The sequence below is a fragment of the Mixophyes fleayi genome, chromosome 2 (genome assembly GCF_038048845.1).
Source record: "Mixophyes fleayi isolate aMixFle1 chromosome 2, aMixFle1.hap1, whole genome shotgun sequence".
NCBI lineage: Eukaryota > Metazoa > Chordata > Amphibia > Anura > Limnodynastidae > Mixophyes > Mixophyes fleayi.
This window is the reverse complement of record NC_134403.1, coordinates 19,090,670-19,339,607: the sequence shown is the minus strand read 5'-3', so window position 1 is coordinate 19,339,607 and position 248,938 is coordinate 19,090,670. Positions and strand designations below refer to the sequence as shown.

The window sequence follows — 248,938 nt, the reverse complement described above, 5'->3', positions numbered from 1 at the left end:
GGAAAGCCATGGTGTGACGGGTGTCCCCTGCAGTCTAACAAAGTTATATCTAGAGAGATCTGCAATAACAGCTGGTGGCCGAGGACATCCGATCTAGATCTCCCCTGCGGTCCCTCAGGGCGGCTCGTATCTCTACTATAACCCGGTGGTGACCTTACCGGCTTCTAGTGATTGGCTGTCGGCCCTGTATGGGTGACAGGGGCACTTGTAAAATACCAGTAACAGAGACACAGACAAGATGGCACACTGAGAACGACCAATTAAAATCACTTGCAAAATAAATAATTTCACTCCTTTTATAACATTATTTTCCCCACCTTGCTAAATAAACGTTTTAAAGAAATTTATAGCATATGAATTAGACTGTATGTACTGGTGTCTTTGTGAGATCCTAATATCTGTAACACTTAAATATTTCGGAGGAATTTCATTTTCCTACCTGTTTACAAGGTTAGTGCTGTAGTGAACGGCGTTACAAGTTCAAAAAGCAGCCACAGGTAAAGGTATGTCACATATAATTCTAATTCCTTCTAGTTCTTTGGAATAATTCTGTAAAACGTTGTGTACAGTATACAGGCTCAGAGAAAACAAACAGCACTCACATAGCGAAACACTTAAATTAATGGCTGAATGTCTTCATCATCAATTTATATAGCGCCACTGATTCCGCAGCGCTGTACAGGGAACTCATTCACATCAGTCCCTGCCCCTTTGGAGCTTACAGTCTAAATTCCCTAACATACACACAGAGAGAGAGAGAGACAAATTAGGGTCAATAGCAACCAGTTAACCTACCAGTATGTTTTTGGAGTGTGGGAGGAAACTGGAGCACCCGGAGGAAACCCACACAAACATGGGGAGAAAATACAAACTCCACACAGATAAGGCCATGGTCGGGAATCGAACTCATGACTCCAGCGCTGTCAGGCAGAAGTGCTAACCACAAGGCCACTTTATCTCAAAATGTCAAAAAAGTAGAATGGACTATATATAAATCATGTTTGTTCCCACTCTACTATAAATTTTCCATTAGGAATCCCCCCCCCCTCCCTATGAAATCCTGCACTTTCCAGACTAGGTAACCTATGTCTCTTGGGTTTGTGGTTTGTATGCAGCTGTTGAGCGTAGTGGAATACTTAGACACACTTAGCACTTTATAAAGAAATGAAAGTTGCTCAATCAATTTATAGGCTATAGCAGGTGCGTGAAAGGGTGGGGTTATCCTAAAAGGAACAAACACACGAAAAGAGTTCCCCCAGCATACTGCTATAGCCAGCAACAGATCTGCTATTTCTACTGTAGATATAAATGCAAAAGTCTCAGTTACACACATTTGCAATTGTATGTTAAAGCCGCCCGCCTCTCCACGGTGCTCTTGCTAATAGGGTGGTCCTAACTCTAAACAATGAGAGTCCCATATATTTGGGCCATACATATGTGTTTTTAAATTGAGAGCCAACTTACCAAAGAGGTACTCCTTAGCACTTTTGTCAGCCAATTATGAGGGTGAGAATGCAGCACATAAATTCACCAGCATTGACTTATATATATATATATAGCAGACAATGAACCTGTTTGTTTTTTTGGAGTGTGGGAGGACACCGGAGCACCCGGAGGAAACCCACACAAACACGGGGAGAACATGCAAACTCCACACAGATAAGGCCATGGTGGAGAATCAAACTGATCACCCCAGCGCTGTGAGGCAGCAATGCTAACCACTGAGCCACATTTCCATCTTCTCATACATATAAAATCAGTTAATTTGGGCAGGGACATCTTTACATTATGTTCCATGTCACTGTATGTAATATATGTATTGAGCCCCTCAGTGTACAGCGCTACATAGTATGTCAGTGCTTTATAAATACAAAGATAATAACTACTTCTGTGCAGCAATATAGAATGAGATGTTCATGAGACTAATTGCTAGTTTGCTCCAATAATTATTATATAAAATTGCATTCCATTAAAATAGCAATCTAATAACAACAACAACAATATAATAATAATAGTAATAAAATCAAAGTAATATTATTATAATAATATGTCTGGATAAAATACCTTCAAGTGTAAATGATAATAATAATAATAATATAATTCCCAGAATTACACCACCATATGTACAGGTCACATCTCCAATAACTTACAGTAGGGGGTGCTTGATTCCTTATAATATATAAGTTGTATTATAAGCAATGACATCGGAACTCATCCTAGATACATATATTATGTAACAAGGTTTATACATATTTTATAATCACTTATTATAATAAAAACTATTATTATTATTAGGGATGTGCACCGGCGACTTTTGAGGTCTCGTGTTTTGTGTTTTGGATCCGGATTTTCGTTATTTTTGAGGTTCGGATTTGTCTCGCAAAACACTTGACGAAAGGTCTCGGTTCGGATTTAAGGTATTGGATTCGGATTTTTTTTGAAAAAAACATAAAAAGTTTAAAAATCAAGTTTTTGGGCTTATTTTCACTCCTAGGCTATTATTAACCTCAATAACATTCAATAACAAGCATTTCCACTAATTTACAGTGTATTCTGAACACCTCACAATATAGTTATTAGTCCAAAACGTTGCAACAAGGTATCTTTCTGGACTGCGTAGAGGAGTGGGTCACCACAATATATATTAAAAACCCTGAACTTTTATGATTCGCACCAATAATTGTACCTGGACTGCGTAGAGGAGTGGGTCACCACAATATCTTAAAAACCCTGAACTTTTATGAATCACACCAATAAATGTACCTGGACTGCGTAGAGGAGTGGGTCACCACAATATATATAATAAGAAAACCATCAACTTGTTTGATTCGCACCAATAAATGTACCTGGACTGCGTAGAGGAGTGGGTCACCACAATATATTAAAAACCCTGAACTTTTATGAATCGCACCAATAAATGTACCTGGACTGCGTAGAGGAGTGGGCACTGGGCACCACAATAAAATATATAAAAAACCTTCAACAGGTCTGCATTACACTACACATACGGCTGCTCCTCCATCCTCTCCATCATATACATGTTGGAGTTTTAGCGTGTGACAACCTCTTGTTTTTGATAATGTCAGTGCATTTTGAATATTTTTCAATTTGCCCCACACCACTGAATGTACTTTATCTATGATACGCATCTATCTATCTTGACTGCGTAGTGTGGTGGCCCCGGTACACAATTTGGTACCGAGGCCACAATATAATTAAAAAACCCTCCACGTGTCAGAATTCCACCAAACAAGTATCTGGACTGCGTAGTGGGGTGGCCCCGGTACCCAACTTGATACCGGGGCCACAATAAAATAAATACACCCTCCACGTGTCAGAATTCCACCAAACAAGTATCTGGACTGCGTAGTGGGGTGGCCCCGGTACCCAACTTGATACCGGGGCCACAATAAAATAAATACACCCTCCACGTGTCAGAATTCCACCAAACAAGTATCTGGACTGCGTAGTGGGGTGGCCCCGGTACCCAACTTGATACCGGGGCCACAATAAAATAAATACACCCTCCACGTGTCAGAATTCCACCAAACAAGTATCTGGACTGCGTAGTGGGGTGGCCCCGGTACCCAACTTGATACCGGGGCCACAATACCTCCTCCAAACATGCTACAGACAATTCGTCATTGAGATCCCATTAAGTATGTTAAAGACAGACAGGGTCCAAGTGTTATTAGTTGACTTTGTAAAGAAAAAAACTGTCCCTGTTGCACATAGTCGTGCAATGAAGACTTACTTTTTCATTTAAAGGCACGATCTTTCAAGTGTAGTGTTTGTAAGTCTAAGTCATATTATACTTTTGGTAAAATTGGTTTTTTTTGTTCCTCTTTATGTTAATTAATTAGTAATAGAATTAAAGTAGGAAATAGAATTAAATAGAATTAAAGTAGGAAATAGAGTGGTATAGAGTTGTAGTGTGGTATAGATAGAGTGGTCCACACAATATAATAATAAAACCCTCAACTGGTCTGAATTCCACCAAACAAGTATCTTGACTGCGTAGTGTGGTGGCCCCGGTACACAATTTGGTACCGAGGCCACAATATAATTAAAAAACCCTCCACGTGTCGGAATTCCACCAAACAAGTATCTGGACTGCATAGTGGGGTGGCCCCGGTACCCAATTTGATACCGGGGCCACAATACCTCCTCAAAACATGCTCCAGACAATTCGTCATTGACAGACCCCAGACAGACAGGGTCGTAGTGTTATTGTTTGACTTTGTAAACCCAAAAAAATGTCCCTGTTGCACTTGCACATAGTCGTGCAATGAAGACTGACTTTTTCATTTAAAGGCACGATCTTTCAAGTGTAGTGTTTGTAAGTCTAAGTCATATTATACTTTTGGTAAAATTGGTTTTTTTTGTTCCTCTTTATGTTAATTAATTAGTAATAGAATTAAAGTAGGAAATAGAATTAAATAGAATTAAAGTAGGAAATAGAGTGGTATAGAGTTGTAGTGTGGTATAGATAGAGTGGTCCACACAATATAATAATAAAACCCTCAACTGGTCTGAATTCCACCAAACAAGTATCTTGACTGCGTAGTGTGGTGGCCCCGGTACACAATTTGGTACCGAGGCCACAATATAATTAAAAAACCCTCCACGTGTCGGAATTCCACCAAACAAGTATCTGGACTGCATAGTGGGGTGGCCCCGGTACCCAATTTGATACCGGGGCCACAATACCTCCTCAAAACATGCTCCAGACAATTCGTCATTGACAGACCCCAGACAGACAGGGTCGTAGTGTTATTGTTTGACTTTGTAAACCCAAAAAAATGTCCCTGTTGCACTTGCACATAGTCGTGCAATGAAGACTGACTTTTTCATTTAAAGGCACGATCTTTCAAGTGTAGTGTTTGTAAGTCTAAGTCATATTATACTTTTGGTAAAATTGGTTTTTTTTGTTCCTCTTTATGGTAATTAATTAGTAATAGAATTAAAGTAGGAAATAGAATTAAATAGAATTAAAGTAGGAAATAGAGTGGTATAGAGTTGTAGTGTGGTATAGATAGAGTGGTCCACACAATATAATAATAAAACCCTCAACTGGTCTGAATTCCACCAAACAAGTATCTTGACTGCGTAGTGTGGTGGCCCCGGTACACAATTTGGTACCGAGGCCACAATATAATTAAAAAACCCTCCACGTGTCGGAATTCCACCAAACAAGTATCTGGACTGCATAGTGGGGTGGCCCCGGTACCCAATTTGATACCGGGGCCACAATACCTCCTCCAATTTCCAAGTGTAGTGTTTATAACATCTTAACACTACACTAATTCTAGCACGTCAAAACCTCTTGTTTTAAATAATGACAGGGCATTTAACTTTTGATTAAATTTATTGAATTTGTTGGCATTTTCTTTTACTTTTTGAACATGGCAAACGACTGTTGAATGGTCACATAATGCCAAAAAAAAAGGTGCAAGATGGAATTGTCCTTGGGCCCTCCCACCCACCCTTATGTTGTTGAAATAGGACATGCACACTTTAACAAACCAATCATTTCAGCGACAGGGCCTACCAAACAACTGTGGCTGAAATGATTGGTTTGTTTGGGCCCCCACACCAATAAAACAATTCATCTCTCCCTGTACAAACTAAACAGGCTCTACTGAGGAAAGATGTCGTCCTTATCCTCAACCTCTGATTCCTCTCCCCCTACAGTGTGTACTTCCTCCTCCTCACACATTATCAATTCGTCCCCGCTGGACTCCACAACCACAGTCCCTCTGTACTGTCTGGAGGGCAGTGCTGTACTTCATTGAGGAATTGATTATTCATTTTTATAAACATCATTTTTTCAACGTTGTGAGGAAGCAACCTCCTTCGCCGCTCACTGACCAGGTTCCCCGCTGCACTAAAAACTCTTTCCGAGTACACACTGGAGGGGGGACAACTCAGTTAAAAAATAGAGCCAGTTTGTACAGGGGCTTCCAAACTGCCTTTTGGAGTTCTACCACGTCACTACCTCTAGTTAATTTAGATTGCAAGGCTTGTAAATATTAATACTTTGAAGATAAAAAAAAGCAGGCTGCACAGACTGTGGAGCTAGAAAGTGAAATTAAATGGACCACGTTACTTTGGTGGCTATCTATGCCCCCCCCCCCCCCCCCCCCCGCCCTACACTTGTAGTTGAATATAAATAAAGCAGCCTGCATAGACTGTAGAACTAGCAATTCAAATATACAAAGAAATGGACAAAGGCAGTTTGGTATCTGTCTGCATCAGATCCCCTCTCCACTAGGAGTAAAACAGAAAACTTTTCAGCCGTTATATAATCTAGAATATAAATAGAAATTGAGAAATGCAATTTGGTATCTGTCTGCATCATAATCATCAATATCCTCCTCAGCGCCAGCTACATCAATATCCTCCTCCCAGTGCACAACATTCACACCTTCATTAGCCAAATCTGTAACTGGACTGTGGGTGATCCTTCCAGCATATGCAGAGGGCGTGCTGCAAATGCTGGATGGAGTCACCTCTTCCCGTACAGTGATGGGAAGGTCAGGGTTCACAACCAACAACACCCTTGGACTCGCCTTGGGGATTTGTGATGTCATCTGTTTAGAAGGCAGAGTTCTTTGCTGTTTTGTTGTTGTTGCTGACAGCATAACTCTCTTAAATTTTTTGTAGGGGGGGGGAGGAGGGCTTTGATCCTTGGGTGAAGTTGGACCACTAGTCATGAACACGGGACAGGGCCTAAGCCGTTCCTTGCCACTACTTGTCGTAATTGGCATATTGCCAACTTTACGTTTCTCCTCAGATGATTTTAAGTTTCTTTTTTTGCTGTTTTTTGAGAACTTGGGCTTTTTGGATTTTACATGCCCTGTACTAGGAGATTGGGCATCGTGCTTGCCAGACGACGTTGATGGCATTTCATCGTCTATGTCATGACTAGTGGCAGCAGCTTCAGCATTAGGAGGAAGTGGGTCTTGATCTTTCCCTACTTTATCCTCCAAATTTTTGCTCTCCATTATATGTAGCACAAGATACTGCAGAATGTGTGAACTTGGTAATATTGCAGTACCAATGGACTTATACTGCTGGATTGGTTTTGCAAATTTGGTTATAATTATTATATAATTTTTTTTTTTTTAAATTTTTTATTTTTTTTTACTTTTTTTTTATTTTTTACAAACTTGGGAATAATGGGGAAATAACTATGCCCTTAGAAGCACAGAGCACAGGACACAGCACCACTGGACTGAACAGGACACGGCACAGGACCCAGCAGCACTACGGAACTCAGCAGGACAGAGCACAGGACACAGCACCACTGGACTGATACTGCAGAATGTGTAAACTTTGTAATATTGCAGTACCACTGGACTTTTACTGCTGAATGTGTGAACTTGGTAATATTGCAGTACCAATGGACTTATAATGCTGGATTGGTTTTGCAAATTTGGTTATAATTATTATATATTTTTTTTTTTTTTAAATTTTTTATTTTTTTTTACTTTTTTTTTATTTTTTACAAACTTGGGAATAATGGGGAAATAACTATGCCCTTAGAAGCACAGAGCACAGGACACAGCACCACTGGACTGAACAGGACACGGCACAGGACCCAGCAGCACTACGGAACTCAGCAGGACAGAGCACAGGACACAGCACCACTGGACTGATACTGCAGAATGTGTAAACTTTGTAATATTGCAGTACCACTGGACTTTTACTGCTGAATGTGTGAACTTGGTAATATTGCAGTACCAATGGGCTTATACTGCAGGATTGGTTGTGAAAATTTTGTGGTAATTAAAAAATATTAAAGTAGTTTTTGGTATTTTATAAAAAAAACTTTTTTTTATTTTTTTAAACACAGGGGAATATTGGGGAAATAACTATGCCCTTAGAAGCACAGAGCACAGGACACAGCACCACTGGACTGAACAGGACACAGCACAGGACCCAGCAGCACCACTGACCTCAGAAGGACAGAGCACAGCACACAGCACCACTGGACTGATACTGCAGAACACAGCACAGCACAGCACAGCACAGCACTAAACAGCACAGCACTAAACAGCACAGAACTAAACAGCACAGAACTAAACAGCACAGAACTAAACAGCACAGAACTAAACAGCACAGAGGACCACCTAACACACCCTCCCTCTACCCTGATCAATGCCCGAGTGAAGATGGCGGCGACTAGCGGGGAATTTATAGGATCCGAGTATCGCGAGATCCGACAACGGGATTATGAGTCAGAGCCTCAGTTTCACTTTTGAATTTGGCGCCAATACCCGGATCTGTCTCGGATCCGACTCGGATCCGCAACGTTCGGGTGGGCTCGGATTTCAGAAATCCGAGCGCGCTCATCCCTAATTATTATTTAAAACTGAATTACTTCTTTATAATTATAGATTAATATTAACAGTATATTCCTCCTTAGAATAAGAGAATACTGAGAATTACATCCAGGACACAAGATGTGGGGTTGTGTAATTGTCTACACGTGCAGGGGTGTAGGTACCAGGGGGACAGAGGGGGCAGTTGTGCCCCCCCCCCCCATGAATTTTGCTGGGTAGGCAAAGACCGTGTTTTGTCCCCATGAACTTCAAAAAACACACAAAAGCCTTCATGCTACTTTCTGAAGTCATGGGGCTATATTTACTAAGCTGTGGGTTTGAAAAAGTGGGGATGTTGCCTATAGCAACCAATCAGATTCTAGCTGTCATTTTGTAGAAGGTACTAAATAAATGAAAGCTAGAATCTGATTGGTTGCTATAGGCAACATCCCCACTTTTTCAAACCCGCAGCTTAGTAAATCTAGCCCCATGGTATCTGTTCTGAAACTTTTTTAAATGATAGATTGTCTTAGTATAATTACCAAATGTTCCTTAATATAGATTTAATATAGGGATGTGCACCGGCCACTTTTGGTGTCTCGTGTTTTGTGTTTTGGATTCGGATTTGCTTAAGGTTTTGGGTTCGGATTTGTTTCGCAAAACACCTGACAAAAGGTTTTGGTTCGGATTTAAGGTTTTGGATTCGGATTTATTTTTAAAAAAACATAAAAAGTGCTAAAAACCAGTTTTGTGGTTTTTTTTTCACTCCTACGCTATTATTAACCTCAATAACATTTAATAACAATCATTTCCACTAATTTCCAGTCTATTCTGAACACCTTACAATATTGTTTTTAGGCCAAAAGGTTGCACCGACGTAGCTTGAGCACATAATGCCAAAAAAAGAGGTACAAGATGGAATTGTTCTGGGCCCTCCCTCCCACCCCTCGCGAGATTTGACGCGAGACTTGTACGACAGAGCCTCGTTTTCATTTTTTTGCCCGCCGGAAATATCCGAACAGTGCTCGGATCCCGTTCGGATCCGCACTGTTCGGGTGGGCTCGGATTAGCGGAATCCGAGCCCGCTCATCTCTAATTTAATACAGATTTATTGATTTGTCTATATAAAAAACTAAGTGTTCCCTTCATAAACATTTAATAAATAACCTGCATTGATGATGAACAACTATTCACTTTATGTTTACCCTGAATTTCATGCGGTGCGTCCAGCAACAAACATGAGATATAGCAATTAAAATTTATAGCACAGACCATAACCAGTGAGGCAGTGACTATAGATTTATAAATACTCCCAATCAAATGGGATCAGGCTGTCAGCGAAATCTGAATAAAAACTAGGTTAATGACTATGAAAAATGTAGATTTTTAAGCTGAACAATTGAATTTATCTTTCTAACAGCTGTTGTACCTATTGGTAATTCATATTAATAATAATGATATTTATTTAATAATGTATAAATAAATTTTTGGCCAACCCCTGAAACACTGACAAAAATGAACATAGGATTGGGAGATTTGTATATCTACAGTCATTGATACAACTGTCGTAAAGCGAGATACCAAACACAAGAAAAAGGAGCTCAAAGCCCTATAGTAGTCCTTGGCCTTTTGACCATCCCCATGAAAATTTTAATTTCTACACCCCTGTATACAACAAAAACTGACGCCAGCCTTATTGTGTAATGCTTACATTTTTTTTTTATTTTAGATCTATTTTTAACTTTTATTTATTTGGGGTGGGGGGTATTATTGGAAGTGAAATCCCAAATCTATCCATTTAGTTCTAATAATGCGTGGGATGGCCCACGCACGCGCCTATCTACAGAGATTGGTGTGGTGAAGCCGCAAGTTAACCCTCACCGCACCAGGACACTATCACCAGGGGTGCTTAGTACCACTGGCGAGATTTTATTGATAAATTGCTGCGATAATGGATTTTTTTTTCTATCCTCATCACCTATCAACTGTATCCAGCACACAGAACAGAAATAATCAGTTGTGCAACTTCCCCTTTATATCAAATAATAACAAATACTAAAAGGATGGAATCCACCAAACCAAAGACTGATGATGCTGTATCCTCTGTGGATAGATAATAAAAAGCACTGTGTCCTGGAAACATGTCTATTTAGGACTCTACTCATGAAGTTATTGTGACAATTAACATTTCACACCAGGAAAACCTTTTAAACATGTTGCATTTTCCACACTTGGAAACTTTTTTCCTTTGTTAAATTATTTGACTTTATATTTTTGCAACAACGAGGACTGCAATATTGAGGGGTTAAGAGGGCCCTGCCTCCTGCCATGCCCACTACTGGGAAAGGTGTGGCCAGCCTGTGCTGCTCTGGGAAACATACAAGGCAGTTTCCTGCTTCCTAAGGCAGCTGTAGCGAAGACAAGAGGAGACAGCAGCGACTGGGGCAGCTTTAGGGATGAAGGGGAAAAAACTGATCAGTCAGCAACAGTGACTGTACTGTCTGCAGACACAGAGGGGTTACTGTGCAGGGGGCCCCCCCTCTAGCAGGGACCACTGGCTCATGGCACTGGGCTGAAAGAATAAAGATCTTCTTCTCCACTTGAATAGGTTTTCCAAATGCTCTTGGATTGACAGACAAGGAGGGGTCACCCTTGGATGATAGATCTGGACACAACGGTGCCCTTATTATCGCGCAGGATGAGTGAAGGAGAAGTGGTGTATTCTGGATGGCTGAGGAAATCCCCACCTGAGAAAAAGTTGAGGAGATATGTAAGTAGCCCCTGGTGCAGTGCTGATGGCTGGATGGTGCTGATCGGTGCCACATTGCTGGTGCACTAAGTTATCCATTGTGTCTGACTGTGTGTGTGTGTGTGTGTGTGTTTGTGCTGCAGGGGTGGGGGCTGGGGGTGGGGGGTACAGTTGGGAGATCGACTTGCACCTGTCACAGGTGCACAGGGCTCGTATTGTAAACACAGAGACGTCCATCACTTAACCCCACCCGTGCCAGGGCGCACAGTGCGCTGCGCCCTGAGCCTCCATCAGCAACTCCGCTTATGGGGTTAATCCTGTCCTCCTGGATTCCGGGTGGGGTTCTGTTGCTCTGATCCATCGGACAGTTGGGCTGTACAGACATCAGCTGCCATTGTGCTCCTTGCAGAGCCCTGGAAGGGGTTTTGTTGTCAGCTATTTAAATGCTCAGTTTCTACACAACAAGTTAGACGAGTTGGGTTTGGGTGCTGTCAGGGTTAACCCCTTGCTGGAGGATGCCGTGCCTGGTCTATCCTCTGGGTTGAGGATGACATAATGGTGTGTTAGCAGTTGGGAGAGTTAACCCCATGGTTGCGCAAAAGGATCAGTCCCTGCGGTGTGGGAGCTGTGATCTATTCATCATAGCGGCCAGAGGGCCAGGGGAGGGGGGTGTAATCAATTAGGATGAGCAGAGGGTGTGGATGCACTAAATAACCTAGTATCTATCCCACTGACTGTCTCCTTCTGTGCTCAGCCATCTCCACCCTTTACCAAGAAACGTGCTCCCCCCCCCTTCTCCACCTATTGTCTTACAAGTCCCTGGCAGGACAATGCTGCGACTTGTAGTCCCATGACACCTGACAGTCATTGATTTGCTGGTGATCTGGCTCCTCTTTCACGGTGTGATCAGGCACTTTTGCTTTTCCCACTTATTTTACAACAGCAATGATTAGGACAATGAATGGAGTTAAAGGCGTGTCTTTAACATTTATTAACTCATGCAATCCCTTTTTCTCCCCATTTGGAACTATGTGGGAAAAGCAGAAGCATGTAATCATTGTGTGCACAGGGCTGGAGTTATCCTGGCAGCACCGATGTTGCATTTCTCTCTGCTGAACTGAAAGTGGTTGTATTGGCACCAGTGAGGGCTGGCATCTGGGTGCAGGAATGTGTCAGTGAGGGCTGGCATCTGGGTACACGGGCACCAGGTTATATTGGCACCAGGAATGTGTCAGTGAGGACTGGCATCTGGGTACACGGCTCTGGTACTGCTGCTGAAGTTACATTGACCTGCAGGCAGATGGGATCTTTGTGCAGTTGGATATTCTATATATTACCCTGGGAGAGTGATGTAAAGTACAAGGGGCAGGCCTATGGGGAGTAACATGAATACTGACAGGACTTGCATCTGCTTGTTAGTCTCTCTTTCGGTATAAAGTAGCAATTAGGAGCTATTAGGTACCGGTTATTTTTATCATTGCTGTGGATGGGACAGTTGTGGTACAGAGAGTGTATGTGAGAAAACATTACAACCCTGAGTCAGCATTTACAATGTACAATATATGTTCTGACTAATAATCATCATTTTCTTCTTTTCATATATGGTGCTATATGCATAATAATGATACATTATGTATAACCTGCCAACACAGGAGGCATTGGGATGACCTGTGATGTCATTGGAATGTGCAACCTCTCTATAGCTTATAGGTACAATGGGGGCAAAGTATAACTCGGGCGACTCTACAGCTGGTGTTGTACTACAAGTCCCAGCAAGACCACACAGTTTGAGGTTGTAGTTCAGCAACTGCTGGAGAGTCCTATATTGCCTGTTTGTGATCAGGATAAACATTCAAAGTTCCTTCTGCTCAGTTTACTGGTTGCCAATCATATTATTGAAAATGTGTTAATCAAACCAGGCTAAATGGTTAAAAAATGGATTTTTATATATCAGCCCTGCCATAAAATACCTTTGTGTCATTTAATACATGAAATCCTTTGCCTTAAGTGTTAAAAGCATGTGAGATGTTATAATTAGTTTCTAGTTATTTTACTAATAATGACAGGGACCATTAACCTTTTTTACACTGCTAGAAAACCGCTCAGTCTGTCTTCACATTCCTATTTGCATAATGAAGCCCCTGGCACTAGACAAGTATAATAAGGTGGAGAAAGACCAATAAACGCTCCTCATCCTACTGCGCCGCTGCCGTGGATTGTGTATTGTTTTGTACTGGTATTTATAAGTTATTTCTTATAGGGGAGATACATAGAGGATTCTTGTCTTGTGTTGACACATTTATCTTGACCGTTGCAGCTTTTATAATTAAAGACAAAACAAAGTAAAAATAAGTATCGATTTCTGGATCGAATGGCAAGTTTGTTATATTTATAACCTTGAAAAAGGAAATGTCAGTTCATGGAGAAGGTTGGTCCTGTTTTTATATTGCTTATTGGGAAACCAGAAATAATTATTAAGACTAATGCATAGTGTCTAAGATCAATGCTGTGATTAAGTCAGACATTCTGAGATAAGACATATTATAGCTAGAAAAGGGATTTTAAAAAAACAAAACAAAACCGTTATTTCATGTCTATCATAAATGTCCTTTGCCAAGCTGCTTTAACCCTTTAGGCAACTGTGCACATGCTTGGGGCAGAAATTAAATTTTTCTTTTTTCGTTGATCTAAAACTGCTATTTTTCTCAGTATGTACAATGACTGGTGGGGGGGGGGAGTGTTGGAAGGACGAGAACATGAAGGCGGCATAGGCTACAAATCTGGGACGTATTCGCACCCAGTACCAGGGACACAGTCCCTGCGCTTTAGTGAAGCAAGGACTTCTTGTCTATGTACTCCAGAATTATCCTTCTCCAAATGAAGGAGTTTCTAAATGCTGATCCCGCTGAAGAACATATGGCACTATTAAATATTAAACACAGCCACGTGTCCAGCCACAATGGATTAGTCATATTATTTGCACGCACAAATCAGCAGGGCAATATATTTCTGTAAAACAAATTCTGTTACATAACGCTTTAATGAAAAGAGATGCTTTTAGAAATGGGCGTTAACAGAGGGGTAACTGGGGCACATTGAAGACAAGTGGGCGCAGTATCAAGTTTGTGGGTGGAGGAGGCAGAATACATATTACAAAATTGCAGTGTGGTCTGTGCAATATGGCAGACAATGAAGTTGGCAATGTGATTGTACAATCAAGGTGCAATTCTCAGTCTTTATTTTTTTCCCCATGTGTATTTATGTACAACTTCTAGTGTCACTCCTATTATAAATTTTATATTGCATCTCCCAACATTGTCTCGAAGCAGATGGGGTCAAAGGGGCATGCACCAAAAAAAAAGGGTACGGGTCACACTGTTGGGTTATTGGGAGGGGGGGGTGCTTCCAAAGCGCCGGGCCATAGCCATCCCTCCTCTAAAAAATACCCTTGCGTTCCGTCCACACGGCATTCGCTCATCACGAGGAGCAGGAGATACCACCCAACATTTCTAGATGTCGGGAACTGCACAGACCTAAAAGAAAGTAGTCTGTGACTGTTGCTTCCTATTGGTCCACGCGGTCACACCCCCTAGGCCAGGCCTTGACAATCTTTGGCTCTCCAGGTGTTGTGAAACTACAAGTCCCAGCATGCCCTGACAGCTATCGACTGGCTATCTACTGGCAAAGCATGCTGGGACTTGTAGTTTCACAAACACCTGGAGACCCACAAGTTGGCCAGGCCTGGACTAGGCTGTAAGAAATGTTAATTCTGATTGAGACTCGCGAGACGTGCCGATGTGCTTGGTGGTAATCCTTTTTACGATTACCACTATTCCGACACGGAGAAGCCCTACAAAGAAAATCCGAAATTATGAAAAACTGATTGGAAAGGAAACAGTCTTGCCTTCAACCCGACGCTGGAGATCTCCGATGGGAGCACCATGGTGACAGGAAGTGATTCCGACTGGAGAAGTGTTCGGCACTGCAGGGTGACGTCACCGCGACGTCTATCAATAGATATTTAAAGCGGCAATGTGGGGACCCCTAAGGTTTAGTCTTTAAACACTTAACCCAACATTGCCGCTTTAAATTTCTATTGATAGACATCGCAATGACGTCAGCCTGCAGTGCCGAATACTTCTCCAATCGGAATCGCTCGCTGTCAGCATGGTGCTCCCATCGGAGATGTCCGGCGTCTGGTTGAAGGTAAGTCTGTTTATTTTCCAATCGGTTTTTCATAATTTTGGATTTGCTTTGTAGGGCTTCTCCATGTCGGAGTAGTGGACATCGGTAAAGCGTACCCAACCCGATGTGCTCAGTTCTGGGTATTATATTATTTGAAATATCTCCTGATTTTTCTGAGCATCTCTATTGGGTGCGAAGAAAACAGGGATACATCGCCACGGAGCGCCTTCAAAGACTGTTCCTGAGCCCGGAATTAGATCTACTCCCTATGTCTCCAGAAAGATTCAGCTGACGTTCAAATATGTTTCAGTAATGATTTTTCTGTATTTTTGCATTCCGTGTTGCAGATATTATTTTTTTATTATGGTATTGGTCTTTGCGGTAAAAGTGGGATTTGTCATGCTTAAATCTGGTAAAGAGTGCTTGGTAAACCTTTATAGGCGGCAGGGCATACTGCACTAATTTCGAAATGGATTATTGGGTCATGAACCAGACATGTCTAGATCATATTGAAAATTTGGACAGTCCATCAAACCATCACTTCCTCCCAAAAAAACAGAACCGTGGGTAGGTAAACATAAAGGGTATACTTCACAAGGAACCTGGATGTACCGTATTGGATGACATGTCAAGTCTAGAAAGAACTGTAAACAGCGATACTCCTTTTATCTTTCTTCTAAGGATGGTATCAGACGCAGCACATGTTATCTTCTGACGCTGATAATTAAAGTAATTTATTCATAGAGGAATACTTTTAATTTGCTTTGGATTAAAAGGACTCTATGAAATGATCGCTATCACATGGCCAATATTACACAGTCACAACATAACAAGGAAACCGAGCTTCTGTCAGCCCCGGTCTTAGAATGCAGTTTGTCCCCTTAACGTTTCCTTATATTTTAGTATTTCAAATATTTTAAAGTGTTAAAAAAAAGTAATGATCATCTAATAGTGTAGATACCGTAGATTATTGCTGGTTTTTCAAAAGATGCTGCATCCGTACACAAAAACATGTGAGGACAATTAAAAAATTGGATCAGTCCGGATAAAAACAACTTTTTTTGTGTGCGTATTCCGCAGTGATCATAAAATGCTCTATTCTTTCATACTTCATAGTATGGGGATGTTTTACCCTCCAGGTGAGGAGGGAGCAGGGCATCACAAACCGTGTCATTTTGGCCCCATGAGGAAATAATGCGATTGTGCAAGTTTGTCCAAAATGACGCATTTCGCCGCAAAACACGCCATCAATGCCCCGCTCCTGAAGGATGCGAGAGACTGGCCTGCTCGTCCTGGAGACCTACCCGGAATTCGGGAGTCTCCAGAACATGCCGCTAGAGTAGGCAAGTATGTTTTTAATGTTGGCTAAGAAACTTTATTTGCCAGTTCTGTATTAGCTTTGTGGCTGCATGTAGCCGCATCGGGACTTAAGGCTGGTGGGACGGGCTCCCTTACGGAAAATGCTCACTATGTGGTAATGTAGCTTTTAAGTGAATTACCATGTATATTTAAAGTGCATCTTTCGCTTGCACTCACTGGAGGTAGCTATTTTGTGGGCTAAACCAATATCCGTTCTCCCTTGGCTGTCGGTGCCATTTATTAAAGACTGCATCTCCGTGAAATATGGCTGCCTCCATAGTTCTAGTCATATATTTATTTGTTTTTTATATTTTACATGTATCTCATTACTTTTTTTTCCATGAAGTTGATAATAAGCATGTCTGTAGAGATTATCCTTCACTAGGAAGCCATTATTTTTGTCTCTGTCTGGTTATCTCTTTATTGTCCCTGAATTCTTCCTCTCTGTCATGTGGGTAATCCATACTTGCCAATAGCACAAAATTTGTCGAACTGTTCCAATTTTTGGAACCTGAAGGGGGAGTTGCTTCATGTTTTATAAATGCGGCCTCATGAGACTAGGACGTGGTTTAGGGGACTTGTGGGGATGATTTGGAGAGAATGAGGGCCTGCTCAGTGTTTTGTTCCAAATTGATGAGTGGGTAAGCCTCTCCCGATATAATAGTTTACAGTCTGTTGACATGTGGCTGGTATGACATTGTTGAAGGGCACGGGCAAGATTCAGCAGTGAAAAATATGACAAAGAAGCTACAGACACAAATCTCTAAACTTACTCAATGCTAGTACACACAGATCATCTAAAATATTTATTATATGCTTTCCTCTGCGCACAATTCAGCGACTAAAATTTTGCCATAAAGTGTTTTTAATTGGTGGATTGTAAGCTTGCATGACGCCTAAATCAAGACGTATTCTGAACTTTGTCCGTGTAATACCAACCTTGACATGTAACTTAATAGATTTGCAGATATCAGAACTTACAAGAATTTTGCTGATTAATTATATTGATTATGAGATTAAATTCCAATTTAATTTAGCTAAGGAATGATTCCCTTGATCGCAGTAATTTATCAGTTGATAAGCAGCCAATTGTAATTGTGCGCCTTGCAAATAATGCCTCACTTTATTAGCGTTTAAAGAGATATAACACTAAAATAGGACGGATTTCAAAATCTCAAACTTTCATGGAAACAAGAATACACCATCGGTTTTTGGGAGTTGGCAAACCAATCTATAATACATGCCAAATTGCCAAATAAATTGGCTTTATTTTATGTTAATACAGTCGTACCAGGTTTAAACCCTTTTAATGGGGTGTACCCACGAGAATTCAACCAGCTTTGCACCTCGGCTGTTGCTGAACGGAATGCAGCAGAAAGAGAACATTGAGAGTAGGGATCAGTGATCCCCTGTGAGGATCACAAGGTCTGTATTGATGACCACTTGGGACACTGGTTGATGGATTGTATAAGGAAAGCGATACTGCGAGCTGCATCTATGCCCTGTTGAGCACTCCTGTTGTGTCGCCCCGAGTGGCCGTGGGAAAGGGATTAATTACTTTTTATTCCCCGTATAAAAGAATGCACAAAATGCGTGATAAACAGCCAAAGCAGGAGAGCATCACATTGTAGAATAGCATAAACTATTATTTCTTCTCTGCCAGGTAATTGGAGAATCTCATATATGTCAGGCAAATAGGTTTCTGTTTCTCAGTATTAATAGTAGTCTGGCCCCTAGAGAATATGGAAGACGTACAGCTTACATTTCTACATCTTCTATTTCTATCAAAATGGGATTTTGTACAACTGATCAACATAAAACTGTGTAATGTCAACTGAAATTAAAAAACAAACAAACAGCAAATTAATTACAAATAAAAACCAATTGCATAAGTACTCACACCCCGTGTTTTAATACTTGGTATTATTATTATTATTTTTATTATTATCTTTGACTTATAAGGCACCACATAGGGTCCACAGCGCCGTACATGACATATACAGAGAACCAAGACACAACATGATACAGAAAGAACAAAATATATACAAACACAGATGACAGGGTAAAGCAAATCAGATTAATTCTTGGACAGATAGTGGAAGGGATGGTAGAAACCAGCGAGAAGAAGGCCAAAGCTTAAGAAAACAGGGAAAACAGGGCTAAGGAAGCAGCCAAGAGGTACAGAGGGTGGTGGAATAGTAGAAGGAGCACACAAGGAAAGAGGGCCCTGCTCATGAGAGCTTACATCCTAAAGGGAAGGGGGAGACACAATTAGGGTGGTACTAACTGGGGGAGAGAGCCGGGACACGGAAGTTAGGAGGAGGACTGATAGACTTAAATAAAGAAATGAGTCTTAAGGGCACGCTTGAAGTATGGGGAGCCAATGTAGTGACTGTTGGAGGGAGACTGCAGCAGTCACTACATTGGCTCCCCATTTAGCTGTATTTAGAGCTGAGAGGAGAAGCCCCTTTTAGATTTGCACATCTATTCCTCTGTGTAATATTGCCTGAGTTCCATCGGGATGGGGAACAGCAGTTTTCAAATCATTCTGCAGATTTATTTATCTTTTTGTATGTAAACCGCTTAGATGTGGCTTTACCTAAATGCTGAACATTGTCCTTCCAGAATATAAATGTTCTTCCAAATCCTCTGGTCCCTTTCAGACTGTAGCAGGTTCTTCTCCAAGATTTGTCTGTATCTTTCTGTATCAATCCCCCCCCCCCTCTACTATGACATGTTTTCTGGTCTCTGAAGCAGGTAGATAGATGCGGTATATATGCTATAAACCTAGTGTCCTGTGTTGAAGCCAAAATGTTCAGTCTTGTTCTCGTCAGACCATAGATTCTTCCTCCACTTGGTACGTTGTTCGGTTTTGGAGAACAACCTGTTCTAGACAAATTCACAATTGTGCCATGTTCTCTCGATTTTCTTTATGATAGACTGGGAGATATTTAAAAAGGTGCTGAAATCTTACTTTATGTCCCCATTTGCTGCTTTTCTATAACAGGTTTTTTTTTATTCCTTTTATTCTTGTTGAAAGTTCTTTGATCTTCATTGTGAAGCTCTTGTTTGGAAATTGTACAGCGCTACGGATTTTGCTGGCGCTATATAAATAAATGTTGACGAAATACCCTAAACTGTGGAGCCTCTGAAAAACAACTGATGGTGCCAAGATTTATTTAGGTGTATCTTCACTAAAGGGGTGAATACTTCTGTAATTATTAAGAAGAAATAAGAAAGCGATGTAAGTAAATGTAAGGATGTCAAAAAGGTGAATACTACTTATACCCACTATATTATGTGCTTTATTATACATTTTATATTAAACTAAGAATGTCATGTGGCAGCAGTACGTCAAATCCACCAGAGGTGCTGCTGTTCTGCCCCTGAACTTTATACCTTGCCTGTAGATGTTAATCTCCTTTCCTGATTAGAACTGCACCTGTCTCACGGCTTCTAATACCTGCCTCAATCTGTGCTCTGGGCAGTTCATCGTTTATACCTGGCTGCTGCTTGTCTCCTGTTTATCCCTGTTCCAGTTTTGCTTTGCTGCTGTCTGATCTCCTGTTGTGGCCCTCTGCCTGATTACTGGACTATGCTTGTTTGCTTGTGACCCTGACCTCTGCCTGGCAACTGGACTATGCTTGAACTCTTGTTGCCCTGATCTCTGCCTGGTCACAGGACTCAGCTAGTCTGTTTGCCAGAGGCACAAGGCAGTCCAGGGAAGCAATCTGGAATCCTAATCCCTGCCTCCTTAGTCTGGAGCCTCGTGCCTCCTGGCAATTGGGTAATTAGGTATACTTGTTCCTGCATTTAAACTGTATTTGTCATTGCTTGGAACCTGTTGGTTCTGTGGACTGTTCCTACCATTCATCCAACCTGTTCATATTTGTGTATTGGAGTATACCTGTTTATTCTGGTACCTGAAATCTGCATATTCCAGGTACTGAATCCTTGTTCGCATATTTTGCCTAAATAAAGTTACTTGGTTTCTATACTTCAGTTGCCGCTTCCTGAAACACTAGGAATCATAACATTGACACAGGGTAGTTTAACTACAACAATATTCATGTATCGCTAACAATGTTCATATATTGCCTACATTCATTCTGCCTCAGATTTTAAATGTGTTATATATAATATACTGTATATTGTGGCAATTGGCCACAGGCCATTAAGGGATAGACTAATAACCTCTCTGGCAGTCTGCAGGCTCACGCTGCAGACAGGGTTAAGTCTCCACACTTCTCCACACACAGAGATTATATATATATATATATATATATTAGTACATCTCTCGTGCTGAATGTAGTTCTTGGTATATTCAATATTCTCACGGGCAGGGGGCGTGGCCACGTGGGTTACATTGTTAGACCCCGCCCCCTGTCAAACGTTAACAATATTGGCCTATCACAACAAGGGTGGGGCCAGGACAACTCGATTAGCCTTGCCCCCACCCTCTTCACCAATGAACAGAGCACAATGCGGGAGGTTTCCCTGCTCTCCCAGACATTCCGGGAGAGTAGGTAACTATGGTATATACATTTATGTCGGATACAGGAATTCCAGCTAAGACAAAGGGATTATTTTAGCAGGGTAGGGAAGGGTTAACAGCCTGTAGATGCTGCAGCTGCCCTAGATATCGGCAGGCCCATTAGATGCTTTTTTTTTAGGGGGCTCTGGGTAAGTGTAAAGAGAATTGTACTTTAATGCAGTAACAAGAGAAAATTAGAGTCTGTCAGGTCCCCTGGGCCTGTAAATGCAGGAACCTTCATCAATACAGCTTGCCTCATGTCATCACGTGTCCTGCATGATCGATACCAACCTGATCCTGTTTCAGGACCCCATCCCCCACCCCTTCAATTGTCTGCTGGGGGACTCTCACTTGCCAAAAATGTGCCCCTCCCATAGCATTACTCTTCAATTTAGTAGTCTTTATTTATTTTTTTCAAACGTCAATTTTTTGCTATCATTGAAATACATAATATAAAATTATACAATGTACGTGTCATATTTAAATGCACATTATATTGAAATAACATTGTTATTATTAATATATTACATATTGGGCTGAATTCACAAATTGTTCCTTTTTTTTATTTTTTTAGATATATATGGTCTTATACAGGGTTTTAAAAAGACTATTGGTAGTTTTTGTCATTTTTAGACCTTGAGAATAAATCCTTTTATTACATTTTGTGCTCAGTGACTAATGTTCGAAAAGGACGTTTTAATGAAGGATTCACAAAAAAAAAAAAACAACACAATTATTCTGGTGAATATTGGGCTATGCTCCATGTTCTTTAGATAATTTTTAAAAACTCACAACCAATGTTCTTGCTGTAGAAAAACAAGGTCCCCCAATATCTGAGCCCACGCATGAAATGTAAGTGATCCTCTTGTGCTTAAGGTTTCGCTGGCCAGTAAGAGAACCAAATTCTCTAAAGTTTATTAGAAAGCTAAAAAGAAGATTGTACAACATAATATACAGTTAAAATCCCAGCTTGGCATACTAGTCCTCAAAATATTGTATGGGACCCCGTTGCACAAAACCCGGTCTGCATTGCTTGTGGACTTGGTCAGTAAGACCTGGAGGATAAATCGGAGATCAGAGGTAGAACTGAGTTTGCAGGAATTTATTGTACGTTTATTGAGCATCTGATGCCTCTGTGAGCTCACACTTAAGCGCACACTGGGAAGTCGTCCGTGAGCGCGCAGCCACTGGGTTAGCTCAACATGAAATAATACTGGCTTTCATTAATGTTGAATGTTCTTTGTAGAATTTAGTTCTGGAAACCTTTTTTTTTTTTTTTTAACTGCTGCCCCTTGAACAGTGCAGCCCAACGCATGAGCCAAGATAGGCTACATGGTGAATACATCACAGGGTACTGATCTGGAAGCTAATACCTAATCATTCGTCTCTATAGAGTCATGGGCAAGAATCCCAGTCTTTGTAAATATTACTTTTTACCAACAACCTTAGAAAATGTACTTTCTAAATGACTCCTTGCCAAGTAAAACTTCCCCAGAAGTTATAGTAACAGCATCTACAAGAGAAAAATGATCAGGAGAAAGGGGTTTTCAAGCTTTAAAAGATTAAAAAAAACTCAGTTTCCAGAGAAAATGGCTGTCTTCAGCAATAGATTTTTTTTTTATTTTTTTTTTGTTATATGATAAACAGACTTAAGCTTTTGTATGAGACCCTAATTTTCAAAGATCATTACCTCCAAGACTTCTCCCGTGCTGCCCTCCACCCTCCTTACCCCACCTTGACATCCTACAATCCTTCAAACACTCCCTTGAAACTCTCCTCTTCATGCTAGCCTATTCTGCCCCCTCTTGACCACCTTGTCCATCACCCCCTCTTCCTACCAACTTTATTTTTTCCCCAGTTGGTCCTACTGTCTCTCGCCACCCCTCCCTCTAGAATGTAAGCTCTCACGAGCAGGGTTCTCTCTACCCATTGTCTCATATCCGTCTATTGTCCGTCTCCCTCGTACGCCCTGTCATGTCTTTTCCTACATTCTGCGTGAGACCCCATAGCGCTATACTTACCCATCTGTGCTACTTATGCTGAACGGTTTTCATGTAGTTGTGATTTTGCTTCGTGTACTGGTTATGTCCTATCTGTATTTGTAAGATCGTTGGGTGCTACAGTATCTGTGGCGTATTCTAAATAAATACTAAGAATTTTTAATAATAATACCGGAGGTACTACTATTACTGCAGTGCCTGTTCTGTTAATTGTATCTCAGAAGAGGCCACTGAAAAAAAATAACTTTTCAACTAAATTATATTTTTTCAGTCCGATTGCTCCCCATCCTTAAAGAAAAGTGGATATAAATTATATGCTACATCTACTGCTATATTTCTGTGTATAGCGTCAGGAATATTAGAACTTCCTTATCTTACTGACAGATGAAAAGTTTGTTACATATTTTTTAACCGACTCTGCAAACTTACTGACGATTAGTAACTCTGAGCATGGGCCACCTTTCTTCTTAAGCTACTTAAATGTCTATGATCTGTCTCCATTATCTGAAACACCCCTGACTTAAAAGGGAGAAGCTGTCCGCACTGTGGGAGAGATCAGATGAAAAACACACCTTAGCCATTTGTACAATGTACTCTTTAGAGAGTAATCTCTAAGTTTATTTTATGCATCCTTCAATCAGATCATTGTCATTCACGTTGAAAAATCCAACACACTACGCATTTCGCCAACATCTGTGAGTGATTTCCTATCCCCTCTTTTTTATATGAAGCCGCTGCTGTGGATTAATGTCCAAGTTCTAGTACTTGTCGTTTATTTCATAAAAACTCCTGATTAACCGCTGAGAGAGAGGAGACGTTACCGGACTGCAACTGGAAAATAATATTTTAAAGACGTGATTAAATTCCTCTCTGAGAGGAGACTCTCGGCGGCCGCGCTGTGGTTTGACCTATTCCGATTAATTTCGGAAATTCTGTCAAGTGCAGCTTATCTGGGCGGAGGACTCTGCTCCAATCTCTAGGCCCAGGGAGTCTCCCGACATCTTCCAGATGGTTCATATTGGCCTAAAGTCAGCTGGATACATTCCTTTTCTTCAGACTTCTTTTCAGATTATTGTAAGCTGGGCCTCACCCCATTGTTAAATGATGTAATACATTGTGCAGTATTCTATCTATTCTCTAACCAACACTTGTAAGTTTTTATTCCCCCCCCCCCCCCCCTCCCTCCTCTCCAGCTGGAATCGTCCTGAGCTCGCCTGACCTGTGTTATATGCAGCAGCAATATCACTTCTATCTTAAAGTGTCTATTGTACGCTGAATATTCAGGCTATACGGGGCGGATTCCATCAGGAGTGACGTTCTGCAGGAACCTTGTGAGCGGTGATAGTGAGCGCTGTACCGTCAATAATGCTGCAGAAATCATCCTTCGTTTTTGCACCTCTGCGAAGTGTGAGCAAAAATTAGCAAAGATTTTAGCCGGGAACATCCCGAAATGTTCCTATGGGACTTCTCTTCCTTCAATCTGCTCCTAGGTCTCAATGTTGATACTGGTTCTTAGTGAATTAATACGCTGTAGTCTAATAAATCTCTGTTCTGCCCCCACTGTGTGTGATGGGATGACTTTACCTATATATTTGTGATTGCAATATTTAGCTTAATTGTAAATGATTATACTTGGTCATATTTGCCCACTCTCCCGCAATTTCCCGGGAGACTCAAGAATTCCGGGTTTGATCTCCCGGAGGGGAACAATAAGAAATTGGTACTTACTATTTGACCTTACCTGTTTTCTATGAAGGTGTTACTGTGCAGTCTAGCATTCAGTAGTACACCATTCTTTCTGTCTCTGTTCCATGATTCTCTTACCTGTGATCATTTAACAATGCAATTGTTTTTTCGGCATTGCCTATTAGCAAGGGGTGGGTTAATAACCTGACTTGGGCGGCGTAGCCAGGATATGGAGAGTCGAAACTATAACCATGTACTAAGGCGAGAGATGCGACTTTCTCTAAGTTTTCGGCACTCTGTGTAGCCAATGGGAACGCTTCAGGAGATTGGGCATTACTTTACTGAACTTGCAGTGTTAAATTAGACTTTATCAATGCAATAACCATATGGGCATTTTGTCCTTTAAGTATGAAAGCCGCCATCATGATGGATTCTACAGCTTCACTAACCGTCAAGGGCATTGCTGACTATATTGATTTCTTTACAGATGATCGAGTATCCGTAACGGCCCTTGCTCAGAAATAATTATGGGTGGACTGGTAATCTCAATGCCTGGGGGTACTGTGATCAATGAGCGACATTAAAAAATTAAGAGGGGCCCAAACAGGACTCCACTGCTCATGCATAGTCATGGTGGATGGACCAGTTTCGCTGGTCTCCTTACACCACTGGGCCACATAAGCTACTTCAATCATAGTAACGCTACTGTCCCCATGCAAAACCATATTGCCGCTTTTGAAACATGAAAGGGAATGTTTATTTTTCCATGGTCCCGTGTTAAAATACAAGCATACAAATTATTTTTTTTCCTTTTGTGTATTTGGGTCAGAATACCTTTTGTAATCATTCTATTGCGGTAATAGTAAGCTGGATTTCAGCTCGCAGCTCCCTGAGCCGCGAGCTGAAATCCAGCAAGAAAACTATCGTAATAACGATATTTACGCGCATTATTACCGTATAATGCCAACAATTGAATATGCCCCTATATCTTCTCTATGTTCATCCGTCTCCAGTTTTGAAGTGGGTGGGAACAGAACATCATGTAGCCAATCGGATCATCGGAATGTTCACAGCAGCTGGAGATGATTGTGCTGATGAGTGACCTGTCGTCTTGTGTGATCGTGTCAGTGAGTGTAGGACTGCATGTGACGGGGGCAGTGACATGATGTGAGGAGGGGATTGGAGAGTTATATAGTGGAAGGAGCAGGGTCTCCCAGCAGCACAGAGTATATCAGAAGATGAGTGATGTGTCCGTGAGGGCACATGTGACAGGGGCAGTGACATGATGTGAGGAGGGGATTGAAGGCAGCAGGAAGCTACAGACTGAGAGTTATATAGTGGAAGGAGCAGGGTACCCAACAGTACAGAGTAATGGTGTGAGGCTCCTGAGGCCCAATATACCTGCAAATAAGGTGCAGGTATATTGGACCTACTTGTAATTAATTACTACATACCTGTAAACATATTTTTCATGAATGGTCGTACTTTTTGGCACACGACAGGGATTTGGCCTAGCGGATAAAGGGATCCACATACAGTGGGTGGTATATGATTAAATTGGGGTCAGGACTGTTGCTACCTTCAGGCGGTGGCCTAGATGCCAACGTCCCAGTGGTGCTTAAGCACTAAGTGACTTGATATCACTCACAAGTGTTTTTACCTTTCACGGCACCTGCAGGGATTTAAATTAAGCTCCCATCCACTTACTGATTGGCTGAGAATGGGTGACAGGGGGTTTTGTCCTGTTTTCCGATTTGGCATTGTTGACCAGTGTGTTACTATAATGCGCCTGTTGTCTATACATGGTAAATGCCCCCATCTTATCAGGAAACCAATAAATATTCCTGAGATTCCAAACTATTATTTCACACGGACATCTAAATCTAATATATGAGACGGAACATCTCATGTAACCAACGTTCAGGTTTTCTCATATATACAGAGCAAAGTAGAAGGAAACAATAAGAATACAAAGTTATTACGGCTATTTAAAATGAAACAAAAAAAACATCTGAGCCTAATAAACCCTATCGCTGCTTTGAAGTTATGAAACCAGGAATCCAGTGGTTACAACACTTACAGTATCCAACAGACAATGCTGATTACGACATGTGTCAGAAAAATGTTTTCACTGCGTCTTACTGTGTTGTGAGCTAGAGTTGTGTTAGTTTAACAATGACCATCTTCTAAGTATGATTTGAAGACAGAGCACACTGGTTACAGAGCTGACTGCTATTTCTACTTTTAAGCCATCTGCCCCATCAAGGTGCTTCTGCTAATAGGGTGGTATTTACTCTAATCAATGAGGTTCCCTATTTTTGGACTATACAGATGTGTTTTTACATTGAGAGCTCACTTACCAAGGGGTGCCCCAAACTCTTCTAAATGGCAATACAGCACCAGCAATCCCCATCAGCTACTGATACCAAACATACCTCTCAAACAAACAATACAGAAGTGGAAGTTGCTCAATCAATTTCTAGGTTCATGGCAGGTGCGTGAAACGGTGGGTCTATCCTGCCGTGAACCTGATACGGAGATAACTGATCATCAGGAAGAAATAACCGACAATGGATACTCTGATGTGTTACCAAAACATAGCCTTACAGCACTGGGGTCATGAGTTCAATTCCTGACCATGGCCTTATTTGTGAGCAGTTTGTATGTTTGTGGGTTTCTTTCGGGTGCTCCAGTTCCTCCCACACTCCAAAAACTTACTGGTAGGTTAATTGGCTGCTATCATATTGACCCTAGTCTGTCTGTGTGTCGGTCTGCCTCTGTCTCTGTGTGTGTGTGTTAGGGAATTTAGACTGTAAGCCCCAATGGGGCAGTGACTGATGTGAGTGAGTTCTCTGTACAGCACTGCGGAATTAGTGGCGCTATATAAATAAATGGTGATCATAATATTAATAATAAACAAAAATAAAGCTGACAAATACTCTATACACTAGTGTATCGGTCGCTGGGGCATTCAGGAGACGATGGAGCAGATTACATTTACGGAAGGAGCTATGCAGTGTAGCCTGAAGTATTGGAATCGGATTTAATAGAGCAAGGTAGTCTGTTATCATACTTATAATATGTGATCCGCAATCAGGTCTCCTCCATGTCTCGTTCAATACTGATGTCCAGCTCACAGGGAGAGGCTGTTACTATGAACTTCATGAGATACATGTGTTGCTCTGTGAATTACACAGTGAAAAAGTAGATTTACTTCTGTTTCAAAAGATGTTTAGAAGCTCTCTCTAGACTTGGGGATAGTTTTATGACCCACAACAAAATTGACATGTAAATTTACAATCACTTATCGACACTTTTTCAAGCAAAAGGAATAACGTTTCGAGTCCATTTATTAAACAGTCGTGCTGGGACAGCGCATCCGATAACGGGCTGCCCCGGGGGTGATTCCGTGTCGCTCACAAATCCGTGTGCTGATCATAGGTCACACGTGTACATTGTCAGATTAGTTAGAGAATAGGGGGGGGGGGGGGGGCACGAAGCCTGCCGGGGAGATACCTGAAGATCTCTCTTCTGCGATGCTCTCCACATCCTAGCTCCACCATCAGATGACATTAAGCTCCAAGAAAGCTAGGCTTACATTGGTTCAGACTTCAGTCCCCATTGATAGCAACAGGGACTGCGCTATTGCGCGTTATTTTGCGTAATGCAGGAGATATCTCTAACTGTTCCTGCGCTAGACTAATGATAAATATCCCCGACACCTTCATTTTACCCAAACCACCTGGAAACAGACCTTTCCGCGTGACATAAGGCTCCATACATCCCTGTTTAACATTGCAAAAAAAAATAATTCAAAAATAAATAATGAATTAAGAAAAAACTTTACATGGGGGGGGGGGGGGGGGGGGCTGGTTTATAATCCCAGAAAATCGAGGTGGGGCAAATCGAAGGGTTAAATCTGCCGATGGCTTTGCCCCCTCTGCAAAAAGGTTTGGCAGGTCTCGCCACCGAATGTTTCAAAGCATGGGGAAACTTACCTAACCAGGATCGTGGCGGGCACCTGTACCACTGCAATCCTCCTTCTGCTATCTCTATCTCTGCATGGTTATAGCAGAAGAAAATCAATTAATGAAATTTATTTAAACAAAGAAATTAATAATCATTTTTAGTTATTTTTAAATCAGCAGTTTTTTGGTTTTTTTTATATTGGTGGAATTAAAAGCTCAAGTCTGAGCATCAACAAACCGTTCTTTAGAGGCCTATCGAGTCATCCTGCAAATGTCAGTCCTCCATCCTAGACAAGTGTGACTCAATTTCAGGTCCTTGGTGGTGAATTAGTTTTGTCTCCATGAATCACAGCGTTAGAACGGGCCCTCCAGACTGTTTACTGCTTCCTAGAATGAGTCAGTTTATCTCTGCAAATTACATTCTGCATAATTCAGACCGAATCGCCGTTATAACAATACTAATAAAATAACCTCTCTGCCAAGGACATCGCAGTTATTAAGGGCAGTATATTATATATAATTCGTAAAATTAATTGCCTGCGTATTTTACAATGAAGACCAGAACGCTTGTATCCATTTTTCCTGGATTCCTGGTAATATTGACCGGATTAAACCATCCGTTCTTTGCATGTTGTAATTATTTTCACATTGTCAACTTCACTTTCTTTTTTAAACTAACTTCAAAGAAGTAATACCTTTCAGCCATGCGGGACAAATTTGTACAAAAATTAGGAGCCAGGGAGCCAACTACTTTGTAACAAACAATTTTTGAGTCAAGCAAATATTTTTTTTTATAGAATGGGGCGATGTTGACTGAGACAAAGCCCAGACCCCCTGGTTCAGTCGTAATGTTGTGGGGTGTCCATGCAAGAAAGACCTGAAACATCCGTGAGTTGAAGCAGTTCTGTGCCGAATTTCCTCGGATTTGATGTGCAGGACTGTTCAACATTTACCATAAAAGTTTGATTGAAGGCAATGCTGCTCAGCTGGTCACATCACTTACTAAAACAAGAAATATTGGAAAACTACCCTACACAGTACAGTTCAAACTCCTTCCCTCTCCCAATCCCCTCCCCCGTATCTCCAACCTTCCCTCCCACCACACTTCCTCTCTCCTCCATTCTGCCAACGACCGCCCTTCTCCTCTTCATTCATCCCCTCCTCTCACTCCCGCCTCCAAGACTTCTCCCGACGCTTCACTTTTTCTCCAAGGCTGCAAACGGGCTCTCGAAAAACCCCTCTTCTTTACCGAAGCCTAACAGTTCTCCTACTAACCCACCCTCCTTCCCCCTTCACACTGACTCACCCCCTCTGCCACCCGTTTGTCAGCCCCTCCCCTCTAGATTATAAATTTGGACGAGCAGGGTCCTCTTTCCTTGTGCCCTCCTCCTTCATTACCTATGCCACCAGCACACCGGTGTCTTGTCTCATTTCCACTATCGGTGGCTCTGTCACTTTGCTGTGCCCATCCTCCTGGGCACAGAACCAGCTTGCATTGATTTGCTCCCTAATTTGTCTCCCCTCTCCTCCGTTTATAGTGAGAGCCTAAACCCCGCTGTGTATTGTACTGTCTTGTCTATATTGTACTATAATGTTACATCGTGTTGTTTTACTTTATGATCTCTGTACGGTACTGTGGACCCTTTTGTGGCGCGTTATAAATATAAGATAACAATACATACGTCTTTGAGTTCTTCACCATTAAGTTTCAATGATGTAAGAAGCGCAAGGGGAAAGGAGGGGTTACAGTGTTTAGACCAGTCTTACTGATTTACTATGAAGATAAACGGTTACGCAGCCATTTCTATCACCGCAAAAGCCTTTTCCTTTTTGCAGCGATTTTATTTGTAAGCTGCATGTGTGTTTGCTGTATAAACCGTATGTAGTATTCGTGGAGTACTATTTATATACATAGAATATAAGTATTTTGATGAATCAAAACTCTTCTTAAATATAGACCCCACGCGTTTCGCCCTACGCACAGATGATAAGTCCAGTGCACGTTCTGTGTTTGTTATACTGTGTAGGAACTGACTGTGTTATTAGACACCAATATCAGCTACTCCTCTGCCTTGTGGCTCTGTGCGGATTCCAACTCCGAACGTCCGACTACCAATTTATCTTCCATCTGACTTGTCTGCTCCCCATTAATAAGCCCCAGTAACTACGTTGCTAAGAACAGTGGTAACAAATTACTGGTGCGCCTGTTTGCCCCAGGGGATCGGAGAGGGGTATGAGACTTGACCCCAATAATTTGGTCTAGGGCTGTTTGATTGCTTCTCTTTCTTACTTTGGCTCAATATCACCACGTGTGTGGATAACCTCAAATAATACATTTATAATCCATTAAACCAGGGTTTCCCAAACCCAGTCCTCATGGCTCCCTAACAGTGCAGGTTTTCCATATCTCCTTTCTGGAGCACAGCTGTATTCATTACTGACTGATACATTGTAACAGATCCACAGGTGGTCCTAATTATGTCACATGTGATCCGGAAAACCTGCACTGTTAGGGAGCCCTGAGGACTGGATTTGGATAACCCTGCAATAAACCATTAATCGATGTCATGTCGATAAATGCATTTGTAAAATGACCGCTATTAGTCTGTGTGTGTCCCCTTCCAAACACACAAACCGGCTATAGTCATTCATGATGCTCTTTCGGCCGTTTGGGCCAAAGGACCGAACGACAACATTTTATCCAATTTGCCTATGTATGTAAAACATGTGTATGTATGTATGTATGTATGTATGTATGTATGTAAAATATATTTTATCACAAACCTGTTGGGTTCTCCTTAAGATCTGACTAGTGTAATGCTGCAGAGCCATGCGTCCTTCTTTCAGAAGACTCTTTGTGCCACACATGGAGTCCGCTGGTCCTAGTCCAGCCCCACCTTGGCCACATTGAGTCACCTCTGTGTGAATGATGAGGTACAATCTGTACCCCACTGACTGAATGAATTGTGTATCTTAATATGTATCGCATTTTAAAGGGCTATATATTATGTTATACTGAAGGATCGGGTCTGGTCTGAGGATTAATGAAAGGTCGAATTTGCAACAGAACATTCTGTCCCGTGCAAATCCATTGAAATGTGTCTGTTGGGGCACAGACCGTCTTATCTCTCTTCACATCGGCTACACAATTAGGAATTAAAGTGATATTTTACATTTTGTTCCTGCATTTTGTAAGTCATACTTTATCAAAGGACCTGTGACTTAGGAAGAAGCAAAACTGTCCTGAAATCTGTCTGTGGTCTCTGTTTTTCTGGATTTTCAATAAGTTACACACCTAAGGTTTTATTTAGACGCTAGGATGCCAATATCTATTGTAATCATTTGCGTTTGTGTGCGCCCCTAATGTTCCTCAACATGTACATAAATTGGCATTCTTTTTGCATGAACTTGGAATCAATGAATGGAAAACTGTCTGTCACATCTCTTCACTCCTTCTAAAGATCCTGCTGGCTCCAAGATTTGGCTTAAAGTATTACACACACTTATTGTATTTTTATAGAAGTGCCTTAGAAATAAGAATAATATTTGGTTTGGGGGACGCTCGTTTTCTACCATTGAAAAGTTTTTTGGTTTTTTTTCTAACCAAGCCCTTGTTGAAATTTTCTATGGAGAAGTTTTGTATCACTTATGAAATGGTTAAACTTAACTTTAAGCCTATTGGGTAGTAATTGCCTTTACATTAATCCGGCTCCCTCTAGTGGTAACAAAGCAGTAAATACCCATCTGGCATTAACGGCTGGATAGTGCTCTCCTTGGTGCTGACGGGAATAGGAGAATGCAGCATTTACAGGAGTTGTATTGCACACTCAGATTAAGAAGACCGTAAACGCGTAATGTTGATATCCATTCAAAGCGCCCATTTTAATAGTCACTTTTCCCTCCTATAAATAGTACGGTTTGAGGAGACTGTTGGCAGAAACCTCCTGTCTCTGGGAAAATATTTATCTGTCTCTACAAACAAAGCGGTTTAAATTGGGTTCTCATATGGTCCCAATAACAATGCCACAATTGTTCATTATGTTGTCTTATGGCTATAATGTAAAACACACATTTCTGCTAAATGGCCCTAGAGTTATGTCATAGCGCAGAGAACTAACTTATTAAATATCCAAAACTGTTAAATATCCGACATTAATGTGTTTAATAGCAGAAATAATGAACGTTTGAAGGCTGTAGAATAATGTGTAAAAATGGCTGAATGCAGGAAAATCGGATGCTCCCTTTCCACTGCACAATAAACCTTTAACATGTTAAAACTTAAAATTGTAAGTTGTAAATTAAGACTCAGCACACACTTAATGATTTTAAGTGTGTTCAGCTTTAGGTGCTCTTTTGTCATACTTGGCAGCCCTACCTGCCCTACCAGGGCCATAATCGGCCATCTTTGATAAGGGCCACCCAGGTGACAGGGTGTCTTCTGCATTCTGATGCCCAGTTTTAAAATGTCAATATTTTGCAATAATAACAGAAAGCAGAACAGACTTTTTTTTTTATTGTAAACTAAAGACCTGACCTTTCAGCAGTATAAGTGCTGGTAAGACCTAGAAATAGGACAACGTTTCTGTGGTGTTAGTTTAAGCTCACATATTCAATAAATAGTACAACAACCTTGTAACCTTTTACACTTATACTCCTGAGGATGTATTCAGCAATTCAGCCTTTTGCAGTAGTTATTTTTTAAAGTGTACTCTTATATACTTCGTGCCAGTAGCTATTTTGTGGGTTGTGTCATCTTCATGAGAATGCAGCCAATCCATTCGCTAGGAACCAGTGACATCATCGACATGAGGTAATGTTTGGACAACGTCGGTCAGCTGTGATCCTTCTCTACATTCCCAAACATCTTAAATATTCCGTCGTTCTGAGCCATGTAACGTCTAAAGAAAACTTCTATTTGGGGCGACCAGCTCCGCCTGACGAACTGTCCTACTATAGAATGTGAAATATCATGTATGTAATTCTCAGACGCTACTTGATGTCCCCAAAATACCCGTGGATGTTTGAGACATGAGCCAGACGTTGGTCTGCAGTGAACGCTGTGGTGATGACTGACTGTATGGGACAAAAATAGTCCACAGTCCCCTCCTCTCTCTCTCTCTGGGTTTACATGAGGACGTGCACTTGGCTTATCTGTCAAACTTCTTTGGAGGTCACTCCCAGTCCCGTCACTCTGTATAATGGTCCCAGGCTTAGCTGACCTCGGAACATACCGCGTCCCAGCCTATAACAGCCAGCAAGAGCGTAGGCTCACTCTGATCTGCTGATAGGAATAGTCCTAAAAATATGTTTTATTAATGCAGAGCACATTTAGAAACAGTATGATGTAGGTGTTTTGCCATTTTTATGTAGTTAGAAACTACTCTCTGTATCTAGTCTCTGACAGCCCAAAGTAAACCCGCTTTATGGATTGATACGTGACCTGTGACGAGTGGATATGACCTTACAACAGCGCAGTAATGTTGCTATGCAGGACCCACCTTAGCTTCTGGATGTGTGTAACTCTGGTCTGTTTGATTGAACAAACCAATGTCTACGCCGGGCAGTGGCAGAACTACCGTTGGTGCAGCCGCTGCGGTGCACCGGGGCCCATGGAGATAATGGGGCTCACTGCACGATGAACTAGCGAGCCGTGGCCCCGGCACCCTCCTCCCCGCTTCACTGCACCGGGGCCCACAGGTCGCTAGTTCCGCCTCTCATGTCAGAGGTCTTAACCTTTTAAATAGACTAAATCCATATTTTTACTTTATCATTCTTGTAACTGTACAGCTCTAAAGACTATATTGGCTCTATAAGCACTATGTGATGGGAATAATATCCCCCTATGGCAAAATACAAGGAAATTAGGATTCTCGACAGAGCTCCTTGACGGTACAGCATGGCGTGTTGTATAAAGGTCATGAAACCTCCAGATGACTTATAATTCCTTTTTTATTTTACGGTGAGGGGTGTATATAGCTACGGCAGCTCTATACAGAGAATATTTAATCATTCCCCATCCGTTCCTCCCCTGGTGGAGATTAAATTCTCTACCACAGACACTTTGTGTGTATATATGTGTGTGTGTGTGTGTGTGTGTGTGTGTGTGTGTGTGTGTGTATATGTATATATATATATATATTTATACGCACATATATATACACATACATACATACATACACACATACATACATTTTTTTCTATCACAGAACACTTTGATAATGTGTCCTGACACAAATTACATCCCTACTCTCCGATTTTATAAGGTTATACTCTCCGAATAGAATATACATTACAGAAATGTATTACTTGTGTGTTGTAATAATATACATATTATTGTACGTTACAATTGTTAATGGAAATGTTTCGCTATCTGCTCTTATACACTGTGCAGCCAATAGGAGACTAGCATATTCTAGATCATGGCGAAGCGGTCCAAGGGTATACTTGTTAACTTTATAACTCGTCCTTCACCCTTGGGGGTGGGGGTGGGGGTATCCTGACACGATTCCCCCACCAATTGAATCCTACTCCGAGGGAGGGGGCAGGTATGGTTTCGATACCTACAGGGATAAGTGGAGCATGGAGGAGGAGGGGGGTTGATGATATTGAAATAAATGTCAGTAAATCTATGTAACCCATATCAACCAATCAGGCCATCGCATTCATGTTGTAGACGGTACTGGAAAGAAAAGTTCGAATCTTATTGGCTCCCGTGTGTTCGCTTTCATATATTTCCTAGCCAGAGATTACTTCTCAGCAACCAGAAGGGAACTAGAGGAATTAAATGGTGTTAACAATACAAACGACCAGCCTGAAGAGGTCTAGAATTACACAATACGTAGGTTTAACCATTTTTTTTTTTTTCATTTTATTTTAAATGTCGTTAATTTTTTGCCCTTTAAACAATAATGTGTCGCCTAAAGTTAAACCATGTGTAAAACTGTCACATGCTTGTGCGAGAGGCTCTGGGTCACGTTTTCTCAGTGTGACACAGTGGAGTGCTGCGGAGTGTGTGACAGAAACGACATTCCACACGTGTCACATGGGAGACATTACTACCAGATCAGTGGAGGGGGGAGTTTTTTTGAGGTAAAAATATTTGCTTTTCTGGCTACAATTAAACCGTTGCACGTTTCCTACAAAGCAGAACCCGGGGCAGCGGCAGTGGGGGACTCCACAATTCCACCGACTGTACTTCTCTCTGTCTCCCATTAACCAACAGACCATTGACATGAAATAACAAAAAAATTAGCTTTTATATTCCTTTGGCTAATTTAGGACAACAATAAAATGTGTCTGAGTGGAAACGCCGCTTACTCGTGGCTACAACCAAGCCACGTATATCGCTGCTGTCCGTTCGGAACTCAATTTTAGTGGTCGAGCCCTTTAAATAACTTTAAAAATTCAACTGACGTGATGATTGGCCCCAGATTTATTCGCGTTCCTCTCTTTGCTCCCACAGTCTGCCAGACATTGCACTAATCAGATTTAGCAGCTACTAAGGATAATGGGAACTCATCTACAATTAATATGCCTGTATCGTAATTAGATGTAATGCGTCTGCTGCAGGATTGCGTATTGAAGTTTGATGCCACGGGCCTCTGCAGGTTGCTGTCTAGGGAGACAGGAGATCTGAGCGGGCCCTGATTTTGTAATTGCGTCCAGGGCTGTTTTACTACATTAGTAGGCCCAAGACCAGGCCATCCGTCACGTGAGGAGAGAACCTCGTCCCAGGCATCCTCATCCTGAGGGCCGAAATAAGGTTCTCACCTCCAGAACCCAATAGATCTGTTCTCCAGCGGCTAATTTCTATTAAGTAGTAAACCAAAGCTAATCCCATGACATGCTCGGGTATTCACATGGCATAGGCAAACCAAGGGGGGGTTTCCTAGGGCCCAGAAACCCCCCTCCAACCCTGGGGCACTGTATAATTGAGGTGGCTGGACCCTGCTCTCGCTTCACACAGCTCTGCTTGAAAAGGGAGAGCTGCGTGCACCTAACAGTAGTGCACGCAGCATTGTCCATGTATATTATGGGGATAGGAAGAGTTTGAGAGCAGCCAAGCACTGTCTAATATTATAGCCATGTCCCCATGCATGCTGGTCAGGCCCATTGGCGACGTGGTGTGGAAACCCCCCTCTACAAATCCTGTGTTTGCCCCATGATGGGGTCTGATGTTGAGTTGGACCTACGCCTGTTTGCATAGCATATATAGCGCAAATTTTCCCACAAAGAGAACGCAGGCATATGCACCGATGCAGACGTGCTCATATATGGCACCTACGTCTTTTACGAATGATCGCCCCCATTATGTAATAAATAGCGGAGACTCCGTTGCTGACCCGCCATTCTCTGAACTGTTTGACAGGATTCTGTGCTTATCGGTAAAAGATCAGATCCTGGTTCTTTAGCTGAGCTGAACATTTATATTAAAGGTCACTGAAATAGCTGGCAGCCGATCATACCCGCTAAAATACATATATTATAATACTGATAAAATAAATAAAAGTTAAACTGAAATGTGTACACTGATTGTGAAATAACGGTCTGGTCATTAAAATGTTCTTGTTGCGCAGATCTGAATAATCAAACGTTTAATAGTAAATCCTGAGCTGGGCATACATGTAGTGTATACTGCAGCTTATATCATGCACCATTCTAGAGAAAATCGCCACCAAAGCCTAGTCCCCCCCCCCCCCCCCCTCTCCAGGAAGATTACTTAAGGAGTAATGCGACTGTGATGCGCCCGGGACCTTGTTTCAGTGTGCGCCATAATATATTTGCAACATTCAAGTTTGTACAGTCCAAAAAATGGTGATAAAACAAACGTTAATGAAATAATGATGTTTAGCAGCGTAGGCAGGGGGGAGACGGGAGCGGGAACCCGAGATTCAATTAAATATGGAGAAAAACCGCGGTACTGGCATCTCTAGCCCTTGCATTGGATTCTCATTACAGGGGAGTGGGATTTGTGGGGTTTTGACTTGGATCCTTTCTGAAAAATAAGGAACACCTATAAAAACGTACCTTTTCCTCTCCTCCATCTCGTTTTAATAATCTCATATCTAATTTTATAATTGCACTGCTCCCCAAAGGCACCTGTTCTGCTTCCTAGTTAGCAGTGAATGTCCTCCATTCTGCTCCTCTGGTATCTTGATGTCGCCAAAGAGGATTTTGTTCAGACCACTGTACGTTATAAAGCACAGCCATTGTTTGTGACTAATGTTTAGGTGCCAAACGCAGATCTCCACCACTTAATTCAGAAGTTGACGATAAATGAGTTCAGCCGTCCAGTTCACCTCACTTCTAACCCATACTTGCTAACTTTTCCTCATTGGCTTCAGGGAGATCCCGGGGGAGGTGGGCGTGTGGGGGCGGGGCTCGACAAATCGCATCATTTTGATGACACAATATTTGTGTCATTAAGCCCCCCCACCCCCACCACTTATCTATTGCGGGGACGGGACATTGCCCTGCTCTCCCTGGATGTCTCCCAGCAATGCGGGAGTCTCCCGGACATTCCGGGAGAGTGGGCAACTCTGCGTTAAAGAAAAGCAGCTAATGAATCTCTAGAGACTGAAGTGTCTTTTACATTTCTGTCTCTATTACTGAAGTCATGTTGTCTTACCTGTCTGTCTTTGACTTGGTCTCCATGAAAATGGCCACCACCATAGGCATCAATACATGGACATAGGACACAATTTCTGAACTGTGTCATCATGCCACAGATGGCGAAGCCAACCACGTCTTGTACTGGTTCAGCATCAGGGAGAATGCCAGACTCTTCAGGGAGTGAGGGAGATCACCCCTATTTCAGGGAGTCTCCCTGACATTCAGGGAGAGTTGGCAAGTATGAGCTAAGCTCCTCTGTCCGGTAAGCAGCTAGTCCTCGGACCACTTTCTCTTTAGTGGCTAGTGGTTTTTGTGACTCTTTAGTAGGTGACGAATGGGAAAATTTTCTTTTAGAGTGGTTTGAAAAACAATCGGAGAGAGAAAAAAATGGCAGATTACGTTGTTGCGTTGAGGAGTTGAGAAAACAGAGAACGGAGCCTCATTACGCTGATTGACTAACTACGAAAGCTGCTGGTCTCTTATGTTTCCTGCCATCGCTTGCCGACAGCGGGGAACCGAGCCAAATGTATAAAACTGAGAGCGATAAGAGCTGCATGTAATTAGATGTGACAGTTCCCTGCCTATAGGTGAAGGGTTTGCTTCCTCGTTAGACATTCCGTTCAGTTATACAAAGATCACGTTTTCGTTTCACTACCGGTACACCTCGGAATCCACCACATTGGGGGCTGAACAAATGTCTATTAGGAGGCAGCCTATCCATTCACTAATGACATCGGGGAAAAAGCGAGGAACTCAAGCAATTTATAACTAGCAAAAGTTGAAAATGACGCAGAAGGTGTTTTGTGCCGCGGTCTCATAAATTTTGATTCAGCCCATAAGTTATGTTTATGTTTGTATATGTTTCTCCTACTTGCCCACTCTCCCACAATTTCCAGGAGGCTCCCAATTTCTGGGTAACTCTCCTGGATTCCCAAAAGAGGAGGCTGTCCTCCCACACCCTGTGTGTACATATGCTATTGAAATTGCAGGTGTTGATGACGATAAGCCTGAAATCAAGATGACTCATGTCCAACCATTTTCCACCTTTAATGTGACGTTGCAACTAACAAAATGCAAGTGAAATACAAATGGACAATTTTAAGGAAAAGTGAGTTTAAAAGAAACTATTTTTTTTAATTTTTTTGCAATACTCTAGTTGCTTAAGTGATGGTTCTTGTATATCTGCACACTGGAGGTAAGCATGCTTCCTTAATCAGAATAGGGGAGCGTCCTCATTTGTTATATGGAAAGGAGGGGATTTAGTTTATATAAAGTGGAAAATCCCCTGTATACAAGAGTTAGTGTCTGCGACTAACCACAAGAAAAAGTTATTGGTTATTTAAGAGCGCTGCTGTAAAAAAAGAAAAGGAATTGGAGAGAGAGAGAGAGAGAAAAAAAAAAGCTGTGTCAACGCAAGAGGGAAATTTGGCACCGTTCAGCCAAGTGCTAATGTGTCTTCCAGCAATACGAGAGCTATTTCTGGATCCGCCTGCCTGAAACACCCTCGCTGCTCAGCTACTTTTGATGCTCAGGCCATGGGCAAAAGTTCATGGGAGCCAGTTCGTCTTTGAACATGGAATGTTATGATTTCCGTATCGGAGTCGCGCATTTTAAAGGGGAAAGGGTCATTCAGAAAATAGAATGTTCTATTTGAATCGGGCTAAGTAAAGATCTCCTGTTCAGGTAGAACAATGAACATTTGGTTATTTAAGGAGTGTTTACACGCATGAAAAAAATTATTAATTGCAATTGCCTTTTTTTGGGAGTGGGGGGGGGGTGTTGTTGTTGACGTAGGTGTCTGGGTATCCCCAAAATCTTTCGCCATACCTCCTAATCTGATTCAGAAAGGGGATTGGCTTACATGGAAGTGGGCAGCATTTTTATCAAAATTGGGTGAATCAGGGAAGGGGCTCTTTTATCCCGATTTGGCATGTCTAAATGTCAGGAGCTATGCTGTCATACAATTTCTCTTATAATTATCATCCCTTTCCATGTAAATGTTTACGTGTTTGATCATATCAAACAAGACTGTATTAGTGGTCCATTTTTGTGGCAGCAGTAAAGTAGTGTTGTCCTGCTCTTATTCGCTTCATGGCAACAGTAGATGGGGAACAAAAGTGGGAATTTGTGAGCTAAAGAGAGATCCGATGAGCGGTAGTGATGATTGGGTAATGCGTTATTTAAATATGCTACATTTTAATTCTAAAGGGTCTGTCTACCTTCAATCCTCTTGCTTTTTTTTTTAATGTATTTTTTTTTTGCCAATACATGTTCTCTTGCAGCTTTTACGAAATGCAGAGAGGAGTTTTATGTCGTATGTCAGGGCAACAAAGATTACCCACTCTACCCAATATACATGATTGGCTACATGCTCATGAGTATTGTTCAGTCCGCAGAATGTCTTTCTGCACTGTATAGAGAAGGAGCGAAGGACCTTGTATAGGTAACGAGTCCACTTTAAAATCTTTTATTTTTAACATTTCTTGGTTTTAGTTTTCTCCACAAGTTCTGCTTTCTCCTGTGTCGATCTGGCATTAATTTATCTTAGTCACAGCCCTGGAACAAGTAGCTCCAGTTACTCTTTTCTGTGTCAACCACAATCTCAGCCATGGCACACTAGAGGAATGCACTGGCTTCAAAACTCTCCTGCAAAGTAGAACATCCTTGGTGAGCGTGTCGTACCACTCACGACTTCCCCAGAAATAGTGCTATCTACCATTCACAATGAAATAAATCAAATATACTTCCAATCTTTCATCTACGCTCGGGCTTCTAGCCCCAAGCGCCTCGTTGAATACATGAATTCTCTTCTCAACCTTCGCAAACCAACCTCGCCAGCAGTCATCACTACCCAAGATCTTGCTTCCTACTTCAGGGAGAAGATTCACAAGTTCTGACATGAAATAGTTTCCTCCTTTTCCACAGAAACAACCTACTCCACTCCTTTCCTGGGCAAATTAAGATTCTTTTAATCCCAGTCTACTACTTGTCCACTCAACCCTATCCCCTCACAGATCAGTCAATCTCTTGTGTCCTTTGCTCGTCACTCCTTTAACGAACATCTGTAATCTCCACTTGTACATATGTCTATCATTATTCAAGCATGCAGTTATTATTTTGATTCTGAACAAAGCAAATTTTGAGCCAAGCTCTTTCTCAGATCACCATCCTGTCTTTTAACTCCCAAGCACTGCAAAGGCTTCTTGTCTACACTCCCCTCACACAACTTATTGGACTCTCTTCAGTTTGGGGTCTTTCCCAACGCTCCACAGAGACTTCACTGACTGCGGTGGTCTAATTCTCCTGGACCTTTCTACAGCATGACACTGTCGACCACTCTCTCCTCATACAAACGCTGCATTTACTAGGTCTTCAGGGCACTGTCCTATCCTGGTTGTCCTCCTATTTATCAAATTGCCCTCTTCTTCTATTGGATGGGGTACCACAAAGCTCAGGCTTGGGTCCTTTGCTATTTTATATTTATACCTCTTTTGGAAAACTAATACGTCCTTTTTGTGTTTCCTTATGTCTTTGTGGATGACACCTGAATTTATCCTCTTGGGAATTTACTAACCGAATGTTTCTGCCATCTTGGATGCTCTCTCCTCTCCCAAAGTCATTCTCAGTCATTCAAAACGGAGCTTCTAATATTCACTCCAGCCAACAGAGTTACATACCTGACATTTTGACTTGTGGACAACACGACCATAAACCATGACCCTCAAGCTCGCTGTCTTAGGTGTCGTCCTTGACTCAAAACTGTCCTTTGTTCCCTACATCCAATCTGTATCCAATCCTTATACATACATCCAAGAAACATCTCCAAAATACGCACACTTATTTTTCACCTTCATAATTGTAATTCCATCCCTACTGGTCTCCAAACCAGACTTCCACCCCGACAATCTCTTTTTAATGCAGGAGTCAGACTAACTTTCGTTACAAAACATTTCTCTACTGCTGCTCTGCTCTCAGCCCCTACGTTGCTGCTTGTACCTTTACAGAATCAAATATAAAATATTTCTGCCATTAACAAATCTGCACCCACTTACAGATCTTACCCCTGTCTCAAAATATTTCCCAACTCAACCCCTTCACTCTGCCCAAGGTCTGCGCCTCTCACCCACACTTATTACTTGCTCCCATTCCCGATTTCAAATTTTTTCTTGGTCTGTACCCCCCTGTGTGAGATTGTTTCCCCTCGTACAGCAAGGCATTCCCCTAGCTTCCAAACCTTCAAGCGTTCCCTGAAAATTTCTCTTTAGGCAGTTCTACCCAATAATTACCCCTCTACACAGTTCACTCAAAACTTATATTTATTCTCTTTCCATGCTTAAGCAACCTTGTGACCCACAAATTAACATTACTGTGTGACGGGATCATACCTTCCAGTTGTCTTAATTTTGGGTGGGGCAGTCCCGGCAGCCAGGGTGTTTGTCCTGACCGGCTGGAAATTTTGGGAGGTATCTACAGTTTAAATTGGTTAAGGCGGCGGTTCCCAAAGTGTGCGCCGCAGCTCCCAGGGGTGCCGCGGCACTGTCACAGGGGCACTGCGGCCAGGAAGAGAAGAAAAAAAGCAAAAAACTTACCAAGCCGGCGGCGCCTGGGACCCAGCGTCCTCCCTCCTCGCTTCTCACTGAATGTTGGGCGTGACGTCATCTCGCCCGACATTCAGTGACAAGCGGCAGGAGAGAGGAGGATGCTGGGTCCCGGGCGCCGCCGGCTTGGTAATTTATTTTATTTTTTATTATTATTTTTTTTTTCCTTCTCTTCCTGGCCCCCGGGATGCAGAGGGGGCACAGAGTATGTATATATTTTTTTCCCTTGGATTTATGTGTATTATTTTTGCATACAACTAAATAAGTATTTCTGGCCTGACCTAAATACTTATTACGTTTTTTTGACCCAACTGCTTATAAAACGGGACTGCTCGGTAATTATTTTGGAGGGGTGCCTTGAAAAAATTATGGAGACTCTAATAGTGCCGCGAACTGCAAAAGCTTGGGAACCATTCAATAAAGAAATTTGAAAAAAAAAAAAAGTTGGGGAACCACTGGGTTAAGGAGCTAGTGTACAAATCTCTTAATGTTGATGGCTGATATGTCATTTTGTATTCACAGTCCTTTTAGGATAAAATATCTGAGCATTCTATTTCGGATTACTGTGTATTTCCGTATGACAGAAATTGTTCTGACGCAGGAGCGAGAGTTCCATTTTGACTCCAGGGTTCCGCTGTCATCCAGATATCTGATAGACAAGTTGTTTGTCTGATCTCAGCTCAGTTTTGTCAGACCACAGTTGACTGAACGGACTGACAAGTGCCCACTGGCTATTTAGATGAATGCCAGTCACATGGGGCAATGACTATGTCTGGTCTACCTTTTTATCTATTTCGTGTAGACTTTGTGAACATGGTGCTCTTTCGTGTTCGTTTTTTAATTTTATTATTTTTTTTAAACATGACAATCCTGACTCCAGTTATACAGCCGAAGGGGGCATAGCATTACACAAAATGAATGTGGTTTGGGCATATCACCCACACCTGACTACTTTTTCTACCTCTATTCTGGGAAAGGAGGAGGTGGACAGGGATCGATGATGTGATTCATGATAGATTTCCCTTTTATTGCTCAAGAGAGTATTTGCTTCAGGGATGTAAAATTGCAGTTAATAATGTATAATTCAGTTCTCTTCTGCCGAATTCTAGTATGCAAATTATAAACCTCCCAGGCAGCTGTCCTGATATTAGGTGGTACAGTTTACAGGTTAAAGTTTAGTTTAGAAATATTGTTGCATAATATATTATAAATAAAGATGCTCAGGCTTGGTTTTCTGAAAACCGAGCCCACCCGAACTTAGAGGATCCGAGTAAGCTCGTGAGCCAACTTGGTACTTTCGCGCATCCTCGGATCTGAATCGAGGCAAAACGTTATTGTTGCGTTGTTGGATGTTGCGGGTTTTGGATTCCATAAGTACCTCCCTCCCCAGGAAATCCAGCGCCATTGCTCAGTGCCATTGCTCACACAGAAACAGGGGTAGCAGTATTCTTGTCACTCTCCAGTATCCAGTGATATTGCTCAGTGCCATTGCTCACACAGAAACAGGAGGGGTAGCAGTGTTCTTGTCAGTCTCCAGTGACATTGCTCACACAGAAACAGAAGGGGTAGCAGTGTTCTTGTCACTCTCCAGTATCCAGTGACATTGCTCAGTGCCATTGCTCACATAGAAACAGGGGTAGCAGTTTTCTTGTCACTCTCCAGTCTCCAGTGACATTGCTCAGTGCCATTGCTCACACAGAAACAGGGGTAGCAGTGTTCTTGTCACTCTCCAGTATCCAGTGCCATTGCTCAGTGCCACTACTCACACAGAAACAGAGGTAGCAGTGTTCTTGTCACTCTCCATTCTCCAGTGACATTGCTCAGTGCCATTGCTCACACAGAAACAGAAGGGGTAGCAGTGTTCTTGTCAGTCTCCAGTGACATTGCTCAGTGCCATTGCTCACACAGAAACAGGGGTAGCAGTGTTCTTGTCACTCTCCAGTATCCAGTGCCATTGCTCAGTGCCACTGCTCACACAGAAACAGGGGTAGCAGTGTTCTTGTCACTTGACAAAAATTGACTGGAAATTAATGTTATTGAGGTTAGTAATAATGTAGGAACAAAAAAAGAGCCAAATTATGTGATTTTAGAAAAAAATAGGGATTTAGAAAAAAAGTTGATCCAAAACCACAACACGGGGGTCAGTGAACATCTCTAATTATAAATATATTAAAAACACAGTATTTGTATATTACATTTCGGGTTATCCATGAACGTTTTTTAATTCCTTGGCTTTACATTTCCGATATTCATGAACTCTTTATTTTTATTTCCGTATTTTTACATTGCCTATAATGTAGTGCTGAAAAACTTGACACATTAGGCCACTGGTAGTGATTCTGAGAACGGTGTACTATGATTTGTATTTCTCTGCATGAGATTGAATAGTATTATTAGACTAGGACAGTACATTCTGTGCCTTCTAATTATTTAATTTTCAGCAGACTGTATTGGTGTGAATTATGCTCAGCCAGGAAAATTGTGGAGCACTTTCGAGTTTACATAATCTCTTTTCAGCAAACAGCAAACAAAGGAATAAGGATTGTACACTGCATAATGATTTTGGTAGGCACATATTGTCTTCGCTATCCCTCTTAATCTAGATTGAGCACATGTTGTGCTGTTCTCCTGCAGAGTCCAGTTTTCTGTGTCATGATTATGATGAGGTGAAATTGTTATCCATCTCCCAAACATTAATCAGTACCGCTTGCGTAAAAGGATAATCACACAATATACAGATATTCGCATAAATACTTTTCTTGAGAAAATCTATTATTATTCTGTGTCTCCTCTTCTGTCCACTACTTCTTGCTAAAATTCTACTTTTGCTGTTTGTTTGTTTTTTAAATTTGTTATTGGTGTGGGCTGTCCTGTAAACCGAAGATTCTAAGATCATGTGATCATTCACAACCAATGTGCTGAAAGCTGGCAGACGTCCTACGGTTTGACATCATAGAAGTTTCTCAGGGGCATAATTTTTGTCCAGTACATAGGTTGTACATTCATTATTGCTCAGGAATGGCTCTAACTAAAGCTGGATACACACTACACGGTTTTCGTCCAATAATCGGCTCAATCAGCCGACATACGACTGCTCGTTCAAAAGTCGGGTCAGTGTGTGTAGTGACACGATGGTCGAAAGTCTGCCCAAATGGACGATTGTCGCCTCATTTGGTTGGTCGTACCATTTAATATTCGTTACAATCTCGTTTCCGCTGTGTAGTGCGTATAAACTTCCGACCAATCCACAACAGTGAGTACGAAATTACAGTCATTGCTCACGACAACATGGCTGTAAAAAGTCGCTAAAGGGACGTCCGCTCTTCCCTTTATCGTCCTAAACAAGGCTAGTGTGTATGCGGTCCATGGACCGAGCGATCGGAACATCGATCGCATGTAAAATCGATCGGCATAAAAAGTTGGTGGAAAATTCTGTAGTGTGTACCCAGCTTAACTAGGAGATGATTCGCTTCACTCGGACATGTAAGAAGCTGCACTATGAGCTACACAGCTGTAACATACAGAAAATATAACCTATATATGTTCTCTGTTCCAACATCTGCTCAACAGAAGCTTCCCAGGAGTGGAGCGTGCAGTGTGCACCTGACACCGGTCTACCCCACCCTCAATAAATTATCCTCTGGACTGTTTTTAATCCTAAAATGTTACTATAAAAACTGGTCCTACATTGCCAAGTAAACTTACTATTCCAGTTTCATCTAACAAGCATGCATAATGCTAAATTGGATATCCACCCTTTGTCCAAGCACGCTCATTTCTGATGATGCGCTGCACCCTTCCCGCTAGGCCGTGACCGCTTTGGTCATCGGAACTTGGAACTATTGGCAGGTATGTCCAGAAATCTGTGGCAAACCAGGCGGCCTCCTCTGACCAAGGCAGATGTCGGGGGGGACAGGTGGTTCATCCGCACCACAAGTCATTTAATATTCTGCATCTGTTTAACTTATGGAGCCACGAAAAATAAATTTTAATTTTTGGTTGGAGTATTCCTTTTAATACTTAAGACGGAATGATTTTTTTTGTAAAGTGTAAGGGCTTGGGGGCACATTTATCATTATTCACATAAAGTGAAAAGTAGTTTTCAATCCTTATCGCAATGATAAGGATTGAACTACTTCTCACATTTATGTACAGCCCTGCACAGAAACAGCAGTTCCGAAAAACTGCTGTTTCAGTGATAAAAAAAATCATACTTACCCCCCTCTTCGGAAGCGCTGTCTTCGGGTCTTCTCTTCACTCTTCAATTGCGCATGTCCAGTTCCAAGAACTGGACATGCGCACACAGATCCCCTCTCTGTCTCTGCAACGATAGTTGCAGAGAGAGAGCGCTGAGTGACAGGGAGGGATCATGTGATCCCTCCACACATGCGCTGTCCAGCTCTGCTCTCCGGAGCAGAGCTGACAGCATTAGACTTCTTCAATTCGGATGATGTACGCCAGCTTCAGCTGGTACATTAACATGACAAGTTCCCGAAAAAAATGTTTTTTCTAGACTTGTTAGATTGCGGCCAGGAGCAGTCACCATTCTGTTGAATGGTGCCTGCTCCCAAAAACGAAGAGGAATGCAAAGCAGCAGATATCCATGATATCTGCTGCGATGCCCCCTTAATAAATTTGTGGAGGACACTGTGGGACCTTAATGACCCGTTACAAGCACTATCGTGCTTTATTAAATATGCCCCTTGGTCATACAGACCTATTCCTTCTGTGCAATCCACATGGAGCGCTGACGTGTCGGACACAGAAGAACGGTCCGTATTCAGAGAGATCGTGGATCTCTGTGTAGTTCGCCTTGAGAAATGTAACATGGTGTAAAATCCTGGATGAACCATTGTTCTCCACGGAATCTTAGGGACTCCAATCCCCAAACACTGACCTGTACGGACAATGCAGATTACATACTATATTCCTGCCGAATTTTCTTCTCTATGCACAAAAGACACACACACACGTGTATAGACACACACACACACACACACACACACACACACACACACACACACACGTTTGTGCCCTAAGGGTGCAGCAATTAATTTATCAATTGTAAATACAAATTTATATTTGATTACTGATAAAATGAATAAGTACCTGACAATTGTGGAGTTATCTCTAAAGAAAACCTACCATTATTTGCTATTTTTCTCATGCAAAGAGCTGACAATCTAAGTTTCCAATCGCCAAACTAAGCCCCTCCTGCTCCTTGATAACATGGAAGCGACAGAACTGACGTCTAGCCCTCTGTTCTGTTCGTTTTACATACCAGGCGATGGTATATTTGTATTTATTGGTCGGCTCTAATGAGAGATAAGTAAAGGGTTATAAAAGGATTGCTGTACAAAATAGAATCCATATAACGTCACAGATTGTGCTTTCAGGCTACTAGTCTTATGCCTTCAGGGGTCTGTGCAAGTCTTGTCAAGCTGTGTGCCTGAGCTGACCTTTCATCATACATCCAATTAACAAGATCTGGAGTGTTTGTTGGATGTGGAATGAGCACCTGTAAGATTGCAATCAGCTGATCAGCATCATAGGTGGAAGCTTCGCTCTATCAGCCTCTCTCTGCCTTCTCCCACCGCTCATAACCTTGGAACACGTCCAGGGAACCTGAGATCTCACGCTTCTCACATCCAAGGTCATGCCTACGACCTGCACCTGTTCCACCGAAAGGAAAGGGGCTCTGTCTGCAAGAGGGGAAATGTAAAACCTCCTCAAATCCATCCCCCGAAAAATATTATTAAAAGTATGGGGCACATTTATCAATATTCACATAAAGTGAAAAGTAGTTTTCAATCCTTATCGCAATGATAAGGATTGAACTACTTCTCACATTTATCTACAGCCCTGCACAGAAACAGCAGTTCCGAAAAACTGCTGTTTCAGTGATAAAAAAAAATCATACTTACCCTCCTCTTCGGAAGCGCTGTCTTCGGGTCTTCTCTTCACTCTTCAATTGCGCATGTCCAGTTCCAAGAACTGGACATGCGCACACAGATCCCCTCTCTGTCGTTGCAGAGAGAGAGCGCTGAGTGACAGGGAGGGATCATGTGATCCCTCCACACATGCGCTGTCCAGCTCTGCTCTCCGGAGCAGAGCTGACAGCATTAGATTTCTTCAATTCGGATGATGTACGCCAGCTGAACATTAACGTGACAAGTTCCCGAAAAAAATGTTTTTTCTAGACTTGTTAGATTGCGGCAAGGAGCCGTCACCATTCTGTTGAATGGTGCCTGCTCCCAAAAACGAAGAGGAATGCAAAGCATATCTGCTGCGATGCCCCCTTAATAAATTTGCGGAGGAAACTGTGGGACCTTAATGACCCGTTAAAAGCACTATCGTGCTTTATTAAATATGCCCCTATATCCCTTAGGTACCAGCACTCTGACGCTATCTATCGTGGTAACGAAGCGGCCTGGTTATAATTGTTCACCTCACTGAAGTGGGAAAGGGTTTTTTTTTTTTAATATAAATTACCTTTCCATTGAAATATTGCCCAAAAGCACATAAGTGTGGTGTAAGGGGAGATAGCATGAGGTTAAAAAGTTGTGACTTAAAAACGTCTTTGTCATACTTGCCAACATTGAGGGCGCGAGGGGGTGGGTCACGACAAAACATGTCATTTTGGCCCCGCCCCCACAACGAAAGTGCCATGTTCATCATAATCATCATCATTTATTTATATAGCGTCGGCAAATTACGTAGCGCTTTACAATTGGGAACAAACATTAATAAAACAATACTGGGTAATACAGACAGACAGAGAGGTAAGAGGGCCCTGCTCACAAGCTTACAATCTTACAATCACCACGAATCACGTTGCTGAGGCCCCCATCCTGCCCACTTCATTGGTAAGTGGGTAAGAGGCAGGAGAATTGCCTGCTCTCCCAGGAGTCCGGGAGACCGACCCGGAATTCAGGAGTCTCCCGGACATTCCGAGAGAGTGGGTAAGTATGCTTTATTCCTCTTACGGGGGTGGGGGGGGGGGGGTATCATACTGCAATATCTTTAGAGTTTGTTCACAGGGAAGTATTTTGCTCACGTGAGGTTTGTTGTACTCTAAGGGGTCTGTTCACAAAACCGCGACCAGCCATAAACCCAGTGAACGGCCATCGCATAAATCTACACAATTTCTGAAGGGGTTGACGCAGAGCTGCATTAACCTACTATTCGTCGGTTGCTGCAGTCCACATAGAACTGATGTTAGTCACTTATCACAGGCTGGCGTTACTTTACCTGGTGTTATGGGGTCCAGTGCAGCCAGAAAGCCCTTGATTGATTCTTCGCCAACTTTATGCGCTCGTGCGAATTTCACTTTCCGCATTCACCGGCAGCGGTGAAGAGTAAAAACAGTTTGTGTAGGAGGGGGGGGGTCTTCGCTGAAGGTGCCTGAGCAATGAGTCTGCATTATATATATCGCTGCGGTTTGCTTACTAGTAAATAGACCCCTAATATTGAATAACCTCTATTATAACTAGCATAGGTTCTGCCTTCCTCTTAGATCCCATCTCCATTGCTGTTTTGCTCTGGGAAACACTGACGACGTTCCATTCCGTATGTTCGCTCGTCAGCACTTAGCTTGATTGGGTACAGTGTGATACAAATCATTGTGATTAGGAAGCCAGCAGCCTCTCAAGCCACGTTCTTTATGTCATTGGTGCCATGCCTTTATCTTCCATCAATTTCCGCGCCAGGGGGCGCAGATATATTAAATCCACTCAGCAAATTGCTATTTGGAGAGTAAATTAAACTGGGCGGATGAACACTGTCTCATTAGAAGCAACAGTTTATGCATTTGTTGTTTTTTTTTATTGTTGTCCAGAAAATATAACATACCCCTTCCCGCAATGCAGTAGAGACACTGTTTTCATATTTGAGCTGAAGAGCTATTGTTTTTTTAAGCCACTCTTAAATATTTTAAACATTATTCATTTTAAAAAGATAATATACTATAAGTTTATTTTGAAACACAGGGGCACTTCTGCCAGGCCTTGATAAGTAAAACAGGATTATATACCCCTGTCCTAGAGATGCTGGGGGACATTTACAGAAACTGGTTTGCAGAAATGGTGCTGTAACACGTTTTCATATATTTCCCTGTTGCCAATCAAGCTTTCCATTATTGTTTCATGATAATTTGTTCACTAGGTGGCATTGTTTTATTCTACTTAGTAACTCTGTGCAGTGTAATCTATATCCATCATCCATGCTCTTGTCTATTTTTGGAGTGTGGGAGGAAACCAGTGCACCCGGAGGCAACCCACACAAACACGGGGAGGACATACAAACTCCACACAGCAGAGCCGGATTTAGACCTCATGGGGCCCTAGGCAAGATACTGGTTTGGGGCCCCCTCCCTATTCAGGGGCTGGCTGGCAGACTTTAGCCCGGAGGGGAAAGTATATAGCACTGGCCCATAAGTAGCGGACCATTTTTAAAGGGTGGTCTCACCGCCGGCCCTGGGAGGGCCCTCTGGGGACCGGTGGGCCCTAGTCAATTGCCTAGGTTGCCTAATGGTAAATCCGGCCCTGCCACACAGATAAGGCCATGGTCGGGAATTGAACTCCTGACCCCAGTGCTGTGAGGCAGAAGTGCTAACCACTGAGCCACCGTGCTGCCCATGTTCTTTCATGTTCCTCTCCCAACGATCTTCTTCCGCTGTGCCTCTCGCAGAACCCTCCATTCGCTCCCCATTCATTCCAGAATACAATTCAAGTTTCTTACCCTCACTTATAAAGCCCTCCGACCTTGTCAAGAAATCCCCCCACTACTCACCCACTACATACTGTCAATGACCTTCTCCTCTTCTCATCACCTATCACCATCTCACCTTCCGCCTCCTGCCCACGCTGCTCCCCACACTTGGGACACTCTGTGCAGCCCAATCTGATTCACCCCTCAACCTCACATCTTTCAAACGCTCCCTTAGATCTCCCCTTCTCACACTTGCCTTCCTGGCCTCATCCTAAGACAACTCCCTCCTCCTGCTCTACCTGACCCTTTCGCTCCACCTCTATCATCTCCGTTTACTACCCTAATTCTCTTAATGTTACCTCTCGCAAGTTTGTCCTCTCTACTTCCTATCTCCTCATCCTCTATTGTGTCCTTTTATTCTAGTTTCTAGTGTCTTCTAATGTAGTTGCTTTCTTTATAGTCTCTTGTATTGATTGTTACTGATTCCATTGTTTCTTTTGTCACTCATCCAAGTAACTAATGTTACTTATCCATATTTTTGCCCCACAGTTTTTTGTTGATTTTGCGCAGCGCTGCGGATTCTGTGGAGCCATATAAGTAAATTAAGATGACCTCCATGTTTCATTGTATCTCTATGGCTTGGGCAGAATGGAATATTGCTGTACAGGTTTGTGATGATGGTGTTCCTATGACAAATACATTGAAATTTGAGAATTTTCCTTTTAAGTTTATGATGTCAATTCCTTTATCATTATTTCTTTATTCCTGATTATTGCATTGCTGGATTTTATCCCTGAAAGTGCCATTTTCTACACCTAAGAAAAAACTGCAAGAAATTATCTTGGGTCGAAATTAACTGGCACTCCTTACTCGAATTGGAAAAAAGTATTTAAACTGTAATGATTCACTATCCTCATAGGTTACATATTTATGAAAAATGGAGCAAATGGCCGATCAGATGGCTAAACCAAATTGGCCTGACATTGAAGTACCTAGCAATATTTACTTGGAGAACCAATCATTCAGCCGGCCAAATTGGGCACAGAATCGGTGGTTTGGCAGGCAGGCTGAATGACCGGATTGCACAGTTTGTGGATGACTTTTGACAAGGCACTGAGAAATTTAAGAGGAGAAAAATACAAACAAGCCGAGGACTGTTGATAGCAGGGGAAAAGTTGTCCTTTAAAAGGCAACGTGCTACGGTATAGGATTAAATTTTACATGATTAGTCTCACTGTTGTTGGGATATTTCCATGCTGCTTTGTTGGAACACTTGGACATCTTACCTGTCATCTCCCAACACAGTTACTGGACAACACAAAGATCCCTTTGTTTGCAGACTTTTTTTTTTTTATTTCTAAGACAGTAACAGCAAGACATTGTGTATAATGCAGCCTTATAGTGATATCTAAACCATACTTGCCAACTCTCCCTGAATGTCAGGGAGACTCCCTGAAATAGGGCATACTTACCAACTCCCGGAAACTTGTTTCCCGGCAGAGGGGGGATGGCTGGAGGGCGGGAGGTGGCGGGATGAGGCCAAATCGCCTCATTTTGGCCCCGCCCCCCACGAAAACGTAATTTGCGTCGTGGGGGACGGGGCCAAAATGACGCGATTGGCCTCGCCCTGCCCCCTCCCGCCCTCCAAAATGGCGTGATTCACAGAGAATCGCATCAAATGACGCGATTCTCGGTGAGATCGGGATGCAGGAGAAATGCCAGCTCGCCCGGGAGCAGTTCGGGTCAGTCGGATCAGTCTCCCGGACTTTCCGGGAGAGTTGGCAAGTATGAAATAGGGGTGATCTCTCTCACTCCCTGAAGAGTCTGGCATTCTCCCTGATGCTGAGCCAGTACAAGATGTGGTTGGCTTCGCCATCTGTGGCATGATGACACAGTTCAGAAATTGTGTCCTATGTCCATGTATTGATGCCTATGGAGGTGGCCATTTTCATGGAGACCAAAATTTAATCAAAGACTGACAGGTAAGACAACATGACTTCAGTAATGGAGACAGAAATGTAAAAGACACTTCAGTCTCTAGAGATTCATTAGCTGCTTTTCTTTAACGCATAGTTGCCTGCTCTTCCGGAATGTCCAGGAGACTCCCGCGTTTCTGGGAGACCTCCCAGGAAAGCAGGGCAACCTCCCGATTCTCTCACCCGCCATAGATAAGTGGAGGGGGGGGGGGGGCTTAGTGATGTAAATAACACGTCATCTTAGCCCCGCCCCCTGCTGTTTGAAAAAGTGGAGATGTTGCCTATAACAACCAATCGGATTCTAGTTATTATTTATATAGTACATTCTACAAAATGACAGCTAGAATCTGATTGGTTGCTATGGGCAACATCTTCAATTGTTCAAACCCGGAGACTTGTAGCTGTATAGACCTTCTGTCCACTTACACTTGTATGGTCAGCCATTCACTGGAATTTCTGTCCACTCAGTTTGGACTCTTATTCTGCCAAAAGTCAGAAAACTTAGTCACACCCAAAATCTAATTGAAAAAAACATTAGTTACACTCTCACACAATATATTAGGTATTTAAAACTAAGCGATATAACATTTCATAATATATTGCTGAATATGCTGACTTAGCCAATCTCTGAAGTCCCGCCCACTTTTTTTAAACAAGGCCCACCCCTTTTTTGTACTTTAAGAAGTCAATGTATCACCATGGTGGTTTCATTATAGAATATGGAGGACATTTTAAAAGCAATATACCACTACTTTCTTCTTCCTCCACTATTATAGAATGCCCTCCTTATGGAATATACCTTCTTTTATTGAATACTTATCTACGATCCCTGGAATTTCCAGGAGGATTTCATATTTCGGGATAGCCCTCCCAGAAGGGTAGGAACCCCTCTGTATCCACGAGGGGCGGGGCTTACTGATGCGATTCGGGTCCTGTCCAATACTATCCGATGTCGTGACTGTGGGGGATATATTTACTAAACAGCGGGTTTCAAAAACTGGAGATGTTGCCTATAGCAACCAATCAGATTCTAGCTGTCATTTATTTAGTACATTCTATAAAATGACAGCTAGAATCTGATTGGTTGCTATAGGCAACATCTCCACTTTTTTCAAATGCACAGTTTAGTAAATATACCTCTTGGAATTACATTGGGGGGGGGGGGGCACAGCGATGTGATGACAAAACAGATTGAGTCATTAAGGAGAGCAAGACAAAAATATGAGTAAATGTGATCCTGGACAAAACCATGTTACATTGCTAAGGGGTGCAAATTAGTTGATTATTTTGCGTATAAGGAAAATACTGGCTTTTTCTGCTTGATCACCTGCCCCAACTATAAATCTGTCCCCACATTTTAAATTTACCCCCCCCCCCCCCCCAATGCAACATGGTTTTGCCCAAGTGCAAAGTTACTCCTTTTTTATTGCTTTGCTCTCCTTAATGATTCAGGCCCAGTATGTGTGCAGACTGCTTAGTTTACCTTTTTGTGAATATATTGCAGACTCTTGAAATGTATATCGCCCCTTCCGTGGATTAGGAATATATCCTCATTCAGTGATAAAACTATGCAAACACCTATAGTATTTTTTCATCTTCATGACCCCACAAGACTCCTCCACACAGCACTTAAGTCACTCCTGGTATCATCACAAGGGGGGGAAGTAACGTTTCTATTTTATGTGCATGTCGATCGGGGCGTCCAACTGAGCGAACATTTATAGGCCTCTGAGAAGCTGTTGGGTATTTATTGATTGCTGGTTATAATGAGCCATTAGCGGAGCATGAAGCTGTCATCTCAAGGTGAATGAGAAGGTCTGCCAGGCTTCCCGCTAGTCATTCCCCCCCTGAGATCACATGGCAAGAAATTCTGGATTGTAAGCTCCCTGGCACACTGGTTAAGTCATTTATCTTTATAACTTCTTGCAAAGCATTGTGGGATGTATTTGTCACATTCTAGTTTTATAATAATGATATATTATCGCAGGTCATGAATTCCTAAATCCATGTTACAGTAACTTTGATGGTTCAAAGGCAAACACTAAATATTACGGTGAACGTCCGATATTACTTATGAGGATAGGTTCACACTGGGAGCCGAGACTACTTAAGGGAGATATGATGACCTTATTAATTGACTTTAAGGGAACCTTTTTAAAAAAGGGTCATTCCTTGGGCACAGAGGAAAGGAGTAGATTCACCTTCTAAAAAGTGGAGGTGTTACCCATAGCAACCAATCACATTCTACCTATCATTTATCTAGTACGCTGTAGAAAACGATAGCTAGAATCTGGTTGCTATGGGCAACACCTCCACTATTCCTTTTTAGAAGGTTTGATAAATGGTATTCCTTTTTTATTTTCTCCCTACTTCAGTAGACGCTGCCATTACCGCAGACTGATAACTATGAATGGAATGAAAAGCACTTTAATTCCCTCCAACATTCCGCACACAAGGGCACCTGAGGACTGATGTAACCCAAACGGCTTCTGAGTGGAGTATATAATCGTTATGTCGAGGTCACTATCTGAGCGAGGCTGACAGCCATTAGTGACATTTTATCCACACGCTAAAGAAAGGAAAGAAAAAAAAAAAAAGTACGTTAAGGATTTTTCTAATCAGGAGGGAGACAGATAAACGGGGGCCTTTTGTAATGAGATTTTTATAACTCTCCTGCAAAACAAAAGAAATCTAAAAATATTAAGAGGGGTCTTAGCCCTAAAACGTCGGTGTTTCATATTCCTTCATTCTGATTCGTTTTTGGAGCATGCAATTTCTTTTGGTGGATGGTGATATAGATAGGTATCTAGAGGTATATACATAGATATATAATAAAAAAATAGATATAATGTATTTTAAAAACTACATTTTTATACTAGAACATTCTTTATTCAAAGAAAAAAGCATTTTGAAATTATTTTATTCTGAAATGGAGATAACAGAACACCTAATGCGGTAGTACTCATATTGCCTCCATACTTGTTCAGTAGGATTCCCCATGACAATGCCTGACAAAAAAAAACTATTTCTTTCTAATGAATCTGCCTCTAGCTATTAATCTGAAAGCCACAGTAGGCCTCTGCCTAGGGGCTCCAGAAGTTGAATGTCGGCTCTGTCCTTCCAAAGCTTTTATGAATAACTTTTATTTCTTTCATCGATTTTTAAAGCAAAGTTCACTATGGAAACAAGAAAAATCATCAGAGGTGGGCGAAAGGAGACGATCAGCTGACAAACATGATTTATCTGTGGATGTAATAAAATGTGCCAGTAAATAGAATATTTTATATAATAGAAGCGTGCTTAACGGACTTGGTAGGAATAGATTTAAAGGCTCCAATTATATTAATCCGACTATCATCAGACCTCCCCTCTGTTGAAATGTTGGGATCAGTGGCGAAACTACCAATGGTGGGCCCCGGTGCTGTGGGTCAGGAGCCTTTGTACCCTCCTCCCCACACCGGGGCCACAGATCACTAGTTCCGCCTCTGGTTGGGATATCTGCAAGTGGCTTAGTGGTTAGCACTTCTGCCTTACAGCACTGGGGTCATGAGTTTAATTCCCGACCATGACCTTATCTATGTGGAGTTTGTATGTTCTCCCTGTGTTTCCGTGGGTTTCCTCCGGGTGCTCTGGTTTTTTACCTAACTCCAAAAACATACTGGTAGGTATCAAAATTGACCCTAGTCTGTGTCTGTGTGTGTATATTAGGGAATTTAGACTGTAAGCCCCAATGGGGCAGGGACTGATGTGGATGAGTTCTCTGCAGAACTAGTGGTGCTATATAAATAACATGATGATGTCATGTAAATGTACCAGAGCCCGTCACACATGTCTGCACAGAGCACTGTATGGAGACCAGCCCTCCCATGCAGATTCCCCGGCTTACATACAAGTTACACGTAACAGTGGCTTCTGTCATATTAACGTGGACATTTTTTTATTTTTCTTGCAACTAATAAAGGAGAGAAGTATTTAGTTTCCCCTGGTGTCTTGTTATTCTCCCTGTGGCCACTGCATATAAATCACTGGGGTTAATCTGTTCCCTTCCAAAAGGAAAATGTTTTTCTTTCTTCAATCTGAAAGAGGAAACCGTATTTCTTAGCAAGATAAAAAGATTCCACATTGAGGGGCGCACCTGGCGTAGTTATCAGCAGAGGCCTGCGTTCTCCAGTATAATCTAACAGCGGTGATTTATAATAAGCCGTCTCTGCAGACCGTGAAAAACAATCAGTGAACCATCTATGGAAATTGTATTTTGTGTTTTGAAATATGGCCGTTGTTTCCTGGGTTATTTACATTTTAAAATGGCCATTAAAACAAATCTGTTATCTGTGATTGATACCACGGGGAGTGTGATTGAGTAATATAGTTTTATATCGTAATGATATTGTCAAACATATGTAATCAGAACGATTATTTAGTCATTAAAATGCGATTACGTGAACGTGATGAATGCTTTATATATACAATTGATTGTTATAACCTATTTTGATGAGAATATATTAGTGTTGTAGTAGGCTAATGGATATAAGTAATGAAATGTTTAAAAGTTTTTTACACCTTCAGATGACTTGAGCTCATTGGCTTGTACATACCTGCATGCAACTTTGTTTTACATGTGGTGCTTGATCTTTGTGGGTTCATTCTGTGCTTTTCAGCCTTATAGTTATATAATCTTACAGTTGTTTATTTTCATTGTCCAGATATCATAGCAGAACTGTGGGTATTGCAGGGCAATAAGTATCGGATGTATGGAACCATAAATCATTGTCTTGTTAACCTGTCCCTGTGTAGCGTAGACACACATTTTACAATCATGTTTGCTCCCAGACAGCCAGAACAGCTGCATCATGGAGGTGGCTTTGAAGAGTACCCTGTATGAGAGCGTTGGATTATTTTTGGACAAGTAAATTAATTAATTTCACCTGTCTGCAGAGGGGAAAATAATACTTAAAATCCAACCTGTTTGGGTACCTTTTCTATGTATACCGAATATTAAATTCAGAAGCCAGAAATGTATAGGTCATACATGAGTAGTCATGTGACATGGGGCAGGAGGAGGGCGTGGTGACATTTCACATTTCACGTCACCATAGCCCCGCCCCCACTCTAAAAACCCGAAGTTCACGGCATTAAATGGAGGGCTTAATGACGCGATTAAGCCCCTCACCCTCCATTCACTGCCGTTAATTTCGCCAAATTTCGGGAGTTTTGCCTACCTTTCCGGGAGCCTCCTGAGAATTCCGGGAGCCTCCCGAGAATTCCGGGAGCCTCCCGAGAATTCCGGGAGAGTAAGCAGGTATGGTATAGGTCTTAAACTATTGTGGAACTACAAGTGCCAGCATGCCCTACCAGCTGTGCAGTAATGAACTGTATTAAAGTGCAGGTATCTCTACACACCGATCAGCCACAAGATTAAATCTACCTGCCTAATATTCTGTAGGTCCCCCTCGTGCCACAAAAAACAGCTCTGACCCCTGCTCACAAGACCTCTGACTATGTCCTGTGGTATCTGGCACCAAGTCGTTACCAGCAGTCCTGTAAGTTGTGAGGTGGGGGCCTCCATGGCTCGGACTTGTTTTTCCAGTACATCCCACAGATGCTCGATCGGTTTGAGATCTGTGAAATTTGGAACATGCTTGCTACTTTTCCTTGTTGGCTTCAAGGAGATCCCGGGGGAGGTGGGCGTGCAGGGGCGGGGCTTGACAAATTGCATCATTTTGGCCCTTACCGCTAAACGATTGTCACCATTTTGTCCAATTACAGCAGGGGGCGGAGCTAATATGATGCAATATTTGCATCATTAAGCCCCCCCCCCCGCCACTTTTCTGTTGCGGGACGAGAACTGGGAGGTTGCCCTGCTCTCCTGGGAGGTCTCCCAGAATGCCCGGGAGAGTAGGCAACTATGAATCTCTAGAGACTGAAGTGTCTTTTACATTTCTGTCTCCATTACTGATGTCATGTTGTCTTACCTGTCAGTCTTTGACTAAATCTTGGTCTCCACGAAAATGGCCACCTCCATAGGCATCAATACATGGACATAGGACACAATTTCTGAACTGTGTCATCATGCCACAGATGGCGAAGCCAACCACGTCTTGTACTGGCTCAGCATCAGGGAGAATGCCAGACTCTTCAGGGAGTGAGGGAGATCACCCCTATTTCAGGGAGTCTCCCTGACATTCAGGGAGCATTGGCAAGTATGAATGAAATGCTGTCAAATTTGTCATTATCTAGCAGGGGACGTGGCCACTGTGACACCATGACGTATATGTTTTCATGTCATGATGGCTGTTCTGTAGGTGAGAGAGGATTTGCACACCCAGGCTTAAACTGCTTTGCTCAGTGTAGATTGTGCGGATGCTCAGGAGGATGTTCATCCTAGTGCACAGTTCCCAGCAGCACTCTGAGGTCTGGCAGTGTCCAGCTGTCACATCACAGTCTGTCTGTCCAGTCCTGGTGCTTCCTGTCTTATTTACAACCAATCCACACTGCAAGCCCTGTGTCTGCAATCCTAGCATGCAGCCGCTTGTGCATCTCTGGTGGTTATTGGTTTGTGTTGGTTTATCACTGCAATATTATATCATTTTTCCCGGAAAGTCCTGGGGGGCTCCTGAAATTCGGGTCAGACTCCTGCGAGAGCTGTCATCTCTCCCGCATCCCAAAATTCCGTTGTTAAAATGACGCGATTCACAGAGAAAATAAATATTATACAAGTTACATCTCCTATCTGGTTACATATATGACTATTTGTCAGGCTGGATACTGCTGCAGGCCTACGGTGCCTCCTCTAGATCTGAATAAAACAGGTTTACTCTAATAACTAAGCTACCAGCCGCTGTGTGTGTGTCAGTTACGCACAGGCGAAACGATATCAATCTTAATGATTTTACAGTGGCAGGCGTCCAGTTTTATTAAGGTTGTAACATGAATAACGTGCACCAGTGATGTCTGTGGCCGCCGGTTGCTATTTCTGGCAATCATGAGACTGCTAATCACAAATTTTAATCAGCATGAGTAAGTCACAAGTCCGGAGGAGGGGGCCAGTCAGCCTGACCTCCTACGTGACCCCTGGGCACCTCTCTTGTGCCGTAACCTCCAAGACGAGGGCAGCAAATTAAATAAGGGCGTATGAACAAAGTCTTTGTTTATTTCTGCATCTTTCTCTGCATGTGGCTTAGGTGTTTATAGTACTTGTAACTGAATATGGGAAGAAGGATCTAAAAACTAATATGCGTTTTCGAATTGTTGTAATATGCAGGTCAAAGGCTGAAAAAAAACCTGATTTAAAATAAACAATTAAAAATACATTATACTATTAATAATTGAAATAAAATACAGTACGTTTCTCAACATAACTTACCATAAATGGATCTCCCAAAAATGTACATTTTAATACCCGTCTGTACATAACACTTGTTTCCTGTAGTCTGCTTGGTTGGTTTTGATTCTAGTCTGACTTGTGAGACGGACTGGAATACATAACTGTACTTGTTTACAGCTGTATGCAAAATTTTGGGCACCCCTGGTCAGATTGTATGTTGCACTGAATGGCAAATTGAAAAGATGCCAACACAACGTCTGCAGGGTACAAACTTAGGCTGGGTACACACTGGAGCGTTTTCATCCAATAATCGTCCAAACCAGCCGACATACAACCGTTCGGTTGGAAGTCTGGTTAGTGTGTATAGGGACACGATGGTCGAAAGTTGTTCCATAGCGTCGATTGTTGGCTCGTTTGGTTGGTCGTACTGTTTGATATATTCCGACCAATCACAGACAAATGATATATTGACTCAGGCTGACGATCTCCATAGAGTGTACAGAGTCGGGCTCTTTTCAGCCGAAACTAGCGATGAATATCCCGGTGAATAAATGTAAAGAGTGCTGTCGAAGGAATAATCAATTTGTTTCAGGAATAATTCATTTGTACCTACGACTCTGACTTTCAGTCGTAGGTACAATGGTTTTAGATAACACGTTGGTCGGAAAATTCTTCAGTGTGTGCCTAGCCTAACACATATATGATGATGATGATGATGATAGCACGTTTCTATACGTTTTGATGCACAGTTCGTATTTGTTGAATGTAGCATCTGGAAAACAAATATAACAGTAAATATGGAGAGTGCAAAGGTTTGAGCACCCTTCTAGCTAATTCATGAATACACAAAACTTAATTGACTCGTTATCTTTTAAGCCAGGTAAAGACAATTCCAGGGTTGAATAAACACCCTTAACCTTCTGACCTCTCAGAATGTTATGTCTACACTCAGCAACCATGGGTTCTTCTGAGCAGCTGACTGAGGACTTGAAAGTAGAGATTGTTGACTCTACAAAAGCAGGTGAAGGCTATAGAAAGACATCTATACACTTCCAGCTTGGAATTTCCACTGCCGGAAACATCATTTAAGGTGTGGAAATGAAGGAGAACTGATAAAGTCAAAGTGTTCTCTGGATGCCACAGAAAGGTCTCTGAATGACCCAGAAAAGTCTTTTGATGACCCAGAAAGGTCTCTGCTCATAAACTGCAAAGTACCACAAGTAGCCGACACTGATTACTGGTCCACAGTAAAGTGTTCCTTACACAAAAATGTTCTGCAGAGGTATCCAAACAGAAACTTCTCCTACAACCTCATCGCAAAAGTCAAGGTCTAAAGTATGACAAAAAAAACGCTATTTAGATTAGAAACTTTTTGGAATAAAGTGCTGTAGACTGATGACACAAAAAACTTGAACTTGACCACAAAAGATACATTTGGAGAAAGGCAGGTGAAGCATTTTAGGAAAAGTACATCTTGCCGACCGCTAAGCAAAAAGGGTGGTTCTGTTACGCTGTGGGATTGTGTGGCAGCCGGTGGCAAAGGAAATGAAGTCGGAGTGTTGAGTATTAAAGAAGAGTGGACTTGATTACTTTTCCGCAAATCCTATAAGCTAATGTCCAGGGTCTATGAAGTTGCAAAGAGGTTGGATATTTTAGTAAGACAACGATCCAAAACACACACCTCCAAAATCAACCATGAAACGCCTTCAGGATTGAAAGATTAAAGTTTTGGACTGGCCTTCACTCGCCCCAGATTATTATTTGAAACTCTGTGGGAAGATCTCTGACCAGCTGCAACTGCAGGAAACTATAAGAATATTTCTGAGCTTCTGCAAGGGACAGAAAGACTCTGGGGTATATTAATAGAACCGATTCCCGGTGCTTTTACTAAAAACAAAGCCCATTGGGTTTTGTCTTTAATAAACTTTCCTTTTGAAGAAAATGACTTCAAAGCGCCCAGAATCGGCAGTTCTAGGAAACCGCCACATGTTAAATATACCCCTCCGACTCTGAAAATAGATAGTAATTGTGCATTATAACGTGTATAAATGTCAGTTTTGTTGAACGGCCGCACCGACGCATTTCACCGCCTGTGACTTCCTTGGTGGGTCCTTTTTTTTAGGTTGAATGAATGTGTGTGGCCCGAAAAAGGGATCGGTAACTGGTTTTCGGTACAAGAATCGGTTTAGTTTTTGAATATCCTATTATCCACTAAATCATTAATTCTAAGCCACAAACCAGTGGCGAGATGCGTTTGGAAAATAAAGATTGGTCCATTACCACCGAGTGTTTGCACACCGTATTTGTTTGTTATAATTCATTATTACACTTTCAAATCTTTTCATTGATATAATGTATTTAATTCTATTTCATCCATTTAATTTTCAGAAACTATTTATGGTGTTTATACATTAAATACACCTAGTATTCTCTCCACTAACTATTCCTCAATCCCTTTATTTTGTTATGTTCTTTTCATTCATATAACCATATTTACTAGTATTTAACTTATCCCCACTACCTCCCACACGTGTAAACTCTTCTGGCACTCGGCGCAGACAGAGTGCTGCACAATTCTTGTAATCCAGATCTAGGGGCACATTTATTAATATTCACATAAAGTGAAAAGTAGTTTTCAATCCTTATCGCAATGATAAGGATTGAACTACTTCTCACATTTATGTACAGCCCTGCACAGAAACAGCAGTTCCGAAAAACTGCTGTTTCAGTGATAAAAAAAAACATACTTACCCCCCTCTTTGGAAGCGCTGTCTTCGGGTCTTCTCTTCACTCTTCAATTGCGCATGTCCAGTTCCAAGAACTGGACATGCGCACACAGATCCCCTCTCTGTCTCTGCAACGATAGTTGCAGTGAGAACGCGCTGAGTGACAGGGAGGAATCAGAGCTGACAGCATTAGATTTCTTCAATGGCGTACATTAACATGACAAGTTCCCGAAAAAAATGTTTTTTCGGGACTTGTTAGATTGCGGCCAGGAGCAGTCACCATTCTGTTGAATGGTGACTGCTCCCAAAAACGAAGAGGAATGCAAAGCAGCAGATATCCATGATATCTGCTGCGATGCCCCCTTAATAAATTTGCGAAGGACACTGTGGGACCTTAATGACCCGTTAAAAGCACTATCGTGCTTTATTAAATACGCCCCCTAGATACTCAAACGCCACATAACATTACACCGAAACTATTCAGTCTTCCCCACCGACATGGCAGTCTCCTGTCACCAAATGTTAATGCTTTGATACTTCCCAACTTTGTCCCTCTGTTGGAGGGACAGTCCTCCTGCTTATCGCTGCCACAATTTGTTTTGTTTTTGCAGTAAGAGTATTTATTCAACTCTGGAATCGTCTTTAAACGATAACGAGTCAATTAAGTTTTGAGTATAAGTGAGTTACCTGGAAGGGTGCTCGAACCTTTGCACTCTCCATATTTACCGTTTTATTTGTTTTCAATGTTGAATTCACCAAATACGAATTGTGCATTAAAATGTATAGAAACGTGCTATGTGTAATTCTGTACCCTGCAGACGTTGTGTTGACATATTTTCACTTTATTGTTCGGTGAAACATACAATCTGACCAGGGGCGCCCAAACATTGCATTTGGATGTAAACAAGTACAGTTATATATTCCAGTCCGTCTCACAAGTCAGCGTAGGCTCAAAACCAACCAGGCAGAGGACAAGTGTGAACCAAGTGTTATGTACAGATGGGTGTTAAAATGTACATTTTTGGGGATCCATTTATGATGAGTTATGTTGAGAAAAATACTGTGTTTTATTGCAATTGTTAACAGTATGATGTGTGTTTGCATATGAGCTTGGAATGTTTAAAAGTAACTCGGGTGTTAACCTACATGACTTCATAGGCTACAATATTGCTGCGTGTGAAGTCTGAAAATCATCATGATGCCTGATTGTGATCAAATTATTGATCAGATCATTATCGGTCCTGTTGGTAAATGCGGTTGGAAGATGGTAACACACAGACCGGTCGTCTGTGGTCATTCTCTGCAGACGGACTCGCCTCCTTACTTGCCAGAAGTGATTTGTCCTCTTGGCCTGGTCGGCCTGACTTCCATCCCTTGAACGGGTTGGCCACTTTAGTTAGAAAGAGCAGAGGCCACTGTAAGGATGCTGACTATACACTGAGGGGAGCAATAGGTGAAAGTGCAACACATCCACCCTTTCAGGGGCAAACGCAGGATTTGTAGAGGGGGGGTTTCCACACCACGCCGCCAGTGGGCGTGACCAGCATGCATGGGGGCGTGGCTATAATTTTAGACAGTGCTTGGCTGCTCTCAAACTCTTCCTATCCCCATAATATACATGGGCAATGCTGCATGCACTACTGTTAGGTGCACACAGCTCTCCCTTTTCAAGCAGAGCCGTGTGAAGATGGGGCAGGGTCCAGCCACTTCAATTATACAGTGCCCCAGGCTTGCAGGGGGGTTTCCAGATGCTAGAACACACCCTCGGTTTGCCTATGACTTGGGGAGGCATTTCAGCTTAGAATTTAATAAAGTGTGTGGCAGGTGGATGCCCCTCAGATTTTGCACCAAGGACCTTTTTTAGGTGCATCTTTCTGGTTAGATAAATACTGCATTTGTTGACCCTCGTGTGACACCAACAAGAGTATTGCTGAAAAGCAGCTTTGTGCATTCACGTGCACGGCCAATACCAACGTTTTCTTCAGCCTAATGATGTCACTAAGGGCCCCACGTCTCGGTGCTCTGCCTATTGGTGCCACATACACCAAGTATTGGTCAGACTATATATTGGCTCCTGGGCTGGGAAACTGATGGAGTCTGAGTGGCCACTGATACCGGTCATGTCGGCCTTTGGCAAATTTGCCAGTTAAGTGCCCGACACTAACCTTTAAATGAACCATAATCCTGTGATTTATATAGTAAGGCCGTTATCCCCTTTTTGACCATGAAATGAAAACCTTAAGCTACTGTATTTGGAAGCTGATGTATCGGTCGATTAATTGGAACAAATAATGATCCTTTTGTTAGGCAGCTGCTGAGACTGATGACCGACAGATGTAAAGTGCGCACATGACGTGGAACAGCTGAGTACTTTTCATGTTGGAGAAAGAAGAAATGTAGACGGGTGATGAGCGGATCTATCGCATTGCAGGCTGACTGCTTAATTTGCAGATGGGTTGATGGGCGTCCCCTGGAGCCAGCCCTGGTTCAGCAGGAGTCTGACCTCCGTGCCTCGCTCCATCACCCAGGAGAAATATTTGTTAACATGACTTTAAAGATTAAATTAGGCCCTAAAACAAAATGCACTGGGTACAGATGGGACCGGCTCTGTGTGCGAGACCTCTCTCCCTCTCCCCGGGCAGTGATCTCAGGCAATTAGCTAATTGATTTTGGGAGGTGACCTGTCACTGGCGTAAGAAGTAGCTCATGTTCTCTGATGGGTCGTGACATTAACAGTGAGCGGGATCTGACTCTGCAGACAGCAAGTCACGGGACTGTTGGTATTATATGCTCTCTCCGACTGCTTACTTATCACGCCTGTCATATCATATGGCTGTATGTGTGTATTATGTGTGTGTATATGTATATGTGTGTGTGTGTGTATATATATATATATATATATATATATATATATATATATATATATATATGTGTGTGTGTATATGTGTATATATATATATATATATATATATATATATATATATATATATATATATATATATATATATATATATATATATATGCAGAACGGTGGCTCAGTGGTTAGCACTTCTGCCTCACAGCACTGGGGTCATGAGTTCAACTCCCGACCATGGCCTTATCTGTGTGGAGTTTGTATGTTGTCCCCGTGTTTGCGTGGGTTTCCTCTGGGTGCTCCGGTTTCCTCCCACACTCCAAAAACATTCTAGTAGGTTAATTGGCTGCTATTAAATTGACCCTAGTCTCTCTCTCTCTCTCTCCCTCTCTCCCTCTCTCCCTCTCTCCCTCTCCCTCCCTCCCCAATGGGGCAGGGACTGATGTGACAGAGTTCTCTGTATAGTGCTGCGGAATTAGTGCCGCTATATAAATAGATGATGATGATATATGTGTGTGTGCATATATATATTATGATCACTGAATCATTTCAAGTTTTTAAGTGGCAGGGCAGTTCTGAGATTTGTAGTTCCACACTAGTTGAATAGTCCAGGGTTTCCTGCCTCCGCTGTACTGTTGGCCTGATCTGGTGTGGATGTCACTTGCTATAAATAAGACCTGTGAGGTTTAGATTCCTTTTGTAGCTTAGATCTAAAATCCTGGATTTTCGAAATTGAGTTTACACCTATTTGAAAATCCTCTAATAAGCCTGTCTTCACAATACACGCGTACTGCGGCTTTAAGTCTGGAGTTTATCAATAATTGATTTGGAAGGGAACTAGGTTACTCCTATTACGGGTGCAGGGAGGATGCTGATAGCTATTATGTGCACAGCTGTGTGTCTGGTTTATCCAGACTGACAATGCAGGAGCAAATTGTGTTCTATCCTAATTATCCCCAGCCTTATATAAAAGGCAGGCCGTGATTTAAATTAACCATGAAACTTAAATAACATCTTTGTACGTATCTCCCCTGTCACAGGTTACACAGTGTTTCTCTGCTTAATGGGTAGGCCGTGTGTTACAATGACTCAAGTGTTTTAAATACCAGCTGTGAAGCAATGAATAGTAGTGTATTTCTATATTATTATGGATGTATTGCTATTTGTAAGCCAGGGGTTCAACCGTTTTTCTCTCCTCCTCTTTTAGGATACCAACAGATGATGTAATCTTATTACAGGACAGACATTAATTAAATCCAACCCTCTAATTAATGGTGAGGTCAGCAGGAAGGCTTGGTAATACCTTCTTAGAAGCTAGGGAGAGTACCATCGTAAAGTACCCCATAACCTGCTCTCCTGCTAATCTTATTCATGTGTCATAATCCACTCATGACACAAACCACCACACACATAAATATGTACGTATATACATACATGTTACGGCCCCGTGAATGTTCTAGTGCTCTGCGATGTGTACAGGTGACCAGACCTGGAAATGTATTCATTCTCTGGTTACAGGTTGGACAAGCACTTTGCATATTCTAATGCTCTGATTGGCTACTGGTTGATCAGGGCCTTTGAATATTCTAATGCTCTTGATTGGCTACTGGTTGATCAGGGCCCTTGAATATTCTAAAGCTCTTAATTGGCTTCTGGTTGGTCAGGCCCTTTGAATATTCTAATGCTCTGATTGGCTACTGGTTGGTCAGGCCCTTTGAATATTCTAAAGCTATAATTGACTACTGGTTGGTCAGGCCCTTTGAATATTCTAATCCTCTTCATTGGCTACTGGTTGGTCTTATCCTGTGAATGTTTTAATTCCCTGGGTGCAGGTTGGTCTAGCCCTTTGGATATTCTCTGGCTACAGGCTGATGTTATCCTGTGAATGGTTTTATAGCTCTGTCAGGCTACAGGTTGCAATGCTATTATCCCTGCATTAACAACTGGGAGAAGGTGAGAATTGCACACTGCTGCTCATAATGAAAGTGATGACTTCTTAGAGCCATAGCTCTGTCCAATTGCACATGTAGGAAACTGTTAGTGTTGTTTCAATATATGGATAATATACAATTACTAATGGGGGGGGGGGGGTTCTCTCTAACTGTGGGGTCCCTAGTCTTGAGTGGTGCAGCTAAAATCTATATTTTGGATGGAGTTGGCTTTTAGCTCGTTATCCATCGTCCAACACTCTGGCTCATAAATTAACTGACTTAGTGCTAATGCAAGACGTTACATCCTTGTATTGAATGCGATTTGTTAAGCCTTCATCCTGTATTTCCTCATTAGTTCATACTTGCCAACTCTCCCGGAATGTCCAGGAGACTCCCAAAATTCGGGTCGGTCTCAGGGACTTCCAAGAGTGCAGGCAAGTCTCCCGCATCCCGCAACTGCCTAGCCTAAATGACGCGATTTGCATTGAACCGCATCATTTTGGTCCCGCCACCGGCGACAAAACGGCATTTTCGTCTCGGGAGGCAGCAACAGAATGATGCGTTTGGCCGTGCCCCACCCCCTTCCGCCCTCTAGCCACGCCCCTCGCAAGTATGAGTTAGTTTATAGCACAGCACTGGTTAAACCCTATATTTCCAAGAGCCGGCTAATGCTAACGTTTTTATTTACAGCTGTTGAAATACAATTCGGAACATTGTCTCCCACCCGTTATCTGGGTACGTTGGCTGTAGGGTTTCAAAAGAGCACACATTAAATTACTTCCTGCTGCTCTTAATTTTGCAAACTGACACGCACTGTGACGGACTGTCTGCACATTTACAAACCTGTTAGTAATTAGAAAACAAATTATGTCCTGTCCATTAATTCTGTGGTAATTATTCAGAACATAATGTAGGATAGATTAAACTACTGTACGAGCAAATGTCAGAAAGCAATCTTATTAAAAGTGCATAATTATCTAATGGTCTGCATCCATTTGAAGAAGAGAATTTTTGTTACCGCTACATTACTTTGTTATATAATTCTTTCTTTTCTTTTCACAGAGATCATATAATGTTTTGGTAATGATGTTCTATGTTTGCTATAAAGGCATATTTAAAGGGGTTCCTAATTTTAAATGTATTTCACCCTCATTTGAGAGCACTTTTTTTGTAATATTAGCAAACACTCCACTGACCACTACAGCTGCAGACGTATATTTGTCAAACCTTTAAAAAAACCAGAAATGAGGTGTTTGCCATGGCAACCAATCAGATTGTAGCTATCATTTATCTTGTACCTTCTAGAAAACAATAGCTAGGATCTGATTGGTTGCTATTGGCAACACCTCTACTTTAATTTCTTAGAGGTAGCTTTATCAAACTTTCTATCTCCTTCTGCAGAATCCCAGCTCTAAGCCCTTATACCTATAATACAGAACTAATGCGGATAGTATTTAGATATAAATGTATCTGATAAGACTACTGGATGATGGAAAATGCCCATTTGTCTACACGGTCCACATTACACTGCAGATAAAGTTAACATTATCCTAAAATTTATTGGTATTTTAAGATCATTAAATTGGCATTTGTCCTGGTTAGTAACTATGCTTTGATGCAGACCATCAATACTAAACTACTCATTAATGACAATATACCAAGTTGGGTAAGAAAAAAAAAATATTAATTAAAACAATTGCTTGCTGCTGTTCCTGTTATCCTCTAATATTTTTGAAACAATGTTAATGTCAGGCGCCATCCCCGCACTGTCCATACGTGCCGGAGACGGACGCCTGTCTTCTTGGCCGACTCGTGTCCCGTTGCCTAGCAACAGGTGGGACTTTCGGGTTTTCGCTGCGCACACGTGCGCAGTAGATCCACGTCCTGTTGCTAGACAATGGGACGCTTCTTCCCTCTGTTTGTTGGCGTTCAGGTGCATCTGACCGCCGAAATCTTCTGCAACCAATCAGGGGCCACCATTAGGTACTTCTGGCACCTCCCTCGATCAGTCTGGTGCCAGAGTATTGGTTTCACCAGCTCCAGCGTCCAGTTCCCTGCTTCCTCCAATAATTTGTTCCTCGGTTCCTGACTTTTTAGCTTCGTTCCTGACTATTCTCTGTCCTGCGATTTGGCTCTGTTGTTACCTGGAATTTGACCCTCGGCTTGCCTCTGACCTCCCCTTTGGATCGCACTTTGACCCGGTTTTTGACCCGGACCGCAAGACCATTCCTGCCTCTCCCGCTGCCCTGATTACTAACTGGGAGAACCGCGACCTATGGACCTCACACAGCCAAGCCCATACCTCCTTGCAGGGGTCCCTGGTGAATACCGGGGTGCGTTAGTACTTAGCGCCTCCCAGATTAGTTGCGTCAGTATCAGGCAGTGTCATCATCTCAAGGTCACAAAGTCATCATTGTGTCAGTTAAAGAGAGCGTGCTATAAATTTCAAATAATTCAAATGGAATATAAAACTGAAACAGAATTATTACATAAGTAACTAAGTAAATAAAAACATAGATTGCTAAAGTTTATATTATGTATTATATTTTTTATATCACTTATTTGTCTCTTGGACAGTTTTCTGTTTTTTCTGTAGCTTACGTTTATTTCCTAGTAGCAGATAACTGATTTACCAAGAAACTATTATCTGAATTCTGTATTTTTCTGCTAAGCAAACACTCGAGCTGCAATGACAAACCGTGAAAAATGTATCTGTGTGTGTAATGTTATCTGCGCTGAGAGCTTTTGTTCTTTTAATCTGAAGAAGAGGAAGCAGAAGATTTTCACATTTTCAAGGACTGAGGAAATACTCTGGATACAAAAAAAGTGAACTTCCTTCAGGACATGAATGCAAAGCAACAATTGTTTCACTGCACTAAACATGCATCTAATGTCATTCTAAAGCTCTTTCATATAGCTATATTTTATTGGGCTGATGCATTGCATAAAAGATGATGTAGACGCTTTCCTCTGTGTTGACACGGCTTATTCGTGCCATGCAGATCTAATTGGCTACTGTTTACTCCAAAGGGCTACTTCAATTTGTTTGGCTCAAACTGCTGGTCAAAACCTGTACAGTACGGTCCCATTCAATGTGGAGCTTTCTTAAACAGACACTAACCGCAACATTTTGTTAAGATGGCTGTTAATACTAATACCCTCTTTTATTTATTATTTTGTTGTGAAACAAGAGAATATATTTTATTCGGACTCTGCACACGTAATCGCTGACAGTCACTGTTTATAGGGGTAGATTTTTCAAACCTTCTAAAAAAGGAAAAGTGGAAGTGTTGCCCATAGCAACCAATCGGATTCTAACGACCATTTATCCAGTGCGTTCTAGAACTTGATGGCTAGAATCTGATTGGTTGCTATGGGCAACACCAATTTTTCCTTTTTAGCCGGCCACGTATTACTAGCGCATGCTGCTATATACAGGGTCATACTCTAGTTGTGTCATGCGTGAGAAATGGTTTATATGTTTAATCATGCAAAAAAAAATGCCAGTAGCAATTGGGTCTATCTGCAGGATTTCGCACTTGATATTACAATTTTCTTATCGCCTACCCACTTAAAAAAGGACATCCTGTCTTTAACTAAACATGCTCATATTATTTAGATTATCTGTATTAGTATTGATTGTATAAAGCGCCAATACCACCCGCAGAGATGTACAAAGTATGGTCGTACAGAACAATCACCGACGTTGGCAGACTACACATACAAGGACACAATAGATATGAGAACTCAAAACGGCTTTACTGACAGCATCCCCCAGCGATCCCCTCTGTACGCACCGAGTGCTGGGCCTCCCAAACTTCCCCGGACACCCGCTGGTCTATGTTTAGCCGGGCTCATTGTGCGCTCTGAGCTGGGCCTAAGTGTGACCAGGAAATCTATTTATACTAAGAAGTGTGTGGTCATTTCCTCTATTTTTCCTCCCGTTTGATCTGTGAAAGAGGTGGTTAGTAACACCTACATACCAGGCATTTGTGTCATTTCAAAACCTCTAATTTATTTGCATCTGGTGTTTTTGATCATTCAAAATGTTTAAACATCTGTATATAAACGTATGTAACATGTATATTAACATTGCCTAGGATGGGTCTAAATGATAAAGGTCTAATTTTTAGCTTCTGAGAGAGAACCCCATTCGGTGCAAGATGTTCTCGGAATTCTGTGATTTTGCACAAACCTGACCAGCATTAATTTAGACAATGAACATGTATTTAATTGGTGATAATTAATGGAGGTTAGTTACTATCCAGGTGTAAACAGGCAGTAAGCCCATACTTGACGCGATTCACCAAGAATCATGTCATTTTGCCAAGGGATTTGCGGGATGCGGGAGAAATGCCAGCTCTCCCAGGAGTCCGGCAGACTGACCCGAATTTCGGGAGTCTCCCGGACTTTCCGGGAGAGTTGCCAAGTATGAGGTAAGCCACTGCAACCAATCAACAGCGAGCTTGATCGATCTAGTACCTCTGGTGCAGGCGGTAAAGGAGGGGTTTATTTATGGGAGGGTAGGGTTTGTGAGGGAGGGAAAAGAGGGGATGCGAAAAGCCTATCACTTCAGACGTATTGTGCAAAGTTTTGCATGGCCACACCCACATGCTGAATTTGAGTACTGGTTTAAGTTCCTCCCTTGCCTACATTGTTCCACCTCTAAGTCATGCCTTCTTCATAAACTTTCCCATTTTACAAACTTGTCCTCCGCATTGGACAGTGATCCTTGTACAGAACAGATAAAAGTTGGCTAGTATGCTATGTGCATTTTTTTATGCATACATGGGGCCTGATTCATTAAGGATCTTAACTTAAGAAACTTCTTATTTAAGTCTCCTGGACAAAACCATGTTACAATGCAAGGGGTGCAAATTAGTTTTCTGTTTTGCACATAAGTTAAAAACTGACTGTTTTCTCATGTAGCACACAAATATCAACTTTTAAATTTCAGTGTACAAATAAGCTATCAAGTATTGGTGTGCTACATGAGAAAACAGTCAGTATTTATGTGCAAAACAGAATACTAATTTGCACCCCTTGCATTGTAACATGGTTTTGTCCAGGAGACTGAAATAAGAAGTTTCTTAAGTTAAGATCCTTAATGAATCGGGCCCATGGTTTGTAAGACCATTAGTCTGTACACAGTCATCTATATTTAGCTGTTTTCTTCCGTCCTGTGTTAAATGTCACTAGAGTCTTATCATTTATTATCATTTTGTTTTTTAAATGTTTGTTTCCTGTCATTTAACATTTTATCCAGTTCCTTTCTTTGAATAGGGATACATTTTTACGACCCTGTTCACACTCTAAACCTTGTTTTAAGCAAAAGGGAAATCAAGACAGACCTCGGGATATATTTACTAAACTGGGGGTTTGAAAAAGTGGAGATGTTGCCTATAGCAACCAATCAGATTCTATCTGTCATTTTGTAGAATGTACTAAACAAATAACTAGAATCTGATTGGTTACTATAGGCAACATCTCCACTTTTTCAAACCCCCAGTTTAGCAAATATGCATCCTTATCTTAATTGTAATTTGCAATCTGAGTGAAAATTAAGCGACTAGCTATTGCAGAGACTGCCTTAGCGATTATTTTTTATTTATTGTTAAATTGCAGCAAAAAATTTGTTTTTTTTTGTTTTTTTTTATCGCTTACACAAGCGCTGCTAAAAATAAAATAAAAAAATTCAAATACAAGCAGACACCACAACAGTCACCTCTGTCGACTCTTCAGGAAGCCCCTCTACCCATTAGTACATTATCGCATACCGCTTAGGAAGGATATCCTGTAGTTTGGTATAAAATCTAGCAGTCTGTAGAACATTTCAATGTGCTTCTGTCTGGCTTTGTCATTAAACATAAATTCGTTATACCCCATAGAGTTCATGTATTTGTCATGTGCGAAATCAAATTATTTCCTGACCCGCTAAACATTTTTTTGTTCTAATCAGTATTGCACAACAGAAAAAAAGGACTTTGTCGCTACTGTCAGACCTGTTATTTTGAGTGACGGAATGTTTAGAAATGTTTTCTATGTTTAAGTGATTATTTTAAGATGAGCTCCTTCCCTCCGTTCTTCTCTGTAATTGAAGAGCTCCTTATACCCCTGTCTCCTTATTGGAGCCTGATTTATTAGATCCGGAGTAATGAGAGTTTCAGGGGACGTCTGTCACAAAGATAAACAGATAACCAGTCATGCTATATCCCCCAGCCCTGTCTGTATTGCTTTACTCGTTTTAATAACCCACTCTTCAATCTAGAAAATAAAGGAGAACAACCTACTAGCAGAATTTTTCATTTCATCTAGAAATTATTTCATGTTGCTTCTCTGTTATTTCTCAGTCGACTTCTCTGGGTAAAAAGCACCTGTTTCATAAGCGCGTAAGGCTCATTATTTTGGTTACTTGCACTTGAATGGGGGCAGTTGTATCTAAAATAAAAGAGGGGTTTACAAAAAGGGCACCTGTCATGATTATGGTGTAATTAAAGTAATTGGGAAAATATTATTAATGTAGGCACGATTCCTCCCTAAGATGGGAGTTGTTTTAGAGAACATGAAATCACTGTGTATAAGTAAACAGGGGGTTAATTTATGTTGATGGGTGCTTGAGAGGCTTGGTTCTTGTCACTTAGCTTGGAGAGTACCCAGTGATGCCTAGTGTCACAGATGGCTGGTCGACTATGGTTTATTGCACAGCCCACAGATACTATAAGACTGGGAATTTCTTAGGTGATAAAGGACCATATTTGGGATCACTCCAGGTGCAGAAACACTTTCTATAGGGAAAATATATCAAAACAATACTAGTCTTAATCCATGTTTGGGGAGACCTCTGTACAAATTTGTAACCAGTGGAAGTAGCCACGTGAAATGTGTTATCGTTCAATACCAGTCCCATATAGAAGCTAGAGGGATAATGTATATTTCCAAAGAATCCATATAGTGTAATCATGTTTCCTATGTATAGGTGTGGAAAATTGCACCGTTTATTGGATATAGTGTTATAGCTATATTATGTTCTAGAAGAAAGTTAAGAGATTTATAGTATCCAGTACTAGAACTGCTTTTGAACAGAAGGCAATAAAACAGTTGTAAAATAGAGTAGCATATTGGCACACCTCTGAGTGTAAGGAAGCCTGTTCACAAATTGGATGATTTTTAGAAATGTTCAGTTCTTGGGGCTCGTCATCTTCTGATGAATTGTCCTTATGTTCTAGCCTTCCTCAGGCGGCAAAACTATATGAACTTATGTATTATGTTAGTTTTGTGTTTTTATTCCTGTTTTAGTTTAAGAGAACTGTTTTTGCATTTATATTTTCTGTATGTCAATTTGTTGTCACCACTGTGATTGAATAAGCATTGTGACTTTTTTTGTCATACTAAACTCTGTTTAATAATTTTCTGTCTTTTGTGTGAATGAATTCACGTGTCTGGTATGCTCGTGTTTTTTTGTTTTTTTTTTATAATGCTACATTTATGCAGGGAATTGTTTTGGTTTACAGTTTCTGTTAATATAATACCGTGTGGTTGCAGTTTGAAATAAGTCAGGAAATAACAGAATACGATCTAAGAGTGTCAGGTCTAACTATATATTAGTGGTGTCAAAACTTTAGTTTTAATAGGAAGGTGTGAGAGATAATTTTGGGGAATTTTAGTTATTTTTAGACAGACCAAGTGGTTTTGTTTTGATCCTTTCACTATTACATGTCACGCAAGCCAAGGTGGGTCTAGTTGAGACAGCACCCATCAATGGAAATTGTATGAATAAGATGTTTAGAATTTTATATTAGCACTGTGCATTCTCTTACTGTTGAGGGAAGGGGCATAGCAATGTGGTTTTCTATGATTTAAACAACTAGCAATCCTGATCTATAACTGATATGTCGATCAGAACTGGCTTCGAGAAATGCAGACATTGTGCGGTCATTGGCTAACCACACTAATTGGGCCCCATATTACTGGGTTGTCTCATCATGGAACAAGCAGTTAAGTACATTTTGGTCACCGTTGTAGGTGAGAAAATTAAAGATCTTGCTGCTTAGCATCCAGACAAGTATCGAGATCCGCAGTTTATGGGCAATTTTACTGTCCTAGTATTGCTACTGCTGTGTGGGGTCTCGTTAAAGTGTGACCTAAAATACTAATAGTGGCATAACATAAAATGACAGTACAAAAAAAACTGTGTGGGTGTTTCTTGTAATAGATTGCAAATAATATTTAATTTTACCCAACATGTTTTGTGGACAGATTCACAATCATCCAAGTAAAGTCAGAATGTTGAGTTTCTTTTTTTGAATTTGACCACATACTTGCCGCTAACATCTGGATGTTTGGTACTTCGCCCAATCAGCAGAATCACATTGCACCCCATTGGCGTAGTCGGCAGATGGCTGCAAACGTAGGCAGATAGTGGACTGTTGTTGACCGGACTTTGTATATGGCAATATAAGGCCAGTCTAGTTGTGCATGTGTTATGGTTCCTAGCAGGAAAACCCACAGAGAATAGTTGTAGTCTGTCTTTATTTTGAACACAGGTTATAACCAAATGCAGTCAATGATAATACAGCTATCATAAGTCCATAGGTACAACAGATAATGCTGGTAAGATATATTTGCAAAGGACTTCTTAATGCTGGTTTCCATGATAAGCAGATGAGCTGGAGACCATGCACAATAGGTGAAGTGCAGATTCAGGTTACCAGGTTTAGCAGATGAAGGGGCAGGCACAAGGAGACAGAATTACCAGGTTAGTCAGGAGGCTTAAGGCACTAGATGATCCACGGGAGAATCGGCCAAAAGGAGGGTCAGGCAAGCCAGGGGTCAGTAGAAGAGAGAGCCATAATATACTAGGGAGTAAACAGGAGCAAGGTCAAACGAAGCTGGGGTCTCTGTCACAAGAGGAGGAGCAGGACAATGGAACAAAGCAGGAGAAAATGCTAGGGAGAAGTCAGGATCCAAACAGAAGTATCACAGAATCCAGCAGCAGAGACAAACGAACTGGCACTATTCTGTGGGAAAAGGCAGTCTTAAAAAGGTCAGACGCAGGTGATCATAATGAGGGCTTAACCTCTTGCAGGCAAGGAGAAACTGTCCAGGTATAACAGCAGCACCTCTGGTAGCACAGAGGGTACTGCAGGCCAAATTCAGAATAAGGACCGAGTCCTAACAGCATGTTTTTGCTATATGTGTCAAATATTTTTTAAATTCTCAGAGATCTCCATTTTTAATATTTGTAATTGTATTATTTCCACTCATGACTAAAACCTGTAATATTTTTTTTTTTATTTAATTCTTTTTACTGCACCCACCACCTGTTAGAGAACAAGCAAATGTCGGCTGCAGAGACGGACTCATGCCTACTCTCAGGTGGCTAATCATGATATTCACATGGGTAACAATTAGAAAGAAAAAAAACACACCGTATAAAAATGGAAGAAAATGTGATGCCCATTATTTTGTTTTTCTTAATACCTGTGTTCTCTCCGGACAAGTGGGTATTTTAGAAAGCCATAGTCTGTATGAGTCATGATGGTAACAGATACTGCCACGTGACAACAGTACGTTCTCTAACACTGACGTCACAAGTCAGGATCCGTGGCATTGCTTACGTGTGTGTTTGTATGTGGTCTAAAATGTCTCAGCTTCTAGAAAGTGGTTTCATAGTTCAGTGAATAGAGGTCGTTGTCTCCAGCATAGAATGAGGGTCGTCTGTGTGTGGGGGGGAGGCGGAGAGTTTGTGTCCATCTGAGTCTGGTATCAATGGGTTACAGTGAAAATTGGAATCTGGCTGATATAAATATAATCTTTGTCTTTCTATGACTGATGCTGGACACGTGTTGATGGAAAACGTGCAAAGGGAATCCAAATTTGTATCACATTGTAGGCTGAATATAAAATGCCATAAAGGTCAACCTGATCCACGTCATCTGTCCTATATGACTGCGTCCGTATTTACCACTGATTTTCTGACTCTGCGGTTCTTGAAATGATGTAAAACAAAGCTTGTGTATCAATTACGCCCAATCTGAGCATGCCACGCGGCTCGTTCACTTTCTGGGAACCAATGCGGCTTTTTTAGTGCTCCGTGATGACAAATGCTCCAGGCCATGCACGTGTAAACACGTATGTCTGGCATATGGTCACTGCTCCATACAGCACTCACAAGGGCCTGTTTATCAATAGGCCTCTTTCTACGTCAATAAGGCTTAGCGCAACAATCAAAAATTCCCTATTGCCGCAATTTATAAAAAAGAAAATATTGGGGCTTATTGCGATGATAAAAAAATTCTTTATTGCTACAATTTCTAAAGAAAAACATATTTAGGGCAGTTGAGTGATAATCATCTGCTTCAGCGATACTGGACGTTCACGGTAAGTGTTTGTTTAGGCACACGTACGTGCTGCTCTTTAATTGGCTCCAAAGAGCATTGAGCGTTCAGATCTGTACAGACAGCAGCAGCTGTAGGGATTAATGTTCATTTTTTGTGTGGTTTCCAAGCAGATTGGTCCTGGTGAGCCCGGTGCCGACAGATCTATAATACAAACAGGCGACACAGGGAAACGTGGTGGCTCAGTGGTTAGCACTTCTGCCTCACAGCGCTGAGGTCATGCGTTCAATTCCCGACCATGACCTTATCTGTGTGGAGTTTGTATGTTCTCCCCGTTTTTGCGTGGGTTTCCTCTGGGTGCTCTGGTTTCCTCCCACACTCCAAAAAATCATACTAGTAGGTAGGTTGCTATCAAAAATTGACCCTAGTCTCTCTCTCTCTCCCTTTCTCCCTCTCTCTCTTCCCCCAATGTGGCAGGGACTTAAGTGAATGAGTTCTCTGTACAGCCTGCGGAATCAGTGGCGCTGTGTAAATGAATGATGATGATGATTGACGGAAACAGTACAGAACCATTCTGTTCTCATACATCATATAGGACCTTTGCTCCTTTCTCAACTAAAACTAGATATACTCGATCATTCTGTAAATAATATGCTAGGACTGTATTCTGCGCAGAAATGTGATCACCGTACAAACCATTTACTTTTCTTTCCAATATCCTATTAAGTGTGTATGATAACGTCTACATTTCATTCCTCAAATATAGTAAATGCTTTTTCAAAATCTATAGCTCATTTTCTGTGCTTGCTTCATTCTTCCATTTAGCCACCTATGATTAAAGAGAACATATATCTATTGCAATCCACGGTGACAGACGTTCTAAACGACAACACGAATCCTGTGATTTATATTACAAATCCTGATTTCTGCCACAGTTATAACACAAACCGCGCGTAGAAACACTTCTCCCTTGCTAGTCCACCAAAACTAGGATAACCATTATCATTATTTATATAGCGCCACCAATTCCGCAGCGTTGTACAGAGAATATTTGTCGCTGACATCAGTCCCTGCCCCATTGGAGCCTACAGTCTAAATTCCCTAACATACATACACACACACACACACACACTAGGTTAATTTAACCCTAATCTGTTATGTTATTACCCATGCGAACAGGGGGAGAACATGCAAATTCCTCACAGATAAGGCCATGGTCAGAAATCGAACTCATGACCCCAGCGCTGTGAGGCAGAATTGCTAACCACTGAGCCACTGAGATATTGGGTAACCGCTGCCAACATCTCCCCAAGTGACTTTTTTTTTCCTTGTAATTGGGATATATGTTTTTGTTAAAATACAGACAGAAACAAGACCGACATACCAACTGACCCATCAAATACACATTATACCCACATTTATCAGCAAGTCACCCACCACCCAAAGGTAATTGCTCTTCATGCAATAGTTTAGCCAGCAAAATCTACTAAACATAATCAGGTGCTTAGTTCTCTGAATACTAAAGAGGAACTGTGGCCAACACATTTGGGCTTTCAGTTCAACTTGTTATCAAAAAATGTTTAAAAATAGACAAAAAATATTTTTACAAAATGTTAAAAACTTTTTCATATTAAATAAAATGCTATATTCAAAGACTTTGAATAGAGGAAACAGTAAAAATGACACCACTATCAATGGTGAGATCAGGGGCATCTCCGTAACCCTCCTATCTGGAGACAGCAGTGACCACACATTATGTGCATTTTATCTGATTTATTTTTGTTCATTAAAGGAGATTTCCTCCCAAATTATTTTTTTCATATTTAAAATCCTCCATCGCTCGAGTTTCCCAATGGTAGGGGATCCAGGATCACTGAAATTCTGGAGGTACTGACACCTCCCTTTACGTGTACATACCTAGCACCCAATCATCATACATGACAGGAGATTTTTAAAGTTCAGTGATTGCTTCCGTGGGCCAGAAAGAGGGGTCCGCTGTAAACTTGGGTGAACATCTCCTTTTTAATCCAAAAAAACAGTTGTTGCTCTCAGGTTCTCTGTGATGAAATTGATCGTCTTATCCAGTTTAACAAATAGGCTGAGACCCCATTACTCACAGCCAGACTTTAGCTCCCGGCATTTTCGTTCTGTCAGGAGATTGATTTGCTCTGATTGACAGACCATCCCCGGCACATCACCCTGGTGCAGATTGTTCAGTCATCTATAATAGGATAGTGAATGCCCAGCAGCTCCAGGATCTGCCAGCAATGTGTCTGTGTCTGGGATGTAATACAATGTGCCTGATATTGCTGCTGTGGGTAGTATAGATAAGTCGTGTCCAGGGGGGAGAGGGCTACAGGGGACCCAGGGAATACATGCAACCCTCAATGTAGTCACATGTGGCCCTTAAGACCAGACTAGTGCAATTTCCCTTTAGAGGACTCGCTCTCTGTGTAGCAGGTTAGAGTGTGATTGGATGGTGATGTCACACAGTGAGCGCAGTCACACAGTCTATGTAGCAGGTTAGTGTGTGATTGGATGGTGATGTCACACAGTGAGCGCAGTCACACAGTCTATGTAGCAGGTTAGTGTGTGATTGGATGGTGATGTCACACAGTGAGCGCAGTCACACAGTCTATGTAGCAGGTTAGTGTGTGATTGGATGGTGATGTCACACAGTGAGCGCAGTCACACAGTCTATGTAGCAGGTTAGTGTGTGATTGGATGGTGATGTCACACAGTGAGCGCAGTCACACAGTCTATGTAGCAGGTTAGTGTGTGATTGGATGGTGATGTCACACAGTGAGCGCAGTCACACAGTCTATGTAGCAGGTTAGTGTGTGATTGGATGGTGATGTCACACAGTGAGCGCAGTCACACAGTCTATGTAGCAGGTTAGTGTGTGATTGGATGGTGATGTCACAGCACAGTCACACAGTCTATGTAGCAGGTTAGTGTGTGATTGGATGGTGATGTCACACAGTGAGCGCAGTCACACAGTCTATGTAGCAGGTTAGTGTGTGATTGGATGATGATGTCACAGCGCAGTCACACAGTCTATGTAGCAGGTTAGTGTGTGATTGGATGGTGATGTCACAGAGTGAGCGCAGTCACACAGTCTATGTAGCAGGTTAGTGTGTGATTGGATGGTGATGTCACAGCGCAGTCACACAGTCTATGTAGCAGGTTAGTGAGTGATTGGATGATGATGTCACTCAGTGAGCACAGTCACACAGTCTATGTAGCAGGTTAGTGTGTGATTGGATGGTGATGTCACACAGTGAGCGCAGTCACACAGTCTATGTAGCAGGTTAGTGTGTGATTGGATGGTGATGTCACAGCGCAGTCACACAGTCTATGTAGCAGGTTAGTGTGTGATTGGATGGTGATGTCACACAGTGAGCGCAGTCACACAGTCTATGTAGCAGGTTAGTGTGTGATTGGATGGTGATGTCACACAATGAGCGCAGTCACACAGTCTATGTAGCAGGTTAGTGTGTGATTGGATGGTGATGTCACACAGTGAGCGCAGTCACACAGTCTATGTAGCAGGTTAGTGTGTGATTGGATGGTGATGTCACACAGTGAGCGCAGTCACACAGTCTATGTAGCAGGTTTGTGTGTGATTGGATGGTGATGTCACACAGTGAGCGCAGTCACACAGTCTATGTAGCAGGTTAGTGTGTGATTGGATGGTGATGTCACACAGTGAGCGCAGTCACACAGTCTATGTAGCAGGTTAGTGTGTGATTGGATGGTGATGTCACAGCGCAGTCACACAGTCTATGTAGCAGGTTAGTGTGTGATTGGATGGTGATGTCACAGCGCAGTCACACAGTCTATGTAGCAGGTTAGTGTGTGATTGGATGGTGATGTCACACAGTGAGCGCAGTCACATAGTCTATGTAGCAGGTTAGTGTGTGATTGGATGGTGATGTCACAGCACAGTCACACAGTCTATGTAGCAGGTTAGTGCGTGATTGGATGGTGATGTCACACAGTGAGCGCAGTCACATAGTCTATGTAGCAGGTTAGTGTGTGATTGGATGGTGATGTCACAGCGCAGTCACACAGTCTATGTAGCAGGTTAGTGTGTGATTGGATGGTGATGTCACACAGTGAGCGCAGTCACATAGTCTATGTAGCAGGTTAGTGTGTGATTGGATGGTGATGTCACAGCACAGTCACACAGTCTATGTAGCAGGTTAGTGTGTGATTGGATGGTGATGTCACACAGTAAGCGCAGTCACCCAGTCTATGTAGCAGGTTAGTGTGTGATTGGATGGTGATGTCACACAATGAGCGCAGTCACAGTCTATGTAGCAGGTTAGTGTGTGATTGGATGGTGATGTCACACAGTGAGCGCAGTAACACAGTCTATGTAGCAGGTTAGTGTGTGATTGGATGGTGATGTCACAGCGCAGTCACACAGTCTATGTAGCAGGTTAGTGTGTGATTGGATGGTGATGTCACACAGTGAGCGCAGTCACACAGTCTATGTAGCAGGTTAGTGTGTGATTGGATGGTGATGTCACACAGTGAGCACAGTCACACGGTCTATGTAGCAGGTTAGTGTGTGATTGGATGGTGATGTCACACAGTGAGCGCAGTCACACAGTCTATTTAGCAGGTTAGTGTGTGATTGGATGGTGATGTCACACAGTGAGCGCAGTCACACAGTCTATGTAGCAGGTTAGTGTGTGATTGGATGATGATGTCACTCAGTGAGCGCAGTCACACAGTCTATGTAGCAGGTTAGTGTGTGATTGGATGGTGATGTCACACAGTGAGCGCAGTCACACAGTCTATGTAGCAGGTTAGTGTGTGATTGGATGGTGATGTCACAGCGCAGTCACACAGTCTATGTAGCAGGTTAGTGTGTGATTGGATGGTGATGTCACACAGTGAGCGCAGTCACACAGTCTATGTAGCAGGTTAGTGTGTGATTGGATGGTGATGTCACACAATGAGCGCAGTCACACAGTCTATGTAGCAGGTTAGTGTGTGATTGGATGGTGATGTCACACAGTGAGCGCAGTCACACAGTCTATGTAGCAGGTTAGTGTGTGATTGGATGGTGATGTCACACAGTGAGCGCAGTCACACAGTCTATGTAGCAGGTTAGTGTGTGATTGGATGGTGATGTCACACAGTGAGCGCAGTCACACAGTCTATGTAGCAGGTTAGTGTGTGATTGGATGGTGATGTCACAGCGCAGTCACACAGTCTATGTAGCAGGTTAGTGTGTGATTGGATGGTGATGTCACAGCGCAGTCACACAGTCTATGTAGCAGGTTAGTGTGTGATTGGATGGTGATGTCACACAGTGAGCGCAGTCACATAGTCTATGTAGCAGGTTAGTGTGTGATTGGATGGTGATGTCACACAGTGAGCGCAGTCACACAGTCTATGTAGCAGGTTAGTGTGTGATTGGATGGTGATGTCACAGCGCAGTCACACAGTCTATGTAGCAGGTTAGTGTGTGATTGGATGGTGATGTCACACAGTGAGCGCAGTCACATAGTCTATGTAGCAGGTTAGTGTGTGATTGGATGGTGATGTCACACAGTGAGCGCAGTCACACAGTCTATGTAGCAGGTTAGTGTGTGATTGGATGGTGATGTCACAGCACAGTCACACAGTCTATGTAACAGGTTAGTGTGTGATTGGATGGTGATGTCACACAGTGAGCGCAGTCACACGGTCTATGTAGCAGGTTAGTGTGTGATTGGATGATGATGTCACATCACAGTCACACAGTCTATGTAGCAGGTTAGTGTGTGATTGGATGGTGATGTCACACAGTGAGCGCAGTCACACAGTCTATGTAGCAGGTTAGTGTGTGATTGGATGGTGATGTCACACAGTGAGCGCAGTCACACGGTCTATGTAGCAGGTTAGTGTGTGATTGGATGGTGATGTCACACAGTGAGCGCAGTCACACAGTCTATGAAGCAGGTTAGTGTGTGATTGGATGGTGATGTCACAGCGCAGTCACACAGTCTATGTAGCAGGTTAGTGTGTGATTGGATGGTGATGTCACACAGTGAGCGCAGTCACACGGTCTATGTAGCAGGTTAGTGTGTGATTGGATGGTGATGTCACACAGTGAGCGCAGTCACACAGTCTATTTAGCAGGTTAGTGTGTGATTGGATGGTGATGTCACACAGTGAGCGCAGTCACACAGTCTATGTTGCAAGTTATGTAGCTGATGTAGATGTTGTTGCAGTATTTAAGAGCTAAACTCTTCCTAAGAAAAGTGTGACAGAATGGAGCGCCTATGCCACCTTGTCTTTTGTTGCTGGGAACCGGCTGGGCTTAATTTGCCACAATTCCCTTCCGTTATCCCAAAAGTGGCCTCTTGCCGCAGTAGAAGGGACTTACACGAGCTGCCACCACTGGACTCCTATACCGGCATCCAGAACCGGGTTTCTTCTGGGTAACTGAAGCTGCTAGCGTATCTCGTTGCTGGTGTACCTGGGCTGGTACCCCTGACTTCTTACTATAGATCAGGGAAACTGTGAATGGATCCCCCCTGGCCTATCACCCTGACCAGGGCTGTGTGGGTAGCAGGCAGAGCGGTGGTACTGGAGAGCTTGGGTCTAAACCTCAGAGACAGCCGGAGAACGGATTAGATTTTTGGTCTAATCTGCAGGTCACAGGAATACAGCAATATTGAAGATGTTTATTTGCTCTCACACTGGTTAGTGGTACCAGTGATCAGGTCAGATGTTGAAATCAGAAGAACAAGTTTCAAATACAAACTAGTGCCTTTTATACAGTTCAGACACAGGCTATTTTTAGCATCAGGATGTACTCTATTTACACAAACATGGTTTTACATGCATTGGAAAGCTAACAATATTTAAACTTATATGTGAAATTCTAGAAATGATGTATCTGGTTTTCAGATGCATAGAATCCAGGAGTCAATCTTAATTAAAAGTTCCTGACTTTCATGGGGCCTTTCTTCAGACCATACGGAATACATATTCACACAGAACAACAAAAAAACAAAAACAAGCCAGTTTCCCACATCACAATACACAAAAGGCTTTGTAAACAAAGGCTCATTGTATCTGATATATACATCAGAAATAGGCATATCCTATAGCAAGGTTAAACAAGAGACTAATTTCTTCCCTTGGTCTCAGAAATTAAAGATTTCCCTGTATCAAAACATACACTATTTTTAAAATAAGCGCATTGGCAATTTATATAAATCAGCGCCCTGCGCTATTTCCTTTAAATAAATTCATACCAAAAGTTATTTATCAGTGATCCAGTCACAAAAAATAATTGTGTGCCCCTGTGCAGACTGGGACATATGGCACACCCTCTGCAACCTTACTAAAAAAAACACCTTGACAGTGACTTGTCTATGTGTTATTTACTGAATGAGAGCAGGGTGGTGGGATGGAGACAAGCAGGAAGAGACAGACGGAGTTTTCATGGGAATCATCGTGGCAGTGCAGAGTATTTCAGGAGTCGAGTGTATGGAAAGGAGGCCACGGGCTGAGCGTTATTAGTGGAAATAGCATGGTTCTCCAACAGTACAGAGCGAGTCTCCCGTCACACCGATGCAGGAAAACTGTGGTGTCGAATGCAATAAATAATAACATAAAGTTCACATATCCAAAATATTTAATTGTATTACAATCCGTTCTTTTCTTGAGCATTAGAGACGTCTCTCAGCTTCCCGGCATCATAGTATGTATTAGTGTCCCATAGAATTGATTGAAGGCTCAACGCCACTGTGTCAGATCTTCTCTGCTACTGGGGGGACTATAGGAGAGGTCCTGCTGGGAGCCTGCTTAATACATGGTGGGGGGTCGCAGGGGAGGAGCCCTTAGGTAACATCATTGGGGAGAGAAAGTTGTTAGATACACACTAGTGTTTCACAGCAAAAGATCTTTGTAAACCTCCCAAGCAGCTGCTATATAGGTATTTTCCAGCCTGTTACAAGAATATACTTTTTTTTTAAATCATTGTTTCCATAAACATATCTTTTGGCATGAAGGATTTTGTTTTCCACAATATTTCCCTGTCTCTCTTGTGTCTCTGTTGTTTTAACTTTCCAGATATGGGGGCTGCCTGCAGAATGACCTGGGAAACCGCTCATTAAAGGCCCCCTGGTGGGGATTGATTGGATGACGGGGAAGAGGGGCAGGATGTGGAATCATTGAGGCATTTATTTATTTTCGTTCTTTTTTTTTTTTCTAATCAAAGTAGAATACATCCCTCTGTTATGTGACAGACCCTGCAAGAGCGGACAGGTTGCTTGTTAGGAGAAGTCTTTGTTGGCAAAGAAAATTTTACAGTCGTTGTCTAGTCTCCAGGAATTCCCGGGAGACTCCCAAATTTTCCCCGCACTCCTGGTAGAGCAGTGCACCCTTCTTTTGTGAAGGACTTGATGATGCAATTCACAGGAAACAGGGTCATCCTAGCCCCTCCCCCACCATGTGATACCGCGCCCACGAGGCATTGCGCAGGGGGGTGGGCCAGGATGACACAATCGCATGTCCACGCCTCCCACATTCGACACCAGGATCTCCCTGAGGGTCCTCCTATAATGTTGGCTTAAAGTGGACATTCCACCTACAAACCGTGGAGGCAGCCATTTTTATGGGCTGAAACTATATTTGTATGTGCATTATGCCTCAAGTCAGGGGTTACTAGTGACTGCACTTTTATTAATGCTGGTTCAGTCCATAAAATTAGTGCTTCTACTATATGTGGGCGTTGGGTAGACCAGCCATGCTAATTACTGCTGGTGGGTGTGGTTAAATCCTACTTGCCCACTCACGGAATGCCTGCGGACCCCACAACATGGGCGTCCTTAAATCAGAGTAGCCCACTCCCCCAAATCCCGCCTCTCCTTCTGGTAATTAGGGCGGGGCGCAGCCTTAACAACAAGGGGCCTGATTCATTAAGGATCTTAACTTGAGAAACTTCTTATTTCAGTCTCCTGGACAAAACCATGTTACAATGCAAGGGGTGCAAATTAGTTTTCTGTTTTGCACATAAGTTAAAGGAATGGAAGGAAACCTCAGCACCGACACTTGCTACATGCAGGGAGGATAGAAATAAAGTGAGTGTAGAAGACTGAACTTCTTTAAGAGCCAAAACAATACTTTATGTAATACATGCAAAACTTTATCGATAGACATTTATTTCTACATCTAACACAAGGTCAATAACATATATTAATGTACTTTCTTAACAGACTGTTTTTTCATGTAGCACACAAATAGTTGATAGCTTATTTGTACACTGACATTTAAAGTTGATATTTGTGTACTACATGAAAAAACAGTCAGTATTTAACTTATGTGCAAGACAGAATACTAATTTGCACCCCTTGCATTGTAACATGGTTTTGTCCAGGAGACTGAAATAAGAAGTTTCTCAAGTTAAGATCCTTAATGAATCGGGCCCAAGATGCGTATCCTCAGGCCTCGCATTGTCACTCCCACCCATCTTTACTCTTTGAACCTCTCGTAGAGGGAAGGTCTATAAGTATTCAAGTATGGATTAAATCCCTGTCCTAGTTACCAATATTTTAAAATTATTTCCAGGAACGCCCGACTGCTGTCAGCACATCTAGGCCCCTTCCCCGCCGTACCGTCTTGGTAGTCATTGCAGAACTACAATGTCCATCATGTCATGTTATAATCCAGTTGGAGAAACCTGTTTCTTTGTATTTTAAATACTTCACCTTCCATTAATATTCTAAAGTCCGGAAAATAAGAATGGATGGTGAGAATTGCGTTTAACAGGAAAAAGGGAATTTTACTGTGCAGTAAATATTGGAAAATATGGACAACTGCAAGGACATAAAGATAATATGGACACATCTCTAAATGTAGGGACAGTTGGCACCTATGCCTTGTACCAATGGGACTAAAGTGAAATATTCTCTATTCAGCCCTAGAAGGGGTGAGTCGGGCAGATAAGGTGCCTTTTGTGGCCGTTGCCATGGTTACCATTTCATGCCAGAGAGATGGCAAAGGATGTAAAGTCAGGAGAGAAAAGCAATTCCTTGTGTCATCTCAGGACACTCCGCCGTGGCGTTTGTTGTGTTTGACATGATTGGGCGCCGAGAGAACAAGTTGGTTAATGAAACCTTTTTCCTTGTTTTGTCAGGCTGAAAATCATCACTGTCAATGGCAGATTGTTTGTTTACAAAGAGAACATAATTAAGAAAGAAGTGGGTTTGATTTGTATTCATGTCCTGTTCATCGTGTCTCTGATTTAGTTTTCCTGTTTTATATCCTTGTATAATTGTTTTTGTATTTATTGGTTTGTGATGTGTTGTTGTTTTGTTTTTTGCAATTGTTTAGGGTAATAATCAGGGGCAGGCTGGGCTGGGGGGCATCTACCTGCCCATAGGGGGCTACCTTGAGCTGGGTCACTGGGCCATCTGCATTTTTTTACCTTTAAATTGTTCCTAATAGGCTACTGAGTTGAGTCTTGCTCCCCAGGTTAAAATATGTCATCCCTCCCCTGGTAATAATCATATAATGAGTTACTCTTGATGTTGGGATACAGTGTTAAACGTTTTGATCAAAATATGAACCAATATATCATGTTTTTTATTTGCTAGACAAATAGCTGTCTATTTGTTTTGTATTCATATAGGGCATTTATTTTGCCATGCAGCTGGTACCATATATAATATGGGATTAACCGAGCGCGGGCTTATTTCTTCTCGGATAGTAGACAGGACTTTGTTTGGGCAACTGCATTGGACTGTTAGCGCTCCTGTTTCCACAGTGTGACGGGAAATTTGTAGAACATAGGTAAAGGCACTTGTCTGTTCTAGTCTGCACCCTTGCACATTTGTAGCTTTTCACAAAAGGTTTTTATTAAGTTTTTAGTAAAAGAATATGGAACAAACATAGCAGTTACCACAGAGTACAGTGCATAATGTAGATCCAAAAAATCAGTCAGAACTGCCCATAAACCATCAAAACACATTTGTAGCTTTTAATGTGTTTAGCATGTTGAAGGTATTTGTGTTTAATACACTTGAATAGGTGTTTATTGGCTTTGATCGGTATATTTCTGATATCAGAATGTGCCGCTGGTTAGGATATTTTTGAAAGCTGCTGCGATTCCTTTAGAAAGAGGAGTCCAGTCCCCCTATCCTGCCTTGTTTTTGAACATAATTTGTCTGTCTTGTAACAATCACAGGAGCCTAGGCAGACTGCTGTGTAATAAAGAGGAAGTCATTTAACTGCAACTTCCTATTTACTGATCAACTCCAAGCTCCTGAACTGCCAAGTTTGGTGAAAGACAGGTGAATAATATTGGCTCCCAACATTTCAGTGTAAATAGAAACAGGGACACCCCTTCCCCCATGAAAAGGGGACCTGGACTAGAGATGGGCGGGCTCGGTTTCTTGAAAACCGAACCCACCCGAACTTCGGGGTTCCAAAACCCGGCTCGGTACTTTCGTGCTTATTCAGATACCAAAACAAAGCAAAACGTCATTGTAAAGTGATCGGATCTCGGTTCTCGCGAGTTTTGGAATCAATAAATACCGCCCTGCACAGCGATCTAGCGCCATTTGAGAGAGGGACAGAGAAGGGGTAGGACAGAGTATAGAGCAGTTGGGCAGACAAACTGATAGAATTGAAACAGGAGGGTGGTAGCAGTGTTAGAGGAAAGCTCCATTGCTACTTGTCATTGCTGAAATCCAAATATATTCGTCCTTGCAGGCTTTTATTCTGAATTTGCACCAAAAAGTGTAGGGTGTTATATACACCCAAAAACAAGAGCTCCATTGCTGAATGTGTCATTGCTGAATGTGTCATTGCTGAAATACAAATATAATCTACAAGTCCCTGCAGGCTTTTTTCTGAATTTGCACTAAGTGTAGGGTCCAATATACACCCAAAGAGAAGAGCCAGGGGCAGGCTGGGCTGGGGGACAGGGGGGCATTTTTTCCCTTTAATATAGACTGCTGAGTCGAGTCTTGCCCCCTGGGCTGATATTTGCCAGCCTTCCCCTGAGAAGAGCTGCGTTGGTAATTTTGTCATTGCTGAAATACTAATATACTAGTCCTTGCAGACTTTTTTTCTGAATTTGCACCAAAAACTGTAGGGTCATACTGGGTTTGCTGGGAATTACAATGACTCTTTTTAGTGCATTGTCTGGCACCCTGGATGGGTGTGTGTCTGATCCCGCGTCCCGGGGGGGTCAACACTCGTTGCCATGTATTAGCTGTAGAATTACCTCACTTATCCAAGAAACAGGTGGAGCGATAAAATGAACCCTAACTGGTTTCATAATCCAAGGACAATTCCATCTTGCCCCACTTTTCTTTTCTGCCACTGCTGTGTGCCAATGTGCCCTAGATGTGCTAGGAACTGCCGTGTGTTTGAGTCATTGCTCTGTCACTTACCATCCAGCCAGGTCGCTGCAGTATTTGTCCGAAAGTGTATGAAAATAATATTGTGACCTGTGAGGTGGTCAAAATTGACTGCAAATGACTTTAAATTAGTGTTAGTGAGGTTAATAATGTAGGATCAAAAAAAGAGCAAAATTATGTGATTTTTAGCAATTTTTCTTAAAAAATACAGATCCAAAACCAAAACACACAAGGGTGGTTTTTCCAAAACCAAAACCAAAACACGAAGCTAATCCAGATCCCAAACCAAAACCGCTTCACGGGGGTCAATGAGCATCTCTAACCTGGACACACTTCTGAAACATTAGGCCGACCCCAAAACCTCTCCCCTCCCTTGGTGACAACTATCCGTTGCTGATGGACTCCGTTCACCATTGATTTGGTGCAGAGAGGTTGTGAAGGGGACATACCTACTAACATGCACAGAAAATGGGTACAAATATCCCCAATACGGCAGGACAGTCCCTTAGAATCAGAGACAGTTGGGAGGTATGACATGTAACTATAGTAGTGTCTGTGCCTATTAGTCTTATACTCTATATAGTGCTGACATAATGGGCAGCGCTGTACAGCGAGGTGATCACAATACAAATAAATTACATGACACAGAAGATAAAGTTGACCCTGCTCATATGAGTTTACAATCTAAGAGGTGTGAGATGCAATCATTGCATAAGATAGCAAAATAATACGTCTTTGTTTTTTTCTCTCCCTCTCCCAGTAGCATTGTGCTTTTATACAGTAACATCTTACATGTCCTTACATTTCCCAAGGGTGTGCGTCTTTCAAATATATAGTGTTTGGATCTGTCTCCAGCTCCTTTTCCGTAAAGTGACATTGGTTCGACGATAGGGAGGTAAAAACATACTTGCCAACTTATCCTTGTTGGCTTCACGGAGATCCCCGGGGAGGTTGGCGTGTAGGGGCAGGGCTTGACGAATCGCATCATTATGGCCCCGCATTTTGGCAGGGCTAAGATGCCGCAATATTTGCATTATTCAACCCCCCCCCCCCCCCCCCCCCCACACACACACACTTATCTATTGCAGGGGCGAGGACCGGAAGGTCTCCCAGAAATGCGGGAGTCTCCCAGACATTCCTGGAGAGTAGGCAACTATGCATAAAGAAAAGCAGCTACTGAATCTCTACGGACTGCAGTGTCTTTTACATTTCTGTCTCCATTACTGAAGTCATGTTGTCTTACCTGTCAGTCTTTGATTAAATCTTGGTCTCCATGAAAATGGCCACCTGCATAGGCACCAGTACATGGACATAGGACACAATTTCTGAACCCTGTCATCATGCCACAGATGGTGAAGCCAACCACGTCTTGTACTGGCTCAGTATCAGGGAGAATACCAGACTCTTCAGGGAGTGAGGGAGATCACCCCTATTTCAGGGAGTCTCCCTGACATTCAGGGAGAGTTGGCAAGTATGGGTAATAATTATCACTCACCAGGAGAAAGGCATTTCTCTGTCTCAGAGAACTGTCAGTAACTTCAAGTGTGTCTGAGATGTACGTGCAGCCTGTCAGACCGGAGCACAGGACACGGGCAGCGGAGCGCATGACACGGGCACCGGAGTACAGGACACAGCCTCACATCCTTTCATATAACTAGAGATGTCTTCACAGGACGGTGCCCGCTGTGCCCTCTCCTCAAACCGCATATAAACCACTTCATCTTTCTTCTAGTCTAACAGATGTAACTCCACCAAAGCTAAGAGATAGACAGAGCACAACTTGACCTTCAGCTCTTTCATAATTGTACATACTGCTCAGTAATCTATGGGAGCGCACAGGCGCACAGCCTGGTTATTCTCTTCAGACCCAACAGACTGCTATGTGTAATTTGGTCATTTGTTTTACTGTTGACTGTTACCCAAATGTCTTCCTGATTATTTTCCCCCAAAAAGCAGGTGCCAATTGTTTGGCCTCCTGTCACCGGATTGCCATCCCGATTAACCGTTCCATGGGAGAGTGATAAATATTTGCTCAGCAGGAATTCTGGGATCTGTATTCAGAGTATTGAATAGTTTAACTCTTTCAGTGCCTACAGAAGGACAGTGTCACTTGGTGGTGCTGTGTTTGTGCGCTGTTTGCAATCCTTATCCATTCAGATAGATTCTGAATCTTTAATATCCCAGAGAGCAGCTTTGTGTCCGTATCACAGGCCAGCTAGTGATAAATAACTCATACATGCCAACTCTCCCGGAAAGTCCGGAAGACTCACAAAATTCGGGTCAGTCTCCCGGGCAAGCTGGCATTTCTCCCGCATCCCAATCTGACACCGAGAATCGCGTTGACGCGATTCTCAGTGAATCACGCCATTTTGGAGGGCGGGAGGGGGCAGGACGAGGCCATTTGCGTCATTTTGGCCCCGCCCCCGCAACGGAAATTACTTTTCGCGGGGGGCGGGGCCATAATGACGCGATTGGCCTCGTCACGCCCCCTCCCGCCCTCTAGTCACGCCCCCTCTCCCGGAAACAAGTTTCAAGTTTCCGGGAGTTGGTAAGTATAAAATAACTGCCGGAGAGGTATAGGTGCCTCGTGCCTCAGTGATGTCACTAGTGAGTTATTGTATTCTCATGAATATTGGTTCATCCCACAAAATGTCAAACGGTTTGTCGCGGTTATCCGGCCACGCCAATTTAGCTCTCCCGGCTCTGGGCTGACGGCCAGTACCGCTATGATAGAGCTCATGCTGCCTGGCGGTCGGTTGGAGCGCCCGTATTGGTCGGTGTATTCCCACGTTTAGTACAAATCCTGACAAATTTAAAAAACAAAACAAAAAAAACACAAAGAAAATTCCCCCTTATGATTCTGGTTATATCTGTGATGAGCCCGCACAAGTTGTCCTGGTCTTCACATAATCCTATACTTGGCTACTCTCGGCAAGTGTAGTCCGGGAGAGGGGCGTGACTAGAGGGCGGGAGGGGGCAGGGTGCGGCCAAACGCGCCATTTTGGCACCGCCCACTACGACGGAAATGTCGTTTTGTCTCGGGGGCGTGGCCAAAATGACACGAATCACCACAAATCGCGCCATTTAAGCTAGGCAGTTGCGGGATGCGGGAGACTTGCCTGCTCTCCCGAGAGTCTGTGAGACCGACTCGAATTTCGGGAGTCTCCCGGACATTCCAGGAGGGTTGGCAAGTATGCATAATCCTAGCAAGGACAAACACTTTACTCTCCCAAATGTGTTTCACAGAGCCCGGTAATAGCCGTTGCAGCATCCATATTATGCTGAGCACAGTATTTTATACACATAAATATCTCCCAAGCACTCAGCCAGGGACCTTCTATCTGGTGGCTGAAGCTGTAAAAGCTCCGCAGCCGTAGGATGACGCAGCCTAAGCTCCTCCCTCTCTCCATCACAGCGTCCATTATTCCTTCCTTGTTACTTAGTGTTATTTTCTGATTGTGACACAGGGCTGACGCTGAAACGATCTCTCACCAGCACTTTTGTATTGTTCGTTCTATATGCTGCAAGCTGGCAAAACAAAGTGAAAATATCATTTGAGAGGAAAGCAGATGGGAAGGAAGGATCCCTCGTCTGTGCTGGATGGGGGAACGTTCCTGCAAGTGCTGGTGTCAGCATTTTTTGCGTTTTGCAAATTTTACATATTTGAATATCGGATGTGGTGACACTTTTTACGGTTTCTGAAAGTGTGTAAAAAGTGCAGCACATGGAGCATTTAACAAGGTTATTAAAGTGATTGCATTGGGTGGGGCCATTTCTAACACACACAAAGTGGAGGCAGCCATCTTGAATGATGCGCTAATATTTCTTAGCTGACTGGACTGCTAGGATGAAGCTCTAGGAGAAGGCTAGTTGTGGTCTTTGCATTTAGCACCTCGTCTTTTCCCGAAGAGCTGAACATGCTCATTATACATGCACACGCAGCTTCTGACACACATGACATCATTACACTAGAGATGCTCGGGCTCTGTTTTCTGAAAACCGAGCCCACCCAAACTTAGGGGATCAGAGTAGGCTCGCTTCTTTCCCGCGTCCGCTGATCTGAATCGAGGCAAAACGTCACTGTTGCATTGTCGGATCTCGCAGGTTTTGGATTCCATAAGTACCTCCATCCACAGGAGATCCAGCACCATTGCTCACACAGAAACAGGGGTAGTAGTGTTCTTGTCACTTGACAAAAATTTACTGGAAATGACTGGAAATTAATGTTTTTGAGGTTAATAATATTTGTAACAATAAAAGAGCCAAATTATGTGATTTTAGCAAAAAAAATAGGGAACCAAAACACACAAGGGCTGTTTTGCCAAAACCAAAACACAATGTTGATCCAGATCCAGATCCAGAACCAAAACACGGGGGTCAGTGAACATCTCTACATTAAACCATGAAAATAAAGATTACTCACTTCACTGACATACGAGGTACTCTGATCTCAGCACCAGACATGGCTACCTAAGCGCCACATCCTTTCATGTAACTAGTCACTTCATAGTCAATTCATCATCATCATCATCATCATTTACTTATATAGCGCCAACATATTCCGTAGCGTCAATTGATAAGCTGCATCCAGGGGTTTAACTAATACTTAGGGGCTCCGTAGAATTTTTTATTTTATTTTTTCATTTAAGGGTTCTGCTTTCAGGGCCTTATACTTCCCCTCACTTATCATAACAAGCCGGTCACTGCCTTCTCTCCCTCTTCCGCGGTGCCCACTCAGCTCCCCACTAAGCTGAATGAATTATTTTCTTGTTATGCTCGCTGTTGAATACGGACACCTCAGAGGGGAGAGGTGCCCATAGTAGTATGAGTGTTGGCTACACAAGGCCCTACAACTGAGGGACTCTTATGAGCCCCCCTTAGCCGTCAGGCCCTGTAGTGGCTGCTACCTGATGGATAAGTCTGTGTCTGCAGTATATTGAATAAAATGAATGTTTGTTTTGTCCACAAATTAGGTGACACAATCTTGCTGTGCATTGCTAGTTTGATCAAATACACTGATAGGTGACCAGGAAGGTCCCACACTTGGATAACAACCCATTGTTTCATGACCAAGAGATAAAGATGTAACGATGGTCTCAGTTGAGATCATAAGCTCCCAAAATGTGCAGTCAATAAGGTTTTTATCCATCGAGCAACCCACCAAACTTTTGTACAACCAGAACAGATCACTCTACTTATCTGACAATGGAATCACCATTCCTGGTGCCTACTGAGGAACGTAATTTTTATTGACTGTCTCTGTTTTATCAGGCATGGAAGAAGCGTTGGTTCATCCTGAGAAGTGGACGCATGAGTGGAGATCCCGATGTCCTGGAATATTACAAGAATGACCACTCCAAGAAACCCATCCGGGTGATCAACCTGGGCTGCTGTGAACAGGTGGACTCCGGGCTGACCTTCAACAAGAAGGAGCTGCAGGACAGCTACGTCTTCGACATAAAGACCAGCGACCGGACCTTCTACCTGGTGGCGGAAACAGAAGAAGAAATGAACAAGTGGGTCCGGTGCATATGTCAGATCTGTGGCTTTAACCAGTCGGAAGAGGGAGCAGGTATGTCGTCACATTTCTTTTTTGAACCTATGCCCCTTGACTCTAATATGTCCTGTTGACCTCACTAGCATGTGATTGACCTATGTGATTTCTCCTAAATCTGAGTATAAGCGGGTTTAAGTTTCAGTGCCTGGGAAATGGCAGCATATTTCTGGTTACTGGTTATTTTCTAAAGTTGTCAGTACATCTTTGCAGAACATGTGCACTCATGAAATAGTCACCATTGTCTTTTTCCTGCCCAACTTGAGCGCATGTCAAAGTCACTGTGCCCTAAATCTCGTGGTATCTGAAGTAGTTTTTCATTTTTCAGAAACGCTTTCCTTTCCACACTCCTTCTCTGTCTTAAGCACAATTAATCTCCCCCCTAAAACACTCTTTTAATGGGACCACTAGAAATGGCTTAATGTCGCCTCCAGATCTGACAGTGTGACAAAATAATTTTATTTTTGCCTAAACTTTAAAAACTGACACTTGTTCCATCATAGGGCAACAAAATTGATGAAGGATATGGAGTCATTAAGTTATGAGGAAAGGTTAGCCGGTTTACTTTAGAAAAGAGGTGTCTAAGAGGAGATATGATTACTATGTACAAATACATTAGGGGTCAATACAGAGAACTTTCATGGGAACTTTTCACCCCAAGGACTATACACAGGACACACAGTCACCCCCTAAGGTTAGAGGAGAGTAAATTTCACAACCAGCAAAGGAAGGGGTTCTTTACAGTAAGGGCAGTCAAGATATGGAATTCACTGCCAGGGAAGGTTGTGATGGCAGATTCAATAGATATGTTTAAGAAAGGGTTAGACAAATTTTTAGCTGAAAAATGTATCCAGGGATACGACCGTTAATTAAAATGAAGGATAGTAGTGGATATAGGGTAAAAATAGGACTGCAATATTCGGTCTGGGGGGATTTTCACAATTGAAACAGATTGGTGGTTGCTTAATCTGGATCAATTTCAAATATAAGTGCAGGATCGCAGGAGATCCAAAATAGGTTGAACTTGATGGACTGGTGTCTTTTTTTTTCAACCTCATCAACTATGTTACTATGTTATGTTGCCTAGAAGATACATAATTGTGTTTATTTCAGGTGTCCTTGTTGTACGCTTTCTGGTGGGTTCTATATGATATTTCAATCGAACATACATGTTTGTATATGTTGATCCATGTAAAGATTAATTTATTTGATGACTCTACTGAGTGATTGAACAATGGTTGTTTTTAAGAGTCCACAGATCTATTTTGGCTCCTAGATTGAACGCCAAACTTGACGTGCCCCGTTATAGACTGTAATTTTCAGTCTTTTGTGGCGTTTTTTGTTTATTTTTAGATAAGGTGAGATATTGCAAGGTAAGCGACATGTGCCTCCGTCTCGGACTACTTTGATGTTAAAGTCTTGTAGTTATTTAATGATGGGCTCTTAGTGGTAACGGCTGTCACTTGTACTTTATGCCACAGAATATTGGGCTGATTTGATCGTTCTGAGAGGTGTTCTCTTTTCACAGCTTGTTGCAATTAATATACAGGTCACTGCTTCCCATTAGCTGGGAGGGCAAAAATGCTGTTATCTCCGCTGTGTGATGAATACCGTATAATCATCATTTCACCCCTGTTTTGTATACTGTGCAGTATGTGATGAGTTATACACGATTTGTGCAGTTAAAGGAGCAAAACATACTGCACTTATTGGTAATAATTATCATTTATTTAGCACCAACATATTCCACAAGGCAGAGCAGTGACGGTTATTAACATTCTGTTTATAATTCTAGTGCAGTGACACTACCCTGCGGTGACTCTTGTGGTGCATATCTCTATAGAAATATAGACTTTGGCGGTAGAGAACAACCGACAGGTTTATACAGTTTGCGTTTTGGGTGTGTTGTTTTTTTTGTTTTGTGTTATTGTGGGTTAGTTTTTGTTTTAATATTTTTGAAACCAAAAGAAAAACAAAAAAAACCACACACCCAAAAAGATAGACTGTATAGACCCTGTTGGGTCTTCTCCATCCAGTAGTGCTTTGCCCCCATATTTCGGATCTATCCAAGGAATTATTGACAACGTCATCGCTACTCCTGACTTATGTTGTCACCAGTAACTTTTTCCCACCCTTCTTGTGGACATCTATTAAATCACCCCCCCCCCCTCCTCTTGCCCAGTGGTGTCTGTAATACTGCCTTGAGACCCTCGTTTCCCCATCCCGGTACTCCAACCTTTTTTCCGGCTGATCATTCCCAAATCAGCAGTCACCCTTGTACCATTGTATCTTCAGTGGTCCTTTACTACCTCTTTTACCATGTTGAGGATAACTGTTTAATCACCCATTCCCCCTGCCCCATGGTATCTCCTGTAGCCCCTTGTCACCCTTTTCTCACCAATCATGTGAGTAGCTGCTTAATCAATGGCCACACCCGCCCCATGGTATATCTCTCAGTGCTCAGTGTCCGAACTGTCGTAAGGACAGTTCCCAAGTCAGTACTCCACCCTATCCCGTGGTGTCGCTGGTAGTCATAGGAAACATCTTTTTTTATTTTTTATTTTTTACCTGTTCTTGCTCTTCTCTGTTCCCTGTTCTTGCAGCTTTGTTGTCTTCTAGCTTCTGGAAAGTTGGGGTCCTGTTTTGAAAATATGCAGCAATTATATTATAATGCTAAATGTCAACAAATCCTGAATGATTAGGTTCCAAAACACAACAGTCCATTATGGCCAGATAAAACTACCCCATAGCACAGGTATATGTAGGCAATAAAATATGTGACAATTGTTGTCAAAGAGCTATAATCAAATATAAACCTCTATCAGCCCCACTTGACTAATATTTAGCATTCTAATGACCCTAGAACCACAGAGACCATCCTCATAACCGTCACACAATACAAAGATTATGCCCCCCCAAAGCTGCTCTATTTTTTTAAATCGTCCCCTCAACCACTTCATCAGCCCCGTTCAGCCTCTTCACGTGTCCCTTTAACATTGTTACATGCCCCCATTAGCCTCTTCACCTACCCCTCTTAGCCTCTTTACCTGCCCCTTTAGCATTGTTACCAGCCCCTCCGCCCCCAGACATTAGGATTCTCCTGTTGTTCCTGGGCAGCAGTCTTCTCTCTAGCGATTGCTGCCTGTCAGTGAGGCCACGGGCGCTTCTTACTGTGGTCACGTGAGGTGTGGAAGTCCTGATCTCACGTGACCACAGTAAGCAGCTCCCGCGGCCACACTGACAGGCACCTAGCCGCGATTGCTGCCAGACTGTCATGTTATAGTGACAGTCGGGCCGCCCCCCTTAGCAAAGGGACGGTCCCGATGATTACAGCCCCGTCGCTGCCATAATAAAAAAAAAAAGAAATGGCAGAGAAAAAAAATTAATCTTGGCGACGCTGCACCCCCCAGTTTCCAGTGCCCCAGGCTGCAGCCTGATCAGCCTATTGGTTGATCAGGCCCTGTCTGTGGGTGCCCGTGTGGGCACGGTGCGGAGGGCGTTAAAGACGTCACTCATCCAGTGTTCTAGGCACCCCTAACCCATTGGTACACTGCTGCGGGTATCATGGTCTATGCTCTTCTACTGCTGTAAATGAGTGATTTTTATTGGTCACGTGAATGAAGTTTGGTCGGCGTTGAGGAGAAAACATCCAATCTCTGCCTTTACCTAATACTGCAGCTGACAATTAATTTATTTATGTAACATCGGACCTGTATGTCCTCATCAGTGTTGGGTTATAACCAAGATCAGCTACCCAACTGTATTAATATATACAGAAAGTATCTTTAAACATCAAGAACATCCAAGTAAAGATCAATTTACAGAAGTGACCCAGGGTAAGAATGAGACCTCCTCTATCAGTATTCATGGAATATATCTCTACTGAGCTGCTCTTTCTTCCCATTATGAAATATACATTGATCTGTTACTGCGTGGGCATGGTTTCCTTATATAATGCTTAAAAACTATTATAAGAAAACTCTATTTGCTAGAAATAGGGAAAACATATAATCTTTAATAAAGAGATTATCCCTAAACCTTTTGATTCTGTTCCCAGCTTCTTGTTCTTAAGAATTAGCAATTTCTCGGAGAGGACAATGCGCCTTCTCTTTCCCGGATTGCAGTCACACGTGAAATTGTCATACTTCCCATGCATGTGCTGGGGCCCTCTATGTGGTGTTTCATTAAATCTGCCCTTGACCAGCCATGTGTGGGACATATAACTTGAGAAATGACTTATAACCTGTCTGTGTCACTGGCTTACCAGTAATAGTGTGCAAGCTGTAACTGGTATATACAAGTGATTAACTTACATACGTAAATCCTTCCATGCTTATAAAGCGAACGCTTCTTAACCCTTCCAATGTCATAGAGACCTTACAGCAGTGAGGGGCAACGTGGGATAGCTGGAGAGCCACCTTCAAAGGGTCCGCACAGAGGAAGGAGAGGAGCCTCCTCCTCCGGGTGTGCCGCGTGACCTCCCTGCACCGCTCCCTGCCTCCTCCGTCGGGGTATGCCGCGTGACCTCCCTGCACCGCGCCCTGTCTCCTCCGTCGGGGTATGCAGCGTGACCTACCTGCACCGTGCCCTGCCTCCTCCGTCGGGGTATGCCGCGTGACCACCCTGCACCGCTCCCTGCCTCCTCCTCTGGGTATGCAGCGTGACCTCCCTGCACCGCTCCCTGCCTCCTCCGTCGGGGTATGTCGCGTGACCTCCCTGCACCGCGCCCTGCCTCCTCCGTCGGGGTATGCCGCGTGACCTTCCTGCACTGCTCCCTACCTCCTCCGTCGGGGTATGCCGCGTGACCTCCCTGCACCGCGCCCTGTCTCCTCCGTCGGGGTATGCAGCGTGACCTACCTGCACCGCGCCCTGCCTCCTCCGTCGGGGTATGCCGCGTGACCTCCCTGCACCGCGCCCTGCCTCCTCCGTCAGGGTATGCAGCGTGACCTACCTGCACCGCGCCCTGTCTCCTCCGTCGGGGTATGCCGCGTGACCTCCCTGCACCGCGCCCTGTCTCCTCCGTCGGGGTATGCCGCGTGACCTCCCTGCACCGTGCCCTGCCTCCTCCGTCGGGGTATGCCGCGTGACCTCCCTGCACCGTGCCCTGTCTCCTCCGTCGGGGTATGCCACGTGACCTCCCTGCACCGCGCCCTGCCTCCTCTGTCGGGGTATGCCGCGTGACCTCCCTGCACCGTGCCCTGCCTCCTCTGTCGGGGTATGCCGCGTGACCTCCCTGCACCGTGCCCTGTCTCCTCCGTCGGGGTATGCCGCGTGACCTCCCTGCACCGTGCCCTGTCTCCTCCGTCGGGGTATGCCGCGTGACCTCCCTGCACCGCGCCCTGCCTCCTCCGTCGGGGTATGCCGCGTGACCTCCCTGCACCGCGCCCTGTCTCCTCCGTCGGGGTATGCCGCGTGACCTCCCTGCACCGTGCCCTGCCTCCTCCGTCGGGGTATGCCGCGTGACCTCCCTGCACCGCGCCCTGCCTCCTCCGTCGGGGTATGCAGCGTGACCTACCTGCACCGCGCCCTGCCTCCTCCGTCGGGGTATGCCGCGTGACCTCCCTGCACCGCGCCCTGCCTCCTCCGTCGGGGTATGCAGCGTGACCTACCTGCACCGCGCCCTGCCTCCTCCGTCGGGGTATGCAGCGTGACCTACCTGCACCGGGCCCTGCCTCCTCCGTCGGGGTATGCAGCGTGACCTACCTGCACCGTGCCCTGCCTCCTCCGTCGGGGTATGCCGCGTGACCTCCCTGCACCGCGCCCTGCCTCCTCCGTCGGGGTATGCCGCGTGACCTCCCTGCACCGCGCCCTGTCTCCTCCGTCGGGGTATGCAGCGTGACCTACCTGCACCGTGCCCTGCCTCCTCCGTCGGGGTATGCCGCGTGACCTCCCTGCACCGTGCCCTGCCTCCTCCGTCGGGGTATGCCGCGTGACCTCCCTGCACCGCTCCCTGCCTCCTCCGTCGGGGTATGTCGCGTGACCTCCCTGCACCGCGCCCTGCCTCCTCCGTCGGGGTATGCCGCGTGACCTTCCTGCACTGCTCCCTACCTCCTCCGTCGGGGTATGCCGCGTGACCTCCCTGCACCGCGCCCTGTCTCCTCCGTCGGGGTATGCAGCGTGACCTACCTGCACCGCGCCCTGCCTCCTCCGTCGGGGTATGCCGCGTGACCTCCCTGCACCGCGCCCTGCCTCCTCCGTCAGGGTATGCAGCGTGACCTACCTGCACCGCACCCTGTCTCCTCCGTCGGGGTATGCCGCGTGACCTCCCTGCACCGCGCCCTGTCTCCTCCGTCGGGGTATGCCGCGTGACCTCCCTGCACCGTGCCCTGCCTCCTCCGTCGGGGTATGCCGCGTGACCTCCCTGCACCGTGCCCTGTCTCCTCCGTCGGGGTATGCCGCGTGACCTCCCTGCACCGTGCCCTGCCTCCTCCGTCGGGGTATGCCGCGTGACCTCCCTGCACCGTGCCCTGCCTCCTCCGTCGGGGTATGCCGCGTGACCTCCCTGCACCGTGCCCTGTCTCCTCCGTCGGGGTATGCAGCGTGACCTACCTGCACCGTGCCCTGCCTCCTCTGTCGGGGTATGCCACGTGACCTCCCTGCACCGCGCCCTGCCTCCTCCGTCGGGGTATGCCGCGTGACCTCCCTGCACCGTGCCCTGCCTCCTCCGTCGGGGTATGCCGCGTGACCTCCCTGCACCGTGCCCTGTCTCCTCCGTCGGGGTATGCAGCGTGACCTACCTGCACCGTGCCCTGCCTCCTCTGTCGGGGTATGCCACGTGACCTCCCTGCACCGCGCCCTGCCTCCTCCGTCGGGGTATGCCGCGTGACCTCCCTGCACCGTGCCCTGCCTCCTCTGTCGGGGTATGCCGCGTGACCTCCCTGCACCGTGCCCTGTCTCCTCCGTCGGGGTATGCCGCGTGACCTCCCTGCACCGCGCCCTGTCTCCTCCGTCGGGGTATGCCGCGTGACCTCCCTGCACCGTGCCCTGCCTCCTCCGTCGGGGTATGCCGCGTGACCTCCCTGCACCGCGCCCTGCCTCCTCCGTCGGGGTATGCAGCGTGACCTACCTGCACCGCGCCCTGCCTCCTCCGTCGGGGTATGCCGCGTGACCTCCCTGCACCGCGCCCTGCCTCCTCCGTCGGGGTATGCCGCGTGACCTCCCTGCACCGCGCCCTGCCTCCTCCGTCGGGGTATGCAGCGTGACCTACCTGCACCGCGCCCTGCCTCCTCCGTCGGGGTATGCAGCGTGACCTACCTGCACCGGGCCCTGCCTCCTCCGTCGGGGTATGCAGCGTGACCTACCTGCACCGTGCCCTGCCTCCTCCGTCGGGGTATGCAGCGTGACCTACCTGCACCGTGCCCTGCCTCCTCCGTCGGGGTATGCCGCGTGACCTCCCTGCACCGCGCCCTGCCTCCTCCGTCGGGGTATGCCGCGTGACCTCCCTGCACCGCGCCCTGTCTCCTCCGTCGGGGTATGCCGCGTGACCTCCCTGCACCGCGCCCTGCCTCCTCCGTCGGGGTATGCAGCGTGACCTACCTGCACCGCGCCCTGCCTCCTCCGTCGGGGTATGCAGCGTGACCTACCTGCACCGCGCCCTGCCTCCTCCGTCGGGGTATGCAGCGTGACCTACCTGCACCGCGCCCTGCCTCCTCCGTCGGGGTATGCAGCGTGACCTACCTGCACCGGGCCCTGCCTCCTCCGTCGGGGTATGCAGCGTGACCTCCCTGCACCGTGCCCTGTCTCCTCCGTCGGGGTATGCCGCGTGACCTCCCTGCACCGTGCCCTGTCTCCTCCGTCGGGGTATGCCGCGTGACCTCCCTGCACCGCGCCCTGCCTCCTCCGTCGGGGTATGCCGCGTGACCTCCCTGCACCGCGCCCTGTCTCCTCCGTCGGGGTATGCCGCGTGACCTCCCTGCACCGTGCCCTGCCTCCTCCGTCGGGGTATGCCGCGTGACCTCCCTGCACCGCGCCCTGCCTCCTCCGTCGGGGTATGCAGCGTGACCTACCTGCACCGCGCCCTGCCTCCTCCGTCGGGGTATGCCGCGTGACCTCCCTGCACCGCGCCCTGCCTCCTCCGTCGGGGTATGCAGCGTGACCTACCTGCACCGCGCCCTGCCTCCTCCGTCGGGGTATGCAGCGTGACCTACCTGCACCGGGCCCTGCCTCCTCCGTCGGGGTATGCAGCGTGACCTACCTGCACCGTGCCCTGCCTCCTCCGTCGGGGTATGCCGCGTGACCTCCCTGCACCGCGCCCTGCCTCCTCCGTCGGGGTATGCCGCGTGACCTCCCTGCACCGCGCCCTGTCTCCTCCGTCGGGGTATGCAGCGTGACCTACCTGCACCGTGCCCTGCCTCCTCCGTCGGGGTATGCCGCGTGACCTCCCTGCACCGTGCCCTGCCTCCTCCGTCGGGGTATGCCGCGTGACCTCCCTGCACCGCGCCCTGTCTCCTCTGTCGGGGTATGCAGCGTGACCTACCTGCACCGCGCCCTGCCTCCTCCGTCGGGGTATGCCGCGTGACCTCCCTGCACCGCGCCCTGCCTCCTCCGCCTCCTCCGGGTATGCCACGTGACCTCCCTGCACCGCGCCCTGCCTCCTCCGCCTCCTCCGGGTATGCCACGTCACCTCCCTGCACCGCGCCCTGCCTCCTCCGTCGGGGTATGCAGCGTGACCTACCTGCACCGTGCCCTGCCTCCTCCGTCGGGGTATGCCGCGTGACCTCCCTGCACCGCGCCCTGCCTCCTCCGTCGGGGTATGCCGCGTGACCTCCCTGCACCGCGCCCTGTCTCCTCCGTCGGGGTATGCAGCGTGACCTACCTGCACCGTGCCCTGCCTCCTCCGTCGGGGTATGCCGCGTGACCTCCCTGCACCGCGCCCTGTCTCCTCCGTCGGGGTATGCAGCGTGACCTACCTGCACCGCGCCCTGCCTCCTCCGTCGGGGTATGCCGCGTGACCTCCCTGCACCGCGCCCTGCCTCCTCCGCCTCCTCCGGGTATGCCACGTGACCTCCCTGCACCGCGCCCTGCCTCCTCCGCCTCCTCCGGGTATGCCACGTCACCTCCCTGCACCGCGCCCTGCCTCCTCCGGGTATGCCGCGTGACCTCCTAAGATCAGGAGCAGCCGGTTGGAGACCCACAAGCAAAGGCTCAGCCTATTGTCCAACGCTGCGCTACAGAAACATGGGCTATTTATTCTGTCTCTCTGAGTCAATTGCTGCCCTGTTTATCATCATTTCCCTCATCGTGGAGATAATAAAGGAGTTATCACCTGTATGTATCAAAAATAATCTCTGAATCAGCCAATATACAAAATATTTTTTGCATATTTAAATAGACTTTAATCGTTTTAGTGTGTGTTTGTTTTCTTTTAAAATTGTATTTATTTTAAAAATTAACTTTATATTTTTTAAACATTTGCATTTCTAAGATGAAAATATTGCTTTTAACACTTTTTTATTCACTCAATACCATCCTGAGAACCTGTAGGCTCCCTATGCATAAGCCTTCGGTGGTGACCCTTAACGGCGGTGGCATTGTCGCCCTTTCGCCAGCAAAAACACCCCCTTTTACCGACAGTTTGGTCTCTTTGCCCGTTGATGAATAGGGGACTTAATCTAAAATATATTCAGTCCTGATAAACTCTTGAAACATTTACACATATATATATATGCAAATGTTATTAAAATCTCTTTTACATTAGCCAACTAGTAGATTAAGTTTACTGGCCCTTTAAATACCCCCCATCACCTCTTTAGAGAGGATTCTGCAGTGTTGGATTAAGACATAGTAGATGATAAGTGTATTTATCACAGAAATGGTTCTTTACACGGCATAAATCCCTTTCCAGTTTAACTTGTCATTCCTTTCAAGCGATCTTCTGTAAATATTTAAAGACTGTTAATCCAGATAGAGCTGAGATACGAAAACATCTTCACATGTTTTTATTGGTGGCTTTCGAGGAGATCTAAATAAAAGAAAAAGTTTGGGCTTGTTTGAGCCAACTCAAAATTCTACCTCCCAAGAGAAAATACAGCATAGCAGCAAATATCTCCTATTGTGAATACAAATCCAGACCTCTGTTCTCACAGTGCTTAATCTGCATCATGCATCTTACATGTCTCCGGGGCCGCAGGGAGAGAACTGGGGTAACATGATTGAATGTTCTCTGTACAGCGCTGCATAATGCGGTGGCGCTATATCAACTATAATAATTGATAAATAAAGTATTACTTTCTGTAGCGGGAAGTTCTACTTACCAGAGAGAGTATTAAACCGTGCTGGAGCAAGTGAGGGCACCTTTTGACCTGGGGGGGGCAAATACAAACAAGTGGTCTTCTACCAACATGCCGCACCGGGACAATGGGCGTGATGGAAACCATGAGGGTGTGTTTTGTCTAATGTGGGTGTGGCGTTAAATAGCCAATGAAATATAAGACAAATTGTTATGTCAAAGAACAGTTATCAAATATGACAGCTGCCAGCTCCTTCTGACTACTATTCAGTGCAGAGATTATTCTAGTGACTGATATACAGTACACTGAGCATTCTAGTGACTGCTGTACAGTACACTGAGCATTCTGGTGACTGATATACAGTGTGCTGACATTCTAGTGACCGATGTACAGTGCGCTGATATTCTAGTGACTGGTGTACAGTACACTGAGCATTCTAGTGACTGATGTATAGTGCGCTGAGCATTCTAGTGACTGCTGTACAGTGCGCTGAGCATTCTAGTGACTGATGTATAGTGCGCTGAGCATTCTAGTGACTGATGTACAGTGCGCTGAGCATTCTAGTGACTGCTGTACAGTACACTGAGCATTCTGGTGACTGGTATACAGTGTGCTGACATTCTAGTGACTGATGCACAGTGCGCTGACATTCTAGTGACTGATGTACAGTACACTGAGCATTCTAGTGACTGATGTAAAGTGCGCTGACATTCTAGTGACTGATGTACAGTGCGCTGACATTCTAGTGACTGATGTACAGTGTACTGAGCAGTCTAGTGACTGATGTACATTGCGCTGAGCATTCTAGTGACTGATGTACAGTGCGCTGAGCATTCTAGTGACCGATGTACAGCGCACTGGGCATTCTAGTGACTGATGTACAGTGCGCTGAGCAGCATTCTAGTGACTGGTGTACAGTGCGCTGAGCAGCATTCTAGTGACCGCTGTACAGTGCGCTGAGCATTCTAGTGACTGGTGTACAGTGCTCCGAGCATTCTAGTGACTGATGTACATTGCGCTGAGCATTCTAGTGACTGATGCACAGCATCCTGAGCATTCTAGGGACTGACGCACAGTATCCTGAGCATTCTAGGGACTGATGCACAGCATCCTGAGCATTCTAGGGACTGACGCACAGTATCCTGAGCATTTTAGTGACTGATGTACAGTATCCTGAGCATTCTAGTGACGTACAGTGTGCTGAGAATTTTAGTGGCTGATGTACATTGTGCTGAGCATTTTAGTGACTGATGCACAGTATTCTGAGCATTCTAGGGACTGATGCACAGTATCCTGGGCATTCTAGGGACTGATGCACAGTATCCTGAGCATTCTAGGGACTGATGCACAGTATCCTGAGCATTCTAGGGACTGATGCACAGTATCCTGAGCATTCTAGGGACTGATGCACACAGTATCCTGAGCATTCTAGGCAGTGCCGTAACTAGACATTTTAGTGCCCTGGGCGAGACAGGGCACCGGCGCCCCCCATCTAAGTGGGAGTGTCAATAGTCTAGTGGGCGTGGTCAACCTACTGTGGGGGCGTGGCTAGCGCTTTACAAGTTCTAAACCGCACTGAAACCCCTCCCTCCCCATTCTTCACGGTCTGGCTTTGTAAGGATCTTTATGTAATAAGCCTCCATAGAATCAAAGTACTTTAAATGCAGCTGTCACTAGCTGTATAAAAAATGAATTGTTTTTTTAAATAAAACTCACTGAAACAAATTAAAACATAATTGTAACGGTACCATCTGTATCACACGTCCCCTTCATCCCACTGTGCCCTCCATCACAGTTTCTCCTTTATCACACCGTGCCATGGAGCCATCTTTATCACATTGTGCCCCCTTATCACCATCACACGAAATTATTATTATATATATATATATACACACACACACACACACACACACATACAATATAAAGAGCCTCCTAGTGTCCGCCATACCATACAGAGAGCATTCCTATGACCACAATACTATATGGAGAGCATTCCTGTGACCTCCATACTATACAGAGAGCATTCCTGTGACCTCCATACTATACAGAGAGCATTCCTGTGACCTCCATACTATACAGAGAGCATTCCTGTGACCTCCATACTATACAGAGAGCATTCCTGTGACCTCCATACTATACAGAGAGCATTCCTGTAACCTCCATACTATACAGAGAGCATTCCTGTGACCTCCATACCATACAGAGAGCATTCCTGTGACCTCCATACCATACAGAGAGCATTCCTGTGACCTCCATACTATACAGAGGGCATTCCTGTGACCTCCATACTATATAGAGAGCATTCCTGTGACCTCCATACTATACAGAGAGCATTCCTGTGACCTCCATACTATACAGAGAGCATTCCTGTGACCTCCATACTATACAGAGAGCATTCCTGTGACCTCCATACTATACAGAGGGCATTCCTGTGACCTCCATACTATACAGAGGGCATTCCTGTGACCTCCATACTATACAGAGGGCATTCCTGTGACCGCCATACTATACAGAGAGCATTCCTGTGACCTCCATACTATACAGAGAGCATTCCTGTGACCACCATACTATACAGAGGGCATTCCTGTGACCTCCATACTATACAGAGGGCATTCCTGTGACCTCCATACTATACAGAGGGCATTCCTGTGACCTCCATACTATACAGAGGGCATTCCTGTGACCGCCATACTATACAGAGAGCATTCCTGTGACCTCCATACTATACAGAGAGCATTCCTGTAACCGCCATACTATACAGAGAGCATTCCTGTGATGGAGAGGGTGCAGAGGTTACAGCTGTATTTCGGGGGTCCAGGAGTCAGAATTGACAGGTGTCAGGGATCAGAAGGAAGGGAAACATATCTGGATAGAAACAGAGGGAACTGATATGCAGGGCAAGGAAAGGTCAATGATGGGGGCTCTGTACTGTACCGAGAATTGGGAGGGGCACTGGAGTCATAGTTATCGGGAGCAGAGGTGAGAGTGTTGGTGGAACGCAGGGCTGTCAGGAGGAGCTGGGGATGCCGGGAGGGGCAGTCCTGGAAGCAGAGAGCTGCTAACACACAGCATGTGATATAACAGACCAGTGCTTAGGGAGAGAACAACTAATGGAGCTGACAGATCCCCCTCCCCCTCACTTACTTAAGGTCTGTTCTCAGCTCCCCGCAGTGTTGGCTCTTCTGCACTGACAGCATGGTGACATCATCAGTGATGCTGCACTGACAGCATGGTGACATCATCAGTGATGCTGCAGTGACAGGGAGCCGGCGTTTTTTTTCATAGTCCTTTCATGGATCAGCCACCACACTAGCCCCTCCCCCCTCTCGCAGCACCCCCCCTCCCCCGACTCGCGGGGGGGCGGGTGCCGCAAGTCGGGGGAGGGGCCACAAATTATTTTTAGATTTTTTTTTTTTTTACTATGTAACACAGAGGGGAAGGTAGCGGGCGGTTGCTGCGCCCCCTCGGGCTTGCGCCCGGGGTGGCGGCACCGCCCGCACCACCCTAGTTACGGCTCTGATTCTAGGGACTGATGCACACAGTATCCTGAGCATTCTAGGGACTGATACACACAGTATCCTGAGCATTCTAGGGACTGATGCACACGGTATCCTGAGCATTCTAGGGACTGATGCACACGGTATTCTGAGCATTCTAGGGACTGATGCACACAGTATCCTGCGCATTCTAGGGACTGATGCACACAGTATCCTGCGCATTCTAGGGACTGATGCACACAGTATCCTGAGCATTCTAGGGACTGATGCACACAGTATCCTGAGCATTCTAGGGACTGATGCACACAGTATCCTGCGCATTCTAGGGACTGATGCACACAGTATCCTGAGCATTTTTGTGACATCTGCCCAATGTAGAGAGCATATGAACCCTAGTCAAAACACAATGCTTTACAGTGCAGACTTCTTAAATCTGTGCTGGCTTTCTATAGCAGACCAGCCCTAACCTCTGGTGACACAATTTGGATCTCTGACCTTAGATCCAAAAAGTTCAAATTATACTGTCCTGTAGGCAAATTCCCCCCTGTTACCGGCCCAGTCAGCCCCTGAGTTGAAGAATTGAATTTTGTTTCATATATAGGAGCATTGGATGTAGATCATTACTCTGTGCTGTTGGAAGACCCTGCTCCTTTCACAATAAAATAATTTCCAGAGACACTTTGGGGCACATTTATCAACACTCGCAAAATATGAAAAATAGTTTTCAATCCTTATTGCATCGATAAGGATTGAACAATTTCTCATATTTATTAAAAAGCAACACAGGAACAGCAGTTCCGAAAAACTACTGTTCCTGTGAAGTGGAAAACATACTTACCACTCCATCTTCCTTCCCGAAGCAGCATGAGATGAACGGGGCTCCTCTTCTGACTCCAGTGCGCATGTGCCGAGTGACACCCACGGGCATTCGCACAGACACTATAGTTGCAGAGAGCGAGCGGTGAGTGACAGGGAGGGATCATGTGATCCCTCCACACATGCGCTGTCCAGCTCTGCTCTTCGTAGAAGAGCTGACAGCACTGAAATCTTTCAATGTTTCAATTATGATAATGTACGCCAGCTTCATGACAAGTTACCGTAAAAATATTTTTTGGGGAACTTGTAGATTGCGGTTGGGAGCAGTCACCATACTATAGAATGGTGACTGCTCCAAAAAACGAAAAAGAATGCAAAGCAGCAGATATCCACGATATCTGCTGTGATGCACCTTTCTTAAATATGCCGGACACACAGAGGGGTGTGTTTTTAACGGTACGTGCACGATAGATTCCCATAACCAGTTGTTAAATATGCCCCTTTGTTACTTAGCAGGGGCTTCTAAAAGCAGCACCGATGTTACAGTCTAGGTGCAGTACAACCCCTATCGTGTTATGTTTAATATGTGTCCTTTATAAGATCATTGTGATGCATGTTAGATACTTTCATTCAATGAATGTTATCGCATAGCACCCAGAGAAGAGGAATAGATCATAGGAATTGTGTTCAGTATATAAAATAATGGGAACTATCCAAAGCAGGTAGTCTGTAGTGAGAAAACGCGGCATTTGCAGAAGTAACATCTTCAAGACCTGCCACTGTCCCTGGTAATTCGGTACAGTTGGTAATTATTCATTCCCCTCCTCACACCATGACAATGCCCCTGTCATATTATTAGATATTATATTTTTTTTAAAAATTGCTGATTTCTATTAGATAACAAAGCTGAGGTCTCCTAAAAATGTTTTTTATTTACATTTAGAGTGATGAGTTCCTGCATTCCTCAGCTCTACACCCTTTATTTTTCAGAGTTTGTCCCCTATAGAATTTTTAAAGTCTTTTGACGTCCGCAGTTGACAAGTGATGTAAAGCTGTAGTATGTCATAGTGGAGCCATCTAGTGGTTGATTTCAATCACTGCAAAATTCCCAATGGGTCCACCATTAAAGAAGGTAGATCGAGGATAGGGTCTATAGAAATACCAGGATCCTCACCATGCCTGTTGGAGAGAGGAATGACGTTCCGGATATAATCATATAGCACAGCTTTATAAACAGCGCTAAGCATGTATTATAATAAATAGTGGCGCCGACGGTAGACTTTATACCTTAATACGGCAGAGCCAGAAGAAGAATAAATATGGAAGGAATGAAGGACATGATTATTTGGGTCCAAAAATAATTGTCCCTCCAAAAGATGGAAAGTTGGACTCTATTATAAGCTTTCTATGAGGACTACTGCTATAGTTCTGCTACCCATTCCCTGTTTATAGGTCGGGTTACAGAGAAGAGCTGTTAATAACATGCACAAAAATGTATGTCCAAGTTCCAGGAACTTAGCCAGACCCTGGACGGCATTGGAGAGCCCCAGATGTTATAAATAAGTGGTCAGTGGTTCTATCGGGCATTGGCCCATAGTCTAATTAGCCATGTACTCTATATGTAATAACCATAGCCAGCCTCCTGGTCCCTTCCTATAATTACTGTATCCTCAGCAGATCTTACCATTATACCACACAACTTTCCCAGTGGGCAACACTCCTTGAGGCCTAGAAAAATTTGGACTGTCCTTTACAAATCAGGGATGTCGGCCAGTAAGACGATAACAGATGAGAATAGCTTGCTCTCCGCTCCATAGCAAATGCATACCTCTCAAAATTTGAATCTCGAAAAACAGGAAAAAAAATAAACCCTGTTCCCATTCATCCAAACACCGCTCCACAAATGGGTGAATTTGGGTAAGCTCACTTCTGGCCAAGCCCTGCCTCCTTTACGATCCACAAATCAGGATTCCCCACCAAAATCGGGACAGTTGGGAGGTATGGCAAATGTAAATGTTCTATAACTCAAATTCTGTCCGGGTATGAACGCTCTTACATATACCTGTGAATGTTATTAGTTGTTGTTTTATATAAGGCATGCTGTATTTTAGGCTGTAGTAGAAAGAGAGAGAGCCATAGAGTTTCCTATATAATGGGCAGTACTATAACTTCCAAGCTTGCTTATTGTACCAGCATACAACATTGTCTTCCCCGGCAATGCTTCTTGCCACATGCCACGCCAGCTGACTGTCAGGCGTGACCTTGTGTGCTGTGTCCTGCATTCTTGTCCCCCGTAACCACCTGCTTTTCTCTCTCCTCCACAATACCCTGTGATAATCTGCTGCCTCATTATACAAGCGGTCTGCGTGCGCTGTGTCTGCTGTCTCGGCAAGCAGCCCGGTGCCGTAAGCCAGACTTCTAGCTGTTCCTGCTCACTGAGACTGAAACTGCTGTACTGGAAAGACCTCCACAGTCCGAAACCTACTTCATCCCAGACAGACGCTTTGACACATTTTATAAAAATCAAGTTTGATCGGTCCTGTTCTTGACTATATTTGGGCGTCATGGCTGGAAGTGTGAGTCAGTGTTGAGAGTGGGTGATTTATCAGTAATATAGTAATACTGTGGTAATAAAATGTACGTTAAGGCTGTGGTGCTGTTTAAAGTACCATTATATCACCGAAACACTGATAGGGGCACATTTATCAGTCTTCTCATAAAGTGAAAAATAGTTTTCAATTCTTATCGCATTGATAAGGATTGAACTATTTCTCAAACTTATGAAAAACGGAACACAGAAACAGCTGTTCCGATAAACTGCTGTTTCTGTGATAAAAAAAACATACTTACCCCCCTCTTCGGAATGCGCTGTCTCCGGATCTCCTCCAGGTCTTCTTCGCTCCTCTTCATACATCAATTGCGCATGTGCAGTTCAAAGAACTGCACATGCGCACAGACATCTCCGCTCTGTCTCTGCAACTATAGTTGCAGAGCGAGAGCGGTGAGTGACAGGGAGGGATCATGTGATCCCTCCACACATGCGCTGTCCAGCTCCCCCTCCCCCCCCCAAAAAATTTCTGAACTTTTTAGATTGCGGCCGGGAGCAGTCACCATACTGTAGAATGGTGACTGCTCCCAAAAACGAAAAGAAATGCAAAGCAGCAGATATCCACGATATCTGCTGCGATGCACCATTGTTAAATATGCGGGACACACAGAGGGACGTGTATTTTACGGTAAGTGCACGATAGTGCACTATCATTATTTGTTAAATATGCCCCTTTGAGTCTCCTCTCTATTTATCTTGTGCCCCCTGATCGCGGCCATAAGACTTATTTGGTAAACGTCAATAAATTGTGTTACGACCGCAGTTTTTAATAAAATATATTGCCAATATTCGTTTATACCAGTTAGAAGGGTTAACTTACTGCTGTGCCGATCCAGTCTTGCCGGCGAGCACAAGCGAGAGCCGTGGGTGTAGCTTTTGTTTGGCGTTTGCCTGTAATTTTTTTTTTTTTTAATCCAAAAATGTCCTTTCAAAGAATGTTTACATGTACATCAGTCCTAACAATGACCGCATACCCAAGCACAATCCTCACACTAGTCACATTGCACACAACTAGACCATGGTGCCTTCTGTGCCTACCCTAATTATTTACCTAGGCTGGAATTTAGCTACAGTGCTTCTGTTTTATACCACCCCTTATAGTACTACCCTCCCCTCACCACCAGGTGTATACTCTGCTTTCATTAGATGTCTTCTCTTTATAATGCTGCGCTCCTGTGTTGTCAGCTTTGTCCTGTGTTTAAAGCTGGCAGTATGAGGAGGGAGAATTTATCTTTGTGTAAAGGGCATTGCCACTCATAAACTGCACATAGATACCCCCAGTACCAACCATATATTGTACAGGGATGAGCCCGATTATCATATTGCGGAGAAATACCCACCACTATCAGCCATATATTGTACACGTACTACTGATAGCTGTACATAAATTACCCTGAAATAATCTCTACTGCTATCTGTATTTTGACAGTGATAATCCCCAACTGCCAGCCATGTATTATACGCAGTGTTATCCCCTGTCAGGGGCAAACGCAGGATTTGTAGAGGGGGGTTTCCACACCACGCCACCAGTGGGAGTGCCCAGCAAGCATGGGGGCGTGGCTATAATATTAGACAGTGCTTGGCTGCTCTCTAACTCTTCCTATCCCCATAATATACATGGGCAATGCTGCCTGCACTATTTTTAGGTGCACACAGCTCTCCCTTTTCAAGAAGAACTGTGTGAAGCGGGGGCAGGGTCCAGCCACCTCAATTATACAGTGCCCCAGGGTTGGAGGGGGGTTTACAGGCACTAGGAAACACCCCCCTCGGTTTGCCTATGCCTGTTATGCACGTCTAGTTGTTATCCAATAACGATTGTCGATTGCCGTAATGTGGTTCCAAAGCACAATGTAATTTAATAGCCAAAAGTAACAGAATAACAAATCAGAATAAAACAAGTACAGCCGTTACTTATCGCAGGCGCCCTGGATCCAGTGAACAGTCATTCAGGTCTGAAGGCTGTGGTCAAGTAGACTGTCCACAAGGTCCAGAGCCCCTGCTTATATACAGTCAGTGAATACAGTAAAACAATGCAGATGATGTGGCTTGCTTCTATTGGCCCAGGCTTAAGGAGGGTCCAGTGTACTGCAGGTCATAGGCCAGTTCAAACGAAAATATCCAAAGGTGGGGGTCAGCTCTCCAGGGGATGCACTCCAATTTTCCCGCCAAGAATCCAGTTTAAACTAGTCTATTTGCATTACACAGACAGTATCATTTTAAAACTTTATTCCCTATCATCGTTAACTAGAGTATGCAATGTGCGATCCCTTCAGCGAATGAACCGGACAACTGCGGATAAATAGGGGATTAAAATGATACTAAACATGGCATATTTCCTGTAACCTGAACCTTTGATTTCACTTACATGTATATAACTTATAGGGGTAAATGTATGAAGCTCCGATTTTTTTCAACTCGCCGGAAATCGGCGACTTTGCAGGCAAGTTTGCCTTTACAAGCCATCGCCGTATAAAATTTTACCTGCAAAGTCGCCGATTTCCGGCGAGTTGAAAAAATCGAAGCTTCATACATTTACCCCATAATATTAACCATAAATGTTGCTACATTTCAACATAAATAACTATGTGTTGCAACTAAAATTAATGTGTACTAATTACATATGTGTATGTTCGTGTGAATGTATGTAAATGTGTAAAACTTGTTATTGTCATGTGTTGCGGCTGGATGCGCTTCTCCACGCCGTAGCGTGCTCTACGCATAATTTTCAGACAAAGACGACCAAGTTATTAGATAGTAATTGAAATGATTGTATCCAATTAGCTGACTTCGAAACCCCTCATATCCAGCCACGTATTATACGCAGTGTTATCCCCTCATATCCAGCCATGTATTATACGCAGTGTTATCTCCTCACTGCCAGCCACGTATTGCAGGATGGAGCCCCCATATTTCTGCTAGTTGGTTTTAGGGGATGTCCATTATAAATACAATTTTTATGGGCCTATTAGATCACCCTCACACTAGGTAATGTTTGGCAATATCTAGAGAACTGAGCTGCTGGGGTTGTACAGACCCGTTTATTATTCTCTAGATTCTCCACATTAGGGGGTATATTTACTGAACTGCGGGTTTGAAAAAGTGGAGATGTTTCCTACAGCAACCAATCAGATTCTAGCTGTCATTCATTTAGTACATTCTACAAAATGACAGCTAGAATCTGATTGGTTGCTGTAGGCAACATCTCCACTATTTCAAACCTGCAGTTTAGTAAATATACCCCTAGGTCATACATGCAAACATTTAAAATGCATGTGACAGGGGGTAGGAGTGGGCTTGGTGATGTCGTGTGTCACCATAGCCCCGCCCCCCACTATAAAATGCAGACCATTCACTGCATTGAATAGCGGGGTGGGGCTTAATTATGCGATTAAGCCCCGCCCCCACCATTCAATGTCATGAATTTCGATCAATGCGGGAGGTTTGTCTACTCTTCAGGGAGTCTGGGAGCACTCCCCGAAATTTGTGAGCCTCCCGGGAATTCGGGGACAAGTATGCCCTAGATTTCTGTGTACAGCAGGATGCGCGGATGATGTCTGCACTCTGCTAATACGACTCTTGTGTGACGTTTAGCATTTACCGGCAAGTCCTCTGTTCCCTGCTGTCTAGGAACACACTCGGTCGTGCAATTAGCTGACCCAGACATGGCACCGGCAGGATTGCTGCTTTCAATTACTCGCTAGAGATAAATAAAACGCAGGGCGAGGGTTGTTCCTTTAAGACTAGACGTTGGGCCGCGGGATGGACCTTGTCCTGCAGAAATACACAGTATCACCTGCCAAATCTAATACACGAAGCAGCTGAAGATGTCACGGCCCACACACACTCACACAGATTCTACCAAAGTGTTTGTTCAGCTTTGTTACATCTGGAATACTAACTGCAGGACATCTAACGGCAGCTGGAGCCCCAAATCTGACTCTGACTGCTCGCTATAGCGAGATAAGACACAAGGTCGTTATTGTAGAAGGGCCAGGAAGAAAGCGCATCGTACTAGACTCTACCATGCAGTCTAGACTCTTACATATCAGGGGCTGGGGGACAGGGGGTTATCTGCCCCCCTGGGCCCGGTCCCATAGAGGGCTACCTAGGGCTGGGTCACCTGCATTTTTAAAATGTTCCTAATAGGCTTGAGAACCGAGTTTCGACCAAGGCCACAAAATTACCAGCCAGCCCCTGTCAGTAATTCCTCTGTGTTCTGAGACTGACCTTTGCAACCAGTAATGTCATCCAGAATGCACAGTCTGCAGCAGTAACTTCTTTTTTATTTTGAAAGCAATTAAAAAAAAAAAAAAGTAATTGCCAATGATATAATCTAAGAGATTCCCAGGGTGACGTAAGTGCCCAGTTGACAGCAAATAAAGTAAACGGTAACCCGACAATCACAGCGTATAACTTTTACAGCCAGGCTGCATTGGCCGGTCTATGTAATGGTGCAGAACATTACAACCAATCAGATGTTCGCTATTCCAGAGCATCATTATACTGGTATCCGGTTCCTATATAGATGACCGCACAACCTATTATTATATACTCCTTATATAGACTTGTATGTAGGTAGTGCTTGTTGGGCCACCTCTCAGCTATAACTATTAGATGGAGCTATAAGGTGTTGATGCTGTAGTAGAATTGGTGTAGTTGGTGTCGCACTAGGCGGGATTGGCGACAAAGTGGCCCTATACCCAGCGCATACAGCTTTGAACTGTAATATAAATGGTGCAACAGGAATTCGAGGGCCTACTACAGGTACTGATATACTATGTTATTAAAGTGCTTAGCGGCTGATAACCTAACCATAAACCTATACCTTAACCTTAATACTTATGCTATGTAATAAGTGACACCTTACTGACTTGTTGGCAATAAACTCTGTTTATTAAATTAACCTTGCACTGATATGATAGAGGGGAGAACACTGTACTCAGCCTTGGCTACTGATCGATATTAGTCAGGATGTCCCATCACAAGTCCTCAGGACATCCGTATCTATCCGCCATTTGCCTAAGTGCACCGTTGTAGCACATCCTTAAACTGGGACAATAATCTTCTGGGCTAATCATAACGCAATCTAAGCCGACTCTTGGATGCTAGTGAGGTGTTTGGAACCCGTTCACTTCAATGTGCGCTTACTCAACCTTGCTTATCGCCTGTACAGTGTTCTCCTGCCCCTCGATAAGATGCTCCAGCCTCAGGACTCCAGTCCCGGCAGAGATCCCGTGCATCAGATGGCTTCAGAAGATAGACCAGCACACCCGTACCATACCACGAGCCCACACACCAAGTGGCTAGACCAGTACATCCGTACAATACCTCGGCTCGCGCACCAAGTGGCTAGACCAGTACATCCGCACAATACCTCGTCCTTGTCCTTATATAGTCTGTCCCTTGATCCTGCCCCCACTATAACCTGTACTTGGGCATCACCACCTCCTTGCTTAGTTAACCCTTAGTGAAGCCAAATCGTTATGTATACAAACCTCAGCTTCTAATCTACCTCTGTTCTAATTGTAGAATATACATGTTATACAAGAAAGTTATTGGGGGAAGGGAATACACTTGCTAAGATAGACTCTGGATGAGTTGTGTTTTCCCAACTCTATGGTACCCCAATGCAGAGCAGCTGTTCGTTGGGGGGGGTGATGGTGACAGACTGACGTGAAGGGGAACACACCTCCCCAGTCACATTAAATTAATTATGCTCAGAAAATCTTGAATGCAGCATATTCAGAGCTTAATAGCTCTCATGTTACAGGAAGGGGCATCCCCTTCTCTTCACCCTGTCATCATGGGAGAGATTGTGCTCTATAAAGGCTACTAGTACTTTTCTAGCTGTGTGTTTAAAGCACCTGTCTGACACCGTCCCTAAGGGTTGTGCTACATTGATGATTTCTTACATCTGCAAATAATAAATTTATATCTATTTGTTCAGTGACAGATTAAATGTAAAATGTGATTGGATGGTTGTGTGACTGCGCTCACGCTGTGACATCGTCTATGTAGCAGGTTAGTGTGTGACTGGATGGTGATGTCACAGCGCAGTCACACAGTCTATGTAGCAGGTTAGTGTGTGACTGGATGGTGATGTCACACAGTGAGCGCAGTCACACAGTCTATGTAGCAGGTTAGTGTGTGATTGGATGGTGATGTCACTCAGTGAGCGCAGTCACACAGTCTATGTAGCAGGTTAGTGTGTGATTGGATGGTGATGTCACACAGTGAGCGCAGTCACACAGTCTATGTAGCAGGTTAGTGTGTGATTGGATGGTGATGTCACACAGTGAGCGCAGTCACACAGTCTATGTAGCAGGTTAGTGTGTGATTGGATGGTGATGTCACAGTGCAGTCACACAGTCTATGTAGCAGGTTAGTGTGTGATTGGATGGTGATGTCACTCAGTGAGCGCAGTCACACAGTCTATGTAGCAGGTTAGTGTGTGATTGGATGGTGATGTCACAGAGCAGTCACACAGTCTATGTAGCAGGTTAGTGTGTGATTGGATGATGATGTCACACAGTGAGCGCAGTCACACAGTCTATGTAGCAGGTTAGTGTGTGATTGGATGGTGATGTCACACAGTGAGCGCAGTCACACAGTCTATGTAGCAGGTTAGTGTGTGATTGGATGGTGATGTCACACAGTGAGCGCAGTCACACAGTCTATGTAGCAGGTTAGTGTGTGATTGGATGGTGATGTCACAGTGCAGTCACACAGTCTATGTAGCAGGTTAGTGTGTGATTGGATGGTGATGTCACACAGTGAGCGCAGTCACACAGTCTATGTAGCAGGTTAGTGTGTGATTGGATGGTGATGTCACAGTGCAGTCACACAGTCTATGTAGCAGGTTAGTGTGTGATTGGATGGTGATGTCACACAGTGAGCGCAGTCACACAGTCTATTATTATTATTATTATTATTAATATTTATTTATAAAGCGCCACAAGGCATCCGCAGCGCCGTACAGAGACAAACAAAATTACAATACAATGGGAGACAGCACAGTACAGTAAACACAGCAACTCAGTAAGCTCAATGCACAGCTAGAGAGGGCGGGGAAGGGGGAGGGAGGATCCGCAAACGACGGGGCCCAAGAAGGAGGGCGCGGAAGACAGGGAGACCCCCAGGGGGGAGGAGGGAGCGAGAGTGGACGTGGGGTGGAGGACCCTCGAAGAGGAGGGCTAAGTAGCTGGAGAGCAGAGTTAGAAGTGGTGGAAACAGGAGGAGAGATGGCCCTGCTCAGAGGAGCGTACAATCTAAGGGGAGGGGTGGAAGTCTATGTAGCAGGTTAGTGTGTGATTGGATGGTGATGTCACACAGAGAGCGCAGTCACACAGTCTATGTAGCTGGTTAGTGTGTGATTGGATGGCGATGTCACACAGTGAGCGCAGTCACACAGTCTATGTAGCAGGTTAGTGTGTGATTGGATGGTGATGTCACACAGTGAGCGCAGTCACACAGTCTATGTAGCTGGTTAGTGTGTGATTGGATGGCGATGTCACACAGTGAGCGCAGTCACACGGTCTATGTAGCAGGTTAGTGTGTGATTGGATGATGATGTCACACAGTAAGCGCAGTCTATGTAGCAGGTTAGTGTGTGATTGGATGATGATGTCACAGCACAGTCACACAGTCTATGTAGCAGGTTAGTGTGTGATTGGATGATGATGTCACACAGTGAGCGCAGTCACACAGTCTATGTAGCAGGTTAGTGTGTGATTGGATGGTGATGTCACAGCGCAGTCACGCAGTCTATGTAGCAGGTTAGTGTGTGATTGGATGGTGATGTCACAGCGCAGTCACACAGTCTATGTAGCAGGTTAGTGTGTGATTGGATGGTGATGTCACAGCGCAGTCACACAGTCTATGTAGCAGGTTAGTGTGTGATTGGATGGTGATGTCACACAGTGAGCGCAGTCACACAGTCTATGTAGCAGGTTAGTGTGTGATTGGATGGTGATGTCACAGCGCAGTCACGCAGTCTATGTAGCAGGTTAGTGTGTGATTGGATGGTGATGTCACAGCGCAGTCACACAGTCTATGTAGCAGGTTAGTGTGTGATTGGATGGTGATGTCACAGCGCAGTCACACAGTCTATGTAGCAGGTTAGTGTGTGATTGGATGGTGATGTCACAGCGCAGTCACACAGTCTATGTAGCAGGTTAGTGTGTGATTGGATGGTGATGTCACACAGTGAGCACAGTCACGCAGTCTATGTAGCAGGTTAGTGTGTGATTAGATGGTGATGTCACAGCGCAGTCACACAGTCTATGTAGCAGGTTAGTGTGTGATTGGATGGTGATGTCACAGCGCAGTCACACAGTCTATGTAGCAGGTTAGTGTGTGATTGGATGGTGATGTCACAGCGCAGTCACACAGTCTATGTAGCAGGTTAGTGTGTGATTGGATGGTGATGTCACACAGTGAGCGCAGTCACACAGTCTATGTAGCAGGTTAGTGTGTGATTGGATGGTGATGTCACACAGTGAGCGCAGTCACACAGTCTATGTAGCAGGTTAGTGTGTGATTGGATGGTGATGTCACAGCGCAGTCACACAGTCTATGTAGCAGGTTAGTGTGTGATTGGATGGTGATGTCACACAGTGAGCGCAGTCACACAGTCTATGTAGCAGGTTAGTGTGTGATTGGATGGTGATGTCACAGCGCAGTCACACAGTCTATGTAGCAGGTTAGTGTGTGATTGGATGGTGATGTCACAGCGCAGTCACACAGTCTATGTAGCAGGTTAGTGTGTGATTGGATGGTGATGTCACTCAGTGAGCGCAGTCACACAGTCTATGTAGCAGGTTAGTGTGTGATTGGATGATGATGTCACACAGTGAGCGCAGTCACACAGTCTATGTAGCAGGTTAGTGTGTGATTGGATGGTGATGTCACAGCGCAGTCACACAGTCTATGTAGCAGGTTAGTGTGTGACTGGATGGTGATGTCACACAGTGAGCGCAGTCACACAGTCTATGTAGCAGGTTAGTGTGTGATTGGATGGTGATGTCACAGCGCAGTCACACAGTCTATGTAGCAGGTTAGTGTGTGATTGGATGGTGATGTCACACAGTGAGCGCAGTCACGCAGTCTATGTAGCAGGTCAGTGTGTGATTGGATGGTGATGTCACAGCGCAGTCACACAGTCTATGTAGCAGGTTAGTGTGTGATTGGATGTGGATGTCACACAGTGAGCGCAGTCACACAGTCTATGTAGCAGGTTAGTGTATGATTGGATGGTGATGTCACACAGTGAGCTCAGTCACACAGTCTATGTAGCAGGTTAGTGTGTGATTGGATGGTGATGTCACACAGTGAGCGCAGTCACACAGTCTATGTAGCAGGTTAGTGTGTGATTGGATGGTGATGTCACACAGTGAGCGCAGTCACACAGTCTATGTAGCAGGTTAGTGTGTGATTGGATGGTGATGTCACACAGTGAGCGCAGTCACACAGTCTATGTAGCAGGTTAGTGTGTGATTGGATGGTGATGTCACAGTGAGCGCAGTCACACAGTCTATGTAGCAGGTTAGTGTGTGATTGGATGATGATGTCACAGCGCAGTCACACAGTCTATGTAGTAGGTTAGTGTGTGATTGGATGGTGATGTCACACAGTGAGCGCAGTCACACAGTCTATGTAGCAGGTTAGTGTGTGATTGGATGGTGATGTCACACAGTGAGCGCAGTCACACAGTCTATGTAGCAGGTTAGTGTGTGATTGGATGGTGATGTCACACAGTGAGCGCAGTCACACAGTCTATGTAGCAGGTTAGTGTGTGATTGGATGATGATGTCACACAGTGAGCGCAGTCACACAGTCTATGTAGCAGGTTAGTGTGTGATTGGATGGTGATGTCACAGTGCAGTCACACAGTCTATGTAGCAGGTTAGTGTGTGATTGGATGGTGATGTCACACAGTGAGCGCAGTCACACAGTCTATGTAGCAGGTTAGTGTGTGATTGGATGGTGATGTCACACAGTGAGCGCAGTCACGCAGTCTATGTAGCAGGTCAGTGTGTGATTGGATGGTGATGTCACACAGTGAGCGCAGTGAAGATGCCACGTTTGGATCTTGGGGAAAGTGTCAGGAATTTGAATCTACACAGGACTAAGATATGAACTTTTAACCTTTTTATTTGCATAATATATTTTGTTAGCCGGCCCCTTTAATACAAAAAATATTTTCATACTTGCTTTATATAAGAAAATATTTTTCAAGTCTAAGGAATTGCCACCTTGAACCTTTGGGATACTAAAATAAGCTGATATTTGACAGAGACATATTGGGTCTGAAAGCTCCGAGGAGCATTAGGATAAATCTTCGGATCTTCTATTTTTCTAATTGTGAGAAGTGGGACATCTCTCCCTAATTGGTCTTCGTCTCTCTAAAATGAAAAGCTTGGATCGCACTATTAATTACTAATTATAATACAGCACACAATAAATGTTCATATCTCTGTTGTAGCACAGGAGATACATACTAGCCAGCTAGTGAAGGAGTATATCTGGTCCTTGTGTTTATATTATTATTCTTAAAGCAGTTTATTTTTAGCTCATTAAAATTTTGATTTTTAAATGTATTTAATTTTGACTGTGATTATATTTAATGATATAGACGGTTTACATTTAAACTGTGATTAAGACACAATATATAACCCAATAGGTTTGCTCTGAAGATTTTCTTGTTATTTGTGTGATCAGTTACCTTTTTAAGGGTTGGACAATCTCCCTGGTGTCTGCAAGCAGAGTCCTTTTGAAGTTTTAATATGCGTTGGATGATATTTCATATCCTCATAATAAAATACCTGCGAGCAAAAGACAAGGGTCGTTGCACTAAATAACGTATTATAATAACATGTCCCTATCTTTGTGTGCCCGTTATTACAGACGGTGTTATTGTTTAATCTTCTTTACTTCAAAATATTGACTGCAAAAAAAAGACAAGCAGGCTGTTTACCAAAGAACAAAGATGTTTCTGATCCGGTGTTATTTCCTGTTCCAGTGTCTTGTCAAGTTGACCGGACTTGGTTGATTTCATGGGAAGATTTCTAAAAATAGCCCCCGCACAGTTGGAAATGTTTTTGGAAATCTTCGGATAGGAAGTCATCCCCACAGACTGACAGGCACTGAATACTGCAAAACACAAGCGGCGGAATCATTACAGGAAATTGTTCTTTTCCTAGTGTATACGTTGAATTGTGAGCACTGATGGGCATTGCTGATCGTCTTTGGTTTATTACACAAGTCAGAGATGCACGGTACATGGTTAGCGGAGAACCACTCATCAGACGGGGGCAATTGCCGGACAGCTGCAGCACAGTGATCCGTTACATAGCGCTAAAGTTATTTTTCCTCCAAAAACTACAGGCAGTTGGAGTGAAATAGGAATTACAACCAATCACACTCTGCTTGAGGCCTAGCCAATCGGTGAAAGAGTACAGGACGTGGCACTTTCATGAGCTGGGGGTAGTGCTCTGGGAATCCGGGTGGCACGGGGCTTTATGTAGTATTAATAGGTTATATGATGGTATTATTTACTGGTGTCCACTCAGACTGTATGCCGGAGGAATGAATATGTTGGATATTGGGCTGTGTATGACGGACAGTTGGGCACAACATTTAAAGTGTGGTAGAAAAAAAATAAAAAGTCTATAAACAGCACTTTGCCAACCATCTGCTTTAATGCCACAGTAAACATGTCCTATCTCACCATGACATGTAGATATGATTTCCCTCCTGCTTTGTATAGCACATTATGTATCCTTATTTCAGTCACTGCTGACTGATTGCTGATACATGCTTTTAAACCACTTCATACCCCCAATAGATGAAAGCTGCTAATCCGACCTGGTGGGAGATGAATGATTTCAGTAAGGTGCGAGTCCTAAATTCATCAGTAGATAACCAAGTAACAGAGACAGGGGGGTATATTTACTAAACTGCGGGTTTGAGAAAGTGGAGATGTTGCCTATAGCAACCAATCAGATTCTAGCTGTCATTTATTTAGTGCATTCTACAAAATGATAACTAGAATCTGATTGGTTGCTATAGGCAACATCTATACTTTTTCAAACCCGCAGTTTAGTAAATATACCCCTGGAACTTATAGGTCACTCTACCTATTGCCACTGACTGCAAAAATTATATCTCTGTACAAATATATACACATTTATTTAAAACATAGTATAATTTTTGGCAATGTTCCCAATCCTCAACATGCAAAAAAAGTCATTTAAATGTGAACAACACACATAGATCTATAAAGGTATTTACTGGACAGTATATGATAGATAAAATATATATAATTACATGAAAGCATTGGATAATTGCGCCCAGTCAGAGAATAAATAATATAATTCTGTTGAACAGTCCAAAAATTGTGGCAGCCGTAGAGGCAAAGTGGATCCGTCATTTAATTTACAAAAACATATTACATTGTATCTCCTAATTTATGCCATATAACTCTACCCCGTTTAGAAAATGTATCCATTATGTTTCTTGTAGCAAACTTTTATCATGATTGGCTTTCCTATTAAAAGCATAAAATTTTTGGTTACCTTTTAAAATGTAAAAAGCTTTAGGAGATCCTCTACAATACTTTAAATGAAATGTTGTGCTACACTACTAACCTCTGCATTCCTAATTGCATTGCTCAGATATGTGCTTCCTCAGGACCCTGCGCGTTTTACTAACCTAAAAAAAGACCACAATGTAGTTTCAACTGGTAAAATCAGGCCCGGCGCTCCCATTAGGCAAGGTTAGGCAATTGCCTAGGGCGCCGGGCTCTGCAGGGCGCCTCGAAATTAAAAAAAAATGACTATTGTCATTTAAAACGGAAATCCACGGGGAGGAGAGGAGGGAAGGGGCTATGAATCTTACCTGCATGAAGCTGCTCCTCTCTGCTCTGTCTTCTCCCCTCCGCTCACTGACAGTGACAGGCTGTGATGATGTCATCATCACGGCCCGACAGTGTCTGTGAGTGGAGGGGAGAAGACAGCAGAGAGGAGCAGCTTCATGCAGGTAAGTTAAAGAAAGACATGGGGAGCTGAGGGGAGGGAAGCGCAGCGCCAATTTTGACAGGGGGGGCGCCGATTTTTAAAGGGTGTGGCGCCGATTTTTAAAGGGAAGGGGCGCCGATTTTCAAAGGGGGGGGCGCCGATGTTCACACTGTGCCTAGGGCGCCAAGGACCCTAGCACCGGCGCTGGGTAAAATACACCGATAATGCTACAATTGGTAAAGGATGGGTTTCAAATTTCACTGGTTCTTTTCTGGCTACTTTTATTAACAGATCTGCATACAGTATTGTGTCCACGGTTTTAAATACCTTTTACAAATGTTTTGCCGCTATTTTGTATTGTGAACTAACAGAACTTCAAGATTCTGAGCTCTTTTTGCTACAAACTGGGCTCTGTCCTCCACAACTTTTGATTTAACTGGGTGAAATTGGAATATATGGCAGTTATTTAAAAAAAAATTGAACTTCAACATTTTTACTGTGAAAACGGGATCTAGATTAAGGCTCACTAACATTAAGCTTAAGTGTCACTGCACTATCTGTTTTTAAGGCATTTTGAATATTGTGTGACAATGTTTCCATAGAGTAAAACCTACTTTCTGTCCTGTCTTTTTTTGCTTCATAGAAGAAATTATCAATTTTGGACCAAATTGAGCAAATTCACATCAAATGCTCCTGTTTGTAATATATCGTATTTGAGATGGATACCGATGACCATCTGCTTGTGTAGTGATGCCCGCTGTCTGTTTCCTATAGATTTCCATTTCCAAATGATCACCTGAAATAGTATTCCAGACAGTTAATGTGGCTGCAAGATATAGTTTACATTATTTCAAATTAAAAATGTTATTTTCATTATCTAGCTCTGCGACAAACTAAATGAGTTTAACTGCTTATTTGGAAAGGTTGTAACGATCATCATTTGCCATTTAGTAATACTATTTAATACATTTGGATAAGTTTGTATACAAATAACAATTTTGCAGTTGCTCTGTAATTTGTACGAGTTTGAATAGTTAAAGTGCCCATCACGCCCTGTTATACGGTTATTCTGTTGTACACACCTCTGTGTGCGACTGTTCTAATGGTCTGATTGGCTGAAGGGTGCTCTAGTACTGTGAATGTTCCAATGCTTTGATTGGCTACAGCTTAGTTTATGAAGATTCTAATCCTCTGATTGGCTACAGATGGGTCTAGTCCTATGATTATTCTAAATCCGCTGATTGTGTCTAACCCCCTGCCCTCCTTCCTATATTGTTTATATGATATTTTTATATGATATTATGGAGTTAATAATTGTATACAATTATATAAAGTGGATGATCCCTTTATACACTGTAATGTACCCCCCCCCCACTCCCCCCCAATACAGCTGAAGAAAATACACTTCTGCCTCACAGTCCTGGGGTCATGAGTTTAATTCCCGACCATGGTCTTATTTGTGTGGAGTTTGTATGTTCTCCCCGTGTTTGCGTGGGTTCCCTCCGGGTGCTCCGGTTTCCTCCCACACTCCCAGAAAAAACTCTCTCCCTCTCACTCCCTCCAATGGGACAGGGACTGATGTGAGTGGGTTCTCTGTACAGCGCTGCGGAATCAGTGGCGCTATATAAATAAATGGTGCCGATGGGCTTTTTGTTCCGTACATTAAAATATAATAGTAAATATAATATATAGTATTCACATATATTTTACCCTAAACTCAGTGGGAATTTCTTTGTGCTTTGTTTTTTCTTCTCATCATTTGTATAGCAAATAAATTAATAGGTAATTCGGGAGCATAACAAATGAAGGACACTAAGTTTGAGTGCAGGACTTGACGTACTCTCTATAAACAGCTCTTGCCGGACTAATATTTAGGTTGTAGTAGATGGAAACATGGCTGCCAGTGTTCCTTAATTACTATGTATAGTCCTAGCTCTTAATGGTTTAACCATAGAAATGTCCCTGTTCTTCAGTATTGACTGCATGCGCTGTACAATTCCTCTTATTCTGTACACAGAAATCGCGATCCTTTAACATATAAAGGCTATAGACCAAAAATAGATGTAATGGGCTGTAATTTGAAAAGCGTTTGTTGCTTAATTGGGCCTAGTACCGGGGAATGGACACTCTAGAGCAGCATCTCTCGGCTCCGCTTCTCAAGCCCCCCCAAACAGACCAAGGATATCTGTGCTCGAATACATGGTGGTTAATTAGGGACTCATTCCTCTTGATTCAGCCACCTGTACTCAAACATTGAAATCTTTAAAATCTGGACTGTTAGGGAGGCTTAAGGACTGGTGTTGGGAACCAATGTGTAGCCTATGAGCAATTGCAGGGGCTCATATCTTCCACCTCTTGCCTTTGTTAGGCTGTCTGGTTAGATAACGAACCTGCAGAACCTATAGAAGTCGCCTTTCCTGTAGAGCTAGATGCACTCAAGGGTACTCGGATGCCCCCGGGATTTAACTCCAAAGTAGTGTAGGTTCATTATACTAACTGCAGCGCAGGCACGGAGACAGTACAGATGGTAATGGATGGTCAGACAAAAGCCAAGGTCAGGGGTCACTTGAAGGGTAGAATAGTCAAAAAACACGCCAAAGGTCAAGGTCACGAGCAGATCAGCAGGTACAAGCCAAAAAGGTTAGGGTCACAGGCAATCAGACAAGGTCCAGTATTCAGGCAGAAGGTCACAACAGAAATCCAGCAGTGTATCAGAGCAGGTCAGCATAAGTACAGAACTAAGAAATCTTTAAAATCTATAACCGGCAGGGAGCCTAAGCCCTCCCTGCCTTAAATACTAAAGGCAGCCAATCAGAGCCTAGCTCTGAAGTATCCACAGCCCCCTGCATCTGATTATAATGATTCGATTATTTAGCCCGCAGGCTAGTGGGGAGGCTTTGCGCACGCTTCCGGCTTCCTTTCATTGCTGGGACGCGGCGCTGGGAAACAAGCGTCCGACCGTTGCCAAGGCAAGTCAAGGTGACGGGCGAGACGCAGGGGAGCCCAGGAAGCGAGTTGCGACGGCTGTGAGTACCGCCGCGGCTCGTAACAGCCTGCTCTGTCATTTTGGTCCTGATCATACCGCTTCGTACCATCCAACTTTTGGAGCTCCAGGAATCGGACTGGGGTTGGGATCCCGTCGCAGTGGTCACATAATAAGGACGTAGCCACACCCCTGGGGCGCGCCTAGCGCTTTTGAAGCATTTGGCTGCCTTTTAGATCCCTCCCAAAACAATGATTATATTCGTTTGAAAAATAGTCTCAATTCAGGTAGTTGGTACTAGGTTCAATATATGTTTCAAGCCTAGAAAAGTGGACAAGTAGGCATATGTGAATAATTTTAGGTTTTGGACTTTTTAGTTATTTGTTAAATTCAAGGCACTTAACGGGATAAATAGAATCCGTTGGAGAACGCATGATACGGATATTGGAAGGATACCACGGTGCTTGAAACGTTGCTTATAAGACATTTTTTTTCTAAGCTGGTCCATTCATAGATATATATTGTGCCATTGGTTACCCCTGTATTCATTAAATTGAAACCATTATCGCTTTCTGGGAGTGCAATGAACAGTTTGATATGATACAGTCTGTGTATGTGTTAAATGTGTTATTTCTGAGCAAGGGCCCCGGATTGGTAGGTTACAGAGTTGATATTGCGTTATATGATGGAATCAGTGAAAGGAAACACTTTCTTTCTAGGAGAAAGAGTCATTGAGACATAACTACAGATTGGCCTGAAGCCTAATAAGCTCTTTTTTTTTTTTAATTTTATAAACCATAAGGAATTTGTAAAGGATGTAATTTAGAAAACTCTTTCAAATAGTTAAAACATTTTTAATGCGGAAAAAAAACTCATTTCGTTCTAACTAAAAAAAAAAAAAAATCCGTCTTATTTAAATGTGGAAAGTGCATTTAATGGATTTAAGTTTTGGTTTAATAACTTTTAGCATACACAGAATATTTTCAGACCACAGGGGCATTTTCTCCCCTCCCAAAAACACAGATCTTTCTATCCAGACAGGAAGTTTTGCAAAGATCCCAGCTAGAAAACAATTGTTTTTATTAAATTAATTTTCTATAACAAAGGAAATCTGACAATAGATATGTGCGTGCGTTACATTTTTTAATAGTAAACATCCTGGCTTTATTTTCACTAATAAAAATCATACTGTGTATAATAATAGTCTCAAACATTTATTATTTTATGGAAAAGAAACCAGCATGGAATGTCTATAAGCAGCATGTGGTTCAGCTTATGTCGTGATGTTTACTGAAGGGCGACTGGGAATTGTGTGCGGTGACTTCTTATGAGGAAATTCCGAGAGGCTTATTCACAAATGTGCAGCATTGGAGCGCTGACGCTCTTTTTCGCAACTGCAGCAGTCAAGGGAAGACCAGGAAATGGACGTACATCTTGAATTGTGTCCGGCGGACTTCCACTTACCACTAGTAGTCCTATATCATGTGATCCTGGGGTACCTGGTGTGCACAACCCCTGGGGGGGGGGGAGTTGGGTCAGCATCCTGGCATATTCTGTTCTCCACTATTTAATATATATTGTGGCTCACACACGAACACCTTCTTGCTTTTTACTTTGGTTTTATTGTCAGGATGGCAAAATAATTCATAACCTAAAGTTGCGCCCACTTTCTTGTGACCTTAAGGCTAAAGTAACAGAGACCATCTCCCTAGACACCGGCCACTATCTGGCATCGGTCACCACTGTGCAAATGCACAGTTCAGGTTTATACACTTGACACTCCTCTCACAGTCAGGGGCTGACTGGCAAATTTTAGCCTGGGGTGTAAGACTCGACTCAGCAGCCTATTAGGAACATTTTATCTGAAATAAAATGCAGGTGACCCAGCCCAAGGATGCTCCCCTGTCGCCCAGCCCAGCCAGCCCCTGCCTACAGTCCTAGCTTGATGGACAGGTGACACTCCCACCTTGCCTTTAAAGGGAGTTCTCTGCAAGGGCTCTGTAATTACTCTTCCCTGCAGACACACCCCGGCAGCTTTACTTTGCTGTGGAAAAGACACTTTCAAACCATTTCCAAAGCATGTAAGTTATATCACACTTTATACTTTTACTTTGTCACACGCCTTACACCTGTATACCTTAACCTAGGACCACTGCTATACCTGTGTGTAACCCGGTCTGCAGCCTTCACCTGAACACCTAACTCTTATCTTAGAGGCCTTGGCAAACCACTCCCTTTGTCACAATATAAATAAATATATATCTACATCTATGTGTGTGTGTATATATAGGTATGTGTGTATATATATATATATATATATATGTGTGTCTGTATGTATATGTATGTATGTGTGTGTGTGTATATATATATATACATACACACACACAGGCATATATACATACATAATATCATATAATATAACATTACACACACACACACAAACCTGTGTGACTGCGCACACTATTTATAGTTGCTAAGCCACCGTGGTTACTCTCACTATTAGAGGTACCAACCAATGTACTGCCTACACCTCTACCATACTATAGCATCAAGAAGTGCTGAAAGTTAAACAAGGGCATCCTTGCAAAGAGGGATGCCAGGGGCTTGCTGACTTTGAGAATGTACCAGTAACTCTCAAATAATATATCATCGCTCACCATGTCTGTTGCCCTACAGAGAATTAATTTCTTTGAAATAAGTCATGTGACGTGTTGAGATCAGGAATATTTGGCTCCATTCCTTCCACTATGCCCTACGTGCAGTTTGCCCCAGTTTCCAAGTCCTCAGGGTATTGTTTCCTAGTCAGCATCTCCAATGTCTGAGAATGTTCTTTATGTTTTAAGTAGCTGTATTCAATAACGGGAGATGAGAGTCCTGTTTATACTGAGAAGATAACGTTTTATTTATACATATTTCTAGGGAAGATGTAAACGGCGTAGTCTAAGTAACTTATGGAAATTGTGTCTCACTGGATTAGTTTTATTGTCTGCTGGTTTCAGAGGAAGGTTCACAATCAATGGCCACTTTTGAGAGGAAACACTGTAATCTGTCATCAAGGATGGAGCGTGACATGATTTCAGCGAGTAGAATATATGCACACACAAAATAAGTTGTAAGTTCATTTTAGTCAACACAAAAAAGATTACCAAAGATATTATTCAAGGTTGGGTTTTAATTAGAGATACTCGGGCTTGGTTCCTCTGCATTACTGCTGATGTGTGCCTGAACAGCCCGAGTGTAGCCGGTGATACACCAACTGAGGATGCCACTTTGGAATTGGAACAGGATGAGGGGGATATTTGTGTAGCCGACGAGGGCGCTAATGAGGATGTTGAGGCTGAGGATGATGACGACAACAACATCTTGCCAGAGTAGAGTTAATTAACAGCACTGTTACCTTGGGTGCCCTAAGGACATTGTTACCTTGTTTTGTGGGGGTCCAAACAAACCAAGCACTTCAGCCACAAGGAGTGGCACTTTTGTGGCTGAAGTGCTTGGTTTGTTAAAGTGTGCATGTCCTTTTTAAGATCCAACATAAGGACAATTCCATCTTGCACTACTTTTCTTTTCTGCCACTGCTGTGTGCCAATGTGTCCTAGATGTGCTAGGAACTGCCGTGTGTTTGTGTCATTGCTCTGTCGCTTACCATCCAGCCAGGTCGCTGCAGTATTTGTCCCAAAGTGTGTGAAAATAATATTGTGACCTGTGAGGTGGTCAAAATTGACTGCAAATGACTTGAAATTAGTGTTATTGAGGTTAATAATAATGTAGGAACAAAAAAAAGAGCAAAATTATGTGATTTTAGCAATTTTTCGAAAACAAATACAGATCCAAAACCAAAACACACGAGGGTGGTTTTGCCAAAACCAAAACACAAAGCTAATCCAGATCCAAAACCAAAACCACTTCACGGGGGTCAGTGAACATCTCTCGTTTTAATGGAGACTTTTACTTTCAGTGGACATACAAAATCAGTAGTAGTAAGTCAGGGAGGTTTCACCTCCCAGATGCCCATAGTTTGACCAATGAAGCTGGGTCCTGGAATTATTACTGTGGTGGGGAACTCTACTGGAGCTTTGGTAAAACTGTCAGAGCCCAAAGTATAAATGCCCGCTGGCACCTGACTATATGGCCAGAGCACTTGTTCAATTAGGAACCAGTTGCCAAATTGACTCATGGCTCGAATCACTTCCTCCGGTGGCTCACAAATTGTTACTCCGTTTCAGAAGACAATGGTTGGATTGACCCTGTACATTTAGAATAACACACATTTCACTTTGAGGTCTATAATAAAATGCTTTTGCTTTTTTGTACTTCACAAATTTGGTTTTCTCTTAGAACACCTTTTGTGATGTTAAGTTTCATTCTGTTCTATGATCATGCTTTCTACTGTATCTGTAGAGAAAACATATTTACAACCTCTACGTACAGCGTATCACTGGAAACAGTCTTATAAGAACACATTGATTCACCAAGACTGGGAACTATTTTAAAAAATGAACGGAGGACATGGGATCATAGTGGTTTTGGCAAACGCAGGTTCCGAGTTGTCCTCCTTGGTTCATGTAGAGGTGTAATGGGCATCCTCCTAGTTTTGACCCAGAATTTGTGAAGTTTTAAGGAACTGACGTCCCTATGGGAGCACGTGGCGGGACGTCAGCATTGTCCTGATGGCGTTACTTGATTTAATTCCCTTTGGCACTTAGTGCAGAAGAATATCTTGAATAAGTAATGAAGAGTAAGTGTCAACTCTACTCCATCAGGGTTTGTAATGTGGTGGTGTCCCATTGGCTGATGATGGTTTAGATCAGCGCTTTGCAAGGCATCGGCTGTGGTTATTTTTGGGCTCACGTTGACCTTGATATTTCGGTGCTGAAGTCTTGGAAACAGCTGGTTCCTGAACAAACACTCAACAAATCGGATACAGGGAAGGTGACTTAAAATGAAATCTATGCAGGCAGTCTCATACGTCCAGACAGTTGTTAAGGCAAAATTGTGACAAACATCTTCTTATCCGCCCAAACCAGGCTCATGATTTGTCCCACTACGCCCCCCAGTTTTCCATAGTCACTGACTCATCATAGTTGACCCCACCTCTTTTGGGGTCTGAACATCTGAACACTCCCTCCACAAATGGGGCTACTGATAGGTGTGCGTTCATAATTATGCGTTTAGGACCGAATGGAGTAGCTCAAACTTGCAAGTCTTTGTTTTTCTTTACCCTGCATATACTAAGGTACACCCTCAATGGGCAATTACCTTGTCCATCTAACCACACTCTCTGCCGACCGCCTCCCTTTAAATTCAACTGCTGAATGTTTCGATTTTCTCATTGAGGTGTGTGTATGTATATATATATATATATATATATATATATATATATATATATATATATATATATATATATAAAGCAAACCTCTGTTTTTGGCTTTCTGGTCTTTAAAGGACAAGTAAAATGACTACTTGACATTAATATATACGAAATACTGAGTATCTAATATCTAATATATATAAGCCTAGCGGCGTGTGTGTGTGGAAAAAACTATTTTCTCAGAAAGGGCTCATCCAATTGACCTGACATTTGGTATACTGACATTATTTGACCAAAAAATTAGAATAGTGAAGTCAGTTAACTTCCATCATCCCCCCTTCCCCCCGTGGGAGGGGTAGTAAAGGAGATGATACCTCGGATTGACTTATGTCCATCCGAAACAGGACTGCCGTTTAAGCTAAGACGGCGGCAGTTCCCTTTGAAGGCGGCATTTGCTATGACCAATAACAAGTCACAGGGTCAAACACTTGACCGTGTGGGTATTTATTTACCAGAGCCTGTCTTTGGTCATGGACAATTGTATGTCACATTTTCACGAGTACGGAGAAGCAGTGATGTGAAAGTGCAGGTTATGAATACTGCCCTTCAAGGAAGACTGATTGAGCACAGCGAAAAGATGTTTAGCAGAAACGTTGTGTATCGAGAGGTTTTAGAACAGTAAGACAATGGAGATTAAGGATGTGGCGATGAAGATGAAGGATGAGGTGATGGAGAAGAATGATGAGGTGGTGACATGTGGACAAAACCACGTTAAAAAAGGGCGCTTACGTCGGGAAGTAACGCTCTTCCCCTGAGGAGGTCTGGCCTAGCCCCAAATGCATGACAGGAACCTTTTTAACACCTTAAGTAGCTTGATTTGACTAGAATTAATGCGTATCGTGCACGGGTTAACTTGTTTATAAATTTTATCCGTGAAATTACTGGAATGTTTATACATACGGGAATTAAACCTCATGCCCTCTATCGCTCCTTTATAGCACGTCACTGTATTGGGAAATAAACAATCAGACAGTGTCTGACAGCCTGGCAGACTTGCTTTGAGAAAATGCAATGACCTTTCACGGCTGGGGCGGGGCCACATCACCACGACCCCTCCCATGAGGGGAGAAACTAAAAGTTGGCAAGTATGGTTGCAGCTTTCTGTAATGAAGGGGAGAGAGAATTCTCCTATTTTGTTAATGGAGCTGCAGTGGAAAATCAGGGTAACCCTGAACTAAAGTGTATTTTACCTTCATGGGTCATATCTTAAAAAAAAATAAAAAAAAAAATCCTTTTTCTAATTTTTTTTTTTTTTTTTTAAAACCTGCTCTACCGCCTAGGTAAAAGAACGTTCTAATGTGCCTTCTATTTAACATGTTATTAAATATATTGTATTTTTTTAGTTTGGAGTTCAGTATTTTCCCCGTCACAGGAGGCCTTTCATGCCGGTATTACTCTGACTGTGGACAATATCACGTCTAACAGGACAGATAATTGTTCTTTCATTGGTAAATTGCATCCGGACAGTGTGATTCATAACTCCGCTGATGCATGGCGCATCCGTAATCTAGCTGAAACCAGTGCTCATCTGTGCTCTGAGAATATGTTACCGGAATATGGGATACAGTCATGGGCTGAACAGATGGAAATATTGTTTATGCTGTATTAGCAAGATTGCAAAATGCATTTTCTGTCCCCTGACTAAAATGTATCAGTCCTTACACAATGCATTCCTGGGTGATGCACTTTATGTAGCATCATAATTATCATCATTTATTTATATAGCGCCAGCAGATTCCGTCTGCTGGATGTAATTCTTACTTTCTCTTATTATTTATCCATCAGCAGCTCTATAGTACCACTCTTCTTGTTCCTTATGCTGATTATAAATTTTAGCACCTGTTGTTCCGTGTGTATAGTCAATCGTACGGTTCATTTATTTTTTTTTACTCTATTTGCCGGAAGTAATGCTCAGCATCTGTATTGTATATGTACAGGGGCAAACGCAGGATTTGTAGAGGGGGGTTTCCACATCATGCCACCAGTGGGCGTGACCAGCATGCATGGGGGCGTGGTTATAATATTAGACATTGCTTGGCTGCTCTCCAACTCTTCCAATCCCCATAATATACATGGGCAATGCTGTGTGTACTACTGTTAGGTGCATGCAGCTCTCCCTTTTCAAGCAGAGCCGTGTGAAGCGGGGACAGGGTCCAGCCACCTCAATTATACAGTGCCCCAGGCTTGGAGGGGGGTTTACAGGCACTAGGAAACCCCCCTCGGTTTGCCTATGATGTGTGGCCAATTGCCTAACACCAATTCTTCTGTATACTGGATGTAACGGCAACCGCTCTGAAACTGCACAGCTCCTGTTTGCAAGCTCCGTATGGAGGATGCTATTGTTAGTAATTGTTGTTCTGCGCTGTACATTTGGGGTGGTATTTAAAATTCAAAAGAACAATCTTCTGATTCATTCCAGTGCTCTAAGGAGCTGTGTCTGCCCACAAGCTGCATCCCTGCCTGGGAATTAAATATTGGTAACTGTGACATCAATGCTGTGCTGGCCAAGCAGATAGCGTGAGTCCCCTGTTCTGTAGCATAAGATGTGGGATCACCATTCAGCCATGAATGTGGAAGCTTCACGCTCCCGCATGTGTCATATACTCTACGGAACCATCTGGGCTCACTTTCCGCTTCGTGTGGTCACTGTCTGCCCTCAGATTATGCACCAAATTATTTTATTTATATTTTTCCGCGGCGTGGAGAGGAGCCCTTTTCTTTTTTGAAATTTACTTCCACATGCTGCAATTCATACAGTTAAATTTGTATAAAGTGTAAGGAGAAAAAAATTCATCACCAAAAAATATTTCACATCTTTGGAACACTGTGACATTGCTCTGTGCAGTTAAAGGGACAGAGGACTGTTTTTTTTTTACATACACTATATATGCATATCTTTTTTGTTGTTTGTTAAAATAATACTACCCCCGTGCTGAGAGGTGAGTTGTTGGCTGAGCACCTGGAAAATAATCCTTACTTTTTAAAAAAAACATTTCTCCATAACACGTTAGGTGCAAAAACGTTATATTAGAGGTAGATGCAATTTTTAAAACTGTTCAGCGAATTGTTTGCCTTATACCGAATTTGGTTGCACAATTTCATACTTATTATTATTATTATTATTATTTTTAGCATAAGTTGGCTTTTGTGGTTTGTTTTTTTTCTTTCTTTTATTTTTTTTTTTTTGAGGAATGTTGGGTTCAAAATGTCAGGACATTGTTTTTAACGGACATGTGTCCGACACCCATGTGTAAAAGCTCCAAGTTATGAAAATAAGTTGTATGTTCTAGGTGGTTTTCTTCCCAGTAAAACGTTTTGTCATGGAACACTCTCAAAACATGTCCTGTGACCCGAGTGACCAGGGGCTGTTTATTTGTTATTATATAAAACGTCAGACATAAAGGACCAGCGCACTCATTTATTCAGGCCTATCTAATAATCTCACAGTTGACTTGTAAAATTGTAAATTACTTTAAAATGATTCTGTCACCTACACACAGTGTAGGAAGCTATTCTGTGGTTTGAGCTCATTTTCATGAAAGGGCAGCTTATCTGTTCCCATATGCCTGAGGTGACTTTATACCTACTTTGTGTGATTGCCTGACCAAGATGTTCACCAATTCACTAACTTTCAGCTTCTGCCGTGTGTATGTGACAAAGGCACTTTAAGAATGAAATGGATGGCACTTTAACAATGAAATGAATAACACTTTAAGATGGATGGCACTTTAAGAATGAAATGGATGGCACTTTAACAATGAAATGAATGGCACCTGAACAATGAAATGAATAGCACTTTAAGAATGAAATGGATGGCACTTTAAGAATGAAATGGATGGCACTTTAAGAATGAAATGAATGGCACCTTAACAATGAAATGAATAGCACTTTAACAATGAATAGCACTTTAAGATTGAAATGGATGGCACTTTAACATGGTAGAACTGGGTGAAGGTTCCTAATACCTTCTTTGTCGGTGCTGATATGCAAAACACCTCATGATGATGATAATTTTCTCCCATATAGATTCAATGAGAAATCTGCAGTCGGCGAACCACGGTCCACGCTCCTCTCCTGCGGAGTTCAGCTCCACGCACCACTTGCTGAGGGAACGGAAGTCCTCAGCCCCATCCCACTCCAGTCAGCCCACCCTGTTCACCTTCGAGACCCCTTCCAACCACATCCATCAGACAACGCTCTCCGCCAGCGCTCCCCAGGACTACCTGTTCCTGCACCAATGTATGAGCCGGAAAACAGAAAATATGAGGTGAGGGTGATATGTATTATGTAAGAATTTCCTACAAGCATTGTGACCAGGCTCAGACTGGCCATCCCGTGTTAAATAAAGGAAATACAAACCACAGGTTACTTATAGAATCATTACCACTAAGCTTGAAATGCAAGTTGCCTCACCGGAAAGACTAATAACATTTAGGATATACAATATATATAGTCTCAGGAAATCAAGACGGTTGAGTAATAAATATATATATATATTAGTCAACAGTCTTAATTTTCCTGAGATATTCCAATGGCTCAAAAAGGTTTAGACTACAGGAAATGGGGCATACCTTTCAACTGTACCAAATTCGGAAGAATATTTCCAATTGGGGGGGGGGGGGGCATGCCACAAATGGGCACGTTTGTCCCAACGTCTCAGAAGGTATATTACCGCTTACCATGTTGAGATGTTCACGCCCATTGTGATGTGGGCACTCCCCCCAATGTGGCACACCCCCCTCCGGAGAAGGCATGGCAGTTTCCACAATTTAGGAGAGGTAAATGTTGGAAGGTTTGCATGACCTAGAGATCTATTTATTAATAGGTGCTTCTTCCTATTTAACAAAACCCTGCAGACTAGTGAAGACTATAGCTGGTGGTTTAGCTCCTTCTAAACTAAATAATAATTCCACATTGTACATTTATTATATTATGTCACTAAATATATGTGCTACATAAAACTTATTGGGCCTGATTTGAGAGTGAGACGTACGCCCGTTTGCTTAGTGTGCGGCTACTCCGACCTGAGACTTTTTGGAATTTGCTACTCCTTACGCCTGAAGAAGAGTGTCGGGGAAGGGAGTGTGTGTTGTAATATAACAATGTATAGTAAGGACATGTTTGAGCACTTGCGTACAGATTTGGGCTGAGACATTGTCGCAGATACGGCTGAAAAAGAGGTTTTATTTGGGCGACATGTGAACGTAGCGGATTATGATGATGACAAACACCTGAACTAGCGAACCGCTTGTAATTAGAGGTTTGCAAATTATTTGCAGAGGCTTATTGAGACTTTATCAGTCACTCGGTCATACAATAGGATTTGCCGAATATGTTGTAGCAAAGGTAGAAAAATGATCTTATTTTTGTATGCATGTGGGGATGTTGTTCCTGCAGTACTAGCCGAGTTATTCAAGTTATTAAATGATTCTTCGTAGCAACTACATTCATAGCACGTAGACTAAAAGGTTTTGTACATGTTCACAAGTTGGACGTAAGTGTCTGGGAGGCTTGTCTGCTAAGCGCACGCATCTGCTGCTCATTCAGACATGGCATTCAGCTATGAATCCACCCATTGTTTTTTCAACTCCATAAGCTGGTAAGTGGATTTACTGGTGGGGTCTACAAGACTGTTAGTTGATGTTGGTGACCAATGCTGTGGTAGGTGATGATACACACTAGTTCTCCATTTAAGTATCATGCTGCTTTTGAATATTGCTTAATTTATTTCTGAAATTATTTCAGAAGCGCCAGTTTTTCACAAGCCACCCGGTCCTCCTTTTTCATGCGTAGTGATACGGCTGTTCAGAAACTGGCTCAGGGATACGGACACTGCTTAAATGGAGTGAGTGGCCAAGTCCACGGATTTTACAGTTTACCAAAGCCCAGCCGGCTCAGCTCCGAGTTGAGGGATAGCGCCTACGATCTCCCGAGGAGCTTCGGCTCGGACACGCCTACAAAGTCGAGTCTTACTGGGCTAGAATCGGACAACGAGGACGTTTACACCTACAAAACCCCTAGTAACGCTCTTTGTAAAGAATTTAGTGAACTCTCAGCAGACTCCTACGACCTCCCTGGGACTCCTCTTTCGGTTTACCAAATACCACGGACATTTGCCCTGGACAAGAACCACAATGCGTTGGCTCTTGCCTCCAATGACTTCCACAATGCTCCCCCTCCGCGGCCCCCTAAACCAGGACAGACGGAAACCCGCTGGGGAAGTCCTCAGAGTAACGGAGACAATATTGGGGTGGTTTCAGTTAACATTCCAAGGCGGAACACTTTGCCTGCCGTGGAGAATAGACGCCACCGAGGTAAGGCCTTGTATGTCTTCATTTATCATCTATTATTGCTAAATTGTATCAAGAGCAATTAAAAAATAAAGAGAATAAATGCAAGAGGATGCTCCTGACACAAAGAGCTTACAATTTTATAAAGGAAACAAAAAAAATATAAAAGTAGGTAGAATAAGAATACATACAGACGTAAACTTTAAAAAGGCCATTGTGTAGAATAAATTGATAATTGAATTGCTTGGAGTAGCTGAAGCTAAATACAGACCTATGGACCTTTTGTCAATTCATTTTTGTCTCCGGTAAAAGTTCCCCCACTGGATGGGGGACTGAGTACATCTCAAAACCTAGTAAGCTGAAAAATGTGATGCTATTAACGTATACGTTTATAAAAAAAAAATTGTTGAAAGGAAATTAAATCAATAGTATGTCGGCTATAATAAAGCCAATTAGTGTTCTATTTTTATATAGAAGAGCATCACTTGCAACCTGTGTTCATTTACCAAATTTAGCAAACTTTAATTAAAAAAAAAAAATGACAAATTTAAATGTCCGATGTGTATCCTAAGGACCTCCTGAGTTTTCATTTAAAGTAAAGTTATCCTTTCAGGTGGCTCTTTAGCTAAAATTCTGTCCCTTTAAATTGAGTCACTATTATAGTGGAGTGTTACTTTGACTACTTACATGAAAAAATTTGCCACTCTGGTCCTAGTGTTTGTAGAACGGAGTTTCTGACAGTCCATACCGTAAGCAGGAGGCCATTCTCCTGCTGGCCGGGCACTTTGAACACCTCTACATTCATGTACATCGTGTGTTGAGCAGAAGGACGCAGGGAGGATTTTTCTGTAGAAGGGTGGCGGTATTTCACCTGTGTCTATAACTCTATACCAATCCGGTTTAGCATCCCAAGATCATGGAGGAGATTCAATTTAACACGATGCATTTCCACAGAGAAACTCCAATGTGATATCCAGTCTGAAATCTCCACTAATTTTTCCTTGTACCACATAGAGGTGCTCAGAACATTGAGCGGAGATTCCTCACTGGCATTGTGCGCAGCCTGACATTGCGGTGATGTCCTGCGGAACATCCGTTGAATTGAATTTCCCCCCTGTGAGTTAAATATTAAGCCCCAAACAATGGTATGGTGGTGGCTGGAATCCTTCAGACATTCCCAGTAAGAATATGGGATGTACCGCTTATGGAAAATAAAGGGGAAAAGGCAATTGGGTACAGTATTGCTGGGTTTTGGATCTAAGTTCTTTCTTATCCTGTTGACCTGTTACGTTCATTCCTTTCCATTAGCCTCCTCCTGTGAAGCCTATGACTACCCTCAGCTTGGAGATCTGAGCACCGAGCAGTCTGTGGAATCTATCAATGACGGGTTCAACTCTTACCTGGTGAGTACACAGACAGGTGCACACCTCGTAAGTCTCATGGATTTTGTTTCCATAAATCAAAATTTTTAGAAACTCTGCCATTTAGTATAGTAAAGAGTTTCAGATATACAAGAACAGTCCCCTTTGATGGTGCTTTAGCCAAAGTGGTTGGGTTTCCCACGACGAGTCCTCGGTTCTGAGAGAACAGAACTACTGTCCTCCACCGTAGCTATGTGCTGCCACTGGCGAGAGCCGCAGGAACAATGTGCATGATCACTGGGGATAATGCGCGGTTGCACCTTCTACATTGAAGTCGGGCAGGAAGTGGAGGTCACCGGGGGAGTGAACTAATAATGTTCCTGAACTCAGCAGCTGGCTAGGAAGTGGTCTGCTCTGTATCCAAGGATTGGGGTCTGCTTGTGTACTAGCCATCAGTTGTAGGTTCTGCTTGGTATACTACCAGGATAGGGTCTGCTTTGTATACTAATCATCAAAATTGGGGTCTGCTTTGTATACTAGCCAACAGGATTGGGGTCTGCTTTGTGTACTAGCCACCGGTATTGTAGTCTGCTTTGTATACTAGCCATCATTATTGGGGTGTGCTTGATACACAAGCCACCATTATTGGGGACTGCTTTGTATACTAGCCACCAGGATTGGGGTCTGCTTTGTATACTAGCCATCAAGATAGGGATGTGCTTGGTACACTAGCCATCACTGGAGTGTACTTGATACACTAGCCACAATTATTGGGTTCTGCTTGGTATACTAGCCACCAGGATTGGGGTCTGCTTTGTATACTAGCCATTAAAATTGGGGTCTGCTTGGTATACTAGCCATCACTTGTGAGTTCTGCTTGGTATACAAGCCAACAGGATTGGGGTCTTTTTGGGGTACTAGCAATCGGGATTGTGGTCTGTTTTATATACTAGCCATAAATATTGGGGTCTACTTTGTATACAAGCCAACAGGATTGGGGTCTGTTTGTGTACTAGCCACTGGTATTGGAGTCCGCTTTGTATACTATCCACCATTATTGGGTTCTGCTTGGTATACTAGGCATCAAGATTGGATTCTGCTTGGTAAACTAGCCAACAGGATTGCGGTCTGTTTTGTATACTATCCACCATTATTGGGTTCTGCTTGGTATACTAGCCACCATTATTGGGGTCTGTATTGTGTACTAGCCATCAGGATTGGGATCTGCTTTGTACACTGGTCACCATATACAGTATTGTTTACTATCATCATCATCTATTTATATAGCTATCTATCAGATGACTGTCTGCATTGTATATGAACTACCACAAATATAACATATTGTATTACTTAACTTTACAATTAGCTCTAGTTTTGTGCCTCACATGTCAGTCTGTGGTGTAAATCTGGTCCACAAGGGCTTCCCTCCCTTAATAATCTCTCTCTGATTGTAAGTCGCAGTGATTCCTTGCAGGCACTTGTATTGCAGACATCTGCTGGTTTCCAGCACACACAGTGTTCCTGCAGCCGACTGCAGAGGTCCCCAATACAAGGGATAGGGAGCTGAGGTGCCAGGAGAGAGCCAGTCATGGTGGAGGGAAATAGTAAAACCCTCTGCTCCCTTTAACTTCAGCCATCATTCAAGCTGCATTACTGCAAATTGACTGGTGCTGTCTGCATGTTTGTCTATATGGCTCCAGACAGGAGAGCGCGCAGGCTCTGGTGAGTTATTGTCCTCTCTGGTGCTTACGGCATTTAGAGGATTAGTTAACCATGTGAGTGCCGTAGTGGAATAGGGACCACTTATGGCTTTGTGATGGTCACAATGCTCGCAGCAGGCAGACTCCACAGCCCCCTGGGGCATTTGGGTGGGTGCACTCAGACCCACTACCTAATTGTTTATCCCTGTTATGGAGCTGGTGTGATGAGCTTTGCTCAGCGACAGACCCCAACTTTCCAAAATGAATGGGAAGTGGTCACAATACATTTTGTTTTTGCAGCATAACATTTTTACTCTTTAAAATATTGTGGCATTTTATGTTCACAGGTTATGCTTTTACAGTGAGTATAGTCTAATGGGTATAATATAGATGTATACAGGCATCAACTCTGTCTTATAGTGTATTAAATGGGTGTAATATCATCATCATCATCATCATCATCAGTTATTTATATAGCGCCACTAATTCCGCAGAGCTGTACAGAGAACTCACATCAGTCCCTGCCCCCATTGGAGCTTACAGTCTAAATTCCCTAACATACACAGACACAGACACACACATACACACACAGACTAGGGTCAATGTGATAGCAGCCAACTAAACTACTAGTATGTTTTTGGAATGTGGGAGGAAACAGGAGCACCCGAAGGAAACCCACGCAAACACAGGGAGAACATACAAACTCCACACAGATAAGGCCATGGTCGAGAATCAAACTCATGACCCCAGAGCTGTGAGGCAGAAGTGCTAACCACTAAGCCACAGTGCTGCCCATAGAAGTGTGTATATATACCCTGTGTGTGTTGTTCCATTCCACCACTCACTAGTAGACACAGGGCACAGCCCCGGCCTGGGGGAAATGATAGGCTAATCAGTTAATGTTATTTTTTTTATAGAATTGTAAAGTTTCCTTCTGTGTGTGCCCCTTCATGCAGCAAACTAAAGCCTCCATGACACGGTCCGAGAGCGCAGATTCTGAAGACAACTACGTGCCCATGAACCCCGGCTCTTCCTCTCAGTTCATCTCGGAGAAGCTGAACGACAATGCTCAGAGCGTTTACATCCCCATGAGCCCCGGGCCGCATCACTTTGACTTCCTGGGATCTTCCTCGGCCACGCTTCCCGCACGCAAAGGAAGTACGGCCTCCCTGTGTCAGAGACCAACTCGAGCGAGCGAGATCCTGCCTCCGCCAGTCAACCGGAACCTGAAGCCAGATAGGAAAGGTAACTCCGACACAGGGCTACATATATTGGGTTTGTTAAATAGCATCTCATTATTGGGTACATTGCTGACTATGTCTGAAATAATGGGAGCGTTTACGCATAGCGAAAACTGTCCAGTATGCCGTCTTTCCCATTCATTTGCATATTCTATCTTAAAAATCTGCTAATGAATTAGGGGCATGTCTATCTTGCACGACTTTCAGGTCATTAGCAAACATCAGTCTAAGTAACAGACTTGCAGTCTCCTAGCTAACATAAATGTCCTGTATAGATTGTAGGATCCACATAGCGTAGGATTTTAAAATGGATTTTATTTTTTTTTTAAAAATGAAGCATACTCATGACTGTGTCCCTAGTGTTTTCCAGTCTGGCATTGTCATCTGTATCCTAATATAGACGATCAATAATGACCTGGTCCTTGTCTGGTGTGAAGTCTTGGAAATCCCTGTGAGCAGGCCTGATTTATATAGATTAATATAGCATTTATAATACATAAGACTCCTAGCATTACGTGTATAAGGAGATATATTCCAGCCTTACAGCAGTACATATTGGCTATATGTGAAACTGCAGAGAGAACACATTACGCTTGTGTTTCGTGTATCCGAATATCCTTGAACAGTTACAGAATACACAATGTGACTGGTAGAAGTACTCTATATAATGCCAGCTTAGAAGACAGTTATAGCACCAAGTCTGGTGCTATAACGAGAGGATCGTTAAAAAGAGGAAATTATAATAAGATAGGAAAAGAATTACAATAACTTTATTTATATCTGTATATTTCCTGTCTGTCTCATATCCTATGTCCGCCTGTTGTCTCACATTGTCTATCTGTCACTCTCTGGCTCTGGTGCGCTCGGGTGCTCGCTCTCTTGTGCTTGCGCTCTCGCGCTCTAGCTCTCATGCTCGCTCTGGCTCTCACTCTGGCTCTTCTGCTCGCTCTCTGGCTCTCTGGCACTCGTGCTCGCTCTCTGCCACTCGTGCTTGCTTTCTGGCTCTCGTGCTTGCTTTCTGGCTCTCATGCTTGCTTTCTGGCTCTCATGCTTGCTTTCTGGCTCTCTGGCTCTCGTGCCTGCTTTCTGGCTCTCTAGCTCTCATGCTTGCTGTCTGGCTCTCTGGCTCTCGTGCTTGCTCTTGTGCTTGCTCTCTGGCTCTCTAGCTCTCGTGCTTGCTTTCTGGCTCTCTGGCTCTTGTGCTTGCTCTCTGGCTCTTGTGCTTGCTCTCTGGCTCTTGTGCTTGCTTTCTGGCTCTCGTGCTTGCTTTCTGGCTCTCTGGCTCTCTAGCTCTCGTGCTTGCTGTCTGGCTCTCTGGCTCTCGTGCTTGCTCTCTGGCTCTTGTGCTTGCTCTCTGGCTCTTGTGCTTGCTCTCTGGCTCTTGTGCTTACTGTCTGGCTCTCGTGCTTGCTTTCTGGCTCTCGTGCTTGCTTTCTGGCTCTCTGGCTCTCTAGCTCTCGTGCTTGCTGTCTGGCTCTAGTGCTTGCTCTCTGGCTCTTGTGCTTGCTCTCTGGCTCTCTGGCTCTTGTGCTTGCTTTCTGGCTCTATGGCTCTCTAGCTCTCGTGCTTGCTGTCTGGCTCTCTGGCTCTTGTGCTTGCTCTCTGGCTCTTGTGCTTGCTCTCTGGCTCTTGTGCTTGCTCTCTGGCTCTTGTGCTTGCTCTCTGGCTCTTGTGCTTGCTCTCTGGCTCTTGTGCTTGCTCTCTGGCTCTTGTGCTTGCTCTCTGGCTCTCGTGCTTGCTTTCTGGCTTTCTGGCTCTCTAGCTCTTGTGCTTGCTCTCTGGCTCTTGTGCTTGCTCTCTGGCTCTTGTGCTTGCTCTCTGGCTCTCTGGCTCTTGTGCTTGCTCTCTGGCTCTCTGGCTCTTGTGCTTGCTTTCTGGCTCTCTGGCTCTTGTGCTTGCTTTCTGGCTCTCTAGCTCTCGTGCTTGCTCTCTGGCTCTCGTGCTTGCTCTCTGGCTCTCTGGCTCTCGTGCTTGCTCTCGTGCTTGTGCTCGCTCTCTGGCACTCGCGCTCTCTCTTGCACTCTCGCTGTCATGCTCGCTGTCCCTCTCATACTCACTCTTTCTCTGACACTCATGCGCTCTCTCTCTGGCTTTCATGCTTGCTCTGACGCTCACTCTAGTAATTGCGCTCTCTCTCTGGCTCTCTTGCTTGCTCTCTCGCTCTCTGTCTGCCTATATATTCTATAATCTAACAGGATTGTAATCAAACCCTACAGTGCCTCCGGCAATATATTAAAATTAGCAGATTGTTTAAACATAAATCAGCTGCTTAAATTGTTTCTGTTCATTAGATTCTTAAACTCTCTTTTTTTTTTTAAATCCACAGCAAAACCAACTCCTCTGGATCTCAGAGCGACCACCATCATTGATGAACTTCCCTTCAAATCTCCAGTCACTAAATCCTGGTCCAGACAAACGTGAGTACCAATGGATTCTTCCCCCGGGGTGACCATGACGTTGGTTGGGGTGTACATGTTGTGTTTATTCTTCTATTCTGTGCACATTGTAAGTTTTGGGTTTCTGGGACCTCTGTCCCACCCTGGAGATTCTGTAATGGGTATTCAGCTCTACTGACTCTTCTCGGGTTATCTTGTGTCAAGTGCACTGATTGGACAGTTGCCACGGTCATCCAATCAATGCCCTGGCCACACGATATCCCCCAATGTGTCAGTACTGCTACACTTTAGTAACAGCACAATTGTCCATTACAGAAGTGACGTACGAGTCGCAGATCGCATCCCCCGGCTGTTTTGGTTACATTGTGGGGGTTGGGTGATAGTTCACTTAGGTTGACAATAGTTATGATTACACGATACACTTTGGTAGGGGAGGTGTCCGTTTTCCGATGTCTAATGAAAACAATAAAGTGACTTCTACAGTCTCTAATGGGTGACTAAGCGTAATTGATAATACATTTTATTTACAGGCACTCGCTGAAATCCAGCTCGTCTCAATACTGCCGCCCAGTGTCCGCACAAAGTATTACCAGCACCAGCTCAGGGGACAGCGAGGAGAATTATGTTGCAATGGTAGGTTATACATTGTAATGTGGTAGAGAGGCCTCTGGATGCTGCATCTTCCTGGGTTACAATATGCTGAGCTCGAATAATGAAACTGGGTATTGGACCATTCAGCAGACTGGATAAATGTACAACAAATGTAATATGATGGGATTAGTTGCAGGGTAAGCGTTACACCAGGAAGGTTGCAATAAGTGTTAGAATTTAAGTTATGGGAGCTGAGATTAAGACCCTGCTGGATTAGATTGACCCTGCCAAGGCTAATCTGTTGTGCATGAGAGTATACAAGCAATGTGTCCTCTTATATCAACACTGCCCCATTAGATTATACCAGGAGTGCCCGGCCTTAGTTTATACCACCATGAAATACTGACCACAGCTGAGTGATATCTGAATTACCCCCTTGAGTCCTTCTGTCTTTCTCCTACCTTCTTTTCAGAGCAAGGGGTGCCTCGTGCCCCTCACCCCAGCCCCCTCCAGTTAGAGAGAGACAGGGATTCACTATAGGACTTAGCTGATCCCTCAGTGTTGCCTGCTGGGCAGGCAGTCTGGACCCGGTGCCGATAGCATGGCGCCATCACCGACCAATCAAAACTGAGAGTTCCTGGCTGTGCTTGGGACACGTGCCGGAGTTCTGACTCTTCATTGGTCAGTGATTAGTTTACCCAGACACTGCGCCACGACACAAGCTCCGCCTCGACCACCCGTCTGCCACCCAGTGTTCCCACTCGCTCCATCAGGCAAGCAATAAGAAACCAAACACAAAGTATTATTATTATTGTTTTAGTTGTATCGCTCTATCATGTCACACAGCCCTTTCCAGAGAATATATCTTATACACATACCAGGGTCTAGTACCCAGGTATAATGGGCCCAGTTACACCTTGGTATTAGACCTTACCCAGTATCTACCTCACTCTCCCTACGTCAATGAATGGGAGCTCTCCCCTTGATTTTCTCAGTCTCTAATCCATAATGAAGTCATAGGCTGCACTCTCATGTATAAGAGCTTGGCCCACCAATGGCTGCCTCCGTTGTCTGCGGGTGAAGGGTCCACTTTAAATAAAGCAAACTTTGCATGTACATTTTGTAGTTTTATGGTTTCATTCTGACATCCATATTACTCTCTACCTTGAGTATCATAATGTTTATTTATATCGCAACTAGGAGGACAGCTATAAACCCTTCTAGGCCCTAGGTCTTTGCCTAGGTGACAAACTCAGTATCCTCTCCTTTCACTTCTTCCCCCTCCAGCAAAATCCTGTCTCCGCCTCTCCTGGGAACAGCGGCACCAACAGCCCGGCTCAGAAGAAGAGCACAGGCAGTGTGGATTATCTGGCGTTAGACTTTCAGCCGGTGTCGCCTACGCCTCACAGGAAGGTACCGAACACTAATAACCCGGTTTTTGTCCAGTAACAAGACTATTTATTTGTAGACTGGTTAAAGAAATATTGTTCCACTAACATTGCAACGTTTATTACGTGAGTGTTATATTGTCGCAGAATTAATCCAAAAGCAAAAATGTCCTTGCAGTAACTCCTTATATTATGTATTTATGTGTTTAGCCTAAAGAAGTCTTATAGTTGGGTAAACTGAGCAGTTATAGTGCACATGTAATTCTTTTTCTGTCATACATATAATATAAATAGTGATCTAGGGCCTGATTCATTAAGGATCTTAACTTGAGAAACGTCTTTTTTCAGTCTCCTGGACAAACCCATGTTACATGTTTTGTCATGTAGCACACAAATACTTGATATCTTATTTGTACACTGAAATTTAAAGTTGATATTTGTGTGTTACATGAATAAACAGTCAGTATTTAACTTATGTGCAAAACAGAATACTAATTTGCACCCCCTTGCATTGTAACATGGTTTTGTCCAGGAGACAGAAATATTAAACTTCTTAATTTAAGATCTTTAATGAATCAGGCCCCTTGTCTACAATGCAGAAGTAGGTTTTTGGAGTACAACACAGAGCTGTAAATGAATTGGGTATTTCCCTAGGACAGTACTGCACGTAGTAACCTGGCAGTACCCATCCCCTGACTTGCCATCCTTCCAGACTCTGGTGGCATCAGCACCAACTGCCTCCTTAGTTTTCCGGGTACCTCACTGTGCAGAAACTATGTTCAGCTTTTCTGATAAATTAGTTTAGTCTCTTGCATAGATTTATGTGCACATATCGGTCATTGTGACTCTATGTGGTGGGTACGGGGATGTATTGGGTGGGCTGCAGTTGCTGCAGCAGACACTTGTCCAGGTTTAGCCTTAGCAAAGGGTGACAGTCCGGGGGTTGGGTGGACTGTGGCCTTGGGTCACCATCCGCTTTCCCTGCTTGTGCTATATACATTGTCTACTCTGCTGTGTTCACTAAATACAGCCCTAGAGGACGGTCCTCACACCACTAAGTGCTGATAATCTCCTGTAAAAACAGATAAATAAAAAGTTATCAGTGGGGTGGGGGGGAACTGTTCATTTGCTCCCTTGATTAGTCCTTCCCTGTTATGTTCTCCTTACATATTATCCAGCTTGAGTTCATCTTGTGATATCCTTATCTCTATATTGTGTACAGCCTTCCACATCCTCCGTAGCCTCCGACGAAAAGGTGGACTATGTTCAAGTGGACAAAGAGAAGACCCAAGCCTTGCAGAACACCATGCAGGAATGGACAGACGTGCGCCAGTCTTCGGAGCCTGCCAAGAGCGGAAAGCAGTGATAGATGCCACCCACCGAACACTGAGAAGGGTTGGCGAGCTCGAGCCTCCATGTTATGGTTGTACCAGCTGACCATGTTGAATGAATTTCATGCTGCTGCTGCTGTTTCATTAGCTGGACTGCCTCCCCCAGTTACCCCGTGGTGGGGTCTTTGCCTCTTGGCAGAATACTGAACACTTTGTAGGTCACCAAGTGCTTCAGTCTGAACACTTGCGTATTTATCACTTCGATGGACTGCAGTTTGCATTTGGACACCTGATGGCTTCTTATAGCTAAAATAACACTGAGTATTATATTTGATGTGCACCTACTACGTACAGACGGTGGAGGCAGTCATACAGCCTATCGATGCACGTGATGTCACTGGTTCCTAGTGCATTGATAGGCAGCCTTCTCAGTGATGTCATTGGCTGCTGTATTCCCATAAATACTGGTTCACCTCTTACAGTATATAACAGAAACGGGCTTCCTTCTAAATAGACCGTAGGAGAATCTCTCAGCTGAAGTGTCTGTTGATAGTACACCCCAATGTATAATCTCAAATTTGGTTGTTTTAGGAACAAATCACAGTTACTATTTTAGATGTGCCTTTGAATCGCCACTTTTAACTTCAACAATGTCCACGGCAAAAGTTTGACACGTAGGGGAACGTCTCTGAAAGGTAATACACAAGGAAAGTGTAAAAGTGTGCTGTGAGCTACAAATCCCCCCCACCCCCCCCTCCTCATCCCCCTTACCTTCGGGTCTTTCTGCCACTGCACCTCCTGCGAGAGCAACAGCCAATCTGATTCTAGCTATAGTCTTTCTAGAGCAGTGTAGAAAATGAAAGCAAATGTCTGATTGGTTGTTACTGGTTACAACATGTTTCCTGTGCACTAGTTTTCATAAATGCATCCTTCTGCGTGTTGTCCTCACAAGTATTCCCTGTCGCGAAGAGTAACTATGTTCTCCGCAGAAGGTGCATCTGAACTGAGTTTAAAAATGTGTTTTTATTTTGTTTAGTTTTTTTTTTATCTTTATAATGTGTGAAACCTGTAGAAGCTCTTTGTAGACAGGTGGCTGTCTGGTGACTGCTTAAAACCTTTGAGCAGCAATAGCCGGGATAGGGCGCCGGGAAAGAAAATCTTAGGACTGTTAATCAGACACATCTACATACGTGCCACTAAAACACATACGTGTTCAGAAGTCTTTCCATATTGTATGTAACCTACTTGGCGTGGCCACCGCATTGGGGGACTTTTCTGAGAGCTAGTGCGTATGAATTTATGCAAATAATGTGCTGTAACCCATAGCAACCAGTCGTATTGCTAGAACTAGAACAATTAGTCTGATTTGTTGCTAGGGGTTACAGTACCTGTAATCTTTGCACCAGGTTTTCATAAATGTCTCCATTGACAAAGTATTAGGGCGTATTTATTTTTTTACTCTACGTATTCATTATTATTATTTACGTAGCAGATGGGTTACAGTCCCAAAATAAGATACAATGTGAGCGCTTGCCGTAGATTTGTGTGAAGCTGCCTAATTATCGCCACTATTGGTAACGAAACACTGTGATCTTTTACGTTTTAGATATTTTAGTCACCCTGTGGATATCGCCTCTCTGCTGCCACCCTGTGGATGGGCTGTGAATTTTTGGGGTCGTGTTTTGCCTTTTTCAGTTTGGGGGATGAGGGGCCACCTCGTCAGTTTTTAAATTTAGAGACAATTTGTCCTCAGCTGATCTGGTCACTAATTTGCATTTGTTTTTAATGACACACTACTTTCACTATAGAGTATAGGCACATTTACATTTTAGCACTTTTCCAGGACATCCTGACATCCTGGCCTTGTTTAGTGAACCATGTGTGAAATTTTAGAGATTTGGGCTCATTACGATTCTGATATCGCTGCCTACACTTTATTTATTTGTTGTTTTCTTTTTATAATTCAGTGCAAGTCTTGGTCTCGCAATTGTAACTCTGTTTTGTGGTCAGGACAAGGCATTTTATTAGACCTTTTTTTTACTCTACGGAAAAATAAAGATTGTTTTTATGCCATTTCTTTCCCAGTAAATAGCCACTTTAATTCTATCACTATATATATATATATATATCCTACACTCCCCAGTCCACCCTTAATTCATTCTCTCCAGTAACTGAAAACAAAGTCTCTGCACTCATCTTATCATCTCACCCTACAACCCGTCCCCTGGACCCTATTCCCCCCAACGTCTCCGCTCCCTCTCCTCCACTGTACCCCACCTCTAACTCACCTCTTCAACCTGTCTTTCTCCACTGGCACATTCCCATCCTCCTTTAAACATGTGCTCATCTCACCTGTTGTAAAGAAACCATCTCTCCATCCAGCCTCTCTCTCCAACTACCGCCCTATTTCTCTCCTCCCCTTTGTCTCCAAACTACTTGAGCGATTAGTGTACAAACACTTGTCTCACTTTCTCTCCTCTCATTCCATTCTCGACTCTCTAAAAGGCTCTGTTCTTGGCCCCTTTTTCATTATACACGTCTTCTCTTGGGGAACCAATTTGCTCATTCGGCCTCTAGTACCACCTCTACACTGTTGACACCCAAATCTATATCAATTGCCCTGACCTCTCCCCTTCTGTACTATCTTGTGTAACCAACTGTCTTTCTGCTATCTCCACATGGATGTCCCAACGCTACCTAAAGCTCAACATGTCCAAAACACAGCTTATAATCTTCCCTCCTGCCAGAGTCACCACCTGCCCTCAAATCTCCCTCACTGTCAATAACACCACAATTTCCTCGGTCTCCCAAGCCCGCTGCCTTGGTGTCTCACCGGCCTCCACCCTCTGCTTTATTCCTCACATCCAGACTCTCTCCCAGTCTTGCCGACTCCACCTTAAAAACATTGCCAGAATACACCCTTTTCTTACTCAACATGCTACCAAAACCTCTTATCCATTCTCTCATTATCTCCCCTCTTGACAACTGCAACCTCCTGCTATCTGGCATTCCTGACACTCATATATCCACACTTCAATCCATCCTAAATGCTGCTGCAAGACTGATCTTTCTCTCTCACCGCTCCACATCTGCTGCACCACTTTGCAAATCCATACACTGTGTCCTGCAGAATCCATTTAAAACTTCTTACCCTTACCTACAAAGTCCTCAACTACACCACTCCTTCACACATCCCAAATCTCATATCAAAATACTCTCTGTCTCTCCCTCTTAGATCTACCTCTGACCTGCGCCTTGTTTAGTCTCTGATAACCACCTCTCACTCCCGCCTACAAGACTTCTCCTGTGCTGCTCCCCAGTTATGGAATTCCCTACCATGCTCAATCAGACTTTCCCACAGCCTTCAAATCTTTAGATGGTCTCTAAAAACCCATCTATCTCTCCTGATGATACTATTCACACTAATGCACCCTCACCACCATCCCAATCTCCACTCTAAGCCACACTCGCTCCTCTTGTTACAGCTGTGCCCTCTTCCACTTAGTATGTGAGCTCTCTAATGAGCAGGGTCCTCCATACCCTTTGATTTCATGTCTGCATTTATTTTGTCTACCTTGTATGTCCTTGTTTTATGTATGTCCTGTTTTCTTTTCTGTACGGCGCTGCGGAGAACTGTGGTTCCTTACAAATCTATGATTATAATAATCACTAAATCTTAACACCTGTATTCCCACAGCCGTCTACACTAAATGGGGATTAATAAAATGGCCATGTCAATGTCAATGCTATATTATACAAAGATAGAAAAAACACGTATAATTTGCCATAAAGCTGATGCACTCTCTTGTTAAATGCAGATCATCATCTTCATCTATTTATATAGCGCCAGCAAATTCTGTAGCGCTTTACAATAAATCAAACAATACTGTGTATTACAGACAGAGCGGAAAGACGGCTTTGCCCACAAGCTTACAATCTATAGGATATTCCAAGCGACATGCAAAGCTATTGTACACATTTAAACTAAACCATAGGGCACTAGAATAATGAAAAACAAAACTCCTAGAAAAATCTGTAGATCATCTTATCATTACGTTAACGGATTTGCAGAGTGCTGCAATATTGTTTAAAAAATTGTAAAAAAAAAAAAAAGAAGCCGTTATATTGTGAGAATTCCTATTAACCTCATCTATCCTTTCTAACTCCCTTGAAACATCTCTGCTAAAATCACCAACTCACAAGTAGATAGGTTAGAGATAATTATAATCTTATTGTTTTTCCAACACAAGCAGACATGAATTACAATACATTGCAAATAATCTTCTTTTCATCGTCAAATCCTTCATTCACAAACTCCCGTCAATAGCCATATAGATTTTAAATGTCTTACAGGGCCCCCCTGTTGTAGATTTTTGTCATGTATAAACCGTACGGCCATATATCGAAACACTGTGCTGATACAATCCCGGGTGAGTGAACCAGACAATGAATTGACGAGCACGTCCTCTCTCCTCTCAGCATGCTACACTACCAATGTCTGTGAGTGGCAGCGATAGATAACCCGGAGATTAAAGCTGATTAATCTTTGCACTATAATTTTAGTTGTTGTGGCTGTATTTGGTAGTGGACACCTGGTGTGCCTTTTTCAAACCCCTTCACCCAAAAAATGCATATTGGGAAGTGTCTCTTATATAGATCTTCAAACATCACCAACGCTAAAACACACCATTTTTATTTTTTTTTATTAATCTGTTCAGCAAAAAAAAAAAAGAAAAATCATACTTGCCAACTCTCCCGGAATGTCCGGGATACTCCCGAAATCCGGGTCGGTCTCCCGGACTCCAAGGAGAGCAGGCAAGTCTCCTGCATCCGGCAAATACCTGGTCAAAATAATGCGCTTCGCGATGAATCATGTTATTTTGGCCCCGTCCCCCGCATCAAAACATTATTTTTGGCAACGCGATTGACCGTGCCCTGTCCCCTGCCTGCCCTCTAGTCACGCCCCCTGTCCAGGACTTCAGTGCCTAAAAATAGTCAAGTATGAGAAAAATATCTAAACAAATTTAGAAAACTGTGGATAGTAGAATTGTTTCTGTGTGAATAAGTGCGTTAGGGATTAGGTTATCTGAAGAAGCAGAGCCATTCAGAAGATGTATTGCAATGAAAGTATCATTTGTTTTAAAATTTTATTTAGAACCTCTGTCGCCTGCACATGGCGGAGGCAGCCATCTTGTGGGCTGAACCAATATTCATGACTGAGATTTCGGTTCACTAACAAGCAGCGACATAACTCGGGCGTTTTGTGGATGCAGCCATTTTGTGAGAGGAACCAGAAGTCACTAGGAACAGATGGCATTACTAAGGCAAAAAGAGCCTGGAATTGATAGACTGCATTCACCATAATGATTCAGCTCACAAAATGGCTGCCTCAGCTATGTCGCTGTTTTCTAGTGAATTCATAGGCTGGGATCTAACAAAATGGCTGCCTCCGGTGTGTTCAGTTTAAGAGTAGAGGATTGTGAGACTAATCTGTACAGAGGTTTTAAAGGATATTACATTGCATAACACAACTATTGGCCATGTTTCAGACAAAACACTGTGGTCTGCAATATCCAAATATGTATATAAACGAACACATGTATTTTATATTGTATTAGCACTGACAAACGATGGATGTTTGACCTGTGAGTCCAGATTTCAGATACTGTGATTCCATCATTGGTTTCCAATTCATTGCTTCATTCCACTGGTTTGTAAATGGAAACCATATCATCTGGATACAGTTTTTAATATTGTGTATTGTGAAATAAATGTCCTTGCAAGATAAAACCACGAGGTCCAGACTGGTGCTGGGTTATTGGCAAAAATATCCCTGTAACTGTACTGTATGGAAGTTTGGAATCTTTGGCTGCTCTGCGTCAGTTTTCAGATATATCCCTCCTTGTTTTTGTTTTATTTATTAAATGGGACATTTCTGAAACCTGTTTTTTAAGTAACGATGCAGACAAGAATTCTGTCACCCATTGCAGACAATTAGATTGTCTGTTTTCTAGTACAGTCTACTAAATGAATGTCTGAGTTTCACTGGTCACTAATTTGTTTGCACATATTGGGTCCGATTCATCTTCGGACATCAGTCCATTTGCGCGGTGCATCTATCGTGAAATAGGCCAGAAAGGGACTTAAGCAATGTACGCAATTGCATCCAATTCATGCCTGAACGCAAATGACACGACTGCCTATGACTTGAAGGGGCGGAACGGGTGAGGGAAGGCATAGGCAAACCGAGGGGGGGGGGGGTTCTAGTGCCTGGAAACCCCCCTACAAGCCTGGGGCACTATATAATTGAGGTGGCTGGACCCTGACCCTGCTTCACACGGCTCTGCTTGAAAAGGGAGAGCTGTGTCTGTGTGCACCTAACAATAGTGCACGCAGCATTGCCCATGTATATTATGGGGCTAGGAAGAGTTGGAGAGCAGCCAAGCACTGTTTAATATTATAGCCACGCCCCATGCAAGCTGGTCACGCCTATACAAATGCGTCCGTATCACTTGCACCAGCTACAGGGCAGGTGTAAGCACCGACTGATAGTGATGACTACACGTATGCGCGCCACCAGATAGCGCAGAACATGTGTTTGCAAGAGACAAACTATAAAAATGCATTTTATGTACAGTTCGCATTTAGAACATCCTGATTTATGTATTTAAAAACACATATTTTTATATATGATTATAGTATTAAGAGTTATTAATTTATTTTATAGAATTTTTTTTCTTGCATGCGTTCTGATGGCTTTTATATTGCACATATACATGTACGTATCCTGCACTGTGTTCTGTCTGTCTATATATACGGCAAGTATCGTATAGGCAGAGCGTACTTATACCCCAGAGTCAAATGGAAACGTATCTAGAGATCCGCTTTGATTCGAAGAATGGGCGTACCTGCGTACAAGTTACCTGCGTTTTTTTTAAATGCACATTGCGTTCAGGGTTTGTCCGAAGATGAATTGTGCCCATTGTGTTCTAATGTTGCTGTTTTTTTTGTTTTTTTTATGTTTTTATTAGTCTGTTTTTGTTATACCCTACAGAGGTCTCTGTTGCCTTGAAGGAGTTTAAGTGACATAACCCCTAACTGTCCCAATTTAGAAGGGACAGTTGTCATTCTAAGGGATTGATGCGCCACGTTCACCTGCCACTGTTTTATGGGGGGTTTTTTGGAAGTGAAAGGCGTTGGGTGTGTCCTAGTCCTTCAAAAGTGCTGGACACACCCCTGCGGGATCTAGACACGCCCCTGTGGGATCTAGACACACCCCTGCGGGATCTAGACACAGCCCTGCGGGATCTAGACACTCTCCTTCAGAGGCGCTCCGATTTGAACAGTGAAAATGTTTGGGATGTATGGGAGGATAATCTGGTTATTTACAGGTTATTTTATCATCAGAATGTTTACAACTAGAGATGCTTAAAACCTTTGAGACTATTTCTCGAACTGTTCCGTCACATCGTATTTAAAGTTTGGAAAACTCAAAGGCAATTCATGAACTTTAGATAGATTTAAATATGTAACTTAAATTTGTGCGTTGCTGGTTGGATTCGGCCATGTTTGAGCTGGTTTGCACATGGTTCAATTTAGCTAAAAAAAAAAATAGAGATTAAATGGTTACATTTATCTCTCTTCTAATGCAATTAACCAAGCGCAGACTTTGAACACAAAAATGCTCACTGTTTAAAAAAAAAAAAAAATTACATTTCTATAAAAAATTTGCTTGAACATACCAACTTTTATAATTATTGTAACGTTTTGAATGCCAGACGCAAATTTAGATGCCTAAAATCAAATCGGCTCCCTGCAAACTTGTTCGAGACATTTAAACCTGTAAAATTTTTAATGAGGTTGAAAATGTTTGAGCATCTCTATTAGAACAACACAGATTATTTAAACAGTTGTAGAACCACAGATCCCATCTCTGATGTAGAGGGTCCCGACTATTAACCAATGTCCTTGCTGTCATTATTTAACCTTTTAGATGCCAGAGTGGACTTGCAACACATTTTCTTCGCAGTATATTAACTCCTGGATGCTGAAAGGTCACTCGCATTAGAAGTTTTCAGAAATATTTCTGTTCCCCATGTGCAATGTTGTTACAACATGGAATGTATAGCCTGTAATATTAACAGATCCGTGTTTCTAATTTACGAGTCGTTGTGAAATAACCGCATAAATTATTAATTTATTCAATTTTTATTTTGTTTTTGACCGTTTTATTTATGCTCTATGTAGATCTTTGTATTTTTTTTTTAACATAGAAGGTATGTTTAGCATCTTTTTTTTATTTCTGATGTCAATAAACATGGTACATATTAAAACACAATCATGTGTCCCTGTATTATGGCTATACTGAGTGCATTTATTACATTGGACATAAGCATAGCTGTAGTGATCCTTCAAGCGTGATGATTTTTTTTATTTGATTTATTAAGCCTTGCTGATTAATGTTGATTGGCCCAATGTATTTAGGCATTATTGGTTTAGCTTATATTTTAGATATTATAAGATTTTGTGCATCTTGAATGAAAAACAGTTGACTGATTTATTACTTCAGTAAAGTTGCTGATTTAATTCATTTAGATGTATATGGCCTTGTGATGTCAGCTTAATTGAAACTTACTTGCAACCACAATTTTTTTGTTAATCAATGAGCTTATCTATATCCATATTACTACTTGTGAACTGTAATAGGGGATCAGAAGATATCTCATGAGCAAGAAGGAAACATTGTAACACAGGCTAAATTTGACTGCCACTGTCTTTCCTGCAAAGAAGCAAGATCAGCTCTGGGTAAAGATTTACCACATGCACTGAAGCACAAGTCCTGAGCCAGAGAGGTACAATGAGGACAGGCATGGGGATTGTAGCTGAGGCTTTGGGGAGAACATGGTGGATTTTGACACTATGTAACGGTTAGCATTACAGTCGTCGGACCTCTTTTCTGTCTAAGATCAGTTATTAGGCTCTAGGTGGAAAGATTACACGTTCTGTTTTGGATAAATTCATTTTAAGTTGGTATTCAGTCATTCATGTAGAAATAATGTTCAACAAAATTAAAATGGATCCCGTGGGCAGCACCATGGCTCAGTGGTTAGCATTGCTGCCTCACAGCACTGGGGTCATGAGTTCAATTCCCGACCATGACCTTAGCTGTTTGGAGTTTGTATGTTCTTCCTGTGTTTGCATGGGTTTCCTCCGGGTGCTCCTATTTCCTCCCACACTCCAAAAACATACTGGTAGATTAATTGGCTTCTATCAAAATTGACCCTAGTCTCTCTGTCTGTGTGTGTGGTAGGGAATTTAGACTGTAAGCTCAAATGGGGCAGGGACTGATGTGAGTGAGTTCTCTGTGCGGAATTAGTGGCGCTATATAAATAACTGGTGATGATGATGATGGGGAGACTGTTCGATTAGGATACTGTCCACATATCGCTGTGACTCTGGAGCCGTTTCAGTTTCCCCTCTGTTTCGTTTTTGAAAACTGAACAGAGAAGAGACGGGAAATAACTCAGAGTATTGCTCTCCATGGAGAGACGTTGGTGCAGTGCATGCTGGGTCTTACAAGGCGGATGGCAGAACCAGGTAAATGTAGGACACGTTCTATTTTTCCCGGTCCCTCTTCTGTTATCCACCTAAGATGCACCAACGTATCCCGGTGCATATCTGTGTGCTCAGGCTTTTAAGATGATGGCTGAAGCCAAATCAACTAATCACCTATGTAACAAGGGGTGAAGAACCAAGATTCTGGTGTAAACACCGGTAAAGTTCTCTATCGCCGTCTTTCTTATTTAACAAACGGTTGGCACTGGAAAAATTTGTATCCCTTGCAGGTCACAGACCTATTCAACTGCACCAACGTTAGCCGTGTATGCTCATAGCACTTCCTCCATTCCCCCAGCAGCGCTAGGTTGCCGGGGAATGGAGCCGGGGCTCCGAGACCAGCTCCGGCATGGTAAATTACATAGGTTGTTCATTATGGATCCCTGCGCTTTTCAGCGATGCATATTGGTAATTACCGCACCCCAATCAGGAATAGACCCTCTGGTGAGGTCTCCCACAGACAGTCTATATAAAGTGAACTGTAGATGAGGCTTGAGGCACCGTCGTTAGTCCCAGAGACACAGAATAAACTGACAAAAGTTTTATAACCAAGCGCTACATTAGTCACCGTAGATACGAGAAGCTGAAAACTTAATAATGGCCTGTAATTGGATAAGACTCTGTTATAACTGTCCAAAGAATATGTAGCAAAAATGGCAAGTGATAAACGGCTTCAATGTGGAGACAAAGAAATAATATAATAAAAATATTATAACAATGAAAGCCGTCCTTGAACGTAACGCAAATGACCAGTTAGTAACGTTAACAAGTGCTCTCTACAGTCTACTGATACTTCATCAGTCATATATAGTCTTCTTGTCTGTAGATATTGGGCTCATAGACTGTAGTGTAGGGGGATTGCTGGCAGTATTAATTCACTGTATGGGGTCTGTATATTCATGCATTCAGTATTTATTATTAGTATTAATTTTTATTTATAGGGTGCCACAAAGTGTCTATAGCGCTGTACAGAGACAAACAATAGGACAGTACAAGGTGAAACAGCACGGTACAGTTAACAATAAGCGCTATAATTCAGGAAGCTCAGCTAGAGAGAGGGTGAGGGATATTCAGCACAAGCTGGTAACCTGAGCACAAGAGGGTGGGCGCGGATGACCGGTAAGAGCCACTGGGAGGTGCAGAGAAAAGCGAGATAGGAGTCAGAGGGCAGAAGGTCCAAGAGGAGGTGGCTGAGTAGCTGGAGAGTAAAAGTGGTGGAAACAGGAGGATAGACGGCCCTGCTCAAAGGAGCTTACAATCTAAAGGGAGGGGCAGACATACTGAAGACACAAGGGTGTAGTTCATAGAACACATAATGTCCTTGGTCTGTATGTAATAATTGTCCTCAAACAGTGAACATTAAATAATCTACCTTGATTAATATAAAATTAGAAGTATTGAAACAACAACTAAAAAGATACAAAATATACTGTGGGCATAGATATTCTAAATACATGTATCATAAAACCAATATTATTTTTATCAATTCCACAAAACAAAGCAACACGCAGAATTAAAATCTAATAATCAGTAAGGGTCCAGTTATAACATGTTAGAGATTTAGCCAATTACACATTAATATTAAATTGTCAAAATCTCTGATCTATGGTAATGAATGTAACACCTGGTTATAAAACTTATATCATTTAATTAAGGCTGAATATCTCCCACCTCGAGCAGCTTTCGTGACTTATCAACACCTGTTATAGGACCTCAGCGCAGATTTATAAACCTAACCGTATAAACCGATGTACAGCAGTATCCATGCAGCCGTCTTATGGCGAACGGCCAATGAGCGGTCAGACGTACAGGATCAAAAGTAGCGGCGAGGTTGGGCTGGATTATGTGCTCAGGGGGCCGGATTTAGAGATAACCGTAAGTCAATTTCCTCCGCACAAAAAAAGCGTCTTGCTTAACATGTGTCGCACTGTGTATGCACCCAATGTGTGCCTGTATTTTTTGAGTTGAGTGTATCTTATAATTGCACCCACTTTTCACTGGGAACCTTATGCCTCCTAAAAGAGCATTTTTGAAGATAGCGGGTAAGTTTACGGTTCCCGCCACGGTTGCGGCGGGGACCGACGAAGCTTGACGGTGACAGCCGGGGCGACAGTCAAGTGCAGCAGTAAAAGTGCGATTGTAAAAGGAGACAGCCTTATCGGGGCAAGAAAGAGTGGTGATGGGGGAGAGGAGCGAGCCCAGGGAGGAGAAACTGGTAGGATCAACTGTGTCAAGATTGCGCCTGGTGAGAGTAACCTTGGGGGACGGGGACGATGAGAGGGGTGGAGAGATGCTAAAAGAGATGAGATGGTGGTCCGAGAGAGGAAAAGGAGAATTAATGAGGTCAGAGACAGTACCGAGGTATGAAAAAAACAGATCTAGGGAGTGGCCACTGCGTTGGGAGGGAGAGGAGGTCCATTGAGAGAGACCAAGGGAGGAGGAGAGGGAGAGAAGTTTGGAGGCAGCAGGGTCTGAGGGATTGCCTATAGGGATATTAAAGTCCCCCAAGATGAGGGAGGGAAGGTCAGAGAAGAGAAAGTGAGGGAGCCAGGTGGCAAAGTGATCAAGAAATTGGGAGACAGGACCGGGAGGACGGTATATAACCGTAACATGGAGTTGGACTGGGTGGAATAGGCGGATAGAGTGTACCTCAAAGGAGGAAAAAGAGAGGGAGGGTTCAGGGGGAAGAACCCGAAAAGAACAGCAGGAGGAGAGAAGTATGCCGACGCCACCACCTTGCCGTTCCCCAGGTCTGGGTGTGTGGGAGAAGGACAAGCCCCCGAAAGAGAGAGCAGCTGGAGAGGTAGTGTCCTCAGGGGATAGCCAGGTTTCAGTGATGGCAAGCAGGTTGAAGGATCTAGAGATAAAGAGATCATGGATAGAGGTCAATTTGTTACAGACTGATCTGGCATTCCAGAGACCACAGGATAGAGGAAGAGAGGGAAGAGGAAAGATGTGGATGAGATTGTTGGGGTTGCTCATCTGCAAGGGCGAGTATGATATGGAGCGAGGGGAATGACAGAAAGAGAGGGGATTTGTCAGCAGACTGGAGACGAGGGGCAGGGGAGCAAGAGGTAGGGGAGGAGTGGAGATGGGGCAGATAAGGGGGTTTATGAATAGGAGAGGCAGAAGGTAGGAGTGACGAGAGGGAGTAGATTAGCTGGGGGGAAAGAGAGGGAGGTGGTAGGTAGGAGCAGACTGACGCTGAGAGAAGAGCAGTGAAGGGGACAAGAGGGAAAGGGTGTGAGTGGGGAAAGGGAGGAGAGAGGAAAAGATGGAAGAGGGGGCAGCATGTTAGATCAGGGGCACAGAAGAGATGAGAGGAGTGAAATAGGGAGGGGGATGGGAAGTGAGAGAGGGGAGTGAGGAGGAGGAAGAATGTGGAAAGGTTGGACAGGGGAAGCAGGGGGATAGAGGGAGAGGACAGAAGTGAAAGAGGAGTAAATCATGATAACGCTAGAGAAGGTGTGAAATAGACAGTTGAAAGAATTCAGAAATCAAGAATGGTAAGAGCTTACAAGTGGAGTGAGGAAATGGTGAGAGCACAAGAGGTGAGTAAAAGGAAAGAGTGCAAAGGTAGAAGGAGATAAAAGAGGAAGAAGAGATGTAAAGTATGAGTCAGGGAATAAGAAGCAGAAAGGACAGCAGAGATACCAGATGGGTGGGTTTAGAAAAAAACAGTTAGATGAGACAGTGATATCAGGTAACATTGGAAGGCAATAGTATAACATAAAGCATAATACAAGGTGCACTGAGCTGGTTATACAAGTCCACAGGACAAGAGGGAGCCAGGTCAAAGTTCAAGCTAAGCAGTTAGCAATCCAGGTGGTGAAAGATATCAGAGCTCAGGGCTGATTGTTGAATGTTGTCCTCATGTGGCAGTGTGTGCAGGTAAAAGGGTCCCCTCCTGTTCTCCTCTTGTTCATCTCTTGTATATCTCTAACTGTACTAACTAAATTAGTTAATACACTTGTAAGAATCTCTAAATGACACATCTAAATGCTATATAGTGAGAACTGTCCCATAGAGTGTAAGCCTGCGAGCCGGGCCCTTTGACCCCTTTGTCTGTCTGTATTACCCAGTATTGTTTTATTGCTGTGTTTGTTCACAATCGTAAAGCGCTACGGAATCTGCTGGCGCTATATAAATAAATATTGATGATGATGATGAACTTTTTGGCTTTTAGTGGTGAATGTTTGTCTTAAGCATAACAAATATGGGAATATTAGCCCTCTCTGGTGAGCACATAGATTCTACAGATAGTACTTACATACATCCATGTTGAAAATGAATAGTATGTTGTAGAATAATAAACTGAACTATTATTTTATGTAACATAAAGATCGCAGCTCCTGCACTGTGAAAAGCTGCTACATTCTGGAACTGACTTTGATAGCGTTAAGACACCTTCTATCGAAATACCAGGACTTGTGCCCCTGAGCTGAGAATACAGTAACCTTTTAATTGTAGCTAAGTATCAGTTATTGTAGTAACATGAATTATTGACTAAACATTTAACTGCAATGTAACTATTTTGAAATAAGTGAATTTAAAACTAAACATTTAACTGTGGTTATGTATATATTATGGGTTGGGTACGAATTTCTGACGGAAATAATACTTACACGAAAATCCTGACATCTAGAAAATCCCAACAGTCTAAATACCTACAATGGATAAAATACCAACAGTGTGATTGCCGACAGTGAAAATGCCGACAGTCACTCTGCTGGCATTAAAATGGCAATGCCACCCGCCGGCAGTAAACAGTGAAAAAAAAAATTTGTTAAAAAAACGGGTACCCCCCGCCCTCCCCCTTCATGCTAACCCTAGTGCTGCCAGCCTAGCACTGGTCGGCAGGTCCAACCTGCCCTAGGCTTAGCCCGCCGGGGCTAATGGCACCATAGCAGCACTAGGGCTCCTCCCACACCCCTTGGGGTAATAAATGTGTAAAAAAAAAAAAGAAGAAAGGAATAAAACAGTATTTTACATGGTGAACTACAGGTCCCAGTAAGCCTGGGCTGCAATGATCAGTCTGGACATGCTGGTGCTTGTAGTACAACAACCACCAACATACCCATGGCTGCCGGGGTATGCTGGCACTTAGGGAACCACAAGTGCCAGCATGCCCTGTCAACCAGGGCCCACACTGTCCTGTAGTGCACCAATGTAAAATGTAAATAAAACACACCCCTCGCTAAAACCACAATATTTTATTAACATTTTGTTAAAAAAGCCCTTCTTCTTATTTACTAACTCTGTTCTTCTTTATGATCCAGTCTTGTAAGCTTTTAATCCAAAGTGAGTGATGTTAAAAAAAAAAAAACAAGAAAAAAAAACAGACTCAAAAAATCTATTCCGAATGATTTAAAAAATAACGCCAAATAATACTCCAACAAGTGGTTCCCCAAGTGCCAGCATGCCCTGGCAGCCATGGGTTCACCAATGTAAAATAGTATTTAATTCAATTTTTTTTTTTTTATATATACAATTATTACCCCACACCCACCGCCCAGGGGTATGGGAAGAGTCCTGCTGCTGTCACCACGGGGCTGGATACCCCTAGAGAGGGGGCCAGCAATTTTTTTGCGAACCCCAACTCCCTAAGGAATCCAGCCCCGTCCTGAGCAGCCTGGGACTGGTTATCATTGTGGCAGAGGGACCCCCTGCTGCGGGTTCCCCTGCTATGGTGCCTCTAGTCCCGGCTAGCTAAGCCTAGGACTGGTTGGCTGAGAATTGGGGGGACCCCTCGCTGTTTGTGACTGTTGGATGATGTTATTGGTTGTAGGAAAGGCTAGAAGTATTTGTAGCAGTTTATCCTTTTAATTGGGTCTATGTAGAAGCTGGTTGAGTGAAATAGGTCAGAGGTTGCTGTGGACATACTTAAATGGGTGTAAATATGGGGAATGGACTGTTCTCTTGGTGGTTCTTATGGGACTACTGTGCTGGGATGAAGAAACAAAGTTATTTTTGAATTTTCCTATTGCAGGTGATGGTGAAGTACTGACTGGTTCATTACCTGACATTGAGCGTCTCCTCCATTCATAAGTCCTGATTCCCCACTACTCGTACTACCACTGCCTCAAACTGTTCAACAGGTCAGACCATCCTCCCCTACTGAGAGCTCCTCACATACTGCCCATCCCTACAGGTCATCTCATTAATAATACAAACACTACAGTTACTTCCCTAATAATGTTTCTCAATGACACATCAGCACCAGCCCTTTATTTGTTTCCCCTCATTATTATATTACCCCCCCACCTACACACACACAAAGACCGTTCCCTCAGTATATTACGTCCCACACATTCTTATCCCTCCACATCCACCAACCCACTCACAGCTGCTGCATATTCAGTCGTTCTCACCATGATCCCAATCACCTGCAAGTCCTGAGTCAAATAAAGACACACACACAGCAACGTAACACTGCATCCCGGACAGAGTCCACACTATCAGCAGGGACAATATGTGTTAGAATAGGAGATTTACTGCGCTCATTCATTTAAAGAACCACTCACACACCGGTCTCTAACCCTGCTCTTCCATTGGCTGTCCCACATTGGCTGTCCTTCATTGGCTGTCCCTCATTGGCACTCCTTTATAAGGCTCCTCCCCCTCACCTCTCAGTACTGGTTCTTCTCATCAGTGTCCTGGCCTGGAAGCAGCTCCTGTGTCTCTGTTTGGATCTTCATCTCTCCAAGTGTACTGCCGCAGATCATCGAATACCCGATCCACTCACCAGTGGTAACTGCCGCAGATCATTGCATACCCGATCCACTCACCAGTGGTAACTGCCGCAGATCATCGCATACCCGATCCACTCACCAGTAGTAACTGCCGCAGATCATCGCTCATCTGATCCACTCACCAGTAGTAACTGCCGCAGATCATCGCTCATGTGATCCACTCACCAGTAGTAACTGCCGCAGATCATTGCATACCCGATCCACTCACCAGTAGTAACTGCCGCAGATCATTGCTCATCTGATCCACTCACCAGTAGTAACTGCCGCAGATCATTGCATACCCGATCCACTCACCAGTAGTAACTGCCGCAGATCATCGCTTGCCTGCTCCACTCACCAGTAGTAACTGCCGCAGATCATCACTTACCTGATCCACTCACCAGTAGTAACTGCCGCAGATCATCGCATACCCGATCCACTCACCAGTAGTAACTGCCGCAGATCATCGCATACCCGATCCACTCACCAGTGGTAACTGCCGCAGATCATTGCTTGCCTGCTCCACTCACCAGTAGTAACTGCCGCAGATCATCGCTTACCTGATCCACTCACCAGTAGTAACTGCCGCAGATCATTGCTCATCTGATCCACTCACCAGTAGTAACTGCCGCAGATCATTGCTCATCTGATCCACTCACCAGTAGTAACTGCCGCAGATCATTGCATACCCGATCCACTCACCAGTAGTAACTGCCGCAGATCATCGCTCATCTGATCCACTCACCAGTAGTAACTGCCGCAGATCATCGCTCATCTGATCCACTCACCAGTAGTAACTGCCGCAGATCATCGCTTACCTGATCCACTCACCAGTAGTAACTGCCGCAGATCATCGCTTACCTGATCCACTCACCAGTAGTAACTGCCGCAGATCATCGCTTACCTGCTCCACTCACCAGTAGTAACTGCCGCAGATCATCACTCACCTGATCCACTCACCAGTAGTAACTGCCGCAGATCATTGCTCATCTGATCCACTCACCAGTAGTAACTGCCGCAGATCATTGCTCATCTGATCCACTCACCAGTGGTAACTGCCGCAGATCATCGCTTACCTGATCCACTCACCAGTAGTAACTGCCGCAGATCATCACTTACCTGCTCCACTCACCAGTAGTAACTGCCGCAGATCATTGCTCATCTGATCCACTCACCAGTGGTAACTGCCGCAGATCATCGCTTACCTGATCCACTCACCAGTAGTAACTGCCGCAGATCATCACTTACCTGCTCCACTCACCAGTAGTAACTGCCGCAGATCATTGCTCATCTGATCCACTCACCAGTAGTAACTGCTGCAGATCATCGCTTACCTGCTCCACTCACCAGTAGTAACTGCCGCAGATCATTGCTCATCTGATCCACTCACCAGTAGTAACTGCCGCAGATCATTGCTCATCTGATCCACTCACCAGTAGTAACTGCTGCAGATCATCGCTTACCTGCTCCACTCACCAGTAGTAACTGCCGCAGATCATTGCTCATCTGATCCACTCACCAGTGGTAACTGCCGCAGATCATCGCTTACCTGATCCACTCACCAGTAGTAACTGCCGCAGATCATCACTTACCTGCTCCACTCACCAGTAGTAACTGCCGCAGATCATCGCTCACCTGCTCCACTCACCAGTAGTAACTGCCGCAGATCATCACTTACCTGCTCCACTCACCAGTAGTAACTGCCGCAGATCATCACTTACCTGCTCCACTCACCAGTAGTAACTGTCGCAGATCATCACTTACCTGCTCCACTCACCAGTAGTAACTGCCGCAGATCATCGTTTACCTGATCCACTCACCAGTAGTAACTGCCGCAGATCATCACTTACCTGATCCACTCACCAGTAGTAACTGCTGCAGATCATCGCTTACCTGATCCACTCACCAGTGGTAACTGCCGCAGATCATTGCTCATCTGATCCACTCACCAGTAGTAGCTGCCGCAGATCATCGCTTACCTGATCCACTCACCAGTAGTAACTGCCGCAGATCATCGCTTACCTGCTCCACTCACCAGTAGTAACTGCCGCAGATCATCACTTACCTGCTCCACTCACCAGTAGTAACTGCCGCAGATCATCGCTTACCTGATCCACTCACCAGTAGTAACTGCCGCAGATCATCGCTTGCCTGCTCCACTCACCAGTAGTAACTGCCGCAGATCATCACTCACCTGATCCACTCACCAGTGGTAACTGCCGCAGATCATCGCTTACCTGCTCCACTCACCAGTAGTAACTGCCGCAGATCATCGCTTACCTGCTCCACTCACCAGTAGTAACTGCCGCAGATCATCACTTACCTGCTCCACTCACCAGTAGTAACTGCCGCAGATCATCGCTTACCTGCTCCACTCACCAGTAGTAACTGCCGCAGATCATCGCTTACCTGCTCCACTCACCAGTGGTAACTGCCGCAGATCATCGCTTACCTGATCCACTCACCAGTAGTAACTGCCGCAGATCATCGCATACCCAATCCACTCACCAGTAGTAACTGCCGCAGATCATCGCTTACCTGCTCCACTCACCAGTAGTAACTGCCGCAGATCATTGCTCATCTGATCCACTCACCAGTAGTAACTGCCGCAGATCATCACTTACCTGCTCCACTCACCAGTAGTAACTGCCGCAGATCATCACTTACCTGCTCCACTCACCAGTAGTAACTGCCGCAGATCATCGCTTACCTGATCCACTCACCAGTAGTAACTGCCGCAGATCATCGCTTACCTGATCAACTCACCAGTAGTAACTGCCGCAGATCATCGCTCACCTGATCCACTCACCAGTAGTAACTGCCGCAGATCATCGCTTACCTGATCAACTCACCAGTAGTAACTGCCGCAGATCATCGCTTACCTGATCCACTCACCAGTAGTAACTGCCGCAGATCATCACTTACCTGCTCCACTCACCAGTAGTAACTGCCGCAGATCATCACTTACCTGCTCCACTCACCAGTAGTAACTGCCGCAGATCATTGCTCATCTGATCCACTCACCAGTAGTAACTGCCGCAGATCATCACTTACCTGCTCCACTCACCAGTAGTAACTGCCGCAGATCATTGCTCATCTGATCCACTCACCAGTAGTAACTGCTGCAGATCATCGCTTACCTGCTCCACTCACCAGTAGTAACTGCCGCAGATCATCGCTTACCTGCTCCACTCACCAGTAGTAACTGCCGCAGATCATCGCTTACCTGCTCCACTCACCAGTAGTAACTGCCGCAGATCATCGCTTACCTGCTCCACTCACCAGTAGTAACTGCCGCAGATCATCGCTTACCTGATCCACTCACCAGTAGTAACTGCCGCAGATCATCACTTACCTGATCCACTCACCAGTAGTAACTGCCGCAGATCATCGCTCACCTGCTCCACTCACCAGTAGTAACTGCCACAGATTATCGCTCATCTGATCCACTCACCAGTAGTAACTGCCGCAGATCATCGCTTACCTGATCCACTCACCAGTAGTAACTGCCGCAGATCATCGCTCACCTGATCCACTCACCAGTAGTAACTGCCGCAGATCATCACTCATGTGATCCACTCGCAAGTAGTAACTGCAGCAGATCATCGCTCACCTGATCCACTCACCAGTAGTAACTGCCGCAGATCATCGCTCATGTGATCCACTCGCAAGTAGTAACTGCAGCAGATCATCGCTCACCCGATCCACTCACCAGTAGTAACTGCCGCAGATCATTGCTCATCTGATCCACTCACCAGTAGTAACTGCCGCAGATCATTGCTCACCTGATCCACTCACCAGTAGTAACTGCCGCAGATCATCGCATACCCGATCCACTCACCAGTAGTAACTGCCGCAGATCATCGCTCACCTGCTCCACTCACCAGTAGTAACTGCCGCAGATCATCGCTCACCTGATCCACTCACCAGTAGTAACTGCCGCAGATCATCGCATACCCGATCCACTCACCAGTAGTAACTGCCGCAGATCATCGCTCACCTGCTCCACTCACCAGTAGTAACTGCCGCAAATCATCGCTCACCTGATCCACTCACCAGTAGTAACTGCTGCAGATCATCGCATACCCGATCCACTCACCAGTAGTAACTGCCGCAGATCATCGCTTACCTGCTCCACTCACCAGTAGTAACTGCTGCAGATCATTGCTCATCTGATCCACTCACCAGTAGTAACTGCCGCAGATCATCGCTCACCTGATCCACTCACCAGTAGTAAATGCTGCAGATCATCGCTCACCTGATCCACTCACCAGTAGTAACTGCCGCAGATCATCGCTCACCTGATCCACTCACCAGTAGTAACTGCCGCAGATCATCACTTACCTGATCCACTCACCAGTAGTAACTGCCGCAGATCATCACTTACTTGATCCACTCACCAGTAGTAACTGCTGCAGATCATCGCATACCCGATCCACTCACCAGTAGTAACTGCCGCAGATCATCGCTTACCTGCTCCACTCACCAGTAGTAACTGCTGCAGATCATTGCTCATCTGATCCACTCACCAGTAGTAACTGCCGCAGATCATCGCTCACCTGATCCACTCACCAGTAGTAAATGCTGCAGATCATCGCTCACCTGATCCACTCACCAGTAGTAACTGCCGCAGATCATCGCTCACCTGATCCACTCACCAGTAGTAACTGCCACAGATCATCGCATACCCGATTCACTCACCAGTAGTAACTGCCGCAGATCATCGCTCACCTGCTCCACTCACCAGTAGTAACTGCTGCAGATCATCGCTTACCTGCTCCACTCACCAGTAGTAACTGCCGCAGATCATCGCTCACCTGATCCACTCACCAGTAGTAACTGCCGCAGATCATCGCTCACCTGATCCACTCACCAGTAGTAACTGCCGCAGATCATCACTTACCTGATCCACTCACCAGTAGTAACTGCCGCAGATCATCGCATACCCGATTCACTCACCAGTAGTAACTGCCGCAGATCATCGCTCACCTGATCCACTCACCAGTAGTAACTGCCGCAGATCATCGCTCACCTGATCCACTCACCAGTAGTAAATGCTGCAGATCATCGCTTGCCTGATCCACTCACCAGTAGTAACTGCCGCAGATCATCGCTCACCTGATCCACTCACTGGTGGTAACTGCCGCAGATCATCGCTCACCTGATCCACTCACCAGTAGTAACTGCCGCAGATCATCGCTCACCTGATCCACTCACCAGTAGTAACTGCCGCAGATCATCGCTCACCTGATCCACTCACCAGTGGTAACTGCCGCAGATCATCGCTTACCTGATCAACTCACCAGTGGTAACTGCCGCAGATCATCGCTCTCCATGTGTACTGCCTCAGATCATCGCTCCCCTGATCAACTCCTTAGTGACTATCTGGTGGCTTCCTTCACCGCTAGTTCTCAGTTCTCTATCACCTCTTACTGGGAACTCCCCTAGAGGGCCGCGACCTGCAGGGTGGAAGCTGCGAAGCCCAAATTCCCTTGCGGGAATCCCTGGTGAAAACCTTCGCGCCTCTGGATGGAGCACTGCCAATCCCAGCTGAGACCAGAAGGATCCCACTCATCCTAGTGGACTCGTGACACACACATTGCAGGCTGCCTTTTTATTTGATGTTCCAACAAGAGGATCCTAGGTGTTGGTAGGGTTTAATTACCTACTTTGTTAAGGTGCTTACACCTATCCAAGGTAGGTACTCTCTCCATAGCAGTCACCAACCTATCACACTCCACCAGGATGGAAACCCAACCAATACCAAAGGGCAACAGCATTTATTCTGCATCCTCGTTGTTAATAGTGATGCAGCATATGGTGAATATTACCCTCATGAATAGGTTTGGCTTCTTCCTGTAAAATGAAGAGTAACCTGGTAAATGACAACGGTCAAGGGAGCCATGTGCACAATACAAACATTTTAGAAGGGCATGCATATCTATATATATACACTGTGAGGGGAAGACACTGGGAAAGGGTTTGGAAGTGTTTACACTTTTTTTAGTTTTTCAGGAGCTATGAAAGTCACTTACTTCATGCTGGGTTCCTCCATGCTGAGTTCCTCCATGCTGAGTTCCTCCATGCTGAGCTCCTCCATGCTGGGTTCCTCCATGCTGAGTTCCTCCATGCTGAGTTCCTCCATGCTGGGTTCCTCCATGCTAGGTTCCCCCATGCTGGGTTCCTCCATGCTGAGCTCCTCCATGCTGGGTTCCTCCATGCTGGGTTCCTCCATGCTGGGTTCCTCCATGCTGAGCTCCTCCATGCTGGGTTCCTCCATGCTGAGTTCCTCCATGCTGGGTTCCTTCATGCTGGGTTCCTCCATGCTAGGTTCCCCCATGCTGGGTTCCTCCATGCTGAGCTCCTCCATGCTGGGTTCCTCCATGCTCAGTTCCTCCATGCTTGGTTCCTCCATGCTGAGCTCATCCATGCTGGGTTCCTCCATGCTGAGCTCATCCATGCTGGGTTCCTCCATGCTGAGTTCCTCCATGCTGAGTTCCTCCATGCTGAGTTCCTCCATGCTGGGTTCCCCCATGCTGAGTTCCTCCATGCTGGGTTCCTCCATGCTAGGTTCCCCCATGCTGGGTTCCTCCATGCTGAGCTCCTCCATGCTGGGTTCCTCCATGCTGAGTTCCTCCATGCTGTGCTCCTCCATGCTGAGTTCCTCCATGCTGTGCTCCTCCATGCTGAGTTCCTCCATGCTGAGTTCATCCATGCTGTGCTCCTCCATGCTGAGTTCCTCAATGCTGGGTTCCTCCATGCTGGGTTCCTCCATGCTGGGTTCCTCCATGCTGAGTTCCTCCATGCTCAGTTCCTCCATGCTTGGTTCCTCCATGCTGAGCTCATCCATGCTGGGTTCCTCCATGCTGAGCTCATCCATGCTGGGTTCCTCCATGCTGAGTTCCTCCATGCTGAGTTCCTCCATGCTGAGCTCCTCCATGCTGGGTTCCTCCATGCTGGGTTCCTCCATCTTCTTGTATTTGGAGATTTCCTATGGTACAGGGAAGAGAATAAAAAAAACATTTTAATAGGAGAAAACAATCTAACCAACAATATAAGCTCTTTATGGGACATTATAGGTTTATGACATTTAATTCAGCAGATATAATATGTCTATAACGGTGTGCTATCAGTAGAGTAGGGTAAGCAGAGATGTGGGGTATAAATGGTGGGTTGTAGCAGAAACCCAAACACTATTCTATTATTACAGACATGTCACTCAGAGTAGGTAGGTAGACAGAGAGACAGACACAGTCTAACAATTACAAAAACAAAAACAAATACAAAAGTGGAAGCTGCTCAAATCAATTTATAGGCCATAACAGGTGCTTGAAAGGATGGGGTTATCCTGCAGTCTAACAATTGTCATCCATATATTTTGTTTGTATGATGTAGTTCCACAACATCTGGAACATTTTGTGTAGTGGATGGATATTCCTAGGTGTAAATGTAATGTACAGATGACTATTGACGTAACTTTTTTCTGCAAATATTCCTCCACCAGCTGATTCTTTCTGTAAATAAGATGCAAAGTAACAGTCAATAATCTTGACAAGCACCTTAAATGCAATTAGCCAAACTATCTCCCCTTCAGACCCCAATCTGTGCACCTTACACCATTGTATTCCTAAATGCATGATCTATGTACTTGAATTGATGTGTTATTTTGGTACACACGCTCAGATTGGCACAGAGAAATATCCTTGCAAATAAAGGGGAAGGAAGGGCCAGGACATTAAAGAAGGACTTATTATAATTTCAGAGCTTTAATTACATTGCTTATCATTGTCCTCACTGCGAGGAGCGGTAAACCAAATTATATCGTCGTCATCTAGCTCCTAAAAATAGAAAAAAATTATACATAAGAATCATGCTTCAAACCTTAAATTTGCTGCCGCTACATACAGTTGATATACGTTTATTCTAATAACTGTTAATCATACTGCTAGTAATTTCTGCTTAGTGTTACTTACAATTTCCTCACCTCCGGTGGATTCCATTTTGCGGTGCTGTACTGACTTGTAACGGCCTGGAGGGACTAATATATAGTGTCTTGCAGCCATTATTTGCTAATTAAAGTGGCCCCAACAACATTTACATTTTTCAATGTTTTGTACATTACGTTATTAGTTTAAAAACAAATAATAGAATGAAAAAACTTCTAATAGTGGTTGTGTGAGGTTTTCTTGTGAATGCCCATTGGTTTCTAATGTATGTTTGTTTGTTTTTTTTTATTTGACATATAAACCAAACCTCCCAACATTTCAATAGTCTATTGAGGGACACTTAAAATTAAATATTTTAAATTGCACTTTTTAAATTATCAAAGAAAGGCCCGTGCTTCTCCGCATACTTTTGTGTACAAGTTACAACAAAATATATATATATATATGGGCAGCACGGTGGCTTAGTGATTAGCACTTCTGCCTCACAGCACTGGGGTCATGAGTTCAATTCTCAACCACGGCGTTATCTGTGTGGAGTTTGTATGTTCTCCCCGTGTTCGCGTGGGTTTCCTCCGGGTGCTCCGGTTTCCTCCCACACTCTAAAAACATACTGGTAGGTTAATTGGCTGCTATCAAAATTGACCCTAGTCTCTCCCTCTCTGTCTGTCTGTGTGTGACTGTGTGTCTATATTAGTGAATTTAGACTGTAAGCCCCAATGGGGCAGGGACCGATGTGAGTGAGTTCTCTGTACAGCGCTGCGGAATTAGTGGCGCTATATAAATAAATGATGATGATGATGAATATATACAGCTACTAACAGTCAAAAACATTAACAATCATCCTAATATAAAGGATGTAAGCTGTAATAAATTATAAAATGACCGGTGAATTGGGGGTCTAAAAGAAAGATACTTGTGAGATATGTATAAACATGTATTTATATTAAAATAAAAACAATGTTTCCCAAATAGGAAAGTATAGTTAAATAAACTTCTGTTAAGGGGATGCAGATAAGAGAATACATATCAAATAAACTGTAAATGACGGCTTATCTGCAGAAAGACTCACCCCAGTTGTCAGACTCTGGACCTTTATTAGACCATATAGAACATATAATGAAAGTACTTTCCTCCGCTGATCTCCAAGAGGTCCATTGCAAAATACTTAACAGAGCTTATGTGTCACAACATCAAAGAAAGTATCTGGTCCCCGATGAGTCAGGTTGTTGCCCCAAGTGTTAATGTACCGATGCTACTTTCTTACACAATATTTGGAATTGCAGAGGGCATGAGGGGGGAGGGCACGGTGAATTGTATCATTTTGGCCCAGCCCCCCTCGTCAAATATGCAGTTTTGTCGCCGGGGGTGGGGCCAAAATTACGCGATTCGCCGCATATCGCGTCATTTTAGCCCCGCAATTGCGGGGATTTGCCAGCTCTTCTGGGAGTCCGTGAGACCAACCCGAATTTCGTGAGTCTCCCGGACATTCCAGGAGAGTTGGCAAGTATGAGAAATTCTATATTTTGATAGGAGAGCGATGATACTGGATGTTGAAAAGGGAGTAGCACGGTGTTACCGTAAATGTGGACTATACATAGAGTCCTTACCTCAAAATGTGGAAGACATTATTATGAAAGTTTTTGTTTCCACTACATGGTCTTTACAACGTCGATTATAGATGTACATATTCCTGTACGGAAATATAAATTCAGAGGGTCTACAGACATTTATTACAGTCTAAACTTTTTCTTATGCTGCTGAGACGAATAATAAGATATGTGATAATATTGAAATGATTGTGTGACTACTAATTGTACAAAGCTTACACTCTTTCTTTCCAGGGGCGGGCTGGACCGGGGGGCAGCGGGCACCCGGGCTGCTCAGTCTAAGCGGCTGTTCGGACCGGCCGCCTGCCCCCGTCCCCCGCCGTGGATGCAATTTTTTTTTAATGTTAACGGCGGCCGCATCCGATCCGCGTCATTATGACGCAGCCGCATCGCGTGTCACGTGATGCGGCCGTCTGTGCGCCCCCCGGGCTAGTACCTCCCAGCCCGCGCCTGTTTCTTTCCTTACCGCTTGATGAGATTGTTTTGAATTAGCATCTATATCCTTCATTCTATGTCCCCTTAGGTCAAGGGGCATTCACTGTGTAGCTCTTACTCCCCCAAACACCCACCCACCCATCCTTTCCCTGTTATTTTTCAACGATTTTGATAAAGAACTAACCACAGAATAAATACATTTAAAATGTATTTTATTGTGTATTTTTCATACTGGAATAAATATGATCATGTGTTTTATATGCTAATACTATTTTACTGATTTGTTACGTTTTATATTATCCATTCTGAAGAACTAGAAAAACAAAATATGTTTGTATTATTCTGTATTTCTTTGCACAAAATGGTTGATATTTCTGTATATGTTGCATCAATGAACAATAAAAACAGATTCTAAAAAAATAATAAAGGCTTATCTGAGACTTACTGGACTTTTTTGAAAGACATTTCAGGGACATTGTGCAAGTAGCATTTGGGAGCGGCGCACTGTCAAAGGGGGCGTGTCCTGCTCTGTCACAAGGGGCGGGTCTAGCTCTACCTGTGGGTGTGTCTAGTACATAGTACCACCCAGGAGCATGTCCTGCACCACCAGTTGGACCCTATAGTTTTGTGCGTTGTTTGTGTATGGGTGGCACGTCCCCAGGATATGTATGTGTAACAGGGTTGTAAAATTATTATTTTTTTTTTACTGTAAACATTATGGCAACGCCAGTGATAGCCAAGCAGCACAGCACTGAAATTACTGCTGCACAGCTTGATAAATACTAGGGTCTCCCATGCAGAAGCATGGGGGGATCAATTACTTATGATATCTGGTTGAATAAAGCACGCAAAGTAAAAAAATCCCTATTTTATAGCGTTCATAGAGCGTAATAAATTGGCCATAAATTGTTTAAATATCAAAAATCTATCAAACTTTAATAAGTGACTTACCTGTAATATAAACCTTGTACTGACTCACTTGACTCATGAGGACACTCATTCTTCTTGCGGTTCCTTGATATATGTACCGTATTTCCCCATGTATAAGACGCACCCATGTTTAAGACGCATCTTAAATTTGGGTCCCAAAATTTGAAGAAAAATGTATTGCATAAACATATTGAACTCAAGCTATTACCAGCGTCTGACAGGAGATTACAAATGTGCATGTGAAACTGTTAATCACTGTTAATACCAGCGTCTGACAGGAAGGCAGCGCTACTGCACAGCATTGTTGAGAAGAGACAAGTCACATCGGAACTCTCGCTCACGTGATTTACAGCTCAGAGGGAGTAGAAGAGAAGAGAGTGCGGGAGGCTAAGTCTCTTTCAGTAATGTCATGCTGCATCCCTGGGTGATCATTCTGGACTCGGAGGTAACAGGCAAATGTATAGGACGCACCCAGTTTTTAGACCCCAAATTTTTGAGAAAAAGGTGCGCCTTATACATGGGGAAATACGGTATATACTGGCTAGTGCGCCTGTGCTAGTACAAACTCACGTGTGCGGTTATCTTACCTCCTTGTGAGCTCTCCCAATATTCTGGGAAAAGTGGGCAACTGTGACACTCACAGACACACACACACCCGTAGATAGGCACACAGACACTCACAGACACACACAGACAGACACACACACCCAAAGATATACACCCACAGACACACACACACCCGTAGATAGGCACACAGACACTCACAGACACACACAGACAGACACACACACCCATAGATATACACACACACACACACACACACAGCGTCGGTTTGGCCCACCGGGATACTGGGAGAATTACCGGTGGGCCCCGACGCTTTAGGACCGCCCCCCCTTTTGGTGAGAGACGGACCCCAAATAAAATAGCACCCATTAGCCACCACCTACCTCACACCCACATTACATTACCACAAGCCCCCCTGCCCCCACTCCCATTTCCCTTATAATAAGCCCCCCCCCCCCCCCCCCGTTCTCACCTCAGTTGGCAGCTCACCCGCTGGGGGGGGCTTATTATAAGGGAAATGGGAGTGGGGGCAGGGGGGCTTGTGGTAATGTAATGTGGGTGTGAGGTAGGTGGTGGCTAATGGGTGCTATTTTATTTGGGGGGTGATGGTGGGGCAATTTAATTTAATAATGGGGCCTATTAATTTAAGATGAGGTGGCGGGACCTTTGATTTAATGCTGGGGTGGTTTGGGGCTATTAATTGAATATGGGGCTGAGTTTGGGCAGGAGGGCTATTTATTAAATGTGAATGTGAATTATTTAATGCCGGGATGGTTGTGGGAAATGGTTATATTTATTAAACTTAAATGCTATTTATTGCTAGGCCTGTTTGGAGGTAGGGAAATAGGTTTATTTATTAAATGCGGATACTATTAATTTAATGTCGGGCCTGGTTGGAGGAAAAGAGATCTATTTATCAAAGTGAATACTATTGTTTTAATGTTGGAGCCTGGAGGGAGGCCTAATTATTAAACGTGTACTATTGATTTAACGCCAAGGGCTGGTTGGGGTTTTCTATATTTCATGTACCCATTTTTTTTCCAGATAGGACTCCCAACATTCCAGGATCCAGACAAGCAGAAGCTGAGCTAAAGACACCAGCAGCCACAGGTTGGAAAAGCGACAAGAACAGGACACACATACTCAGGTACATACAGTAGGTGCACACACTCATATTGGGTGCAAACATACTGGGCTCCGACTACCATTTATTTGGCCCCGCCTACATGAGGCCACTTTCAGACTTTTTTTCAGGGCCACTTTAAGTTCACAATCTGCCCCTGCCCTTTTCTATGTAGGTGGAGCCCACCCGAGTCAAAAATTTGCAAAGCGCAAGTCAACTGCACCTTTAAGAGTCGCACACGTCATGACGTTGAAGCCTGCCCAGCCGACCACAGAGAGGAGATGAAGCAGAGGCAAGTCACGTTTACTTTATGGTATTGTCATTTTTTTATTTGCTTCTTTTTTTTTTTTAACTTGACAATGTTCCCTTTTTAACTGGGGGGTGGGGGTAGCATGTTCTTGGCATAATATGATTTGGGGGCAGTACTCTGTGGCATAATATGAATTGTGGCACAAATTGAACAATGTGGCATAAATTAAACTTGGGCACTACTGTGTGGCATAATATGGACGTTTATTTGTACCAATATTATTGCTAATATATATATATATATAATCTCTCATATATCTAAATGCACAATTGGAACACCTGGGCTTGACTTACTTTTAGCCAATCCCTGAACATACTGAACGCTGCAAGAACAGGTAGGAGAGAGCAGGACAGTCTGCCAACGGTTCTGATTCTAGTGGAGCAAGGGACGGGGCCTACACTATGCACTCTTTATATACACTGCATTTCGTGATATACTACACTATGCCGCTAGCCATGTCCTTCATGGACTGACCACTCCCCTTCTAGTGTCTGATCCCACCTCTATGGTGGTTGACCACACCCCCTCTGGTGGGCCCCTACCGTTGCAGTCCCCAATGGGCCCTTCATGCCCTAGTCCGACAATGCCTCCAAATTCCCCAGATCTCAATCTGATCGAGCATCTGTGGGATGTGCTGAAAAACAAGTCCGAGCCATGGAGGCCCCAGCTCACAACTTATAGGACGTAAATAATCTGCTGCTAACGTCTTAGTGCCAGATACCTCGACGGGTCAGAGTTGTTTTGGCTACACGAGGGGGACCTACACAAATATTAGGGGGTGGTTTTTAATGTTGTGGCTGATTGGTCTATATATAATTAACATTAAACGCTGTACAGTTTAATAAGAAATAATTTTTTAACGTACAGTTGCATTTAAAAACCTCTTAATTTTGGTGTCGTTTTTTACAACGTTAGTGTTAAATTGTACTCGCCCCCTGTTACTCTGGTCCTTAAAACTGATCTTCATGGCTTTAAAAGTGGATTTTGTCCTAAAAATAACTCTTTTGGGGAAGGGGGGAAATTGAAACAGTGGTGCAGATAAAACATAACACATTTGGGAATTCCATCTTTAGTAGTTTCCTCTGTTAAGTTTTGTAAAACTAGAACGATACCAAACACCTGCCCCCTTTATAGCCATGTGACTTAAGTTCCAAACCTATTGGCATTGAAGAAACAAACGTATTGCATGAGGTAGTCCTCATTTCTACATTTGCTTTGTCTTCAATGACGGTTATAAATTCCACCATCAAACACTTTCAAAATAATCCATGTGACACAAGTGGGCGGAGCCTATTCACTGAGTACATACAGACGGACTATCCTGGTGGTGAGTGTAAATATTAGTTTATTATGCTTTAATTATATTTTCTCAATGAAATTTTCTGTCCGTTGTACTTAATGCCATGCTCAAAACCCATCAACATTCGTCATTGTTAGTCTATCTTTATATTTAGATTACTCTCAGTGTAAATAATATCTTAAGGCATTTATATAGTCCTGAAAATAGAATATTTCTGGACCAAATAAAAATAATTCAGCTCTTTAACATGCAGTATAGAGCATTGTAATAGCTGTATAATTTAGCAATACTTGTTACCTTGTCCACTGTTGTATAACGCTACCCCCCTACACATGATTTAACCTGATCCCATCCGCTGTGTAGCAAATATGAGCCGAGTCACACAGGGTCCAGCTCATTTCACCTGCACAGGCTCCTCAGCTCACGACCTGTGTTACAATCCATCCAGTCCTCTTCAATAATTTTAATAGAGGTCTTATTGAGTCTCCTAGCGATGTGGGCTCATGTTCCATCCAGTCATTTGTTATATAGGAGATTGGACAGGTTATAATAAAGCGTGGTGTCTACAAATGGGCCACGCCTTTAATATATTATGCAGTTTAATATACATAGAAATAATATTCTGGTCCATGCTTTGCAGACTGTAGTTATTGCCTAGTGCCAATCTCATCACGTGGAAGACAAGCAAGGAAATTATGTTTTACCCACAGTGCTCTATGATTCTGTCCAGCACTAACCCAACTACAGACATAAGTTTCAGCCTTTTTGGAACTCATCAGTGTAGGGTAGGCACATTTATGAATCTCTATAAAGACCGTCTAAATGGGCCTGATTCATTAAGGAAAGTAAAGCAAAAAAATGAGTAACTTTGAACCTTGGCAAAACTATGTTACAATGCAAGGGGTGAAAATTAGTTTATTATTTTGCACATAAGTTAAATACTGGCTGTTTTTTTCATGTTGGACACAAATACTTGATAGCTTTATTTTTACACGGACATTTAAAGTTGATCTAGGACATACCCTACCCCAATTAGAAATCTGTCCTTACCTTTTAAATTTACCTCTCCCTCCAATGCAACATGGTTTTGCCAAGGTTCAAAGTTACTCTTTTTTTTTTGCTCTACTTTTCTTAATGAATCAGGTCCAATATGTTTAATAAATATTTCAACTACAAAAATGTGTGTGTTGTTTAATGAGATTTTCCGTGAGTGGTCGTAGATCAGATGACAGTTTAGTTAATGTAGATAATTGTAAATGTTTTACAAGCTGTCATATACAATATTACAGTGGAGCACGTAGCATTTTTATACACAGTTCTCGGGGATTGTACTCTGTAAGGGTCATTTACATAAAGTGCTGTCCCACAATCGTCTCATGATAATTACAGGACGAAGACCAATACCCAGGACCTCATTGGATTTTGCAGTTAGTAAGTGATCCTTGGTGAGAACCAAAGCCGGATTAACAATAGGGCTACAGCTCAGGGGCCTCGGCCAGCTGGGGGCCCCGCCAGCATTCATCGGGTCGGGGGCGTCCCCGCCCCTGGCTCCCACTGTCACCTGTTCAAGGAGAATGGCAGGCAGCTAACAGCAAATGTTATGCTGTTAGCTGCCTGCTGTCACTATAGTACTTATGCAGTGCACAGTAATCTCCTTACGTGAGAGTAAAACTATGATCCATAATCTCACTCTCACGAGATCTCCTCAGTAAGGAGATTATAGCGCACCGCGGAACCACTACAGGGAGTGAAACAACGGAAGAAGGTAAGCTCATGGGGGGGCTCATGGGGGAGGCCTCACAGTACCCTTAGCCCGGGGCCTCCCTTCCCTTAATCCGGCCCTGGTGAGAACACATTCTTTATGGAATAAGGGAAATGTAAATGATGTACCCACATTGGTTATTAGAAGGGCAATTGTAGTTATGCTCTTTTTAGTTAGAATAGCAAAAGAATCCGGAGGACAGTATATACTTGTACTACGGACCTCAGTCAATGTAGGATCATCGTTCTGAATTAACTTTTTTGTTTTGCAACGTATCATTTATGACAGTTATGTTTTTACTCTATAACTAGTTGCCATCAGGGTTTAAACATTCATTCTTTCATTTCCTTCCATGTGTAAATGGGATTCCACTCTGCACTTTTTATAGTTTTTCTATTTCCAGATTTTTTTGCTTTTTATAAATGGTATTTCCATCCTCATATAAATGTAATTTATTTCCTTAAATATGCCCACCTAAAAAATAATAAATATTAATACATACAGCATTAAAGAAAAGTATTTTTAATACTTTGTAGTTTAATATGAGTTTAAACAGAAAATGTGCTTTCCTAGTTTCCTAAACGTGGTGATAAAAGAAAGGGTTAATTTGAAATAAAAATAATGACACTGTGGGTATTAAACCAAGGTTCTTACAAAGCATCTTCTATTACAGCTGATGAAAAGTTCTTGTATCACGAAACGCGTAGAGTTGTTGGTATTATAAAGTGACAGTTTGCGTTAATCCTCAAACTGTCTGGAAATCCGTTTATATTCAGTGTGATTGGAGCAGGTATTTACTGCTTGTAGGTCAAGGACTATGGTGAGTAATGACATTGCTACACTATTGCGATTATATCTTATTTACATGCGGACCTGAAATTTTAAAGCAATGTATTAGTACCAGTTGATGGAGAATATAAACAAACCATTAAAGTCAACTGAATTTGGGTAGCCTTTCAATGTTTTGCATTGTGTGTCTGTTTGGCTTAAGAATAAAGTGGCTGGATCAGTAAGTAAGACATTTCAGACAAGTCCTACCCTCCCTTGCTGTCCTCACTTCCATCTTTCTCTCGCCCCTCCCCTGCTGTCCTCACTCCCACCTCTCTCATCCCACCCCTGCTGTCCTCACTCCCATCTTTCTCTCGCCCCTCCCCTGCTGTCCTCACTCCCACATCTCTCTCCCCTCCCCTGCTGTCCTCACTTCCATCTTTCTCTCGCCCCTCCCCTGCTGTCCTCACTCCCACCTCTCTCATCCCACCCCTGCTGTCCTCACTCCCATCTTTCTCTCGCCCCTCCCCTGCTGTCCTCACTCCCACCTCTCTCATCTCACCCCTGCTGTCCTCACTTCCATCTTTCTCTCGCTCCTCCCCTGCTGCCCTCACTCCCACCTCTCATCCCACCCCTACTGTCCTCACTTCCATCTTTCTCTCGCCCCTCCCTTGCTGTCCTCACTCCCATCTTTCTCTCATCCCTCCCCTGCGGTGCTCACTCCCATCTTTCTCTCGTCCCTCCCCTGCGGTCCTCACTCCCATCTTTCTCTCGTCCCTCCCCTGCGGTCCTCACTCCCATCTTTCTCTCATCCCTCCCTTGCAGCCCTCACTCTCATCCCTCTCCTGTGTTCCTCACTTCCATCTTTCTCTTGTCCCTCCCATGCGGTCCTCACTCTCATCGTTGTTTCGTCCCTCCCCTGCGGTCCTCACTCCCATCTTTCTCTCACCCCTCCCTTGCAGCCCTCACTCTCATCCCTCTCCTGTGTTCCTCACTTCCACCTTTCTCTCGTCCCTCCCATGCGGTCCTCACTCCCATCGTTGTTTCGTACCTCCCCTGCGGTCCTCAATCCCATCTTTCTCTCCTCCCTCCCTTGCAGCCCTCACTCTCATCCCTCTCCTGTGTTCCTCACTTCCACCTTTCTCTCGTCCCTCCCATGCGGTCCTCACTCCCACCTCTCTCATCTCACCCCTGCTGTCCTCACTCCCATCTTTCTCTCGCCCCTCCCCTGCTGTCCTCACCCCCACCTCTCTCATCTCACCCCTGCTGTCCTCACTTCCATCTTTCTCTCGCCCCTCCCCTGCTGCCCTCACTCCCACCTCTCATCCCACCCCTACTGTCCTCACTTCCATCTTTCTCTCGCCCCTCCCCTGCTGTCCTCACTCCCATCTTTCTCTCATCCCTCCCCTGCGGTGCTCACTCCCATCTTTCTCTCGTCCCTCCCCTGCGGTCCTCACTCCCATCTTTCTCTCGTCCCTCCCCTGCGGTCCTCACTCCCATCTTTCTCTCATCCCTCCCTTGCAGCCCTCACTCTCATCCCTCTCCTGTGTTCCTCACTTCCATCTTTCTCTTGTCCCTCCCATGCGGTCCTCACTCCCATCGTTGTTTCGTCCCTCCCCTGCGGTCCTCACTCCCATCTTTCTCTCACCCCTCCCTTGCAGCCCTCACTCTCATCCCTCTCCTGTGTTCCTCACTTCCACCTTTCTCTCGTCCCTCCCATGCGGTCCTCACTCCCATCGTTGTTTCGTACCTCCCCTGCGGTCCTCAATCCCATCTTTCTCTCCTCCCTCCCTTGCAGCCCTCACTCTCATCCCTCTCCTGTGTTCCTCACTTCCACCTTTCTCTCGTCCCTCCCATTCGGTCCTCACTCCCACCTCTCTCATCTCACCCCTGCTGTCCTCACTCCCATCTTTTTCTCGCCCCTCCCCTGCTGTCCTCACTCCCATCTCCCCTGCTGTCCTCACTCCCATCTTTCTCTCATCCCTCCCCTGCGGTGCTCACTCCCATCTTTCTCTCGTCCCTCCCCTGCGGTCCTCACTCCCATCTTTCTCTCGTCCCTCCCCTGCGGTCCTCACTCCCATCTTTCTCTCATCCCTCCCTTGCAGCCCTCACTCTCATCCCTCTCCTGTGTTCCTCACTTCCATCTTTCTCTTGTCCCTCCCATGCGGTCCTCACTCCCATTGTTGTTTCGTCCCTCCCCTGCGGTCCTCACTCCCATCTTTCTCTCACCCCTCCCTTGCAGCCCTCACTCTCATCCCTCTCCTGTGTTCCTCACTTCCACCTTTCTCTCGTCCCTCCCATGCGGTCCTCACTCCCATCGTTGTTTCGTACCTCCCCTGCGGTCCTCAATCCCATCTTTCTCTCCTCCCTCCCTTGCAGCCCTCACTCTCATCCATCTCCTGCGTTCCTCACTTCCATCTTTCTCTCGTCCCTCCCCTGCGGTCCTCAATCTCACCCCACCCCTGCAGTCCTCACTCCCATCATTCTTTCACCCCTCCCCTGCAGTGCCCCTTCCTCTTCCCCTCCCACCTCCCATGCAGTGCCCTCTCTTATTTCTCCCCCATCCATTTTTCCTCTGCACCATTGAGATTCCAATCTAAGACAACATCACAGCATCGTTACATCACTAGCTGCCCACAACACTGAAAGAAATATGCATAACCATATTGTCTATTACAGCAGTATTACTGTATTACTGGTAAATCGCCCATCTCTGGGGGAGGGGCTTGCGGTGGGCATATGAACTAACAGTGAGAGGAATTACATAGTGGTCTGATATTTTTGGGCTGAGGGGGCTTATTTTGTGTCCTAATGTACTTGTGGTAAGGAGCTCTCTGTACGTTCTAAGAAAAATATAAAAGAAAAGCCCATCTGTATGGATGTTTTTTTTTAAACTATGGGGTTATGTGTAGTGTACACCTATACTATATCTAACCATTGGTTAGATACACTCTTCAGTAGAGTGTATCTAACATGTACTTTATGTTGGAGATTATTGATATGCCAGCAGTCCTCTGTCTACATCCAGCTGCGGCATCCTTGGGCCGGTGTTGATAACATGTATGAAATGAGGCTTCATATATTGCTTCTTTCAATCCATTTATAATAACCCATGTATTACAGTCCAATCTAATGAAGATCTATGTATGTAAGGCCGTTGATGTAGCCTCTAAAACACAAGGCCATGAAAGGCTCCAGAGCCCCCTCCAGCAGCTGGTCCTAAACCCCCCGGAGACGAGTCATCATCGCTGTCCTTGTCGAAGTCTTGCCACCAGAGAGGAGATTTCAGGAGCGGAGAGATGTAGGCTGCCCTGTTCCTGGCTTCCTTCTCTTGCTCCTAGAAAAGAATGAACAATTCTATATATAGAAATCATCATCATCATCATTTACTTATATAGCGCCACTAATTCCACAGCGCTGTACAGAGAACTCAGTCGCATCAGTCCCTGCCCCATTGGAGCTTACAGTCTAAATTTCCTAACACACACACAGACACACAGACTAGGGTCAATTTGTTAGCAGCCAATTAGCCTACTAGTATGTTTTTGGAGTGTGGGAGGAAACCAGAGCACCCGGAGGAAAGCCATGCAAACACGGGGAGAACATACAAACCTCTCAGCCTTGGTCGGGAATTGAACTCATGATCCCAGTGCTGTAAGGCAGAAGTGCTAACCACTAAACCACTGTGCTGCCCGATATACAATTAAAGCAGAAATATCAACATACTATTTTATAAAATGAAAGATAATTAAACGTTGTAAGTCCGACATCTTGGTTCTTATTGTATTTACTTTTACTTATGCTCCTCTTCTATAGTGTTTACTGTATGTGGAGAGAATATAGTCACTGGCAAACTCTCTTCATGGACAGCAGTAAGTACTGTGACACCTAGAGATTATCAGAGTACAGTAGGAATAAGAGGAGAAGCCTAACAACACAGTAAATACACTATGGAGGTCATTAACGATGGCCGTGAACAATGCATTGCTTACCAAAATACAAGAGGCAAAATTATTGTACCAGGCTAAGTTTATTTACCCAAGATGTATAATCTGGATGTGGATACGGCTGGTTCACTCATTTCCCGTTCCTTGGAACTTGCCATGGACAGAGGGATACGCCATCATTTGCTGAGTTACCCAAAGGCGTACATGGTGGAAGCAGTAAAAATGTCACTTTAAAGTCCGTCCTACCTACGTTTTGCACCCTGCTCTGTCTTTATTTCCATAACTTTTACACTGTTCTCTTAAAATACTGCTCAGTTTTGCATCAGTCGTGAATGAGGGACGTTGAAGTTGCCATTATTACTTGTGACACGTTTGTGTGTTATTACATTGGTCGAATTGCGTCTGGAAATGCGATTATCCACAAAGCTGCTACCGAAAAGTGTAAAATGCATTACATTAGGGGTATAAGACCATCTCTGCAGGCAGCAATAGGCTGTGCGATGTGAAACCCCCCCCTAAATGTGCCTCCTCCCCCTCTTTATTTTATTTTTATAATTTCGTCCTGCAAAACACAATCTTGCATGTGGGTTCAAGGTTGGGTGCATTCATACATCTAATCAGTACAATAAATCCCCCAATCTGCTCAACTACTTCCATCCACTCCACCAGATGGAGCACACAAAGTGTGCTCTCCATAGACGTCACCATCTTGGCCCCCAAATCCATGCATTACTTTCTACAAAAGAGTGTATTTGTGCAAAAGTAGCCTCTTATTCACTTTTTCTATCACATACACAGTTCCCTGCCCAGTTAGGCTTCCTTTTTAGGTTTTGGACTAAGTGCTGGGCATGAGGTCACAGGGAGCTGACAAGGGGATTTGAACTTGGGTCACCAAAATGCCTCTCAGTGGTAGTCTCTGATCTTAACTGAATTAGTCTTCAACCAGCTCTGCTTTTACTCCCAGTAGTGTCAGGAAGGTCTGTATCTAGATATAAATTGCATGCAATTGTGTTCATTGATGTAAGGTCCGTTTTGGAGCGTGCGCAGAGCGAATTCATGCAATATACAGAGCGCAAATGGACTTACGCCCAAACATGAATGAGGCCCAAAATGTCCTTTACAACTGTTGAAGATAAAAATAAATGCACAGGTAGTAGGACAGAAGTGAATTTCTAGAGCTCCACGTCACATTCATTGCAACATTCACAAGGGAGATATTTGGGTGTTTGCCAGTGTATATTGTTTGTGTAAACGACTTGTCTTTGATACTTACTTGTAAATACTTGATGTTGTCTTTAGAAATGGCCTCCATAAGTTCCTTGTTAAGAGCAACATCTCCGTGTGACTTGGCTTCTACTGAGTCTGGAACGGAGTCGGCCTGCGCATGTGTTCTATGTTTGTAGAATAACACATAGGCTGTATCCGTGGGGAAGAAGGACGTTACATTACTGACAGACTCAAACGATGAGAACGAGACTCTGGTGTCATTGAAGAGGTACCACTGGATTTCCATGTCTAGACGTTTATCGCTTGCAAATCGTTTAACACAGGCTTTGGGTGGTCTATGACTCTCTTTATCCATGCAATCTCTAGAATAGCAATAATAATGTCCACTTTCTGATGATAATCCAGAGTGCACGATAACTGTGCACAAGTCATAGGTTGCGGACTGGTAGACCTTGGCGGAGGAACATCTACTACCCCTTTCCAAACATGCGTTCTCTGACGGAAGCGAATTTACTTGGATGGGTATCTTGAGAATCAAAGGAATTGACACATTGTCCAAGATCTTCCTTCTTTTCATGGCCTTCAAGTCAAAAGAGAACCTCAACAAAGTCAGAATGAGATATTCTGGACCTGTGGAAAGTTCCACAATCTTCTCAGCATCTTGTAAAGAGGCACAGGATTCACATTGGTATTTATTTTCTGCCGTCAGCATCTCTGGGCACAAGAAATGATTGATCAAATCTGAAAGAGTGAGGGAACATTTTTTCACACTCGTTGACGTGATGGCTGCTAAAGTCCGAGTTCTAACAACAGGACAATTGTTTTCATCTTTGTCTTCGGAAGCAGAATGTTCTGGTTGGATTTCTTTCCCACGAAACCCCAATGTCTCAATTGGCGTCTCTTTTCCTTGGCGCTCTACCGTCTTCGGTTGACAGTTCACTCGGTCTGAAACATTTGCAGTCTGCCCATCCTGAACTTTATGTGCTAAGTCAAGATTGTGTGGTCCTACGTCTTCTACCGGTATAGTGGAAGGATATGAAGCCTTAGGAATCTTCCCTGTGGTTCCATAACTTGGGGGGAAAGCTAGTGACAAGTCTGTGAAACGTTCCTCTCTGGCTGAAACACTGTGACATTTTAGACATCGAATTTTGGTTACAATTCTCCCACCAAACATCTGCTCAACTAATGTTTTGGTGCCCAAAAGAGGTTTCTTCGCTTGTAAACCCAAATTAGTTTGGGCTAACGTTTGGGAAATCCTTTTGCCAGTTTTCTCCTCTTCGTGAAGCCTTTAAAGTACAACAAATAAACATATATTAAACATGAACAAAACATTTCATAAAAAAAAAAGAATAATTCTGAAGTTATAAAAATAAATGGTTAAAAGGATGAAGGAAGAACGACAGAAAGAAGATAGCAGAATCGGGAAGGATTGTCTTTTTTTTCTCCAGTTCCGGGGGAACCCTTTAGTTCTTGTGGAACCCCCAATTTTGTATCTTTTGGCAGCCGTACCTTGAATGATGAGAGTGTTGGCATATATTGTACATCTCTACACAAGTAGTCGGCATGTTTGGTTATAAGCTTCAAGAACGTTATTGATTTTTATGACCTGGTCATCAATGATGTGTTAAGATGACCGTATGGGGAGCTCGACCCAACCAACCAATAGCTGGATCTTTTTCAGATGTAACTATACCGGTACAGGCGCGTTATGTGATCAAACCTGAAGGTTCCACCTCATTGGCGCTCCGGCTAAACAGTCCCAAAGTACAGGGCACAGTTACACAGAAAGTGACCCCGCACATCCATCCTGGTCAATACATGAACGATAATGACCAGATTCTGATCAGGATCGGAACTATTTTTGCTGCAATATTTGACAACATTACATTGGTATCCTTGGCCCCCGAATAGGGGATACCCTACAGAAGCAAGGGAAGGGGGTGCAATTTAAAAAGTAGGAGGAGAAATTAAATTATTTTATTAATTTGATTTTGTTAATATGAAAGAAATAACTGAAGAGTAAACAAAAAATATGGTCTTTTATCTCTTCACTCACCGATCTAGGAGATATTTCAGGTACTCTGAGCAGTCTTGTTGAACTCCAGGGGTAAACCAAGGGGGCCAAGAAGATGCCAGAAAACTTTCAGGTGAGACAGCCGGGCGCTGGGGACGGGGACATAAAAGTGATTATTTTATGCTATGTTGCAAATTCCATATGTGTAGTAGCTTTGGGCAATCATTAGATCTGTGCTTTCACTATCCTAAATCTGCTCCTACACAGGCATGTCTGGCCATATGACTCGATAGCTGAGGTCTATTTAAGACAGGTAATTGTATATAAATATACTCACAGCAACTAGTGCATGTGATATTAGGAGCCAGAGGTACAGTTCTAACTTTTTGTAAAGTCCATGTCACTGTCAGATGGTGAAGAAAAATTCTCAAACTTTTTTGAGGAAACTACTTCACAGAAAGGGTAGTGGATAAGTGGAATAGCCTCCCATCAGAGGTGGCAGAGAATAATACAGTAGAGCAATTTAAACATTCTTGGGATAGACATAAGGATATCCTTACAAAGAACTAAGGATCAAATAGGGTTTAAAGTTACCATAGGTTAAAAAATGGGCAGACTAGATGGGCCAAGCGATTCTTATCCGCTGTCAAATTCTGTGTTTCTATGTTTTCTAAACTTCTAAACTGAGTAACTAGAAAAGCCTCACTTGATCTGGGCTACAGTTCTCAAATATTGTGACGCTGCAAAATTCATGCTGATTAAGAGATACCTCTACACCGCACCCAGTATAGGCGACATCAAACTAGTCACTGAGCAGAAAACAACACTAGTCGTCCTAATGTAAACAGTCTCCAAATATAGTGCAATCAGATGCTGAATACTGGTATATACATCAGCAGTAACAAAGTGCTAAATGGTGACATTTGCTTGACAATCTGTGCACAGCAGTGAATAACATGAGGTAATCTCAAAAATCACCAAAAATCCCAACCATGTGTTGAGTGGTAGTGGAGCATTTTTGGTTCCATATTCACTGCAGTTTTGCAACCAGGCAGGATAAGGACCTGATGATCTCCCCTCAACTCGCACCAAACTGATTAAATCTTAAATCTGTTTGGTTACAATGGGTTAAAGCACATTTTGGGTATTTTCCATAGAACATTAAAGCACAGGTCCCCTTGAAAGAGAAGCTCCTCCACTAATGCTTACCAGCAGCGTTGCCAGAAGCCTGTGTTGCGGTTTTACAAAGTACAGGATGGAGGGCTGCAGCGATCCGTCTAACCAGGTGGAGCACATAGGAGCTTTAACCAATAAACAAAAACTATTCTGAAAATTGTGAAGAGGAATGGAACAAAAAATGCACATTAGGGCAGAGCAGAAACAAAAAATGGTTGGGGTTTTTTTTGTTCCAGCTCTGTGGTCTGTAGGATCCCAAACCTTCACCACACAGTAGGTTGAGAGGGTAGAAAGTGTACTGGTAAGTATCATTAGTGGTTAGCCAGGGAGGAGCTGCTCCTTCATGATGGGGTTGGCCACTCACAGATGGGAGGTTGGTCTAGGAGATAACTACAGAGGTTATGCTTTGGTCAATTTCTATGTCATTGTTTTTATTTTTTTATTTATGTTTATAATATTGAAATAAAAAATATTAATAATCTTTTAACCATTGCATTTGTAACTGAATTTTCATCTTATTCGTTTTCATATAGTTATTTTACACAGATAGGAGCTGTGGAACAAAGGAGAGCTACAGCAGTAGAGGCAGGGGTGGACTTGGGGGGGTCTCCAGTTGCCCAGAAACCCCACTACACTTGAAACACGACAGTTCTGTGGTTTAGAAGGAGAAAATCGCTTCTAGGAAACTCCTACTCCTGTCTGCATTAAAAAACTATAACAGTCTGCAGTATAACACCCATTTTTGTGGGGATCTGCCTATGTTTTAATGAACATTGACTTCAACAAAATGTCTGCCATGATTATTCTCATTGTTGGCTCAAGTGTTTCTGAGGGAAAAGCAGAATGCAGTAAAATGAAATGAATTGTGATATTCTGCTGTTTCTTGGCTGCTTAGAGTAAAACACAGTCAGTGCTTAACTTATGTGCAAAACAGAAAACTAATTTGCACCCCTTGCTTTGTAACATGGTTTTGTCCAGGAGACTGAAATAAGAAGTTTCTCAAGTTAAGATCCTTAATGAATCAGGCCCCTGATGAGTAACTCTAACACTAATTGTTTTTTTCAGAGGGAGATTAGTATTCATTTTGTTGTATTACTTTACAAGGTATTGTATTATATTATTTTGTTAAGATAGTCTAGAATATTTTATTTAAATGATTAATATTAACGTGGGCTTTTTAATGTACCGCTTACTATATGCCTCATTTTTTAATTTAACATACATTATAAAATTATATACGTTGTACTTTTCTATTTGTATTATTATTGCAGCAAATTCCCCCTCCCCCCCCTGAATCCAAACTCCCCTCTAGAAATCCTGCATTTGCCCCTGAGAGGGTTTGGTAGGGTTGTAGGGTGGCACAGAATAAGTAAAGCAGGGTGCAAAAGAATATAAAATTGGGTTTAGTGAAAGCCCCATTATATTACTGGCAAGTGTAGGGGGGGCAATAGACAAACCGAGGTGGGTGTTCCGAGTGCCTGGAAACCCCTCGCCCCCTCCAAGCCTGGGACACTGTATAATTGAGGTGGCTGGACCCTGCCCCCACTTTACACGGCTCTGCTTGAAAAGGGAGAGCTGCGTGTACCTAACAGCAGTCTACGCAGCATTGCCCATGTATATTACGGGGATAGGGAGAGTTGGAGAGAAGCAAAGCACTGTCTAATATTATAGCCACGCCCCCATACATGCTGGTCATGCCCACTGGTGGCGTGGTGCGGAAACCCCCCTCTACAAATCCTGCATTTGCCCCTGAGGGGGGCGCAGTGCTGAAACACTTTTCAAAAGTGGATAGTTTGTAGATTTTCAGGAAAGAAACTAAGGGCGATGGGACATCAAAATCAGGCCCTGCAGCCATTCATTTCCTGCCTGCCCCTACCCTCTGTATTGCATTAGACTGTTATATAATATGCCGCTATGCACCAATAAATGCTGCTCGCTGATGCTTCTATTTATACTCACCTGGCTGTGCTCTAAATAAGCAAACAGATACTGCAGCTTCATCATCAGAGGCTGAGAATTGCTGTCTCGCAGACAGAGGACCGCGTGTCTAAAACTGAAAATAGAGAACGAGTCAGAGGCGCTACAGAAAGCAAATAGATTTCAGCATTGATCGGTTTTTGCTACAAGACAATAAATGAAGAACTGTTCAATTTGTGGGTTAGTAAAATATTCTGTCACTAGTGCAAATAATCCGTGTAGCCAGACCGGATTCCGGGCAAAACTTTTGTTGATGTCTTTGAGATACGGCTTAATTTTATTTCGAAAATTGCACACAATTAACGTCATTGATGAAACACGTAGGGATAGCTTTACTAAAGGGCAATTTGGTTTGATTTTTCCGACGATTTTAAAACCGCCAGATTTACTAAACCCCAAACAACCATTAAAACAGACAGAATTGACATTTTACAAAGCCACCACTTTACAAATCGTCATCCCGATTTTAACAATGATGAACATACAAACAGCCGGATTTACTAAGCTGGGTTTGCAAAATAGCAGCAAAACCGCCATCCAAACGGACAAAATTAAAGAGGTGGCTGTGAGAGGTGAGATTGATCAAACTGCTGCTGTTTGAGCTATTTTGCCATTCAGAACATACGAGAAAGCACCATTGACATTTCAATTTTGGGGGCAATCATTATTTATTGATTATGGGGCAAAAATTTATTTATAATTAACTAATGGGGACAAAAATGTTTTACTTTTTTTTTTTTTTTTAAGGGGACACTATAATTGTATTATATTCTGGGGGAAATTTAAATATATAATTTATATTAACTGATTGTTAAAGGTAGATATAATTATTTATGTTGCACAATTTGGCATTACATAGTCCCCGAATATTATAATAATTCAATAATTTTGTCCCCTTAATATAATGAAAAATAAAATTTGTCCCCATAAGTTAATTTTAAAATACTTTTAACAGCATGTTTGAGCTATCCAGCCATTCAGAAGCAGGTATTAAAACTGTCCTGTCCTGTCTTTTGGATGGTGGTTTTAACCAAACCACCGGAAGTTTAGCTGTTTTCAATCCGTCACACGTCACCATTTTAAATCGCAACCTCAAACTGCCATATGGTAAATGCATAGGTTTAAAACTCGATTCTTAGTAAATCTAGCCTATAGTCCACAATTTAGGTGAGCATATTGGATTTTATACTGGGTCTTTGCATTTTTTTGATGACTGCCTAATACTCATCTACATTCCATTTTCAGAGACAGCTTGGTGATAGACAGGTGGATCTGCATGCGTTTGTGCACATACCCCCAAATGGCACTGAATAATTCATTATTCTACACCTACGATTTAGTGATTTCTAAATACAAAGATTTATAAAATACAAGATCAATGGAAATTAACAGACATGTGACTATTTATGCTTGTGTAAGAAAAAAAAATGATTAGCTGATAGTATGGGGCCCACAAGATGTTTTACTTCAAATACTGCTTCTCTGTCAATTGTGGCTCTACTTACGTATGTATATTACCATATGTGGACTTGTAACTCCTGCAATTACAATATAAAAAGACGGTTTCTTTATAGCAGAGGGATAGAACAACATCCCCGATGGCATTGTGCATCTCTCACTGATGGTAATAAAGAATAACAAAAAAAGCATCTGATTGACTCACACCTAATTGTCTTCCTGTGTGTTATCTCCATGACAATTTGGTGTTAGAAGTGGGATACAGAAGAGCTGAAGAACAGGATATTAGTACATTTAACTGTTTTAAACCAAAAAAGCCCAGGAGCATAACAGTAGGTAAGAGAAACATCTCTCTCTCTGGGATTTTTTTGCCCTTTCCTCCTTTCAGCTGTCAGAACATAAACTGGAACCTACAATGTAAGTTCGGGTTTGGCCCACGCATAAGGGACAAGGCTTTATTTCATGCTTTGTATTTAATCTGGCCAGGTAATGAAGGATTCAGGGCTATCTTGTTTGTCCTGACCAGAATACATGTCTAAGATTCCAAGGTCTTTTCTCTATATTTTTATTTTAGTTTCTCAATAATAATACAGAATATGTGAAGAGAGAATTGAGTGTTTCCACTTCTCTAACGTGTAAATTATATGTGACGGATGCCCCTAAGAAGGTATTTTCTTGTGCGTGTGAATTGGGGGTTACATAGATAGATGCAGGTTATAGTAAAAAAAAACACCTTCCATTTAGAATGCCGCCATGGCCCATATAAGCAGAGCGTTAGTGTGAATGGCGCACAATGGACAGCACATACAGAAAGGGTTAAGGAAAGTAGCAAAGAAAACAGCAAACTAGGATGCCCTATCTATTCCTCACCAGATGGAACTGATTTGGGAGTGAGAATCATCATTATCATCATCACCATTTATTTATATAGCGCCACTGATTCCGCAGCGCTGTACAGAGAACTCATTCACATCAGTCCCTGCCCCATTGGAGCTTACAGTCTAAATTCCCTAACACACACACACACAGAGAGAGAGAGAGAGAGACTAGGGTCAATTTTGATAGCAGCCAATTTACCTACTAGTATGTTTTTGGAGTGTGGGAGGAAACCAGAGCACCCGGAGGAAACCCATGCAAACACGGGGAGAACATACAAACTCCATACAGATAAGGCCATGGTTGGGAATCAAATTCATGACCCCAGTGCTGTGAGGCAGAAGTGCTAACCACTGAGCCACCATGCTGCCCTGAGAATTAGGTTTTAGCTGGACTACAAGAGATTGATAGCTCCTTTCAAAGTCCAGAACAGGGGACTCCAGAGATCATGACCTTCTAACACGTGGTCCTAATATGCAAATGAGCTTGGACAGGGTCGCTCCTGTTTAAAAAACAAAATCACCCTTCCAAGCTCCTTCCTATAGTACAGCAATGCGTATTAAAACCAGAAGCTGAAGACGGCATACGGCCAGTTATACAGGATCTATTACAACAAGAAGTCATTATTCCAATTCAAAGTACATGCAATACAGCTATAATATTGAACCAGTAAAGAAGTCAGGTAAAAATACTTAGATTTGATTTACTTAGGATCTCGGAGCTAATAGTGTAACTTTACCTATCTTCCCAACGCATTAATTACACTTTTAAGTATTCAATCAGGAACAAAGTACTTGATAGCAGTAGATCTTTGTTCCGTAATTTTAGTATTTCCTAATAGTTTCATTAATATTTGTGCAAACGGGACAACAATATACCTGAACCTGATTTCCACAAGGCTACTGTGAAAGCCCCGGTCTTTCCACCCCAAATCCTGAAAAAGAACCTCGTTTTTGCCAAGAGAGCGACCCGTTCTGTGATCCCTCACCCTTGCTTTGGTTGCAATAATGGCGTAATTCTCCTCTGTCTTCTCTAGAATACCTTACTTTTGTCTCTTTGCCCAATTCTCCACTCCATTAAAACATATGGAAACAACAGGACCTCATTACCAAGTACAAAATGGCAGAGGTGCCGCTCGATTTCCGCCAAACTATATGAGTTTGCAGAGCAAGACGTCAGCATTTACCTGGGAGCACAAGTCTGCAGCGGCCAAGAGAAGGAATTTGAGGGGCGTTCCATGTGGGCGCACCAGTGCACCAACTTTTTTTGTAACATAGCAAGAGAGTGATTTCACTTTGCAGAGCGAGAGTGTTGAAATTAGATAAAGGGGTGCAGAGGCAACCTATTTAGGGGTGTCTGGTGCTTTGTGGTAGGGCACACAGTCATTTCCACTCTGCAAAAAACACTTGAAATTTGCTGAGGTATGAAACAAAGAAAGTTGCTTGTATGAGGGGATCCTAATACCCAGGCGTATTTTAACTTCACTGTTATATATTCCATCACTGACAAGGAGTCATGTAACACAAATGACATCACTACGCTCAAGAGATAAGTTACAGGAGTGCTATCACTACTTGGTAAATAGTTATGACATCTCTATACACCAGATATAAGGATTACAGGATATTTTACATATCTTCCTATCACTTGTGCATGCAGAATGCAACAGAAGAGAGTAGCAACAAGATAGGTTTCAGGGAGAAAGACAATGATCTGGCAACAAGGAATTTGAGGGAATTGGCTGATATAGGAAGTTAGGAAGCGGAGAAAGAAGACCTGAAACAGCTGAATATCAGACATAACGAGCATGACATAAGCTTAGGAGAAGGAGATGTCTGCTAAGATAATTCAGTAGAGCTGCAGCAACTCTGGGTTCGAATCCTCAAATGACCCATGGCCACCCAAATAAAAATATTTGAAATAAGCGCTAAGCAAGAGCTGCCCCTCACCCTCTGCTGCCCATAGGCACCAGCCCACTCTGCGAGTGCTAAATCCGGCACTGACTGACATATCAGGCTAAACTTCCAGACACCACGCAGCCTTGTTACTCTAATAACGATTACTGGGTAAGTGTCACGTGGAGCAGCTCTGTTATATTAAATAGAAGGGGAAAGAAGAACACTTGTCTGCTATTCAAATTCATGTTGCTATTTTCAGGAGTAACAAATTCATGACTGTCATCTAAGAGTAGCTCTGCGAGGTAAATCAATGAGCGTACAGTAAACATCCTCCCACTGGGCACTGTGAGCTCATGCTGGTAACTATTTAAAGGAAACTTGCTGTATTAAAATCGTTTCACAGGGGCAAGCTGAGTTTTCACTCTACGATCTGCTGGTACCAAGAGCCTCACATATTGCGGCCGAAACTGTTAGGACAGGGTTACGTAACCCGTAGCCCTCCAGCTGATGTGAAACTACAAGCCGCAGGATGCTGGGACTTGTAGTTTGAGCATCCAAATGATAGAAGGAAAGAAAACTTGTTACTTGCAAGGAGTTTATATCAAGGCAAGCTGCCCGGATATGCAAAATTAATACTGATGTTTTCCATTCAGCGAAATACCTAAACAGGGGTACAATCTTCAACTTACTCAGAAGCCATGAACAACGCCTGCAGGATACTGTTCATGTAACAGGTATTTCCCAGATTTATCAGGCCGATTTTGCCAGTGTCTGATTTCGATACCAGTCTGGGGTAATATGGCCCCAATTCATTCTTCTGTGACGTCCATCCGTTCTGTCCAAGCAGCTGTTTTATTCGATCTTCATTGGGGGCTGGGAGGTCCTACCAGCAGAAGAAGCTCATGATCAGTGGAGAATAATCCATCAAAATGAGATCTAAAGATAACTGGACAGTTGTAAATGAAACAACAATATTAAATATTAGTTATCTGGCATCCAGCATTCCATCTGATCTGGCGAGTCTTCCAAGAACTTGAACTTGAACTTCCCATGCACATGAATGTAAAGTTCATTGAATTGGGGCTTTAAAGCTGCAGTACCACCTATGAAGGGAGGAGAGCCCCCCCTTTATGCACTACGTGGGGGCTGCCATTTTTCTCTAGACTCTGTGGTTAGTCTCACAACCCCAGCTGAAAACCAGGGCTGGGTGCCCTTTTGGAGGGGAGTGAGCGGAAAGACCAACGGTAAAGCTGCAATAATAGATATTGCAGCTTCTCATTTGGGCCTCTCCCTCACACCCCCATTCTGCAGCAAGTTTGAAAAAGGCAAGTGATAGAACAAGCAGAGAGAGCATCGCTGGACCATAACAGACATTACCCACCAGAGAGACACTGGACACCAGCTAAGTAATATTCAGTATTATTGTTCAACTTTTTAATAACGTTTTTATTTGGCAAACAATTGCAAAGTTTATATTCTTATGTTTAAAACAAAATAATAAAACAAATTATATACATTCTTGTTTTGCAAAATACTTTTACCAAAAATATTTTCACCATCACATATTGATCTCAATTTGTAAAAATTGTGGACTTACATGTGAATGTGCCCCCACACCCACAGATGCAGTTTGACAGTGTTAGTAGTAAAGATGAAAGCTGCGTTATTCTATTCATGCGCAATAGAAAATGACAGTGGAGGAGGGGTGTGAGCAAGAGGGCCAATCAGAAGCGATTCTGGTTGATTGCGACTCCTGATTGGTCTTTCAGCTCACGCCCACTTCTGACGACTACACAGTGTCACAAGAGAAGAGCCAAAGAGACCCATGTGACCTCCCTGCACAGTGCACTCCTCCTCCTCCGGGTATACCATGTGACCTCCCTGCACAGTGCACTCCTCCTCCTCCGGGTATACCATGTGACCTCCCTGCACAGTGCACACCCTCCTCCTCCGGGAATGCCGCGTGACCTCCCGGCTCTGTGCAAACCGCCAAAAACAGGGATTTAGGTTAAAAAAAAAAGTCTATGTTCCAAAAGAGGGACAGCTGGAAGATATGCAACTGCTGCAGACATAATCCCCACCTTTATTGCTTCCATGACTGGTCCATAAAGATCGGGATACCCGGAGAAGCGGAAGACCATGCAGTGAATCAATTCGGCCAGCTGCTCCAGGGAACTGGAGGCAGAGTTTGTGTTTTCGTTGGAGAGGCAGCGAACCAGCTGGGGGACGTGAGGAATGATCTGAAATACAAAGCCGGGGTTATAGTAGTTATTGTTATGTGACCTTTTCTTAAATGTCAGAACAACCATCATCATCATCATCATTTATTTATATAGCGCCAGCAGATTCTGTAGCGCTTTACATTTGGGAACAAACACAGCAATAAAACAATACTGGATAATACAGACAGACGGAGAGGTCAGAGGGCCCCGCAGGCTTACAGTCTATGGGAACAATTCTGTTAATTCAGAAAGTATCTGTAAAGTTGCTCACTGCATGTTGCCATAGTTCCATGTCAGTATGTCCCTCAACCAATCAGCAATTAGGTTCAATAACATAATTACACCGTTTAGTAAATATACTTGTGTCATTTTATAGGGAAAATGTACCGACAAAATAGCAATTGGTGTGAATTCTCTTTTATAACGGTGCAAACTGAACTAGATCTGGCTGCTTCTCATATCTCAGACCAACTCCTGAATATCAATTTCTTCATAAGTTAAAAAAAATATAGTTTAGAAATCAAAGCAACCAGATCAGAGAGCTCAATGTAAGATGCTAAAGGACATAAACTAGAATTGCCAGATAGGGTTATTGATAGAAGGGATAACGCTATTCTAGATTTTTTTTATTTACTATCTGTGAGACCACAAAATAAATATATTTTTTAATAAATTGTATGATGGAATTTGGAACAGCTACAAATGGTTATACAGGGATGTTCTGCCAAAATATCCTACTTCGTAAATGACCTATAACCTTGACACAATGTCATTGATTGATTGATGGAACCTATTTGATTCTTACCAGATGAAACGCTTCGGGTGAGTGCTGAAAACTCAGCAACATATACCTGAGGACGGAGAGGGCTCCTTCTCGCACTACAGGGTACAGCAGCTTGGAAAACACCTACAAACAGACACAGTTATTGCCCAAGTCGATGGCGGTGAAACAACACATATTTCAGCAGAAGTGAACATTACCATTTTGTAGTCATTCTGTTTAAATTTATCCTTAAAGCATCTTTTTCTGCAATATATATTTTTCTGTAATGTGCATTTGTTATATAGTTACCACTATGCGCCTATTGGATTTTTCTGCAAAAAAAAAAAAAATGTTCTTCGTGTCTGCGTGTTTGCTTATTCTGTGGTTAATAAAAGGACTAGAGATTAATTCAATTTTTAAAACTGTTCAGCAAAATTATTCACCTTGTATATTTGGCTGCAACGTGTAACAAATTTACCTGGTGCAATTTGGCCTTATGGGTTCCCAGGCAAACCCCAGTTAAACCACACACCACAATCACTTGACCACTGTCCCAGCTGTATGCGTAGATGACAAATTCAATGAAATGCAAAATTCACAAACACGTTGCACCTCCGCAAAAATGGCCTCCTCCGCTACGAATCCTGATTTGCGTCCTATTTAATTGCAACTTTGCTCATCTCTCTATAAATGACCGTTACAGAGTCTCTAATTGCGCATTTTAATTTGGGGCGGGAGTTTACCCAATCCGCGGTAGGGATCAAACAGGAAGTATGAGACGGGATTGTGAGTACTATCACTGGACTAATAGTAGGCTCGCTAATCCGGATATATTTTTCAGTGCATTTATTACTCCCATCTGACGCCCACAGACATTTATCCGTAAATACTTTGTGTGACACTGGATTCCAGATACAAAGAATAGCTATCTAGTTGTCATACTTATGTGTGTACAATAGGTCCTACCCCACTCAAGAGACTTTTTAAGTACCACCGTATTTAGGAGAGATTATCTTATATTTTTTATACGTTGGATATATTTGAATGTATGTGCAGTAAAAACATTTTGTTTTTACTTCTGCCCTGGTTTTTTTGATATATTATTTATTTACTGACTCTGGTTTGTACTTCAAAGCTGTTTTTGTTTGTCTTTCTTTAAGGACTAAACAAAATAATACATTCAAAATAAACTTTATTAGAAGTCGCGTATGTAGGACTGGTTTAGGCATGCCGCCATCCTTAAACGTCAACAATGGCGATATCAAATAACCTGCCGCTCCTAGACACCTACTTTCTGCTTTAAAGTCTCTAAACCTGACATTTCTGAACAAGCGATCACTCAACAATGAAACTGAAATGAGTTACATCTCTGTGCTACCTATACAAGAGATCAGCGATAACCAACGAGAGTAATAAATATGATAACGTGTTTAATATACAGCTGGAGTTAAACCGACCTTTTGTATTTTGGAAAGGGAAACTTCTGTCAGTATACTGAACTTCTTCACCGCTGCCAGGCCCTTTAACAGAGCAATAATCCACTTGTCAATATTCCTTCCTAGAGGCCAGGACACCCAGTCAATCATCCTGCAAAGGTAGACCATAGGTATCAAACAACAGGCGTGTAGGCCAGTACTCTGTGGAAACTTCTAAAGTGTACCGATCACCTATACCAGGAATGGGCAAACCCGTGCACTTCAAGGGTCGTATGCTTGGTTCTTTAACCTTCAAAGGGGCAACACATAACCCTTAATCTCAGTGATAAGTTAAAACGGTACCTTTAAACAATGACGATAGATCCTGCATGCAATTACAAAACATATTTCCCTATATTCCACTCAAAACCCCCACTCATCCTAAAACATCCCTCACAATGCCGACTCACACCCATATTTACTTTGAAGGACCATTTACCTCAAAACGACTCTCGTACCTTCCACTTGCCTCCGTTTTCCCCATCCCCCCTCAAATTCCACCGGTCCAGCAGACTAAACATGAAAATGCTCTTCAAACTCCACACTCAGCCCTCACTGGGAGTGTTTTTGGCAACCCCTAAACATTAGCACCTTAGATCAACGGCTTAGGTTCGCTTAGTGGTAACACCACCCCTGACTGTGGGTTGACCCGGAGATCTCCATGACAGACTAATTCTGAGTAATGTTCCTTTTCTGGTTTCCAGGCCGATCCAGAGGTGTCAGAGTTGTTCTTGTCTAATGAGAACTAGAGTCGATTTTAAAAAACTCCGTACTCTTCACATGAAGAATAGACCCTGATACGACTGGTGCTCTAAGTGAACCTGTTGGTAGTTTATAAATATATCATATAAAAAGTGATTGCACAGGACGAGCACATTTTATACTGTTATCTAAATATTATAGAGCAATTACCAGGCTCTGGCATCTGGCTTGTGTCCACAGTCATTAAGCACGCAGGAAAATCTACTTCAAGGTCAGTGATTATCTGTCCCAAGGGCCTTTCCCCTTTAATCAATATTGTAAGATAATTGTTTATGCCAAAATACATTTCAGTCCATCCAATCCAAGACATCGGTTTGCTGGTGTCTTAGTGGGGCCTATTAGGGAGTGTGATGTTTGTTAAATTTTCTTTTTCAGCAAATACAATTAAGGGCCTTGTCACATGGACATCTTACAACTTCTGACCAGGATACTGTGGTGCTCTCAAGTAGTGATACGTTCCATCATCATGACATAGATGACACAGTGAATAGTGAACAGAATTGCTTTGGTGTGACATCAGAGCCTATCGTGACTTTAGAATGATGCAGTTTCCTTGTTAGAAAACGCGCGCTTGGTTTAGACAGCGGAAGCGCCGTAAGGAGTCACGATTAGCTGACTGAGCCTATTGTCACTTTACAGTCTCCTGTTCAAGAAAAGTCAGCGTTCTAAAGAGCTAATTTCCCACTAATAGGTTTATTATCGCTTTGAGCGGAGGTGCCCGAAGCGCTGTGGGATTTTTGTTGGTCAATTTAACTAGATTGGACTAGACTGGCCAACCACTGTTGTAGGTGTGGCCTACAAAACAACCGCTGTGCACAAACAAAATTAAATCCTTGATGGATCAGATTTGAACAGCTTACACGACCCCTTGCCGTGAGTGAGGGGCCATTGTTTGACCCGGAAGTACTGGTGACAGTGCAAAGGGAAACAGGATTAGTGCAAATCGACTATCCATGTGTAGGAATTGCCCAGTGATCCACTCATGCCATGAAGCTGGATGAAAACATGTGTGGGTACCATTATGTTACATACATTAATTCTTTCTTTTATCCGATATGGCAGGATTTGATAGGCGTTGTCTACGTAGATAGTATCCTTATGTCTTAGTGGTGCATAATTTCTCTTGCACCCATTACTGGTTATATGGTGCTCCAACCCTTTCCCCAGGGAGGTGCAGCTCTGGTTAGTTATTAGTAGCTTATTAAACTTCAAGTTGGCCAAACAAGTAGTGGTACTAAATCACTGGTGTTTCCAACTATTTTTAAGTGGCTCAGTGGTTAGCACTTCTGCCTTACAGCACTGGGGTCATGAGTTCGATTCCCGACCATGGCCTTATCTGTGTGGAGTTTGTATGTTCTCCCCGTGTTTGCGTGGGTTTCCTCCGGGTGCTCCGGTTTCCTCCCACACTCCAAAAACATACTGGTAGGTTAATTGGCTGCTAACAAATTGACCCTAGTCTGTCTGTGTGTGTGTGTGTGTGTGTGTGTGTATGTTAGGGGATTTAGACTGTAAGCTCCAATGGGGCAGGGACTGATGTGAGTGAGTTCTCTGCACAGCGCTGCGGAATTAGTGGCGCTATATTAATAAATGGTGATGATGATGATGACATAAGCCTTCTTGTACTTCAAGAGTAATAGAATGGAAATAACGTACCCTGTACCATTACAGAGATACACGACCAAAGAAAAACCTGAGGCCAAGGGTTAAGTCATTTTATACAGATCACTGAACTGCGAGGTGACTTCTAATTACCTTGTGAGATACAGAAGGTGGTACCTTATTTATTATATTACACAGGTTTCAATTGCAAAGAAAGTTTCTTTCATGGGACGATCCTCCTATCTATATATAACCTTCACTGACTGTTCTATAGTCCGTCACAGAGTCATGTGACATCACTGCACTCCAAATATAACTTATATACTACTCATCAATTATATATGAGTTAAAGCACCTCCTATGGTAAATTATATGGATATTAAAAGTCACTGAGACAACATGTTCCCATATCAAAGTATCAGGCTGTAGGCCAAGTGCTACGATACAGGCCACAGAAATCCGAGATTACTACTAACATCCATATAATTTACAGTAGAAGCTGCAGTAGTCCTTATTTTCTAATACACTACTTTCCCTCAGAACAAAGAAGAGATGATGCCAGAACTCACTATTTATACATATATAAGTAACAGGAGTTTATACACATATATTTACATCGCTCGTATATTATAATAACATATTTTACAGGGTATATTACATATATATTCATGTCCCTGTTGTATTATACTTAATTTCCTGCATATAATGCGGGCACAGTCCCTCCCAGGGCCGGATTAACCATAGGGCTAACTGGGCTACAGCCCAGGGGCCTATGGCATCCAGGGGGCCCTTGGAAGTGCTCAGCAGTATTGATCGGTCAGGGGCGGGGGCAGCTCGGATCACTTGCGGGCAGCTTGGATCACAGGGGGGCCCTCATGGGGGAATGGAGGCCCCCTTTAGCCCAGGGGCCTCCATTCCCTTAATCCGGCCCTGGTCCCTCCCCATGAGTGGCGGGATTCTGGCCCCGCTCATTGTACCTGTTTATAGCGCTCATCATCTGCGCATCTGTCACGCTGTCCGCGTTGGCCAAATTTCTGACGACACCTTCCATGAGCTCCAGCGGGACGTACTGCACCACACCCGCCAGAGAATTCGAGGGCGCCTCCGACTGCTCTGTAAAAATACATCAACCGGTTCATGAATGCACAATACAGAAGGAATATACTGGAAACTAGATTATATTCTTACAAGTACTAATATATCATCCTATACATCTGGCCACACATTTATCTATTGATCTGCAGCACATTATCCTGTTCAAAATAACTCACAATAGTCCCACAGTATGGAACGTCTCCCAATTTGTATTCCTCCAGTTATAGCCTATATTATAATGTCATGGTTTTCATAATTTGATATTTTTCTGATGCCTTATGGAAGAAATAAAGCCCTTTAGACTTGCTCCTTTTTAGCACACCAAGATGCAGCCAATAAGGTTAAAGGTCATTTATTTACAGTACCTATAAATGTCCTTTCCTTTATATAGAAGGAGGAAAGAGGCCATCTATTGTAAGAATAGGCCAAGGCCTGGTTTCCTCCATCTCCAAAGATATGTAAAATCAAACAGGTCCGTAATAAAATATGTACATGACATCACAAAACAGCATTCAGTCACATGTCTCTACTTTTTCGTCAATGACCATTTCTATTTATCATGATCCGTATATGCCCTTTTGTCCTACTAGCTGTAATTATTATTATTAGAGCATCATTTTTCCAGGTAGTCAGCTGTTATTATTCAGAAATGCCACAACTACTATAGTATTCTACTCTGGAAGCCGTGAGTAATGATATAATGAAAGTGGTACGTTCAATTGCTGTATTTCAACCATAAAGCAGCTTAGACATAAATAACAATAATGTGCAAATCACTATTATTATTTGTTGTATATGTTTAAAAATATCTACAAAAGGAGGATTATATTTTATATTGCTGCCCATTGTCCTTTACTGGTACTTCTGCTTGCACACCTGGCAATGTACAGGATGTCCATCGTATATTTTTAGGTGTAGCCCTCTCTCCTCTCTACTCATCTTCTCTTATTCTTCCGATACATCTCTCAATATGTTCTCTTTAAATTCATTATTATCATAGACTCCTCCAAAACGACCTCCACCGCCTTGTTCCCTCTGCTGTCAATTTATCTCCCTTAATTTCCTTTCTTCCCAGTTTACTAATACCACTTTCATCATCATCATCATCATCATCAATATTTATGGGCAGCATGGTGGCTCAGTGGTTAGCACTTCTGCCTCACAGCACTGGGGTAATGAGTTCAATTCCCGACCATGACCTTATCTGTGTGGAGTTTGTATGTTCTCCCCGTGTTTGCGTGGGTTTCCTCCAGGTGCTCCGGTTTCCTCCCACACTCCAAAAACATACTGGTAGGTTAATCGGCTGCTATCAAATTGACCCTAGTCTCTCTCGCTGTCTGTCTGTGTGTGTGTGTGTGTGTGTATTAGGGAATTTAGACTGTAAGCTCCATTGGGGCAGGAACTGATGTGAGTGAGTTCTCTGTACAGCGCTGCGGAATTAGTGCCGCTATATAAATAAGTGGTGATGATGATGATGATGATGATACAGCACCAGCATAATCCGTAGCGATTTACAATTGGAAACATTTTAACACACAACTCATTTAATGCAGTCCATTCATCCCTCCTATGTTGTCTCAGCCTGTGACCAGACAGGTATATGGACATATCAAAATGTAGCTCATGCCTAGATCATCTGTGGCTCTCCAAGTGTTGTGAAACTACAAGTCCCAGCATATCCTGCTAGCCATTGGCTGGATATCCACTGGCAAAGCTTGCTGGGACTTTTAGTTTCACAATACCTGGAGATCCAAAGGTTCCCCAGCCCCGATGTAGCTGAAAGAGTTTACCTATTGAAGAGATAATCGCAAATAATTCCTTTAAGGATGGAAGGACCAAGGATGTCTGAAGCCTCCAGACGTTCTGGAGGAGCCCACAGACTCTGTTCACCTGGTCGAGGAACTGTATGATTCCGTCTTCTCCTTCAGAATGACAGTGGAACTGACCAATGCATCTAACTAGCTGTTGGCAGAACAAGACTTGATGCTTTCCCTCCGGGATACACTGAGAGTACGATGTTAAGAGTTTGCTGATTCTGACACAGATCTTCAGACTCGGCCTTTCGCAGACAATACGGAGAACTTCTATTCTCAGAAGCCTGAAGATCTCCTTTGTAGAGGGTTTGTCTGACACAAACTGAAGCCCTAGATGAACGTAGTCTAAGACGTAGACGTGTCTCTTCCCCAGAGAACCGTACCCTTCCTGAAGAAGACTCATTATAAACCTGACGTTGAAGAATTCCTCGAATTCCTCTGGATGGTATCTGCCGTAGACCTCTAGAATTTCTCTGGCTGTTTCCCTGACAAAACGGGATTCACCCGAAAAGAAGAGCTTGGTGGAGAGTTCTAGCATAGACCAACATTGTTCGCTGTCGATAGGCTGCTTGGAGGCCTCAATCACTCGTCGTGCTAAGCTCTGTTTCACGTACATAGGGTAAGAGGACTGCATGACGGCTTCCAGTATCTTATCCATGGCTTGTTTCTGGATCCTGGCTAAGGTCAAACTTTCATGCAGAAAACATCAGATGAGTAGCTGGAAAAAAGTTAAAGAGATGTTACCTAGATTACTTTACTGAGAGCAAAGAACAAAGACTTAAGGGTCCTTTACGAAAATAGCATCAAAAACTACGGACCCACAATACCATGTGTACAAATGCACTTACTTGTCTGCCTATATCTTAGCAAGGTACACAAACACTTCACTGTAAGCCTGTACTAGACATATGCAGTAATTGATGACTTTGTGGGAGGAGCTGCACATGAATCTCATTACCATGTAGCTGTAGCTCAACCCCTAACTCCTCCCACGGTCATGTCCCCCTGGTGCATAGACATTGGGATCTGTGTACTAAGGCAGATATGAAGTAAGGAGTGGACATGTGACACTCAGGCCCGGATTAACCCTAGGGCTAACTGGGCTACAGCCCAGGGGCCTCGGGGCATCCAGGGAGCCCTTGAAAGTGCTCAGCAGCATTATTGATCAGTCGGGGGCAGGGGCCCCCCCTGCGCGATCAATGCTGCTGAGCACTTCCACTACGGTCCTTCCCCGTCGCACTGTAGTCTCCTTACTGAGGAGATCTCATGAGTCTCACTCTCACGAGATCTCCTCAGTGAAGAGCGTACAGTGCACCAGGGAAGGAGGTAAGTGCCTTGGGGGCGGATCAGAACACGGGGGGAGCGGCTCGAATCACAGGGGGGGGGGGCGGCTCCGATCACGGAAGGGGGGGGCCCTCACGGGGGAATGGAGGCCCCCTTAGCCCAGGGGCCTCCATTCCCTTAATCCGGCCCTGGTGACACTCATCTCCATATTTGACTTAGTGCATAGACGTAATGTTTGTAAGAAACAATAGCATAAAACAGCTCATCATCCTAGATTAAAAATAGTCAAGAAATTAATAATACAATTAGGTCATTTTAAAACACAAATCATATTTCTGCTGAGATAAATCCATATTGTGCTGTAGCAGTTTATTATTTTTTGCAAGATAATTCTTATGAATAATTAAAAAGATAAAGGAAGATATTGTATTTCACTGCCAAAATGTACCTTGATGCAAATTTAATTATTTAGTGTTCTGGATTCCGGGGGGCAGATTTATGAAGCTATCTATATATTAAAAGACTAAAAATAAAAGTTGGGTCATTTTTTATCAAAAGAGATGTGACAAATATTGAAACATAGTATATAGGATAGTTATTTGGGGACGTTTTTTGCAATGCACATAAGACTTCCTGTGGAATCATTCTGCAGGAAGTCTCTCTGTGTCTCCGCTATTTGGGCTCTCACACATCACAACATACAACAAGGGTTTATTTACAAGTCTGCAAAACTTCTGGTCCAAAGTACAAATGTGGTTTTGTGATCTTATCCAGATACTTTTTTGTAAATGTATCTATAATTATACATACTCGCCAACTTATCCTCGTTGGCTTCAGGGAGATCCCGGGGGAGGTGGGGGCGAGGCTTTTCGAATCTCATCATTTTGGCCACGCCTCCTAAACTGTAAGATGATGCGGTATTTGCGTCATTAAGCCACGCCCCCACCACTTATCTATTGCAGGGCGAGAACCGGGAGCTTTCCCTGCTCTCCCGGGATCCCAGGAGGGCTCCCAGAAATGCCGGAGTCTCCCGGACATTCCGGGAGAGTAGGCAACTATATAATTATATGATAAAATCATAGATTAGCACAGGGTTTCCCAAACCCAGTCCTCAGGGCTCCCCAACAGTGCAGGTTTTCCATATCTCCTTGCTGGAGCACAGGTGTATTCATTACTGACTGACACATTGTAACAGATCCACAGGTGGTCCTAATTATGTCAGATGTGATCCAGAAAACCTGCACTGTTGGGGAGCCCTGAGGACTGGGTTTGGGAAACCCTGGATTAGCACATAGAGATGGTGTTGACTATGTGGGGTGCAAATGTCTACTTATTCTAATAGGAGAGGGGGGAGATCTGGATAGTCCTAAATGCAGGTTAGGTGCAGGTGAATATGCCCCTTGAATTGTATTTACACAATTGTGTTGCAGCATGAGATATTTCAATGTGCTTTGGGGCAGTGTTTCCAATATCCAGTCCTCAGGGACAGTCCAGGTTTTCCAGTGACCAGTGATATAATTCTACCACTTGTGGATGTGTTACATTGTATCAGTCGGTAATGAATACACCTGTGCTCCAGCAGGGAGATGTGGAAAACATGTACTGACAGAGATCACTGAGGACTGGATTTGGAATACGAGCTTTAGGAAGGTGGAAGTTGCACATTTTGTGAGACAATGACATGTCAATAATTGTGTGTCCATCTATACTTAATGGGGCACATTTTTCACCATCCCAGTGCATTATATGTGGTAAGACACATTTGGAAGTGTAAATGTTTGCAGCATTAATTATGTATATTTGCCTTGAAATACAAATGTAGGAGAACACGGTCTCTATCTGTGTGGTTATCTGCCAATTGGTTACAGCAACCAGTACTTACTGCATGTGACCTGCTTAGCATTTCAATAATAGTATCAATAGACAATAGTGTATTAAAGAGAACTGCGCAGAGCTACCCGCCCTCTGGTAGAACAAAAACAGTGTCATAAACTGTTTCTAACCTATTTACTTGTGAGCTGGAGATTTCAGTTGACATGTATAAAATTCTATTTGAATACACAGAAGTATGAGCTCTGCTATCCAGTACATCAGAACTTTGCAAGCTGACACCACTACTTTTAGTTTTTTATATATATATATATATTGTGGCAACAATGTAGCAACATTGCAAATCAGAGAGATACCTTTGTTTCCAAACAGAAGAAAATAGAACCATAAACAACAAAGTTTGCAAATCCTCTTATTATCATCTGGAGGAAATGTGTTGGGAAAAATTGAGTGGGTGTGTCCTTTGCTGCTTAAAAACAATACTGTTTATCAGAGAGGTATGAATTAGTAGCAGCGAGGGAGCAGACTACTTCACAACTCCTGTCAATCATATTCATGTCAAAATAACAGACAGAAAAACCAAGTTTGTTCTACGAGCACAGGGTGCTTTTGGAAACATTTTTGACACAGAACTGGAAATAAGAAGATAAAACAGATAAAATGCAATATGTAATTGTCATCTTTTTAAAAACACAGCTGTATAATCTTCTTTTATTACAAACAAGGTCCTGTGTATATAAAACGAGTATAATATGCATTCACCTACAGGTATGATATACAGTCCTGCATGCAGTAGCTATCGTTTGTAAGAAAATTACTAACAAATAAAAAACGTTTCAAAAGAATATTATATATACAATCATATTTGATTAAAAAAAAATATTTATCTAACTAGCAAATAAAACACTGGTATAGCAAATATGTGACTTACCCTCAGAGCTTGCAATCAAATAATTACTGCAGACGATGTTTCTATATAACACATCAGACGCAATTCTGTATTTCAGTGTGATTAATAGACATACTGCAACGTGATATGTAGGTAGCAGGGTAAAAGTTTCTAAGTATTGACCCAGAACTAGTCTCCAGGGTAGACTTGGGTAACTTGTAACACTGACGTTGCTGCAGAACTACAAATGTCAGCATGCCCTCTCTGCTGTTTTATACTGGCACTTGTAGTTCTACACCAGATTGGAGACCACGGGATGTCTGCAATCTGGAAACAGTCTCCTGAATGAGGAATATTGCTGTTCCCTGTAACTCTCCCTAATTACACATGATAAGGCTTATTCTCACATTACACACATGATTGAATGACATCATGTGTGGTACTCACCTCTGGCTCATATAAGTCTGGTTACCAGATGGACAGGGACAGATGTGATGATCACAGAGGCTGAGATAATGCGTCTTTTTCCAGAAGTGAGTAGAACAGTGTGTTTCAGATACAGAGGACGGGGAGTAGGGGGGGGGGAGCTATATATATATATTTATAGATGGAGAGGGATAGAGGAGATGCAGGTTCAGGGCAGGGGGATGAGATGCTGGTTCTGGGAGGGATACTGCGTCTCCTCTATCTGCAGGACACACAGTGCCCAAAGTTCAACAATGCCGCTGCTGCCTGGCACTGTCCCTGGAGGGCAGACCACACCCACTGCAATACTGAGTGCTGTACGATTCAGCTGAGTCTGTACGTCTCAAGTCAAACTGAACACACAAATCTAAAATAAATGAAATGCAGGGGATCATATAAGACAGGCAACTTGCCTGTGGTGGAACTACAAGTCCCAGCATGCGCTTATAACATTTTAAAAAAGCAAAATCCATACAATATAAGCAAATCCCTGTCCCGCCAAAGTCAGGGGCGGACTGGTAAATTTTAGCCTGTGGGGGCGGGGGCGTGATTGAGCTCAGCAGCCTTTTAGGAACATTTTAAAGGGAAAAATGCAGGTAGCCCAGTGATCCAGCCTAAGGTAGCCCACTACGTGACCGGACGGAGGGCAGATGCCCCCCCTGCCCTCAGTTCAGCCCATACACGATCAAGCCGCTTTCCCTTTTCTGCATACCAAATCTCTTTCTGGGTTTGATCATCGAGACACATATTATAGTTCCCTGGCAGTATAAGAGCCATAACATTGCCCAGAGCATCAAGCTGCCTCCGCCAGCTGCCTTCTTCCCATAGTGCACCCTGGTGCCATCTCTTCCCCGGATAAACGACGCACACGCACTTAGTCAGCCACATGATGTAAAAGAAAACGTGATTCGTCGGACCAGGTCACCATCCTCCATTGCTCCGTGGTCCAGTTCTGGTGCTCACATGCCCATTGTAGGCACTTTCGGAGGTGGACAGGGGTCAGCATGGGCACTCTGACCCTGCACAGCCGCACACGCAGCGAGCTGCGACGCACTGTCTGTTCTGACACCTTTCTATCATAGCCAGCATTAACACCACACAAGACCTGCCGTTTTGGAGACGCTCTGACCCCTCCCTTGGGTTGATGTGTCTCGTCCTCTCTGATTCAAGGCACCATCTTAGATTCGGGTCTTCTGCCGTTTTTAGCCATAGGCTGATTAGTTTTCACTCCCCCTCATCACCTCCAGCTATTTAAGGCACCTGGACCCTCCAGAGAGGGCCAGATCTTCATGTCCTCTCACCTGAGTAGTTGCTGGATCGTTTGTCTCCCTGTGCCTCAGAATCCTGGTATCCTGGAATCCTGGCATCCTCTAGCTGTACCTCTTCAACTCTTCCTGGTATCCAGTCTCCTACGCTTCGAAGCTAAGCCTGGTATCCTGTTTTCTAATCATCCTCTCTTGACGGTCACACCTGGTACCCATCTGGAGAACCGCAACCTGCAGGGTACAAACCTACTTGCGCCTCTGTGGTGGGTGGATCAGGTAGAACGTAAACAATCCTATAGTCCCGCCTAGTTCTGTGACACACAGTAAATGTTAGTGAGGTCAGCAACGTCCTCAGAACCAGTCAATTATACAATGAACAAGAAGGTTAAAACTTAAATGATATTCTGTTCTCATTACACTTTTGCACACTGCGCCTCTTCAGATTTTAGAAACTTTACAAATACAGATAAGACACCTTGATGTGCGCAGGGTGGACTATCTAGGTGTATGGGTGTAAAATGAAAGTATTCTGCCCTGTAAAACGAGTGCGAGGTCCTAAAAATGACAACACTGCTGGGTGTCCTAATGATAATGTCTGGAGAGACACAGAACAAGTACGTGTAATAGGGGCCAATGGCAAATGATAGTTTTAATTTTCCACTGAATATACAGAACTAAAATATGCCCATCGTGCTTTCTCTCACCACTTTGCAGCAGATTGAGGTGCTCTTCTATCTGCCACTCTTCTCCAACAAGGAGTGACTGGCAGTCTTGTAAACTTGCTCTGCAAAAAACCACAGGTGCATCGACAGTGATGTCACAGCAGCTTAACTAACTGAAATGTGAGTTTATTGACCTGTATCAGAAAAAACTAGGTTACTGTCCTAAAGATAGGGCATGAGTCTACAGCTGTCTATAAAAGAAGTGATAGAGTGTTCCCCTTGCATGTGGATGATAAACTGATTACTGATCATCATCATCAACATTTATTTATATAGTGCCAGCAAATTCCGTAGCGTTACTGACACTGTTTCTGCAGTACCTTTCTCTATCCTACTTCTTCCCCTGTACTACTGTCCAACTGCACACGCCTATTCTTACCTCTCTATTCATCATCATCATCATCATCATCATCACCATTTATTTATATAGCGCCACTAATTCCACAGTGCTGTACAGAGAACTCATTCACATCAGTCCCTGCCCCATTGGGGCTTACAGACTAAATTCCCTAACATATACACAGGGCTGCCAAGAAGAATTCAGGGCCCGGGTACAACAAATTCATGGGGCCCCCCCTCATAGTCAAATAAGCCCCAAAAATTTTTTGCGCCGCCTTACGGCGGCGCAAAAAAATTTAGGTGTATGGTCATGCATTCAGGGGCGTAGCTAGCCAAACGGCGGTGCAAAAATTTTGGGAGGTGTGGTCATGCATTTTGGGGCGTGGCAAACGTGCCATTGGGGCGTGGCTAACATAAAAACCACTAGGCTCTCAATTCGCCGGAGCGTCACATATGTTCAAGCACTCCTGACTTTCAGGACATCTACCACCACAGTGTAGTATACAAACAATGCAGTGTGTACACAAACAGTTCAGTCTTGGCCTACACCTTACATTGGGCACAACATTCACCAAAAATTGGTATTGTCCCTACTAGAATCACAACATTTCACATACTGTCCTGCTCTCTCCTACCTGTTCTTCTCACTTTCTCCACCTGTGGCTGCATGTTTCTTTAGTTGCGGCTTGTCTGGATCCTGGAATGCTGGGGGCCCTATTTGGAAAAAAATAGCTACATTTAGATAATTCCAAACAACCCTGGCGTTAAATCAATACCATCCACGATTAATAATTAGGCCTTCCTCCAGCTCCAATATTACAATAATGTGCCCCTTCATCATCGCCATGCCTTATGATCACACTGTGCCCTCCATGCTGTTTTTGCCCCCTTCATCTGGCTCCCCTTCATCAGACTATACTATGCTGCTCCCCCCCTTTTTCAATCCCACTGTGCCATGCCTCCCCCCCCTTTGTAACCCCACTGTGCCATGCTGCCCACCATTTTTTAACCCCACTGTGCCATGCTGACCCCTGTTTATTAACCCCACTGTGCCATACTGCCCCGTTTTTTAACCCATCTGTGCCCCTCTCATTTTTTCACCCCCTCTGTCATGCTGCCCCCCCCCCCCCCGTTTTTAACCCCTCTGACATGCTGCTTTCCCATTTTTTAACCCCTCTGTGCTCCCCCTCAATTTTTAACCCCTCTGACATGCTGCTTTCCCATTTTTTAACCCCTCTGTGCTCCCCCTCATTTTTTAACCCCTCTGACATGCTGCTTCCCCGTTTTTAACCCCTTTGACATGCTGCTTTCCCGTTTTTTAACCCCTCTGTGCTCCCCCTAATTTTTTAACCCCTCTGACATGCTGCTTCCCCGTTTTTAACCCCTCTGACATGCTGCTTCCCCGTTTTTAACCCCTTTGACATGCTGCTTTCCCGTTTTTTAACCCCTCTGTGCTCCCCCTAATTTTTTAACCCCTCTGACATGCTGCTTCCCCGTTTTTAACCCCTCTGACATGCTGCTTCTCCGTTTTTAACCCCTTTGACATGCTGCTTTCCCGTTTTTAACCCCTTTGACATGCTGCTTTCCCGTTTTTTAACCCCTCTGTGCTCCCCCTTATTTTTTAACCCCTCTGTCATGCTGCCCCCCCGTTTTTTAACCCCTTTGTGCCCCCCTCATTTTCCTCCCTTCACTTACCTTTTCTCCTCTCTTGGTCTTCTCTGCTGCTCTGTGCTCCATTGCTCCAGACTGACTGAATGCTGGGCATGACATGATGACATCACACCCAGCATTCAGACAGTCTGAATAGAGCACAGAGCAGCAGAGAGGAGGGATGCCGGCTCCGCGATCAGGTGAGTATGTTTTGTTTTTTTTTTAAACTAGCCTGCTCCCCCCACCAACGACCGAGCCCCCCCCCCCCCCCTGCCAAAAAAAAAAAAGAAAAGGAAAAAAAACGTTTTGAAAAAAAATATTTGAAAATTAAAAAAAATCAGCAGCGCAAGGGCCCGGGCCGGGCCCCCTGACATGCCGGGCCCGGGTAATTAGTACCCGCTCCCCCCCCCTCTCGGCGGCCCTGCATATACACACAGACGAGACTATGATAATTTTTTATTTTTTTTTATAGCAGCCAATTAACCTACTAGTATGTTTTTGGAGTGTGGGAGGAAACCGGAGCACCCAGAGGAAACCCACACAAGCACAGGGAGAACATACAAACTCCACACAGAGAAGGCCATGGTCGGGAATCAAACTCATGACCTCAGTGCTGTGAGGCAGAAGTGCTAACCACTTAGCCACCGTGCTGCTCTCTACTGTCACTAATCCTAATCCAATCTCTGATCACTTTCCTAAATCACGTAACCCTTCATACTCGCTGTTTATCGGGATGGTACTTGCTTTTACTGGCTGCTAATAATTTCATTGTCTGATTCTAAATATGTTTTACAAACAATTTGCTTCTATTAAACTAGCTGCATTTCTGTTTTAGCAATTTGCAGATTATTTGACATAAATAATTAATTGCTTAGCTACTGGACTCAATATTAATTATCAGATATTATTTTTAGACTGACTATCATCTGACCTTTCACTGGTGTTTGATGGACGGGTGACCATTAACCAGCTATCTAACAGGGACTCAGTAACTGCCTTGAATTGTTTCTTCTGTTCTCTCTCTCTCTTTCCACAGTCTTTTCTCTTTCCCAGCTCCTCTATCAGCCTCTCAGGCCACAGGGAACAGATCTATATGACAACATCATATTCCAGACACTTTTCTCTGTCTTCACAGACAAAATATGACAGTTAAACAGCGACTCTCCCCAAGCGCTGACTTCTCACTGTCAAGGATTTTAAAGAAACATCCCCCAATCAGCGGAGGATGTTTAACAAAGCTGCAGTGGGAAGTGAGAATTAAACTAAATCATATGTTTACTTTTTTAATTCTAGTGTTAAGCAGCTCTTCAAATTTGTACTATGTTTCTCCATATTTATTCTGATATACCCTGTAGATACTTTGCAGATTATAATTCGGTTAGATTGTAACAGGAGTGTTTTGGAATGTTGTCCTGGAGAGTGAACAACCCAACACAAAATTACAAATATGCATAAAAAACATTGACCACCAAAAGTCTGGTTTAATAGGTCTTGAAAATTTATTAAGAGACTCAATTTTTATAAGAAATTCAGACTCGATTATTAATTTATGAACCTCAGCGCATATTCATTTGTGTGAAGGGCGTCCATAGATCCTGCCCGGGTTATTAAGTGTTGATTTTGATTGAATTGCGTATACATCTTTTGGGAAATATTCAATTAAATCCAATAAAAAAATCTACAAAATTACATAGAATGTAGATTGGATATGTTGAAAAATATTTAATCTAATTAGAAATAATTTGTGTGTCTGTGTGCTGTGATTGTACAATTTTTCACTGCAGTGCCCATGCCAAAATAAACTCAAAAATTAAGCATTTCATATCAGCTTAACTATAATATATGTAGCTAAATACAGTAAATATTCAGTGTAGTCAAAACTGAGGAAAGAGCAGTATGAAACAAGCAATTCATCCAAGTTATGGATCAATAACAGACATCTCTTCATATCAATAAACGTTAAACACTGTGCACTACAACTATAAACATCATCTGAGGTCATTCAGGAAGGTCGTTTCGTATCGGTTAACAGAATGGGGAAAAGGGGAATTCAGTGAATCATCTGACGCATAGGATCCAACATCAATTTTTACTGCTCTCTCCCGGAAATCATGATAATGGCTGATTGAGCTCAGACCACACTTCAGATAAAGAGGAACATTAAGACCTGATTTTTACTGCGGGAGAAGGCAGCTCACTGGCTGCACGGGGACCATCAAGGGTCTTCTGTGGCCCAAAACTTACTGGAGCCTTTTAGATAGTCTACACCCAGCTGCGGCTTTGTGCAGAGGTCACATAGACAAGTCCATAAAGATGAAGCTGGAACACGGTTGGTGGGACCTGTTGTTTCTTTAAGAGGGAGTAACATGGGAAACCAAAGTTCATGTAACCTCAGCCTGGACCATGAAAATATAGTGTACAGATATTACAATGCCTGGATACCTCTGCATTCTGCAGAACTCTTGCATAACTCCCAAAAGTCTTGATTTTCAGATGTTAAGGGGTGTGCAGGGGCAGATTCAGAGTGGGTGGGAGGTGAACACTATATATCCCTCCTTATATCCCTCCTTGACTGCAGAAAGGCCTGGACACTATGATTAGATGATGATATGATTAGACTACGATCGGAGCGGCTGGATTTCATCCTGTGCCTGTTTCTCAGCCGTCAGGTCCAATCAAAGTGAAGGAGGTGACGGGCCCACCAATCAGATTGAAGGAGGGGCAGGGCTATGCTAAATGCCCCCCCGCCCACACACACACCTTTAAAACGACAATCTAGGGTTTTGTGGCTGGCCTGTAAAGTGGGAGTGGTCTTTTATAAATGGGAGTGATATGGATGGATCAAGGGTGTGAGGATCATAGTGAGGAGTGCTTCTCCGTCAGATATTTGTATCAAGAGCCGGCGGGAGAGCTGAGAAAGAGGAGGGAGACCTTCTCCGGAGATGTGGGCAGAAGAACACTCACATTAGGCCTTTGAAAGTCTGGAATTGGTCCCAGAGTGTCAGGATCTGCCCTGGGCTGCAGTGCAGCATCTTTCATAGGGATGCTGCTTGCCTCCTGCAGCTCCTGTCTCCTAAGAACTGTTTGGACTTGCCATTATGTAAACCTGGCCTGCAGTACCCCTCTCCCACCATAGGTGGTGCTGTCTCACCGTTGTACATACCACCTCACTAGCAGGAATTACCTCCTTTTCTAATCAGCACCCACTCGTTTCACTGCCTTTATAGGACTGCCTCTCCCAGTAATCTGTGGCAGTTCATTGTTGTCTTGCTGCTGGTGCTGACTCTCCAGAGTATCCTGTGTCCTGTTCCAGTCTGACTTCCTGGTATTGACCCCAGCTTGGTCCTCGGTTTTTGCTCCTTATCTTCTGACCCAGACCCTGGCTCCTTCCTTAACTACGCTCCAGCTCATTCCCTGTTACCTTCGAGGCTCTCCTGGCTGCGACTCTTTGGCTTGTTTGACCCTCCTCTATACCTGTGAGGAGTTTGTATGTTCTCCCCGTGTTTGCGTGGGTTTCCTCCGGGTGCTTCGGTTTCCTCCCACACTCCAAAAACATACTAGTAGGTTAATTGGCTGCTAACAAATTGACCCTAGTCTGTGTGTTTGTCTGTCTGTCTGTGTTAGGATATTTAGACTGTAAGCCCCAATGGGGCAGGGACTGATGTGAGCTCTCTGTACAGCGCTGCGGAATTAGTGGTCCTATAAAAATAAATCATACTTGCCAACTCTCCCGGAATCTCAGGAAGACTCCCGAAATTCGGGAAGGTCTCCTGGACTCCCGGGAGAGCAGGCAAGTATCCCATATACAGAACTCACTAATCAAAATGACGCGATTCACCGCGCCCCGCCTTCCACCCACACCCCCTGACCGGGATCTTCTGGAATTGCCTTCTCAAAGGTTGGCAAGTATGAAATAAATGGTGATGAGGATGATGATTATTTGGTTACAAAATACAGTATAATTTCCCAACTTGCTCTTGAAACTACAATTTCTATGTTATTTATCTTAAAGCTTTGTTGCTGCCCACTGTGTTAGCATTTTTGAAAATGGGATTTTGTTTTGTTGGCAGGAACTAAATAGATTTATTTTGAACCCTTCCAAAAAATCAATGGGATTGAGGTCTCTGCTTGCAAGTGTTTATAATATAATAGGAAACGTTGACTAAAACATAAGGGGCCTGATTGATTACCAAACTCAGAACAAAGTTAATGAGTGGGGTTTTTTGTTTTTTTTAAAAACTCATGTACAGTGTACATACACACGTCTGTATTCAGCAAGGAGCAGATCTGAAGATACTTCTGTTGATGATAACAGACAAAACATTGTAGGTTATGTCCAATATATATATGAAATATCATGTCACAAAAGAATGTACAAAAAAAAATAAAAACTATTCAATTAATGACACCTGTTAATAATATAGTCATTCATGACAAAACATTTAAAAAAACAAAAATTCCATTAAATACATTTATTAGGATGCTATTAAATACTTGCCAACTCTCCAGGCATGTCCAGGAGACTCCCTGAAATAGGGGTGATCTCCCTCACTCCCTGAAGAGTCTGGTATTTTCCCTGATGCTGAGCCAGTACAAGACTTGGTTGGCTTCGCCATCTGTGGCATGATGACACAGTTCAGAAATTGTGTCCTATGTCCATGTATTGATGCCTATGGAGGTGGCCATTTCCATGGAGACCAAGATTTAATCAAAGACTGCCAGGTAAGACAACATGACTTCAGTAATGGAGACAGAAATGTAAAAGACACTTCAGTCTCTAGAGATCCATTAGCTGCTTTTATACAAAACTCCCCTCAAACCATAACTGTCATCATAGTTCCTTATATAGAATTCTGCATATAGTAATAATAACAGTAACCTACAGCAGGCTAGAACACGCCCACATACGCGTCATCGTGACGTCACTGCTTATGACCATCCCAGCGAGTGCTGTCTTCCGGGTGTACCAAGATGGCGGCGGCCAGAAGTGGAAACGTGGTCAGCGGCTCCCGAAGCGGAGATCCCGGGGACGGAGGCTGGTTTGTGACACTGGCTGTAGGGGTGTCTCTGCTGAAATGTCTCCTTATCCCGACCTAGTAAGGAGCAGGCCCTGTTATCTCCTATAACGTTATAATATGACAGAGGAGAGGTGCAGGCTGTGTGTGTTCCTGCAGCAGCTGACACCTGTCACTGGTTGCCTGGAAGCAGCAAATAGAAAACTCTCCCATGTCTGCAAATGACAGATATGGAACTCACACGGTGCACCCAGTTACACAGCTTTTATCTGAGAGATCCATGTTTACAATTGTTACTATGTTATAATACAACTTAATGTATCATTGCTTATGTTTCTATATACAGTGATACATAATGTGTATTTTATTTGTAGAGAAAATGGTTCTTGTAGAACAAAACAATCAATAAGTAAAGCTGCAGGGTCAAAAAATAGGTATAATTGTCCAACACTCAATATTTATATTATTTGTATTTCAATTGAAACAATTGCATTGAAGTGTTGATGAATTTTTGTATATGTTTATATTTTATGTGAATACAATTTTTATTAGATGTGGTTTTATTTCGTTAGCCTGATTTTAAGTTCTTGGCTATCAAATTGCTGGTAAATCATTGGATTATTTTTGTGGTATAAAATGCATTGGCTGAAAGTTGGGATCAGAGAGATAAGTGGCTCAGTTCTACATTAAGGCACAGTTAGACTACACTGCACACATAGTTGTATGGTAGTGCATGGCACAGTTACCATAAGACAAAGTAAATTATTTCTGTGTAAACCTGATGTAGTTGATGTTTGCATATTTTAAAATGTATCTATTTCTATGCATATTTTTTTTACTAATATTTACCAACATAACAAAAAAAAACAATTTGATTTGATATACATTTGCTCTAGAACGTTCAACATTTAAATAAGATATGTCATTTTATATTCCTCAGTCCTTTCATTTGTTGGTCTCTTTTAAAGAGCGTCTGTCATTTATGCACGATGGACCTAATATTCACTCCCCACCGTCATCCTTCATCATAATGCTATACACTTTTTTGTAAATCTACATACAGTTGGGCACATTGATCTGTGTGGCATTGCCAAAGAGGATTTTGCGCAAATGTCCAGTAGAAGCTGATATTTTGTGGGCTGGTCCAATAGTTTTGAGAATGCAGCTTGTCACATCACTAAAGCGCAGATCTAGTTTAGATTTATGGTGATCTGTGGCTCCCATATTTTTCTCTCCCTGTTTTGTACAAATCTCTAATGGGGACATTCACTTCTTCTAAAAATATTACTTTTATTCAGTGCTGGGTAAGTTTCTATTTTGCTGTAAAATTCCATTTGGTGCGGATTTCTGAGCACCAATGAGTTTTCAGCTGTGGGAGTATTATTATTATTATTATTATTAATGTAGTAGCAATAGTATTACGCAGTGATGTACAGACCCCAGCAATGCTAACCACTCTGCCATTGTGATACCCCGGTTGTATTAGTAGTCCACATAGTAAACTTGTCCTTTTTATAACAGGTAAAATACTAAACTGTTATTTTAAATTACAGTCAATCGACAGACTTTGAAGTCCACCGTAACTGGCTGGCAATCACTCACAGTCTGCCTATATCCAGGTGGTACTATGAGGTAGGTGCCCTATAGTTTGGTTGTTTGTTGCCATAAATCTGGGCGGATGAGTATGCAGAGCACATAGCAGTGACCTTTATTAAAATGTGACACTTTCGTCTGGTGTTACATAGACTGCACTTTGGATCCTAATACAATACTGAAAATTCCATGGGTTTCCGTGATTGGCCCTTTTCATTAGAGACACATTCATTAGTTTCTATATATATATATATATATATATATATATATGAACCCACATCACACTTTGCTGCCATCACCATAAGAAAATCATGGCCACCATACTCTGGTGTTGGTCTTTGGGTGATAACTTTCCTTGAAAACTAATTGCTTTAAATGGTAACTCCAACCAAAACAAAATAATTAGTACATACTTGAATACTTTCGGCAAGCTCTGTCCGGGAGAGGGGCTTGACTGGAGGGCGGGAGGGGGCGGGCGTGGGCATACGCGTCATTTTAGACCCTACGCAACGAAAATGCCGTTTGTTGCGGGGGCGAGGCCAAAATGACGCGATTCACCGCGAATCGCGTCATTTTGGGAAGACAGATGCGGGAGACTTGCCTGCTCTCCCGGGAGACCGTGAGACCAAGTTGGCAAGTATGAGTTAGTATTGGGTGGAGTTTTCTGAGATAAAATAGAAAATAATACTTACCTTCCATGCTGTATTCAGTAGAATTAGCGGGTGCTGACTCTGTCTACCGGTCTCATTCCGCAATCCACTCTCCTCTTTGAACCGCTGTTGATACCCCTCCCCCATGAATTTCCCATTCGCGGAGAATAGCCATCAACACCTGCTCATCCTAATCAGGCGGAGCAGGAAGAGGAGAGATGAATGTGACGTACGACCCTTTATTTTATTTGATCTCCTCGAACTCCACCCAAAACAAATTTTAGCTTATTATAATTACATTTTATTAAAAATGTCTGGCCTCAAATTATCCTTTCTTGGTTTATTTCATAATTCTGTCGAAGTAGGTTATTTAACTGATGTTTTCCTTTGAATAAAATGATGTAATCCATACATACATAGACAAAGATTTGCGAGTTAATTTAATTTGAACTTTAGTATGTAATTTAAATATTTGATTATACTTTATGGTAATTATTGGTCCCCAGGTGACCTCTGAGTGGACGTTGGACTACCCTCCGTTTTTCGCATGGTTTGAGTACGCCCTGTCCCATTTGGCTCAGTACTTTGATCCAGAAATGCTGAAAGTGGAGAACTTGGGTTACACCAGCCAAGAAACTGTTCTGTTCCAGAGATTCTCTGTGATCCTCAGCGATCTATTCTTCATCTACGCGGTCAGACAGTAAGCCTCTCCCGACCAGCTACATATGTATATATCCATCCTTATACTAGCTAGGATTATCTGGTACCATGCAATCTTCTAATCTAGTTGTTATCTAATTATTAGAGGGGCTGTATTATAATAAACTGTCTGTATTAGGGTTAGATGACTGGTGTAATGCTCAGTACACACAGGGGTTTGGGGAAGAGTGTTGGGTCCAGGGTTAGATCATCATCATGATCAACATTTATTTATATATTTATATATAGCGCTTTACAGTTGTGAACAAACACAGTAATAAAACAATACTGGGTAATACATACACACAGAGAGGTAAGAGGACCCTGCTCACAAGCTTACAATCTATAGGACAATGGGAGTCTGATACATGAGGCTAAGTGCTACATATTACATATTGGTCCAGCCAGATTGCAGAGATAAAAAGTGCTTAGTGGGTTATATGATCAGTCATACAGCAATGTTAGTCAGAGGGTTGTTGTCTTGTGTGAACTGTGTAAAGGATGACGATAGGGTAATTTAGGAGGTTAAAAAGTGGTTGAGGAATATTATAAGCTTGTCTGAAGAGGTGGGATTACAGAGAACACTTGAAGGTTTGAAGACTAGAGGAAAGTCTTACTGTGCGAGGGAGACAATGCCACAGAGTGCGTGCAGCCCGAAAAAAATTCTGTAACCGGGAATGGGAGGATGTAATGAGGGTGGAAGAGAGACGCAGATCTTGTGCAGAACGGAGGTGTCAAGTTGAGAGATGTTTTGAGAAAAGTATACAGGTGCAGTTTATATTTGATTAGTTGGAAAACAGGCAGCCAATGTAGAGGCTCAGCAGAGGAAGAACGATTTGCAAGCAAGATCAATCTAGCTGCTGCATGCATAATAGATTGTAGGGGTTTGAGTCTGTTTCGGGATAGACCAGTAAGAAGGGAATTGCAATAGTCGATGCGGGAGATGAGTGCATGAATTAAAGTTTTTACAGTGTCTTGTGTGAGATATGTACGTATTCTGGAAATGTTTTTTAGAAGTATGTAACATGATATAAATATACAGCCGATGTAGGAAACAAAAGATAGTTGTGAGTCAAGGATTACACTTGGGCAGTAATGCTCAGTACACACGAGGGGGGGGCTGAGTGTTGGGATGACGGGTATAATGCTGTATTTGTTTTGTGAATGATTAACGCACGGTTAAACTGCTCCGTAACATTCTGGTGTCTGTGGATCCAGGTGCTGCCTGTGTGTGGATGTGAAGAAAGACCGGAGGGATCTCCTAGAGAAGCCGGCGTTTATCCTTGCTGTCCTCCTGCTCTGGAACTTTGGCCTTCTCATCGTAGATCGTATCCTTTCTATTAACCTTCCTCTATGCAGAGTCTGTTCTTCCTTATTAGTATCTGTAAATCATATTTCTCCCACTCTGTACACATAGGGACAGACGCTGGGAGTCACACCAGGGTCCCCGGTTACTCCATAAAACTGAACGCTTACATGTGGCTTTTGTCTGCTGCCAGATATTCACTTGTGAACCTTGTCTGACTCCTGAATGGTTTATATTAACCAATCAGTCCACAGCTCCTTAGCACTGATGCATGAGCCGTATCACGTTGTCACTTTGTTTGTTAAAGCTGCTCAATTCCACCTGTTGATGCCAAATTAGAAGACGTGTGATCGGAATTTACTTATTTATCTTAATAAGAGCTTTGGCTCAAGGAAATTAAGTATTTTGTGTTGCAGCAATGCAGTGTCAACATCCCAGCTGTACCCGAGCCCTATGATAGACCTTAGCTGTGAGTGTTACTCTGATCTACAGGGGCCCTGTACGGCATTGTTGGCCCAGTACATTGTAATGAAAACTTCTTGAATGTTTTCTATTTAAGCCCAGATATTTACAAGTGCCCGGGAAAGGAAACCGCCGTAAGCAACAAACAGTATAACGAGCATTGGAAAAAATATTGGGAGGAGAAGGGGTTGTACATTCAACAAAGGAGGGGGGTGATTATTAGGGATGTGCACCGGCCACTTTTGGTGTCTTGTGTTTTGGATTCGGATTTGCTTGAGGTTTTGGGTTCGGATTTGTTTCGCAAAACACCTGACGAAAGGTTTTGGTTCGGATTTAAGGTTTTGGATTCGGATTTTTTTTGAAAGAAACATAAAAAGTGCTAAAAACCAGTTTTGTGGGGTTTTTTTTTTCACTCCTACGCTATTATTAACCTCAATAACATTCAATAACAATCATTTCCACTAATTCCCAGTCTATTCTGAACACCTCACAATATTGTTTTTAGGCCAAAAGGTTGCACCGAGGTAGCTTGAGCACATAATGCCAAAAAAAGAGGTACAAGATGGAATTGTTCTGGGCCCTCCCTCCCACCCCTCGCGAGATTCGACGCGAGACTTGGACGACAGAGCCTCGTTTTAATTTTTTTGCCCGCCGGAAATATCCGAACAATGCTCGGATCCCGTTCGGATCCACACTGTTCGGGTGGGCTCGGATTAGCGGAATCCGAGCCCGCTCATCTCTAGTGATTATTGCCCCTTATGCATATAACATTCCCCAATCCTACTAAACACATGAGCGACATCAGGTGCATTGTATATAAATAAGGGGGGGGGGAGGGGAGCAGGGAAGTCAAAATGTATTCTGCACTGTTAGAAACTAAAACCACATGAAGTGAAAGTTTCTGAAGAATGAGACCGAGGTTGTCCATATACAATTTATTTCACCTTGAAGGACCCCCCTAGCATTGCCGGCTTTATGTATAAAAGAAGCAGCTTGTGACATACACAGATGAACCAAAATCCACGAAACCTATGAATTGTGAAGGTCATTGAAAAGACGGCTGAGATTGTGGGGATGTGATTTAAAAATAAATAAATAAAATTGGATACAATCCCACAAAGTGATGCGTATATCCAAAATTAATATCTATATAAATGTTGAATTCTGATATCACTTCAGTGTTAACTAGTGTCATAGGATGGATCTCTATCCTACCAGTTGGGTCTGCCGTGCCAACGTCCCCTTTCTTTATCCCAAACACGCCTCCTCTACAGGAGAGCTCTTCTGCCACCATAGTCTCCTTCACCAGCACCTAGGACCGCTTCTATCTGGGTAACTCTCGCTGCTAGCGTAGCCCCTCACTGGGCACCTGGACTGGTACCCCTGACCTCTTAGCTTCAGATCAGGGTTACTGTGGATGGTTCCCCCTGGCCTATCACACTGGCCAGAGCTGCCGGTGGCGGGCAGAGCGTTGGTACTGGATGCTGGGTCCCAACCTCAGAACAGCCAGATCACGGATGAGATCGGGTCTGATCTGTAGTTCACGGGCATTACAGCAGGGGAGTAGCAATCAAAGCAGGATCTTCATGCAGTGATGTTTATTGCTCCGAAAGGTTCCTTATAAGGACAGTTGCACACTAGTGGAGATTCCAACGTGGAACCCGAAGTTCAGATGGTATACATACAACAATTGAAATATGAAATAAAGCTCTTTTTTTTTTTTTTACACAGTTTGACGCACATGTTGGCAGGGGGGTAAACCAGCCCTCCTAGCCATCCCTGGCACCACAATGTCAGATATTACATTCAGTGTTTAGCATCAGGATGCAATATATTCTCTAAACTTGGATTTAGCGCAATTTAAAATTTACATCATGTGATTTCCCAAATTACTACTTGTTACATTATTCATGTAGTTCCCTTATCTCTTTAACAGAACAGAATAGAAAGATAACGTCCTATGCTGCAAATTAGGTCTAAAAGTCACTCTCGGATGAAAAGGCTTAATTAGAATGGTATTTCCATTCTTCAGGAAAGTTACAAAAACACATTTCCTCCAATCTGCCTCCGAAATCTGTACATTTCCAGTACAAAAATCAATACTTTTGCAATGAAATACATCAGCATACTGCCCCACTAATTGAAATAAATGTATACAATAAGTTATTTACAGTCATCCAGCTACAACTAGAAAATAGTTAATAACGCACTAAACTCGCCATCTCCAGTAATTTATTACAGATATTAGTAGTTACCTTGGATGTCTGTGACTTGTATATAACCACTTATACTGGTGTCTGGTCTTTGTGTGGTTCTGTCGCTCCTGGGTGAGCTCTAATACTTATAATTACAGTAGGGGGACACATTATCTGTTGTATAAAACAGATCTATTGAGAATACAGCCTAAAAAGATGTGAGCTTGACACAATAATTAGCACTGAATAGATGAAAGTAAACCTTCAGGACACAAAGTTAGCAATGCCCAGAAGATCTTGCCGATATAAGTCATTAAGTGGGATATCATAGTTTGACATACAAGACATCGTACAGCTTGGCGGTTAGTTGGTCCGGCCTCGGGATTCTATTGGGGGAAAACTGCTCCGCAATTGTCCTGTGAGCTATTGTCTGATGAGACCATTCCTTTTGGTGTAATGTTGTATCTTATGCACGAAGTTTCATTTCCTGAGTGAACCCTTAGATATCCACTTCCAGTATAACGGCTTCCTATCTGGGTTCATGCTCCTGTCAATCGTGCGCTTGTATCAGGTATGATATGATGGATACAATGACCAGAAACAACTGAGTCATTTCAACACCTTATATAATGTTCTCAGTTTGTGTCTTGTTCTTATCCGTGTGCTGTTCCTATAGGCGGACGGCACATCATCATCATCATTTATTTATATAGCGCCAACATATTCCGTAGCGCTTTACAATTGGGGACAAACATAGTAAACTAATAAACAAACTGGGTAAAACAGACAGGTGAGAAGGCCCTGCTCGCAGGCTTACAATCTATGGGACAATGGGAGATTGACACATGCGGTTAAGTCTACATTTGCAGTCGGCCCAGCCAGACTGCAGAGGTAAAAGTGACTCATAAGCTAAATGATCCTGTCACACAACAATGGTGGTCAAGGGTAGTTGTATAACGATTGGTAATAGGGTAATGTAGTGAGGTTAAGGAATATTATAAGCTTGTCTGAAGAGGTGGGTTTTCAGAGAACGCTTGAAAGTTTGTAGACCAGAGGAGAGTCTTATTGTGTGAGGGAGAGAATTCCATAGATTGGGTGCAGCCCGAAAAAAGTCCTGTAACCGGGAATGGGAGGATGGTATGAGGGTGGATGAGAGACGCAGATCTTGTACAGAACAAAGTTGCCGAGTTGGGAGATATTGAGACAAGAGAGGAGATGTATGTTGGTGCAGCTTTGTTGATGGCACATCTGCTGTGTAATTTTTATAATTAAATGTGTCCACGCAAGGAAATTATTGCTGCTACTTGGTGATATTAAACACGCAAGAATGATCACCAACTGCTTCCTACTAAAGTTACTGTGAGGAACCCTGTCATGTAGAGGGGAATGCCACAGGCAGTTTGACGGAAGACAGCAGTTATAGTTAAAATATAATTTAGTGTGTCTCAGTGCTCCAAACTACAGGACAAAAACCATCTCGAGGAAAACAGTCTCAAGGATTCCAGATAAAAATAACCGGTTTACAGTGTAAAAATCATAAGATGGTTCCGCTGACTGTCCGTCCCTTTTCCCGGCAGAAGAGACACCTGGAGAGCGCGTTTCTCTTTGCTGTCCTCCTGAACTTCAAACACATCTACCTGTACATCGCTCCAGCGTATGGCATCTACCTGCTGCGATCATACTGCTTCACCGGGAATAATCCAGGTCTGTCTTCCAATAAATGTTACAATATGGCAACAGCCAATAATCCTCTAGTGTTTTATGTAAGCTGGTGATATATCCCTATGGTCCTGATTTAAGGTTCTGCAATTTTCTGTTTTCCGCAGATGGATCTTTACGCTGGAGAAGTTTCAGCCTCTTACGATTCATCTATTTGGCCGTCATTGTGTTATCGGTGTTTGCCGTTTCCTTTGGACCTTTTGTATATATGGTTTGTGTCATTTTTTTTTTACAGTCCTACTTAGGGCAGGTGTATTCACAAAATGAATCAATAGCGAGCTCCATGGTATGTTACTAGGACATTATCATATGATATGTATAGGTATGTTTTTTTAGAAGTACATTTGGCCAGGAATGAATTCATTACTGTATGTTTGCAAATATGATTTTATTCTGGTTACCTAGAAAAATGCAGACTCGCTTTCCAAAGTCGGGTTTTCTTGCCTCTTCTGAATATCTCAAATTTAGTCCAAAAGTGTCCATTCGCACTGTGATTTTAGAAGACATTTAGACATTAGCTGACACCCGATTTTTCCGTTTTTGTGGCTGATTTACCGGTGCGCAAAATCCACATAGATAGTGTCTTTATATCGGATACTTTTGTTCTTGGCTCTATAATGTCCTCTTAACCTTGAATAAAGCACAAATATTTGGTATCGCTGTGCTTAGGAGAGCTAGTCAATTATATCATGGGGTCAGTTTAAGAGAAACTAAGGAAAGGGTCATTGTTCCTAAGTTTGCTGCTTCCTTCTAGGTAATTCTAAAATAAAAATATATTTGTTCTAATTTGCTGCCAACAGACAGCCATTTCTGTCCCTAAGGAAAAAAAACCCAATAGTCGTACGGGGGGGAAAAAAGGTTAAGGAACTATCTAGCGCTGCGTATCCCTCATATATAAACGTGAATACAATGTGCACAACCACAAACATAAAAATGTGTATCCAGGGACAATAATACAAATAAATTAATACGTATATTCGAGTGCTGAATGATTTCCACATGAATCCGATGAAAAAACGTTCATATGATAAAAAAAGACAAAAGAATATATATAGTGTAATATTGCCGATCTAATACATCTAAATTCTAAACAGTGTATGATATCGATAGTGTACAGTCCTCAAAAGTTCACGTGTCCCAAATATTCAGAGGACCAAGTCCCCCTTTTGTGAAAACACTCGCCATGTGAATATAATTACTGGCATCATTATATTAATGTAGAATTTCTCGTTGTTATCCAAGCTCCATAGGTGTTACACTTACAGGAATAATTCTTCATATTAGGCTTATAAATGGTCACATTGATACCATTATCATATATAAAGAATAAAACTCTGTTATAGTATATAAAAAATATTATTATATAAAAAACTATTAGTATAGTATATTTTCTTTTTTTTTTTTGCTTCTTTATATATGATAATGGTATTGAAGTGAGCGGAAGGTCCTCCTTTTGGAAGGAGAACTTTTTAAATTAGCCATTTACAAGCTTAGTATCAAGAATTATTCTTGTAAGTGCTATTATAGGGCATGTTAACCCGTGCATGATACTCATGCATTCTAGTCAAATCAAGCTACTTAAGGTGTTAAAAAGGTTCTTGTCATGCATTTGGGCCTAGCCCAGGCCTCCTCAGGGGAAGAACGTTACTTCCCGACGCAAGCGGCCTTTTTAATGTGTGTTCATGAGGTAAAATTACCTCACGAAAATGAGTTTGACCCCTCAACTCGTAAATTTAGCCTTTACTACCCCTCCCACGGGGGAAAGGGGGGATGATGGAAGTTAACTGACTTGACTATTCTAATTTTTTTGTCAAATAATGTCAGTATACCAAATTTCAGGTCAATTGGATGAGCCCTTTCTAAGAAAATAGTTTTTTCCACACACACACACACTAACGCACGTCTCTACACGTGTGTTCATGAGGTAAAATTACCTCACGAAAATGAGTTTGAGCCCTACCAAATTTCAGCCCTTTTTGAATTTTTTTTCCCACACACACTAAGAATTTAGTAGGTCAGTGTATAACTCTGCCCAGCAGATGGCGCTGCAACTTGGTTTTTTTTTTCCACACACAGACAGACGCCACTAAGCATTTATATATTAGATTATATAGTATTTTGTCTTTTTTATCATATGAGCATTTTTCATTGGTGGATTCATGTGGAAATCATTCTGCACTCGAATATACGTATTAATTTATTTGTATTATTGTCCCTGGATACACATTTTTATATTTGTGTGTTTGCACACTGTATTCACGTTGATATATGAGCGATACGTAGCGCTAGATAGTTCCTTAATCTTTTTTTCCTATGGTTTGTTCTTTCACAGTTCGGTATATATTGTATTTTGGTTCTGTAGAGCTGCAGTGGCTAGTGAAGCGCTTGTTCGAAATTCTTTCTTTTTGTCTTGTTGTAGTACAGGACCAAAAAAAAAAAAAATAGTCCCATTTAAATTGATGGATTACTAATAGTAAAATTTGGTCTGATCATCGAGTAGAACTTAGAAATCCAAAGTACACATATTTTGGTATCCCAATATTCAGGAGACGTGGATGAAATTGTTCTGCATCTTTAAAATTAACCATGGAGAAAGAATGATGGAAAGCTCTGTGTTTTCCCTACTGGGCTTAAATAGAAAGTTCAATATCTTATTAAAAAAAAAAAAACAATATACACCCGTTTGGTTGGATGGAGTAAGAGATTGAAAAATTAGTTTTGGCTAAACTAATGTAAGGCAAGCTATGAAAATGTTCCTGGTGATAGAGGTCAGGTCCCGTGGAGGGGACACTACCCGTGTACGGGAACGTTTAGCTGGTTGTGATGTCTTATTTTGCATGTTTATTTGTATATTGTAGGAACAAATTCCCCAGGTCCTTTCTCGGCTTTTCCCCTTTAAAAGAGGCCTCTGTCATGCCTACTGGGCTCCAAACTTCTGGGCCTTGTACAATGCGGTGGACAAAGCACTTTTCGTCATAGGTAATGGATAGCTAGCAGCACTACATAGTCACTGTTCACTTGTGTCTGTTTTCTATGCATGTAACATAGAAAAGTGAAGATGAGATCGACGGGATCTCAGTCTACCCGGTCACCTCTCATAGAGCTGAATATAGGCGCTCTGATTAACGTCCTCCTCCTGTGCTGTGATCATCAAGGCTCCCGGGGTTATATGATGGGTATGCCATGGTGGGTTAGGGGACAGTTGAGAAACAGGACTGTTGGACTCCCCCTTTAAATTGTAGACCTCACTCTATGTCCTATTGCATTTGCTGCCAGTTGCTATCTTTAAAAAGCTGGAGATAGAACATTTCTTTCTTGGGCAGAAGGCCTCAGAGTGACTGGCTTGCAGTCTCCTAGCTAACAATAAATGTCTGCTATTCTGGATTCTCAAACATGTGCATAAGCAGTGATCCCACAACCGATGTATCATCATCATCACCAGCTATTTATATAGCGCCACTAATTCCATAGCCCCATTGGGGCTTACAGTCTAAATTCCCGAACACACACACACACAGACATAGAGAGAGAGAATAAGGTCAATTTGATAGCAACCAATTAACCTAATAGTATGTACTTTGCCATTGGCTAGCTATCTGCTGGGGTTTGTAGTTTCACAACACTTGGAGACCCACATGTTGAGCTAAGACACGGTCAGTTAGGAAGCACTTTATTGGTCATGTGATGGCCGAGGAAGGAGGGGGTGGGGGATTGTGCTGAGTATGTGCATGCTGAGAAAAGACGTTCCAAAGCGCTCCTCTGCTCACGACGTCATATGCCGTGACTGTGGTTGCCATGATGATCACATTACACTTGACAAACTATAAATCATTAGTAGTAGCTTAAAGTAAATGCTAGGAGAATTTAAAAGAAACTATGCATCCTCTAACGGGTAACCAGAGTGGATTATTTGGGATTTCAGCTTTAAGTGTTCACTTAAAGTGACAAAAGTTGAAAAGTAAAAGGCGTACAGTCTGTCCAGAGCTTGTCCTGCCACCCTTTTTTGGGTAGTGGAATTACAGCTTGATCATTGAACCTTTTTAATGAATGACAAGTTTTATAGCATTTTTTTTGTTGCCTATATTGGCGTAATGAGGCCAGATATGTTTTATTGTTATGTAGTGTTGGAATAAGTCCGCACAACTAATAAAAGTCTTTGTAAAACTTCTGGCGTCTTGTACTGCAGGTGTAAATATGCAGCTGCTCAACACAACGACAATTCGCACAGGATCCATGACGGGAGGTTTGGTCCAGGAGTTTGAGCACAGCGTCCTTCCATCCGTCACACCGCTGGCAACGTTACTGTGCACCCTTCTCTCCATACTGGTAATGAATGAGACTGTATACAGTGCTACCGTAGAACACTGTAAGTAAGGACGTGTCTTTGTGCTCAGGAGGACCTATGCCACATCTTGCTTACTAACATACTAATTACTCAGCCGAAGAGACTGGTAGAAGATTGTCACACATGGGGCAGTTTTTGGAGGAGACAACAGGATTATGGGACAGAGACATCAACAATGGCACCCTCTAGAAGGCTTAAACACTTTTTTATAGAAGACAAATAAACTCACGTACAGAATGTCTTTGTTATTAATGTGTAAGATACAGCCAGGGTTTTGTAAATAAAGTCCCTATCCTATATATAAACATTGCAGAGTGTATCTAACACTGAGACTCTATATTGGTGGGCTAGATGTGTACTATCCTCCATACATGCCCAGACCCTCCTGTCGTGTCATCAGGCCGTTGTCAGGGGTTTGAACTGAGTAGTACAGAAAGGCTTACCCCCTGCATATTGAAAATCTGAATAAAAGTCACACATTAGTTAAACTCTCAGAGAGTGTATCTAACCAATGGTTAGCTATAGAATAGGGGTTATTTCCATATCCTTGCCCACAATCCCTAGAGGCGGGGCTTTTATATAGTTTTTTCTTGCAATCTTGCTGAGAAATAAATTTGTGTTTTCCGGGGGAGTTTTTCACGTTCGTGTCACCAGCATTTACCTAGCAGTGAGGGAACCGGGTACGTGTTAGGGCGCACCGGTACGTGTTAGAACACACCGTGATCATGCTAACTGTACTTCTTTCCAGCCGGCGGTTTTCCGTTTGTGGTTTAAACCCCAGGGACCACAAGGTTTCCTGCGCTGCCTGGTCCTCTGCGCGCTGGGCTCCTTCATGTTCGGCTGGCACGTGCACGAGAAGGCCATTCTTCTGGCAATTCTTCCCTTAAGGTGGGAAAATATATATAATAATATATCTTATTATATAGATCTTGTCAGTTGATCTAATGGGGGGGAGTAGACCTCCACACAGGGAGCTGACAACTGACATGGAGGTAATTTAACGTTTTTCTGTTCTTTTTGTTTAAATGAATAAAAACTATAAATAAAGAAGAGGAAAAAAAATCAGAACTACAGAATAACTCCACCTTTATTTGATCCCGCTTTAATTAAATAAGCCCCTCCCACCTCAATGAGAGAAGAGCTCTGGGGGGGCGGCTTTGTAGTAGGCGAATTGTCCTTGCTCTCAAAACTCACATCATCATCATCATCATTATCACCGTTCATTTATATAGCGCCACTAATTCCGCAGCGCTGTACAAAGAACTCATTAACATCAGTCCTTGCCCCATTGGAGCTTATAGTATAAATTCCCTGACACACACACACACAGACTAGGGTCAATTTAATAGCAGCCAATTAACCTACCAGTATGTTTTTGGAGTGTGTGAGGAAACTGGAGCACCCGGAGGAAACCCACGCAAACACTGGGAGAACATACAAACTCCACATAGATAAGGCTGTGGTTGTAAATCGAACTCATGACCTCCGTGCTGAGAGGCAGAAGTGCTAACCACTGAGCCACCGTGCTGCCCCCAGTCTCTGATCCTATTTTCAGATATTATAAAGGTGGAATTATCCTTCGGAAGCGTCAGGTTTTTTAAACCATTCCATACAGTGTTTGTTATTTAATGGGTAAATTTTTCAATAGTTATGTATGTGCTGCTATGAATATTCATGCTAGTGTATGTCTGTGTGTGTATAGAGTGATATATATATTATATATGGCCTGGAGCATCCTTTAGTCTGAGAGATGCGGTAATTGCATAAAGTAATGATAATAAGAAATTAATTTATGTGCTGGGTTTGGTTATCTCTTTCAGCATCCTGTCAGTGAGCAGTGCAAAGCATGCTGGGATATATCTGATTCTGACAACCGCTGGGCACTTCTCCCTCTTTCCTCTGCTGTTTACAGCACAAGGTACAAATAATGACGTTATCCAACCCGGACTGCGACTCTTAATATATTACCGTCTGTCCTTTTTGCTTTATTGTGCATTTTGGGGACATTTATGAAACGTGTTCCCCTGTTTTACGTGGGTACCAAGACCGCTGTGGCGGAACCAGCGCTGTCTCCTGCTTGTTTCACATGGAGAGAGAAAGCGTTTTCTCTCTCCTCATCTTTATCCGTCATTTAATTCACTGTCATAATAATAGTTTGGATGTGTCACAAGAATTTACAGCTGATAGATGGAGGTTTGTTTTTTAAAGAAGTTAACTGCATATAATGTGGATAAAATGTGAGTTATGTTTGATTTGAAAATTCTAAACAATTGCTCAAATTTACTTTTGCCTGAGTGCCCTTACATTGTCCAGTTCTTATTTATCAGTTTATTTGTACTTTGTAACAACTGTCACTAATGCCGTGTCAGGTGAATCACAGATCAATCATGGGGTATAGACCGTTAATATGTCATCCTTCTCTCTAGAGCTGCCAATTAAGATGTTGTTGATGACGATTTTCACTGTGTTCAGCGTCGGCTCGTTGAAGGCTCTTTTCAGGTAACCGGGCTCATCACGTGTCACATGTTAGCTACAGATGAACACATATGTGTCACTAATTACCCAGATCTTTTCATGCAAGTAGAGCGGGGAGCTATGACTACCTGTAGACCGGGTGCTGGGCCTAACATTGTACAGAAACCACATCCTGGGTGGGCGGCTTAGTTTACAGACATTGCACATTTTGGGGACAGAAAAGTTCTTTACACAAGTGACTCCTTGGTGTTTATAACACACAATGTGCACCAAAACTATTTGATTTACTTTAAATAAGGATTGGGCCAAATCCTGGGTTTGGTTTGTACTTTGGGTAATTTGCAGAAAGGCAGCACAGACCTGGTCCTTTATGGCTGTAAATTTACAGGGACGCCAAGCTGCCCTTGTTTCATCATCTTAGCTTGTATTAGACTTGCAGGCAGACTTTAGAAAACAAAGGATCGTGTTAAATTACTAGTAGAAAATCTCTCATTCTACAGCTGCTTTTTAATTTTTTTAATACATGCAGAGTCTAGGGGTTTAGGACACCAGGAAGGGGGAGAGCAAACATGTTAAAATCAAGAATGGCAATTGCTAAGGGGTTTTAGCAAAATTTCCATACAACCCCAATCCTGATTTCACTGCCATTTTAGTGCACAGATCACAGACCTAGTGATTCCATTGAAGCTTTAAAGGAAAAAAAAACATTGTGCATTTCATCCACACTTTAGAAACCAAAACAATGGCTTCAATAGAAGAGCCGATGAAACCAGGGTGAGGTTATACGGTATAGACTATAGCGTAGGAAGACATTGGTCAGGGAGACAAGTGTTCCAGTCTATAGAGACAAAGGAAAGGCGTTTGATGTGATTTTTGGCTTCTAAAGTGTCCGGTATTAGTAATTTAGTATTATTTATTTGTGTTGAGCGTGCAGGATAAGTCTAGTAGGACACTTAAATAGAGGCCATTTATTTTTTCCATCATAAAGATGGTCTACTCAAACTAATGGTCTCTTGAGGGTTCCATATATTAAGTCCATGTTTTAATCAAACATTTTGCTTCCTATTGTGATATTCTTCCATCTATTTATTGTAGGAAAGAAGGGCAGTTACTGAGCTGCCTGGAGACGCTCTATCTGTGTGGGCTTCTTCCCCTGGGGCTGCTGTGTGAGATCATTTACCCACTGAGCCCCTGGCACCAGCGCCTGCCATTCATCCCCCTGATGCTGACATCTATATACTGCGCGCTGGGTGTTGGCTACTCGTGGATCAGACTGTACATTTCAGCATTTACAGGACTCTCAGCGTCGCACAAGAAGCAGAAGTGAAGATACTTCATCCTTACACCGCAATTACTGTGCAGGCTGACCAAACAACAGATCGGGAGATAGACTTTGTACAGAAATGTATTTTTTTATACAGTGTAAAATCTGTTTTGTTTTTTCTATAAATAAAAATCACTTATTGATGATTTACTGTCATTCTGGAAACGCCAGCTGGATGTGTTACCGTCTCTTTATTGCTGAATAGAATGCTTAAAGTGCAAATGTTGTCTAGGGCTGAATCAATATTTGATGTATTTTGCTGGATGCACTGAAATGGAACTAAAACATTGTCTCGCATAATTGCAGAACTTTTTCATACTTTTGTAAAATCAACTCAATTTGGCACACTGGGGGGTGGGGGGGACCAGCTACATACCTCCTGGGAAGATCGCAATGAGACGGATTTGCCTACAACGAGCGCACAAGCCGTGCGAACGTGGCCTCGTGCTCCGTAAGGGACCCACCCTTTTGCCAGCAGTAAAATCAGGACTGTTGGACAAATGCATTGTATTCAGTGTAGAGTCAGACATTAAAAGTTAAACATACGTGGGTTGTGATGAGACCGTCGTGCTTGCATGCCTGTCTTGACCAATAACATATATGTGAAGAGACTAATGTTTCTGGATGTGAAAGATAACGGACTAATTCATGGAGAGTGACTCACGCCCTACTGTCATGTTGAAACACTGCAATTTTCCTATAGGAAAACTGCATTTTTAAGGTAATAAAAGTTCCTTTACCATTCACTGCGAAAAGCAGTTTTTACCTCACAGTTAATGTACTGCCCTGAGATGGAGATCCTGTGTTCCCCATTAAAGTGGCCCTGTCACGTACCCAGAACGGTACCGTATACAGCCAGCCTATTTCCTAGGAACCAGTGCCATCGCTGAGGCGTTGCCTGATTCATAATCATGAGGGTTGGCAAAATATTCACGAGTTGCTGGTGGTTCATAGCGAATTGATAAGCTACGTACTCAGGAACATTAATTCAGCGTACAAAATTGGCTGCTTCCACGGTGTAGACGACAGGTCCGTTATAATGTATCACATTGCTGGTGTGAAATCCATGCCATAATGAAATGCTTCTGTGCTAGGGGCCTTATTCACTAAACCAACTAAGAGATATCAAATGAGACGTAATATCTGTACAGTGCTCTTGTAGAATCCCATTGGACCTACACCAAGAGTTATTACAAATTATTGAAACAGAAAAACATTGACTTGATATTTTAGTCTTGAAAAACTGACACTACTGTATGCTTACAATGAAGGAATATAAATCAGCATTTTTGTTTTCTTTTTCCATGATTGGATTTTTATAGCTATGTTTGATCATATTGGAAGAGGTTAGGGCACCTTCTCAGAATATCAGTATTTATGGATCACAAACTCTCCATCCCTATCGCACTTCATTGGGTTTATGCTGAAAATCTGCACTGTTAGGTACAAGAGCCCTCCACCCACCTTGCTATTCATCTTCCTCTTACCAGGTATACAGTCAACACAGTATAGAGAAGAGGTCGCTCTGACTGATTATATCAGTACTAGGTTATAGTAGACAGGATACACTTATGGGATTATATAAAATATGAAGCTAGAGAGGACTTGAGTCTCTCACCGTATTATATTAAATATCAGGTCATAGAGGACAGGTTACACAGCCCAGATTACATCCGGAGCCAGCAGTATGGTCAATGTAACATATCCTCTATGACCTGGTGTTTAATATCAAGAAGCCACAGGTTCTGCAGTGTACATCAATACAATAAAATTGCATATACCAGATAATACATAGGTGCAAATCAGTGTAAACTGAATACATCAATGCACATAGCTAACATAGTACATAGCACAGTACAGCAATACTATAAGCAGCCTGCACAGTAACGGGGACATACAGGCTGCACTGATAGGGGACAAAGGGTAGAGAGAGCCCTGATAGTATATTATATACTCTGGGAAATATATAGAACACAGTATATTATATACTCTAGGTAATATTGAACATGGTATATTATATAATCTAGATAATGTATAAAACACAGTATATTATATAGTCTATGTAATGTATCCTGTCCTCTGTCTATTCTGGGGCAAAGTGTAATTTGTGTAGTAAAACGAATCACATAATTCCCTGATAACCTGGCAGGTGCTGTACACCCCATAACCGGGGAATATACAGTGCTGGTGATTATACCAACCATATAATGATGCTGTCACAGTGGGGGCGGAACCTTTGTTCCCGGTATAAGTTTCCCCGGGAAGGGGATAACAGCTGCACCGTGCGCTGTAGATTGTTGTCCCCCGGTGCCCTTGGGTCTGAGCTATGGGGCTGATTCCGGACGAGGGTCGGGGGCTGCCGCCCCCCAACCTGGTGAACCGAGGAACCGTCTACATGGGCTTCCTGGGCTACGTGTCCTCCATCCTGCACAATGCGATCAACCGGTACCCAGTGCTGAGGACGGGTGAGACCCCCCCCATGTGTGATATCATCACCCCCCCCCTCCGTGTTATATTATCACCTTCTATCCCTGTCACCTCTATATTATCACCCCCCTATCCCTGTCACCTCTATATTATCACCCCCCTACTCCTGTCACCTCTATATTATCACCCCCCTACTCCTGTCACCTCTATATTATCACCCCCCTACTCCTGTCACCTCTATATTATCACCCCCCTACTCCTGTCACCTCTATATTATCACCCCCCTACTCCTGTCACCTCTATATTATCACCCCCCTACTCCTGTCACCTCTATATTATCATCCCCCCTACTCCTGTCACCTCTATATTATCACACCCTACTCCTGTCACCTCTATATTATCACCCCCCTACTCCTGTCACCTCTATATTATCACACCCTACTCCTGTCACCTCTATATTATCATCCCCCCTACTCCTGTCACCTCTATATTATCACCCCCCTACTCCTGTCACCTCTATATTATCACCCTCCTACTCCTGTCACCTCTATATTATCACCACCCTACTCCTGTCACCTCTATATTATCACCACCCTACTCCTGTCACCTCTATATTATCACCCCCCTACTCCTGTCACCTCTATATTATCACCCCCACTCCTATCACCTCTATATTATCACCCCCTTACTCCTGTCACCTCTATATTATCACTCCCCTGTACTCCTGTCACCTCTATATTATCACTCCCCCCTACTCCTGTCACCACTATATTATCACTCCCCCCTACTCCTGTCACCACTATATTATCACTCCCCCCTACTCCTGTCACCTCTATATTATCACTCCCCCTACTCCTGTCACCTCTATATTATCACTCCCCCTACTCCTGTCACCTCTATATTATCACTCCCCCTACTCCTGTCACCTCTATATTATCACTCCCCCCTACTCCTGTCACCTCTATATTATCACTCCCCCCTACTCCTGTCACCTCTATATTATCACTCCCCCCTACTCCTGTCACCTCTATATCGTTATCACCCCCCTACTCCTGTCACCTCTATATCGTTATCACCCCCCTACTCCTGTCACCTCTATATCGTTATCACCCCCCTACTCCTGTCACCTCTATATCGTTATCACCCCCCTACTCCTGTCACCTCTATATCGTTATCACCCCCCTACTCCTGTCACCTCTATATCGTTATCACCCCCCTACTCCTGTCACCTCTATATCGTTATCACCCCCCTACTCCTGTCACCTCTATATCGTTATCACCCCCCTACTCCTGTCACCTCTATATCATTATCACCCCCTACTCCTGTCACCTCTATATCATTATCACCCCCCTACTCCTGTCACCTCTCTATCATTATCACCCCCCTACTCCTGTCACCTCTATATCATTATCACCCCCCCCCTACTCCTGTCACCTCTATATTATTATCACCCCCCCTACTCCTGTCACCTCTAAATCATTATCACCCCCCCTCCTGTCACCTCTATATTATTATCACCCCCCTACTCCTGTCATCTCTATATTATTATCACCCCCCCTCCTGTCACCCTCACTGTCACCTGTATATATATCATTATCACCCCCCCCTACTCCTGTCACCTCTATATCATTATCACCCCCCTACTACTGTCACCTCTATATTATCACCCCCCTACTACTGTCACCTCTATATTATCACCCCCCTACTACTGTCACCTCTATATTATCACCCCCCTACTACTGTCACCTCTATATTATCACCCCCCTACTACTGTCATCTCTATATTGTTATCACCCCCCTACTCCTGTCATCTCTATATTGTTATCACCCCCCTACTCCTGTCATCTCTATATTGTTATCACCCCCCTACTCCTGTCATCTCTATATTGTTATCACCCCCCTACTCCTGTCATCTCTATATTATCACCCCCCTACTCCTGTCATCTCTATATTATTATAACCCCCCTACTCCTGTCATCTCTATATTATTATCACCCCCCTACTCCTGTCACCTCTATATTATCACCCCCCTACTCCTGTCACCTCTATTTCATTATTACCCCCCTACTCCTGTCATCTCTATATTATCACCCCCCTACTCCTGTCACCTCCATATTATAATCACCCTCCTCCTGTTATATTATCACCTCCCCTCCTCCTGTTGTTATATTATTACACCCCCTCCTCCAGTTCTGTTACCTCTACATCACCCTCTCCCCTCTGTTCTGTCATTATCACCACCCCCTCCTGTCACCTATATATCCCCCCTGTTCTATCATTATTTCCCCCCCACTTCTGTTCTATCACCTCTGCTGCCCTGCCACCTCCATATCACCACCCCTTCCCCTGAAATATATATATATATATATCTCATCACCCCAATTATATCACTTCTCTGTTATATCACCCCTACTTTTATATCCTGCGGCCCCAACTATATCCTGTCACCACTGTATTGCCCCCCTGCCGTTTTACCCCAATTATTATATCCTGTCACCCCAATATATATATACATCAATATATTGCCTCTGATTATATCCTTTCTCCTCTACATACCCATTATTCTTTCACTCCAATTATTGCTTCTTGTCACATGTACACCCAGCATCATTATATCACCCCTATTACTATTATATTCTATCACCTCTAGACACCCCATCATTATAATATTATTATATTTTTTCATCACTAGAAATCCCATTATATCATCTCAATTAATACTTCCTTTCACCCCTGTGTCTGTATAGATAGTAATATTATTATGAGATCACCTTTATACACCCCATTATTAAAGTAATCCTGTTGTTACTTCCTGTCACTCCTATTAATATAGACCTCATCATATCACTCCTAATATTATTTATACCATTACCTCTAGACACCCCATTATTATCTTACCCCTATTATAACTAGGTCCTATCACCTGTTATAATGAAGTTCAGTGACTGTATCACAATGGGGGTTGTAGTGAATGAAAGCCGCCAAGACTGACCCACGTGTGACATGTTTATACCTTATCTTGTCAACTGTGATAACATATCGCCCTCTCGCTGCTTGGGAGAGGCTCCCATTATTATATCACCCCTATAATTACATCCTATCCACTTCCTGGTCCTGTGAGTGGGTGAGATACCCAGGTATTAAACACTGACAAGCCTGTAAGTCACTGTCTGTGTGTGTGTGTGTATATATGTATATATATATATATATATATATATGGTCTTCCCGAAAACAGACTCAAACCCCTAAAATCTATTTTACATGCTTCGGCAAGACTGATTTTCCTTGCAAATAGCTATTCCTCTGTTGAATCACTCTGTATGTCTCTACACTGGCTGCCTGTCTTCTACCGAATCCAATATAAAATACTTTTACTAACCTACAAGGCCATCAACAAAGCTGCACCAACATACATCTCCTCTCTTGTCTCAAAATATCTCCCAACTCGGCAACTCCGTTCTGCAAAAGATCTGCGTCTCTCATCCACCCTCATTACATCCTCCCATTCCCGGTTACAGGACTTTTTTCGGGCTGCACCCACTCTATGGAACTCTCTCCCTCGCACAATAAGACTCTCCTCTGGACTACAAACTTTCAAGCGTTCTCTGAAAACCTACCTATTCAGACAAGCTTATAATATTCCTCAACCACCATCTTAACCTCACTACCTTTAGCCTGTTACACAATTTCACACAAGACAACTACCCCCGGAATAACATTGTTGTGTGACAGGATCATTTAGCTTATGAGTCACCCTACCTTTGCAGTCTGGCTGGGCCAAGATGCAAAATGTATACTTAACCTCATGTGTCAATCTCCCATTGTCCCATAGATTGTAAGCTTGCGAGCAGGGCCTTCTCACCTCTTTGTCTGTTTTACCCAGTTTGTTTATTAGTTTATTACGTTTGTCCCCAATTGTAAAGCGCTACGGAATATGTTGGCGCTATATAAATAAATGATGATGATGATGATGATGATGAGATATATATATATACACATACATCATTTTTTATTTTTTTTTTACACGCATTCATGTACTAATCATCTTATTAACCCCCACCCTTTCCTGAGACAGTATCTTCTACACACATGCTATATATTACCCTACTCAGCCCTGCAAGTAGACGGGATACTTCGTTATTATTATATGACCTAGTATGTTTTATTCATCCCTACTCATATACTGTATCATCTCGTTAACATTCTGTGAATGGGTGATCTGCTCCTTGTTTTTGGACCTTTAAAATTACAATCCGGCTTCTAGATTTGTTTGACTGGCGTCTAACTTGCATGGTTTCATCTGTCTCTGCAAAAAAGCTCTGACAAGGGACCGTTGCAACGAACTGTATTCATTAATAGCGTTTTCATTTCTTATCCTATTAATCATTTATGATCCAGTGAGAGGGTACATCCCGGTCACGGTGCCACTCCAGGAGTAGGTTGATCACCTCCTGTTGGTTGCTCTTTCAGTATGACTTGACTGGATGTGTGTGCTATAGCGGGGTCACATGAAGGGTTTGCTCAGATGAGTGTTAAATTAGTTAGACTTTACACATGCCTCGTTCCAGACAGGATGCAACCCAATGATCCGAATCCCTACACAATTGTCAGAGCAGTTTGCTCGTTGCGGTCCATTTGTAACACAGTTGAGGAGCTTTCTACTAAATGATGGTCCTGTAAAGTTTACCTGTCATGATCTACTGACCCTTCTCTGACACCTAGGTGTGCACCGCCAGTTACTCTTCACCACCATCGGCGTGTTCCTTGGGTACCACATGGTGAAGTATGAGAACTACAAATACGCCAAGCGCGATCGGGAAATGTTTGAGTACATGAGGCTCCATCCAGAGCTGTTTCCACAACCAGGTACGTTGGTTATGCCAGTGGGTAATAGAGTATGATGAGGAGTGGGCTGCACAGGAAACCAGGAGTTTTTCTAATTAAGAGTCGGTTGTTTTATTAAAAATATTAATCAGCTATTGGATATTACTGTTTTAACATTGTGATGGTTTTGGGGAGTGTTTCATCAGACGTTGGAGCACCAAAGTGGACAATTTGTTACAATCTCTTTGCACTTTCTTCACTTATTGTAACGCCCCTACCCACTTACCCTACATTTCATTATCATCATTTATTTATATAGCGCCACTAATTATTCATATAGTGCCACTGTATAGGAAGTAGCTTTAAATAATACATGTCTATGTGCTACAGTATTGTGACTTATCTTAAGATATTGGATATTGGATTTGGCCCCGCTATTTAACTGAATCCGAATCAGTCCTGGTCGTTTTAGAATCTGAAAATGTCCCTGCTGTGTCAGAATCTGTTTTATTTAAGACCTGTTGCATATTCGCTGTACCGGTCCTTAGAATCTGTGTTTAGTCTTCACCTTTTCTGATCAATCAGTCTGTTGTGTCCCCAATGAGTCTCTGATTCTAACACTTTTTCATTTTATTTTTAGAAAAGAGAACAATGGCTGAAGTCTTGGAAAAATTTCACCCAATCCGCTGAACGTTTGGCTTATCGAGACCCAACCAGAACATATACATTCTTCCTTGTGAAAGCTGCATGTTCTCTGCACCTTTGTGAAATATTTTCTTTAAACCTGTATAAAATAAACTTACATTTGACTGTTGGTGTTTTTAATTGTTTATTTTAATTTTCACCTCGGTACGATTGCAACATGGACATCGGGAAGCCCTTTTACAGTCATGGTCAAAAGTTTTGAGAATGACACAAGTATTGGTTTCCACAAACTTTGCTGCTTCAGTGTTTTTAGACCTTTTGTCAGATGTTGCTATGGTATACTGACGTAAAATTACAAGCATTTCATACATGTCAAAGGCTTTTATTGACAATTACATTAAGTTTATGTAAAGAGTCAATATTTGCAGTGTTGACCCTTCTTTTTTAAATACCTCTGCAATTCGCCCTGGCATGCTGTCAATCAACTTCTGTGCCACATACTGACTGATGGCCGCCCATTCATGCCTAATTAATGCTTGGCGTTTGTCAGAATTTGTGGGGTTTTGTTTGTCCACCCGCCTCTTGAGGATTGACCACAAGTTCTCAATGGGATTAAGGTCTGGGGAGTTTCCTGGCCATGGACCCAAAATTTTGATGTTTTGATCCCCAAGCCACTTAGTTATCACTTTTGCCTTATGGCAAGGTGCTCCATCATGCTGGAAAAAGCATTGTTCACCACCAAACTGTTCTTGGATGGTTGGGAGAAGTTGCTCTTGGAGGATGTTTTGGTACCATTCTTTGTTCATGGCTGTGTTCTTAGGCAAAATTGTGAGTGAGCTCACTCCCTTGGCTGAGAAGCGGCCACACATATGGATGATATCAGGATGCTTTACTGCTGGCATGACACAGGACTGATGGTAGCGCTCACCTTTCCTTCTCTGGACAAGCGTTTTGCCAGATGCCCCAAACAATCTGAAAGGGGTTTCATCGCAGAAAATTACTTTACCCCAATCCTCAGCAATCCAATCCCTGTACCTTTTGCAGAATATCAGTCTGTCCCTGATATTTTTCTTGGAGAAAAGTGGCTTCTTTGCTGGCCTTTTTGACACCAGGCCATCCTCCAAAAGTCTTTGCCTCACTGTGTGTGCAGATGCACTCCCACCTGCCTGCTGCCATTCCTGAGCAAGTTCTGCACTGGTGGTGCCCCAATCCCTCAGCTGAATCAACTTTAGCAGATGATCCTGGCGCTTGCTGGATGTTCTTGGGCGCTCTGAACCCTACTTCACAACTATTGAACCTCTCTCCTTGAAGTTCTTGATGATCCAATAAATGGTTGCTTTAGGTACAATCTTACTAGCAGCAATATCCCTGCCTGTGAAGCCCTTTTTGTGCAAACCAGTGATGACTGACTGCACGTATTTGCTTGCAGGTAACCATGGTTAACAGAGAAGAACAATGATTTCAAGCACCACCCTCCTTTTAAAGCTTCCAGTCTGTTATTCTAACTCAATCAGCATGACAGAGTGATCTCCAGCCTTGTCCTCCTCAACACTCTCACCTGTGTTAACAAGAGAATCACTGACCTGATGTAAGCTGGTCCTTTTGTGACAGGGCTGAAATGCAGTGGAAATGTTTTTGGGATAAACATCATTGGACTCTGAAATTAATTGCAATTCATCTGATCACTCTTCATGACATTCTGGAGTATATGCAAATTGCCATCATAAAAACTGAGGGAGCAGACTTTGTAAAAACAAATACTTGTCATTCTCAAAACGTTTGGCCATATTGTAGTG

General features: G+C 43.3%; 4 protein-coding genes across 6 annotated transcripts; 3 read left to right on the top strand and 1 right to left on the bottom strand.

Moving 5' to 3' along the window:
• The first annotated feature begins 10,657 nt into the window (after positions 1-10,657).
• Positions 10,658-156,361, top strand: GAB2 (GRB2 associated binding protein 2). Its single transcript, XM_075198617.1, has 10 exons — positions 10,658-11,097; positions 96,524-96,824; positions 139,353-139,593; positions 141,072-141,640; positions 142,925-143,019; positions 145,634-145,922; positions 148,245-148,335; positions 148,845-148,947; positions 150,193-150,318; positions 151,516-156,361. The coding sequence occupies exons 1-10, from the start codon at positions 10,984-10,986 to the stop codon at positions 151,657-151,659; spliced, it is 2,073 nt and encodes a 690-aa protein (XP_075054718.1). The 5' UTR covers positions 10,658-10,983; the 3' UTR covers positions 151,660-156,361.
• Positions 156,362-187,801: 31,440 nt separating this feature from the next.
• Positions 187,802-213,772, bottom strand: USP35 (ubiquitin specific peptidase 35). The gene is made up of 11 exons (XM_075198616.1): positions 213,469-213,772; positions 208,995-209,736; positions 207,087-207,222; positions 203,731-203,860; positions 202,316-202,417; positions 201,370-201,528; positions 199,978-200,171; positions 195,039-195,132; positions 191,946-192,052; positions 189,936-191,175; positions 187,802-188,052 (listed from the first exon to the last, which is right to left on the bottom strand). The coding sequence occupies exons 2-11, from the start codon at positions 209,674-209,676 to the stop codon at positions 187,885-187,887; spliced, it is 3,012 nt and encodes a 1,003-aa protein (XP_075054717.1). The 5' UTR covers positions 209,677-209,736; positions 213,469-213,772; the 3' UTR covers positions 187,802-187,884.
• Positions 213,773-222,402: 8,630 nt separating this feature from the next.
• ALG8 (ALG8 alpha-1,3-glucosyltransferase) lies at positions 222,403-239,415 on the top strand. 3 transcript variants are annotated; one of them, XM_075198613.1, is made up of 13 exons: positions 222,404-222,558; positions 224,031-224,109; positions 225,227-225,420; positions 226,638-226,747; positions 229,886-229,953; positions 230,960-231,086; positions 231,209-231,312; positions 233,960-234,080; positions 235,288-235,427; positions 236,195-236,334; positions 237,267-237,364; positions 237,873-237,945; positions 239,017-239,415. In XM_075198613.1, the coding sequence occupies exons 1-13, from the start codon at positions 222,434-222,436 to the stop codon at positions 239,246-239,248; spliced, it is 1,611 nt and encodes a 536-aa protein (XP_075054714.1). In that variant the 5' UTR covers positions 222,404-222,433; the 3' UTR covers positions 239,249-239,415. The 3 variants fall into 3 exon arrangements, with proteins under 3 accessions (XP_075054716.1, XP_075054714.1, XP_075054715.1); XM_075198615.1 differs by lacking the exons at positions 235,288-235,427; positions 236,195-236,334 and adding an exon at positions 231,817-231,822 and having other exon boundaries at positions 222,403-222,558; positions 231,237-231,276; positions 234,006-234,080; XM_075198614.1 differs by lacking the exons at positions 222,404-222,558; positions 224,031-224,109 and having other exon boundaries at positions 225,323-225,412.
• A 2,094-nt stretch (positions 239,416-241,509) lies between these two features.
• Positions 241,510-247,311, top strand: NDUFC2 (NADH:ubiquinone oxidoreductase subunit C2). Its single transcript, XM_075198612.1, has 3 exons — positions 241,510-241,710; positions 246,396-246,539; positions 247,138-247,311. Exons 1-3 carry the CDS (start codon positions 241,572-241,574, stop codon positions 247,185-247,187), a joined length of 333 nt encoding a protein of 110 aa, XP_075054713.1. The 5' UTR covers positions 241,510-241,571; the 3' UTR covers positions 247,188-247,311.
• The last annotated feature ends 1,627 nt before the right edge of the window (positions 247,312-248,938 follow it).

Coding starts and splice junctions, on each gene's coding strand:
- GAB2 (XM_075198617.1), top strand. CDS start 10,984: ATGATAGATCTGGACACAACGGTGCCCTTATTATCGCGCAGGATGAGT. Junction 139,594..141,071: donor CGGAAAACAGAAAATATGAG/GTGAGGGTGATA, acceptor AAATTATTTCAG/AAGCGCCAGTTTTTCACAAG. Junction 143,020..145,633: donor ACGGGTTCAACTCTTACCTG/GTGAGTACACAG, acceptor CCCTTCATGCAG/CAAACTAAAGCCTCCATGAC.
- USP35 (XM_075198616.1), bottom strand. CDS start 209,676: ATGGATAAGATACTGGAAGCCGTCATGCAGTCCTCTTACCCTATGTAC. Junction 195,133..199,977: donor GCGTTGTTCATGGCTTCTGA/GTAAGTTGAAGA, acceptor CTCTATTTTCAG/TTTTAGACACGCGGTCCTCT. Junction 192,053..195,038: donor CTTATTTAGAGCACAGCCAG/GTGAGTATAAAT, acceptor CCCCGTCCCCAG/CGCCCGGCTGTCTCACCTGA.
- ALG8 (XM_075198613.1), top strand. CDS start 222,434: ATGGCGGCGGCCAGAAGTGGAAACGTGGTCAGCGGCTCCCGAAGCGGA. Junction 229,954..230,959: donor CAATCGTGCGCTTGTATCAG/GTATGATATGAT, acceptor TTTTCCCGGCAG/AAGAGACACCTGGAGAGCGC. Junction 231,313..233,959: donor TTGGACCTTTTGTATATATG/GTTTGTGTCATT, acceptor TGTATATTGTAG/GAACAAATTCCCCAGGTCCT.
- NDUFC2 (XM_075198612.1), top strand. CDS start 241,572: ATGGGGCTGATTCCGGACGAGGGTCGGGGGCTGCCGCCCCCCAACCTG. Junction 241,711..246,395: donor GTACCCAGTGCTGAGGACGG/GTGAGACCCCCC, acceptor TCTGACACCTAG/GTGTGCACCGCCAGTTACTC. Junction 246,540..247,137: donor AGAGCTGTTTCCACAACCAG/GTACGTTGGTTA, acceptor TTTTATTTTTAG/AAAAGAGAACAATGGCTGAA.